This window comes from Musa acuminata, chromosome BXJ1-1, assembly GCF_036884655.1.
Source record: "Musa acuminata AAA Group cultivar baxijiao chromosome BXJ1-1, Cavendish_Baxijiao_AAA, whole genome shotgun sequence".
Lineage (NCBI taxonomy): Eukaryota > Viridiplantae > Streptophyta > Magnoliopsida > Zingiberales > Musaceae > Musa > Musa acuminata.
The window spans coordinates 13,394,432-13,674,572 of NC_088327.1; the positions used below are offsets into that span (position 1 = coordinate 13,394,432).

General features: G+C 39.7%; 33 protein-coding genes and 1 long non-coding RNA gene across 56 annotated transcripts; 21 read left to right on the top strand and 13 right to left on the bottom strand.

Moving 5' to 3' along the window:
* The first annotated feature begins 5,967 nt into the window (after nt 1-5,967).
* On the top strand, nt 5,968-8,911 carry LOC103997098 (CBL-interacting protein kinase 1). Its single transcript, XM_009418244.3, has 12 exons — nt 5,968-6,255; nt 6,354-6,416; nt 6,918-6,989; nt 7,078-7,185; nt 7,259-7,339; nt 7,412-7,465; nt 7,547-7,672; nt 7,764-8,066; nt 8,144-8,260; nt 8,335-8,406; nt 8,487-8,561; nt 8,646-8,911. The coding sequence occupies exons 1-12, from the start codon at nt 6,076-6,078 to the stop codon at nt 8,760-8,762; spliced, it is 1,368 nt and encodes a 455-aa protein (XP_009416519.2). The 5' UTR covers nt 5,968-6,075; the 3' UTR covers nt 8,763-8,911.
* A 2,173-nt stretch (nt 8,912-11,084) lies between these two features.
* LOC135679291 (transcription factor EAT1-like) lies at nt 11,085-12,365 on the bottom strand. Its single transcript, XM_065192832.1, has 2 exons — nt 11,682-12,365; nt 11,085-11,592 (listed from the first exon to the last, which is right to left on the bottom strand). Exons 1-2 carry the CDS (start codon nt 12,363-12,365, stop codon nt 11,122-11,124), a joined length of 1,155 nt encoding a protein of 384 aa, XP_065048904.1. The 3' UTR covers nt 11,085-11,121.
* Nucleotides 12,366-15,327: 2,962 nt separating this feature from the next.
* LOC135674868 (ubiquitin-ribosomal protein eS31 fusion protein) lies at nt 15,328-16,117 on the top strand. The gene has a single exon (XM_065185121.1). It carries the CDS (start codon nt 15,404-15,406, stop codon nt 15,875-15,877), a length of 474 nt encoding a protein of 157 aa, XP_065041193.1. The 5' UTR covers nt 15,328-15,403; the 3' UTR covers nt 15,878-16,117.
* Nucleotides 16,118-19,334: 3,217 nt separating this feature from the next.
* Nucleotides 19,335-25,239, bottom strand: LOC135674877 (YTH domain-containing protein ECT4-like). The gene is made up of 8 exons (XM_065185131.1): nt 25,006-25,239; nt 24,309-24,372; nt 23,882-24,029; nt 23,713-23,786; nt 23,120-23,629; nt 22,358-22,915; nt 22,042-22,254; nt 19,335-20,763 (listed from the first exon to the last, which is right to left on the bottom strand). Exons 2-8 carry the CDS (start codon nt 24,348-24,350, stop codon nt 19,711-19,713), a joined length of 2,598 nt encoding a protein of 865 aa, XP_065041203.1. The 5' UTR covers nt 24,351-24,372; nt 25,006-25,239; the 3' UTR covers nt 19,335-19,710.
* A 1,434-nt stretch (nt 25,240-26,673) lies between these two features.
* On the top strand, nt 26,674-30,523 carry LOC103997064 (Golgi apparatus membrane protein-like protein ECHIDNA). Of its 2 annotated transcripts, XM_009418210.3 has the most exons (6): nt 26,674-26,800; nt 27,165-27,221; nt 27,312-27,515; nt 27,644-27,703; nt 29,202-29,328; nt 30,222-30,523. In XM_009418210.3, the coding sequence occupies exons 1-6, from the start codon at nt 26,786-26,788 to the stop codon at nt 30,308-30,310; spliced, it is 552 nt and encodes a 183-aa protein (XP_009416485.2). In that variant the 5' UTR covers nt 26,674-26,785; the 3' UTR covers nt 30,311-30,523. The 2 variants fall into 2 exon arrangements, with proteins under 2 accessions (XP_009416485.2, XP_009416477.2); XM_009418202.3 differs by lacking the exon at nt 26,674-26,800 and having other exon boundaries at nt 27,132-27,221.
* Nucleotides 30,524-33,609: 3,086 nt separating this feature from the next.
* LOC135587154 (transcription factor JAMYB-like) lies at nt 33,610-34,883 on the top strand. Its single transcript, XM_065078211.1, has 3 exons — nt 33,610-33,827; nt 33,919-34,048; nt 34,136-34,883. The coding sequence occupies exons 1-3, from the start codon at nt 33,686-33,688 to the stop codon at nt 34,674-34,676; spliced, it is 813 nt and encodes a 270-aa protein (XP_064934283.1). The 5' UTR covers nt 33,610-33,685; the 3' UTR covers nt 34,677-34,883.
* A 7,102-nt stretch (nt 34,884-41,985) lies between these two features.
* On the top strand, nt 41,986-46,045 carry LOC103997036 (AP2-like ethylene-responsive transcription factor AIL7). The gene is made up of 8 exons (XM_009418167.3): nt 41,986-42,893; nt 43,009-43,091; nt 44,397-44,405; nt 44,491-44,579; nt 44,831-44,904; nt 44,990-45,040; nt 45,119-45,195; nt 45,277-46,045. The coding sequence occupies exons 1-8, from the start codon at nt 42,520-42,522 to the stop codon at nt 45,714-45,716; spliced, it is 1,197 nt and encodes a 398-aa protein (XP_009416442.2). The 5' UTR covers nt 41,986-42,519; the 3' UTR covers nt 45,717-46,045.
* A 378-nt stretch (nt 46,046-46,423) lies between these two features.
* LOC135674895 (uncharacterized) lies at nt 46,424-50,280 on the top strand. The gene is made up of 3 exons (XM_065185154.1): nt 46,424-46,627; nt 46,706-46,854; nt 49,963-50,280. Exons 1-3 carry the CDS (start codon nt 46,501-46,503, stop codon nt 50,044-50,046), a joined length of 360 nt encoding a protein of 119 aa, XP_065041226.1. The 5' UTR covers nt 46,424-46,500; the 3' UTR covers nt 50,047-50,280.
* A 2,312-nt stretch (nt 50,281-52,592) lies between these two features.
* Nucleotides 52,593-56,288, bottom strand: LOC135585450 (uncharacterized). 3 transcript variants are annotated; one of them, XM_065185171.1, is made up of 6 exons: nt 56,093-56,288; nt 55,890-55,973; nt 55,661-55,795; nt 54,788-55,567; nt 53,212-53,356; nt 52,593-52,836 (listed from the first exon to the last, which is right to left on the bottom strand). In XM_065185171.1, exons 4-6 carry the CDS (start codon nt 55,335-55,337, stop codon nt 52,734-52,736), a joined length of 798 nt encoding a protein of 265 aa, XP_065041243.1. In that variant the 5' UTR covers nt 55,338-55,567; nt 55,661-55,795; nt 55,890-55,973; nt 56,093-56,288; the 3' UTR covers nt 52,593-52,733. The 3 variants fall into 3 exon arrangements, with proteins under 3 accessions (XP_065041243.1, XP_065041248.1, XP_065041237.1); XM_065185176.1 differs by having other exon boundaries at nt 54,788-55,505; nt 55,622-55,795; XM_065185165.1 differs by having other exon boundaries at nt 54,788-55,505; nt 55,618-55,795.
* A 1,078-nt stretch (nt 56,289-57,366) lies between these two features.
* On the bottom strand, nt 57,367-65,740 carry LOC135674919 (uncharacterized). 7 transcript variants are annotated; one of them, XR_010513776.1, is made up of 7 exons: nt 65,565-65,738; nt 64,417-64,759; nt 62,685-63,135; nt 61,974-62,269; nt 58,744-59,085; nt 58,394-58,437; nt 57,367-58,313 (listed from the first exon to the last, which is right to left on the bottom strand). XR_010513776.1 is itself a non-coding variant. In XM_065185186.1 (5 exons), exons 2-5 carry the CDS (start codon nt 64,729-64,731, stop codon nt 58,762-58,764), a joined length of 1,386 nt encoding a protein of 461 aa, XP_065041258.1. In that variant the 5' UTR covers nt 64,732-64,759; nt 65,565-65,738; the 3' UTR covers nt 57,367-58,761. The 7 variants fall into 7 exon arrangements, 3 of the variants coding, with proteins under 3 accessions (XP_065041258.1, XP_065041265.1, XP_065041282.1); XR_010513775.1 differs by having other exon boundaries at nt 57,367-58,316; XR_010513774.1 differs by having other exon boundaries at nt 58,394-59,085.
* Nucleotides 65,741-66,792: 1,052 nt separating this feature from the next.
* On the bottom strand, nt 66,793-80,354 carry LOC135674953 (ATP-citrate synthase beta chain protein 1-like). Its single transcript, XM_065185219.1, has 17 exons — nt 80,206-80,354; nt 79,267-79,391; nt 79,068-79,170; nt 78,171-78,236; nt 77,957-78,080; nt 77,681-77,815; nt 75,555-75,615; nt 75,416-75,492; nt 72,192-72,347; nt 71,928-72,056; nt 71,657-71,789; nt 71,451-71,578; nt 71,172-71,277; nt 70,970-71,046; nt 70,821-70,891; nt 67,667-67,951; nt 66,793-67,249 (listed from the first exon to the last, which is right to left on the bottom strand). The coding sequence occupies exons 1-17, from the start codon at nt 80,325-80,327 to the stop codon at nt 67,174-67,176; spliced, it is 1,974 nt and encodes a 657-aa protein (XP_065041291.1). The 5' UTR covers nt 80,328-80,354; the 3' UTR covers nt 66,793-67,173.
* Nucleotides 80,355-86,680: 6,326 nt separating this feature from the next.
* On the bottom strand, nt 86,681-91,268 carry LOC135585444 (DEAD-box ATP-dependent RNA helicase 24-like). Of its 2 annotated transcripts, XM_065185229.1 has the most exons (5): nt 90,460-91,267; nt 88,412-89,640; nt 87,721-87,763; nt 87,250-87,628; nt 86,681-86,843 (listed from the first exon to the last, which is right to left on the bottom strand). In XM_065185229.1, the coding sequence occupies exons 1-5, from the start codon at nt 91,049-91,051 to the stop codon at nt 86,792-86,794; spliced, it is 2,295 nt and encodes a 764-aa protein (XP_065041301.1). In that variant the 5' UTR covers nt 91,052-91,267; the 3' UTR covers nt 86,681-86,791. The 2 variants fall into 2 exon arrangements, with proteins under 2 accessions (XP_065041301.1, XP_065041308.1); XM_065185236.1 differs by lacking the exons at nt 86,681-86,843; nt 87,721-87,763 and having other exon boundaries at nt 87,313-87,628; nt 90,460-91,268.
* A 216-nt stretch (nt 91,269-91,484) lies between these two features.
* On the top strand, nt 91,485-102,470 carry LOC103996932 (uncharacterized). 3 transcript variants are annotated; one of them, XM_009418003.3, is made up of 11 exons: nt 91,485-91,694; nt 91,992-92,090; nt 93,483-93,704; nt 93,780-93,904; nt 95,118-95,239; nt 95,347-95,429; nt 97,147-97,305; nt 99,646-99,828; nt 99,917-100,011; nt 100,109-100,206; nt 102,235-102,470. In XM_009418003.3, the coding sequence occupies exons 1-11, from the start codon at nt 91,653-91,655 to the stop codon at nt 102,351-102,353; spliced, it is 1,347 nt and encodes a 448-aa protein (XP_009416278.2). In that variant the 5' UTR covers nt 91,485-91,652; the 3' UTR covers nt 102,354-102,470. The 3 variants fall into 3 exon arrangements, with proteins under 3 accessions (XP_009416278.2, XP_009416296.2, XP_009416287.2); XM_009418021.3 differs by having other exon boundaries at nt 99,670-99,828; XM_009418012.3 differs by having other exon boundaries at nt 93,495-93,704.
* A 929-nt stretch (nt 102,471-103,399) lies between these two features.
* Nucleotides 103,400-114,400, top strand: LOC135585437 (histone-lysine N-methyltransferase EZ3-like). Of its 3 annotated transcripts, none has more exons than XM_065185258.1 (17): nt 103,400-103,553; nt 103,659-103,760; nt 103,838-104,175; nt 105,121-105,282; nt 107,102-107,186; nt 107,304-107,459; nt 107,566-107,613; nt 107,694-107,765; nt 108,924-109,630; nt 110,317-110,467; nt 111,470-111,690; nt 111,972-112,103; nt 112,640-112,730; nt 112,831-112,878; nt 112,957-113,085; nt 113,307-113,384; nt 114,058-114,400. In XM_065185258.1, the coding sequence occupies exons 1-17, from the start codon at nt 103,506-103,508 to the stop codon at nt 114,241-114,243; spliced, it is 2,754 nt and encodes a 917-aa protein (XP_065041330.1). In that variant the 5' UTR covers nt 103,400-103,505; the 3' UTR covers nt 114,244-114,400. The 3 variants fall into 3 exon arrangements, with proteins under 3 accessions (XP_065041330.1, XP_065041337.1, XP_065041343.1); XM_065185271.1 differs by having other exon boundaries at nt 103,427-103,553; nt 103,633-103,760; XM_065185265.1 differs by lacking the exon at nt 112,831-112,878.
* Nucleotides 114,401-118,318: 3,918 nt separating this feature from the next.
* On the bottom strand, nt 118,319-120,038 carry LOC103996909 (outer envelope pore protein 16-2, chloroplastic). Its single transcript, XM_009417973.3, has 7 exons — nt 119,871-120,038; nt 119,746-119,797; nt 119,611-119,682; nt 119,511-119,542; nt 119,408-119,441; nt 118,936-119,003; nt 118,319-118,859 (listed from the first exon to the last, which is right to left on the bottom strand). Exons 1-7 carry the CDS (start codon nt 119,997-119,999, stop codon nt 118,716-118,718), a joined length of 531 nt encoding a protein of 176 aa, XP_009416248.2. The 5' UTR covers nt 120,000-120,038; the 3' UTR covers nt 118,319-118,715.
* A 551-nt stretch (nt 120,039-120,589) lies between these two features.
* LOC103996900 (universal stress protein PHOS32) lies at nt 120,590-121,608 on the top strand. Its single transcript, XM_009417961.3, has 5 exons — nt 120,590-120,807; nt 120,869-120,940; nt 121,017-121,123; nt 121,202-121,320; nt 121,390-121,608. Exons 1-5 carry the CDS (start codon nt 120,609-120,611, stop codon nt 121,469-121,471), a joined length of 579 nt encoding a protein of 192 aa, XP_009416236.1. The 5' UTR covers nt 120,590-120,608; the 3' UTR covers nt 121,472-121,608.
* Nucleotides 121,609-122,016: 408 nt separating this feature from the next.
* Nucleotides 122,017-123,225, bottom strand: LOC135679293 (uncharacterized). Its single transcript, XM_065192839.1, has one exon. The coding sequence runs from the start codon at nt 123,223-123,225 to the stop codon at nt 122,017-122,019; it is 1,209 nt and encodes a 402-aa protein (XP_065048911.1).
* A 23,783-nt stretch (nt 123,226-147,008) lies between these two features.
* Nucleotides 147,009-150,108, top strand: LOC135675009 (uncharacterized). The gene is made up of 3 exons (XM_065185277.1): nt 147,009-147,296; nt 147,680-148,089; nt 148,655-150,108. Exons 1-3 carry the CDS (start codon nt 147,237-147,239, stop codon nt 149,778-149,780), a joined length of 1,596 nt encoding a protein of 531 aa, XP_065041349.1. The 5' UTR covers nt 147,009-147,236; the 3' UTR covers nt 149,781-150,108.
* Nucleotides 150,109-152,550: 2,442 nt separating this feature from the next.
* Nucleotides 152,551-153,010, top strand: LOC108953360 (uncharacterized). 2 transcript variants are annotated; one of them, XR_010475783.1, is made up of 2 exons: nt 152,551-152,663; nt 152,794-153,010. It is a non-coding gene; the product is annotated as an uncharacterized LOC108953360 (long non-coding RNA). The 2 variants fall into 2 exon arrangements; XR_001979020.2 differs by having other exon boundaries at nt 152,570-152,717.
* Nucleotides 153,011-155,057: 2,047 nt separating this feature from the next.
* On the top strand, nt 155,058-155,970 carry LOC135675021 (uncharacterized). Its single transcript, XM_065185286.1, has one exon. The coding sequence runs from the start codon at nt 155,202-155,204 to the stop codon at nt 155,754-155,756; it is 555 nt and encodes a 184-aa protein (XP_065041358.1). The 5' UTR covers nt 155,058-155,201; the 3' UTR covers nt 155,757-155,970.
* Nucleotides 155,971-156,251: 281 nt separating this feature from the next.
* On the bottom strand, nt 156,252-157,082 carry LOC103996876 (uncharacterized). Its single transcript, XM_009417924.3, has one exon. It carries the CDS (start codon nt 156,974-156,976, stop codon nt 156,422-156,424), a length of 555 nt encoding a protein of 184 aa, XP_009416199.2. The 5' UTR covers nt 156,977-157,082; the 3' UTR covers nt 156,252-156,421.
* Nucleotides 157,083-161,450: 4,368 nt separating this feature from the next.
* LOC103996868 (plastidial pyruvate kinase 4, chloroplastic-like) lies at nt 161,451-164,312 on the top strand. The gene is made up of 4 exons (XM_009417910.3): nt 161,451-161,584; nt 161,893-162,249; nt 162,325-163,920; nt 164,015-164,312. Exons 2-4 carry the CDS (start codon nt 161,921-161,923, stop codon nt 164,151-164,153), a joined length of 2,064 nt encoding a protein of 687 aa, XP_009416185.2. The 5' UTR covers nt 161,451-161,584; nt 161,893-161,920; the 3' UTR covers nt 164,154-164,312.
* Nucleotides 164,313-164,857: 545 nt separating this feature from the next.
* LOC103996863 (GDSL esterase/lipase At1g28570-like) lies at nt 164,858-166,922 on the top strand. Of its 2 annotated transcripts, none has more exons than XM_065185315.1 (5): nt 164,858-165,199; nt 165,285-165,500; nt 165,991-166,145; nt 166,240-166,516; nt 166,592-166,922. In XM_065185315.1, exons 1-5 carry the CDS (start codon nt 164,884-164,886, stop codon nt 166,879-166,881), a joined length of 1,254 nt encoding a protein of 417 aa, XP_065041387.1. In that variant the 5' UTR covers nt 164,858-164,883; the 3' UTR covers nt 166,882-166,922. The 2 variants fall into 2 exon arrangements, with proteins under 2 accessions (XP_065041387.1, XP_009416172.3); XM_009417897.3 differs by having other exon boundaries at nt 164,861-165,199; nt 166,000-166,145.
* A 192-nt stretch (nt 166,923-167,114) lies between these two features.
* On the bottom strand, nt 167,115-176,144 carry LOC135585426 (uncharacterized). 3 transcript variants are annotated; one of them, XM_065185306.1, is made up of 17 exons: nt 175,935-176,144; nt 173,922-174,061; nt 173,538-173,588; nt 173,274-173,449; nt 173,095-173,172; nt 172,896-173,007; nt 172,637-172,721; nt 172,506-172,557; nt 172,356-172,417; nt 172,142-172,257; nt 171,913-172,034; nt 171,108-171,176; nt 170,970-171,027; nt 170,729-170,802; nt 168,210-168,258; nt 167,877-167,956; nt 167,115-167,356 (listed from the first exon to the last, which is right to left on the bottom strand). In XM_065185306.1, exons 2-17 carry the CDS (start codon nt 174,043-174,045, stop codon nt 167,294-167,296), a joined length of 1,371 nt encoding a protein of 456 aa, XP_065041378.1. In that variant the 5' UTR covers nt 174,046-174,061; nt 175,935-176,144; the 3' UTR covers nt 167,115-167,293. The 3 variants fall into 3 exon arrangements, with proteins under 3 accessions (XP_065041378.1, XP_065041371.1, XP_065041365.1); XM_065185299.1 differs by having other exon boundaries at nt 173,538-173,603; XM_065185293.1 differs by lacking the exon at nt 175,935-176,144 and adding an exon at nt 173,712-173,760 and having other exon boundaries at nt 173,922-174,032.
* An 802-nt stretch (nt 176,145-176,946) lies between these two features.
* Nucleotides 176,947-181,818, top strand: LOC103996832 (probable xyloglucan 6-xylosyltransferase 1). 3 transcript variants are annotated; one of them, XM_009417861.3, is made up of 2 exons: nt 176,947-178,524; nt 180,245-181,818. In XM_009417861.3, exon 1 carries the CDS (start codon nt 177,196-177,198, stop codon nt 178,492-178,494), a length of 1,299 nt encoding a protein of 432 aa, XP_009416136.2. In that variant the 5' UTR covers nt 176,947-177,195; the 3' UTR covers nt 178,495-178,524; nt 180,245-181,818. The 3 variants fall into 3 exon arrangements, with proteins under 3 accessions (XP_009416136.2, XP_018684891.2, XP_009416128.2); XM_018829346.2 differs by having other exon boundaries at nt 180,297-181,818; XM_009417853.3 differs by lacking the exon at nt 180,245-181,818 and adding an exon at nt 179,942-180,179.
* Nucleotides 180,776-184,018, bottom strand: LOC135679297 (uncharacterized). Its single transcript, XM_065192848.1, has 4 exons — nt 182,176-184,018; nt 182,033-182,084; nt 181,845-181,912; nt 180,776-181,231 (listed from the first exon to the last, which is right to left on the bottom strand). Exons 1-4 carry the CDS (start codon nt 182,311-182,313, stop codon nt 180,776-180,778), a joined length of 714 nt encoding a protein of 237 aa, XP_065048920.1. The 5' UTR covers nt 182,314-184,018.
* A 1,785-nt stretch (nt 184,019-185,803) lies between these two features.
* On the top strand, nt 185,804-186,536 carry LOC135585420 (large ribosomal subunit protein eL19z-like). Its single transcript, XM_065078274.1, has 3 exons — nt 185,804-185,934; nt 186,022-186,144; nt 186,228-186,536. Exons 1-3 carry the CDS (start codon nt 185,823-185,825, stop codon nt 186,461-186,463), a joined length of 471 nt encoding a protein of 156 aa, XP_064934346.1. The 5' UTR covers nt 185,804-185,822; the 3' UTR covers nt 186,464-186,536.
* Nucleotides 186,537-186,683: 147 nt separating this feature from the next.
* LOC103997859 (RING-H2 finger protein ATL2-like) lies at nt 186,684-187,484 on the top strand. Its single transcript, XM_009419189.2, has one exon. The coding sequence runs from the start codon at nt 186,765-186,767 to the stop codon at nt 187,407-187,409; it is 645 nt and encodes a 214-aa protein (XP_009417464.2). The 5' UTR covers nt 186,684-186,764; the 3' UTR covers nt 187,410-187,484.
* A 64,038-nt stretch (nt 187,485-251,522) lies between these two features.
* Nucleotides 251,523-254,178, top strand: LOC103996826 (exopolygalacturonase-like). The gene is made up of 4 exons (XM_065185346.1): nt 251,523-251,847; nt 251,945-253,116; nt 253,203-253,492; nt 253,571-254,178. Exons 2-4 carry the CDS (start codon nt 252,967-252,969, stop codon nt 253,851-253,853), a joined length of 723 nt encoding a protein of 240 aa, XP_065041418.1. The 5' UTR covers nt 251,523-251,847; nt 251,945-252,966; the 3' UTR covers nt 253,854-254,178.
* A 566-nt stretch (nt 254,179-254,744) lies between these two features.
* On the top strand, nt 254,745-255,498 carry LOC135675094 (uncharacterized). Its single transcript, XM_065185369.1, has one exon. It carries the CDS (start codon nt 254,859-254,861, stop codon nt 255,417-255,419), a length of 561 nt encoding a protein of 186 aa, XP_065041441.1. The 5' UTR covers nt 254,745-254,858; the 3' UTR covers nt 255,420-255,498.
* Nucleotides 255,499-256,153: 655 nt separating this feature from the next.
* On the top strand, nt 256,154-258,424 carry LOC103996802 (heptahelical transmembrane protein ADIPOR2). 2 transcript variants are annotated; one of them, XM_009417804.3, is made up of 4 exons: nt 256,154-256,598; nt 256,714-256,824; nt 256,904-256,961; nt 257,430-258,424. In XM_009417804.3, exons 1-4 carry the CDS (start codon nt 256,363-256,365, stop codon nt 258,120-258,122), a joined length of 1,098 nt encoding a protein of 365 aa, XP_009416079.2. In that variant the 5' UTR covers nt 256,154-256,362; the 3' UTR covers nt 258,123-258,424. The 2 variants fall into 2 exon arrangements, with proteins under 2 accessions (XP_009416079.2, XP_009416097.2); XM_009417822.3 differs by having other exon boundaries at nt 256,221-256,598; nt 256,714-256,812.
* A 3,471-nt stretch (nt 258,425-261,895) lies between these two features.
* On the top strand, nt 261,896-266,215 carry LOC135675104 (peter Pan-like protein). The gene is made up of 7 exons (XM_065185379.1): nt 261,896-262,146; nt 262,228-262,404; nt 263,085-263,315; nt 263,478-263,570; nt 263,662-263,849; nt 265,016-265,209; nt 265,867-266,215. Exons 1-7 carry the CDS (start codon nt 262,129-262,131, stop codon nt 265,911-265,913), a joined length of 948 nt encoding a protein of 315 aa, XP_065041451.1. The 5' UTR covers nt 261,896-262,128; the 3' UTR covers nt 265,914-266,215.
* Nucleotides 266,216-268,958: 2,743 nt separating this feature from the next.
* LOC135675113 (heavy metal-associated isoprenylated plant protein 35-like) lies at nt 268,959-270,464 on the bottom strand. Of its 2 annotated transcripts, none has more exons than XM_065185392.1 (3): nt 270,152-270,464; nt 269,974-270,049; nt 268,959-269,898 (listed from the first exon to the last, which is right to left on the bottom strand). In XM_065185392.1, exons 1-3 carry the CDS (start codon nt 270,182-270,184, stop codon nt 269,126-269,128), a joined length of 882 nt encoding a protein of 293 aa, XP_065041464.1. In that variant the 5' UTR covers nt 270,185-270,464; the 3' UTR covers nt 268,959-269,125. The 2 variants fall into 2 exon arrangements, with proteins under 2 accessions (XP_065041464.1, XP_065041460.1); XM_065185388.1 differs by having other exon boundaries at nt 270,146-270,368.
* Nucleotides 270,465-275,440: 4,976 nt separating this feature from the next.
* On the bottom strand, nt 275,441-280,031 carry LOC135675124 (uncharacterized). Its single transcript, XM_065185397.1, has 2 exons — nt 279,331-280,031; nt 275,441-275,616 (listed from the first exon to the last, which is right to left on the bottom strand). The coding sequence occupies exon 1, from the start codon at nt 279,929-279,931 to the stop codon at nt 279,365-279,367; it is 567 nt and encodes a 188-aa protein (XP_065041469.1). The 5' UTR covers nt 279,932-280,031; the 3' UTR covers nt 275,441-275,616; nt 279,331-279,364.
* Nucleotides 280,032-280,141: the final 110 nt, after the last annotated feature.

Genomic DNA, 280,141 nt, shown 5'->3' on the forward strand with positions numbered 1-280,141 from the left:
AGGTTTTGTGGCTTACAGCATCACTGAGATCGCAACATGAAGGAGCACGTTTGCTGCATCTCATCTTCATATGGCTGAGATGGCACCGGTAGTCGTACGGTGGAACATATGTCATCAGTGAGCTGAGCTGGTGATCGATCGACCATGCACGGAAAAGAAGGTGATCTGGACTACCAAACATGACAAGAAGGTGGTCTGCCGGTGGCCATGTGTTGGGTCCAGCCCATACGTGGGCTTGGACAAGATGATTTGGATAGTAAATCCAAATCTGATTTATCAAAATAAAATAAAATAAAAAGAGAAGAGACGGTGTGTGTAGGGGCAAAACTACGTGAAGGTGTCACGACCCGGCCAATAACTTCATTTTGGTCTTTCAATCACAGACCAAAATGCTTAAACAAGAGTTTATGTAGTACACTCATCAGGCCCTTATAAGTTAATCATACTCATTACCCACTTCCGATGTGGGACTAATGGGATGTCACAGAAGGGTTTCTACGTTGCAATGAACTGTAGCGACGCAGAGAAAGAGAGAAAAATAGATCTACAGTTTATCCTTTCTAAAGTGCTTTCATGTTATATTCATCGTAAGACCTAAAATTCTCATAGATCCATGATATATTATTCGATATGTTATTTTTGAACTAAGATGTATGGTCTTAATATTATTATGATCCTCTTGTTATTTTAGAGAAAATTTATTGTAAATCTATTATTATTATTATTGATAGTGAAAATTTGAGGTAGACTATGGTTTTATGAATTTTTTTAAGTTTTATAAGATAAAATTTAGTGATTGATTCATTATTCTATTAATACGTATATGTACTTTTGATATCTGATTAGGAATTCATTTTGCTACACAAACGAAAAAGAATATTCCTTTATAACATATTTTTCCAAACACATGAGTGGGTCGCCTTCCGCCGCCTGTCTTCGTGTGCTGAGAGATGGAAAGAACACAACAAGCCATGTGCATGTGTGTAGGTAGCTCAGGCTAACAAGCAATGAATGAACGTCCCTTCACGGCCATCTAGCAATGTGAGAACGAGTGGTTGTCTCCCCATTCATCGCAGAATCCTATGTGTTGTGGATCACCATAGCATTGCTATCTTTCTCCATCACTGTAATAACACGAGGATACAGAAATTTCCGATTTAATTCCACATCAAAAATGAGACTAAACTAAAAGATTTATAGATATATTATCGCAATTTAGACCAATGATTTAGGTTTGATATCATATGATAAATAATAGACTAATCATCTCATCCGACATAGATATGATAAATAATATTAGTATTAAGGATAGTGAAGATTACAGTGGAAGAAGACGTCAAATATAAAGGAAGACATTTTAAGTTAAAACCAAGAGAAAATAATAACATGAATTATATAAAAATTAATGGGTTAATATATATTTTAGCTATAGATCTTTTAAACTCTTTTGATTTACTCGTATTTAAAATAACCTAAATATTTTTAAAAATATAATATATAAGTCCCTTCTGTCAAGTCTAAGTTAATAGATATTAAAATCTACTTACGTTGTATAACTCATAATAAACTATTAATATAATGATACATGTAATTTAGAGTTAAAGTCAATTTTAGCCATTGTGATTTTGGTCCTGTATCTCTTAAGCTCTTGGTTTACTCATGTCTAAAATAATTTCTATATTTTTAAAAATGTAACATGTAAGCCCCTCCTATCAAGTCTAAATTAATAGATGTTAGAGTCTGCTTACATGGCATGCTGACTCATAATAAATCATTAATATAATGATACGTGTAATTTAAGTTTTAAAAAAAACTAAGACCTCCATCAATGACGGGAGGCATCATCATAGAAGCGACCACCAGTAGTAGCATCAAGTCGTTATTGCCTAGCAAATCATTGTACGCACATAGCCTCTTCCGTATTAACGATGAGCTCAGAAACTTCCGATCTTGCTTCAAGTGGATGTGCGGCTAGGCACACAGTGGTCTCCTAGTCTCTCTTCCCTCTCTTGGGTGCCTTTGTCCCCCATCGTCTCTTACTTCGTCCTTTCTTGTGCTCCCACCCATTGCGCCTATGACGTGGTGGTCCAACTCCCCCTCACCTCCACCTCTAGTCTCTTCTACCTTTGTCTCTTTACCTTTGTTCGTCACTACAATCTTTGTCGCTTCCTTTCCCTCGATAAGCTAGTCGGGGAGAGTGAGAAGTATGAGAGGGCTACATGGATTAGCTTAATCATTCCTTTCAGTTGCTCTTTGTCTTCATGATGTCATGCTTCATGACAAAGGTAGCTTACAAGGTATGGTGGTACTTGTCAGGATTAAAATGAGTGTCATTCGTGGTGGCGGGTTGTGTCGTAATGGGTGATATGGTGGCATATGCCCTGAAGCTGGTGAGTAATAACTAGAAGCTCTTAAGCTCATCATCAGTACAAAAGAGGTTGTGTGCATACAATGCCCTGTTAAGCAGCAGCGGCTTAGTGTTGCTTTTGGTGATTGCTTCGCGACGATGCCTCCTTTCGCCATTGATCGAGATATTAGTTTTTTTTTAATTTAAATTATATATCATTATATTAATAGTTTATTATGAGTCAACATGCTATATAAGTAAATTCTAATGTATATTAAGTCAAACTTGATGGATGGAGCTTATATATTATATTTTTAAAAATATAAAGATTATTTTAAATACGAGTGAACCGGCTTAAGAGGCCCATGGTCAAAATTATAAGAGCTAAAATGGATTTTAACCTTAAATTATATTTATTATTATATTAATAATTTATTATAACTCAAATTTGATGGGATGAATATAAAAATTATTTTAAGCACCAGTAAATTATAAAGACTTAAAAAGCGACCAAACTCCACAATTAATTAACCATACATCTCTCGAACTAAAACTCATTGCAAGACATCAATCGTCCATCTATCTACGCATAAGTAATGTCATGTTATCTACACTGACGGAGCTCTTTCCACATCGGCATCACACTTTTGTGTTTGTGATAGAGACAGTTATCACTCACACCATCACTCCACCATAGTGAGATTATATATAAATAAATAAATAAATATAAATACATATATATATATTCTGATTGAACAATTAAATCCGAGAGTTAATGCTGTTTTACTCATTGCATTTGTCTATTAAGAATCGACACTCGCGTAAACTTAATTCACTTTTTTTTTTACTCCCAAGTTGATTTTCAATAATAATAATAATAATCATAAAAAATAATTACATATGTTTGTCGGATGTACTTCTGTGAGGAAAGATTGTCGTATGTGTTCGTCGCTCTCATGCTAAGTTAGTCGATACGCAATGCAATTTCTAATTTAAAGCATATAGAGTTAGTTTTAAAAGGCGAGAGAAGAATCTATTTCTTCGTTGGATGGATGTTTATATATAACCTCCAAAGTATTTTTTATTGAAAGAATAATTTTCATTACTATTTATGATGGCATGATAGTTTCGATCATGTTATTTTATTATTTGTTAACTGTTAATGTCAACATGTCAAATCTTGATAGGATGGCAAATACTGTCCTATCAACTTTTTCTTGAATTGTCTTGTGTTTGTTCTCTTCCCAATATTTTCACGAGAGAGAATGCAATTGGTCACAGACTGTCGTTGCAAAACCACACAAAAAATTCAATGAATCTTTGAGGGTTCATCATGACACAACCAAAACGAAGCTTGTGGTGGAGGTGGCATCCAACCAAAGAAAAGAGACACCCCCATTTTGTTTGTCTTTTTTTTCCTCAATCATAATGTGCCTTTTGGTGCCCTTTTTAGGAGGATTTGGGGGTGCTTAATACTTTGCTCAATTGCGCCACAATTGCTGATAGGAGCATCTAAATTTACCTATTTACAACCATGAAATGACCAGACATCTCAATTCATCTGTTTGAGTTCTCTACGATAATTATCGTCGATCTTCTCATTATTTAATGACCATAATAGCTTGGTTAGGATTTGATGCTGATATGGAGGTGCACATCGGCAGACGAGCTCTCCACGTCCTCACGCGTCGGCCTCCACATGAATTATTTGAGGGGAGGGTGCATGTGGGGAAGGTGGGTAGTGGAGAAAGGAAAGGGAAGGATACAAGGCGTCCTTCTCTGCCGCCCGTTTCATGCCCATGGCCCGCTGTACATTGTCTCTTCCTACGAGCAAGGATGGCACACAAAGACTACTTCTCCTCCTATCAAAACTAGTAATGGATTTGGACTCTTACAAGAGAATTCCAAGGTTATCATTGCTTCTTCTTCCTCGTCTCTCACTTAGCTACGCTTTTGAATCGTGTTTTAGCATATCCATTCGATCATATTAATTTTAGGGTATAATTTTATGTTCTTTTTTCTTTCTTTGCTTGTTTAAAGGTCATTCTTAAATTCTAGCGATGTGATCTCTCACGAACTTGATGTGATGGGATAACATACATATCGATATGTCACTATCATAAAGAAAATTAGGAGGTGGTACGAGATCCATAAACTTGTAAATTATCAATCTTATTATCAATAAAATTAGACGATAAAAGTTCATTATTTTTATAGAAGATAAGATTTCTCCAACTATATAAGGAAATAGGAAAATCATCAATTCTGTTAAGGAAAATCCTTCCTCCTAAATGTAGGAGAAGGACATATTATTGTATTCAAGCTAAAGCTTCTTCAATAATTGTTCTTATCTTATATTATTTTTATCAGTTTTAACCATCCAATCTTACTTGTTCGGATCGATTTTTTTAATTTGACAATATGACACATATTAACATATTAATTGATACATGCTTAATATAAAGTTACCCCACATATAAATATAAATATCATATTTTATCTTATTGGATGATGTGTACAAGCTCGAGGTGTGCATGTGACCTTCCTTCCATGTCTAATACATACACATCATAGTTTTCTAGATCATTAGGTCGGTCAAAGTCAAAATTGACAACCTTTAAGTATATATAAGGCATGAAGTTTCCTAGATTTGATCTCCTTTTGGCCTTACTACACAAACCAAACCATGGTCTCATGAAGACTATGCCAGCAATGATATACCACAGTAGTCCAACTAGGAATCCTTCACACCTTTTCATTACATTAAGATCTCTGGTGAAATCCAACAAAATTTGGCACCACAAGATTCAGTAGAGGTTTGGTCCTCTCTCTATCACATAATATCTTTTTTCTTTCATTGTTTTTTTGTTATACTTAAAGTTGATTAGATCTGATCCATATGTAAGAGAGGATATTAGAATTACTTAGTAAATATTTTGATATCGAATTTCAACTTCATCACTTTATATATATATATATATATATATATATATATATATATATATATATATATATATATATATAAAATAGATTATAATATAAATTAGATTTATTTTTGGGATTGACAATACAATTCCAAGGCTTTATGGAAGGTACAACTAGTATTCAAATGGATTAGATCAACAATAGAAAATATTTAAGATGATGCCAACACTTGCATGGATATGACCGACAAGGGCCATCACCAACTACTGTAGTGGGATCCACACTTGGAGGGCCTACTGATCCCAATTATGAGAGGTAGCCAGCAACCTCACCCTTGTTTTTTATTATTATTATTATTATTATTATTATTATTATTATTATTATTATTATTGTTATTATTATTTGACATCTGTTCAAGCATATTAAAATCTACCGAATCAAGTTAAGATGAGATACCAAAACATTGGAGAGTAGATATTGTGTCCCAAAGTAATAAGGTACAGCCAAAGCTATGATGAACGAATGAGAAGTGTGGGCGTTGAGTCCAGAAGAAGGAGATGGCGTTTACTTCCTTCCCACGCGCATCACGTTTGTTGACCGCCATAAGACTAAACTACGTGAAACCCACTCACCACCACACACAGGCCACGTAGCGGCTGTTTATTATGAGCTGGAGAATGGAAGGTTGTAGGTCACCTCCCCTCCCCTCCCCCTCCCTCTCTATAAGGGGAGCTCCTCCACGTCCTGCCCAATCCCCTCCTCCATCCCCCAGGACAAGCAACAGCAGAGAGAGAGAGAGAGAGATGGTGAAGGAAGGAGGAGGGGAGGGTGTGCGAGTGCTGGGGAAGTACGAGCTGGGGAGGACGCTGGGGGAGGGGAACTTCGGAAAGGTGAAGTACGCGAAGCACGTGGAGACGGGGCAGGGCTTCGCCGTCAAGATCCTCGACCGCAGCCGCGTTCAGTCCCTCAACATCACCGATCAGGTAAGTCTAATCTGTGTGGACGAGGTTGAGGAATCGAGTTTGCTGCTCTGAGCAGCTTGAGCTTACGGAGGCATGTCTGTGTTTGTGCGTGGTGACAGATTAAGAGGGAGATCGGCACCTCCAAGCTACTGAAGCATCCTAATGTCGTCAGGTTGCATGAGGTCTGCTCTCTTTCCTCTCTCCACCTCCCCGCTGTTCTTGTGATTTAGGATCCCTTTAGGACGAAGCAATCGGAGTTCCTCTTTCGTGTTGCCTCTGCAAATCCAACATCAGACGGCACTTTAGCCCCTTAATCGATTCATCAATCAATTAATCACAGTTCCCAACGTGTGGGTCCCACCTGTTGGAAGACTAGGAAAAAAGAACGCATCAATAATTCAATCAAATCTTTAGGAAAAGATATGATACAACCAATTAATGTCAAATGCCAACCTCACCTGCACCGCTCATTGGTCAAATTGGTGGGGGCCTCAAGTGCATGAGCTTGGTGGCGTCCGACCACTCGTCACTACTCACATAGGGTGTACAACTAGGCTTGCACGTCCAAGTGTCATGCAGCACATGCACATCGTTGTCATGTCTCTGTAAGTTGGATCATGTGACTTACAGCTTCAAACTAGCTACGTTCACTAATCTATTCTGCTCTCTCCTTGATTACACAGGTCTCAGCAAGCAAAACTAAGATCTATATGGTCCTTGAATACGTGAATGGTGGTGAATTGTTCGACAAAATTGTAAGAATTATCGATCCTGTAACTGTTAATTTAGACCTTCGATCACCGTCATTTGAGTTTGATCACCGTCGATCGATGGGCACTCAAGGCATCCAAGGGAAGGCTTTCGGAGGGAGCAGGGAGGAAGCTCTTCCAGCAGCTGATCGATGCTGTCAGCTACTGCCATGACAAGGGTGTCTACCACAGAGATTTGAAGGTACGCAACATAATAAGCATACTCGAGCAGCGTAAAGCTTTCGAGCCAGAAAGCTGAAGGTTTTTTGTTGCAGCCAGAGAACGTTCTTGTGGATGAGAAGGGAAACATCAAGGTTTCTGACTTCGGACTCAGTGCTTTACCACAACACCTTGGGGTACGTAGTTCAATCTTTGCCTTCTCCACGGAGACCATTGAGAGCACTCAATTTCTTCGACCTTCTTTTCAGAATGATGGGTTGCTGCATACGACCTGTGGAAGCCCCAACTACATTGCTCCTGAGGTAGGATAGCACTACTCCTGAAGATTTAGACGCATCCATCTTTTGTGGATCTGTGACATCTTACTGTGAAACCATCTCCAGGTGCTCTCAAACAGAGGCTATGATGGTGCCAGATCGGATATATGGTCTTGTGGTGTCATCCTGTATGTTATTCTTACAGGTTCTCTTCCATTCGATGACAGAAATCTGGTTGTGCTCTATCAGAAGGTACGTAAGATGAAACTGAGCCAAAGAAATTAGCTTAGCTCATGCCCCTTCTGAGAAGAAAACGATGTGAGGATCTCTTCATTTGTTTCAGATACTGAGGGGAGATGCAAAGATCCCCAAGTGGCTATCACCTGGTGCTCGAGACATCTTGAGAAGAATCCTTGATCCAAGTCCTATTACCAGGATAAATGTAGCTGGAATCAAAGCACATGAATGGTTCAAGCAGGACTATGTCCCAGCCATCCCCAGTGACGATGAAGAAGACCCGAGTCTTTCTGTGCTCTGCAAGCATAATGAATCAGATGAAAATGGAACTTCACCTACCCACATCAATGCGTTTCAGCTGATTGGGATGTCTTCCTCTCTTGATCTTTCTGGCTTCTTCGAGAAAGAGGTAATCTGTTCTATCTTCGATTCACAACAAAAGAATGCTGGTCTAACAAAGTCCTCTTTGTTGACCGACCTGTGCAGGATGTCTCCGAGAGGAAGATCAGGTTCACATCCAATCACTCACCAAAACATCTGTTTGAGAAGATCGAGAACATCGTCACTGAAATGGGGTTCCAAGTCCAGAAAGGACATGGCAAAGTAAGATCGTTGTTTCATTTGGTAATCTATCTGAGCCAAATCGGCAATCACACTTACTAATCTGCCATTTGCAGCTGAAAGTTATGCAGCAGTGCAAGAGTTCAAGAACCCCAAGGAGCTCTGGATCGTTCTCGGTTGCTGCAGAGGTAGGTTTCCATCTGCTTGCTCATAATATTCCACTCATGGCTTTCCTGCACCTCATGCCAATTCTGATGGTGGTGTCCAGGTGTTTGAGCTCAGTCCATCTCTGTATGTTGTGGAGCTAAGGAAATCATATGGAGACTCCACATTATATAGACAGGTACTCACTCGATCTCATTGGTACAAGCTCAGAAGAAGCTTTGAGAGTCTCAAACATATGCAACTCTTTGCATGATGACTGCAGCTGTGCACAAAGCTATCAGGTGATTTGGGTGTCAGCAGGAGCCAACACATCTGCAAGGCTCAGTCAATGCCAGAACTCAGCAATTTTGAAGGAGACATTCCTGTTTCTGCTCAATGATCTGATGCAAATTTTGGGCCAAGTAGAATGTGGAAGAGATAATTCTTGTTCACCCCACAGAGTGTAAATAAAGTTTATACTTACATGAAAGAAATAGTGTATATTGTGGTCACTACATTATTTCATTTCAATAAAATAATTCAAGAAAACCCCCTGAGTTCCCCCCAAAAATAGGAAAATATTTCAGAAACTCTATATTTTAGATAATTATATAAATAATTAAATTTCTCAAGAGGTTGAGATATGGATTGAAGTATAATTTGTTTTCTGTCTTCTCAAGATCTGTTTGGCTAAGAAATCCTCACTTCCTAATGATCAAAAATGAAAATGATGAAAATTTAAAATCACAATAAAATCCATTTACAAAAAACTTAAGACACATGATGAAATCCGAAATAAAGTTTTATATATAGTTTAATCAATTAAAGGAAGATAAGAAAGTGGTGGATTCTCTCACTTGTTTGACATCTTCAAATTTATTCCTTTCATGGAGAATCATAGGCAGTGACATCATAGTGATGATACAAATGATAATTATGATATTTGCTGTACTGATTGTATGTGGTGATACCACCATTGCATAGAGGAACACAATAATATATTTTCATCAGTGATATATATTAATTTGATCAATGCTTATATGGTGATTAAATAGACAATATTTAATCTATATAGCTCATAACACATGTCAACCTTCTACTTATTCTTCAGTATGTTAATTTGGTGGTAGGATGGATTACTACAAAATAGTAATTCATTGGAAGTCAATTTAGATGCCAACATTTTTTTGTCCAAGTTTTTTTTTTTTGCTAATTAGATTACAGATGATGTATTAAGATAAAATTTAAATAAATAAAGATCATTAGATATTATATATACAGATAAAAATAATTATGTAGAGAGACACCCTGTTTCTGAGGTCAAGTTTAAGAGAAGTTATATCTAATTCAATAATTCTCTTCTGCTAAACTGTTTTCAGTAATTTATTTTTATCTTTTATTGTATTATATGTTTCATTCACTTCCAAGAAATATGGAGAAATATTTCTAAAATTAAGAATGAAAATTTAGAAACCACTGTTACTTAGAGAAAAGCCTTATATAATCATATCTCTTTTTTCCTTCCTTTTCCAGCATACTTTCTGATCTAATTCAAAATTTCAATTATAACTAATAAAAGTCTTGTCCACAGCTTTAGCAAAGAATTTTTATTAATTAGAAAGCTAATCATAAATGAGATTGTGTTGGGAAACATTTTTCTACTGTGAGTGTAAAATAACATGAGATCTATACACTACTCAAGGATAACAGAGTATATATATGACATGAGAGTTGTGTTGTTTCAGCTGAAATAATCTTACCACTCTCCACCTCACCAGCCATTGTCCAGTCCTCATTTTGTAGTTCTACCTCAATCTCTAATCTCTAAAAGGTGCCTTATCCACTGCTATCACAAATCCAAGTTTCCTCATCTATACACAACTAGCTTGAGGCTTCTTTAGCTTGATTGAGCTTAAAATCAACATTTGAGCTTGAGTAGGCTATCTTGACCACATGTTGAGGCTCAAGTTCAATAATGGGCTGAGTTTGAACTCAATTCAGCACATAAACACTGCATTTATGTAGTAATCCCTCTACAAACAATCAGGTAAAATATTTCATTTTCAGTTCTTGCCTGAGACTCTACAGTTACTTTCGATTCACTAACAAATTATGTAGTAAATAAATCAGGAATTGAAGTATGAAAACTGTGTAAATTAGTACAGAATTAGTGAGTGTAGGATACCAGTTTTGTTTCTCTTTATTTTGTTGAATATGAAGTAAAACACTAGTTGAACAATTGTTTCACTTTGTCCATATCATACACTCGCAGCAAATTGTTGAGTGCTGAAACTTCTTATCAGTATAGATGATTGGAAGAATAATTTGAATGCCTTTGTATGCATCATTTCAATGATCCAACTGAAACTTCTTATCATATTTCATTCTGATTAACCAGTTTTTAAAAGCATAGCATTATGATAAAGCTCTATTTTCTTTAACTTTTATGCTGCAAGTTGATTCACTTGATGCTTGACATTTATATTTGTAGCAAAAGATGGCATAAAGTGGAGTGTTGCAGTCCACTATTTTCCTGCAAGGTGTATCAGAAACTACTGAGAAAGAGATTGTTTGGTCTTACCAGGCACAATTCTATCACCTCATACTCCAACTAACATATAATGCGAACCCTAAAAGCTGGCAGGCAAAGTTGGGCCACTCACATCCATGGCTTCGATGAGCTTCTTCGCGATCGCGCTCGCATACACTGAAGAACCTTCATGAATCTGCAACAACACCAACTTGTCCTTTGTTAGGCCTCAAACACAAGAAGAAGGCATGGAGAGTACTTGGGAGAGTGTGACACTGACCTTGGTGTTGATCATGAAGATGTGAGAGTATCCTACGTTTCCTCCAGACAAATGCAGCAGCTCGAGGTGGAGTTCGTCGAGGACCTTCGCGACGATAAGCATGCAGTTCATCATCTTACGCCGAGTGAGCTTGATGTTGGCTTCGTCGTCGACGATGCGGACGTCCACGAACGTGTCCTTGGATCTCCTTTGGAGCCACGAGCTCCGCAGCACGCCCTTGGATGCACGGTCGGCGTCGTCCATGGGAGGCGTGATGGAGGAACTCTCCATGTCGCCAGCTGCTTGGTCTCCAGTCGCCGTCTTCCTGGCCCTCTCCCTCCAACGTCGCTTCTTTTCCACCAGTATCTTGAGCTCGTCGACTGTCCTCAGCAGCTCGTTGATGTACTCGATTGTGTCGGCGACGATGGAGGCTCTGTCGGGCTTGGAGGCAAGGAAACGTAGAGAGGAGGAGCATGAAGAAGTAAGAAGATGACACCATTAATGCAGCTTTTTATGTGTCGGACACATACTTTAGTCGAGTTTGGGATCAGTGATTTCAGGTCTTCAAACTTCTTGCCGAGCCTCTCTCTTCTTTGCTTCTCGTTCTTCAGCCCGCCCTGTTTCATCCCCCACGGAGCTCCCTGCTGCCGCTTGTTGCGCACATGTGGGCTCTCGAGAAGCTGCCCTCCACGCCCGTCCTCGGTCCCAATAACATAAGACTCCCCGCTGCCTCTTGATCCAGCTGCAAAGAACCCAGCGGCATGCGGAAACGAGCCGAGCACTTCTCTCACCATAAATGGCGGATTGGACGGACCGTAATGGACCGCCGGGTCGTACAACCCGTCGGGCGGCAGCTCAGCGAAGAACACATCGGCCGGCATCCCAAACGCCGCCGAGTAGGAAATGGTGGCGGGATCAAAGCACTGGGAGTAGCCGCCGGCTTGCATCAGATGGGTGGAGATCTCTTGCTTGGCCTCGAGGTCGAACTGGTGGTGGAGGTCGAGCTCCAGTCCCATGGAAGCGTCGTTGATGGTCTGGTCGTCATGGGAGAAGCCCGGGAGCCTCATCTTCTCTTCCAGGTCGCTGCTGTTGCTGCCCTTGTTGTCTTCCACGGGTGGTGGTAAGTCCGGGTAGCTCGTGGTGGCAGTGTGAGATGAGCCACCAAAAGCTCCTGCTGCTCCAACCCCCCGGCCATGGGAACCAAACTGGTACATCCTTGTCTCTCTTCGAATTGCTTGAGATCTCTACATCAAATACGGTGTTAGCTAAAACCAAGACGCATATATACACAACGATATGGAGACATTAACAAACAAACCTGTGGAGAGTCGGTGGAGAAATGTATGGGGAAGGGTTCAGAAGAGCATCGATGAGAAGCCAACTTGGGAAGTGACTAAAGGCATGGTGAAAAGCAAAATGCAGGGAGGTGGAATGGGAAGAGGAAGAGGAAGAGGAAGAGGAAGAGAAGAGAGAGGGGATGTGCAAATATAGAAGAGGCAACGCTGATTTGGAGTGAAAGAAAGCTGTTGGTTTCTTCTGCATGAGTTTGGACAACAGGGACGGTTTGTTACTGAGATTCCCCACCGCCTCTCGGACGGGGCCCACCAAAGCCTCTCACTCCTGTCCTCGGTGGGGCCCGCGTCCCGGTGGCACAATCTTCCGTATCGCTGCCACTGCATGATATGATAGCGTGGTGAAACGGCACACCGATTCCCCCTGCACAGCTGCAGGGGTCCAGGTAGAAGGAAGAACGGAGGTCGGTGTGGCATCTTCTACGATAATTATTGATGTTAGACTGCGGCACTGCCGAAATTTCATGGTCAAAATTGGACCATTAAGGGACTCTGCCAACATCTGAGAGAACGGAAAGGACCAAAAAGACAGGTGAAAACAAGGGATTTTGGAGCCATGAACATAGGAATGCAGAAACACTGAGCGTCGTTGTAAGCCAGCAAACTACAGGTATCGAAGATAAGGGAGATGAGTATTGGAAAGATGAGAAGCTTGGAATTGTGTTTGTCTATGATCAATACATCAATCACTCGGCAAATCTTCTTCGACAGATGGATTGCGTTGGGGTGTGGAGGAATCTTAACCCTTTTCTCATGCTTTTTTAACCCATAACTTTGCAGTTGATAGAATCCTGAGGAGGTTGGCCCATGCTCTAGACATGTCCTCATCCTTTCACAGATAGCAGACGCTGTCATAATATTGTGATTAAAAAGCAGCTACTGAAGAAGAAGAAGAAGAAGAAGAAGAAGAAGAAGAAGAAGAAGAAGAAGAAGAAGAAGAAGAAGAAGAAGAAGAAGAAGAGATGATTTAGGCTTCATCTGGAATTTCCTTGATTCAAGACCAGAACCATCTTGGTAGACCTCTGCATGCTTGCTTCTGTGATCGGCGAGGACTATGAGAATACAAGTGGCATTTACTTGCACCAACTGCTACCAGTTGAGCTTTTGTATGATATTCTAGTACTATAATCTTTTACGATGTAATCAAAGAAAGTTATATGCTGATTTCTCAGAGATATCCAGTGCAGTGTTAAGATTGTTCAAGTGAGTCAAAGTGGATCACCCACCTCCACCAACTCCCATTTGTTCCAGGATTCTTGGTACAGCAGCTCTGAGAACTTCTTATCAACTACTTTAGCAGAGAAGTTTTCGTATAAGAATAAGTTTGTGAGATTGTTTAACTTATCCATATGATACACGAGTTGTACCCATAATATGATAAAATATATCAATATATTGATATGTATCGTTTTATTATACACTTAACTGGTTTTGCTAAAGTCGTACAGCAACCATACGTATCCATCCGTAAAGATCAATCTCCATAAAACCTTTTATGATTCCTTAACATATACAAAAAAAAGAAACAGGTCAGAGAAAACATCTTAGAATCTACAAGCAATTATTTCAACAAATGCTTCATAACTAATGTAAATTATAAATATATTTTATAAGTTTTAAATGATCGCATAATAAATGGTCTAAAATGAGATCTCAACGAGTGTCCACATGACATAATCTTTATTTACAAGCAACTATCAAAACAAAGAAAAATGGGACTACTAAACCTATTATCAACTCTTTACGTAAGTAAAGCATGAACAAAACTAAAAGATACGGAGATACATGAGCATTACATCAAACATATCATTTACAGATTTATCCTATATCAATTTACTAATACGTATCGCTTATATAGAACGATATGCTATAATATGATGAACGTTGATTTAATATTTTGAAATTGATTATTTCTAATTAAAGTAATAATAATAGTATTCCTTCATGCATAATTTTACAATGCTGTGTTGCATGTATTTTTATGCTGACATGTAATTAAGTTATGTCAAAGGAATTCCTCTATTATCTGAATTTATACAACCAAAACTACCTTATCGTATTTTTAAGTTGATAACAATAGTAAAATTTATCGTATAATATTTCGATACCATGTGATAGTTGATGAAGTCTCTTGAGCCAAGAGATCTATGGTGTGTGATCTGATTCCTCTGACGTTTAAGTTGAGTTCGAAGTAAAAAATAAAATTATGAATAAATAATAGTTGAATTTGATAATAATAAATTGATGGATGTTTATAAGAGAGGAGGGGGTTCGAAGCATATTTTACTGTATGATTAAAATATATATTTTTAATGGATCTTCGGTTCGAAAAATCACCATACTGCCATCAGCATTAACAAAGGAGATAACCCACTAGCAAATCTCACATGATATAAAGGAAATGGCAATCAAGCAAGCCAAATGAAAACACTTCAATACTCCTAAAAGACCATTCTTTTACTCTAACAGTGCTGTCTTATTATCGAGGAATATTTCTTGGAAGCTAAAATATATGAATGAAAATTCTTATCTTGATTAGCTTCAAACCTAATTATGTAGATTTAAGCTTTGGTTGCTAAGCAAATTGGGTTAGGTTTTAATTCTTTTTATGGTCAGCTCAATTTTTTTAAGATATAATTAAGTAGCTTCTTTTTGGTCACATACGATGTACCGCCTGACCACCTTACAGTCTCCCCAACACCTTATCTTTGTTTGCATATCAACGGTCACGATCAACCGAACCAACATATTACGATCCTCCCGCGTGGTAGTACACCAAAAGAACCGGTATATATATACCCTTTATTCTAACACCAAACCCTAATTTTTCTCAGCGCCGAGGGCAAGCGATAACCTTAGCGACGAAAGCGGCGGCGTCACCAGCACTTACCGCCGGGAAGATGCAGATCTTCGTGAAGACCCTCACCGGGAAGACGATCACCCTCGAGGTGGAGTCTTCGGACACCATCGACAACGTCAAGGCGAAGATCCAGGACAAGGAGGGGATCCCGCCGGACCAGCAGCGCCTCATATTTGCCGGGAAGCAGCTCGAGGACGGGCGCACCCTCGCAGACTACAACATCCAGAAGGAGTCCACCCTCCACCTCGTCCTCCGCCTTCGTGGCGGCGCCAAGAAGCGCAAGAAGAAGACCTACACGAAGCCCAAGAAGATCAAGCACAAGAAGAAGAAGGTCAAGCTCGCCGTGCTCCAGTTCTACAAGGTTGACGACGCGACCGGCAAGGTCACCAGGCTGCGGAAGGAGTGCCCCAACGCCGAGTGCGGCGCTGGCACCTTCATGGCCAACCACTTTGACCGCCATTACTGCGGCAAGTGCGGCCTCACCTACGTGTACCAGAAGGCGCAAGGTGAGTGAGCGTTAGCTCCTCTTGATCGAAGCTTATCTAAATCGACGGAAAGAAAAGATGCTTTTAGCTAGTTTAAGTTTTTCCTTATGTTTAGCTTATGTTTTGAGGACAAAATAATGAGGGCCATCGTGATTATTAAATGTTACTTTTAAGAAGTTACTATTAGTTCGACGGATGTTGATTAATTGCCAATCTTTGTTACTGGAAGAGACCTTTTTGGTTTACAGTTGATTGCTTGTTACTGATAATGCTATCTTGTTTGGAGTTGTTTAGAGCGCATTATACTCTTTTTTTTTTCATGGGATTGATTGAATGATTAATTATGTGATAATTTTTTGGATGTTGCTATAGCTTTTTCCTAACTTTAAACGAATTATAAATTTGAGCTATCAGTATGACTAATACCTATCATTTATTCTTTAGACAGTGTTTTGGTTCTTGTCATATATATACTTTTACGATGTTTGCATAATAATTACAGACTGGAAGCGAATGCATTTAGTGTTTCTTCATAAAATCATTTATTTATGTTTATGGTTAACAATGTTAAACTTTTTAGGGCGTATCTAAGGTTTAATATTTACGTCACACTGGTCTTCTCTGTCTTTCATTTGTGTCATCTCTGTATCTTCTTAATTGGGATTAACATGTTTTATCTATCAGTTATCTAACTTTCCGTGTAAACAACTTTTTGCCTAGACCCCAGAGGGAACTTTTACATGAAAGTTAGATGATGCTTCTATCTTTGTTCTCGAATAATTACTCATAACCAAAATTTATGTTTCTTTCTCTTATTTCCTCAGATTTTAACATCTTAAGTATTTATATCCCCAGAGGGAAATTTATGTTTCAATGGGGAAATACGAAGTCCAGGGTTTTGAAAATGTAGAAACAATCTTTTTGTGGATACTTCATTTGTGCCCGACTGCCTTCAAATTATAATTGTCGAATGAGTGTTATGAATAAGATCTATGGATTTTGTTTGGGGCAAGGAAGTGTGTAGGCTTGAAGTTATAGTATGGTGTTCCAATTGTTAGTTCTTTTCCCTACATATCGTTCTCTTTCTTTCATTTCTTTGTTCTCGTGTGGCGATGAGGGTCATGATTGAACTTACCATGAGAACATTTATCATGCTTCTTGTAGAAAGTTGATTAATTGATTATTTAGATGTTTTCTATAGATTTCATAAAATATCTTGTGTCCCTGATTTGTCATTAGATAATAGTGCTGCAAACCTCTAGGCCCTATATTCAGATCTATGTTCATGATGAAGCCTTTCTGAACTTGTTCATCATCTTTAATAGTGGCATTGGCAAACCGATAGGAATTAATCTGTACAAATATTTGTTTGTAAAATGTTGAAATTTGTATATCTGTAGTATCAGATTTGATCCGAGCTGTTGAGTTTTCAGACCTTAACTATTTAGCAATTGATGCTTGGTTCCCTAACACCTATGCAGTGCGGCAGGGAGGAATATGGTTCTTAGTCTGACAAAGTGTCTTGATTTGGAGCTTGTCTTAATGTACGTGAATGTAGCACACCCCTTTACACATAGTGGAAATTCCTCACCTAATATCCATGGTTGCGAGAGAAATAGTTACATCATTTACTTGAAACCAGTTACCTTCTGGATCATGGAAACGCAGCTCGAGTCTTGCCCGGTTCTCTCTCTCTCTCACCTTGATTCAATTTCTGAATGAAATTTTAATTTCTTGGAAAATTGGTATCCAGAATTCTTTGATTGCCCTCCCGGTCTTCAGCTCTGTTGCAGTAGGTCTGTACTTCCTATTGGAATAATCGCTTTGCAGTAGATTGCTGTACTTCCTATTGGAATAATCGTTTTGCAGTAGATTGCTGGTTTTTTTTTTCTATTACAAGGGAGCATATTATACCGAAGCTGTGCTTCCAAAATCCTGATAACATTTCTTCCCTTCGCCTGTTTAGATTTTTTTAGATTTGGCTGCGCTCTACCTATCAGGCCTTTCCGGTGATGAAATACGTTTTTGTTTTTGATACATCTTTGACTTGCAATGTTTTTATTTTTTTTCCCGATGCTTTTGGAACTTGTTTCAAGAGTTTTTCTTTTCATATTCCAGTTACAGGATGTTAATTTAACATTGACAGAGGCTCATGGTTTCTTGGACTTATCTTAGTATGTATGATACGTGGTTGACAGGTTGTGTTAATTAACCTAACTACACCTTTTATTTCGTGTACTTTTGGGACTTGAAACAGGAATCTCGTTGGTTACTTGCGCAGCTTGAATTTTGTGGGTTTCATTAGCAACTCCAGCATCTTAATTGTGAGCCATTGTTATTGATTCGTTTTATGATCTCGCTTTACACAGTATTTTTTTTATGCTCAGCTATCTGCCCCTGTTGAGGTTCATTTTATGTGGGAGTGTTTGCAACAAGGTATTGTGTGACCTCTGTAACCCTACGAAACTACTAACCCTCTCGGCTGGAGAGGTTCATTTCAGAAAATGCATGCTTTTAATGTTGTCGTTTACAAGTACAAGTCATAATACTCCAAAGGTTCATGTTGCACAATCAGAACAAATTTATGTTATTTATTATAATGTTGTTGGTTTTATTAGAAAAAATATGAAAATAATAAAAAATATAATTTTAATATTTTAATTATATTTTTTATGGTGATAGACGATAATATTGTTGTGGGTCATAGATAGTTGAGGTAATAGATGTCGAGCAATGAAAGGATCGCACGGAGATGTCAAGCAACGAAAGGATCGTGTGGTGTTGTAATAGAAATTGATAAAAATATATTTTTTTATTGATAAAATCAATGATATTAAAATAAATGAAATAAGAAGTTTTACTTTGATAATTATAAAATTTTAATATAAATTTTTTAAATATAAAAATCGAAATATTAAAGAGGTTAATTTATAATTAATCCGTACATCGTATTGGTACTAATTCTTAGATTCACTTGCACTGTCCAAAAATGGTAAAATGGAACAAGCAGAAAGAAAGATTGATGACACGCAAGAATGATGACCAGTTCATGAGATCCTAGATTATTCAGATAAATGGTATCCATAAAAATGAAATATCGCTACAGAAAAATGCGCGGAGAAAACCAGTTTGGTCGCATGAACAACCTTTATTTTGCTATCATAATGGACCTATAGTTGTAATATGTTAACCAAAGAGCCTTACAATTGGAATGTGAAGCTCACAGCAGCACCGTCGTAAACTTGATCGAGCATGAGAAAGTATCGGACTCGTATCAGAGTTGTTGAAACCTGAAAGCCAGTTACACGCAATAGTAGTCAGAGAGCAACCTTGACAAAACCTTTATTATACAGTGCATATATATATATATATATATAATATGATGTAGCATGAGCTAGGCATTATTTGATCATCTGAAGCTTGTTTACAGTGGCAGATCAAGTGTTTGTAACATGGACAGTTAGAATGGAGGCTATGCAGAGGAACTGAGACACTATAATTCACCCCACTATATTGGATCTGTATTCAATTGTCGATGTCATATGAAAGGAGAAAAGAGTTACAACTTTGTAAGACTGCAGAACAAGATTTCATCAACAGTTGGAAAAAGAATCCCCAACCCCTAACCATTTCACCAAAACAGCTGAGGGTAACAAAAAAAAAGCAATGAAATGCAAATGGACCCCACCACAGCAAATCAAAGCCCTGGCGGAGTTGACTGATGCTAAAAAAAAAACTCCTAGATGTTGGATCACCTTTGCATAATCAAGAGTCACACAGATTGATGAAAAGCCTCATTCACTGCCAATAAGACCACGCAAACTAAGAGCAAAATGGATGAGCATGATTATCTAAACCACTGTCATTTCTTTGGCTGCTGACTGTCAGCCTTCTTGCTCGGCTTTGGTCCTTTAGAATCAGTAGGTAAAGTCCCTACACTCATAACCATAGAAGATTCACCAAGATCCTTAACTTTGATTGGCACTGAACCAACCTTAACAAAATTGGGGGAAATGACATCTGGCTCCATGGTGCCTGGGCTTTTGGCTGCCCTAAGCTTTGGACCAAGAGAAGGTGCACCGGCTTTTGAGACAACATTAGTACCCTTGTGATCTGTGGCAGCGGAAGATTCTGAGGCAAGCTGTGTTTTTTCCTTGAACTGTTCCCCACCAGGGCCTCCCTTACCTACACCATTCACATCCTTGGCCCTGGCGGGGTTCCCATCTGATTTTGGAGGCTGACTAATTTTCCATTTTGACTGCTTTCCATCCGCTTGTGGAGGAACTTCGAGACTTGGTGGTTCTATTTCTGCTTTTGGTAGTTGATTCATCACAAGACTTGACTCTTTTCCATCAGATTTTGGAGGACGATTTGCAGGTCTTGACTTGGTATCTGCATTTGGAGGCCGAACCACTTTATTTGGTTGAACTCCATTTGCTATAGGAGGTGGGTCTTTTGTGTCAGTCAAACATTTCCCGTCTGCATTGGTAGATAAGCTAATAGCAACACTCGACTGTTTCCCATCCGTTTTCTGAGACTGACCAACTGCGACACCTGAATGTTCTCCGACTACTTTTGAAGGCCTAGAATTTGTATCATCTTGCAGTTTCTCCTTATATTTTGAAGACTGTTCTGATTCACTAATAGTCTGATGTCCGACTGCTTGGGCGATCTTTCCTGTACCGCTAGGTTGATTTCCATCTTCTCCTGAAGGCTGTCCAGCTTTGTCAGCAGGTCCACTAACAGAAACAAATGCAGATACATAAGTATTGTAGCTGCTCCCAAGATGCCTAAATTTGTCTTCAAGCATCTTCTTCTGCCGCTCTTCGTAGAACATAAAGTCATCAAGTATTGATGTCTTCAGCAGGCTAGTCTTAAAAATTTTCAGCATATCAATGCCTGCGCCGTATGGAATCTGTGAATAAGCCATATCAGTAATCTCATATGATCAATGTAATGACATATAATTAAATGAAAGAAATAGATTCTACAAGGCATACTATAAAACTGCTTAAATATTAGTCCAAGAAGAAAAAAAATCTATTGCTGAAAGAAATCTATTATGTGATACATACTCTATAACCACCTATACACTTTCTCTAGAAGGAAAAAAAATTGTACCATAATTCTACATCACATAAAGTGAAATCAAATATAATACCCTAATAGAGAATAAAAGTGCTGCGAGTATCTGGCAAAGTGTGCAATTCATTGTCGTCTAATCAATCATTGGTCAAAAAAGAACTAAGAAAAATTAAACGAAAATAAGTTAAACATTGAAAAAAGTAATATTGAACACACCAGACAGGTAGTTTTCACAAAGAAATAACATACAGAAATTTCAAATAAGCATTGAGTGCAACCAAAACTGTCACCTAACAAGGAATGAGAACTCTTCTTTCAAGGGCAAGAAGCAAGCACTATGAGTGTAATTATATCATTGCTTAACTATATATCTTTTGCAAAAGGCTATGCTTAAAATGTAAACTAAGCAAAGAGTTTATCAACAAAAAATCAAAAGTGAATAACCTGTATCATATATGAGAACATTGCCCAGAAGAAAGTACAAGAAAAGCCAAAAAAGGGAGTCCAATTGTGCATGTGCGAGTAGCATCAAAAACCATACCTGACCATAAGAAGTCCTAAACTTGGTAAAGAGGAAGAAGGCCCGTCTTACAGGACATGATTACCTCTATTCAATTTTCACTTCTACTCCACCCAAAATTATAATTGTTCAATTGTATTCTACCCGTTATAGATCATACTTCAGAAGAAAGGAAAACATTTAAGAAGCACTAAAGACACAATTGGCACATGAACATCCTTCACTTAGAGCTCCTATGCTTCTTCTGAACATGATAAACTGATTTGGAAGGTCATTTCACTTATGGATAATTATGTCATAATTCCGCTTAATGGAAACTAGTTCATGATAATGTGATAAACTTTTGATTTCACAGCAATGGGAATATAAAAAAACATAAATGATAACACAAAAATGAATTTTACAAGGAAAATACACCGCAGCAGATGCATATGCAAGTTCTTCAAATATTATAACTCATGAACACACACCCATAACTTTGATAAAATTCTACTAAAGCATCTTCCTAGCAGATACAAATCCTGAAAAAGTTTTCATGTTATATAGAATGGAAGTTACCAACCAAGAAAAACAAACTTCTTCTCGTACCTCTTGTGTGTCTCTGCTATTAGTTACAGGCTTATTTTCATTGTTCTCTAATATGATGTGTCGGAGGCTAGAATTGGGCACATCTTTGATTATGTGCCACTTCACAGGGAAGCTGCCAGACCACTTATCTTGCTGCCAAAAATTCATATCCTTGTCAAAATCAACAGGGCCAACCATCTCAGCAAGGCCACAAAACTGCCCACTTGCATTGACCTGCACATGAATTTATGTCTGATCAAAAACATGTCATCCTATAATCTGCAAAAAGGTAAAGATTAACTCAAAAGTGCAATTGTTGAAAAGACAAATCACTCACAGAAAAGAAAAGAAAGACGGGGCACTTTCTTGGCCTGCCTACAGATTTGCTTTGTGCATCTTCATAGGCCCCATCAAGTCTTCTGTTCCCATTATGAGTGCTTGACCATACATTATACTTGATACTCTTATGCACATCATCCTCGCTGTAAGATTTAATTACAAAGAACCTTGCATCTGGATAGTCAACAGGGAAATCATCCTTATTATAGTGGTCAGGGTCAATAATAATGCATCCTCCTTGACCATCACTAGCACTTTTTTGGATCGATTCAGATGACTCAAGACCTGATAAAGACAACTGATCCTTAGGCCTGTTTGTTCTTGGTCCCTTATTCTGTTCAGCTAAAACATCTGGGTTTCTGCCAGCATTAATAGCAATGCCTTGAAACTGTGGTCCTCGTCTCTGATCATCCCAACCAGTCAACCCAAGAACATTGGACCCACGATTTGTTAAGCCACTGTTGGATGGTGCAGCAACTTTTACATAATTCTGGATGGAAGGAACCCTTCCATGTGAAAACTGATATGTAGATTGCATCAGATCGGGTCCTACACCCTAGAAGATAAACACGATGATACACAAGTCATGTTTTAGAACATCCAAGCATCAAGTGATCAACAGGCAGAGCACAATTAGTAACCAGAAAAGTGAACTGAAAAGGGCTATAAACCACAAATGCACACAAAGAAATAGGTGCCACAACTAAGAAGATTAGATAGAAAATACAACATTTCAAAATGCAAACAGCATTAATTATACCTGATGCCCATGAGTGCCACTACCATACATCACAGCTTCCTGCAATGCAAACTGATTGCTTGGTGGAATGTTGATTTGTGACCCTTCAAATGGTTTGGCTGCAGCTTGATTCTTATGTGATGGGTGAGAATCATCTGACATGACGAATGGAGTCATAGAAGCTGCTAGTCGAGAAGAGGCAGCTGCACTGACAGATGCTTGTGGAGGTGTATTTTTGACACCTGCATTAACAGGTCTAGTAGCAATTGCGCCAGCACCAAGAAAGGCGGGATCAATAGTGTTATTAGTCATAAAATCTGGACTAGGTTGTACGATAACTGGAATATAAGCAGGTGAAGAAATAGGAGGCCTGTATGAAGGAATGTTCAAATACTGTTGAGCTCCTACATATGGGCCATCTAGACCTGTGACAGCACTGGGTACGTAAGGAGTACACTGGTTAAAGGGAGACTGAGCATATCCGTAGCCTGGTGTGTAATACACATAAGGAACATTTTCAGCTTGAAGACCCTGCAAGAAAAAGAAAATTTTTTACCAATGGCACTAACAAAAAAATCATTTGCTATCGTCAAATTACTTAAATTCAGATGTACCATGTAATGCATATCATGACCATCTAACCCAAAAATACTATGGTGGTCACCCCATTCACCAGGTGATTCATATCCTGGATAAATATAGTAAACAAATTAGAAATAGCACACCTAAAGTTCTTTAATTGCCTTATATTTACGCATGTAAAACCAGCAAACTGAAACTTACCTGTACAAAGATAACCATAACTGTCGGCAGCAGAATAGCTCAGTCCTTGGTCAAAAATATATTCTGGTGGCAGTTGGTTACCCATAAGCTCAATCCCAACCGGAGGAGGAACGATAGCCATATTTGGTATAGACCCAACACCAGACATCTGAAATTAAAATGAGAGAATAAGTCCTCGTTTGAAATGAAATCCACATAAACTATAAGTGTTGTACCATTATGATCTCCATAGCATAAGAATTAGATCTTATAAATGCCACCTCAAAAGAACCGCTCACAGACAATGACAACAGTGTAATCACACATGAAATTGCCTAGTGTAAGCCACAACTTCAATGGGCAGGAAAAATGCAATGTTTGATCATCCAATTTGATGCAAGTGTGACAGGATAAACAACAAATGCTAGTTATCAAACCACAAGAATACCATGTATGTCTCTGCAGTTCCAGGTTCAGAACCAGTACGCATCTTCTCTCCAGAACAGCCACCCCTGCAAAGAGCAAAATAGGAAAAAAAATGAATGAAAATACATCCATCAATGGTACCAAGTGTGTCAAAATACCCCAAGATCAAGTACACTACACTAATACACTTAAGAATGGGCACCAAAATGCCAAGATGCAATGTGAAAATCCTATTATATATCATAAATTAACCACGTAAGGTATCGTATGTCCAATCGTGAACAATTTTGGGTGCTAGAGAAGGCCCCATCTGATCCAGATGAATGAAGCACGACAACAGGAGAGATCAATCGGTCAATAGGAGGTGCACGAAGATACAAGAAATTCAAAAAAAAGGAAAGAAAGACATTTTGACTTCGAAATGATATTGGCATGTTAATTTCACCAGACGCAGTCTCCCATTAACCAAGACATAAACTTAACAGGTAAAAAATTGAGCCAATTAAACGCACACAAGCAACTTAAAACAAGTTCTAGAGCGATTCCTATCATAGCGTAACAGAGGAAAAAAATCTATCAAAGTTGGTAAAGAACTAGAAAACCCTACAAAATCTTACAAAGAAGTCCAAGAACTCCCATCGAGACAGGCCTAATAAGATCAAAGCTAGGACTTGAAGATTACCACAGACTAGGAAGAAGAGGAAAAGAAGGGGGCTTACAAGAGACGGAAATGGAAACCAATCTCAAGCCATCCGAGACCGGGCGAGCACCGGAAGAGGGAGGAGGAGAGGGGCGACAAGCGAAGAGAGGAATTTTTCGACAAGCGCAGCGATCGCCGGCACCATAATTCGGTCCAATTCTCGTGCAGAGAAGCGCCTCGCAGAAACCCTAACCCTAGCGAGAGGGCTCCCAACAAAGCTAAATAACAAGCAGCGTTACGAGAGAGAGAACGAGGACGAGATTCCCAAACGAGGAAGGCGTTGCCAAGAGGGTATTCCACAACGATTGAATGACGTAAATATCCCCGTTTCTGCTTCCTTTCAACATTGATTGATGTGTGGTTGAGGTGCGAATAGATCGCACGATTAGGGGTAACGATGGCAACATACCAATAATAAACCAAAATGGAAGGTTCTTCGTGATCGAAGATATCATCTGTGATGAAACGAATATCAAAGCATGATTACATGCTCTAAAGCATGATAAAGATACCTTTATATTTTTAGATATATATAAGTTATATTTGGAAGGTATTCTTTTGATAAGAAAGCTCGAATTAGAATTGATGTATGAAATGACATAATTATCCCGCTCCTTCCCTTCGTTTCATCAAGGATTGATATTAAGCACTTAGTTGCAAATGTTTTGCCCAATGAGGGGTAAGGATGGAATCATGACAAGAATAAAAACAGAATAAGAAGCTTTTCGTGATCAAAACCACCATCTAGATGGAAACGAATATTAAAGCATTATAACAAACTATAAATATAAGTAATAAAGCTTTAAACAAGCAATAGAAGTAAGAGATGAAGAATATATATATATATATATATATATATATATATATATATATATATAGAGAGAGAGAGAGAGAGAGAGAGAGAGAGAGAGAGAGAGAGAATGGTTAGTACATAAGTCTTATATTCAAATCGAATACCTTATATATATAGTTTAATATAATAGAAATTATTTTTCAGGAAAAAAAGGGGCAATAATTAGGGAAAATCCATATATATATATATATATATATATATATATATATATATATATATATATATATATATATATATATCATTGAATTTGATTATTTGACTATCATGCATATACCAAATTTCTACGTAAAATTTGTTCAAGTAAAAGTTAGAAATATGCATAAATGCCAATCCAAATTGAATTTTAGGTGAATGTAAATGTGACATGAATCTAGAATCACATGAGATAATTAATTAAAATTTTAAATTCAAATATCATTTTTGAATAAAATATTTTTAAAAGAATTTGTAAAATGTGAAGATAAACAAAAAATATATGCATAAATGAATCAATAAAATACTATTTTATATTAATTATTGCTGTATTTTAAAATGTTTTCATATTTTCTTATAATACATAAACATTAATTAAATCAAATTAGATATCACATATCTATGAAAAATAATGACATTTAATATAATCCCTGTCATGTTGTTGTAATTCATAGACAATTAATTTGGAATTTCCAAATAGAAATCAGAATCCAAACACCGGTCTCCTTAATCTATCCAGCCATCTGTAATATACTTGTCTCATGATCCAGATGATCTCACTTTGAGATCCGTGTCGAGCATGATGGAGGGTAGTTTGGTTATTCTATGGTAACCATAAGGTCATTTAATTATCTGATCGGGTCGCAAGAAAGAGGGTTTCGAAGACTAACTGGCCACGAAGCCTCGTCTGTTCTGCTCGCATGCGACTCGATCGCCGAGACCGCCGGAAGGGATCGAGAATCCCCCTCTTGTGATGGATCCAGTTCAGGTAATCCCCTTTCCCCCCACCAACACAGAAGCCTAATCACGTCTCGCTTCTTTGTCAACTATGGGTTCCTTCGCCCAGCAGCATTTCCCCCATCTTTTCACTTGGAATCAGATCGATCCGATCGTCCCACTCCTTTTTGTTTTTCCTGAGATGCCGTTCGATCCAAAGTTTTTTCTTTGCGATTGAATTAAGCAGGGAAGCTGGGTTCTTGCGGTACTTGGGATCTACACCCAAGATCTAGATTCGCTTTCTTGGGGGAGAGGCCTTAATATTAATCTTTCGTGCCCTAAGATTTTAGTTCAGCGGTTCTTCATTACGACTTGATATATGTCTTGATGCGGTATGCATGCACTTTTGTTTGCAGCCTACAGGGGAAAACTACGCCAACCCAAAGACTTGCGTTTTCCATGTTCTTTTCAAGGTGTGTTCTTTGTTGTTGGATATACTTTTTTCTTGTGCCACTTTGGCAGATCCAAGTTCTAATCTTTCTCGCTTTTTGGGATATTGATAGGCTGCGGCGTTGGCTTTCTACATACTCTCGGCGATCTTCATTGACAGTTTTGTGATCATTTTTGTGGTCACTGTCTTTCTTGCGGCTCTTGATTTCTGGGTCGTCAAGAATGTCAGCGGGAGGATTTTGGTTGGGCTGAGGTGGTGGAACGAGATTGACGAGCAGGGAGAGAGCATCTGGAAGTTTGAGTGCTTGGATCAGGAGGTTCTCGCTTTCTCCGTTTTACTTGAGAGTTATCTGATGAATTAATTTATTGGTCACTCGTGAACTCGACCATTTTTTGGGCATTATGTGAACTCTGATCCAATTTCTTTGGTTCTCTATCATTCTAGTCTCTTGCGCGTATGAATAAGAAGGATTCATGGCTCTTTTGGTGGACGCTTTATCTCACGGTTAGTCATATAATTCATGCTAATTGTGTTTGCAAATAACTCTCATCCTTAGGACCAATCTTTGACTGAAAATGTTACTATCACTTGCATTTATATGCTGGCCCTTGTTTCTCTATAATCACTTTTTCTTATGAACGTGAAACAGGCACTATTTGTTATCATTTCTTGCGAGATCCTTACCTGGGTCACTTTTTCCGGTTTCAAAGTTAGCCAGCTAAATTATTAACTATACACATATGGGCATGCTTGCTGGCATGGTAATTATACACATATTGCAACATGTATGTGGATGCCACTAAAACCATCATTTATCGACTATTGTTTATTTACTAAAATACATGGATAGGCACTTCTATACATTGGATGTGATGGTGCACAGGTACATAGGAATGCCTGTGGTTAGCTATCAACATCTTAACCTACAGATAGGTGTGTAAACTGAAGCTACAAGGAAGATAAATTATTAACTGTAGAAACAATAACCATCAAGACATATAAGATTTCATATTTACAGTAATATTGCCTCTTATCTTTACATTGTGATGCATGTGTTCTACCTCATCTCCCTAAATATTTTTTTACTATTGTTATGATATATAAAATCACTTGAAGAACATATGCATGTTGCATAAGTAGTTTTGAAATGACTGTGGTCTCAAAGTGAATTGAACATAAGGCTAGCACTAACATAGAAGATTATCTTTTCTCTGAATTGAACATTACCACAGAAGATACATAAATGCATCAGTGAAGTATGGTGAATCAATTTGAATTAGAGGCGTCATGCAACAAACATAATATAAGAAGATCCATAAATTCATCCATGAGGTAGGGTGAATCATATCAGATTAGAGGTTGAGAAATACACGAAGATCAAAGACAGAAAGGCCTGGTTAGCAATGATAAAAGGGGACATGAAAAAGTAGGCAAATGAAACTGTAGTACTCCGTAGTACTTTACTGAAGAGTGCCACTTTTTCTATACATGTTGGCACTTTCCCGACATATTCATTGTTAAGATAGGCAAATGAAGAGGCAAGGACATAGCATAACACCCCGTGGTTTGGTTGGACAGCAACCATTCCAATCGTCTGTCTTATTTGTAACATAGGAAATAATCAATGGGGGCATTTATCTTAATTAAAACTTGAATAGATCTTTAATATGGAGGCCATTGGATCACATTAAAATGACAGACAAATGTTTCCTATTGTTCAGACAAACAAGTATTTTTTAGAATTTTGGAGTTATCCCATGTTTCCCTGAATATCCACTTGTGTGATTTTTAATGTTTAAAGTTTTATCTGGTCATATGATTATTATCCCTAACCCTCATGCAATCTGGGATGGCATGCTCCTCTCTGATCTTTGAGAATTCTTTGCTCACTTTTACTACACCTTAAGTTATCCTTTATGGATTAGCATCTGCATAGCCATACCTTTGATATATTGGTAAATTACATTATCAGTTCTCTTAAAGTACGTTCTTCAAATTGCAGGCTGTTGCATGGATTTTTCTTGGTATATTCTCACTTATAAGGTTCCAGGCAGATTATCTACTGGTTGTGGGAGTTTGTTTAACCCTCAGCATTGCGAATATTGTTGGCTTCACTAAATGCCGTAAAGGTATGTGAGCCCAAATTACTTTTAACATTTTGTGCTTTAGAGTTTTGATCTCACTAAATATTACTTTATGATGAGCATACTACATTTTATGATTTTTGCTGAGTTTTGTTAAAAGCATCCAATAATTTAATCCGTAGTAAAAGTTAAACTATAGAAATTATATTTGACATTTAAGAGGCTTCTCTATTTCCATGCTAGTTTGAGTTTGATGGTCCATAAAATTCTTCTAAAATTATTCAAAATGATTAAGCATGTTCATTGGCTTAGTGAAACTTCACCAAAGACAACTGGAACGCTTGTTTTGCATTATAGTATTTCTTATAATTATCAATCAGTATTTTATGTTATATGTTGCTCAAGATTTCACATCATTGTTGGATAGATCAATGACTCCTATATTCATAACAGGTTCCTTTCTTCTTTCTTAAATAGTTTCTTTTTCTACTGTGCTGTTACTATCTCCATGTACTTTAATGATTTACTGAAATGAGAATGTTTTCTCCTCTGTCCTCTTAACCCTCTGTCTGTAAGCCCAACATTTTGGCAATCCCTATCAGCAAGATGGCAAAATACTTGACTGCAACAGGAAAATTCTTTAAATTGTCATCTAATTGCTGTTTGTTTGAAGACATTATGCATCACATACTTCTCTGGAATTCTTTTCTCATGTCACACATTTTATGTAACATATTCCATCTATCCTCATAGAAACTATGTACAATGTACATTAACATGTTGCAGAATTATATTACAGCATCATGACTGTCATTGTTTATTGCACACTACAATGTTTGAGATATGTTATTCTGTCTCTATATCAGCAAATATTTGATATTGATTTTTCTCTTATATTTCTTTACATAAACCTCATTTGTACCTGTTCTGTGCTCCAGATGCCAAGAAACAGATCCAACAATTTGCCACTCAGACCATCGCTTCGCGCTTCACATCATCCTTACAGTCAGCATTCAGTGTTGTCTGAAATAACATCGGATAAAGAATTATGCCAGAGGATGTCGTGTTTGTTAAACAAACAAATATGTTCTTTTTCTTAAACTCTGTAGGCTATCAGAAAACAACTTAATTGTCTGTATCTTAGTTTCCCACAGTGCTTTCCTTCAATATTAAGTAGTATACAGTGTGTTACAACAGTCTGGTGCTTTGCAAATAAAGGAAAATGAGATTGGAAATCTAACTCTGCATCAATTATCACTCTTCATGGATGCTTACATGGTTTCATTTTCTGACCACAGCTTAACGTGATTGTGAAGTGCTGTTCCTGCCACTCTCCTATGCCAAGTGCCAAAATATACAGTGAGAAATATTTTATCTAGAGATAAGAAATTTGAGTCTCTTGTAAATGTCTGGTGCTTTGGGCTTCACACATAATGACTGATCTAAAACTCATTACTAAATACAATGCTTAATCCTCCTCACAAACATAGTGTTGGTGGTGGAGATCATTAAAGAACAATGAGGGACCCTCATATCTTGCTATGAACGGGGAAATGCAGGTCAAGGAGATGAGTAAGACCTGCAACAATAATTTGCAGCCGAGAGGAATGCATGCAGATCACTTCATCCGCTTGCGCCGTCACTGTCGTCTCGAGAAGGATCGGCACATCGATTCCTTACTCCCCTTCTCTTTCCAACACAAGACCCAACATCACGAGTAATGAGCTTTCTCTATTCTCTTCCTCCTTACTCTTCTTCTCACGGATCAGCATCACTCGGAGAAGGACCTGTCTCTTTCCCTCTCTTTCACTTTCTCCACCTTTCTATCCCTTTCTATCTACCACAATCAAGTCACAGTGCTTTTTCTCCGACGATGGAGAGTGAGTGCTATTATAGAGTTTTGTTGAGAAGGAGAAAAAACAAAATTCATCTTATATTAATAAATAAATAAATAATATATCAGAAACTTGACGTAAAATTAATGTGATTTAATAAATCTCATCTATATCTACGAAGAAAATTAACCATATGAGATCAATTACAAGATCTTTTGCTCGTTAATTCTCTTTAGAAACAAAGTATTTCTTTAGACATCCGAGAGAAAAACCTAAATTTTTCCATAAGAATCAAGAAATATCTGTGATATTTATAGAAAAATTAAATGTTTTTTTTTCATGATAATTTCTTTATTAGGATTCCTTTAATAATGAAATGAAGCATGTATTGATGTAGGAATTGTGTGCCGAGACAAAGTTTGGGTTTGCCATCTGAAGAACTAGTAGTGCTTCGTCTCCTTGTATCTGCTGTGTGGATGACACAGTAACCCTCACTTCCCCTTAGAAATCCATATCCTTCAGTGCCACCAACACTGATGAAGATAAATCAAAGGGTGATAGGTGCCACCGGGCAATCTAAGAACTCACATCCTCTCATCAACTATATTCCTCCATCTTTTGGCTCCGCTGCAGCTGCGCTTCCCACTTGAATCATCTTCCCCATCTTTCTCACCATCATTGACTCACCCGATATGGACTACAGCAATCTCCGATGGTGGTGGTGAGGACTAAAAGGAGAAGAAGTGGCTCAAGTACCTGCCATTTGGAATGCAATCTTCCTTCTTTACATATGTATATGCAGCTCTTAGACTTAGACACATCTCAAGGACTAATAGCTCACAGAAAACTTGGCCATTCAAACAACTTAGATGGATGCCATGTATGCTCCTTCATGCAACTCCATTATTCCAATAAGGACACACTATGAGGGAAGTGGGGAATGAGAAGGATAGCTGTACTTGTTCCACACTTTTTCTTTTGCTTTCTGGGATGAGATAAGTAGAAAGATGGAAAAAGGAAGATGAGATAGAGCCACCCTCCTCTTCATGGTACAATCATATCATTAAACTAGTAAGCTTGTAGTAATCCTTGCCTTTTGGTGCAAGAACATGCATCATTAGAGACGTCCCTCCTTTCTCAAAAACATGCATCAGTGGTGGAGAGTTAAGAGAACAAAAGGTTCATGTCTAGCTTTTCCCAAGTAGTAAGCAATGGCAACATGCAACACAAATGGCAAGCACTGGTGTCATCTTTGTTGTTGTTAGGGTTTTCAGTGTCATTATTGATGTTTGCACCTAAGACCTTAGGTAACTTGAGCTCCTCGCAATCCTAATCACTTTCAAATGGGGGTGCTTTGCTGTTTGATCTCTAACTCTCCACCACTAATACATGTAACCTAATTCCAGAAGCACAAGGATGAATTCACCTCAACATCTCCATACTTGATGCTTAGAGATGGCTGTCCAAATTGGATGTCAAATCATAAGCTGAACTCCCCACCAAAATTGATATACTGCTTTGACTCTGTATCCATACTGGTCAAACTAATCACTCGAGAATGCAGATTGTTGGATGCATTCGAGCCAATCATGCTCATCACCGGCAGGCTGAAGTCACAGCAGGGACCCATGGCCAGTCTTAACTCAGGACACTCGATGACAAGTATGTCTCACCCACACGCATTTGAAGTCAAAAGACTGACAGCGAAGAGAAACGAGGAGGCATTATCCGCATAAGGATGTTTTGGTCAAAGAAGCTTCTTCATCTGAGAACAACCGCAGTCAAAGTTCCCACAAGTTGAAGCCAACTAATAGCACACGTTGCCTCGCCCATGGAATCACCCTTCTTCTTTATTTGGGCTACACGAAGCAGACGCATGTGGGGATCTCCCGGAGAAGCTTGTTTGGCTCTCAGCCACTGGTTCCCTTCGGAAGCTGCAAGATTGCAGAGAAGAAATGCCTCTTTTAAATGCAGTCTGAGCCACTAATCTCACACTTGACACTGAACAGCAATCCTCTATTTGTTTGTCATGGTTTCCTTCACCAGATTAAATTGAAAGCACTGAAGCTACCCCTTTCTATCACATGATGAAGTAATGCTCAAGCAGCAGCAGCAGAGTTCTTCCAGAAGAACTACTAAGAACAGTCTTGTCTTGGTGTACAGGAAGGTGGTAGTCTACCTTACTGCATTCGACAAAAGAGAAAGGGAAGAAAGCGAGTAATGGTATCAAATGTAGACCAGAGCATCATTGAATCATCGAAAAATCCAAATCAATCTCTTGATGAGGAGTCTGACCATGCCAGGGTGCAGGGCATCAAGCTGATCCACTTGCAATGCCACATATTAGAGGACAGATGTGAGACAAAGAAAAGTCAAACTTAGAAGCCGGTCTCGCGCTGTTTGATTTAGTTTAAAGCCCCTACTTTTGGCTTTTGGTAGCCTATACGACTCCTGTTTCTTTGACGCCACCCTCTATAAGAAGCTTACCTATGCATCGAACGAGTCCAGCGCCAGTGATCTACTCTTCTAATTCCATAAGAGCTCGGTTTCAGGACACTCGACGAGTCATGGAGTTCAATGGAAGGGCCCCTGGTGAGGACGAGGTGGAGCTGAGGAAAGGATCTTGGACAGTGGAAGAAGACCTTCTGCTGATGAACTATGTCGCGGAGCACGGCGAGGGCCGATGGGATTCACTAGCTCGAGAAGCAGGTAGAGTGAATCCTGTCAGTACTCTATGATCGATTCTTTTCGTCCAACAGTTTGTTCATGGTGCTAATTACTCTGTTTCTGCGTGTTGCAGGTCTCAAAAGGACAGGAAAGAGCTGCCGGCTCCGATGGCTCAACTACCTCCGCCCCGATCTCCGCCGTGGGAACATAACCCCGGAGGAGCAACTACTCATCCTCGAGCTTCACTCTCGTTGGGGAAACCGGTGAGCTGCCATCTTCACGGGATCTCCCGACGACCATGTTTTTCCTCTTAGCTTAGTCCTGAACGGAGCGACATGGCTTTCCCACAGGTGGTCGAAGATCGCGCAGCACATGCCGGGGAGGACCGACAACGAGATCAAGAACTACTGGAGGACCAGAGTGCAGAAGCACGCGAAGCAGCTCCGGTGCGATGTCGACAGCAAGCGGTTCAAGGACGTGGTGAGGCACCTATGGATGCCTCGACTGCTCGAGAGGATTCGTGCGGCTTCCGGCAGCTCCGCGGTCTCCACGCATCAGAGCGTAAACGATCCATCGACTTGCAAACGACCCGAGGAGGGAGACGTCGAGCTCGGTGAGGCGAAGAGGGCCAGCCCGGAGAGCTCGAACATGGTCAGGTCGACCTCGGAGTCCTCCGAGGTGCAGGTTTCAACAGCTTCAGTGTCCGACCGCTTCACCAACTGTGACGACGCATGGTTTCAGGAAACGACAGGCTTCGGCGCTTACTGGCCGGAGACTCTACCGAGTCCCGGAGCTTGCGATAGCTGGGGTTGGTCAATGGATTTGGATCAGAGCGGGTGGGAGGAGAACTTGTGGAGCATGGAGGACACATGGTTACAGCAGCAGATCTAATTGCAGAGAGAGGACATCACAGAGGCAATTGTAAAGGGAAAAGACAGCATGGATTTGGGAAACCAGAGAATGTGTCGGGAATTTTTCTGTCTTCCCATCATTTTCTCCACTCATTATAATTCTTACTACGTGATTAAGGAACTATAAATTCACGTCTGCTTGTATCGAATAAATTGTTTCTGAGGTGTAGAGAAAAAAGCTTTCATCTCTGTGACTAGAATTCAGGTTACTGCGCTCATCATGTTGTCTATGAATCCAAGCAAGCATTAATGAGACAAACATAGAATCTATGTATGCTAATTACTACTGGAGTTTCCAGAAACAAGCTACAGATCGAGAGTATAAATTCATGCTGTCATTTGTTGGATTATAATAGTCAGTCATCCATAAAAGTCAACTTCCTGTTTGCTCTGACTGCTATAATATTTTTGGGAACAAGCCAAGAATTCCTCTTAATGTTGCATCACTGTGACTAGTTTTGACTTGATGCTATCAAGAAGTCTAAAAACAATGATCCATTTTGGTAGATGAAACCATGTTTTGGTAGATTGCATGACTCTGCACCAAACAATCAAACCTCAAGTGTGGTCAAGACTTAGTGCTAATGCTTCATTAAAACTCTTCAAGCAGCCAATGTTCAGACTGGCCCTCCTCCTCCTCCTCCTCCTCCTCCTTCTCTTCCAGGAGATGACACCACACATAAAGGAAACAGAAGTGGCATGTACCCCAAATGACTTGAGACTTGAAAGCTCCACCTCCGATGGTGTGTACTTGCGAGATGATGCACAATGCATCAGCAACAGGTGAGTGATTAGAAGAGAAGACACAAGGGAAAGTAAATTCATATTTACTATATGACCATTGCATATATATCCCTACAAAACTCAAAAACTTACATATGACCATTACCATACTAATATTGGAACACAAAATTACATTAATGCTTTCTTAAAAATATTAAAAAACACAAGGGTTCAGATAATTGGTGAAAGTAATAAAAGATGTTTTAGTTAATTAAAAAAATATTTTTTTAAATATTGGCTATGATCATAATCATAAAAAAGCACTTATGAAATATTTAAATATTGGGAAGGATATATATCTATATATATATCCATGATTTATTTCAGATGTATATATGGAATCAGAACAAAGGACTAAAGATGATTTATGCTGAAGAACTCTATCTTGGTTGGGAGTCCAATCACTTATCATCATATTTATATCTTCTACGGTTTAATCTAAGCTTATATATAGTTTTCTCTTTTTTGTTTACAGTACTGCATAACTATTCGCTGGTGTGAATTGCAACAATTCTTTTAGGTACGTGCAATTATTGATGAACGGTGTGGATCTACGGAGACAGCCCCTGCACAGATATGGATCCATACTTAGCCGTAACTTGAGGCTATATGAAGAACAACACTAATGTTGCATCCATCATCTTCGTTGCTACCAACCATATCTCAAAATCCACTTCAAATTCCAAGGAAGAAGAGATTCTGAATAATTGTTTTAACAGCAAGAAATTAAGAATATAAACTAATATGGTATAAAAAATAGGCCTGTATATGCAAGCATTAGGTCGATCATGGCGTAAGCCACAAGCCATTCTGATGACCATGTCTCAGGTAAGAACTCCAAGTCTTCTAAGCTTCTAAATTCTACGTCTCCAACAATGTACATCTTTCGCTTTCAGCCGCCATTTCCGTCCACCACTTGGATCACCATCTCCACCACCGTCACTGAACCAGAAGAATGTGAAAAGGACGAGTGCCGTTGCAGACTGAAGGATCAACCATGGCAGTGGATATGGTTTACGTACAGGAGAAGAAATCATGAAAGGGAAGCCATACGGAACGTCATCTTTTTCTAGCTGTTCACATCTTCTAAAAGCATGGACTTGGAAGAAGATGCATGTCGTATTCCTGCAGCGAATTATAATCTGCACCTTTGTTTCTGGTTTCGCCGTGTCGATCAATCAATGAACTAAACGAGGAAGCATGATTGATTGAGTCCAGTAAAATGATAAATCAATGGAGAATGCGAAATGTGGCATTGTAATCATCCTTCGCGTGAGAAAGTTGGAACATTGTTGTTACCTATACGTCAAAGACGGAATCGATTAGCAAAGGCAACTGTTAGAGCTCTCCTTGTGGCATACGGAGGATGTTAGCCAGTGGTTATCATTTATCTCATGGGAGACGAACCTTTAATCCTTTTCTAGCTTATTTCAGGCATATTAGTCTTTGTATATACTTCTTGCACATTAAAAGTGTTCTTCATTATCTCGCCTCTCCAAGTTTTTTATGAATATATATTTATATACACATATGTACTGTCTGTTCAGTGATCATCCACTGTAGCTACTATACATGCTGGATGGAATGCCATACACTATACGCCATCCGCAGCAAGGTTTTCTAGTGGTTGTTAGCTCCTTTGCCGGAGTACAGGGAGTTCGAAACGTGCGGTGGGCTCTCCTTTGCTTGTTTGTGGAAGTTGCTTGCTGCCAACCCAAGTCCATCCAAGTGACACAGTCTAATTATTGGGACCATTCTGTCATCACATTCCACCACGATCATTATAATAAGAACAACAGGTTGATCTTCCACACCGATTCTTGGTTGACTCTCAGTTTTCTTGTCCAAGTTTCAATCATGCATGACATAAAGATAATTAACTGTGTGACTGTTCTATCTATCTATCTATCTATCTAATGAATGCATAGCCAAGTGGGGTTCCAGTCTTGTTGTTTAGTCAGGCCTCAAAGTCGTCTCGAAGATTTCATTGTGGTTTGCCTATGGTAATATACAAGTCTCCTCGAAGAAGAAATACCTCAAACTAATGTTTCTCTTCCTAACTTTTGGCTGTTAGCAGCTGAAGGATGTTGGCTTCATGTAAGAGATTTAAGGTTGCACGAAGTTTCCGCGCATGCATGAGATTGTGCACCACCTAATAACCTGAAGGGAGCAATGCTTTGTAGTGATTTATTTCCACTTCATTTGGCCTCAGAAACCATGGCAGATTCTTTATGGTAATAACCTGTCGTGTCAGACGTTCTCGCTCTTCATGCGTGCTTCAAAGTACATGACTGCTTCCTTAGTCCAAACAGATTCGATGGCAGTCCGATCAGTGCTTCGCTTTGGCAGATTCCATTTAGCGTTTAGTCGATTGCTTTCGTTGGATTTGTTCGTCAACAGAACACGTGACTTTGAGGCAAACTAGTTGTAGCTTTCTCTTCGAAAATGTCAAAGCCCACAACGAATAGTAAACATTTTGCTTGAGCAAGCAGGTGAAACTCCACCATACTAGAAGGAGACCATGGACAGAACGAGTTCATGTCATTGAATTATCACAAAGATCTGTCCTAATGCCCTATCCCCCAATTTCTGCAGCTCCAAGTACGACCATGGAAGTCAAACTAAGTAAAGAGAAAAAAATAAACCGGGTCTACTCTTCTCATCTTATTTTAGAAAAGTCAAACATGACCCCAAGAACAGTGATGTGGAGCTGGTCAAGTCCTTCGCCATGATCTGTCCTACAAATGCAAGTGTGGATGTGGAACTGGTCAACTCCTTTTCAACAAGCTCTTTCAGTAAGTTCTTCAGTGGTGGAAGAAAGGAAGAGTAGTTAACAATCCATTAATAACTATTTGTTGTCAATTAATTGCTTTGGTCACAAGACTGGATTGTTAGATGTGATCACAACCCTACTGAAAGGTTTTCTTTCCTCTGAGCTCAACTTTCACAAGTGTGCAGGAGCTCAAAATACTGCCATTAAACCACTTTATATGACATCCTTATTAGTCTTATAGCGAAGAGGAAATAATTTGGGATGATGAATATTTTTGGATCAGGTATCTGAGAGGTAAATACAAACTTGTGAAGAAGATGGCATTACACTTACTTTGTGGGCCTCAATCACAGCTTTGTATTCCTTCCACAAGCTACCAGAGTCCGGCAGAAGAGCATCTGGTGCTATGTTGGACCCATCTCCAGGTGTACAGAGCAATAGAAGTGTTGTTCTACATCACTGTCTCACTATCTATAGATTGATAACCATGCTTCTGTGACAAAAGCTTCATGCCTCTTCCCTGCACACAGAGAGAGAGAGAGAGAGAGAAGATGGGCAATAGTCTGCTGTCGATGGTGTTCCGATGGCCACCATTCAACCTGTCCAACCTCGCAAGTAACATGTCTCTGCTCGTGTTTAATTTGACCGAGTTCAGCTTCTCCAGCATCATTCCTACCTGGCCGGCGATCACCTTCTCGGTGGTGGACGACATAGTCTGGGCCTTTGTTATGGTGCTAGAGTCGGTAGCCTTGGTTGCCATGCTCTGCTTTTTCTTCGTCTTCTGTGGATGCAACCTATGAACCTATTAAGGTACAATGAAAGTGTTAAGGTTTTAACTCATGTCTTGTGTAACTCAGAAACCAACTCATGGAGATCCTCTAAGCCTGCACCATTGGAGCTTTGATGCTTTGTTTCTTGTTGCGATTTGGGGACAGTGATGATGATTGGTGGGCTGGATTGTTAGGTGAACCGGAAAAACATGGTGTTTGCGTTTTTAGTTGGGTTTTCTTATTGATTTCCTTCATACTTTACCCTGTGTTTGTCTATATCTATATGCCTCTACCACTTGATGGCGTTGACTGCCTTTGCTGGTAGATGAACAATGGCCATGGTCTCTGTGGGCCAAGTTAGAGGAAAATAGAATTTATGCAGTCGTCTTCCTACAAGCAGTGAGAGTAAATTTCATCGAGTTATTTCTTGATTCATACTGGTTCTAACCAGAGCTAATGCTTGGAACTTGAATCAGGGAGCTGATTAATGAATCAATTGGGTGATGTCACTACAATTGCAGAGGGCCTCTATTGTGCATTTATCATTGTAAATCACTGCTATGTAGCTTTTGCTTATTCTTAAATATCATGATATATTGTTAAATTGTGATGTGAAAACTTGTTCATTAAGCATGTTGAATAATTTAGATATCAATTGTTCTGTTCTACTGCTCAAAACCTGCACCAAGATAAAGTAGTTAAGTTACATGCTGCCAGTCTGCACTAAAAGCTCATCACTTGGTTAACTTGCCACTAAGAATTGCCTTATTTCACCACAATAAACTAGTGCCATTGGCCTTCTGGTCCATTAGGATGATTATGCCATTCTTCTTAGAATATAAAGCATTTGCAAGTTGTCTTGAGGTAACCTCTTAAGGCTAATCCTTTTGATGTAGTGTGGTTTGTTCTTTTTGGATGGAGAGACAAATAGATTCTGAACATAATGGAAGGTGTCTGAAACTTGAAGCAGTTTGCATCTAAAAATTTCACATTGGTGGATTAAATGGTGCTGTAAGGCATTTGAATGCAACATAATATGAAATCTACTGTAGCAGAGAATGCTAAGAAAAACCAAAACAGAGAAAGCTAAGCAAGTTCTATCTCAATTAAGGTAATTCCAGTCTTGTCTTGATGCTCTTATGTATCTGTGCTTGTTTATACTGAGATGCTGGTGCATTAATTCACTTTACAACACACCTGGCTTTATGCAACTATTTTAATTTATATGTAAAGCCTTTCACTGCTAGATGGAAGATGATTTACTTCTTTATGTACTGTTTTTGGATCTCCTATTCATTGAAACAAAGATTTAACCTCCTTTTCATCATATTTTCTTTCTTGTTTCTCAGATCTGTTTGGTATAGCATTTTCTGTTTGCTCTTATACAATTGAAGTTGAAGTGGTTTCTATTCTCATGAAGATACACAGTAGTAGCTTTTTTCCACACAAAAAGATAATAGTATTGGCAGTAATAGCCTTTGAAGTCTTTCATTTTGCAATATATATATCTGTTTGATGATATACACAATCACAGGCAGCCAAATATTTAATTTGGAACCAAATATGGCCTTATTTGTTTTGGCAAGCTTAAGCTTTTTTTTTTTCCCCAAAGGCAATATGAATAACATGCTTGATGGAATCTAAAGATTTTTTGTGCCACTAAGGTGCTTACTGAAATATAGGGATCCAGGAAAGTTGATGGTGATCTTGAAGATATCATGAAAGAACAAAATCTCTTCCCATCTATCTGAATTTGATGATCAAAAAGCACTAGTCACCCATCCATGACAGTCAGTGGGGAAGGAAAAGAATCCAACACCTACAGTGGAAGCATGCAAAAGAACAGAATAAATGTATAATGACAAAAGGAATATGAACCCATTTGAGTAATAGAAAATGACAGGTTTGGATTTCTCTCTGAGAAACTTATGAAGATAGACTAAGGATTAGTCCATATTGCGAAAGATAAAAAGGACTCAAGTGAGCAATAAACTTAGAAATTTATTTAAACTTAACAGTCTTACTTCATTGATTGTTAAACTCCTGTTCTTCATCCAGGTTATATCCTGTTCAGTGTTGTAATTTGCTTTAAATGCTAACTTAACATGTTTTGATGAGTCCCCAAAGAGCATCAGATTTGCCTTGTTAGTTCCATCTAGGAATCATTGATCAACATATATTTCTTCTGTTAGAACATAGTGATGAGTAAATCTTTGGATTTGTCTGTTTCGGTCCCAAGTTGGATTGCCACACTACCTATAGCAGAGGTGCATAACACTGTCTGGTTATAATTAGTATTGTCATGAAGACCGCATGGAAAATTGTATCATGGTGATGCTCACCAAGCAATCTGCTCCATTAATGAAGCTGGAGTCAACCAACTCTGGAGCAATGGATCACTCTAGAATTAAGAATGTTGAAAGCTCAGATTCTTTTGTTGGTGAAGCTGGTGATATGTCTTGTCCTTAGTTACTCATCTTGTCTTCCTTTCTGCCCCACTCCAAGACACCACCCCATTAATTCCATTTACAGTGATACTTAACTATCACTCCTTGTAGTGATGATTGCCTTGATCTCATTCATTTGATCATCTCCTGGATGATTACCCTGTCCAAATGTTGGATGAACTCTACACCATGTCTCTCTGGCACTGCATGAATTCTACCCAGCTCAGGTGAGATGAAATCTAGAGTCGAGGCAAAAGATGAGCTTCGGCCTCATGGCTTTCCCAACACCATCATCAATGGGAATTGGCAGTCCTACTACTCCAACATCTTCTTGAGTGGACTTGTCACAGTAAGACAAAGTCATAACCTGATTAGTTCAAGATGAAAGAAGGGGTACGCTTGAGCCCAATGAGCTTACAACAGCTTGCAGCCTTGTCACAACTAGATTTTGTCAGTATTGATTCGATTGTATTACGTCCAAGTTCGTCTCATGTTAAAGCTGATCGAATCCAACCCGACCGAGTAAGATCAAAGCTAAACATTATATAGTTCGAATTCTAATTCAAAGCGAAATAATCAGATAGGAAATAGGTTTTGGACAGCAGAACAGAAAACAGAAGACAAAGCAATAAATCCCAAACAAGCAGATCGATGAAGCGCAGCGCAGGTCCCGGAGAGCACTTAACAAGACGACAAGTCCATCCCCTTCTCTTCTTCTTTAACGTCATCAGATGCTGCGTTACCTCTCTCTATTCACCGGAACATCCGCAAAGCTGCTGCTGCTTAAAGACCGATTTCCTTGACCGCAGCAGCCGCGAGCGAAAAAGCGGAGCGCACTCCACCAGTCCATCCACTCCACCACGTAGTACTTGGACCATATTTATTACACAGCACTTCTACAGTGCTGAGACTTTTTTGTCGTTCCCTCCTAGCTTCATCTCTCTCCATGTTCCCCCTCATATACACGTCCACCGGTTCCATTCTGTACCGGAAGCCGAATTCCAACCCTAATCACTGCAGAGCGAGCTAGAGAGAGAGAGAGAGAAGGAGATGGGCCACAACTGGATCTCCTTCGCGTTGCCGCACATGGAGATGCTCCTCCGACCCTGCAGCTACGACCTGCAGGCCTCCGCCGCCGCGTCCTCCTCCTCCTCCTCCTCGGACAACAACGTCGGCGCTTTTGCCTACGGCTACCAGTACGTTCTTCCACCGGCCCCCGCCCCCTCGGAGCTGAAGACGGAGGTTCTCCTGGGAGGAGGCGTCGGCGGCGCCCCCCGCTCCGAGTTTCTGACTGCTGACGGTCGGGACGGGTCGTCGGCGGTCGTTCAAGGGGCCGGGGAGGTGGCCGCGCCGGTGGGGCTGAAGAAAGCGATGGCGTCAGCGGCCTCTGGCCAAAGGACGTCGGTCTACAGAGGGGTGACCAGGTAGTAGTCGATCAATAGATCGTTTACTCGCTTCTTCCTCTCCTCGTTATGCATGTTAACGTGTGATTGGCTCACCCATGCGTGCGCGGGTGCCGGCGTTTTCTGCCTTCGCCAGGCACAGGTGGACGGGGAGGTATGAGGCGCACTTGTGGGACAACACGTGCAGGAGGGAGGGCCAGAAGCGCAAGGGACGCCAAGGTATGCGACTCCCTTCTTCTTCTTCTTCTTCTTCTTCTTCTTCTTCTTCTTCATGCCAATTCTCCTCGAGAATTAAGTAGATTTAGTATTGCATGCTTGTTAATTACGCCAGATTAGGATAATAAGTCGGCTTGTGATAGCAGTCGGCCACGTAGATATCAAACATATGATGAGTGCGCTCATACGTTGCGATGGATCCTTCCACATACGTAATTGATGGCTCGGGGCAGAGATGGATCGGCACTCGATAGTATCCATGATGGAAAACGTTGCGCAGTACCACAACATGGTACGGCCGGCCACTACAACGACGCCCGGATCTGGTTGCGCTTTGTCCGCAAGAGGCTGCCGCTTCGACGATAATCTAGTGTTCTGGTGCCATGAAACCAGCGGCTCTGTCTCTCGCAGTCGCACATCCACCCTCCTTCACCAGGAGAGATCTCTAGGAAAACCTGAAACACCTATTTCTTTGGGAGAGAGTTCTGCTGTTTAGGCTCAGGCATCAGAACAGTACATGCAATGACCTGTGCATGTGCATGGATCAGTAGCTGGGAAAAGTGTGATGAGAGCTGTAGGATCGATATCTCTTGCCGATCCAGTGATACTCGATGTGACAACACGCAGCTTTCATCTGCTTGGAAAAGAAGAATGGCGTCCTCTCATCGATGAAGAAGTACACTGATACCCCTTTTCAGTGGGGGGCTTCTCGCATGTCAAATCTCCTGGCTCCCAGTATCTTTGACCGGAGCTCAAACCCAGCAAAGCTCCCATGAGTCACTGCAACAGACCGTGAATCAAATGCATTGGCCCCCTGGGCTCTCTCATGCGCTTGCCGCTGTAGCATTGCACTGCTGCTTCTTTCTGTCCTTGTGGCCAACTTAAGATTCAGATGCATTTGGTCACCCAAAGGTCGTTCTTGTGAGACCCCCATCAATCGCACTATTGCTGATGATTCTGACATTACATGGTTGCATGTGCATTCAGTTCTTATTATATTTACACTATGTAAATAGTGGTGAGCCCATGGAGGTTAAACTATTGATGCATCAGTATACAGTCAAAGATGGATCACCAAGTTATGAATTCTGTTCTTAGGCTCCAGTTAAGAATGACCCATTGAAGCTGTCTGATATGCTAATCAAAGAACTACATTTAATTGTAAACTACAGTTTTGGAACTTACATGATGAGAACTCATGAGAATTGTGAGCTTTTGGTGTGTTTGCTATTCTGCTGATACAAGTTTTGTTTCATTTTGCATGTATGTGAATGTGCTCTGTTGGTCATATCTGTGGCTACTCTTCAGTTTATTTAGGTGAGATATCCTTTTTCTTCTTCAAGTTATGTAAACACCAATTTTATATGAATTAGAATACCGATTAAACTTCGATACGACACAGGTGGATACGACGACGAAGAGAAAGCAGCAAGGGCTTACGATCTTGCAGCTCTGAAATATTGGGGTCCTACTGCTGCGACAAACTTTCCGGTTGTCTCTCTGCTTCTGCTAGAATTCCGTCTGATTTAATCGGGCCTAGTATTAACCAAACACTGAAATTTTCATTAACCAAGCAAACACTATATATCAACTTCTTTGCTTTATGGATTAGAGTACTCTTGTTGACTACTTTTAATTTAGGTATAGAATTCTTCAGAGAAAGATCATAATTTGGACTTCTCCTTTCATGTTCATCAACTCACGTTGCTTGCTTCTCCACTTCTTATCTTAAACCTTGGCAGGTGTGCATTTACAGCAAGGAGATTGAGGAGATGAAATGCTTGACCAAGCAAGAGTTCATTGCATCAATAAGAAGGTAAAAAAGCACACATTTTGCAGCCATCTTCCTAAAGAACTGCATCATTTCATATGCTTATCGAGTGTCTCTTGGAATTGTTCAGAAGAAGCAGTGGATTCTCAAGGGGTGCTTCTATCTACAGAGGAGTGACAAGGTGAAGACTCTGTGCCCAAGCAATACCAAAATTACTACTGCAAATGTGTGTTTAAGGCAATTGCTTGTGATTTATCAGGCATCATCAACATGGCCGGTGGCAAGCAAGGATAGGTCGTGTTGCTGGAAATAAGGATCTTTACCTTGGCACGTTTGGTGAGCTTATTCGATTGTCTACGTTTGCTGAACACTGTTTTCTATCTTGTTTCCATCCTTAATCCAAAAATTGTTGTACAGCAACGGAAGAAGAAGCTGCAGAGGCGTACGATGTGGCGGCAATCAAGTTTCGCGGCCCAAACGCTGTCACCAACTTCGAGCTCAGTAGATACGACATGGACGCCATCGCAAACACTGATCTTCCGATCGGAGCACCCGCCAAACGGATCAAGCAGACTCCACAAGCCAACGATGACCAGCTTCCTTTCGATAGATCGGGCAATGGACAACATCTCAGCAGCGTGCCGCCGCCCCTCCTACATAACCTCGTTCAGCTTCACTGCCCTCCTGGCTTCTCGCCCGGTCTGACATGCTGCAATTTAGAAGAGAATGACGCCGCCGATGCCTGCAGCCAAAACTTGTTCTTCCTCACCGCGAATGATCGGCTCAAGAACCAAGTTATCAACATGCAACCGGAGAGGGCTGGCAATCTCCAACTGAGACACCTTACTTCCCAGTAACGCAGCCAGCTGACTGCAGTGCGTAGCGAATCCATGCAATTTTGTAGAGCAAGTGGTGTTATAATCAATGCGACATGGATCTGCTCGTAGGCAAGTGATTTGTATGTTGTTAATGAATCAGATCTGGAAGCACACTAGGCTGGTTGAGATCATTAATCTACTGTAATTTTGAATGACAATGTGCAACTGTGGATTGACTGCTGTTGAATCTGGCACACTCAACTCAGTCAATGGCACGCATAAGGGAGTCGATGCCTGCTATTTCATCAGCATTCCTTTTCGTTTCGAAGAATGGAGCACAGCACTGTTGCAAAGATGCCGTAGGAATCGGCGTTTAGCGTGCGGTTGTTAAGTCGTGCATCGGTTGCGTCCTATCGTGCAAGTCGCGAGAGTTAAGGCGAGGCTGGCATTCGCAGGCCGGTTCGAACCGGGTTGGGCCGTCTAAAACCAATCTATGATGTGTACTTCAAATTTCGTTTGACATATTTTTAATAATAATTTAATTATTTTGAGTTAGTAATTTTATATAATAAAATGTTGACCTTTATTTATTTATTTATTTTTATGATATTAATATTTATAATTTTGATTTATCCTCCACTTTGATGTGATATACTTATTTGTCATTTACTATAATATTAACTCTTTTATTAATAAATTTAAAAAGGAAATCGTGACTTAAGTAGCGATCTGGGCTCGGAGGAACGAGCGATTTCTCGACGAAGAGGAGACCCAGCCGTTACTTCTCATCATCGGGTTCGACCGCAATAGGCGGCGCTTGAGAATGGCGCTGGTGGCGAAGTACTGGATGCGGCTCGTCGCTGGCGGGGGAGGCGGCGCTGCCGCCGTTCCTCCGCTGTTCCTCCACCGTCTTTCTGCTGTCAGACCATACCACCCGGCCGTTTACGAAGGTACGATCTCTCCGAGCCCGCCGCGATGGTTTAGGGTTTAGGGTTCTGATGATGATTGGGTGACTGGTGGCGGCGCAGTCAAGGTGGGAATCCCGGAGTTCTTGAAGGCGGTGGGTAAGGGGGCGGAGGCGCACATAGCAAAGCTGGAGGCCGAGATCGGGGACTTGCAGAAGCTTCTCGTTACGCGAACACTTCGCCTCAAGAAGCTCGGCATCCCTTGCAAACATGTAAATGCCTCTTTATCTCCTCTTATTCTCTTTCAAGTTTCTTATTGTAGTTCTCGATTCCTTTTTTTCCCGTCTCTATCTGCAATATCGTGTTATTAGTAAATTACAAAACGGAAATTGATAGTGTGGGAAGAGCTTTACAGGATTTCATTGCCCCATCAAGAAAGGTGTCTAATTGTGTAGTTTGCAGCTGAATGAGTTAAGCCAGCTAGGTTGAAAATGTTCTTCATGGAGTAGATGTTTCTACTTTCCATAGGCTGAGAGGATTGCCATTTCTAAAATCAGTTTAAAGATTATAAACCATAATTTTGTTAACAGTTAGAATCCCAGGACTATCTGCTTCCATAAAAAGGTTGTGGCTTGGGTTTTTATTGTTAAAATAGCTATATGCTATGTTTTGTCTTTGGTGTTTAGTGGTGACGATGGGTCCAAAGCGCCCCTCTTTTGTGTATCGTTGACTCTTTCTGTAGTGAAGGAGATGATTTCTAGAGCGATGGGTAATTTTAATTTTGTTACTGGGAAAATATATTGTGGGCTACCTTACATTGGAAAGCTAAGAAATCAATGTGTTGGCATCAGGGCTGCAGCAGAGGCTTCATGACATATTCGATAGTGCAGTTGAGGTCCCTTCTGAGGTGGAATATGTGGATTCTATTAGGATTGGCAACTACAAAAATATTGGATGATGAATATTAAATAAATGGTGAATCATGACTATAAAAAAAAACTGTCAAATTCAAACAATAAATTAGTGAGATGCAGTCCGAAGTCAACTTGGTCTATACCCAAACTACCTATATTTGTGTGAGTTAAGCAACAACTTGAAGGAAAACAAAGTCAACTTTTCAAATGCCACACTGTAATTGCTAGTTGCACACTTCCTCCTCCTTTGTCTATATGATTAGACATGTTTGTTCCACTTATATTAGTTATGCACTGTTGTTGGTAATGATTAACCTTGTTATATTGTATCTATACCAATCTTTTGAGTATTCCTTGTGCTAACTCAAACGATTCTATTCATCTCAATTTATTTCATGTGCATTGTTTTTTGTAGCATTACATAGGTATTAGGGAATTTGGATCCTGTTGTGGTGTTTTATTAAACTTTGGATGGCTCCTAATAAAATTTTTACCCTTCAGATTCTTTATGTATATGTTATATATATTTTGTGTAGTATTCTTCTGATTTGAAAGTTCTTCTAAGTTAAGCATGGTGTTTACTTGATTATTTTTCATATATGTTTAAGATCTGTATCAACTGCACTATATCTGTATCTGTGAGTTAAGCCTTATATATTTTGTTTTGTTATGCATAATCTTTGAATGACAAATATCATGATATTCCTTTGTGTTATTCTTATATTGTAAAATATACCAAACTTGAGCACCTTTTTACCAATGAGTTCCTTAAGTTGTATTTGACAGGTACATGTTTGTAACATTAATATTTAAGTGAGAAATTATATTTTGTATGTATACTTATAGGTTTATTATAGCGGCATTCCTCTGATTCTGACCCTTCCAATGAGGGGAAATGTTGAATATTGATGGAAATTAAGACACTTCTCATGTGACCTACGTCAGACATGCTAACATGTTTTTTAGTTATGCAACTAGCATGATATTTGTTCCATAAATGTTATAGTAGATTGCCTATTACTTCAGGGTGTTTTTACTATGGTTAACCTTGATAATTTGTTTTGCTACATTTCATATCATGATTTAGTTTTTTTTCTAGATGATAATGTCAAACACAACTATACCTATAGTGCTTAACTCATGGATGCAAATACATATTGCATAGTCCACTTAAGACAAGTTCTATATGAATTTTAAATATATTCATATACTGTATATCAAATGTTGTTCTTAACCATATAGAATAATCATTTCATATCATGATTTAGTTTTTTTTCTAGATGATAATTTCAAACACAACTATACCTATAGTGCTTAACTCATGGATGCAAATACATATTGCATAGTCCACTTAAGACAAGTTCTATATGAATTTTAAATATATTCATATACTGTATATCAAATGTTGTTCTTAACCATATAGAATAATCATTATACTTATTTAGAATTTAAGATCAAATGATACTAGACAAAATATATTCAAGGAATTTCTGTGACTTGAATAATATTATCCCAAATTTCGAAGGAGCAATCTTAACATTGTGTCAAGACTGTCTTTATATGTAGTTTACAATAATGAATCTTATAATTTTTTATTTAAATATTTTAATTTTACTAATTAAAAAAGTTAGTTAGTTATGGAAGTCCAAGAAGAATAACCTCACATGCACTGTGTTTGTGGTGTAGATTTGATTTCTGCAATTGTCCTGTGCTTTCACAGTTTCAGACATGAAGATCACAACTTGAACTTGGTTGTCCTGCACTTTCCTTTGATACTTTCAGTTAATGCAGGCTGCAAACCAGAATTCGTGGATGTGTAAATCCAAGACCATACATAGGTGTGAAATCATGTAGCCTTGATCAGTTATATTGCAGCAAAAGGTGGTAGAAGAGTTGGTTCATAGAAGAGTTGAGGTGGCTTTCTGTACAAGATGTTGGACGATGTTGTCATTAAAGGGCTAAATGGCTAACTGAAATTGCTGGGAAGAGATTAGATTTCGGGTTGTCGGTCAATTGTTTTGTCTTTTTTGTCCCTAATATTTATAGAATGAAGTACGCTCTATGCAAGAAGCATTTGCCGTCATAGTGCTGCTACATGATTGAGTGCAGAAAATTTGAGTTTTTTTAGTCTAATCCTGATGAGATAATCTTAAATTTAAAATTTAGTTGTCTAATGTGGACCCGAGTGAGACTGTTGTGGTTTACGGAAATTGTATGTACATTCAATTAGCAAAATAGATGGAACACTACCAGAAGTTAGGAAGCCCCATGCAGGTGCTTATTTTAGTTTGCCACCTTGAATATTCTGATGTTAATAAGACACTGCAGAATAAAAAAATTGAACTTTGGTTACCATTTGTTAGTGGAATTCCCACTATCTGAATATTCTTGTACATAGTTGAATTTCAACTAGGTTGTTTATAAATTCTAATGATTTTCACTAATTTATGTTTACCTTTGATGCAGAGGAAATTGATTCTTGAATATACACACAAGTATAGGTTGGGGCTTTGGAGGCCTCGAGCTGGCTCTCCAAAACAATCAGCTTAACTTTGATTCAGAAGCCAAAAAAAGGGGTTGATGCTCGCACCTGTTGATTATCATGATAATCGTATTGGGAGAATGGTTTTGCATGAACATAGATGTTGACTTGAGTGCTGATTTGTTGGAATATTTTCTTCCAAATGAAAGAACATATATCTGTTTGCTACTTAGCATCAGAATGCTCAACAATAATATTTGTTTTTTAATACTGTGAAAGCAAGTTATCAGTTCTGTGCTTAACTTTGTGATTGTTAGTGAACATGTCTATATGATTGTTGTATTGTGTTGCATGTGATCATAAACACTGAATGTGTGGTTTAGATAATTTTCGAGTACTGTTGTTATGGTTTCTTACACCAATTTGTGGACTTTGCGACTTGTTTATCACATTGTATACTTGTAGGATTATAATATCACAAGGACAAGACAGATTTTGTGTTGCTTTATCCAAAAGTTGATAAATAAGTTACTGGTGGAGGCTTCATGTATGTTAGATTTCTGAACCACTAGTTTGTTCGTTCTTATAGGTGTGTTGGACATAATAATGAATCGTCTTATGAGATGATTGTTACTTCTTTGATTTAGAAAATCGAAGATGAAATTTAGGACAGAGTGGCAGAGATATATAGTCACCAATCTGACTTGTTTAATTGTGTTATGCATGACTTCAATTATGCAAGTTGGATTATAATTGTTCTCCATCTAAGTATAGATCATATTATCATATAGTATTGTGATTATCTTATATTGCCATCATGCAATATAGTCAATCTTACCGGGGTAAATTATATATTAATTTTTATAATTAGTTACTTTTAGTATCTTGATGTCTACACTTTAAAAATTTATATTGATATCTTTATAGTGATAAAAATAAAACATCTAAGTTCATTTATCCTAATGTCGTCAGTTTTACTAATGAAAACATAAAAACAAAAGAAAAAAAAGATAAATTTAACGCTCCAATTGGTAATGATGGATGGTACCATCAATGGGGGTCGCAAGTGGTTATTGTGGATAAAGAGAATGACGATAAGAAATAAGGGCTACTTTGTATATACGTTAATGCCGACGTAATTGTTAAGCGACAAAAGGGTCGTTCGGCATCTGCATCAACGTCGACGTAGTTGTCGAGTGACAAAAAGGTCGTTGATGTAGATGCTAAGCGACGTCGATGCAATTGCTAAGTGATGTTGCTTGACACATGCATCGACGGTCCTTTCGTCGCTTAGCAACTACATTGATGTCGACATAAATATAGAGTGACGAAAGAGCCACTCATCAACTGCATCGACGTAGATGCATAACGACCTTCACCTCTTGTCATTGTTTTCATCATCCACAATAACCACCCCTAGCGATGTCGTTATTTGCCACCACTAATTGAAATGTTAATATTATCTTTTTACTTTTTGTTTTTATGTTTTCGTTAGTAAAACTGATGTCATTAGGGCCGCTCGGCATCTGTAGATGTCGACTGACGAAAGGATCATTTCATCAACATTTGCATCAACGTCGTCGTAGTTATCGAATGATAAAAGGATCGTTGATGTAGATGCTAAGCGATGTTACTCTGTATTTGCATCGACATCAATGCAATTGTTGAGTGGTGTTGCTTGACATCTGCATCGGCGTTCCTTTCATCACGTGGCAACTACATCGACGTCAACGTAGATTTAAAGCGACGAAAAAGTCACTCATCAACTACATCGATGCAGATGCATAATGACCCTCACCTCTTGTCATCGTTTTCATCATCCACAATAACCAGCTCTAGCGATGTCGTTATCTGCCACCATCAATTGAAACGTCATCAATTGAAATATTAAATTTTTTTAATTTTTAAATATTTTTATTAGTAAAATCGACATCATTAGAATAAATAAACTAAAATATCTTATTTTCGTACTTATAAAGATATGAATATAATTTTTTTAAAATGTATGGATTGAGATATTAAAGGTAGCTAACTGTAATTAACCCTCTCATAGGTGATTTTATGCTTTGTTTGTTGTAGTATCAACCTTTCTACTGAAGGCATAACTTATGTATATGTAATCACAAACATGCTTCAAAAGAGGTTTTTGTTTAGTAAATAATAAAAGATGAAAATAAGATAGATGGACAAAATCTTTATCTTAATGATACTAATAATCTTATTATTATTATTATTATTATTAATGATGATAATAATAATGATGATGATAATGATAATGATGATATCGACTTGTAATAATAATAATAATAATAATAATCTCTGGTCTTCCTTGATGTAGGTCATTAAGGGTACTCATCTAGTTTAAGCGGATATTACAGATGTGGGTATTAAAGAAAAAGTGAGTTGCAAGCAAGCAAAGTGTATCAATTTCAATTACTAGTGATGTCATCTCGAGTTATTATCTGAATGAGCAACAGAACATCTGAGTGCACGCTTCTCAGTAATATGCTTTCCTTCTCCATTTTAAGTTCTAAGGGGATTGCATGAGGTGACATGACGATTGATGTTTCGTGAGTTGGTGACGTAAAGGACACGGCTCGGGCACAGTTAACCGTGTGACAAAAGACTAGGAGTCGTGATGGAGTAACACAGAAGGGTCATGTACAGGAATACTATCTATGTTCGTATATACATGAGCAGATTGGAAGAGACGTACCATTCAGCTGTTGGTCTCTGCACACATGATCGATCGAGCTCATCCCATCGAAGGATTTGCATGGTTTCGCTCTCTCAAGCTTCCAGATCTATTCCTCGTTGCTTTGTTGTGCTCATCATACCCGGACGCTGGTTCGACATCGCTGCAGCAAGAAACGATACTGACATCATGAACTTGCATACATGAAATGACTTTGTATGATTTGGTGCAATTGTTTGGGGCAAACCAGTAGTTATCCACTTGTGCCGAACACAAGCAATCAATATTGGAGTATTATTGAAGCATGACATTCTCCAATTGTATGAATTAAAAGACATGAGTATGAATCAAACTTTAATCATGACATGGTTGCAATAAAACTTGTCATTGTATCAACTAAAATAGCATCATTCCATAGAAGCCGGAAATCTGCCTTCCACCAAGAAATACTATCAACAGAATGGTTTCAGAAAACAGACTCCCAAGCCATCTCATAGTAAATTTTAGTCGAATAAACTAAAGGATTCGAGGCGCATACTTGGGAGACATGGAGGTGGATGCCTTAGGAGTATTTCCTGATGCATTCTTGTAGAAGTGAATAGAAATCAACCCGCCCCTTGTTTCTACGGAGGATTCGGGGTGACCATTGGATCTGCCACTGGAGCTGCCGCTAGGAAGAACTCCTGCGAAGAAACAAAAACATGAAATTGGAAGCCTAAGCAGTAATAATTGCAGTCTAATCAGTAATAAGCCACAAACTCCAAGTAACATGAATGAGAATCACAATCACTTGTCAAGAATCAAGATCGCTGTATCTTAGTTCCTTATGTGATCATGTCATGCTTTGCCAGTGTCTTGAGCAAACCATTCCATGGCCATATTGCAATTGCCTATTAGTGTCGTGATCAGATGCGAAGCACAAGGCATTTTAAGACCCCAGTCATATGATATGCAACTGGGGAATGGTGTGATGCATGTAATATCATATACACAAAAACATTGCAACGAATGTAAATCTCCACTACAAGATTCTAGAATCAAGATCAACTGTATCTTAGTTCCTTATGTGATCATGTCATGCTTTGCCAGTGTCTTGAGCACACCATTCCATGACCATATTGCAATTGTCTATTAGTGTCGTGATCAGATGCGAAGCACAAGGCATTTTAAGACCTCAATCATATGATATGCAACTGGGGAATGGCGTGATGCATGTAATATTATATACACAAAAACATTGCAACGAATGTAAATCTCCACTACAAGATTCTACAATCAAGATCACTGTATCTTAGTTCCTTATGTGATCATGTCATGCTTTGCCAGTGTCTTGAGCACACCATTCCATGACCATATTGCAATTGTCTATCAGTGTTGTGATCAGATGCGAAGCACAAGGCATTTTAAGACCTCAATCATATGATATGCAACTGGGGAATGGCGTGATGCATGTAATATTATATACACAAAAACATTGCAACGAATGTAAATCTCCACTACAAGATTCTAAAACTACCATCTTTAAAACCATTCATACTTGATAAATTATAATAATAACTGCTTCATTCTGCCGATAACGGCACAGAACAACACAACTAAAACTCAAGATCAAGCTTCGCTGTTTTAGAACAGACTGGAGCATGAACTAAATCAAACCTGGAAGAAGATTGGTGAATGTTACCCACACCAAACATGAGCTCAACATTGAACACTTGTTATAAAGTGGAATACTTGTTACTAGGAAATTGATGTTTCTTTCTCACATTGTGCAACGTGAATAGGCATGTAAATGAATAATTCACACTAACATGGAACTTCTAAATATCGGCAAGTTAAATGTACTTTTGTGCATGATATGTGCAACTTCTAAATATGGGCATGTCAACAGTGTACTTTTAGTTCCAGTAAATGGAAGTAGTGTAAGTAACATAGACAACTCGATGAGAACTGCCAAGTTGGAACAGAGGCCAACCATCCATTACTTAGTAGAAGATGCAATATAGTGTGAAATTCAAGACTCTAATAAAGTTTGATGATATGTTATCTACTCCCCATGGCATTATCAAATTATATCAACTCCTAATCCAACACACTGTCAACTGGAATCAAGGTACCTTGCCACATTATAACAAGGATGAAAAGAATGGTGATAATCAAGGCCCACAAGTTGCCGTTAATACGCGCAGAATTGGCATCCTTCACCTTTTTCTTCATCCGCTCGATCCTAGCTCGCTTCATCATTGCAATTTCTGAGATCTCCTTCATCAACTTCTGGTTGGTTGCATCCAAAGGCGGAGAGTTGGGTGGCCGAGGTGGTTTCGGTGGCTTCTTGCACCCCTTCTTTTTTGTTGTCTCAAGTCCAACCTTCTTCTCCAAGAGGCCCATTTTTGCCTCTAGTCCAACACTCCTATCCCCCAAGGCTTCCCCATCTATGAGAGGAAGCTCCACAGAGCTAGATGCACTATCCCCCAACCTTACTACTCTTTCTCCTTTTATCGGCCCATCAATACTGATGAAGCTACTCCACACCCGACTCAACATTCCATTGTCCTGTCCGGCACTACACCATGTATCTTTTGATCCTTCCTGTTCTCTTATCACGGAATTCTCACCGCCCTCTAAATCAAAAACAAGTTCTTTTTCTCTTGAACTATTCTTATCCATGATGACCCCAATTCCAGTTTTCTGGTCAAGTATAAAGTGTGCGTACCAAAATATCCATCATCTCATTAATATTGAGTATCCGCAGCCTAATATCTATCTGTTTGCTAGCATCTGTAACTATAAGAGAACACTCGTCTGCTTCAAAAAAGAAACGGAAAAACCATCTTCCTGCAACCAAGAAAGAGTTCAAAATAGATCAAGTCCACCACCAAAGGATCCACCATCATCAGCTGAAAACAAGAAACCAAAGGTAGATAAGGATCTGATCGAAGAAAACAACCAACGAGCTATTATCCATGATAGCCGAGTCATAGAATTGGTGCCTTTCTGATAAAATATGAAGTGCCTATACCAAAACATCCATCATCTCAGTAACATGGAGTATTCACAGCCCAAATATCCATATATTTGTGGCAACTGTGAGAGAACACTTGGTTTACTTCAGAAAGGCCATCTTCCTGCCACCAAAACAATTCCAAAGATATCAAATTTGCCACCAAAAATCCGCCTTTTTTCAGCTGATAACCAAAACACAATAAAACAACCACCGACCTCCAAATGCAGCTACTGATTCTTCAAGGCAAACCTAATGATCTTCTTCATAGTTACGGAAGCCACTGCATGATTCTTTTTCTTCTGCTTTCGGAAAAGAAAATTAAAAAATAAACTTTACATGCCAAGAAAACGCCGATTTTGCGAAATCCGACCTAAAATCCATCAAACACGATCAAATCAAAGCATATCAACGGCCTTACCATCAAGCCCAAGCAAGCAAGAGTTCCAATCGAGTCCAACCAAGAAAGAGCCTGCGGATAAGGGGATAAGAGCGGATTTAGGGTTTTGCTGACGAGAATCGGAGGGTTGGTGAAGCTGAAGCATCGGAAGATGGAAACACATAGGAGCATAGTATAAAGCAGGATAAATCCAACATATGTTGACGACGACCGCGAAGGAAAACGAAGGGGGCCGAAGAGGCCGAGGTTTTCTGTTGATTATATAATAATAATAATAATAATAATAATAATAATAATAATAATAATAATAATAGAAATGGGAGTATCAGTTAATCTTTCCTACTCCTTATATTCATAAGAATATTATATAATTATGTAATATGATATTTATAATAGTATTAGAAATAATGTTAAATTGATAAGGATATTTTTGCTTTCAATTGGGAAACATCCAATTCTTAACATCATCTCTACATTTATGATGGGAGTGGAAAAATTGAATGCAATAATATAATTCAAGTAAACCCACATGTCATTGGAAAAGAGTCAATCTCTGATTGCAATCGTGATTATTATCACACTATGACTTTTGATTAAATGAGTAAGGTGGAGGACCAATGAATATAATCTTACTATATAAATAAATAGATTATTTTCGGAACTTGATGATGGATCACATGGGAAAGGAATAGCTCAAGCATGATGCAAGTCAAACCCTCTCATAAATTTTTGATTCAAATAATCAACCACCTACCTAATGTGGCAGAGACCTAATATGAATTATCATATAATATTTGGAACTATAAGTGTCAAACACATTTAATTGGATCTATCTACATGATGTTTGGGTGCATATGTGCCAAAACCGCTTGAGCCTAATTCCTAAACAATGGATATACTATATATATAGGTTGAAATATTAGAATTCAATGGTTGAAAGACTTGTGAAAGGATGCAAACTCTTTTCTTGAGACCTTATCTACAGACTATTGCATGTCAATATCATTTGGTTGGAGACGAGCCAAACTTTTTTAAGTGCAATGCATATGCTTTTAGAATGGTTGAAAGATACCAAACCTTGATGATGTAGTAGTAGTCTTTTGTAACAAAGGTATCAAGTATCAAAGATCTTTACCAGCATCTGTATTTTACAAGTACAAAGCATTCAGTTAAATTGTGAATTCACAACATGTTCGATACATTGAAGAAGCTTTAAGGGATGAATAAAACATTTCAGAATATGTGAAAAAAAGGGTAGAACGATATAAAAAATAATAAATATTGAACAACAAATGTAAAGAAAAGAAATAACATGAAATTAAATACGCAGAAAATACTGTCTATAAATTATTCATCCTGGGGGCTCAAGTCACTGCTAAGTGGTTCACAGACATTACAAGTAAGACTAGTGCACATGAGCACATCAGGAATTTAAAAGGTTATATTAATCCAACACTGTTTATCGTGGGTACAAAATCTGCTGCCCATCTGATGAGCTATGAGCGATGAAAGAAGACAGAACCCGAATAAAAACACAGTCGACTCCAAAAACAGAGAAAGCAGCATCAATACTGACAATTTTAACGGAATATAAGATGATACTCCCAGAAATCTCCACAATCAATCTATGATATTAGAAATTGACATATGTATGTGCAGCCAAAGACTTTGATCAAAAGGCTCACTTGTGGCTGAATCTGGTGGCAAAAACAATGGGGCAAACACAAACCAAACTGATTGCAGGTAAACCTTTGTTGGTAAGCTTGCACATCCACATAAAACTAACATCCAGCAGGCATAGCATGTACCTAACTGTACCTAACGGGCACCTAGGTTAGGTGCCATGAACACATCAACTTTGTAGCAGTTGGCACCAAAACTGTGAACTAAATGATACACCCATATGTCTCTAGTCACCATGTAAAAATCACAAACAGCATGTTCATGATCATATTATCCGAAACAATAGCCATACCAGGCAAGACAACTGCAGGCTGCCCTGATTTCCATCCTTTATTGGTATTATATGACTTCATGCCGACATAACCTTTTCCTTAGTACCAAAAAATATTACCAACTCAGAGAGTTTCTCTACATGAGTAAAGAAGTGTTGATTAGACTACACCTAATCAAAGATCCAACGATAGTCTCACTACCAGCAAGATACATATCTATCTCATGTCAATGTGATGAACCCTCCATTCCAAGGCAAATGCATTTCTTGAAGTATCCGAAATGCAAACTGCTGAATATTGCAGAAACAGTTAATACTGTAGAACAGTGGCTCCTTAAACCTCAAAGATAAAGAGACTGGAAGCTTACCACAGAATCAGCAATCTTTTTAACTTGAATTTCCATATTGCACCCTGAAAATTTGGCCACAAAGTATTAGGGCAAAAGTACAGTCAGATAACCAACGACATCCATCATATAACTCTTTAAGTGTCGGACATCATCAATTTTGCATGCACTGACATCTAACAGAAGCTTTCCAATTTGAGAGCCGGTCAATATTCTGACCCGAGCACTTACCTCACAAGCTAGAGCCAAAACAATAACTTCGTCCTTCCAAAGGTAGATAGACAAAAGGTATCACGTTGAAAATAATGTTAAAGCATGATTCTAACTTCCTTTCCAACTTTGAAACAATCAAATAGAAAAGATCAACTCACCACCAGATACAATCCTGATTAGTATCGAGCATACACATTCCCAAAATCTTCATGCCTCTGACGCTGTAATTCACCATATGCCTCATGTGGCCTTGGAGCTGAATAGTTCTCACCAGGGTATTGGTATCTATTTGTGGAATCCATATGTAAACTAGACCCAAGATACTGCATATTCCTGGTAGACAGATCATACTCAGCCAAAGATGGTTGGTTATAGGCAGTCCGACGTGCTTGTTGCCGCCTTTGGATATCAAGCTGAAGAAATTCTTTCCACTGCTTCCTGTGCATACCCCTCATGATAGCCAGCTTCTTCATGTAATCCTCCCTCAGCTGTCTAATGCACTGCATTCATGGAAATAATGTGTGCTAAATCTATATTCGGTCGATTAACCTCAACAAAGAAGTTACGAAGAGGGCTACTACAAAACCGTAAACCACTAATATTAACAGCTGTGTATCTCCATTAACAATAGTGTAAAAGAGACCCATCAATCTGTAACATCCCATGGTAAACTCACAACATTAGTCAAGAATGTTGTGCAACTACGACTTCAACAGCAGATGTGGAAGTTGAACATAATTTGAGATACAGTGGTAGTTGACTGGTTACCTTTTCAGGGAGAATACAACAAAAGGGAAAAGAGAGGAAAACAAAAGAATTTTGATCCAGCAGTTCACCAGGTTTTTGATATTATACAGACAGCCTGATGCTCATGGCCATGTTTACTGAGACAGCTTTTGAAAATCCAATTAACAGAAGTGGTTCTTAAAAATGATTAAATAGTGCTCCTGTTAAATCATATCACTGTTGACCACTGAATCAAGAAACATTATCTTCTAGCCAATCATGAGATCCTTATTTGATCAGCACTCTGCACAATAGACGTAACACCTCTGCACCACCTATGCAATGAACAATGCTTGCATATCCAAATGCAACCATGCGATAGAATGCTGAAACTAGGAATTGGTTCCACATTAGTCCTAGTCTCTATGCCAAGAGCACACTACAACCTTCCAAAATATGTACAATTGAAAACCATATGATACTTTCCACATCTCTATCGCTTCAAATGATACACCTAATCCATAGTTGACCACCTTCCACATACCAAGATGGGAAGTGAATAATCCAGTCTAACCTCGGAAACAAATGTTTAAGATCTTTTACATTCTTATCCTTTAAGGTGAAAAACCCTTTGGGCAATCCCATCTTCGAGTAACTTGCGTTTATATCAATTAGAAGGGCCAACAGATTGATAGGATATTTAATTATCACCATACATAATAATGAAATATTCAAAGGTACAACCTGTAGGCACTTGTGAAAACAGTTCGAGGCTTCAAGCTTGTTCTCAGAGATAGAGAAAGATCAAACACAATTTTAGATACATCACAATTGAAACTGGAAGAGCATAAACTGGAGAAAATGCTGACTTTCCAAAACTGAAGTAGAATATAGCATATGTTTCAACAGATGAAAGAAAATGTTGCCTACAAGACTAATAGACCAAGATTCATAGGGAAATGATGCAAGTGTGTCAAGTCAGTGGGATTTAGTTGCAGCCTAGTAAGTCTAGTTTATGTCTTAATCAGAGTTAATGTTAACCTAAGTCTAGCTTTTTCTAGACCCATATTTTTTTGTTTGGAACTGTTCAAACACAAAGATAACAGTATCCAGTCATTGCACCCTAAATTCTATTAACAGACCTGAAAATCCAAAATCACTCAAATTTATATAAAAAAAGAAAGAATGCTCATAATAGACAGATTATGCAACATAAGCCTACAGGCTGTAAACCCAGGGCAACTTTTTTTAATAAAGTGAGTTGTCTCCAACTTAGATATTGAGCACAGAGAAAGAATTAGTTGAGAAAATAACAAAAAAGTATTAAGTTAATTAAAATTCTATTAAGCATTAGCGTAAAATCGACTTCATCACGTATCGAAGTAAACTGAAAATCAAAATTTGTACATTCCACTGAAATGTCAATTTTTCTCATCTTTCCGGTAAGGTTCACATGAGTGAGATCAGCCTAAAGATTTGGAACCAGGTTGACTAAAAAAAATAAATCCAAACAATAAAAAAAGTATCAACAAACAAAAAAAATGTTATGACCAGTAAAATTTTATATATTTATTTTGAACATCCAATCTCAACTTAAAATATAAGATTTTTTTCCTAAGGTTCATGGGGATAGTTAGGGTCCTCTCTAAGTATTTAAGGACCTTGCTCATCTCAGACCATTCATATTAAAAGTGAAATATTGGACCTCAGCTGAGAGTTATGGTTCATATAAAAAAATTAAAAAGATGTGAAAATTGGAGCATGGTTCATAAGTCCATGTGTTGGTATGCTGGTATGTACTAAATATATACTGGTCTGGCACAAATTCTTTGAATTCACATGAATATATGCAATATAACAAAAACATATTTATTGGTGATATGAAGAGAAGAAAAAATTGTCTGGTTTTTGAACTGTTTAACTCTTTTCTTGATCCTATTACCAAGCTCTGATTTTCAGTCAGTTTCAGCTGAAAGATGCAATATAGAAATCAGTCATGACCTTTCTATTAACCCAATGTTGCAAAATGTTCAATGCTGAACCTGAGGGACCAATTGCTGCATAAGTACTTTCAACAGCTAATCTTCTGACATATGGCAAAATAATTAAAAAAACAAATAGCAATTCTTAGCAGCACGTGCTCACTGACAACACCTGAGAAAACTATAAAGAACAAGCTGATAGCTACTTCCGTAGTTAAAAAATCTTTCTACATGCATTAGGAGTTTAAACATAGCATGACAGAAAAAGGAAAGAAAAAATTCACATCATTTATTTAGTGCAATAGACAAGTTTAAATAGCATTTAATAAATGGAGATGGGTTAAAATTTCCAACTATCATGTTATGGAACAGTTGTGAACATGTATGACATGTTTGTAGTATCCTAGCATTTCTAGAGAAGTAATTATTCATGGATAAACTCTACAAGCATATAGTGGCATTGTCAAAGTAAACTAATGACATGAAGGTAACCATCCATGAGCAATGCAAATTAAAGCTAAAGGAGTGCTCAAAGGAATATTCACATTCATCAGGAGTATAATTTTATTTACTAATGACAAAGACACCACTTAGGTTCTAAGGATCTTCACTTAACAATAAAAACAACATCAAAGAGGTTTCTATCTGTTGCATAGCAAAATATAAAGTTAAGACTATACCTCACGGTGCTTGTAATTCTCTTCATCCTCTTCCTGATCATGTATCCTTCCAATCTCCATAATCTCCTTCTTAAATTCTGATTCAAGTTCTTCTAAGTATTGAGGGTAGTTAGAAAAGTCAAACTTATGCTCAGAGTGGGAATCCATTCTCTGTCTCTCAATATCCCAGCTGTGGTCATGCATTGAAGTATGATGATTGCGTCCATCATATGACTTAAATGCATCACGACCAGAAGTCGAGTGGAGAGGAGATTTTGATGGTGCTGGATGGCCTTTTCCTCCTCCATTAAAGTAAGCTTCGTATATGAAGAACATGTAAGCTATTCCAGACTATAAATCCAGATGTCTAACGTAGATTAATGCTTTAACTGGAGTCTACATGATGTTTAAAGGAAGGAATGATGCCAGAAAGATGCAGAAACATTGGGCCTAGCTAAACCACAAAGTCTGGATATTCTTTTGATATACCTATTTGCACTCAATAAATCAGTCTGACCCAGAACCATGCAGAAAATCACTTCATAATCGGACTCATAAAGGTTGAACTTACCTCTTGCTCCACAAGGACAAATAGACAATCACTTCTTGATGAAAAATAGGGTGGTTTTTTCTAGGGCCATCAGATTAAAGACAAAAAAACTAGCAGATAGGAAACTATATGCCAAGCCCCAAACTGTTGATCGACAGTAGAAGTTTCACTTAAGGCCCTACCTCGTGGAGAGCCCCTAGACATTTTACGCAGCTCTTGACGTACATTATCATTTGCGGGCCTTTCCTGGTTAAAACCCCTGCCTGGGATGCGCGACGTGCTTCTAGGACTAGAATGAGATCTCTGAGATTCAGAGCGTCTTAATTGAGAACCTTTGGGACTTCCATCAAGTGATCTGGAGTCATATCTGTTTGAATTACTTGGACTTCTCTTTCTATCCTTACCATCCTGAATCACTTTATGCACAGCATCTACACCTTTTGCCAAAACTAATCTATCCCTTCCACTGACAAACAGAAACTTCTCATCCATTTTTATCTTACAACCAATATCCTTTTCAATTTGATTTATCACCTTATCAGAGAAAAGAGCTCTCACATTCTTGTCTCTTGCTGGAACTCTTTCAAAAAAATCTGTGGATTTACGATTTGCTCCAAGAGTAGATGGGCATCCCTGCAACAGAAACAAACGGGTAGGACAGACAAGCAGAAGGTCTAGCTATTCTAAGAGGTTATAAAAAATAAAGTTGAGGTGATAGCAGACTCTACTCTCGAGTATGAAAAGCACATGCACCTAGCAATCTCAACCTTTATGAAGCTGTAACATACCATGCAAAATAACTAAAAGAATCCATTACAAAGATAAAAAATCTAGCAGTATCTTTAAAAAACCTTGTCACCTTTAATGGATAATAATAAAAAAAAGAAAAAAACTCCAATAACATATTTATATATCCATACAGAATCAAACTTCCTGTTGTTTCTTTTACCAATTCATACAATCTAAACTGGCCATCCCAAATTTTGTCTTTTACTGTTATTCCAATAAGAAAAATACATTTGGTAATAACCCAGTGAATATCACTAGAGAGAACAAAAAAAAAACCATTTTCTTTGCAATATCGTGTCATGTGTCCTAGATCAATTGATCCTCCTGAATTTTCCCACATAATATTGATGCTACAGTACTATACAGTTGGTCCTTCTGTAATCACCAGTAAGCTACAGTACATAATTACTGTATTGACAGAGAATCTACAAAAGTGTTTGGCTGATTTTCATAAACATTTCTACAGTTTTAACACATTTTCCATAGCATCATTCAGAGAGACTCAAGCGGCAAACTAAGTAAAACATGAAACAAAGAAAATTTGAAGATAATAAGCCAAGAAATATTGTTAATACTTCATCAGAGTCTCATATTCACTGTGAATCTAGAAAACCCATTTATCCAAACTATGGATCTAAGGAGAACCTAGACCAACTCTTTTAAAGTAGCCAAGCCATTAACTAATTCACGATTAACTTTTTCACAAACCGGCATGAAGAGCACATCATCAACCAAATTTCCTTGGTGCTTCTATAAAAAAGTGCCTGTGCAATAAGAGGTCACCTTCACCATGATCTCACCTACACCAACGCTTACCTTCTTATGGATGGGATTTCTTACAATATTGTCTCATAAACAATACTAGATTTACCTAAAGATGAGTGTCCTTGCTGCATATCCAAGTTGCAGAACACTCGGTTTTATATGCCTATGCTCAACATAAACAGTATGTAGATATGTTTCTTAAATAAACTAAAATTTAGGTCTAACATCATACAATAAATCTAAGATTTCTATTCTGCAGAACATCATATGATAAATCTAAGAACCGTGTTCAGCAGTTGGGTTCCCTTACAGCCATGTGGTCGAACGGATATGCTTCCAACGGCACATATGCATACATACCTGAGTAAAATGACCCCTCTCTCCACAGATCTTGCATATCATTTCTTCATCTTTTCTTTTCTTCCAGTTCCTTTCAGTCGCCTTGGCTTTAGCCTCCCAAACCTTCGCCTCTCTGCTCGTAAAATCAGTTGGTACAGCATTAGGATCTCGAGGCTCATCTTCCTCATCAGATTGACTACCAGAAAAGGGCCTCTTGTTTGTATCTCCTTTTGGTGTGGCAGAGTCAGATTTTGATCGCAGAGGACCAGCATATTCCTTCCCATAAATTTCATCAAAAAGCTCACCATCTATTTCAGGGCTTGGTTGTCTATCCATTTTGACAAGCCAGCAAAACACTTAATACCTGCATCCCAAACAACTGAAACTAAATTTACATAGCCAAAAAGCCATTTACCATACTTGGAATTTGTTTGCTCTGATGATCATTGCATGTCTTTGATAGCCTATATGACTATGTCATTCATTCGAGGGAAGCTTGTGCAACAAACATAATGTAGTACAAAACACTTTTGATAAAAAATAAATAAGAGACTAAATTCTTTGCTTTAGCTATTAATCTCATTGGCAGGGACGAGTACATTACAGAAATTGCTTAACATTTGCAACTACCAGGACAGATTGTTTGAACTACAATTCTAAGAAACATACTATTATGTCACCGGTCAAAGTCTAGCATGTTCCTAGCAGTCTGCAGTGACGGTCTTATACTTTAAGGATATCAGAAAAGCAATTAGCATATGAAAGTAGCAACCAGAGGTTTCCTTTTTCTAAAATAATTACGAACAAAATTTCTTGAACAACCACACTTTGCCGTGCTGTGAACCCAAGGTGACAGATTGGTAACTTACTAATATTTCTTGATACTGGTGTAGACTATCTTGAAAAGCTCTAAATGAGAACAATGTTTGAACCAAAAAAAGAGTTAGATATATAATGCATAATAGGCTTCTAAAAAGCTATAGTTCATATGTGCTACTCATCTACTCATAACTCCAGGTTTGGTTTCAAAAACCGAGTCATACATGATCCAGGTAACCTCACAGCAACGCCTCATGAACCAAGAAAGATAACCATATCAGACGATCCAGGCAACGACGACCAAGCACGACCCATGGAGGAGGAGACGGGAAGAGGCGAATCGAACTGACCCAATCCTTTCGACCACGACAGCGTTTGAGCCGCAAATGGCGAGCACGACCGATAGGGATCGGAGGTCGTCGAAACGAAGGGCAGAGAAAGCTAAATCGGAAACCCTAGGCGTCGGGGCTTCGCCATGCTCGTCACGGTCATCTTAAAGCGGAGCGGTGACGACACGAGACAGCAATCTCTCGTCTCGCGCATCGGGAGATATCGGCGGGCATACCGATCACGACCGTCCAATGATACAATGGACGGTCCATATTTGTTGTTGAGATCCACCAGTGTTTCCAAAGAAGCCCGGCCCGGTGGTAGAAGAGTCAGAGCCGGCCCAAATATTTTAATGTAATCTCTGGGATTATCAAAAGCGTATATAGAAGATTATACAAAGTAAGAATATACAAGTATTATATCTAGAAATTTGAAGGACTCTTTCAAAGATCATGAGATTTCAAGAGTGAAAGATTTATTATGACATGATGACCTATTTTACCTGTTTTTTATCTTATGGGATTTTAAGAAGGCAATTATAATTAAATTATGTTTTATGTTGACTTGAATTATCTAATCAAATGATGTCAGATCAACAAAAAAATAATTATTACTTGATATCTATATGTGGAATCTAAATAGATAAGAGACTGGAACTAAGTGGCGTTGGAATTATATTTAAAACTCAAAATTTTGTATTTATTAGTAGGTATAATATTTACCTCGATAAAAAGGCATGACCTTTGATAATACCCCTTCATCGTAGTCGAGTCTTAAGTAGTTAAATTAATTATAATATTATATTCATTCATTCCAAGATGAATATTTGTTTTGTTCCCTTATTCCATTTTTTTTAATTTTCTTCTTTCAATTAAGTTTAATTTTAATTTTATTTCTTGATTTATTAAAAAAGATTAAGTCATGAGAGATAATATCAACTTGTTCCCTTTTCTTTCTTTCTTTCTTTCTTTATATATATATATATATATATTACACACACTTAATAACATGCGTTTAATTAATCATATTTGCTCTAAGTATATGTAATCCAATTTGGCATTGCAACTTAAATTGCCGAATCTGGCACTTCTATCCATAATTTAGGAATCCATAGGCACAAATGTCACTTGCCAAAATACTATTATCTCCCTCCACAATCACCCATCCTTATTGCAGATTGCGAGGCGATTCATTCCGCATGACCAGCTTTTTGCACACTAGGATGAAAATTATCATTCAAGCAACACAGAAGAAACTATTTTGTCCTTTATATTACCTTATGCAGCGTAATAAGAGTCGTGCACATGCATTTGATTACTGGGAAACACTAAAATCATCGTTTAAGGAAATTTGTCAAGATTGTCTCAGCTACATCGTGTTCATAAACAAAAGGTAACCAACTGCTTATTGAAATATTGAAGATGCTTGAGTCTACCTAAGCTTTAAGGAATACGCCGTAGAAATATATATATTAGATGATCCCATAGGATCTGGGAGCTTTAATCATGATGTCTCAAAAACATGCCGTGGTGTAGAGCTTAAATACCAATTTGAAGTCCCTTGAAGAATGAAAGGGTGACCGAATGACAAGTTGTCGAAAATAATGCTGTTGCAGCTTGCTGAAGCATATCATTTTGCGTACAAAACATCTTCCCATGGATGACGATAGAGTGGCTGTTTCAATCTCTTCTGATCAAAGGTATGCCTGTGGATTTCAAATAAAAAATGTTAACATAAACAAACATGCTGTTTGAATTAGGACAAAAAAAAAGGATTGAAGGATCAGGTAATGGTTGTTAATCAACGGCAGATTAACTTGACTATGCAGATGGTGAGACAGTTTAGCCTACAGACTATGTTTGTCAAGCTGCAACACAGTCATACAACTTTTATGCAGCAGGTGCTTACTGATTGCAAAAACCTATCATGTCGCACGATGTGCGTCATTTAGCAGTGTAGTGAACATGCCTATTAACTATAATGTCACTAAACAAAGAACTATGCACAAACTTGACAAAGTTGATGGAACAATAGTAATGAGGAATCAGGAGTTTGATACAACAGAATGAAACAATGAAAAGAAATACGATAAAATGGAATGATTATAATATATTCAACTCACCCAATCAGACCAACAGAGCGTGCCAACACAAAGAGACCATTTAGGTAACCAATCTCAACGATCTCATCAATCTCTTGTTTGCTGAACATTCCACTACCAGCCAAAAGATCCAAGAAAAGAGATCCAATTGCTCCATCCACATTCAGAACCAAGTTGTTGGCCTTGGAGAGAGTATAGGTCTCAACTTTAACAGCATATTCCATGTACTTTACAGATGGGAAATGAGTATGCGCATACTGTTGCAGAAGCTGTACTCTCTTGTCTCTGTTGTCTCTACTTTTAATCCTAATTGAACAAGAAAATATCAAATATTAGAAATTCCAATTTTTAGTTGTTGGAGTATGCCAAAATATGAGACCTGAATGATTGTTTCATCATGAACCTAGATAATCAAAAAGTACTATGCAACTTCACATACATCAAAATGTTAGACTATACCCAAAACATATCCAATCCATGCACAAAGACAAACAAAACAGCAAAGGTGGCATGAAACAGTATTGATTAACAAATGATTACACTGATTTATGATTACCAATTGCAGGAAATCCTTCCTAATCAATGAAGGTGGACAAGAAAAAAGAACACTTCACTGTCATCTTGGAATCGAGATGTCCTCAACAGTTGTATGTAAAATCGATCCATGAAACAGAAGATATATGCAAATTTATTACATGTGGATGCATTGCCCTTCCTGGAACAGCTTAAAAAGCTAACGAAAATCCTCTAAACCACCCAAAATTTCTCCATGTGGCTTTAAGTAATTTTTATTTAGAAAATATTAGGTTTGTATCTATTAAACCCTGGCAAAATGAATCACAGATTTTCATGCCAAATATACCAATTAATGCCAGTTGTGTGTACCATAATGGTACATCATCAAGTGTAATTCCATTATTCCATGCTGATAGAATGACCAAATAGTGCATGGCCTGTGCCATACCATGAGGGGAAAGACTTGCTAAGTTTGATTTGTTGTGTTTCTCCTTACGTTTAGGTAATTTTTGGTATTTGCTTCAATATATAAGTGCGTCTACACTATATATTAGGTTGGGAAAGTTTTAGGTCATTGGTACTCAAGAAGGACAGTTAAGTTCTTAGAATTTGAACCTAAATATGTTTGGTCAATAGTGCTGGGAGGATTGACAACTCAATTCTATCAACTCAAAATCAATGATGGAGGCTCCAATTGAAGATCGGTTCCATCAAAATGATTTGTGATGTTTAGAACATTTAAGATACAAAAATTTGACTCCAAAAAATTTTAGGTGTGCCCTGAACTAATAAAAAATAAATGGACTAAAAATTTAGTTTATTTCACTTAACAATCCAAATGGTTAGTCACAATCTAAATAAAATTAGATGAATGCATAAAAAAAATCAAATTGTTCCATGCTGCTAAAATTGCTTTGTTATGTTCAATTTATGCATTATTATAAAAAAAGTTTGCTTTTTTATTACTGTGATTTCAAATATCATACATAGTGTTTAATGAAGCCAATCTGCCATTTGAAGCCATAATGGGATCAGAAGAAATCATTATATTCCAACAAATTATGAAACAAAATTAAACTTGCTATTTGAGAGACTGTATAATATAAATTGCTCTTTTTTTTTTGTCGCAACAAACTATATGAGCAACTCTCACCAGAAAGTCATATCCATCCAATCAATGGAATCACATGACGAATAAAAATAAAGAAAATCTTGCAATTAATCACAGATCTCCAAAGCCATGAATCTGATAGCCTATTCTGGTTCAAAATTATAATGGAATCCATTGATTAGATAGTTGTGATTTTGTAGTGAAAGTAGATCAATCTTGTGTCCAATTAAGAACATCATTAGTATAGATTGAGCATTTTTTGTATTATATAATGTGCTCAACTAGTCATTTCGACTTTCTCCCATAATGGGCTGGAATGCATGACTTGTACATCCCATCATGATCTCAACTTGTTGGCCATTATACCAAGTTGGGAGAGAACAATTTAGTCCTATATTAAGAGTAGTTAAATTTGAGAAGGCATGAAATGTGTATATACACATGACTTGGGAGTTTAATCTCACATGAACAAGTAAGAAGCCTGAGGTCAAAAGGCCTTAACAAATATATTTAACCTTCTAGTCTAACCTACTCTTATTTTATTCTAATATATTTGACATAATCGAAATAAAAAAGCTCAACATAGGATGAATAGAGGACATACTTTAAATAATTTTGAAGATGTTCTGTTAGTCATAACTCATAAGTGTTTTTAACCTAAGATGATTAAAAAATCATATCTAGAGATAATAATTTAAATTATTGATGAGCCTGAATGATCAAAGTAATTCTTTTTTAAATATTAGTTAATTCAACAATTATAACATTTAGGTGAAACAAGTAGCAATATTTTATTGGTCCTACTGGTATACATGTAGACATATATATGCATATGCATTAGTATATATAATAGTTTATTGGTCCTTGATACATGTGAATATGTATCAAGGAACATTTTTACTAACAAAAAACCATATTGACTGCTGGTTGGTCCAGTACAAATCATTGTACTATTCTATACTAATGGGAAAGTTTTGAAATGAAAAGATAGCTGATAAAAACCAAAAAATAAGGACACAGAAGGATGGCCTATTCATTGATCACAATCATAAATGAGGGTAAAAACACGTGCATGTGTATATGTGTAGACATTTTATATGTGTGTGTATGCATGTGTATATCTGCATATGTAAAAATGCATCTGCATGAATGTGTTTACATGTATATGTGTCAAGGATTGTCATGCCAATCAGCACATGCTGAAACAGTCCAAGAATACCATTCCCAAAAGGTACTAGCACATGTTATGGTGTATCATTAAGGAGCTGCCAACATATGGTTATCGACAGTCAGCATGATCCATCAAAGACATTACCCTGTGCCATGAAAGGGCAATTCTTGATATGTATTTGTATGCATACAAGTATCTTTATATATGAATTATACATGAATTAGAAATAAATATTAAAATATAAATGCAAGTGGTTGCAAAAGAGGGGCTTGATTGATAATAAAAGAAAGTCAAATATTTTAACAAGAGATCCTGCTAGAAATGGTGGACGGTAATATTAGAATTCCAGATATTTTCTTGTGCTTTAGGGGAAGTACCTGTGCCCTATCCCAGGTACACGAATGCCCTTCTTTTTCATACTTTCAACAAACTCGTAAGGAGCGAGACCCTACAAAGTATATATGGTTTGCATGTAGAAGAAAAGAATACATTTTCAAGAAGAAACTGCAAATGCTAACTAACTCACTTTGTCATATGCATCCTTGAAGTATCGAGCAGCATCATCAATTGCACCACCAAATCGAGGACCAATTGTAAGCAACCCTGTGTTCATAATTATTTTACTTTTTATTAGAGAAAATGTACAATTACTTATAAGATACTGTTCTAAAGAAATTAGTAGAAACATTTAATACAATTATTGACACAAACTAACTGGCAGAGAATACCTGATACAAGACTGGAAACTAAATCCTTTCCAGCTCTTGCTGTAACTATTGTATTATGAGCACCAGAAACGCAAGGACCATGATCAGCACATAGCATTATACATATCTGACAGTGATTACATGGTGCAAGATAATAAATACAAGAGTAAAAAAAAAAATCTGCTAGATACATATGGTGCTGATTAGAGGTTTAACTTATCAACATAAACAACCTACCAAAAGCAAGTAGGAAACTTGTCATAATTACTAAAAGTATAGGAAAAACATATCCTTGCAAACCTCGATGAATTGGGTGCAATAACGGGGAAGACTACGTTTGAACCACAAGAGAGAGATTACATCACCAACACCATAACCTCGTTCAATAATAGTAGACATAGGTACACCAGCATAACATGGTTCTTCACCTACAGATGGATGTGTGCTTGAGAACAATGCTGAATGAAAGACAATATATTGCAACTGCAAACAAGCCATAGTCCAACCTCTATCATCTGAGATGGTCGAAATGATATGAGTTGGAGCCCGGACCTTCCCACTTTTTATTGCAGTCTTGAGGTCCTCAGGAATTTGAGGGGGTTTGACTTCAGATACAGGTGGTATCTTTCCTCCTTCCACCTAACATAAAATGACCACAAAGAGTATGGTCAATAAGACATGCTTGCCAAAACACAAGAAACTTCCTGCCTAAAGAAAGAACAAAAAATTAACCACATCCATCAACAGAAAATGGATCAAACCATAGGAACAACAAACCAGTTTCTCAAAAGTTTCTTTGATTGCATTTTCGAAAGCTTCATAAGAAGAGGGAACAACTGCTCCAGCTTCTCTTAGTGCCTGGTTTTTTGCTTGTGCTGATTCCAATTCACCACCACTTTTAGCACCCTGGTGTGATCATACAGCATATGTTAAGAAAAAAAGCACCACACTATTATGTTCCTTTTCATGATCATGATAATAACACCAGTTGCAGATAATTGCAGAAATCAAAAGAAACAAGATATAAAGGCTTCAACTTACAGCATGACCAAACTGAACTTCTGACTTGAAGAGCCGAGCACAGGTTCCACTAACCCAAGCAATCACTGGTTTTTGAACTTTTCCTTCTTTTAAAGCGTCAACTAGTGAATACTCATCTCTACCACCCAATTCCCCCAGCACAACCATCATTTTTACCTAAGATAAAACACAATTTGAGAAAAAAAAGCTGTCAGACACTGAAATTTGATCTTTCATAATGTAGAAAGCATGTACTTATGACATCAAAGAAGAGATTTTTTCCCAGCTAAAATTGTCAGCTACATGGATGCATTCTTCCATTCAGCCCTAAATTTTCATTGGTAATAATCTCCATCATGCAATTCTTCTAGTTTGAATTTAGTTTATAACATTTAATGGAATGCTAAATTCATCATATCTTCAATTAGTAATAAGCATCAACTTTGGTTATGAAATGAGTTTTTATTATATACTTTCAATTTTCATATCACATCAAACATTCATCTAAAACATTCTAGTCATCTCTGAATTCTTTAACTTTGTGGATATGATGCTTCTGACTAAACCAAATTTTCAACTCTTTCAGCATTTCCTTATAAATTTTTTTGTAGAATTTTCCATTTAATTCAAGGGCAATAGTAGCTAAGCAATATGCTAAAGCCTAAACACCCATCTCTATCTAAACCATACTCTTTAAAAAGATGATGAGTTTTTTTACCAATTTCTTTCCCATTGAGCAACAGATCCAAGATATTGAAAATTTTCACTTTGTAAAATTTCATACTTATAAATTAATCTATACAATCATTCCTTATCTCTTGTTACTGTTTTGCCCTTTGTATATTTTGTCCTTAATCTCAAGTTAAAAAAATTAATCCAAAAGTTTGTCACCGAAAGGCTAATTTGCTTTACCAGTAACTAAAACAATGTCGAGGGCAAGCAATATAAGACCCAAAATTTTGTGCTGACTGTGCTTTATAATTATTCATTCTTAGAACAAAGTTCATATATACTTTTGTACAGGGATGTCCAATATAGCTTTGGATGGATGTATCCAAGAAGGTCTTTTTATTGGGTAAGAGGTTTAAAAAGCATTTGTTACATTAGACTTTTAAACTAGCCATAAAAATGCCTTATGGAGCTTGTCTATCTCTCCTGGACAGAATCTCAGATCAGAATTTAAATAAGCCTCAAAGGATTCATAACCAAGTTAATATCTGAAAAAAAATGATAATAAAACATAATCAGTAAAAGACTTAGGAATACAATTAAGTTAATATTATGATCTGTCCTCTGTCAAACAGGACTGCATCAATTTTCAGCTAATTTAGGCCAATTCCAATCTAACTACCTTGGCCAGTTCTTGCTAGGGCTAAAATGGCCCTCATAAGAGCTTGTAAAAATCCTAAGATTCCTAATGTCAATCGAAACAGGAAAAGAAAGTAGTACATTTTGGGAAAGGACGATTCATTCCTATCAACAGGAATACCAAATCCCAAACAAAAGCCACTTCAGTTCAAGTTCAAGATGGAAAGGAAGACTTGAAGTTGCATCATACCTCACTTCATTTAATAGGGTAGACATTTCTATTATTCTGTGATTTTTCAGGCTTCTTTTATAGTTTCTCTAGTAGCTATGTTCTGGAGTATTTGGAGTCCTATTCTAAGTCTACCTAGTGCCTTAGCATTTAGACATAGGTCTAGTAGAGGCTATGCAATCTATTTGACTATTAGGATTATATTTTGAGTGTTACAGAGTTGTCTTTTGGTAGGTTTGTATTGAGCAACAAGATTAGTTTTTCTCACAAATATGAGAGCTTGTAAAGCCTAAAGACTATACATACAGTATTTACTTATCCTTATCATTGCTTAATAGAAGTAGAATAATTAAAATTTTCCTTTTTCTCTTGCATTCTTTCTTGGAAAGCTTTTTCTCCTTCTCAAATTAGATGAGCTGCCCTAGCTTCCCCCAGCATTTTTCATCTTCCATGACATTTATGGAGATCTGTGTATCAACACCATGGTCATATGAACCATGACATCAGCCCAATAATACACAAGGCCACTGTCATATGGTATTCCTTTGTCCAAGACAAGGTTCAAAAAAGGATTCTTATTACCAACACCAACCTCTACTCAGGACCAATTTGGTATTGATATCGAAATGTATGAAGTGTTGGTATGGGTTAATATTGGACTATGACTCAGTATTAATCACACTAATCGACATGATCCTTTCCTTTTTTATTATATATTTAAGATCCCATTTTCTCTTTTTTATGTGTTTGTGAAAATATAATAATCATATAATAAAAAAGTATAATTTCTACAATTATCTAACTGATGACTCAGGAGGCATATATTCAAATATCATACTTTAGTTCAACAATGTATGAGATTAGAAACTATACATAGCATACATACATGTCTTATTGTTCCCATGTACTACGTTTAATTTTTCAAATCTGCCCTAGATCCTCATAGATCTAGGCTGGATCTTGCGGTCACAACAATAATTCATGAACAAATTCTTGAAGATCAAGGACAATCTGTGATCTATGTGCATCAGTTGTGTTGCCAATCAATATGATGCCCACAACAACATGCATTTGGACAGAGTACAAATGGTATGCTGCTATGCATTACTAAGTGGAGTTATAAAATGTTAATTATGTCCTCTAGTTTCTCCTTTTAAATCCACGACATACTTGATGTTATCTTTGTAAATTGGGCAAAGTTTAGTGCTTTAAATACCTCGAGGCTGTAACCTTGAGAAACTTTGGAAATTATTGGAAGAAGCTAATTTATATTTGATCCATATTTGCCCCTTTTGATTTGGAAGCAGACTAAGTTGAATATAGGGCAACCAAAATGATGAATCATATTCAAAATGAAGCATCAAAAGATGGAAAAAGTTTTTTGATCTTGATGAAAGGAATATGTACAAGCCTCAGCTTTATGTTCTCTTCCTCGTAGCTGCCAAGGAAAATTTGCATTGGAAATCTGGTTATAAGAATGAGAAATTAAAAAATATGACCACAATTATGCTTAATATTATTGTGCCATTTGTAAATCTTATTATCAAATTACATTTAAAAAACTCATATAATGTGCTAGAATGGTTGTGAACATTATGGAACACACCTTCGCTGATAAAGAAACACCATGTACTTGAGTATTCAGTAGAAATTACCAGAACTTCATAAAAAAAATTCCCAGCACTAATTTTATGTTGACATGTATTACCTGAGGGATATTGTTAAACCGCAGAACATGGTCAGAAAGGGTGGAACCAGGAAAAACATCTCCTCCAATTGCAATTCCTGAAAAGATCAAGAGAACTTGTACCAGGACATTAACAAAATAAGCTCAACAACATGCATACCCTCATAAATTCCATCCGTTACACGTGCAATTGTGTTGTAAAGCTCATTTGACATTCCTCCCTGTAAGTATAATCTCAATTTTGTCATGAATAGAAATAATGATTATTCTCAATTGTCCAAACGAAAGACTAGGAGAAGGAAAAAAATTGGCAGGCAAGATAACCAAAACAACATTAAATGACAGAACAGTATTGCCAGATAAATGACATAAATTAGTAATGCATTACATAGTGGAAAAGTTAATTGAAACCAAGCTAACATATTTATCCTCTTGGATAAATAGTATATCTTCAAAATGTTATTAATGAAAATGCTTGCTAGAAAAAATTCATGATCATTCACAAGGTAGTCACAGTTGACCCAGTACAAAGACACTGTTGCATGGAGGTAAGGATGCAAAAGGGATGATCTAAGGTCTGTGGACAATCAGACTTGAAGCTATTGTGCCATATATGCTAGTAAGACCAAGGACCTTTCAGGATCATATTATAGTGCAATAAGGGAATTGATGTTCCGCATGGTGAAGGCCAGGAAAACTGTCCCAGATAACCAGATTCACAGCCTACCTGCTTAAGTCTGTCATTGTACACAATATAATTGTCATAGCCCAAATTTGGGACAATATAATTGTATTACCCCCTTTTAGATCCTAGGCCATCAATACTGCAAATAATGAAGACTAGAAATGTTGCACTACACATAGATAGAAGTCAAATCTGCTAATGATCCCTAGAGTTGAGGAAATGAGCACCTCTTTCAAAAGAATAAGATTGCTTTTGGTGGCGCAAGCTAATTATCAATTCTGTCAAGAAGGAGAAATCATGAAAGATTAAGATATCTCTATATAACCTAGAACAAAGAGGTGGCATGGCCATCAAAATAATGACATGAATTTATATGATTAGCAACAAATCTTAAAGATTAGACGTGACATCGCATTCAGATGGTGTCATCAGCTGCAACCAACTTGCTGATCCCCAACAGTTTTATTTTTTTACAAACATTCTGGTTGCAAATACCTAAAGGAATGAGGGGTTTTTTAATATTATCCTGCCAAATTATCAGAGGGATAGAAAGATTTTATTCTCGTCAAAAACCTCAAACCTCAGAATAGAGAATCTCTCTCCTCATCAAAAACATTTTAGAACCAATAATATAAGATCCCTTCTGACTGAACAAATAGTAGACAATACTAGTTTGCTTTATCATTATATATTTCCATCCTTGCTGTAATCAACCTCAGTAATGTCAAACTAAGCATGCAGGAAATAATGCAAGGAGAGAATGCCATAACAAGGAAGTAAAATAGATAACAATCATTCAACAACTGATGCAGGCTAAAATAACTATCATCAAATTAATTTCTTGAAAGAACTCGTGGGATTCAAATCTTGATTGCACCTGTCAGCACAAGCTGGTATCTACATGTCTGATGGCCAACCAGTAAAAGAGGGTCATACTGGCCTTTTGAAGGCCAGCCTGATGGGCTTAGATCAAATACAAACTTGAGCCTGGTTGAAAAACTGAGCTTACTGCCAACTAGTACGCTCACATACAGTACTTACCAAGCATTAAGCTAATGAAAACCAAACTGTACCAAAAAGTAAGCCTATGGCCAAGTAATAGTACCAGAGTTCCTTTTGTTTTTTATTTTTATTTTGCTTCCAAGTCCCGACAGCTGTAAACAGCTGTCCTTATCTCTCCCACTGTTTCTCTCCACCTCTTCCTTAAAAGTTTCCTTTGCTTCCACCTATTTTGCCTCATCTTCCTCCTCCTCCTCCAATTACTATTATTCCTTCTCTGTCTCCTCCTTATACATGCTCCCATAAATCCCGCCATGCCACTGCCTCCATCAAGTGTATGCCTTTCCATCCTCTCCTTTCCTCATCTCTCTCTCTCTCTCTCTCTCTGCTTGTAGCAGTATGGGCTGGACTTGTACCAACACCCAATATGCCGGTGCATACCAATAATATACTGGTCTGGCTAAGAACCAGTTTACTTGATGAAATCTTTCAGGTGCAACCAGATATTAAGTCTCACTAAATTCCATATGACTTTGATCAAGACAGAAACTATACAGTACATAGAGTACAACTAATTTGGAATGCCATAATAGGAGACATACCGATTTAGACACAAATCCAACTGACCCAGGCCTGTAGAGCTTGCATTTTATTATATTATCAAGAGTTCCAGCTGTATCACCAATCCTGAAAGCTCCAGCCTGAATGCCCCCAACAGTAGCAGGACCAATGACAACCTTCAAGAAACTTAAGAATCAGTGTCTGTCTATGATAATATTCAAATGGATGATATTTGTAAAGCATTGGTTAAAATAGCTATAGGTTTTCCAAGATTCAATTCAATAGACCCAAGGTGATGATGGCTCATGGTTCCAAACCTTGTTATTGGCTCTTGCATAAGCAATTAACTCCTTGGTATCTGATTCTGGAACACCTTCAGCTATAATGGCTACAACTCTAATAGTTGGTTGATTCAGAGCTGCCATGGAAGAGGCAGCTGCACTGCATATATGGCAACAAAACAGGTGATGCAAATACAAATTTACAGTTACTTATTTCTAACCTAACAAATGAAGGAACAAATTAGCTTACCTTCTAAATGATGCAAAGTTGATAAAGACATCAGCAGTTGGGTGAGTTGTACATGCTGTTTCAATACTGTAGTAAATAAAACAAAAATAATCTATCAAAATGATCATATGTAATTTTATAAACGCAAGTGAATCATGTTACAATTAACTGAATCATGTTACTAATAACTAAGAACAAACAACATTATCATTGATTCTAAAATATAACAAATATTCATTTTTTAAATGTTTAATAATACAATAATGCACAGTTTTTAATGTTGGACCAAAGGTTTTCATTGAATATGCTTGTGTATATTTTTTAATGAATATCCATTTTTAAATCTTTAATGCATAAATAGACATTAACCATATAACCACAGATCTATACTAAATATGTCCATACATTTTTTAAAAAAATGACAAAATAATCTAAATCTTTATTGATCTTGTTGTAAAAAACACTTAAGACACCAAAGAACTGTAGGCCTTTATGTCATGTAGTCGCTTTAATTATATCCAGTTACTTCTACTTAAAAAAGTTGTAAATCATTGATGGTAAGGTGGGCTGAACTCATTCTCGGTCATGATCATTTTAGAACTGTAAGAAAATAGTGATCTTTCATATTTCAGTATGACAAGGTAAACCACCCCATTTTCCTGAAGTAGACCTACACACAGAAAACATGCAGATTTATATCCCCTGCCACCTAGCATGGTTTTAAACTTTTAAGACTTCAACATATGCAACTCAAATTGGGCTTTGGACCATAACTCAAACAACAGACAAAATATGGCATCATTCAGCTGTGTATATATCAGAAGAAAACACACACTATCACCGAAGGCATTATATGTTTGCAGTACCAACTAAAATATACATTTAAGTTTAACAAAATCAGTAGAAGTTTGAATTCACCTTGAGTGAACTGGAATTGCAATCTCCTCTTGTCCAAAAAATAGTTTTTGAAACCCTTCAGAACCTGGATTAACTATTCCAGCCACAGAAGGTGTTTCTCTCCCTGTGAAGAAGATAAAATGATGACCATACTTTATAACTGTAATTGTAATACAATCATTTCATTTACTGAAAATATAAGAAAAGAAACAAAACACACCACAAAGGAAGTCAAAATCAAGCATCCTCTGTATGGGAAGTTGCTTATAGTTGTAAAACAAAGCTTGTGTCTTCTGTGAAAATAGTTGTCCGGTGGCCATGTCGTGGAAATGCAACACCGGCAAACTGCAAAGAACACCTAATAAGGACTAACCAACATGAATATAAACGTTACTCCGAAAAAAAGGAGCAATGGAACATCAAAACTCAAACATGATTTCTTTTGCAATTACCTAAAGTTTACATGGAATTTTTTTGCCACACCTTGTTTTTTCATTTAAAAGTTAGACATCACAAAAAAACATGGAAAGCAGGGAAATATAACCTAAAATATTGAAACAAACTTCTTTTCCTTTACAAAGGTTCTTTGTCATGACTGTTTTGTAGCTTTTGCTTCACTACTGTAGATTCCATTTTGAACCAACTTAGCTCAAATCAGAAACCTTAAGGGTATCGGCACCGACTGTTACCGCAAACTGGCAACGAATGAAGGCTCTAGTCCCGGAAAAACACGTCCGCAGAGCTTCACGCACGAAGAGCGGATGTCATAACAAGAAAATGCTGATCTAAAACCACCAAAATAATTTCCTATGATTTAAAGAGTATCATTAACTAGGATGGACAAAATGCGATATCTATTGGTCAGATCAGCAAAAGAAACAAGCCAAAAAAAAAAGGGGAAAATAATATCTCGATTGACCACGATCCCTCGCCACGGGCCGTCTTCGATGCCACATTGCGAAAACCGAACACGAGATCCAATCAAAATGGACGCAATCAAGCCCTAATTAAGAAAACAGCTGCGTGGCGCAGATCCGCACACAAACACGCAAGATCGCCACCGTGACCAAATACGATGATGAACAACAACTCAGGAATCGAATTCCAAAACTAATCCCAGGACATTTTCGACGAAATTACTGCGAGAACGAGGACGCACTCGATTAATCTCGAGGGAAGGCCCGCGATGAGAAGGGGTGGAGAACGTCCGGTGTGGTGCGGGGCATTTCGGTGGGAGAGCTCCGGGGACTTTAAATGGTGCGGGGGGAGGTGTACGACCATGGGCACGTCCGGGAAATACTTCTCGTCTTAAGTAACCACGACTTAGGCCACGACCTTCACGCGCTACCCCCATCCCAGTTCCTCTTGTAGCTTTAGTCGGTACAAAGCCACGTTTTCGAGTTGTAGCTTCAGTCGGTACTCAAGTCGGCGTCATCAACAGCACTTCACGGGAATCACGAGAAACCTTCGTTCATCTATTAGTCGCCAAAAACACCTGCCGGGTGAGGAGACGCAGCGACGTGACTCTCCGGTGGAGCTCACCGGCAAGGCCAACCCTGCTACCGGTCATCGGGCAGGTGGAATATCGGGTACGTATCAAACAGGTGGGTTCGGAGCCCTTTGGTGAAGCTGGTCGGTGTAGGAGATGGAGAAGAGTATGCAAATTACTCGAGTATCCCTGGAGCAATCGTTAATCCTGTGTGTCGGGGAGGGAGGGGCCCGCAGTGGGTTTGGTGAGCAGGAGTTACTGGATTCTGACGCGTGGACCATGCTTATATGGGGGATCGGCTGAGAGGTACGGATCATCGTAGAAACGTGAGAGTCGAGTGTCTAATGGCCACGGAGCGATGAACGTAATTTCCGTAGCAAGGAAAACACCAGCTCCAACGCACGGTCAGTGAATCTTTAGATATCAGCGATGGCACTGATATTGAGCGCCACGTTTTAAACACGGAGTCCGTCCACTAATCCGATTACCGAGGAACACGTGAGCGAATAAACAAGCACGTGAGGTGCACGCTGGGTTCGAGATCAAGTAGCTTTTGATTTTGGAGACTTGATTTATTTGTTTTATCTCATTTTTAATCTAAAATATGGTGTTTTATATACGTTGTCTTTTTATATGATGGATGATCATGACTGTTTGAGTTTAGATCCCGGAGGCAAGATCGTCAACGACCGGTTCTTCATCATATTATTTGGACAATTTGAACCTTTCAAAATACGCATTTACTCGTCAATTTTGAAAATTTTTTAGCTCTATTAAGAAAAAAACTCAATTATTATCGTAAAATATTGGTGTAAGGAAAATCCCTAAAGAACTGAACAATCAGAGACCGGAAGCATGCATGTCTAGTGACGATTTAGCAATCAAACCCTCTCTCATTGGTTGAATGTCAACCAAACACTTCATAAACAAATTTATGAAGATGTTATCGCTGTAGTACCTCTTTAACTATTCTTAGATTTAAAAAAATTATCTTAAAATCTCTATAATTCTCAAAATAAAACATCAACCTCTATTTACCCTAACGTCATTTGTTTTATCGATTTGATTGATGAAAGCATAAAAACGATAGACAAAAAGATAATTTTAACATTTTAATTATATTTTTTATGATGACAAATGATGATACTATTAAAGGTAATGAGTGATTGTTATGAATGAAGAAGAGCGATGACGAAAAAATAAAACATCAAACTCTATTTACCCTAATTGATAAGGGTAAAAATGGCAATTAGTCTCAGGACAATGTGAGCTGCTCCAGATGACGTCACGCACCTCGGAATTGATCAGAACACTGACCGAGGCACATTAATATCCTGCAAAAGCCAAGTCCAACACGCTACGCCAACACTACTGTCAGAAGTACTAGCCTGCCCCCTGCAAGCGGGCAGCTCAGGCATAGTAAGCTTCCCTATAAATACCCTTGCATGCTAAAGGAGAAGGGGGGGGGGGGGGGGGGGAGGGGGGGGGGGGGGATACACACAACCCCTACGGGAACTCACTCAGACACAAAACACTCAGAGGCTCTTCTTCTGCCTCATCCACAATACCCTCCACATCGCTAACTTGATCGTCGGAGGGGTTGGGCCGAGCTCCCGGCCCGACCTGTGTGTAGGTGCGAGACGGTGTCGCCTCTTCCCGACGCTGCGACGGAGCTACCTCCCGACCCGAACTGCCGACCCGACCTCCCAACCCGAACCACTGTGCTCGGCCGCCGGGAGACCCCGAGGGACGCCGCCCGAGATCCCCGACATCCGGACCCCCGAACCGAGCCGCGACGGCCCCGAGGCCACGGCTTAAAAAGTTACTTACCGTAACAGATTAGCGCTAGAAGGAGGGCCCGGAATGACGGTACATTAACCTTCTCCTTGGTTGCCGACCTGCACCAGCAGCAGTGACATCTGGGGCTGGTCTCGGCCCCACGCGCTCGGCCAATCCGTGCGCCTCGGCCCCTCGGCCCCGCGCGCCTCGACCCCTCGGTCCCGCGCGCCTCGACCCCTCGGTCCCACGCGCGCAGCCAACCCGCCCGCATCGGCCCCACGCGCGCGACCCGCCCGCGCTCCTCGGCCCCACGCGCGCGGCCAACCCGCCCACGTCGGCCCCACGCGCGCCTCGGCTCCTCGGCCCCTCGGCCCCATGCGCGGTCGCCCGCCTCAGTTGCTCGGCTGACAGCGCAGCTTGCTGCCTCGGCCCCATGCGCGGCCGCCCGCCTCAGTTGCTCGGCTGACAGAGCAGCTTGCTGCCTCGGCCCCATGCGTTGCCAACCTGCATCAGCTCCTCGGTTGACGGCGCATCCTGCTGCCTCGATCCCATGCGCGACCAACCCGCGCTAGCAGCCCGCTGCCTTGACTCCTCGGCCCCATACGCGGCCGCCCGCCTCAGCTGCCCGGCTGACGGTGCAGCCCGCTGCCTCGACTCCTCGGCCCCATGCACGGCCGCCCGCCTCAGCTGCTCGGCTGACGGCGAAGCCCGCTGCCTCGGCCCCATGCACGGTCTGCCCGCCTGTGCCGAGCACCTCGACCACACACTGCCGAGATCCACCTCGGTGCAGCCTGTCCGCCTGTGTCGTGCTGCTCGGCCGCATGGTGCCCGAGACCACGTCCGCGCGTCCTGCCCGCCTGCGTCGTGCTACTCGGCCGCATGGCCCTCGCGACCACGCCTGCGCGGTCTGCTCGCCTGCGTCGTGCTCCTCGGTGGAATGATGCCCGAGACCACACCTGCACGGCCTGCGTCGTGCTCCTCGCTCCCATCATCCCCGAGACACACCTGCGCGACCAGCCTGCCTGCGTCGTGCTCCTTGGGTCCGTGTTCCCGAGACACACCAGCGCGGCCAGCCCGCCTGCTACGTGCCCCTCGGCTCCATACTCCCCGAGACACGTCCGCGCGTCCAGCCTGCCTGCGCCGAGCTCCTTGGCCATATTCACTACCAAGTCCATCTCAGGGCGGCTTGCCCACCTAGGTCACGTCCCTCGGCCGCAGCCTGCCTGCGCCGAGCTTCTCAGCCATACGCTCCCGAGTTCACCTCAGCGCGGTCTGCCCACCTGAGCGGTGTCCCTTGGCCGCACCGCCGAGATGCACCTCAGCACGGTCTGCCCGCCTGAATCGAGTCTCCCGACTCTTTGCCATATCCCTCGGCCATAGACGGCCGAGCCCACGCCTGCGTGGCCAGCTCGCCTGCGTCGTGCTCCTCGGCTCTTCGGCTTTACGCCACCCGAGACCACACCTGCGCGGTCAACCCGCCTGCATCGTGCTCCTCGGCTCTTCGGCTTTACGCCACTCGAGACCACGCCTGCGCGGCCAGCCCGCCTGCGTCGTGCTCCTCGGCTCTTCGGCTTTACGCCACCCGAGACCACGCCTGCGCGGCCAGCCCGCCTGCGTCGTGCTCCTCGGCTCTTCGGCTTTACGCCACCCAGGACACACCTGCGCGGCTAGCCCGCCTGCGTCGTGCTCCTCGGCCCCTCGGCTCCATTCTCCCCGAAACTGCGTTCGTACGGCCAGCCCGCCTGAAGACAAAAGCCATGCATCGGACTCCCCTTGTGTGACAACCGACGCATAGCTCCTTTCGGGGGGGGAATATGATAAGGGTAAAAATGGCAATCAGTCTCAGGATAATGTCAGTTGCTCCAGATGACGTCACGCACCTCGGAATTGATCAGAACGCTGACCGAGGCACATTAATATCCTGCAAAAGCCAAGTCCAACACGCTACGCCATCGCTACTGTCAGAAGTACCAGCCTGCCCCCTGTAAGCGGGCAGCTCAGGCACAGTAAGCTTCCCTATAAATACCCTTGCATGCTAAAGGAGACGGGGGGGGGGGGGGGGGGGGGGGGGGGGGGGGGGGGGGGGAGGGGTGGGGGATACACACAACCCCTACGGGAACTCACTTAGACACAAAACACTCAGAGGCTCTTCTTCTGCCTCATCCACAATCCCCTCTACATCGCTAACTTGATCGTCGGAGGGGTCGGGTCGAGCTCCCAGCCCGACCTGTGTGCAGGTGCGAGACGGTGTCGCCTCTTCCCGACGCTGCGGCGGAGCTACCTCCCGACCCGAACCGCCGACCCGAACTGTCGACCCGAACCGCCGACCCGACCTGCCGAACCGACCTCCCGACCCGAACCACTGTGCTCGGCCGTCGGGAGACCCCGAGGGACGCCGCCCGAGATCCCCGACATCCGGACCCCCGAACCGAGCCGCGACGGCCCCGAGGCCACGGCTTAAAAAGTTACTTACCGTAACACTAATGTCATTTGTTTTATCGACAAAAGCACCAAAACGATGGATAAAAAGATAATTTCAACATTCCAATTACGTTTTTTATGGTAATAAATGATGACACTATTGGGGGTGATGAGTGATTGTTGTGAACGAAGAAGAGCGATAATGTAGATATCAATGCTTTGCATCTACGTCGATGTCGATCAACAACTGCATCGACTATCGATGTCGACATAGATATAGAGCACCATCGACATAGTTACCGAGGAATGAAAAGGTTATTCGATATCTGCATCGATGCCAACGCAAATGCAAAGCACCACTCGACATCTACATGGGCACCAACAATGATGCGAGAAAGGACAACATTGCTATGCATCTGCATCAACACTAATGCAGATGTCGAGCAACCCTTTTATCGCTTTACATTTGCATCAACGTTAATGCAGATGTAAATACAAAACATCGCTCGACATCTACATTGACATCGATGCAAATGCAAAACGATATTGCTCTGCATCTACGTCGACGCTAACAACGATATGAAGAAAGGCGATGCCTCTCTACATCTATGTTGATGCTAACATAATTGTCGAGTGGTGCCAACGTAAATACAAAGCATCAACATCTACATTGTCACTTCACCTCTTAACGTCGCTCTCCCTTCTCATCCATAATAACCACCCACGACTCCCAACAACGCTATCGTTTGCCATTATCGAAAACGTAACTGAGATACTAAAATTAGTTTTTTGTCCATCGTTTGTATGCTTCCGTCAATAAAACCAATATCATTAGAATAAATGAAACTAAATATTTCGCTTTCATAACTTTCATAAGAGATTTAACTATAGAAAGTAATCAATCTATAATTAACCCACAATTTATCACTAAGAAATAATTGCTTGATTGATACAAAAATTTTTTTAACAAGATCTACAATAGAAAATTTTAGATCACAGTGACATAAGGGATTCCCTACGTGTTTGCAATTTTAGAAAATTTTTGTCTAGCTGAAGAAAACATCAACAAGGCAACTGATATAATTGGTCGCGCAAACACAAAATAAATGGCAACTATATCACTCAAAGAACCATAACCAGGTATCAAAGATAACTTGAAGATAAATCAAATTAGATATTTTATCTAAATAAGCTTTTTTTTGTTTTAAAATTTAAGCAATTTGGTAGAACTAGCACAAGGATTCTTTAATAATCTTAGGCAGCTGATATAGACAAAAAACCATAAAAGAGGGAACCTCAATTTCTAGAATTCAGAAGTTGAATATAATTGTACTGACAAATACAACTATAGAACAGTAGGAAGACACTTCAACTTATTATATTCTTCAATTGTTACAACATATAAAAATCAATAAGATAAACAAACTCAATGCATAACAATCCCAGAAAATTATCTTCTTTTTTTACTACAATGCTTGTAAAACTATCTGAAGAAAAGGAAAACAAACAAAGATCACACTCACCAAAAAATAACAAAAAATAAAAACATTTAACCGCACAAATGGGCTGAGCTCAGTAACTGGCCCCATATCCCAGAAACCAAATACGATAGAGGGTCAAACCAGACTTGACAAGCGAGTCAAGTAGGATCCGACTAGAAATCAGCAGCCACAAACAGAAAAATGCAATGACAGGCTAGCTTCAAGCCAAAGCATAGGTATAAATATACAATGATGATCAGTGTTGACCACGCTTAACACGACAACCTAGATGCATTATTTGCTGCAAGGATGTGCCACATATACCCATGAGAACCTATATCGTTTCAAAGGATAGAATAAGTTCAAATGTCCAAGTTATCAATTCGTCAACCAAAAATTTAGGTTTGTGAAGCTCCAGCTAGTGAAGAATGAGTTATATATGACTGATAAAATAATCTAGATGATAGAAGAAGCAAACACATTACCATAAATACATTAAGTATAGATTGATCGTGATGTAACATGACAAAGATTAACAATTTATAGAAAACATGTATCCATACATTAGAAAAACATTAACGATCCCACCCAGAAGGCCGCTTCCTTTCTCGAGGTCTATCTCTCACACTGCAATCAATGAAAACAATAGATCAGAGAGCATTGACATGCCCAATTTTCTGTCCAACAGAAACACAATACACATTAGCAAATACACTGTGCATCAGCAATATCAGTCTAACATCAAGATTTAAAGTGTACAATCAGGTTATTTGACCAAGAAACTCTCCACAAGGTTTTAGGATGCTGAAGAAGAAAGTAGAGGAAGTATTCGTGAAACTGGAAAAATCAACTCTATGAATTCTTATCATGTACCCAAGCACAAAATAGTCTGTTTGCTTTAAAAAAAAGGGTAAAAAAATCATATCCAATGCTTCTAAGAGAACATTCAATATCAAGATTGCCGTGATTTGCAGTTTTACTGGGATCCAAATGCATCCATAAAACTATAAAAATTCAATTTCAGGAGGCTAACCTTTCAGAGTTCTTCTGGTTCCCATTCTCGATTCTGCTTCCTTCATTCTTAGTGGCAGGAATGAAAGTAGTAAGCGACTGTGCTTTGTATGCCTCCCCACCAATCGAACCACCAGAGACAAAACCAGATAAAGATGGTCTTGTGGTAGAGGATATGTTACCCTCAGAATTAGAAGAGGCAGCAACAAAATTGCTTTTGAACTGTGCCATCATCCCTGTTCTCAGTGAATTAACAGCAGCAGATCTGCTTGGAACAGAATGAGATGTTGCTGCATTTGCTGTATCAGGATTGTAGCCGATACCAAGCCCGAAATCAACACCACGTACACCTCTCCCACTTCCATTGCCACCTTTTCCTCTGCGTCCCCCCTTCTTTCCACCTGATAAAGGGAATCTTTGTGTTACAACGAAGGCAAGAAAATATTGACTTTACCTCTCTTGGGGTCACATGCAGTAATCCATATACACATACCAGAACCTTTTCTTGCATCACGTTTGGCCCTGAACCTCCCATCCTAAATTTAATAGAAGTTTAGATAAACTCATTTCATGGAGAACTAAAGAAAAATAATGCTCACACTTTACAACTTTGAAGTATATGGTTTATCTAAAGAATAAAAGGTTATATGTCTTTGCAAAAGGAAAATGAATCTGAAAGTAAAGTTTAGATGGCACTTCCATGAAGTATCCGATGGAAAATTTGAAGAGCAACACTTCAACAATAAATCATAAAAGAGATGTTTTTATGCTAATTATTTAATGCAGAATGTGACGAAGTTGTACACCATGATGTGGAGAATCAGGACTACAAATGGTTAGATGTCCAACAACTCAAAACTGTTTAATGTGGCAGAATAGCTTTGTTCTTTTAACTTGGGTTGGCCTAGGGTAAATCTTCTTTGAAAAACTGATAAAACCCAACATAGACAGGTTAACTAAAATGGAATTTGTGATGGGATCAGGTTACTGTTGCACACGAGCCCATCATAAGGTGCAGTGTGGTTGGATTGGGACTTGAAAAGTCACATGAAGTAAAGGTAAGTCTTCCATTTGACCAACCAACCAAGATGCAGCCTTCTATACAGAAAAAACAATTAGGCAAATTTGCTGACACAACCTTGTTCAAAGTGCACAAACAATGAACAAAAAATGTTAAGTCATACCTTCATAGCAAGATCCATTAGCTCAGCAGGGACATCTTGACCGGCAGCTATCAAGCTGTTGACTAATTCACCAGCAAAACGTGCTTCTTTTTGTGTGATAAGTGTGTATGCAGTCCCATCTTTATCCCCAGCACGGCCTGTTCGACCAATACGATGGACGTGCATGTCCATATCTCTGGCAATATCAAAATTAACAACTGATTTAATTGACTTTATATCAAGTCCACGGGCAGCAACATCAGTTGCAACAAGGACATGGTAAATTCCCGATTTAAACTTCTGTAAAATGTCCATGCGGGAGGCCTGGTCCTTGTCACCGTGAAGGGCTGCAATTTTAAATCCATTCGGAATCAACTGGCTTTCAATCTCATCCACTGTACCTTTCTTCAAAGCAAATACAAGAACATCCCCATCATCAATCATTCCAGGTAGTTTTTCTAAAAGCCAAGGCATCTTCTCAGCATCAGAAGAAATTACATTAACAACTTGAGTAATGTCCTCATTTGCCGTTCCTACCTCACCAACTGTAACCCTTACAGGATCAGAGAGAATTTCTCTTGCTAAACGTTCAACTTTGTAAGGCATAGTGGCAGAAAAAAGTAAAGTTTGACGATCTGGTCTAATTTGACCAACAATAGATCGTATTTGTGGCTCAAAGCCAAGATCAAACATCCGATCAGCTTCATCTAGCACAAGATAAGTTGCCCTAAGCATTGTAAGGGCCTTCATCTTCAGCAAGTCTATCAATCTTCCTGGTGTGGCAACAACTACTTCACAACCTGCTTTGAGTTCTTTGAATTGGTCAAGTTTGGAGACACCACCATACACAGCTCCAACTCGTATTCCATATGGTTTTGCAAACTTCCTAGCTTCTAGATAAATCTGATGTGCTAATTCTCTAGTAGGGGCACATATTACGCCTATTGGACCTTCTCCTTTGTCAAGTTCAGGCTGATCCATAATATGAACAATCATAGGAAGAACAAATGCAGCAGTTTTACCAGAGCCTGTTTTTGCAATGCCAATAACATCTCTACCAGAAAGTACAATGGGCAGAGCCTGACACTGTATTGTTGTTGGTTTCTCATAGCCCTGCTTTGTGATAGCACCCATTAGTGCAGGAGAAAACCCACATTCTTCAAAGAGTTTGATTGGCTTTGGTACATCAAAACCTGAAACCCGTATGGCTAAACCTTTCCGATATTCTTCAATTTCTTGCTCGTTCATTCCTATAAAACAAAAGAAAGATAAGATATTGAGTATATGTTTCAGAGAATCTTCACTACATACTGACTCCTACATAGCACCTTAAGAGAAAATAAATCAACAAACATATAATTGACAAGGTTTCCTTTGAGGCTTTGCCAGCTTCTGTGACAAAAAGCCTAGAAACAGTACTAATATACAACATAACAACTTAAAGATACCAAAATGTTAAAGTGAACAAGTTAGAACTTAAAAAACACCTTATGAGGCTTTTAGACAGTATAACAATGTCTAAGCAGTCATTCATAGGAATAATAATCATATGCAGCAAAATGCTAATGCATCTAAACTTTGATATCCAACATGGTATGCAGAATATACACTTAGCACAACTATGAAGAATAACAATGTAGGAAAAAAAAGAAATCATTTCAGTTTATTTAGAAGAATCAACAGCAGCAACCAACAACATCTAAGGCTATTTAGATTTTAGAGCATAATCTCAAAATTCCAGAGTACTCAATGAAAGCCGATGATTTTGACTAAATTTCATAAATTACCAATGAGGTGCATATTGTATTGCATATCAAAATTGCTGTTATTAGTAGAAGAATTCAATCAGTATATTTCATTCCATGGATCGTGTGAAGTTTCAACCTTAAGCTTACTTGGTCATTATGTTAATCCACATGCAGGCCAAATTAGCATAGTACAAACCGTAACAACAAGCAGGTTGGGTATTCATTAGCAAAACAGAGAGTAACATAATAATCTACTTAAGAATGTGAAGTTATCAGAATCATCTCAGCCATCAAAAACAAGAGAAAAGCTAGAACATTTACCTGAGATCGACGGTTGCTCCTCATAAAAGTCCTTGTTAAACGGCTCATAATCAATGGTGCCATGATCTAATGCTGGAATTGGCTCGATCTTCCTCTTGTCCACTACAATCGGGTTATCGTCTGAATCATATTCAACCATACCCAAATCAACCGCCTTCGCCGCTGCATACACCTCCTCGTCAGAGTCATACCCGGCGTGAAGAGCCTCCGACGCCAGAGTCAATCCAGTGTCCTTCTTGGACCGCAAGAAGCTCTCGACCGGGTCGTCCTCATCGTCGTCCTTGTACTTGTCGTCCTTGTCCTTGGGATTCACAGAGGCAGGAGGCGGCGCCCGGATCTCCTCCTGGATCCCCTCCATGAAGGCGTCGAGTGGGTCAATCTCTCCGTCGTCACCGGCGGGGGACGACCGCTCGGGGAAGTCGGGCTGGTCGTACTCGATATTGTCAAGGTCGGCGTCCTCATGGTTGTCGTGGCCGCCGCCGCGAGAGGAAGGTGGGACGTAAAGGCGCTGCGGCGCCGATGTGCGCTCAAAGTTGTAGGTGGCGGGGCGGTTGACGCCGAATCCTTCGAAGCCAAACTTCCGCTTCGACATGGCGATCGCGAGATCGAGGAGAAAGAGAATAAAGGGACTACGGTTCGGATCCTGGAGCCAGGGATAGGGAACGAGGGAGGAGTCCAAGGTCGATATACGGGATTTGGTGAGAGAGGTGGAAACCCTAACAAGGGTTTGGATTCGGGGATTGTGAGAGAGCTATGGGAAGGGGACGAGAGACAAGGCATCAACCAAGTCGAAGGAAGGGAGACCCAGCGACCGATAAGTATCTAGCCGGTCTGGTCGGACCATATCCTCCGATTTCGTTAACGTCGTGTTCCATTATGAGTTATTGGGTTCGGTTTGGTTCGGTTCAGGTGGGATAATTTGAGGCCCATGAGACTTGCAACTCTGCGACTCGGCCACCAAGTCCAACTCGGCGTCGTGCTCAAAGCCCATATAAAAGGTTGAAGCGCCCCTTTCACCCCAAGAAGAACCGAGAGAGACCTCGAAGTTCGAGTGTCTTCCTGCTTTCGCCCCGCCCTCGCCCTCGCCCTCGCCCTCGCGAACTGTTGCTCTTTTCGTATCTTATCTTCAGATTTGACAGATTTATTCTCTTCCTTCTCTCCGTTTCTAGCTGTTAGTGGTTGCTTCGAAATCGATGGCTGGGGTCTCCAGAAAGCCGGACCGAGACCGCTCCATGGTAAGTCTTTTCATGAAATCGCATCTCTTTTTATGTTTTCTGGACAAAATTCGAGCCTTTTATTGTGTTGATGAGGAAGCAGTACCTACCTGTTGTTCGTAGACGAGAACAATTTTTTTTATCCTCCGCCCTTCTGATGAAATAGGCTTAATGATCTTAACTGTGATATGGTGACGGTGAAAAAATGTTAGAATAAGAGCGTAGCCGGGTTTGTTTTGCCACAAAATTCTCTCTTTCGCTTTATATGCTGTTATTGGAACTTAAGAACATTTTCACCGCAAATACTTTGTTTCTTAGGAGTTCAAGGGTTTCTTGAACGACCTGAAAGACTGGGATGACTTGCTTAAGGACGAGGACGAGAAGCTGAAGGGCCATGCCCGCCAGAACAAAAAGCCGGTAGTGTTTTATTTTTTGTTTTCTTATAGGCTAATATTGCAATGTGCCTGATGTAACAGCCAATTCTGCTGTGATTGCTTGGATGCTGAAGATTGCTTACTTAAAAATTTTACTCTAAACAAGTAAACATTATGATGTAAGAGAATAATGCAGTATTATTATATTCTTTCCTCTACTACTACATTCATCTTTGAATTGTCACTGGTACAAATAGTAAAGTTATCCACTTTTACATAGGTCCTAATACGGTGGCTATATGATCTTTTGTTGGATGTTTCTCATGAGTATATCAAAGAGTCGAAGCACAACATGAATGCAAGACCTGAATAAATAAGTAGTTGAGTTGTTCTTTGGGTGCTCAATGTTTGTGTATTTTGCTGCGGACCTTTCATTTTTTGACAGATGTGGTGATTTCTGTTATTCTGATTCTCATAATGAGCATATGGCCGCTGGATTTTCTGCCCAAGATGAATCAATGTTGCAAATCCCCAAGTTTCTTTTGCTGAACAGTGAAAAAATCACTGCCAGACTTCTGTATCCATTGTCTTGTCCACTTTTTGCAATTGACTGATAATGACATAAAAATTGGTCCTTCAGATTATGTTATGTATTTGTAACCATCTGCCTCCTAATCAGGTTTATCATAATCCTTTCATAGATTGAGTTTCAAAAAATGTATTTGGTTCATCAAGAGCCTTTTCTTTTTTTAATCTTGCGTAGTTGTGGCACTGGTGACCACATATTATTTGGTCGTCCTTCTGATCTTCATTCTGTCTACTATAACATCTTTGTACAGTTTTAATTTATTTGTGCACAAATGAATTTGAAAGTTGCAACCCTGATGAACTGAAGTCATGCTTAATTATTTGTGGATTCTTCTGTTACAATTAAATTGTCTGGAACTGCATTTTTGTTAGCTTGAGAACTGAATATATGGATAATTTGCACTACATATATCTGTTTTTCATGATGCATTCTTGATTTATGATACTTATGCCTACATATACAGTATAGTGGACTTGCTATGTTGCCCTTGGCTCAATGAGCCTTATTGCATTTAAAATCATTTTGTCCATATTATTTTATTCATTAGCTCCAGGCAGTTGAGTTCATGTATATTCTGATTTGGCCTTACTGTATTCCAAACCAAGATTTGTTCACAATGAATCCATGGTTACTGCTTTTAGCTTTTTGTCAATCTTTTTTTTTTTTTTTTTGCATAGTTATTGGTGTTGATAATAGTAACTGCTTATCTTTTATTCAAATTGCATGAGCTTCAATTAATTGCAGATCTTAGTTCTACTGCTGAGAAGTGAAACATAGTATAGAGTTTGCTTTATGCTTTTCATAGTTTGTTTTTTTTGCTTAACCGGAACTATTGTTATGTTGGAGGGCTCACTGCAGAATCCTGGAATTATTGATGGATATAAAGAACCTCCAAGAAAGGTTCCAGCAGTTGGTGTTAAGCCAAAATCTGATGTAGTTTTTGATTTTTCTTCTAATGATCATTCCGCACCGTATGATTATTCAAAATATACTGATGCAATTGGCCAGATATACAGTAGCAATCTGAATGATGAAGCTTTACCTGATGCTGCATCAGAGAAAGAGCTGGTAGGAAGATACTTTTCATGTATAGAATGGTTAGATTCTTCTGTGACAACTGTTATTTCTTTTTTCTTCTTGTAGGGTAACGAATATTTTAAGCAAAAAAGGTTTCTCAAAGCCATTGAGTGCTACTCAAGAAGTATTGCACTATCTCCTACTTCTGTTGCTTTTGCAAATAGAGCTATGGCTTATCTCAAACTTAGAAGGCAAGTTTCTCATGTTATCTGTTCATGATGTTATTGGTTTGACGTTAAAATTTAAGTTATATGTTGTTGTTTTAAAGATAAATTTGAATTTTCTATTATGTTTTTTCTTTTTTACATGTTTAAAGGATTTTGAAGAAATTGTACATTGTGCTAAGCAGGTTGTATTCTAGTTTATGAATTATTTTGTAGGAGCTCTCATGAATTTTTTCTAGGGTTTTAAACTTCAGATACAAGTCTTTGTTTTTTTTTTTCATAGTTGTTGCATAAATAAATAACCTTTAAGGTTTGATTTTTTAAAGAAACAAACTGTTACACTTAGGTATATCTTTATTATGTCAAAATTTTGGATTAGTGATTCTAAATCTTAATCTTTGTTTAGTCACTTTCTTCCAAAGTTTCAATATGATGGCTCAGAAGTACAATTCAACAATAATTTGTGCAGTTCTGTGTATGGTCTTTGTGTTGATTAAATGCTAGAAGAGTGTCTTTCCTATTGATAAAATGCTTTCTTCAGATTTCCAGATTATAGTGTATATGATCAGATCTGACCTTTTAGTTTGTTAGGTATTTACAATCATTCTGGATTCTGTCAGATCCTACATTTATCTGTTTTCATTCTTTATTTTAATTTATAACTTAATTTCCCATTTTAAAATTTAAATGTTCTAATTGTAATAATTATAGCTCTATGTCTAATGTATTATCAGATACTTAATGCAAGTAACTCCACCTTTTAGGACTTTGGCAAATTTCAACTATATACAAATTAAAGAAATTTGTCTTTGATATCATTGAGAGGTCGGACTAGAGATATCCTATGTATCTCTGTTCAAGCTTTATTTGCAACTAGTTATGATAGATAAAATGTTCTTTCTTGATGCCTTTGGTCTTTCTTCTCACCAAGCTTTTAAAAATTCCAATCCTATTAGAAAACCTGGTTGTAGAATTCTTGTGGCCTTGTAAGCCAACTGGAAACTTTTATTGTTCTAGTAATTCTATGCTTCAGTTTGGGTCATTACTTGTAATAAAATATTTAAAGCTATGAGGTTAGAACTTCTTGGGCTTTTATAAGGTATTATTGAAAATATGAAAGAAGAATTGGAGAAATAGAGTTGCCAAAGTTGGCTAATTTAGATCTTTTATCTTCCTTCTTCCATGTGATTTTGGTGGTTCTTATTTTTAATTGATGGTGTGCCTTACACATGTTTGTTAGATTTGAAGAGGCCGAGAATGACTGTATGGAGGCCTTAAACTTGGATGATCGTTATGTCAAAGCATACTCACGTAGAGCTACTGCCAGGAAAGAACTTGGAAAGCTTAAAGCATCATTAGAGGGTATAAGATAATATGTTTGGTCTCTTGTAGTTTTGATATCTAGTTCATGCATTTTGAATTCAGTTATCTTGTTTCTAGAACTGGTGATCCTTAAGTTCTGATTACAGATGCTGATTTTGCTGTGAGACTTGATCCAAATACTCAAGAACTTAGAAAGCAGTACTCTGAGATAAAAGCTTTGTATGAGAAGGTAACATCTATGTTTCTATTGGTCTTTTAGCATTTCTAAGTCCTGTTGTTTTACCTAAATATTTATATACATTTTTCTTAAGATGTTCTTTAAACAAAATTATTCAGCAGCTTACATAGGGTTTGTGTTGTATATTTCATGCACTTGGGAAGTGGATACTCATGCATACTTAATGATAAAGCTTTCTGATGTATGACAACACAGGAGCCTGTGATGCCACCATGAGAGAGCAAAGCATAAGTTCTCTCTGCCATGAGGAACTTATGAAGAAAAATGTGCAAAATCAGATTCGTAAACATCAGATTCATCCTTGCCAGAATAATGCTGCAAGGATGTATGCCAAATTTGCTAGAGGAAATGTTAAAATGGGTGTTGGTGATTAGGTACTATAGCGCTAGCCGCTAGCTTCAACTCATTTCTTTGCCATTTGTTGATGAGATACTTGTTATCATGGATATGGAATCCTTTGGCACATCAATTTTACATTGCTTCTCTTCCGCTTGAGAAGGAGATTTGATATTTAATGGCAAGATTATGTCTGTTATGCCTTTGGTACATCCTTGCGAGAATAATGTTGCAAGGATGTATGCCAAATTTGCTAGAGGAAATGTTAAAATGGGTGTTGGTGATTAGGTACTATAGTGCTAGCTTCAACTCATTTCTTTGCCATTTGTTGATGAGATACTTGTTATCATGGATATGGAATCCTTTGGCACATCAATTTCACATTGCTTTTCTTCCGCTTGAGAAGGGGATTTGATATTTAATAGCAAGATTATGTACGTTATGCCTTTGGTATACATCCTTGCCAGAATAATGATGCAAGGATGTATTGCAAATTTGCTGGGGGAAATGTTAAAATGGGTGTTGGTGATTAGGTACTATAGCGCTAGCTTGTATAGTGCTAGCTTGAACTCATTTCTTTGCCATTGTTGATGAGATACTTGTTATCATGGATATGGAATCCTTTGACACATCAATTTCACATTGCTTCTCTTCTGCTTGAGAAGGAGATTTGATATTTAATAGCAAGATTATGTATGTTATGCCTTTGGTTATCTACCTGTATCTTGATTTTTGTATTTATTGTTTGAGTATAATATATTTTTTTACTTATAGATTTACTTTGATGGAAGACGTGAATTTTTGGTGGTCATTGGCATTCTCATCATGTTTTTCTTTTCTGAATTTTATGAATCTTGTCTTAGTACTTAGATATTTTTCATGGCGGATATATCTATTGCATCTTGTTACCTAATATATTAATCGATGTTGACCTAATTGATGGTGCAATCAGTGCTGCAAATCTATTAACAAGCTTATATCTTATATAAGATCGTATCTGGTTTTGACCAAGTGTGATTGATTATATTCCAGATTTTTATTCCGTTTTTGTTTCCTTGTCTAATGGAGTTACTCTTAGATATATTGTGGTAATTTGTTTTCAAAATTGACCTGCAACTACCAGTTAAATTTATTTTATGTTCAATTTGTTCTTTGTTCCTTAGTAGGTGTGACAAAAGTAGATCATGTTCACCTTTAATTTTTTAAATTTAGAAGGAAGTCACCATATCTTTTGGCAATTTTTAATTCTAGAACATTTAATGTGAACTGACTAAGTTTTTTGTTAATCCTTTTATTGTTGTTATAAGTTAAATATTTTTTTAGGAAATCAGGAAGGTTATGTTCGTTGACTAATTCAGATCTGGTGTTATAGGAGGTTGCCAACAGGAAATCTGGAGCCTTAAAAGAGGCAAGTAAAGAGAGCCAACTGGCAGATGGCTTGCAAGTGGAATCAAAAATTATCCAAGATGATTATTTGATCTCAAATAGAGTCCACAACGCAGCAGCAAGTTCACATAAATCCAGTGTGGTGGTATGTGGTGATTGATCTTGCCTTTTTTTTTTTATAATCATTTGATACTAGGGATGAGAGTGGATCTTGGTACAATAGTGAGATTGTTCCTTTTTCCTATCTGTGAGACCATGTTCAAGTTCCGGAAACTGCCTCTCCATATTCTAAATATATAGATAAGACTGTACTTTGGCCCCAAACCTACACTGGTGAGAACTTTGTGCACTACATATGTCCTCCTATTTGATACTGGTGGTAATTACTAGAGAAATGTTGAGGAAATAAAACACTAGCCTTAAGAACTGAGATGTGTAAATCACATATGTAAAGTGTCCATGCCCCATGCCTGTTTTTGCTATGTAGAAATGAAAAAAAAAAAATGGTATCATATTTTCAGACATCCAGTTACTCACTTCTTGTGAAATGGTGTTGTTCAGTTAGATATGTGTCATTATATAACTTGAAGCATGCACCCAGCTGCACCAATGTGGTCATTATCATTGCATTCTTGCAAGTTTATGCGACCAAAACACGGGGTAGCAAATACTATTATAGTAGTTGCTCTGCTCACAACATTTTCATGCTGCCTTCTTCTGTTTAGATGTACAACCTGGAAAATTTTGTAAGATGACACCCTCTTCTGTTTAGGTGTACCACCTGGTTATCAATGTCCTACTTCTCAAACAATATCCTTTACTTCCCCTGAACTTCTGTCTATGCTACACTTACAGATCATAAGTTCCATTTTATTATCTATTAGCAAACTCTGCAGAAGGAATAAAGAAATATTACTTGGATTTGTTCTTGTCATTATCTAGAAAAAGAAAGATATTCTTTGGTTTTTCTTCTTCTATTGTTGGGAATCAAGCCTATAATTAACCTTTTTTGGATTGAGGCCAGTTTCATTCGATATGTTACCATCTAGGTCATCCATGCCTTTCTAGATATGTTCTTTTTCTTTGATATTTTGAACTTGTTTCCAAACTAGCTTTTGCCTTGATATTTTGAATGAGCCTTTATTGTGAAAAATTTCCAGGACTAGTACTTTTGATGATGTGAAAGGGCGCTTAATAATTGCCTGAAAATGCAAATTCAAAGTAGTATTTTACATCATGAAGCCTTGTTGCCGATTGAAAAGGGTGAGCCAGTGCATGAGGCTCTTGTTAATACGTGCTCTAGGTGGGTCAACTTGCACTTCTATAGATGAGGAGACTGTTCACATGATTCAGACCATGGTCACTTATGTCGTATAGGAGCAATCTTACTAGTGTCACAAATAGAATTACCTAAAGAAATGTGATTCTCTAAATGCACTTTCAAGTTTGAGAAAACATGATTCTAGATAATGGTGTTCCTTCCTGACATGTTGCTACCAATAGTGTTCTTTTTAAATGAAATGTCATGAATAGTACTTTGCTACCTGTAAGGCTAATTTGGGAAACATTTTGAGCTAATTTCAGAAGTATTTCCAAAAGTAAACCTACTCCTTTACTATGTGATTTAGTTTTCATTATGTTTGTTTTTCATACAAGATTGGATCCCAGTTACCAGATCCATTTTGATTAACGTACATCATTGCTTCCTCAAATTACAAGGGTGGAAATTTCAGTATAATTGTCATTCTGTGGCACAGGCCATGATGATCTTTTTCTGGTGTGATGTAATTTCATGTTGTAACTGATTGCAAACATCAATCATGTTTGGTGAATTTCAAAATTGACCTGGCTATATATTAGTGGCTATATCACGAAATTGCTTGGCAGTTGTTGATACCTTCCTTTCACATTTCGACCTATGTGATAGACACATCAATCTTTTCTTCAGCCCGTTCAATACTAATGCTGGAAGTTATCTACATCATCTGAAAATCTCTATAATTTCTGATCTAGATATTATAAACTCGTATCTTCTACGACAGTGACTATTTTATCATAATTTGAGGCATATGCTTCTTTTTTGTGATGGTTGTATGAAACATAATAATAATGATGATGATGATTACAATGCTTGACATCAGAACTTGTGTATGTGGACTCATAAACAATATAAGGTGCCGGGGGCTTTTAGCAGCCATAACAAGTTCGTCTATTTAAATTGGATGTCATGACACTGAGGCTATCATTAGCACATTCTCCACTATTACTTGAGAACATCTGTTTTTCATTGATTAATGTGCAAAACTTGTCCATTGACCCTATTTGCATCTGGGTTAGTTTTCTCATATGTTCTGCTGTTTTCAGGATAAACCTTTTAAATGTGATAATACTTCATTTTCAGAAAGGTTATTCATTCTTTAGATCAGTGTAATGATTCACTTTTGTTGTTTTTCTCATACTCTTGCAATTTTAAACAATCTGAAAGAAAAATGAATGTGTCCAACACAAGCATGAGCTAAAAGCATCACTGCATGATGTCGCCTCTCGTGCTGCTTCGCGAGCTGTGGCTTCAGCAGCTAAAAATATTACTTCTCCAAAGTCAGCTTATGAATTTGAGGTTTCTTGGAGGGCACTTTCTGATGTTTCTGCTCAAGCTGAGTTGCTAAAGGTTTGTCCTGATTCTACTTATGTTTAATCAGAAATTTTATTGGATTCAGTTGCTGAGGTCTGTATTATATTTCAACTTGTGAGGTCAGATGATCCCACCTCATACACTGCCTCAGATCTTTAAAAATGCCCTGTCGGCACCAATTTTAGTTGACATTATTAAGTGCATTGGCACATTTTTCAAGTAAGTTGTTTCTATGTTATTATGGCTTTTTTCATCATAAAAGGGAATCATAACCTGGGATTTGACCATATGTTGACGGCATGTGTTCCATTTTCAGGGAAGATACTGAATTAGCTATTAGTCTTCTAGATAATATGGTCAAGGTGCCACGATTTGACATGATAATCATGTGCCTTTCAGCTAAGGATCATTCTGGTGAGTGTGGAATTTAACTATTGATTCAGTATAATTACTTATACAATTTAAACATGTTAAGGTTCTTAGCCTTTTGAGTCTCTTTTTCTTCTGTTTAATTTGTGGCATATTTTGAAGGAAATTACATGTTTATAACTCTGAGCATTTTATTGCATGTTTATATGAGACAAAGGTGTCTCTTGATTTATCTTGTTTTCATGGATCATCTTAACTGTGTAGTCTTGATTGTCTTGGTTACTGTGTGTGTTATGTGTGTGATAATTTTTTATTCTTGTTTACTGTATGTGTTGTTACTTTCTGTTGCCTATGTAGAGATATTCTTTAGGGTTATGCCTTTATTATTAGATACCCACCCCCTTTTCACTAGTTATATCTTGTGCCTACAGTATGCTCTAAGAATCTCATGAACTCAACCTGAATCTGCTGGTACCTAAAAGGTGAAATATTAGTAGTCTGCTTCCTTTTGTCATTCTTTATCACTGTAGAAAAACCAATGGAAAATTTATGTTCCTTTCATTTTTTCTCTCCTTTTAGATATTTGTTTTCCTTTTCCTCCCTTCTTCAAGGTGGACAAAAAGAATTCTGGCTGGTTCCTTAGCTGTGTAGTAGGGTCGGAATGTGTATTTTACCATAGAAATTGGCAAACCAGCTCTGAATGTTCAATGGCTGCGGTGTATCTCTGCCGCATATGGTTGCATCTACCACTTATATATCATAAAAAATCTCAACATATTGGTAATAATGTCATCAACAATTATAATCATAAATCTTTTACTTCCACCCTCTGTTGAAGATGAATTCCTTCTGCTGCTTGACAGAGAAAGTGTCTGAACTCGTTAATCTGAGCCTTCAGAAGTTAAATTAACTCTGGCTTGACTTCCAAGAATGTGCTGTCCTCCCACTCAAGAAGCTGGTCTCCACTATCTGCCTTTCCTAAACTTCATTTTCTCTTCTTTATGTTTACCACTTCAAAGGGAAAAAACCATGAGAGGTTTCTGTTCACATCAAGATGATTCAAATGATAATGTATTCTTGCCTTCCAGACCATTTTTTTCTCTCCCCCCACCTCCACCTGCAGCAATCATGGGAGAATTTAATCTTTTACTCTTCTTTAGAAGGAAAAAGGAGCCATGAAGATTATAGCAAGAGAATGAAATGATAAAAAGTTTTATAATAAAAGAGAAGGGTGAGCATAGAAAAAAGAAAACATTAAATACAATAAGATACTCCAAACAAATTCTTCCAGGTTTTGAATAGCCAGAAGTGCATGATCTGTTGAGTTAATATATTGATTCACGGCATTGAATGTTAATCTGTTTTCTCTGATATAGCAACAAAGTGCATTAGAGAATGTTTCCTTGATTCATTGATTTGTTTCACGAAGTTTGTCTTGGTCTGTTGCCACCCAAATTCAGTGTAAAAACTCTTCTCGTCTTATTTTTTTTTTGTAAACTAACATGCTTCCAATGGACAGTCTCCATCTGCATATTGATCAAAGTGGAGTTATTTCCACAGACATGGATAAAAAAAGTAAGAGTGCTTTGCCTCGACAAGCCAAATGTTCTTTTGGCATTGTTCAAGATATCTGCCATGGTTTCTTATCTTAGCTTCTGAAGCTTTGTGTTCACCTGCTTGTGCTACTTTATGTGCCAACCAACCTGCATTTGGAGAGGGCAGAACCAGGCGTCCACCATTTCTCATATTATGTTTCTCGTAAGATGAAGTAGCTTATGCTAGACCTTTACACGCCTTTATAGTCTCAATGGCTCTAAGGAAGACTGAAAGACTTAAAACTAAGAAAAAAAAAATGAGTTGACCATTTGAGCAACATGAAATGATGCATTAATCGTTTTGCCTTGAGCCACATTGGCGACTCTGAACTGTCTTCTTGTTTGGACCCATTGCGCCTTGAATTCAAGGATCACTCTGAATTGGAACTATATTTCCAAAATAAGAATTTAGTATCAGGTGGTAACTAATGATTGCCCATAAACTGCTAATTTTGCTTTTATTTTCTCCTATTTGTAGAAGTCCAGCAAGTATGGGAGGAAATCTTCTCTACCAGGGACATTCCAGTGGCTCACACGGAAGCATTAGCTCGGCTTCGACCAAAGTATTGTTATGGGGAGCAGCAGGAGAAAAATTAGACAATTACGTTTGTGTATTTGAAAATTTTTTACTTAGACAAGTATCATGTATAAACCTTTGTGCATTTGTTTATAAGCAGAAAAATTAATCTTAAGTTAAATCTTGACCATCGTAAACTTGTGCACTATAACAATTTCGTTTTCAGCTTTCGGCTTGAAAATTGTCTTTAGAGATGATGTTCAATGATGTGCAATGCATAACTGCTAGCTTAAATTGTCCGTGGATGTGTTGATGCAACAATCAGCATTGAGCTTGAGCTTGTGTCGATGATAAGAGATGTCAACAAAACCTAAATCTTCGTTGTGTACCATTTGTTCTATAGAGGATAAGATGAGAAAAAAGAACGGTGATTATTCTTTCGGAAAATAATACTCATTTTAACATGCGTTGTCATTCAGTATGTATAACTGTGGTAAGACTGGTAAGACCAAGGCGAGGAACTAGGAAAACTTGGCAAATTTAGTTAAGATTATTATTATTATTTATTATTTTATTTGGAATCTTTAAAGAGTTTCAATGACATTGTACTAAGAAGGGTGCTTGAACTTCCAATCTCAATCACCCTATATGAATCATTGGTAAATTATTTTATAGGTTGTTTTTGGAATCCGAAACCAAATTTATTGTTTCTTTAATCTGCCAAGAGTGTGGTTCAATCACTTAAATATTATTATTATTATTATTATTTTAGAACAAGATCAAACCGTGTGATCTCAATCAAATGGTAATACTGACCTTGAATTTTTTTCCATAATCATCCATTTGTTAGCTACTTTTTCATCACAATCCAATTAATTTTTAGAGCTTATGACGATTGCAAATATTTGTTAGCTAATTTATGAAGAGAGCGAAGAGAGAGGAGAGGAGAGGAGGGAAAGGAAACGGGGGAAAAGAGAAGGAATATAAATAAGAGAAAACCTGTGGAGATAACAAACAACAGCGAGCACACCTCAAGGAAACACGCTGGGGTACAAGTTAATTCAGACCACACGATCATGGTGGAACCCACAAATGATGAGCCGCTAAGACGTGAGTCCTGACGTCCGGTAATCGTTTAGGTATCGGAAATAAATCTACTTCGGTACCTTCAAAAAGCTCGGCCAATTCTGCCCGGCCCCGTTCGATGCTTCGCTCGGTGACAGGCAGCCGCCATGGTTACCTCCTCCCGCGCCGGCGACGCCTCTTCCAATCGATCTAAGGTCTGATCTTTCCACGATTTGTAGATCTCTTCGTCCACTTTTCGTGTGGTATTCCTGAAAGCCAATCCAAATTTCTTAGTATTTCGCACGATTCTTCCGTCACAGAGGGTGGAGGGAGAGCAGGGGAGGGAAGGGATTGCTAATCTGTCATGGAAATTGTCCCAGATGAAGAAGCAAATCAAGGCATCCAGATTGGTTTCCATCAGAGTAATGCCTCTAAACCCTTGTTTTCCTTGAAATTCCCCGTTATCGGATTGAGCCGGATGTTTGTTTGATCCCGATAGGAGAAAATCGAGACGAACAGCAAGAATCTTCGGCTCCACACCTGCAATCTCTTTGATCTGGCTGCTGCGGCGGAAGCCGCCACGAGGAGCTCATCGAACCAGTCGAAAGGGGAGAACTTGCTATCGACTAGGATGGGAAGCGCTCCTTGTACGTTGAGCGGATGGGATGTGTTAAATGGATCGGGGGATAAGGAGGTCGTGCACAACCAGGAGGAGGTTTTGTCGTCGGGGACGGTGGTGATTGGAAATAATGGCGGCAACAAGAGTGTCGTGCGCCTCCTCAACCTTCCTTTTGTCGAAAAAATTCCACCATACACCACATGGATATTCTTAAACAAGTACTGAAGAATCTATCATTGTCACCATTTCTAAATTTTCTTTCACATTAGGTTTTACTTGCTGAAATCGGATCAAACGGAATTGTATCAATACATTTGTGTTTTTTTTTCTGTTCCTTTTATATATGAACACCCAATTAAAAAGAAGAAAATTGGATATTGCAAAATTTTAGTCAAATGCCAAGTTGTAACATGTTCTTTGTTTACATGAATATAAAATGAGATGAATCAGGAAGTCAAGTGGTAAAATGCTGATTGGTTTGTTTTTGTTAACTATTTTTTTACTATTTAAAACAGTTACCTTTTTGGTAAAGATTTATGCTTTTTTAGCATGTTACATTTGTTTGTTTCAATCGTGGAACAGATCTTGATACCTAAGTATTGTGCCTTGCATGGGTGGTCAAAATCAAGCTAAATCCTTAAGAAGTTGAGAACTTCAAGTATTGGTCTTGATATTTCTTTCTGTCTCTCTGAAAATACATCCTTACCATGCTAATATTGCCAGAAAATTGTGAAAAACATTCTGAAGTTAGTACATGGATATGCAATGAAAATTTTGCTACTTATTTGCCTGAATAACCGTTGCATTTGTTTGTTTATCACTTAAATCATGCTATTTGTGAACAATGTTCGTATCTTTCATGACCATTAATAATGATCAACATAATATCATCTTTTGTTTTTCCTTGTCTTAGTCCAGATAATATGTAAGATGTGCATTCTATATTGACCTCAATCCAATAACCTGAAGTCACTCAAGCTAACCTTACAAAATAATTTCTAATATATGCATAGCTTTCTTCCTAGTTACTTATTATTTCCTCTGCTACAGTTCTCTGTACAGAATCAACACCTTTTGGCAGACAATCTATACCAGCTAAAGTTCCTCTTTTCGTAAGTTGCAATTTCTTGGTATTTGCTACACTAACACATTACACAATGCAGAAATCAACGAATGGCTGAAGATCAGTCTGTTGTTGGAAGGAGACGGATTTATTATGATCCAGTTGGCAACGAGGCACTCATCTGTAGTGATACTGATGAAGAAATTGCAGAACCAGAGGAAGAGAAACATGAATTCTCTGAAGGGGAAGATCAGATCTTGTGGTAAACATTGCTGCACCAATTATTTACCTTTCCTAGCAGGGCTTGTGATGCGTTGCACATAGCGGAAAGAATTATAGTGGTTCAAAACTGCATTTTCTTTTACATTGGAAATTGATATGCTATTCTACAATCTCCCTTCTTTGTTGCATATCAGCAATGTATCAAAAACCTTTGTTTCAAGTCAAAAAATTATAGGATGTCCCCAACAGTGCTTCTTCACATACTAAGCCGTGTCAAACTTTTGTGATATTTTGAATTTATTGTTTCAAAGCAGTGGCAAGTTTCATTAAATTTGCATGGTGAAACCTCAAGATATATTTCACTTTTCTTCCAGGAGTCTGAGATCTTACTTCTGTAACTACTTGACTTTACCAGTCCTTATATTGATAAAATCTCCTTGAATACTCCTCTATCTCTAGTTTCTTTTAGAACAAAAATAATCCACCAATAGTCCTATAACGGATTGAGTTACATAGTGCCCCCGAGGTCTGGAACCCCCTCTTTAATGGTTCACATTCATCATGCACACACATTCATAGGGATGTACGTCAAACACTAAATTTTGAACAAAATTTTCCCACACAGCATGTATCTAGAGAGTCAGTAAGTTACTATTTGCAAGGACATATTGTCTGAGAAATATTTCTGCCAGGTTCAGTAATACTTATAAATCTTGGTCTCTTTTGATGGGAAGGGAATATAGTGAATTCGATTTACACCATATCAGTTACCACATAATACATATTTCAGTTGTAAACAAGATAGATGGTGTGAAATGTGATATTCGACTTTACACTTCTCTTATCAAATCACTTTAGGGGTTGAAGTGTTTTTCCATAAATGTTACAAGTTTTTTGTATGATTGATTCATTTGGATTAAATGGTTCTTTGTTCTCTTTCTTTCTTTCTTATTATGATTAAAAGTCCTCAAATATTTCTAATCTGTTCATGTAAAATTTTCTTCAGAACATAATTACACTATGATAAATTGGAATAGAACATTATTCACCAGCATAAATGGTAGGTATGCTACCATTCTACGCACCTTTAAGTGCTCAAAATTACTTGTTTAAACATGATAACTCTTACACTTTATTGTGCTTGGCCTACCCACAATTTAAGAAGCATCAGTAGTTTTTCAAGTTTTTATGTCAGGTATCTCTCCCTTGGATGATGCTTTTTTCCAACTGGATATGAAAGATGTCTGTTGTTGTTCTCGTGGCTTTTTCTGAACCTCTTTTTAGGTCTGGCACCCCAAAGAATTTAGTTGAGCCCATTGCCATCCAGCCACTGCATTTCAACCTTCATACTGTCAGGCTCTCTTTTTCTTGACTATGGTGGGTTCATTATGAACATTCGGTGCATACAAGAAAATCTTCCATAGGAGAATAAAAAATCCATCTAAATGCCAATTTATAATGCAGAATGTAAGCAATAAATATGATGAAAATCAGAAGCTATAGACTATATGTGATGGTGCACTTGGTTTAAGTTTTCTTCAATATAGTCTAGGCTCTAGGTTGATTCAAAATTTGCAATGTATTTGGTAAACGAGTATATTTCAATTTGATATATACCATTGATGATTTCAGTATTTTTGCTTTTCTTTCTTTGTTTGATAACTTCCCTTTTCTGCTTGTTGGTGTAATAATAAAATTTAGCTGCCTTGGCTGTGTAAAATCATTATCAGACAGTAAAATTATAAGAAGGTTGTTTTCATTATAATATCTATATTTACGGATGTCAAGTTGACTTGATGCTGATGGTTTATTTTTTCTTTTCATCTACACAATGTAATATTTTCATCTTCTGTGTGCAGGAAGGCCATTCAAGAGCATGGGATTAATCAGGAAGTCCTCAATATTCTTCACCAATTTATTGATGCAACTCATGATGAAATTGAGGTATCTTGAATGGCAGAAACATGAGAGCTTTGATGCATTAGTGATGAAAATTCGTTTCAGATGTCGTGCTTTAAGATGCTTATAAATTTCAGCTTATACATAAAATTTCTTTTGCAGGATAGGTATGAAATGCTTCTGTCAAAACATAACAAGAAGCACAGAAGCGAGCCGAAAGATTCTGATGAAAAAGATTCAGAAGGAAGATTGTTTTCTGATAAGTCTCTCAATGCTGCTTTAGATTCTTTTGATAATCTCTTCTGTCGTCGTTGCTTGGTAGGTTTTAACTTCATTCCAACTTTTTTGTCTTCAAGAAGCTTCTCTTAAAGTTGGTTTATTCATAGGCATGATACCTTCACTGACTAGATGCTACTGCTTGCAGATTTTTGATTGTAGACTTCATGGCTGTTCTCAGAACTTAGTCATCTCTGTGAGTCATATTCTTCAAAGTTTTCTTCTTCCAAGATTTTAAGAACATTTTATGATTTTTTTATAACTGTTGCTTGACAGAACGAAAAGCAGTCTAGTGCTTTCGACCTTGAAGAAAATAGGAAACCTTGTGGTGATCAATGCTACCTTATGGTATGATTCACATACTTAGTGAAGCACTAAAATCCTTGAATGCTGTCTTTAGAGTATCTTTGTAATAAATTTTTGGTCAACCATAAAGAGAGAAATAGTTTTTTATTCATGATATCACTGAAAGAATGTTATGTGATCCCTGAACTCCTTGAATTTAGTGATTGCTTGGGATTAACGTTTGATGTTTGTGTGCTGCCAATTTTCTTATTGAATGGTGATCTTTGTTGTACAATCTTCTGTCAATAAATGTTGTTTGCACTTGTAAAACATATTTAATGGTCATCTTAAAATTCTTGGATGGATGTTTTGAGCTAGGATGAGCATAGCGAAAGAAAATACTTGAGAAATTTATATACATAAATTGCAATGATAAAAAGATAGATGGCCTTCAAAAATAGATGAGTTAATGTACTGGAATGAATTCTGATCTTTTTGCTGTTTAGTGATACAAAATTGAGTTCAAAATGTCAAAATTGAGTTCAAAAATAGATGAGTTCAAAATGTCAAAATTGAGTTCAAAAATAGATGAGTTCAAAATGTCAAATAACATTAGGTTTAGTGATACAAAATTGAGTGTAATGTGCTGTTAGATCTTTTTGCTGTTTATGACTCCTAAGCATCACTTATGTTTCAGTTCATTCAAGGCTCTGTTGTCAGTTGTTGGAGTCCTTTTGGTTTCAGGTGTGAGCTGGTTTGGGATTTAAGTGATGTGCTATTTAATCAAATGGCAACATTGTAATGGCATTGTACCATTGACTTGTTATTCATGATGATTCCAGCTACTATCTTGATGTATGGATTATTGTTGAGGAGCTTCAGTATTGTTTTTTTCATTTGTGTAACAGAGAGGCTAACAGATAATAAAAAATCGAAGTATATGCTTGTGAATGCCTAAAACATCATATCATCATGAGTAGGTAAATTAACTCATGTGCTCATAATTTAGTTCGGAAAGTTACTGCAGTTGAACCTTGTGAAAACAATATTGAGCAGGTGAATAAGACTGTTTTTTCCTTTCCTTATTAGGGCGAACACCTTGGTATGTTAGGTTGCAGATGGCATACAGAGGACTATTTAGGATGTGAGAGATACAGCTGGACTTTTTTGTTCATTTAACAATCAAAGAAATAGCTGACATGTTTTTTCATCTTTTTTCAGAGAAAAGAAGATTGTCAAGCTCAATCAAGTGGTACTTTTGGTACCAAATTTACACATGAGATAGAACCTAAAACATTAGCAGAGGGACTTGATAATTCATTACCCTCTGAATCTGAAGACTCAAATCCTGATGATGAGAATGCGAAACCAGTTGCTTCTGAGAAAATATGCACTAATATTAACACGCCCATCATTTTGTCAGAAACTTCCAATAGAACGGGTAAACAAGATTCTGAAGATACTGATGATATAGACACCACATCAGATGTTCCACTGAAAAATATAGACAAGCACAAGACATCAAATAATGGAAAGAGATTACTGGGAGAACATGAGCCTGGCGAAGTAAATTTGATGGCTTCTGACAAAAAGCGGAAGAAACCATCTTACTCAGAGGTTCCTTCGATGCATGAGGATTTCTCAGACAGACATCCCGATTCAAGCACTGGTAGTAAATGTCCGGATTTTGAGTCACCTGCTCCAAATCAACAACTGGAGAAAGTTATAGACAAGTATGTTGAACATCCTACTGGGAACGATGTTCGTGTTGGTAGCAGCAGTAATACTATAGAAGACGTAACAAAAGGTATTACTCAAGTTACCATGATAAAGACCTCTTGCTCTAACAGGAATGAAACCGCTCATGATTGGAACACTATGGAGAAAGATCTATACTTGAAGGGGATAGAGATATTTGGAGAAAACTGGTATGCTACTAAATCCTTATCTTGTTTACCATTTAGTCAAAAGAATATAATGTTTTGGAGACATTTTTTATAAGATGAATAGTGTAAAGAGATAACTTATATGTAAAATACATTTTTAAAAATATAATGCTTGATTGTCCCATTCTTGTTGCTTTTCCATGGTTCCTGAAGGACATAGTGACTTGCCTCTGTTATTAAATTGTCAAGCAAGATGTGTTCTATTGATCTTTGGATAAAAAGAAATGCCACCTAGTAAGTCAGTACATGGGTAGAGGTGAATTTATGTTAATGTTGATGCATTTACTGGTAAAGCTATCCTGCTCATTGTCAAGTGACTGATAGATGCATTTAAGAATTACAGTCTGTTCTTTGTAGCTAACAATGTAAACAAGAGCTAGAAGGATTAACTTTGCAATATCTGTTGTTCATGAAGACTTCAGTCATAATGAGTTCCATGAGTTCTATGAAAAATAGAACTGGTGCAAGGGCAGTTTGGAGAATTATCACATAATGACTCTATATTCTTGTCATTTGTGTCTCTTTTAGTTATTTTTTAGCCCAAACGAAGAGCTGAAGCTAATTTTTAAATTTTAGTCCACACATCTGTAGTGATGGTTGTTCTCCCAGTTGGTTTGTTTGTTATTCATGTCATTAATCTGCATTCATTTAATGCTCATTCTCTGCAGTTGCCTCATAGCAAGAAACCTACTTTCTGGCCTGAAGACATGCATGGAAGTTGCAAATTACATGGCCAGCTATGGAGCTTCCCTAGCGAGCAGACCCATCTTAGCAAATTCATGCTTTGATGACAGTGGGAGGACAGATCAGGAACATATGGTGCGTTGTAAAACACCAGCATATTTGACATTACAATGGCAAACTTCCTGTTACAGGGAAATGATTGAAATTATTAGATTATTCTACAACATAAGGAAATAATAATTTACTACATGGTTCGTTTTACCGGTCCATACCGATGTACCGACACATGGTACGGTTGGACATACCGATAGACTAGTATATGCCACCTGTACCAATCTCCTATCGAACCAGTATGTATCGCCCATAGCAAGTGGTATGTCACGGTTTGGCGAACCTTGATTTACTAACCTTTGGTTGAGTAGGGTGACTCTTAAAACTGTCTGAATTATGCAACTGTCAACTAGAAAATTAATGAAACCTCTGCAAGGAAATTTTTCCTCACCATCTCTTAGCTTACATGGTTCTAAAGTTATAAAATAGTCATTTGGGAAACCTGAGGAAGGAATGGGACAACTCTGAAGGAACTGTATGCAAATACATGTTCTTAATCTCTATTCAGAAGAATAGTCAATTCCCTAGTGTGGTTGTGTTTTCATGGTAATGTCTTTCTCAATACCAACCAAGCGATCTGGTTGGCTTCCCTTTTTGAAACTCATTTTCCTCGTCAACGTTTTCTTTTTTTCTAATGAGCTTTTGGACTACCCTAGAAGTTTATAATTAAGATCCAAATGCAAACATAAAAAAAATATTGGCAATATTTGGAATTTGTTAAGTAAACTGATTTTGTCGACTTCTATATATTGTCTCTCATTGCACTGCATATTGTTGACTCTTTCAGCTCCTACAGGAATACAATAAATTCTGAGGTTGTAAATCAAACTAATTTTCTCTGTGCATTATCATTTTCCTCTCTTCTCTATATAACTTCTCTAATTTAGCTAAGAAGCTGTTAGGTAACTACGGATGCTTAATAGTTGCTCTCCAACTCTGGACACATTATTTATGCAGATGGTTTTATATATCAAATATATCAAGTTCTAGATGCTTACTCTAAATGAGTTGATGTTAACATTGTAGGATCAAGATATGCCCACAAGAACACGAATATTGCGAAGAAGGGGAAAAACACGGAAGCTTAAATACACCTGGAAATCTGCTGGCTACCCTTATATTCGCAAAAGAATTGCTGATGGTAAACAGCAGTCATGTAAACAGTACACACCATGTGGTTGCCAACAAATGTGTGGGAAACAGTGCCCTTGTATGCACAACGGAACTTGCTGTGAGAAGTATTGTGGGTATGCTATTTTTTCATCAATCTATAAACAATTATATACACAGTAACTTTCTTCTTTGAACAATACTTTTTTACATGAAAATTAAGACATTATATTGAGAATATAACATGCTAGGCTGTGGTTTGAGTTTATGTTGACGTACGCAATTGTAAATGGGAATCAGAAGTGATATGTTGAATTCCTATTGGAGGAAATGATATAAGATTGCTGTGAGCTTTTGTAGGTCATCTGGAAGTATAATTGTCATTTTCTGGTTCATTTATGAATTTTTTTTTATGCAGGTGTTCAAAGGGTTGCAAAAACCGATTCCGAGGATGCCATTGTGCCAAGAGTCAGTGCAGAAGCCGGCAGTGTCCTTGCTTTGCAGCGGGTCGTGAATGCGATCCTGATGTCTGCAGGAATTGTTGGGTTAGGTAATTTTGTTGTTCTGTGATAATTTTCTTCATTTTTAATGATTTTAGTCAATTGAGTTTATGAATCCTTTATTATGCATGACCAAGCATCATCCTTTGCTGTGGAAGAACTTTATGTGCACAAATCATGTTAGATTTCCAGATTATCATGTTACTATAAAGAGCATCCTCAGTTTCTATTAAGTGAATATAAAACAAGGCTGGTTTAGTTGTTTCATAGAGCCTGCAAATCTGGTTACTGGAATAAAATTGTTTCCTCCTTTAGTGTCTATGCCCTAATTAATTTTGTGTTTTATTGGTCATGGTTTTGTTGTGTCAGAACAGTTCTTGGTGCTTCTACTCTTGTTGTTGATGGAATTTTGGAGAAACGAAAGCAAGTACAAATATATTGATATTTTCACTAAATCATCCTATTTAATTTTTTGAAATAAGTTTGACAGAAAGAGTAGATCTAATGTAGTTTTCTTTCTAGGAGCTAGATGATTATACTATTGTAGGGCATAATATACACAAGAAAATGCTTTCTACTTGTGCAGCTGTGGAGATGGTTCCCTAGGTGAGCCATCAGATCGAGGTGATGGCTATCACTGTGGCAACATGAAGCTCCTTCTAAAGCAGCAGGAAAGAGTGAGTGTGCACTACCGTTGCAATGTTACATCATCTTTTATGGTGCTTTATACCAAAATACTATGCGTACTAGTTCTACTTCTCTTTTCCGTTTGCATAGATTTTGTTGGCAAGGTCCGATGTTGCTGGATGGGGAGCCTTTATTAGGGTTAGTAGATCGACGATAGGTATTACATTTGCTGTAATTTTGACATTGTAATTAATACTCCCCTCGTGTGGTTAATAGAATCCGGTTAACAAGAATGATTATCTCGGAGAATACACTGGTGAATTGATTTCCCATAGAGAAGCAGATAAACGGGGGAAGATTTATGACCGTGCAAACTCATCTTTTCTTTTTGACTTGAATGATCAGGTACCATCTTGGCTGTTTCTACTAAATTTCCATTCAAAATTGGACGTCAGATTTTATTACATGTGATATTCAATCAAGCAATAGATCTGTGTATCCCTGACTCTCATTGCTCTTCTTGTTGACCTGACAAGAAGCATATAATTCACTGGATATAGTTCGTTGTTGATAGAAGATTATTTTTATCCTTTTGTAACATAAATGTGCCTGTTGCTTATATGCAGTATGTATTGGATGCTTATCGCAAGGGTGACAAGCTGAAGTTTGCAAATCATTCATCGAATCCAAATTGCTATGCCAAGGTATGCTCAGTCTTGGTATTTTCATGATTAGATTTTTATTATAGATCGTGGAGTAGCATAAGTTGGATTAAACCATGGGTTGAACTATAGAGTAAAAGGCTTTCAAGTCTCTTTTTCGCATAAAACCTCCAGAAAGTTATGAGAAAAATGGAGGCATGAGTCAGTAGTAAAGCACTATGGAGAACGAGAGGCACCACGTCTAATTATCATCAAATTATAAGCAAGGGTCATTGCAGCCAGACCAACCTTTTTATGCCCACTCAGAATCGTCTAGGAAACAAGTTTAATGATTTCGTCAATTGATATTTCTCACTTCAAAATTTTTATATGCTCCGCATGAATTGTTTTGTTCATACTAATATTACCATTGACTTAAAAACTACTAAAATTGGTTTTTTCTTTTCTTGGAAATACTAAGTGTAAGGAGTTTGTTTGATGTCCTTCATACTGCATCGCAAATTCTCCTTCTGAAAGGTTAAAAACTTCAACGAATTGTATAACAGTGCATCTAAGAAATCATATTGGTGCTTCTCATCTATGACAGTGCATCATGCACACTGTGGACATATACGTTATGATCTCAGATAAAACTAGGGTGGGAACAAGACCAACTTAGATCCAACAACTTATCATTTGTTTTGAGATCCTGATGATATTATATTAACCTCTGCAGGTTATGCTGGTAGCCGGCGATCATCGAGTGGGTATTTTTGCCAAAGAACACATTGAAGCAGGTGAGGAGCTCTTCTATGACTACCGCTACGGCCCTGATCAAGCGCCTGCTTGGGCCAGGAAACCTGAAGGTTCAAAAAGAGATGATTCTTCGGTGTCTCATAGCCGAGCACACAAAGTTGCTTGATGAGGTTATTTTACTTTGTATCACAGGAACCACACTGATATCCATGATGTGTATGTGAGATGGCTTCACCATCTCATCAACATGGCTTTTGTATGCAATTGATGTTTGTGTGAATATACATACATATATATATATAGTCTGTTCTTCATGTGATTAATTCTGTCTACGTATCAAATTTATATGAGATTGTTCTTTTTTGTTATTATGTTTCCTCAGCCTCTATTTTGATCCGAGGCGTGCAGATCGTCCGTCGGGAATCCAACCAATTTCATATTTCCGCTGGTCGTCTGACGTGTGGAACCAATTCAATCTTTCGGTCATCGCACCTTAAGAACCACGATGAATAGATGCTGATAGGAAATATATTAATCGTTAATCATCGTTCAACACAAAAGTTATTATCGAAGGAAAAATATCATGTCACCCTTCACCTATTTGTCTATATGGACAAAAGTCTATGGTAATCATTCAGGCTGTCTCTCCCTTACCACTCACATAACGGATTATTTCTTTCAAGATCAAGTATAAAACCTAATCCCGATGCTACCCCAAGGGGTTATCTTTTCAAGAAAAACTCACATACACTAAGAGATCTCGATCACTAACTTGAGCGTCGGAAGAACTAAGTTAAAAAAAAAAAAATTTGATATTGATCTTAGTGTAGATAGTGCCTTAGGAGCTTAACACTCCAACCTTGGAGCCACCTTAGTCACCACCTCGAACACTCCTATACCCTCGAGTTTGAACCACATCGGGTTGACTCAAATATCGACGATAATTTTCCTTAACATTTTTGGTACTAGAAGGAGGGTCTGATATTGTAGGAACGTACACCCGTCAATCCTCTCAACGAAAGCTCTAACTCCGAAAATATAAGGTCAATGACCCAACCAAGTCCCGAGGGAAGCTAGCGCCAAACTGGAAAAGATCTTACCAAGTCATCAAAGTCATTCGAGATGGAATATATTACCTTGCGACAACAGAGGATGTTGCAAACTTGAAGAAGTTTTACCCATAAGGCCTCCCTTGGGATCAGGCCAGGGAGGACTATGCCACGAGCCTCGAATGTTTGCCTGCAAGGCCTAGGGTGTTGGTTGTATGATGTATCTTTAAAGTGCCAACTACGAATAAGAAAAAAAATATATTACTTTTAGAATGATTACATCAACCAGATCGGGCTTCTACATCCAAGATGAAGCTCTGGACTGTCAAAATAAAATGCTAATAGGGCAAACAAAAGGAATGAGTTAGGTAGACTAACCTGATGACCAAATAAGAGATCAACAATTGGAGACGACAACTCAGGCGATAAAACGAGTGACGAGTCGGGGCTATCATCAAAGGGTATCTTGGTCATCATCAAGGTAGTCCATGAATGGATCCTCTTTGAGCACTAGCTTAAGATACCTTGCCTTGAAACGAGCCAAAGTGATTTGGTGCCCGAATTGGTGCAAGGTGACCCCTATCCTCTTTTGACCCCTATTGAACTCGACGGATGCCATGTAGTCAGCTATCGCTTCCTCTCTATAATATACTATGTTGCTCAGCCTCTAGCACTTCCCTTAGGTCGCGAGCCTCCCCACTCACCATCGTGACCTTCTCGACAAGCTCTGAGTTGCGCATCCTCATTGAGTGCAGGGTGAGTCGCAATAGTTCATCCTCCATTGCTCGGTTGTTGCTCCAAACCTCTTTTAGTTATTTGGCGAGTCCAACTAGACACAGATTAGCATCCTCTAATTGACGTGCCAACTCGACCACTCAAGCCTTCACCTCAACAATGGTATCAGAGGAGGTGGGGGTGAGGGCAGGGGCGGGGGCGGGGCACGGGCATGAGTTGGCTCCTTAGGTGTGTCATCCCTTTAAGGGCATGGAACCTTTCTCGCAATGATCTTATATTTCTTCCTCAGTTTGTTGGCGTTGTTATGATAATCAGACCGAGGCAGGTCCAACACTTCTATCAATGGCTCATGAGCAATAACCTGAGCCAAACGGGGCTCCATCGTGCCCGACGAGGAGCTAGGTGCCTTCCTCTCCAAAGAGTATAAATCCATGCCTGTATAGATCCAAATCACAAGGCCAAGGACTAAAAAAAGAGGCGAGTGAAGCGATAAAAAGTTCGGGTTGTATCTCGAGGAGTTGGGTTGAGACCCATGTTGATCAACCATTTCTTATCCATCTTTCAAATTACCTTGGAGGAAAAGAATATATCCCTCAATCGAAGCACTTGACCTGCCTCCTCATCCGACAAGAAGGGAGGGATGTTGTGAATGTAATGTGCCAACCAAGCGAAATTAAATCCTTAATCTTGACTTGAACTCACGAGGAAGAAGTGCTCCTTCGATCCTTTGTAGTTGGAAGGGGTACCACTAACCTTGAAACCTCCTTGAATGGCTAGGTAGTGGCTACTTTTCCCCTTGCATAACTGAAAACAAGTGACAGAAAAGGTATGGATCGAAGTAATATCTACACCTCAACATTCTCTGATGAACATTATTAAGTAGCACCACGAGTTGGACGCCATTTGAAAAGACGATATCCCCCACTATCGAAGGCAGAAACATTATCACCGAGTGGAGAGGAAGTTAGAGTCTCGCCTCGAAGGTGTCGCAAGATAAGCAAAAAAGACACAAGTGTGAGGTTGAAAGGGTGTTGACCGGGTCGAAGAACTTATAGATCAAACTCAATCGAAATACAATACCTAGTTCATAAGCGATCTAGGAGAGGCATGTTTACCACTGAGTCATAGTCATACGAACTTTTCATAAACTCCAAGTCCCAAAAAACTTTTGGGTTCACAGGAGATGTCTCCTCCTATGAAGGGGGGGACGCCTCCTGCACCCTTGGATTGTCCAAAGACGGAGCACAAATCTCAGCCAACTAATGGCCAAAGGATCATGAGGAACTTGTATAAGAAAGGAAAGATATCCCAACCTGAGGTGGAAGAGCAAGATGATTGACCAACAGCCAGAGAATCAAGAGGAACTTGTATGCAAAAGGAAAGATATCCCAACCTAAGGCAGAAGAGTAAGATGACCGATGACTAGTTTGTTACAGAATTGACGACATCGAGGGACTCAAATACCGACCCACCCTACTAGGAACCAGGGCAAGATGGAGAACTCTCCTAAGGAGGCCCTAAGGGCGAGGTTAAAAGCTTCTAGAGAGGCTCTAAAGAGACTGAAGTCTCTAGAAACTCAAATAAAAGAATGAAACTCATCCTATATGGAGAGGAAAAATTTATAATTAAGATATCGATCTCTCTCCTTCTATGATCAAGACAAGTGTTCCTTTAGAGGAAAAATCTCAAAAAACATCGATTGTAAGAGGATCTAAAATTCGATAAAGGGAAAACTTGAAACCCACCATAACAAAGGAGGACTCTAAATCTATCACGACAAAACAAGAACTTGAACTCCGTCATAACGAAGGGAGGACTTAAAATCTATCATGACAAAGGAAGGACTCAAAGCCCATCATGATAGATTAAGAATTTAAAATCCACCATGACGAAAAAAAAAAAATGTTGACAAAGATGCAAGACAAAATGTGCTTAAAGCATTCAAGTAAAAAAAAACTCGACCACTGCTAAAAGTTTACTACGATGAAAGCACAAGACGAAATATACTCGATACACGTGAGTTGAGAAAATCCACACTTTACTAGAAAATGTATGAGTTGAGAAAACTCAATATATATCAAGAGAAATTCACTATGACGAAGATACAAAACAAAATATACCTGAGACGTACGAGTCAGGTGACGAAAAAATTCTCATCTTATACATGTAACACATCAGGAGCTGAGCTCGACACTTCCACTTCGAAGCCACCTTATAATCACCACCTCGAACACCCTTACGCCCTCGAGTTTAGATCATGTCAAATTGACTCAGACATCGACGATTATTTTTTTTAACAAATATTACACCAATTCAAAAAATAGATACTATCCATTCGAAAAATAGTTACTACCAATTTGACACAAACATATTACCAAATAATATAGCACTAACCCAAAGATGTGATACGCATAAAAGCATGTACAACATTAAAAAAAAAAAATCAGCATCGCGAGAGAAAAAAAAGCATTCCAGCCTTTATCTTCTTAAGGAGCAAAGAAGTTGCAGACAACCTAAGCACAATACATCCAACCAAGTCAACACAAGCAGAAACAAAGCTGTTCTTGGAAGAAGACCTGCAAAGGAAATGAAGTGCACGCGTAGAAAAGGACAGGATACCATCCACCGGTACTTCGACGAAAAGAAAGGAGAAACAAAACAGGACTAAACAGAGTGCCCTTATGAAACGAACAGGCTTGCCGAAATGGAGACTGCAAGGATGAGACAGAGCGGTCTCATACAACCGGAAGAACGTCTGATGTCGTCAAAACCAGAGATCTACCTACGACAAGCCAGCCAGCCTACACACTGCCTAAATCTGGGTTTCCAAGCCATGTCATCCACGGCTCCCACTTCAGAATATGCCGGAGAGGAGGTTCGCTGCCGTGGAGAGCGCAGCTCCGGTGATCGCGCATTGGACGATCTGCTCATGGGAGGTGCCATCAGCTGTCAGTGCCAATGCAGCTCCCGTTATTGCCCCTGCGACTGCGCTGCTCTTCTGCAGATGAGAACATCAAGAGATCAGGAAATCACATCATCTTCATCCAAGTGAAGAAGAAGGAACGATACTTAACCCAATCATGAGAACCTCTAGCCTCCTTTAAACCATAGGTTAGGCCAGAATACATGCCAGCAGCCATCCCTGCAACAAGGAGAATGGGAAGTCATATTTGTTAGTCTATAACGAAAACATGGACATCTAGTAATTTCTTCTATCAAAGTGAAGAGAATCTGAACAAGCCATGCAGATTTTGAATTGAGTTACCACAAATGTAAAAAATTCAAGCTATTAAAAAGGACTCAAATCTATGTTAGATCCTTCGGACTCCACCATGAAATGCATAGAGAGACCAAAAAGAACATCAACGGATCCCTTTGGAAAGAAATAGAAAGAGTGCTGATATCCTTAATAAATAGTTTGCTAATGGGTGATGATTAAACTTCTCTTCCGAATCCCAAAGACCCAAAACTGCGAAGAATCATCTACCAAATTCCCAATCCAATAATAAACCAATAAAAGATCCATAGCCAAAGGCCGTCAGTTACCCCATTGAAATGACTCCTTCCCAGTACTCTTTACCTGAAACATAACAACACTTGCTCAGTACTCAGCTGCACAGTAAAAGACTGTAAGTAGTGTACTTCTTACCATCGCTTCAAGTGACTTCTTACAGTTCTCTCCTGTATACACCAAGAAATGCAATCAGCCACTATTTTTATTGCCCGTGTATAGAAACGTTCCATAGTACCTCGAAGGTCTGAGAACCTTCTCTTCTTGCCACCAGTTACGTCCGCCACCCCACCGGTATCAACCCCACTACCTGCATAAACACCAAACCGTCGATGCACCTGCACACATACATAAGAAAGTATGCGATGCTGACCTTCCACGGCGGTGAAGTAGGCCTCTCGAGTCACCGCTTGGACGGCTCCGATCTGCAAGGGCAAAAGCGTCAAGCAAAATGAGAAACTTCAAGAGCAGGCCGGGAGGCGGAAACGACGAGGGTACCCCTGCGGCCTTGAAGAAGCACTCGGCCACGCGGTTGACGAGCGGGTGGCCGAAGTCGAAGAGCCACCCGTTGTCCATGTCCCTTATCTCGTCAAGCAGCGTCCGCGTCTCCAACTTGCCGCCGCTCATCTTTCTCTCTTCCTCCTCCGTCGTCGATGCCTCGGTCTTCTTCCCCTTCTACTCCGAGTTAAAAAGGAGATGGGCACAGGAGGAGGCTGAAGAAGAGGTCGCTGGAAAGAGACGGATTCGACACGTGTGAGATGCGGTGGCATTATTTCGGGGGCGGTTAGTTACCGCATGCAGGTAGTTGCTACCGCACGCTTGTGGGCCGCGCACGTGTGGATCGGCTTGATTTAAATAGCCTATCCATTATGTAAAATAAATGTCGGATTATTATCGCTGGGATTAGTGAGACGAAGTCAACGAGGAGAGAGAGGGAAGGGGACCCTCCCGTGGCGGATTCAACCCCGCTTGGTTCGGTGTGCCGCCCCCGCTTTCTCCTTCCCCTGTTTCCTTGCTTCGATGGGTTACACGAACCACCTGCAAACACAAAACACCTCCACTGACGAGTCATTCATCAACACGTGTGCCCACTAGACCGTCTCGGCCTAAAACTGCTGCTCGCCGTTGTCGAGGTAACAAGTGATCGCGTAATCCAAACCATGGAGAACCACCGCCCACGGAGAAACCCGGGACGTCAGTATAAGAGCCGGCGGCCTGGGATCCGGAGCTGCGACCATGGCGAACGTCGCGAGTTCGAGGGAGCGGCGGATCGTGGTGGCGGTGGACGAGAGCGAGGAGAGCCTGAGCGCGCTGCGGTGGTGCCTGCGCAACCTCGTCCGGCCTGCTCCCGGCGATGGGTCAGGGGCGAAGGACATGATCGTGCTCCTTTATGCGAGACCTACGCCGCCGGTTTACTCTGCATTGAATGGAACAGGTACGAGCTCTCTTCCTGTGTCGTCATGGCAGAACGAAGAATGAGTCCCCTCTGTGTACAGAAAATGGAAGAGAACACCACGTGTTCGGTACCCAAGAGGATTTCGTACCCGATCTTCAAGTTCGAGAAACAGGTACGAGGCGTGATCGCTCTCTTGATCCTCTGGTTGCAGTAGAGGAGAAGATCTTTCTGCGTTGTTCCTTTTGTAGGGCGATCCTTTGCAGAAGATGTGACCGCCACATTGGACATGTACGGCAGAGACCTCGCTGATTCGGTCACGGAGAAAGCCAGGAACATCTGCAAGGATTATGGCAACGTAAGGTTGCAGTATCCATGAAAATTGTTCGTGTTCTTCCACTTTTGAACTGGATTCGTTCTCTGCAAACTGGATCAGGTCAAGGTGGACGTGAAGATCTCGGTGGGAGACGCAAGAGAAGTCATCTGTCAGATGGTGGACAAACTGGGCGCGGACCTGTTGGTCATGGGCAGCCATGGCTACGGCTTTATTAAGAGGTGAAGAGAGGCGTTCGGTCTACATTGCATATGTACATTCGATCCATCTGCTGATCCGTGTGGTCTCAGGGCGCTGCTGGGGAGCGTCAGCGACCACTGCGCTCGAAATGCGAAGTGCCCTGTTCTGATCGTGAAACATCGAGAAGCTTAATTGATGCATGTTCTTTTGGCAAGCTTTCTTCGAATAATCCAGTCTTAGATCTGTGCAGTCAATGTGTTGATGTGCGTCTGAGACAGTGAAATAGGAGATGATGAGAGATGAATGAATATATAAATCCCTTCACAATAGCCTCAAGCTCTTCACCACCACTAGTTTCTGGGTGGTCTCCTCTATCATGCCTCACAGCCTTCTTCCTCTCCAAGATAGATGATGACAGTTGATCTTTCACTTGATACAATGATTTCAGAAACACTCAACAGCTCAGCACAATGATCCCAGAGAAGATTAACGTTTCCATTAGGTCGTTGCTTATGCAAACAAAGAACTTCAATTTAAACCACCAACAAGAACAAGATTCAGCAGGGTGTACATGTTCTCTATTGGACAGAACAATTAGTATGTAAGACTGGAAGTAATTAATGGAAATTAAATGATAAGAAATAAGAAAGAATCATGCATTTATAAGTCTGCTTCACTTGGGAGAGTCACCTGCAAATCTAGCGAAAGATATCTAAGAGAAGACAATGGAGTTTATGTTAGAATCTTGGAGAGTGCCATATGGATGTGTAGCCCATGGATTCGTCTTCAACTCTATCAGACGGAAGCGGTTCCATGATTTGATCTCCAAAGTTGTATTCGCCGGATTCGATACGACAGAGAAGGTTGTCGTTGCGCATGAAGTCGTACTCCGTTGCGAGGAAGATGCTATTTCGTCTTGCGCGAGGATAACTGGTCGCAGGCCGCGCGAACGAGCGGCCGAAGCCTACGAACAAGATCTGGTCGTCTAAGCTCTTTGCTGTCACCAAAGAGAGCTCCCCTGCGATCGACTTTAAGCGGAAGATCTCGACTCTGTCCGTCGAATACACAGGGAGCCGGTTGGGGTTCTTCCTGTCGACTGTAGGATTGCTGTAGACCACATTGCGGAGCACCAACAGCTCGCTGGACGACTCCACGAGACGCCATGACCGGAAAAAGATTGAGGTTCTCGTTGGTGACCCGACCACAGCCATCTTCTCAAGGCGGGAGTTGAACACAGCGACCTGTCCGGCTTCGTTAACAGTGTAGAAGGTCTCCTTGATGCAGATGACGTCGTCGTACATGATCGAGTGATCGACCAAGGTCCACGAGTACCGATCGGATAAGCGGAGAGATGCTAACAGTGGCAAGTCTGGCATGAAGCGGAAGCTAGCCAGGATGGTGCAGTGTTGTTGTCTGGCTCTTGGATTCGAGGACATGGCGATGGCACGGACGTTATACCTTTTCATGATGTCGCTCGTGATGTCTGGATAAGAGCGGCGAAGCTGGGGCGCCCGGAGCAGATTGAAGACCGGCGGAAGTTCGAGCAGAGTGCGGCTGAGGGGATTCAGCAAACAGATGCGTGAGGAGGCTTTTTTTAGGACAAGCCATCCGTCGCAGGAGAGGCAGACGTGACAGTCGCCGGCCCGATCGGGCAGCCTGATCGAGTGCGTCTTGGCGTCGGAGAGGGAGAAGAAGGAGAGGCGGTTGGTGGTGCGATCGTGTTGAAGCAGCAGCCATGGAAGCTGCGGAGGACGGCGACGAGGGTCGACGGCGGCGGACCGCCATGTGGTGCACACCGCGCGGAAGTGGACGTAGTCGGAGACGTCGACGACCAGCAGCTCCGCGATCTGCCGCAGGAGATGCGCCGGCAGCTTGGACCAGTCGACGCCTTTTGTTCGCTTCGTCTGGCAATTCACGGTGAACACATCGCCTACGGCCTTCTTCATGTTGTGATGACCGAGGAATCTTCTCGTCAGATTAAATATATATCTTGGTTCTGTTAGATTATGTGATCATATTTAATTAGGAAAGATATATTATAGATATGATTAGATTAGATTATAGATATGATTAGATTCTGATTATGGTTATTAGCCAATAGAAAAGAAGTTCATGTTAAAGTATGATTCCTTATGAGATAACCTTGACGGGAGGAACTCTCCTAATAATTTATCCTTGATGGGAGGAACTCTCCTAATAACTTATCCTAGACCCTCTGCTTCGCCTATAAATAGACAGACTTCTAGGGGTTAAGTGTGCATCTGAGTAGCATCTCAGCAATTGAGAGATTAAGGTTTTTCTCTCAATCTCCCTTTCCCCTAATCCCATCTCAGCAATTGAGAGATTAAGGTTTTTCTCTCAATCTCCCTTTCCCCTAATCCCCTAATCCATCAATCTAGGTGATCGATAGGAAGAGAGGAGAAGGATCTAGTTCTTCTCCTCTCCGTGTGAAGGCGATGGCCGCCCTCACGCATAATGGTGGCACCCGTAGAAGGCACCTGCGGAAGGGCAGTGGCCGCAGATGGCGGTAGCCGCTGCCCCCGTGGACAAAGGGCAGCGGTAGCGACCGCGCCAAAGCGGCAGCCAAGCACGGGCGGGAACCGCAACAGCCAGGCGTAGGTAGTGGCTGCAGTCGTGCGCTGGCAACAGCCACGCATGGGCAGGAACCGCTGCAGCAGCAGCTCGTGGGCAGAGGCAGCCCCTGTGGCGACAGCGATAACACGCGGGCAGGTTTCGCCACAGTGACCGCGTGCTGGCAACAACCGCGGCCAACCGTGCGCGTCGTCCGACGGTAACGTCGTAGCGGCCGTGCGCAAGCAGCGGCAGCGCCGCATGCAAAGTCGTAGCAACCGCGTGCGAGTAGCGGTAGTGCCGCACGTAGCGTCGCAATGGCCGCGCGCGAGTAGTGGCAGCGCCGCACGTGTAGGCGACGGCACATATTAGGGTTTTGGCATAATTACGATTTTGACCTCGAGGCTAGGTTTTGCAAAATTACAGTTCTGTCCTTTGTAAATTTCATAATTTCAGTTTATATTCTGTCAACATATTTATAATTTTACCCTCGAGTCTAATTTCTACCAAATTATAGTTCTGCCATTCATAAATTACATATTTTTGATTTATATCCTATAAAGTATTTACAGTTTTATCATTATGAAATTGAGAAATTTGGTTTATATTCTCAATTATAAAATTGATAAATATGATTTATTATAATTATGATTGAATTTAATCATGATTATATTTTGGTTATTTGATTAGATTTATTTTTTGATTAAAAAATATAAATTATGGTTTACTTTATAGGTTTCTCATATGAATTATTGATTATACATGTGGTAAATAAAATCTAATTATTATTCTTGGATATTTAATTAGTTATTCACATGTATATATTTGAAATTATGAAATAATGTTTACCTTTCACATGAATACATGATTTATATGTTTTCATGATTATCATATGAGTTTTCTTTTGTTGATTAATATTCAATACTTATTATGATTATTATTCTATTATTGAACTATTTAGTATTAATGTTTAATAATTATTATGGTTATTATTTTATTATTGAACTACTTAGCATTAATGTTTAATAATTATTATGGTTGTTATTCTATTATTGAACTACTTAAAGAAATTTGATGAATATTATTTGTAATTCATCTCCTTAAGTTTTATCTGACTTGTAGCAACCAAAGTGGTCTTGGATGATAAACTTTTGTGATATGAATTACAATAAAGGTCTTATCATTTATAGGATATTTTCAGATTGTATTTTATATTTTTGTATTAGTCCTACAACCGCCAAAGTGACCTGGACCGATAATTTATAAAATACATTATGAAATTAGTCATAAATGATATTAAATAAAAATAATATTTATAATGGCAGTATGAATCAGGATAAAGAAATTTAGTGAATATTATTTGTAATTTATCTTCCTAAGTTTTATCTGACTGGTAGCTACCAAAGTAGCTTGGGATGATAGGCTTATGGGATATTAATTACAATAAAGTTCATATCATTCATGAGATATTTTAGATTGTATTTTATCTTTTTGTATTGGTCTTGCAGCCACCAAAGTGACCTAGACCAATAATCTATAAAATACATTGTAGAATTCATCCTAAATGACATTAAATAAAATAATATTCACGATGGCACATATAATTATGAGATTTAGATAATCCCAAAGGAGAATCTATTTCAAATAATTATGTGATAAAGTATGATGATAATGTTTTAAATATTGTTGTAGTTTAGGTTTGTATACCCAAAGGTAGCAATACTATTCCACAAGGATGGTATCAGTCCTCCATAAGTGATCTTGAGTGAACACTAGATATATTAATATTTCACCCAAAGGTGAAATATAGATGATATCAATCGTTCATCATATTTCGGAAACTCAAAGCATTAATGTTATATTATTATATTTCTGTAAATATTCCTATACTTTCTGAAATAAATTGCTTGAGCATATACAAATTGTATTGAGTGAGTGAAACCTTGATCAGATTAATTGAACAAAACATAATATTAATTACTGAAAGTTCTATGAAATAAAAATATTCCTATACTTTCTGAAATAAATGGCTTGAGCATATACAAGTTGTATTGAGTGAGTGAGACCTTGATCAGATTAATTGAACAAAACATAATATTAATTACTGAAAGTTCTATGAAATAAATAATTGAGGTAACTGATCAAGAAAGGTATGAAATACTCAATTTTATGATACTTAGACTTCAGTATAGTTTACAACTAGCGCCTGAGAATATCTAGGGATCAATTTAAATTATCTGATAAGTCATTAGTTGATACCTTACTATGATAGTATTTGAGAAATTTAATATTATATCCTCAAAATAAATGATAAAATTATAAGCTCAAGATTCATAATATTTTGAGTATTACTCAAGGAGTAGGTAATACTAAAATAAGGATGAAGCGTAAGTCCATATGAGTTTATAATTACTATATAAACTCATAAAAAAATATCTTCACAATAAAGTGTTACTTTTGTAGCAAATAAAGTGATGTGAAGAAGAAATATACTATAAGATTTGATTTGAAATAAAAAATATATAAATATAACCTTTATATGGTTCAAATCAAATATTATAGATATTATTAATGGATTAATTTAATGCTTCATCATATGTTACCAATAATAGATATTCATTAAAAAAAAAAGAAAAATGAAGAGGGATAAAACCAAAAAGAATGAGAAATTAGTTTATATTTATCGCTTATATCTAAAGATGATTCAATTTGATAAATCTTGAGAATCCATGTTGTGTTCTTATAATTCTAGGAATTTGAGTTCTTTACATATATTTATTATAATATTTTTTCTTTTGGTGGTTGTAAACTTATTTTGATTCAATAAAATTAACCTTTGAATTTTGTATAATAGTTTATACAGAATTAATATGAATCATAAGTTTATAATGATCCTATAATTAAATATTGAAGTGAAATATAGTTTTATAAACTTTTTGAGGTTATGTTTATCACTATATGCTTCTGTCTCATTAAAGAGAGATATTTTATCACCATATAAATAATATGTTAAGATATGATTGCATATATCTAATTCATGTAAAGTCTATGACCGTTTACACTCTTGAAGTGTGTATAAATGAAGTTGATAGACAATTAGATAGAAAAGTCAAGATCATCATATCTGACAAGGGTGATAAATTTTATGATATTTATGATGATCCCAATTATAATTCTTTTGCTAGATTCTTAGAAAAATAAGGTATATGATTTACTAGATGTGTTACAACAAAATATGATTGCTGAAAGATATCATTATACCTTAAAGATATGGTTAAGAACAATGATAAGTTATTCTTTTATACCCAAATCAATGTGAGAAGAAGCTCCAAGGACAACTATGTATACCTTGAATGGTGTTCCTAGTAAGTAAATTATATGACTTCTTTTAAGTTATGAAATGATAGGAAACCTAAGTTAAGATATTTACATATTTAAAATTGTCCTATGGAGATAAGGATCTTCAACTCACGTAAAAGAAAATTAGATTTAATAATTATTTTTTAATATTTTATTATCTATTCAGAAAAGTCTAAAGGGGTACATATTTTATTGCTCTAATCAAGGACAATTAAATCTGGTAACATAAGATTCCTATAAAATAGCAAATTAGTGGGAGTGAAAATCTCAAAATTTAATTTTGATATAAATAAGATAAAAGTTAATACTCTTTTATTATTCGAGAGATTGTTGTTACTCAAATCATTAAATGATTTGATAAAAGTGAACAACAAAATAACATTACTAAACTCCCACATTATATTGATATCATTATTAATGATCTTGTAGAACAACCATAATTGATAACTTTGAGAATATCTCAAAGGAGAAGGAATCATGTCATTTATGGTTATTATGTTGTATATCTACAAGAATTATATTATGATATAGGAATTAGAATAGATCCCTTATTTTTATCACGAGTCATGAAAAGTAATGATTGTGAAAAGTAATATGATGCAATTAAAGAAGAGTTAAAATCAATAACCTGATCGAGTGCGACCTGGCGTCGGAGAGGGAGAAGAAGGAGAGGCGATTGGTGGTGCGATCGTGCTGAAGTAGCAGCCACGGAAGTTACGGAGGATGGCGACGAGGGTCGACGGCGGCGGACCGCCATGTGGTGCACACCGCACGGAAGTGGACGTAGTCGGAGACGTCGACGACCAGCAGCTCCGCGATTTGCTGCAAGAGATGCGCCGGCAGCTTGGACCAGTCGACCCCTTTTGTTCGCTTCGTTTGGCAATTCATGGTGAACACATTGCTGACGGCCTTCTTCATGTTGTGATGGTCAAGGAATCTTCTCGTCGGATTAAGTATATATCTTGGTTTTGTTAGATTATGTGATCATATTTAATTAGGAAAGATATATTATAGATATGATTAGATTCTGATTATGGTTATTAACTAATAGAAAAGAAGTCCATGTTGAAGTAGGATTCCTTAGGAGATAACCTTGATGGGAGGAACTCTCCTAATAACTTATCCTAGACCCTCTGCTCTCGCCTATAAATAGACAGGACTTCTAGGGGCTAAGTGTGCATCTGAGTAACATCTCAATAATTAAGAGATTAAGGTTTTTCTCTCAATCTCCCTTTCCCCTAATCCCCTAATCCATTAATTCAGGTGGTCGATAGGAAGAGAGGAGAATGATCTAGTTCTTCTCCTCTCCGTGTGAAGGCGGTGGCCGCCCTCACGCATAATGGTGGCGGCCGCAGGAGGCACCTACGGAAGGGCAGTGGCCGCAGATGGCGGCAGCCGCTACCCCCGTGGACAGAGGGCAACAGCAGCGACCGCGCCAAGGCGGCGTCCAAGCGTAGGCGGGAACCGCAGCAACCGGGCGTAGGTAGTGGTGGCAGTCGCGCGTTGGCAACAGCCACACGTGGGCAGGAACCGCTGCAGCAGTAACTCATGGGCAAAGGCAACACTCGCAGCGACAGCGCGCGGGCAGGTTCCGCCACAGCAGCCGCGTGCTGGCAACAGCCGCGGCTAACCATGCGCGCCATCCGACGGCAACGCCGCAACAGCCGTGCGCGCCATCCGACGGCAACGCCGCAACGGCCGTGCGCGAGCAATGGCAGCGCCGCATGCAACGTCGTAGCGACCGCATGTGAGCAGCGGTAGTGCCGCACGCAGCGTTGCAGTGGCCGCGTGCGAGCAGTGGCAGCGCCGCACGCGTAGGCGACGGCGCAGATTAGGGTTTTGGCATAATTACGATTTTGACCTCGAGGCTAGGGTTTTGCAAAATTATAATTCTGCCCTTTTAAATTTCATAATTTCAGTTTATATTCTGTCAACATATTTACAATTTTACCCTCGGGTCTAATTTCTGCCAAATTATAGTTCTGCCATTCATAAATTGCATATTTTCGATTTATATCCTATAAGTATTTACAGTTTTATCATTATGAAATTAAGAAATTTAGTTTCTATTCTCAATTATAAAATTGATAAATATGATTTATTATACCTATGATTGAATTTAATCATGATTATATTTTGGTTATTTGATTAGATTTAATTTTTGATTAAAAAACTATAAATTATGGTTTACTTTATAGTTTTCTCATATGAATTATTGATTATACATGTGGTAAATAAAATCTAACTTTTGTTCTTGGATATTTATTTAGTTATTCACATGTATATATTTGAAATTATGAAATAATATTTACCTTTCACATGAAGACATGATTGATATGTTATCATGATTATCATATGAGTTTTCTTTTACTAATTAATGTTCAATAATTATTATGATTATTATTCTATTATTGAACTATTTAGCATTAATATTCAATAATTATTATGATTATTATTTTATTATTACACTACTTAGTATTAATGTTCAATAATTATTATGGTTGTTATTCTATTATTGAACTACTTAAAAAAATTTGATGAATATTATTTGTAATTAATCTCTTTAAGTTTTATCTGACTTGTAGTTACCAAAGTGATCTTGGATGATAAACTTTTGTGATATGAATTACAATAAAATGTCTTATCATTTATAGGACATTTTTCATTATATTTTATATTTTTGTATTAGTCGTGCAGCCACCAAAGTGACTTGGACCGATAATTTATTAAATACATTATGAAATTCATCCTAAATGATATTAAATAAAAATAATATTTACAATGGCAGTATTAATCAGGATAAAGAAATTTAGTGAATATTATTTATAATTTGTCTTCCTAAGTTTTATTTGACTAGTAGCTACTAAAGTAGCTTGGGATGATAGGCTTATGAGATATGAATTACAATAAAGTTCATGTCATCGGATATTTTAGATTATATTTTATCTTTTTGTATTGGTCTTGCAGCCACCAAAGTGACCTAGACCAATAATCTATAAAATACATTATGGAATTAATCCTAAATAATATTAAATAAAATAATATTCATGATGGCACATATAATTATGAGATTTAGATAATCCCAAAGGAGAATCTATTTCAAATAATAATGTGATAAGGTAGGATGATACTGTTTTGGATATTGTTATAGTTTAGGGTTGTATACCCAAAGGTAATAATACTATTCCCCAAGGATGATATCAGTCCTCTATAAGTGATCTTAAGTGAACACTAGATATATTAATATTTCACCCAAAGGTGAAATATAGATGATATCAATAGTTCATCATATTTTGAAAACTCAAAGCATTAATGCTATATTATTATTGCGGTACTTCCTTTATTGTATTTATGTAAATGTTCCTATACTTTCTGAAATAAATGGCATGAGCATATACAAGTTGTATTGAGTGAGTGAGACCTTGATCAGATTAATTGAACAAAACATAATCTTAATTACTGAAAGTTCTATGAAATAAATAATTGAGGTAACTGATCAAGAAAGGTATGAAATACTCAATTTTATGATACTTAGACTTCAGTACAATTTACAATTAGACAATGAGAATATCTAAGGATCAATTTAAATTATATGATAAGTCATTAGTTGATACCTTACTATGATAGTATTTGAGGAATTTAATATTATATCCTCAAAATAAATGATAAAATTGTAAGTTCAAAACTCATAATATTTTGAGTATTACTCAAGGAGTAGGTAACAATAAAATAAGGATGAAGTGTAAGTCCACCTGAGTTTATAATTACTATATAAACTTATAAAAGAATATATTCATATATGAAGAAGAAATATACTATAAGATTTGATTTGAAATGAAAAATATATAAATATAACCTTTATATGGTTCATATTAAATATTATAGATATTATTGATGGATTAATTTGATGCTTTATCATGTGTTACTAATAATAGATATTCATTAAAAAAAATGAAGAGGGATAAAACCAAAAGAGAATGAGAAATAATTTGTATTTATTGCTTATATCTAAAGATGATTCAATTTGATAAATCTTGAAAATCCATGTTGTGTTCTTATAATTCTAGAAATTTGAGTTCTTTACCTATATTTATTATAATATTATTTTTCTTTTGGTGGTTGTAAAGTTACTGTGATTCAATAAAATTAACCTTTGAATTATGTATAATAGTTTATACAGAATTAATATGAATCATAAGTTTATAATGATCCTATAATTAAATATTAAAGTGAAATATAGTTTTATAAACTTCTTGAGGTTATGCTTATCACTATATGCTTTTGTCTTATTAAATAGAGATATTTTATCACTATATAAATAATCTGTTGAGATATAATTATATATATCTAATTCATGTAAAGTCTATGACCGTTTATGCTCTTGAAGTGTGTATAAATGAAGTTGATAGACAATTAGATAGAAAAGTCAATATTATCATATCTGACAAGGGTGATAAATTTTATGGTATTTATGATGAACCCAATTATAATTCTTTTGCTAGATTCTTAGAAAAATAAGGTATATGATTTACCAGATGTGTTATAGCAGAATATGATTGCTGAAAGATATCATCATACCTTATAGATATGTTTAAGAGCAATGATAAGTTATTCTTTTATACCCAAATCAATGTGAGAAGAAGCTCCAAGGACAACTATGTATATCTTGAATGGTATTCCTAGTAAGTAAATTACATGACTTCTTTTAAGTTATGAAATGATAGGAAAACTAAGTTAAGATATTTACATATGTAAAATTATCCTATGGAGATAAAGATCTTCAACTTACATAAAAGAAAATTAGATTTAATAATTATTTTTTAATATTTTATTATCTATTCAGAAAAGGGTATATATTTTATTGCTCTAGTCATAGTACGAGGACAATTAAATCTGGTAACATAATATTCCTATAAAATAGCAAATTAGTGGGAGTGAAAATCTCAAAATTTAATTTTGATATAAAGGAGATACAAGTTAATACTCTTTTATTATTCGAGAGATTATTGTTATTCAAATCGTTAAATGATTTGATAAAAGTGAACAACAAAATAACATTACTAAACTCTCACATTATATTGATATCATTATTAATGGTCTTGTCGAATAACTATAATTGATAACTTTGAGAATATCTCAAAGAGGAAGGAATCATATCATTTATGGTTATTATGTTGTATATCTAAAAGAATTATATTATGATATAGGAATTAGAATAGATCCCTTATTTTTGTCACGGGTCTTGAAAAGTAATATGATACAATAAAAGAAGAGTTAAAATCAATAACCAGAATTGTCCAATAATAGTAAAAGAGTCTATTATATAAATATGATTCAAAGGACAATATCGAACGATATAATGGTTAGACTTGTGGTTAAAAGTTTTACTCATAAAGAATGCATCGACCATAATGAGATTTTTAATGAACTCGTTAAGAATCATCATGACATTAGTGATTCATTATAAGTTTCAATTATATCATAATGATATGAAATTTTTTTTTTTTTAAATCTAGCTTTATATGGGTTACTTTAAATGATTTATAAGGAAAATAAAAAAAATATAAAGTTTGGTATGCAAATTCAGGAATCCATTTATGACCTTAAACAAGCTTCAAGATAATAATATATAAAGATCTTTGATATTATTATTTTAGATTTAAGATAAATACTATTAATTAGTATTTATATTAATGGGAGCAAGTTTATTATATTAGTCTTATATATGGATAATATTTTGCCTTACCAATAGTGATCTTGATTTATTATACTAACTCAAGAAATTTATCACTAAGAATTTTAAAATGGTTGATATGAATGAAATACCTTATATTATTAATATTAAGTAATTCAAGGATAGACCTCAATGATTATAAAGATTGTCTTAGAAAAGATATATCAACCGAGTCTTGAAAATATTTTTATATACAGTTTTGTTCAGTCAATCATAAAGACAAAGTTTTAGTCAATAGTAAATGTTTTAAAATGACTTGAAAAGAATCAGATAAATAAGATATTCTTTGTATATGCGCATTGGAAGTCTATGCTAAGCGTGTGTTAGAAAAAATGTCAGTTTTTACTATTAAAATATTTGGTATATATTGAAGTTACCCAAAAGTAAAAAACACTAAAGGACTACAAAGAAAGTAATAAAATATCCGGAAGGGACAAAGGATTATATGCTCACATATATGAAATTATATCAGCTTCAAATAATGATTATTTTCATATGCTGATTGTATAAATTGCCTCGATAATAGGAAGTCCACCTTATGGTTAATATCTATATCAATTAGAGAGGTAATTTATTATTATTAATAATAGAAGTTGATTTTGTGGCATGCTTTGAGGCCACTAATCAATTTTTTTACTGCAAATTTTTTATCTCAGGACTTGGTGTAGTCAGACTTAATTCCCAAGTCGTTGAAGATATTTTATGATATTGTAGTAGTTTTCTTCTCTAAGAATGATAAGTACTATTGCATCTATATGGTATAAAGTATTTGATGGTTAGAGAAGATGAGTCTAGAAACATCTAATGTTAATTAATTACTTGAGTTCCATTGTATTGATTGTTGATCCATTCACTTAGGACTTACAGTCTAAAGTATTTTGAAAGACCATGTTGTTATGATTGGGTTTGAGTGGATACTATAACTTACGTACTTAAAGTTAATTGTTTTTGCTATCATATTCACAATTATGTATGTACATATTATGGTTAAATGTGATGACAGGATTATCTTGATAAAAGAAATTATAAGAGTCATTTTGGACTATATAAGGAAAGACTAACAGTATTATGGTACATAGAAGGAAATATGACACTAATGGCATACAACCGCTATGACTCATATTGTTAGTTAGACTTAATATAGTATTATTATTATTATTAGAATTATTGGCCTATTTTCTAAAATTCATGCGTGTGTATATAGTTTTTCCAAAAATTTTAGAATCCAATTGACTCAAATTATTTTAAATAAATTTTATTTATTTATTTTTGATTTTAAGTCTGTTTGTATCTTCCCAATTGTTGGACTAAAGTAGGATTCCTTAGGAGATAACCTTGATGGGAGGAACTCTTCTAATAACTTATCCTAAACCTTCTGCTCTCACCTATAAACAGATAGGACCTCTAGGGGCTAAGTGTGCATCTGAGTAGCATCTCAATAATTGAGAGATTAAGGTTTTTCTCTCAATCTCCCTCTCCCCTAATCCATCAATCTAGGTGGTCGGATCTAGTTCTTCTTACAGATCCTTGCAGATTGATATTTCAGATCCGAAGATGAAGCGCTTGTAGATCAGATAAGGTTTATTCTTCTGAACAACAAGAAATGTACGTATCCTAATATTGTTAAATCTAATTTATTTGATTTCAATCTTGGCATAAAGTTTTTTCGCATTACAGATAGCATGATTATAGATTTTATGCTAATAGGTTCATCACGGGTGGTTATCCATCTCCTTATCGGATTCTTTAATGTTTGGGTTGGGTATGACTGTTTCAAATAAGAAGGTTACCTCAATCTTTATTAAAGATAAGACGGTACAAAAAGATAATCGGATTTATTAACAGTACTGATAACAACAGTAGATTAAATACTATATAAAGATAATAAAAAATTATTTACATATTAATGCTATTATTTTGGACATATGTATTATCAATTTTTTTATATATAAAAATACGAAAAACACTCCAATTTTCCTTTGGATCAAAAAAGTTCGATGGAGAGGGTCACTTCTCTTTTAAAATCAAATTAGCTCTATTATTTTTTTTTCTATATTTGTATAAAAAGAATTATATACATCAAAATAATCCAATAATGCCAAAACAACATTTGGTCATAGGATAAGATAATTGTGCAGCAACACATTGATCAGTATATGAGAATATGATTTCACATGTATTCGTCAGAAATCATCCAAGAATACTGCTTGTAATCTCATCAAAATTGTCATGGCTTCACAATATCTCTTATCCAAATGACAAAAAGGATCAACATCCTCGTTGCACAAAATAAATCCAGCACCACTGATTTGATTCCCTCCTACGGAATCATCACAATTCAGTTTAAATCCTATAAAAGAAGGGGATCATCAAATCTATCATCAATTTTTTTTTGAAATAAAACTTAATTTGATTAATTTTTTTTTTTCATAAGAATATGAAAGACACTCCAAGTGTACAAAAAGAGTCCCATGGAAAGGGTCACTTCTGTTTTTTAAAAAATATAAATCTTTAGCTTATTTTCCTTTATATAATATATATATATATATATATATATATATATATATATATATATATGTACACGTGTGGTATCGAAGTGCACAGATGTACATATATATGATGATCAAAATTAGAGTATATATATATATTATAATATGTAGCATATAAGTACATATATATATTATGACATATACAAGAGTGCACGTATATGCTATGAGTTACTTTGACATAGAATTTTACCTTTTTATTATGCATATATTATGTTGTAAGATAATATTTACTAAGACAGTCATAAGATGTGGTGTTTACTGTTAAATTTCCTAGGTATATAATTTTAAAATATTATATACATAATATAATGCATGCTCACCTAGATAAATCTATAAGTCTATACTCATTGAGTGTAGATATGGATGATGACTTATGTATATTTATATATATATAAATTTTAGATATATTATGTATTTTTTTTTTATTTAGTTAGATATAATAATTATAGACAAATGTCAAAATCACTTTGTATTAGAGAAATCCTACCATTTTTTATAAAGTTAACATGTTTTATCTTTAAGATTATCTATTTTTCTACTACACTTCTATTAATAATAATAATTAAACTGAAATGTGATATTGTATGTTGGGTATGTGTGAAACTACAAATAAGATATTGCAAATATAACTCTTGCAAACCTTAGTCGAAGGTAATATATATTTTAATCTTTATTAAAGATAAAGGATTAGGGAAATGTAGGTATAGTTAAAAGCAAAATTGATGGTAATAATAATTTAAATATTTTATAAAAAAAATTTACTTTTGTAATAGTGTTAACATTTTAGACTAGTTAATTATTAGTTTTATTTATGACTCGATGCTGCTACAAATTTCCAACACAAAAACAACTGTGAAATAGAAAATAACAAAACAAAAAACAAATATTCAAGAAATATAAATTATTATTTTTATCTTTTATTATATATGAATGAAATGACTCTCATATATATTAAGAAATAAATCAAATAGTTAAAAAATAATTTAAATATAGATAACCTAAATAATTAAATAAAACGAATGATAAATTCTTTAAAAAATCTCAAGTTTTTACTTTCTCTTATGGGGAGCCTCTTATTTTTTTAACCTTCATCCTTTTGATCTTGAGCATCTCAAACCTCAGTTTTACTTATCGCCTTCACTCTATTGTGGCTATCCTATTGTGTTATGCTGTGATCCACTTCCACCACTAAAGTGTCTCGATCTAAAGTACTCATTATCGTCATTATCACCACTAAAGTGAATGTTCGCTGTTCGATTACGTGGTCCTATTTAATTAAGTAAGATATATTATAGATATAATTTGATTCTGATTATGATTATTGGTTAATAGAAAAGAAGTCCATATTAAAGTAGGATTCCTTAGGAGATAACCTTGATGGGAGAAACTCTCCTAATAACTTATCTTAGACTCTTGCTCTTGCCTATAAATAGACAAGACCTCTAGGGGCTAAGTGAGCATCTGAGTAGCATCTTAGTAATTGAGGGATTAAGGTTTTTCTCTCAATCTCCCTCTCCCCTAATCCCCTAATCCATCAATTTAGGTGGTCTCGTGAAAAGATAGGAAGAGAGGAGAAGGATCTTGTAGATCAGATAATGTTTATTCTTCTGAACAACAAGAAAGGTATACATCGTAATATTGTTAGATCCAATTTATTTGATTTCAATCTTGGCATAAAAGTTTTTTCGCATTACAGATAACATGATTATAGATTTTATGCTAACAATTGGTACCAGAGCCAAGTTTTTGAGATCAAATATATTAGATCTATTATTTTTGTTTACAATGCCTGAATGATTCGTCAGATATTATTGATCTGTTTTTTCTATATGATTTGCTCTATTACTGATTATGAGCAATGTATAATTTTATGTTTAATCGATGAATTTACTGTTTACTATCATCAATGTTATTGAGATGATCATCTCTATTGATCGTTGTCAACAAAAGGTCGTGTACCACCTCGCAACCACGCATCACGGTCGTGCGCGGGCAACGGTATGCTTGCGAGCGGTGGTGAGCACCACGGGCATCCTGCACCGCCTGTGAACGCAGTGCCCTCGGAAGGCAGCGGCTGCACCCCATGTGAAGGCGGCGGTCGCCCTCACGCATAATGGTGGCGCCCGCAGAAGACGCCTGATGAAGGGCGGTGGCCGTAGATGGCGGCAGCCACTGCCCTTGTGGACAGAGGGCAGCGACAGCGGCCGCGCCAAGGCGGCAGCCGCACGCAAGTAGTGGCAGCGGTCACGCGCGGGTATAAGCGACACAGGTAGCACTGCGGCGTGGCAACTGCACGGTGGCGGCGGCTGCGCGTGTGTAGGCCGTGCATAGGCGACGGCCACGCGCGGGCAGGAACCACTGCAGCGGTCGCTCGTGTGCAAAGGTAGCCCCGCGCAAGCAGCGGGCAGCGTCGCATGTAGCGCCGCAGCGGACGCGCGCTGGCAACAACCGCGACCAGACCTTCAGCGCCACATGGAGTGCCACAGCAACCGCGCGCGAGCGTGAGCAACGACAGCGGCAGCGCCGCACGCCTAGGCAACGGCGGCAAGGCAGTTTTTGCATAATTATGATTTTGACCTCGAGGCTAGGGTTTTGTAAAATTATAGTTCTGCCTTTTGAAAATTTCATAATTCCAGCTTATGTTTTGTCTAACATATTTACAATTTTACCCTTGGGTCTAATTTCTACCAAATTACAGTTCTACCATTAATAAATTATATATTTTTGATTTATATCCTATCAAATATTTATAGTTTTATCTTTATAAAATTGAGAAATTTAGTCTATATTCTCAATTATAAAATTGATAAATATAATTTATTATAATTATGATTGAATTTAATCATGATTATATTTTGGTTATTTGATTGGATTTAATTTTTGATTAAAAAAATATAAATTATGATTTACTTTATAGTTTTCTCATATGAATTATTGATTATACATGTCATAAATAAAATCTAATTATTGTTCTTGATATTTATTTAGTTATTCATATGCATATATTTGAAATTATAAAATAATATTTACCTTTCACATGAAGCCATGATTTATATGTTATCATGATTATCATATGAGTTTTCTTTTGTTGATTAATATTCAATAATTATTATGATTATTATTTTATTATTAAATTGCTTAGCATTAATGTTCAATAATTATTATTGTTGTTATTTTATTGTTGAACTACTTAGCATTAATGCTCAATAATTATTATGGTTGTTATTCTATTATTGAACTGCTTAGCATAAATTAAAAAAATTTGATGAATATTATTTGTAATTCGTCTCCTTAAGTTTTATGGGACTTGTAGCTGTCAAAGTGGCCTTGGATGATAAACTTTTGTGATATGAATTACAATAAAAGTCTTATCATTTATAGGATATTTTAGATTGTATTTTATATTTTTGTATTGGTCCTACAGCTACTAAAGTGACCTGGATCGATAATTTATAAAATATATTACGAAATTAGTCCTAAATGATATTAAATAAAAATAATATTCACAATGGCAGTATGAATCAGGATAAAGAAATTTAGTAAATATTATTTATAATTTATCTTTCTAAGTTTTATCTGACCGGTAGCTACCAAAGTAGCCTAGGATGATAGGCTTATGTGATATAAATTACAATAAAGTTCATGTCATTTATGGGATATTTTAGATTGTATTTTATCTTTTTGTATTGGTCTTGTTGTCACCAAAGTGACTTGGACCAATAATCTATAAAATACATTATGGAATTCATCCTAAATGATATTAAATAAAATAATATTCACGATAACACATATAATTATGAGATTTAGATAATTCCAAAAGAGAATCTATTTTAAATAATTATATGATGGGGTAGGATGATACTATTTTGGATATTATTGTAGTTTAGGTTTGTATACCCAAGGTAACAACACTATCCCACAAGGATGGTATCAGTCCTCCATAAGTGATCTTGAGTGAACAATAAAATAAAATTACTAAACTCCCATATTATATTGATATCAATTAATGGTCTTGTAGAACAACCATAATTGATAACTTTGAGAATATATCAAAGGAGAAGGAATCATGTCATTTATGGTTATTATGTTGTATATCTACAAGAATTATATTATGATATAGGAATCAGAATGGATCCCTTATTGTTGTCATTGGTCATGAAAAGTAATAATTCTGAAATGTAATATGATGCAATAAAGATGTAATAAAAAAAGAGTTAAAATCAATAACCAGAATGGTGTCTGATAAATTTATCGAATTGTCCAATAATAGTAAAAGAGTCTATTATATAAATGTGACTCAAAGGATAATATCGAACGATATAATGGTTAGACTTGTGGTTAAAAGTTTTACTCATAAAGAATGTATCGATCATAACGAGATTTTTAATGAACTCGTTAAGAATCATCATGACATTAGTGATTCATTATGAGCTTGAGTTATATCATAATGATATAAAAATATTTTTAAAAAATCTAGCTTTATATGGGTTATTTTAAATGATTTACAAAGAAAATGAAAGAAATATAAAGTTTGGTATGCAAATTCAGGAATCCATTTATTACCTTAAACAAGCTTCAAGATAATGATATATAAAGGTTCTTGATATCATTATTTCATATTTAAGATAAATACTATTAATCAGTTTTTATATCAGTGGAAGCAAGTTTATTATATTAGTCTTATATATGGATAATATTTTGCCTTACCAATAATGATCTTGATTTATTATACTAAATCAAGAAATTTGTCACTAAGAATTTTTAAGATGGTTGATATGAATGAGACATCTTATATTATTAACATTGAGTAATTCAATGATAGACCTCAATGATTATGAAGATTGTCTTAAGAAAGGATATATCAATCGAGTCTTGAAAATATTTTAATATACAGCTTTGTTAAGTCAATCATAAAAGCAAAGTTATAGTCAATAGTAAATATTTTAAAATGACTTGGAAAAGAATCAGATAAATAAGATATTCTTTGTATATGTGCAGTTGGAAGTCTATGCTCAAGCTTGTGTTAGAAAAGATATGAGTTTTTATAGTTAAAATGTTGAGTATATATTGGAGTTACCCAAAAATAAAAACATTAAAGGACTACAGAGAAAGTATTAAGATATCTAGAAGGAACAAAGGATTATATGCTCGTATGTATGAAATTATATCAGCTTAAAATAATGAAATTTTTCAGATGCTGATTATATAAATTGCCTTGATAATAGGAAGTCCACCTTACGGTTAATATCTATGTCAATTAGAGGGGTAATTTATTATTATTAATAATAGAAGTTGATTTTGTGGTATGCTTTAAGGCCACTAATAAAAATTTTTACTGTAAAATTTTTATCTAAGGACTTGGTGTAGTCAGACTCAATTATCAAGTCGTTAAAGATATTTTATGACATTGCAGTAGTTTTCTTCTCTAAGAATGATAAGTACTATTACACCTATATGCATTATGGTATAAAGTACTTGATAGTTAGAGAAGATGAGTCCAGAAACATCTAATGTCAATTAATTACTTGAATTCCACTGTATTGATTACTAATCCATTCATTTAGGACTTACAGTCTAAAGTATTTTGAAAGAACATATTCTTATTATTGGGTTTGTGAGCAACCCATAAAGGATATGGTGATGCATGTTTGAGTGGATAGTATAATTGACATTTTACTTACGTACTTAAAGTTATTTGTTCCTGCTATCCTGTTCACAATTATGTATGTACATATTATGGTTGAATGTGATGATAAGATTATCTTGACAAGACAAATTATAGGGGTCATTTTGGACTGCATTAGGAAATACTAACAGTATTGTGGTACATAGAAGAAAATATGACACTAATGCCATACAACCGCTATAACTTATATTGTTAGTTAGACTTAATGTAGTATTATTATTATTATTGGACTTATTGGCCTATTTTCTAAAATTCACGCGTGTGTATATAGTTTTTCTAAAATTTCATAATCTAATTTAGTCAAATTATTTTTTAAATAAATTTTATTTATTTAATTTTGATTTTAAATCCTTTTATATTTTACTAATTAATGGGCCAAGTGGGAGAATGTTAGATTATGTGACCCTATTTAATTAAGTAAGATATATTATTAGATATGATTGGATTCTGATTATGGTTATTGACTAATAGAAAAGAAGTCTATATTAAAGTAGGATTCCTTAGGAGATAACCTTGATGAGATGAACTCTCCTAACAACTTATCTGCTCTCGCCTATAAATGTTGGGAAATCATTGGGGGGCGACATCATATGCGCAGCGGAAGAACAAGAAAACAAAATCCCCGATTCCCAAAAAGATGTTCGTCGTCGTGCGAAGATTGGTGCGCAAAAAATCCGCAAAACACAAAACTGCGTATAGAGATTGTGTTACCTAGAGAGATCGTATATTCCTGTTTCCTTGCAGATCCTTAGGAGAGGGTGAAGGAGGTCAAGCGTCCTCCTCTCTAGCGGTGATCCACGACGCTCCTCAAAACTCCAGGCCTACTCTGAGGTGGAGAGGGAGAGGAGAATAGGAAAGGCAAGCAAAGACTCTAGCCTATGAGGCTGTGAATCCCTCCTATTTATAGAGATCCCGTGTCAAACCCTAATGGGTCCTTCCCTAGTGGGTATTGGATCTGCATCCAATAAGACAAGGGCTCCGTCGGATATCTCATATCCGAACCTCTACTCATCGCAATGCCTACCATATGTGTGTGACCCTCTAGGCCCAATATCGGGCTGGCCGTGAGTCATACCTGTCAGAACTCCTTCTAACTCAGTGAATTATTATCTCTGTAATAATTCACTCGACTCATCGACTACGGACGTACTAGGCCACTACGTCGTAGTCCCCAAACGATACAGGGGAATCCAATCCATTAGACATGTCTGTCCTCAGTTACCATGTACCTATAGTCCCTCATCCATCTAATATCCCAGAGACCGTATATCGAGCATGGTGCTGTCAGACCCATACGGTTTCTACTCGAGTCTCGCTCTAATCGGATTCTCCCGGAGAACTCTTTCTCTCTCAACCCGAATGACCCTGGCCAGGGATTTGTCTGAGCAAGAACACATGGGATATTCCTCTCATGACGCGGAGAGTGGATGATCCTCTATCGACACTCAATAGCCCTCGTAAGGTCGACTACCACTCCCAATGACCAACTGTACTAGATCTGGGGACAGTCAAACCTATAAGTCCGGTATCAAAGAGTGGAGCACTCATACAGGACATCCTTGGTGTCTCAAGTCTAAGGACCAGATACACCACTAGGACTACGGAATCGCTGTCTGACAATAAGGCATCATCAACCATCCAGCATTCCGTAAGCGGATCAATCAGTGAACTCATTCTCCAATGAGCACCTGTACTGTATCCCTAGTGTCCCTACACGAGCAGCTATGAGACCAGCTGCATCCATCATATGGATGGGTATACAGCACACCAGTCTATCTGGTTATCACGATGTCCCTCTCGAGTAACCTATGATCGGGATTATTTAGGATATGTGTTTAAAGGTGAATCGATCTCATTATCGTGATCTCATCACGATCCGATTCCCATTTCACAAATCCAAGGACATCACAATATATATGCATTTATGCAATAGTTATAAAGTGATATACGCCAAAATATAATAAGCAAAAAGATTCTGTATCAAGTCACACGTGCCATCACTCACGTGATTGGCTTGCTGGGCACCTATGACTAGCAATAAATAGACAGGACCTCGGCTAAGTGGGCATCTGAGTAGCATCTCAGCAATTGAGAGATTAAGGTTTTTCTCTCAATCTCCCTCTCCCCTAATCCCCTAATCCATCAATCTAGGTGGTCCTCCTTGTAGATCCTTGCAGATTAATATTTTAGATCCGAAGATGAAACGCTTGTAGATTAGAGCTTGTAGATCAGATAAGGTTTATTCTTCTGAACAACAAGAAAGGTATGCATCGTAATATTGTTAGATCCAATTTATTTGATTTCAATCTTGGCATAAAAGTTTTTCCACATTATAAATAGCATGATTACAGATTTTATGCTAACATTGGCAGCATGGGAGAGGATGAGGAATGGCTCCTGTCTCCTCTTAATGCACTAGCCTACCCTTGCCCATTTACGATCGTAGCATCACACTTGTGTCCTCTGCTAGCATCATCATATTCATCTTCTGCTTTCTGTAGAGCGGTAACCTGATTAGTGGCATGTCATGCATGAGGCCCTCTAGCACCAAGTTTTGTTCATAGTATATCACAAATTCTTTGGTAGTGGTATGGCCGAGGATGATAAGGAGCCTAGTGAGGGATCACAAGATCTAAGACTTTGGGTCCTCTCCTAGAAGCCCTTGGGCAAGAAGCACCAAGGATCATCAATTTCGCTATTGAAGCCAAAGAATGTTGTGTTGGCATCATGCTCATGGGGTTGTTTCACCGACCATAAAAATTATTGTGAGCTCACTTCCAAGCCCATGGTTAACTCGTATACTAGCACCTAGGTGATTGCTCCGACGGAAGTAGTAGAGGGGCCTCGTGAATGGATATGGATCAGTCCTAATATATATTATTTAATTTTTTTTCAATCCATATCAATGTAAAACTAATCATGATATCCACCTCTCACACATGAATAGTTTTCTATAATTTTAAAATAATCTCATGTTAATTAAATAGTATGGTTTTAAATATTGTTTTGAGTCACTATCCTCACATGAATAATGAGAATTTTATATTGGTCTTATTTAAAGTGATAATAATTAAAAGAAAAACTTCTAAGCATTCATTTTTTTAAATTGATCTAAGGGATTTTGAGCTTGGATCACGATAATTATTATTTCACTATAATATTAATTATTAGATTATTTGATTTTATTTAATTAGGTAAGATATATTATATATCTGATTATATTTTAAATATCATTATCGATCAATAGAAAAAAAAATACAATTATGATATGATTCCTTAATAGAAAATCTCCTAATTACTTATCTTAGATCATCTACGCATAGTATCTTTTAGGAAATCAATACATGACAATAATTATAAACTTTTTTAATCTTTCTTTAGTCCATATTTCGAAAAGAGGTAAAGATAAGTCTAATTTTCTTTATATATCGATATCACTCTAATCTTCGGATTAGATGATGGTATGCTTATTGATCATATAACGAATGTGCTTACAAATTAAATAATTTTTTTGAATGGTATCGAAATATATTTTATATCTAAACTTTAATTTATGATTATCTAATTTTAATTCTTCACATTAATTTTTTTTACATATGATTATAATTTTTATATTTATATTAATCACTCTTAGTAGACAACGTTAGATCTCATCATATATGACTCAACGAATCTTCTATGCAATGAGAATATAGATATTGAACAGGATATTGGTGGGACGTGACAAGGTAAGTTTTAGAATGTTTGATGGAGAAGAAGAGACAATTACTACTGTTCAGCAATTAGACTGACGAGTGACTGCAACTCCTCGAGAAAGATGTTGATTTCCTCATGGGATCTCTATCTCTCTCTCTCTCTCTCTGTCTCTCTCTCTCTCTCTCACATTGTTGCTAGTTCTGCATCTACCGGGTTGGTGGAGTCGTTTGATCCCTACCAAACAGCTTGTGATCATTTCTTATTTCTTTAATATATATATATATATATATATATATATATATATGTTTTTAATAAAAATAAGAAAAATCATAGGTTCACCAACTGGTCAATTACTTCCTCACACCCAATCTAGAGGGAGAAGAAAGATGGGGAGAGAGGACTCTCGACGCACCACTGTCTGTGTGGTACGATAGCTCACGTGAGAAGCGCACAGAAGTCGTCCGCCATGTCCTCTCGTCTCCCACTCTGATCACCTCTCAGAGTAAAAGAAGAAAGAGACAAGGATGGGCTCAGCATGCCAGCATCCTCGAAAGTCAAAGTCCTACTGCTCCCAGAAATGATTCGTGCAAGTAAGCTTCGATCATCCGAATCCAAACGTCAGGGGACGGCATCTAATTGGAGGACACAGAAGACCAGGGATGGGTATGTGGGAGAAAGTCCTCACTGCCGGGGAAGGTAAGGCACGGCCATTATTGCCACCTTTGCGTTCAGTGTAGCTGCCTAAGAAGAGGAGGAAGGCCCCAATGGGTCCAATGGGCGCTCTAACCAAGGATTTGGTGACGGTAGGGTTCCCTTCCATGCATGGTTGGGTGGGCAGGTTACATGTCCTCATGCGCCTCCTCTCTTTGTTTTGTTGGAGAAGGTGGAGTCTCTCTCTACATGGAGCCATACATAGTCCTCATTAAATGAGGCCAACTCACTCAGTGTCCAATGAATGGAAGTGGCAGCTCCTCCTTCCTCGGCAAGAAGACTGGGTTTCACACGTTGGATACTTAGCCATTAGCTAATTCCTTTAAGCTTAGTTTTAGGATGTAGATGAACAGTAACATACATTACATGAGTTAGAGCCCACCAAATGTAATGATTTTGATTTAGCCCTGTGGGTGATTTATAGATATTTTACAAAGGTAATAATACATCAATCATATGATTATGATTTATATTGGAGTGTTCTATTATTAATTTCAACTTAAGTTTTTTGGATTAATAGTTTCGATTCAACAAAATTAATAGATAAATTATCTTATCAAAATTTATATTTATTTATTTATTGATAAAAAAGAATTATACTTTAATAATCATATTAGCGACACTAAATGATTCGAAAACTCATATAAAATAGGTTATAAGTGTGGATATCATTGATAGAGTATGGTTAACATACATAAAATTAGATACTAATATAATCTAAAAGTTTAAATTATTAATTTTTGGATGAAAGCTAATGCATATATTCTTCCATCTTTATTCTTATATATTTTTACATGAAATAAAAATATTTTCTTCACATATATTTATATGATCACTAATAATACAACGATTCTAATCAACCAAATCTGTAAAATATTCCTCTTATCATTCTCTTATTCTCACATTTCGACAAATCTTTGGACAATATTAGTTTTTAATTTCCCACACAAGTCTTTTCATGCCTGAATTTTTTGACCCTACGAGAATCTAAAAATGATCATCAATCCCTTGTCAATTTCTTTCATGGATGAAAAAAATATAATATTGGAATATGAGGAATTTGCTAATTTACGCCATCAACCCTCGCGCGGTATAATCAAACCAATCCCCATACCATTAAAGACCCGAGGTGGGGCCCGCCTGCTTCCTGCCCAAGCTGGCCGAAGAGTGTGACCTGGTGTTATACCTATCACGACCATGTCACCACCACCCTGCTATGGAGCCGGTGACGTACTTATGGTGACTGTGTCCCCAGAGAGAGAGAGAGAGAGATATATATATATATATATATATATATATATATATATATATATATATATATATATATATCTTTTTCTTTTCTGTGTCAGCTTTTGTTTTTGTTCCATAGATTTCTTGCTGCTATAAATCCCTCTCTCGAGTTCGGCGGGGGAAGACAGAGGTCATAATTTGCCAGCGAGGAGGGTGAGGGCTCGAAGCTTGGTTTGAAAGGCAGAGAGAGAGAGAGAGAGAGAGAGAGAGGTGGTGGCGTTGTTTTCCTCTATTTCTTCGATTTGAGGTGCCATTTGAGGCTTCCGAGCTCAGACGAGGGAAAGGTGAGGCCTTTAGTGGGTTTTGGCGGTGTTTGAGTCGCCTAGAGTTTGGGGGAGGAAAGTTGATGCGCTGGGGATAATGGCGACCTCGTCTTCTCTGGCCGGGGAGAAGACGCGCTGGTGGCTGAGCAACAGGAAGGTAAAGACCTCATGGTGGTGGCCGTGCTCTCCTTTCAAGCGTCTTCTCTGTTCGATTTCCTTCGACGAGGGGCAATGCATTTATTGCTCTGTTTTGCATTGGTTTCGCTTCCCTGCTGGTCTTTGTCCATGTTTCCATCTCTGATGTAAGTTTCTCTTGGAAGAAAAAGGACTAAAGGAAAACGAGAACTGAAGAGTTCATGGCCCTTGCTTTCTCTTCTTCTCTCATTAGAACCCTCGTAGATTCTCCTACATTTCTAGCCCGTGTCTTGTGGTCTTCATATCAGAATCAGTTTTCTGTTTTCGGTTCCTCGTGCTCTGTTTCCGGAGCCATTTTGCTGAAGGATCCATGCGTCAAGATCTAATCTTTCCCACGCTGCGCAGCTCGTCCGCAAGTACCTCCGGGACGCCCGCTCTCTCGTCGCCACGCGGGAGCTGCCCAAGGTCTCCACCGCCGTGGGTCTCCTCGACGCCGCCCTCGTGGTCTCCCCGCTCCACGAGGCCGCGCTAGAGCTCAAGGCCCGCTCCCTCCTCTTCCTCCGCCGCTTCCGGGAAGTGGCGGACATGCTCCAAGATTACATCCCGAGCTGCAAGATGGCCGCCGCCGCCGCCGACAACGACTCCTCCACTTCCCTCGGCTCCGCGGTCTCCGCCCCCCTCAACCGTGAGCTGCTCTCTCCGGGCGGCGAGGGGTCCGGCGGCGGCCTCTTCTTTCGCTGCTTCTCCGTCTCGGATCTCAAGCGCAAGTTTTTGGCGGGCCTTTCGAAGAGCTCCGGCGACGAAGGCCATTGGAGGTACGTTTACCGCAATGATGAGATGCACTAAAAACCTCAAACATCCCATAAAGTAATTGGTTTGTAGTTTCAGAGAGTTGTGGAGTCATCTTTCCCAAGTAATGCATTTGTCTCTTTCCCTTGAAAGAAAGAAATTAGACCATAACCCTCTTCTTTCCATGTTTCTTTGGTTCTTGATTCAAGAGTCATGGGGTTCTTGGCCCTCAAAAACAAGAAGCACTGCAACCATAGTCCTTCAGCCATTATTGCTGTTGTTTAGGTCAACTTTCCATAATTTCTCTCTCTCTCTCTCTCTCTCCCTTTTCTTTCGTTACTCTGATGGAGTCTTTGAGACTGCTTCCATTGGTTGCAGCTGAATGCGACCCAACCCCTTTCCTCGAAGTTTCAAGCAATGGAAGGCAAAAGGATCTTTAAATGAAGCAGGACGTCTCTTTACGTTTCCTCGAACAACTTTGTCTCTTTCTTTACCATAGGCATTCGACTTCGGTTTGTTTTTGCTGCTCCATTCAATAGGGTCACCAGCCTGTGAACTTACCTCGCTGTTACGTTGTGTTCTTGGTCTCAGGTACCTCGTCCTCGGCCACGCTTGTTGCCGGCTCGGGCTGCTGGAGGACGCCATGGTGCTCCTCCAGGCCGGCCGCCGCCTCGCTGCCGCCGCCTCCCGACGCCGGTCCGTCTGTTGGTCGGACGACAGCTTCGTCTCCTCCACCGCCTCTACCGGAGGGAACGGCGCTGCTCCGATGCCTACCGAGTTGGAATCCGCCTCCCAGCTCCTTTCGCACATCAAGCTCCTTCTCCGCCGGACCACCGCCGCCGTGGCCGCGCTGGACGCCGGCGTTCCGGCGGAAGCCAGCCGTCTGTTCTCCAAGGTCCTCGACGGCCGGCGGGGCGTCCCCGCCGCGTTCGCCGCTGGCTGTTTCGTCGGCCGCGCCTCTGCCCACCGCGCTGCCGGCCGCCTCGCCGAGGCCATAGCCGACTGCAACCGCGCGCTCGCCGTTGAGCCCTTCTGCGTCCCGGCCCTTCGCGCCCGGGCCGACCTCCTCGAGGCCGTCGGCGCGCTCCCCGACAGCCTCAGCGACCTCGACCACCTGAAGCTCCTCTACGACTCCATCCTCCGCGACGGCAAGCTTCCGGGCCCACCGTGGCGTCCCCACCACGGCGTCCGGTACCGCGACATCCCCGTCGAGCACCGGGCGCTCGCCGCGCGAATTCAGCAGCTGCGGTGCCAAGTCGCGGCCGCGGGGGGCTGCATCGACGTGGACTACCACTCATTGATCGGAGTCCGTCACGGCTGCACGAGGTCGGAGTTGGAGCGTGCGTACTTGCTTCTGTCGTTGAGACATAAGCCGGAGAAGGCGACGGCGTTCGTGGCCCGGTTGGAGTTCGCGGATGATCACCGGGATCCGGACGGCGTGAGGGATCAGGCGAAGATGTCGGCCATGGTATTATACCGGATGCTGCAGAAAGGGTACTCGAGGATTAAGGCGACGGTGATGAACGAGGAGAAGGTGGCTGTGGCAGTGGCGGCTGCAGCTCAAGTTGCAGCATCAATTCCCACGGTGGCGGGTGGTGGGTCAGAGGTGCCAAATAAGGCGGCCGTGGCTGCGGCGGGGGTGTTCCAAAGGCGGTTTTGCCGCGACACGGCGGAGGCGGGAAGCATGCATTGCCATGGAGCAATTCCGGTGAAGTGAGTCGATGAAGAGTAGAAGTTGATTTGTACAGTGTTTTGGAACTTAGAGAGCAAATTTTGAACGATGATAGGTTGTTGTTATGTTCGTAATGTGTTGTTTAGGAGTCAAGACAGTGGGAAACCTCATCCAAACACATGAAAGCTCAATGGTCAAATCCTTGACTTGCCTATCACGGGATCATACTTTTTGATTGGCAAGGGATCGTCGGACATCACAGTGTGCACAGTCCACTGTGTCGAACAAGCAACACACTGTGGTGATTCTTGCACTGAGTATTTTAAGATGTCTGCCAGCTGTCGATGGACGTGGAAGACCAGTGGAAAGGTCAGTATTGCTGACTTCACTTGATTAAAGTCTAACGGAGCTTGGGAGATTCTCCATGCATGTTTGGGAAGCATCTCTTACGTACCCATTGATAGCTTACAGTCCCTATATAATACATTGATTTGACACATGAAAGCTGCTAATAAGATACAATAACAGCAGCAATAATAATAATAATAATAATAATAATAATTGATCTTAAACCCGATATCATACTACTACAACTTTGTATAATATAATATAATATTTTTTGGTTTTATGGAACTGTCTGATTACTTTTATGATCCATTCGAAGGAAATCTCGTATGAACATATGGAAGTCTCCTTTCTACGAATGCTGCGTGCGAAATACATTAAAGAAAACTTCCAACAAGTAAGAACGCAGTCCCACCACCAGTATTTTTCAAGGTGAGACAGATCACAAGGTTAGGCATGTCGTTTGGCCGATCCAAATGCCCATTGAATAATAGTTCATATATCTATCACTCTGGCTATACATGCATATGACTTCTCCTCTTTACAGGTGACATAGCGACTGCATTATTGTAATCTCATGACAGGGAAGAACATCTTCCGATCACCAAAACGCCAAGCTCAGAATGAAGTGGGAAGGATCACAACTTGTCCAACACCAGTGACTCGGTCATAGATCTGATGCTTTGGGGGGAACGTAGGTGCAGTTGGAACTATCGGGGACAAGAATAGAATAGAACAAATGAGTCGGGATGATGATGGGATGCATGTGGGAGCGTGAAAGCATATGAATCTTGAGATTAATTTAGGCGCTAACAGAGAGAACGTAAAGGACTAAAAGTGGACATTGTGAGGGTTTCTTTTACTTGGGGGAGTGCAATTTGGGAGGTGTCGATGGGTGAGGGGTGCACATGAGGGGAAGTGTACTTAATTAAAGCTCGGATCTGTATTTGAATTCTAATAACTCTATTGGCTCTGTGTCATGGTTTCATGGTCAACCAAATCCTACTAACTTTAGTGGCTTCCTAGCAGCAGTTTTGGTGCTTTTATTGACTATGATTTATAGTCGATAAGATCCTAATGCAAATAGGGCTGGTGACCGGGATTGAGTCAAAGGCCCAAGTTGTATCTATGGTGAGATTATAATATGGATGCTTAAATATTAGTAAATAAAATCTTAATCCGTAAGATTTATAACTAAACTTTAGTTGATTGTGGTGTATCTGATTCTTGTAATATTTTTTATATTTAAAATGAATAGATTTATTATGAAAGATCGATAATTTATTCATGTGAGGTACAATATATTTATACACTAGAGGGCAATAATATTACCTTCGATTTTATGCATCTATTAAGATAATTGATTCTCATATCCTAGGAATAAAAGGTTGTCACTAATCCTCTATTAGAATTCTCTATTAATTGGTCTTATATCATAAAATATTATTTTTATTACTGACTTTTGTACTATATATATTATTTTTTAGATTTTTCTTATATCTAAAAAAATAGTTTAGTTTGGGGGTAGTATAATCGATCTACTCACTAATGTCACGGTTGATAATTTTATTCTTATATTTTTCTGAAGATAACAACTAATTTAATTGATAAAAACTTTGATTATAGATAACAATATTGTGAAATTGGATCTCGTATTCATCACTTATTATTAAAAAAAGAAAAGATAATAAAATTTATGGAGGCCAATTCGTCCTATTCAGATATTCACGATCAAGAGGTACTGAATTCTCGTTCGGATAGGTCCTGAAAGGAGAAGGAAGGCCGGAATACCAACAGACGTCTGTCTCCAACATACATCTATCTATTCTCTAATTCACTCGATCCATTTTGGGAACATCCGGTGCCAAAGTCACTGAATGGGTAAGTCGCCGATCTGAACTATATAATGTACTTTATCTATAGGGTTATTGGTACTGGTGGGTATTTTATCATAGCTTTTTATCAATCTACCCTTGTGTGTATATAACAGATACTTTAATTAAGATATTGGCCAGTTTCAAAATGCATGGCATGCTTGATGTGGGATTTAGGGTTGATGAGATAGGCTTCTCCATCATCAACCAAGAAACACTGTGGTGGTTTGGGTAATGGTGTCTGCTGTAATCATTCTATTAAGTCAAGAATGTTGTTCATCAGTCTTTCCCACCAAATCCTATCCATCTCATGAACTAGAACTAGAAACACATCATCCAACCACCCCCTATCTGAATCACATTGGTAAAGCAGTCTCATCTCTCTTGAATCTATTTCATCGCATCAACTTTCCTTCTCATCAATTTCTCATTTCTAGTTTGAAAAATGACCATAAAAAAAGAGTGGATGGACTATTCACCAAAAGGCATGTAAAGATCAAACTGATGAAAGAATGAATTAGGTAGATTTATGGTTGACATTTTTGTACCTCACGAGCCTTTAATAGGAAGCTGTTCGATCTTATGCATATCCATCCCTTATCTTACATGCTTGAAGGCATGACAATAATGCCTGCCTTCATCTCTCTCAAGCGCTGCTGCTACTTCTTCCTGGCTGTGCTTTGGTTATCCACGACCTATGGCGAGTCAGGTGTGCCGTCTCCTCTCCATGTAATTGCAGGACCGAGCACCATATATCCTCTTAGTTAAGAGAATTTTCTCTCTCTCTCTCTCTCTCTCTCTCTCTCTCTCTCTCTAAAGTGTTTATTTGTTGGTCGCAGGCGACTTCAACCCTGATGACTATGATGTGTACTGTGATGATGGAAACAGGCTCGTCGTTCCCGTCTGCTTGATGATGCTCGTCATTAGCTGTGTCCTTCTTCTCTGAAGCTATCTGGTTTCATCTTCTTGGAAAAGATGAGACTCCAATTACGTGTTTGTACTTCATGCTTATCACTCCTTCGTGCATAGTGATCAAAGCTACTACTTATGCTGAAACTTTTGTGGATGAACAACAAACCCTCTCTCTAGATTTAGAGGTAGGATTGCGATAACCATTGAAACGACAACAACAACAACATCTTGCAAGGAACTCGATCATACTGTTCGACAGGATATCGAACTCACAGTTATCAATTATCAGTGATCCAAAATTCATCAACATTTTATTCCCTTTATAATCCTCATTGTTCAAATATTAAAATTGATATGAAATTATTGTGTATGATCTCAAAAGAACCATCCATCAAGTTGAGTTGAATTCAAGCCTCGACTGATCGATTTTTTATTTCGGTAATGATCGCGTTAAGAATCTTTATTTATAATTTCTCCTTTGGTTACCTCCAATTCTGCATCAATTAAGACTAGTTTCTTAATGACTAAACATTTCTCCTCCTAACTCAGTTAGAATTCTCTCTTTTTATTCTATATGAAAAAGGATATGTCTCCTACTATTAGAATTAGGAAAATCCCATAAATAAAACAGCTAATTGGGACTATATCTGATCAAATGCATTGTAGTTTATTAACCTAGTGTTTATAATGTTCCTAAATCTATCTCTCTTCTTCATTGGTATAAAGGTCAAGTATTTGCATCTGATACTACAGCTCAAGAAATCTACACCAGTTAGTCATACCCTATTTATTTCTCATACAAAAAAAGTGCAAAAAGGAAGCTTGAGGTCAAACAATCTGCATCTTTTGATGCTAATTTATGTTTCTATTAGGAGGTCTAATCAATTCTGGTTGTCAGCATTTATATGGCTTGCAGTGTTGTTCATTGCTTGGATGAACAATGGAAGCATAAGGTTGGGCAGTCTTTGCTACAATTAAAACTAAAATCCAATACAGCCTTACTGCACTCACATTTAGCAACATCAGATTAGGTTTTCCGATAGACAAGTGTAAAAACTGAACTAAATGTGATTGAGGTGATCAAAGTTCAATATTTATTTATCATCCAAAATAATCAAATTTCATGTTAGTATCTCAAAATTTTCAGTTTGTTATTTTAGGAGTGTTTTTTTTAATGAGCTAAGTGTAACTTTTGAGACAATCTCGCAAACTTGATCTTATTTACTATCTATCATACATGTGATATTTTTCTTTTACTATTGTAGCATAAATGATTTGTTTTTTTCACTTGGAAGTGATCATATGGGTGGAGGCTTTATTCTGCTCTCCGTCAAAAATATATATATCAGTCATGAAAGAAATAAATCAATATACAATTGATTAAGGATATAAAAGGAGAAGTCAGCATCAATATACAATTGTTTATGTGTGCCGTTTCCATCAAGTCATTTCCACTCTATCGAGGCATACAACTCCATCATCATCGCAGTCAATACAAAAACGAGTTTGTTGCATGAGGACAAGAAACAGCTAATGGAATTGGTAGATAGAGTGGCATGCACTACAGCTATCAACGTCTCTACAAACCGGACATGGTGGGTGCGGCTCCCAAAAGTCGTGAGCTTGCCAACGCATGGTAGGTCAAGGACAGCAACCGCGGGCGAAGCAGCGTTGGAGCAGCGTAATGTGACGTTTGGGTGTCATTTGACGTAGGAACGCGCCAAATCCGGCGGTTTCCGTAGCTGTCAATACATCGAGCAGTTGGTGGGCACGAGCTCCGTGTAAGGCGCAGGTCTACTTCTTTTATGGGCAAGCTCATATTTCGGAGATTTGTCAGTACTAATGGTTGCTGGCCTTCTACTTAGACTGGCATTGCTGTACGAGCTCCATCCAATTGCATTCATCTCATATTAGCAACTATGCTTCGCGGATCACACTGCTTTAGTCACCGATGGGATGGATTGTTGTGGATGTTCTAAAGGACTAAGCTTTCAGCTTAGAGCCAAAAAAAAAATGCATATATATGTTGTCTCTGTAAGGAAATGTGTACGCAATTCATGTGGTCGTCCACCGCGTGGACAACAAAACAAACCGTGTATGATGTAATATAGGAAGCATCCCATTCCATTTCTTTCCCACTTCTATGATTCTGGAGCGTCTGCGTCTCCATTGATCAGCTTCCCTACATATAGAAACACCACCCGCTCCACCTTACTCTTCACCAAAGCCAGACTAGATCTCTCTCTCTCTCTCTCTCTCTCTCTTCCAAATCATCAACGACAACACCAATCTCTTCTTTGATCTTCTTCTAAACTACTGCAACAACTGTAAAACGATGGGTAAGAAGAAAGCGGCGTTGCCCGGTCGCGCATGGAGGCTGTTGCGCATGGCGCTTCTGTGGGCGCGCAAGGGCGGCGTGTTCAAGCGCGGCATCTTCGTCGACCTCCGCATCGTCCCCGGCTACCTCAAGAGCCTCAAACCCGGCGGTCGTGGCTCTGACAGGCTTCACTTCGGGGAGCGCGAGTTCTCCTTCGAGGAGACACCGGCTTTCCGCTTCAAGACGCCTTCCGTGCGGCTTCTCCGCATCCCCTGCATCACTCCGGCCGGGGACTTGGATACGGAGGACGACGATCTCGTCTTCGCCAAGCTTGACAGGAATAGTTACTTACCGGATAAGCATGAGGCGAAAGAGGCGAGCGAGATCGGCTGCGAGGATGACGACGACGACAATGCGGCACGGGAATGCGAGGATCACGCGGGGATGGAGGAAGAAGATGAGATCGACAGGAAGGCGGAGCAGTTCATAGCAAAGTTCTACGAGCAGATGAAGATGCAGCGGCAGATGTCATGGCTTCAGTACAACGAGATGCTCCTCAGAGGCGTGAATTGATTGATTTGCTTGGCTCGGAGTCACCATACATCATATATCCTGTTTGATTTGTTTTGTGTTTGCTGGTGGATCTTTTCGTTGCGGCGTCGGTGTAGATATTAAGAGCTTTCATATAGATATATGTAGGAGAGCTTTTGACAGGTCTACTGCAAGTTCATGAAGCATGATTTGATTTTATGTTTTTGAATAAACATTTCATTTAATTTTATCTCAATCCATTGTTTCACTCACCAACAAAACATATTATCATCCAATTTTACTTCGTTCGAAATCAAGTTGTCAAACATCAACTACGTGTTTCTTAGATCGATAATAATAAAAACAATCTTATATTTAAATAACTGATTTAATTATTAGTGAGAGAAAAAATTTCTCTCAAAACTTATATAAATATTATTACCTCAGTTTTATCTCTTTCACAATATATTACAACACTTTACTTGCTCTTCTTTAGGGAACATATATTGTTCACAATCCCAATTAGCTCAGCAGAAATGGCACAATAAAAAAGAATGAAGTCTTTTATTCAGATAAACAAAAAGAATATAACCAAATCCCGCTTCTTAATATTTACACCGACGCCGCAACGAAAAGATCCACCAGCAAACACAAAACAAATCAAACAGGATATATGATGTATGAAGACTCTGAGCCAAGCAAATCAATCAATTCACGCCTCTGAGGAGCATCTCGTTGTACTGAAGCCATGAGATCTGCCGCTGCATCTTCATCTGCTCGTAAAACTTTGCTATGAACTGCTCCGCCTTCCTGTCGATCTCATCTTCTTCCTCCATCCCCGCGTGATCCTCGCATTCCCGTACCGCATTGTCGTCGTCGTCATCCTCGCAGCCGATCTCGCTCGCCTCTTTCGTCTCATGCTTATCCGGTAAGTAACTATTCCTGTCAAGCTTGGCGAAGACGAGATCGTCGTCCTCCGTATCCAAGTCCCCGGCCGGAGTGATGCAGGGGATGCGGAGAAGCCGCACGGAAGGCGTCTTGAAGGGGAAAGCCGGCGTCTCCTCGAAGGAGAACTCGCGCTCCCCGAAGTGAAGCCTGTCAGATCCGCGGCCGCCGGGTTTGAGGCTCTTGAGGTAGCCGGGGACGATGCGGAGGTCGACGAAGATGCCGCGCTTGAACACGCCACCCTTGCGCGCCCACAGAAGCGCCATGCGCAACAGCCTCCATGCGCGACCGGGCAACGCCGCTTTCTTCTTAGCCATGGCCTTATAGCAAGTACTCAGAAGAACAGCAAGGAAGAGACCGGCGATGTCGTTTGCTGATATGGAAGAGAAGCGTCGGCGAGTTGCTTTTGTTGAAGAGTAAGATGGTGTGAGTGGGATATATTTATACAGAGAGAGAGGGTGTTGTTGGAGATCTGTGGAGGAAGAGACCGGTGGGAGGCTTCGTTCACTTCAACACACGGTTTGTCTCGTTGGTCACGCGGTGAGCCGCCACATCGCGTGAATACAAGTATTATGAATGATGAGGAGACAAAAAAATTGTGGCGTGTAAGGCAAAGATTGTTCCCATTTCATCGAATTATTTAGTATTCTTTCAACGTTAGCAAACTTGAATGTGAAGTATTCGACAGGTAATAGAAAGAAATATTTTAGGATCAAACCCTATTTATCCTTACATTTCTTCTCATAGTCTAAAGCTTAACTTTGATCGGCAAGAATCTCTTAGCTTGTTCTGAGAAAAACCACATGTCATGTCACCGATCCTCGGCGGAATTTGCTGTAGGAAACTCCTAATATTGGAATAATTATCGACATAAATCTCCAATCGTGCATATGATGGCATAGCACACAGAAAAAAAAGCTGCTTCTCTTAATTTCCTTTACTTAACCAAGAAGAAAAGGAGAGGGTGTGTGTTTCCGCTTGTGATCATTGTGTGCTCTCTTGGCCGAATGAAATGCTCGTAACCTGCTTGCTTGGACTCCACACCGACAAAAGAGCTCGTCCTACACGCAAACACACCGACCTTTTGAGCCCCACGACATGTGACTTCTCGTATCATTTTCTCTCGATTCTTAATTGTTAAACTAGGAAGAAAAAAAATAGAGTTATTAAACAAATAAAGAGTATGACAAGATTAAATCTTCTATATTTTTCTTAAATTTTTTTATAATTTTAGAAACTCTATATGTTTCATGATCTAACATAACATACGGGATTTATATAGTCCCAAAATAATCATTATCTTTCGAGAAATCCCTTCAAAAACTAATAGTCAACTTTTCCTTTGATATTTAATTTATTTTTTTCATCAAATTAACCTATTTGTAATACTTGAACAAGTTTAATTCTAACATTCTCCCCTTCAAACTTGTTCCATTTGTAATGCTAATTTGACATCGAACCTTTTTATAATATTGATTTGATATTAATTTATAAAAAAAATTATTTTATTTAAACTGCTAGAGATATAAGTGATCTTATTGTCTCCGATCGAGCAATCGGTGTAAATACTTCTTCATAGTCGATCCCATTTTGTTGTTTGTATCCCTTTACAACCAATCGGGCATTATATTTCTCCACCTCGTCTTTTGTATTTCCTTTTTATTTTAAAGATCTACTTAACACCGATCATTTGGTGGTCTTCTGGAAGTGTAGTAAGCTCTTATGTATCATTTTTATTAATAGCATGAATCTTCTCATTCATAGCTTGTCTCAATTTTTTTTTTTCTACAAGTTTCTTAAAGATTAATGGATCATATCGTGTAAAAAGATTAAAAAAAAAAATCATCATTGTTAATATCAATCATTCAAGTCAAATCATATAGCTCCTAAATCAATCTTATCTTTTTTATAATCAGACTTTTTGAACTATGTGACCTAGCTAATCTAGGTGATGATTCCGGCAAAGCCACTTTAGTGTTTGCTTGTATTATATCATCCTCTTCTAAAGCTATAGCTTTCTTATGTTGCTTATCATTTTTTTAGCTCCAAATCTTTTGCTCATCAAACTCAACATCTCTTGACATCACAACTTTGTTTGTGAAAGGATTGTAGAGTTTATAATCATTGAAATTCTCTGCATAACCTAGCAAAATTCTTTTTTGACTTTTATACTCCAGTTTTGTTCTCTTTTCTTCTAGTATCTTGACAAATGCAATACTTCCAAAAATTTTTAAAGGATCAACTCTTGATTTTTGCAAGCTCCATACTTCTTCTAGTGTAAAATTATTAATTTGCCTTGTAGGAGATCTGTTAAGTAAATAAACTGCATAAGTAATAGCATCTCCTCAAAATTCTTTAGGAATTTTTTTTTTCTTTAATATGCATCGGATCATATTAAGTATAGTCCTATTTTTTCTTTTTGAGATACTATTTTGTTGAGGTATGTATAGCACGATGAATTGATATAAAATCTCATTATTTCTATCAAAATTTTTAAATTCATTTGATATATATTCACCACCTTTATCTGTTCTTAAACATTTAATCTTACAACCAAATCCTTAAATTCTTTAAATTTGTTTAAAAAAAATTCTTTTTTTTTTAACATATAAACAAAGTTTTGCCACTATGATAATTAGTTAAGGTAAAAAAATACATATTTCCTCCGAGTGATACTAGACTGATAGGGCCACAAACATTTAAGTGCACCAGATCAAGTCGATGTCATGCTCTTTTTGTTCTTCTGACTTTGAAAGACTTTCTTTTTTGCTTACATATGATGCATGCTTCATATAATTTTGATGGACGATCAATTCTTGGTATTCCTATCATCATATCATACTTCTCTAGAAGTTTCAAAGCTTCAAATTTTAAGTGAGTATATCTAACATGTCATAATATAAAAATGTTCTCAATATCAGTTTTAAAATAATTTGATCGATTAAAAATATATAAATGCAGATGAAACATTCTGTTCTTTATCATTTTTCATATGTGATATCAATATTTTATTTTTATTACGAATTGAGAGAGCTATATCTTTCATCTCAATATCATTACCTTTTTTAAGTAATTATCCCAAGCTTAAAATATTATTTTTCATATCAAGAATATAATAAACATCTGAAATGTATAATTCTTTGCTATTATTAAGTTCAAGAAAAATTTTACCTTTGCCTCTTACTGATCTTTGTGACAGATCACCAAATATAATGTTCCTGAAATAACTTGTATTCATTTTTAAAAATAGTTCTTTGATGCTACACATGTGATTTAAGACTCCTATATCTAGATACTATGTCATAGATTGATTCTCTTTCAAATTATCATAAGTCATTAGCAAAACTTGATTTTCGTTCTTTTCTTCCTCAATAAAGTTTATCTTATCACATTGATTATTAGGATTATAATAATATTCATAGGAGTAATGTTAATACCTTTTGCAAATATAACATTGTATTTCAGAGCTTTTATAATTTCTGCCATGTCCACGGCCTTGGCCACGTCCTTGACATAACATCGACCTCTTTGGGTAAAATTTGCTCTATTACTTTTATTGTTTAGAGATTCTTGATTGGTTTGATTTCTGCCTCCTCTTCATCATTGAGAATTTGATTCATCTTTGTTTTCAAAAGTAAACTTGGCTTGTAGTGCTTGCTCTATAGTTTTGTCTCATACTCTTTTTGTAATCCTTTATTCATTAACTTGAAGGGAACTCATAAGTTGTTCTAAAGATATTTTTTCTAAATATTTTGATTCTTCAATCGCAACAGTAATAAAATCAAATTTTAGATTTAAAAATCTTAGTATTTTTTTTATTACTCTTTGATCACTTATTTGTTGACTATTTTGTCGCATTTGATGAACAATATAAATGATTTTTAAGAATTAACCAGAAATAGTTTTAGAAATACCTTATTGTAATTTTTCAAACTCGACTTGTAAAAGTTGTAGACGAAGTTTCTTTAACTTATCAACACCGCCAAATGCTTTTTGAAGTATTTCTCAAGCCTCCTTTGAAATATTGACTAGAGCGATGATCTCGAACATTATATCATCAAGCCCTTAATAGATCATGAACAAGACTTTTTTCTCCTTCTTCCTTTTATCTTTGAGTCTCTTTTTTACTTCTGCATCTATTGGTCCTTCTGTTGGACTTAGTTCAACATATTCATCTTCTACGAACTTCCATACATCTTGGAAGTTTAGAAGAACCTTCATTTGGATACACCATATATTATAATTTTTTTTGTCAATATAAGGATCTAGAGTTGGATGGTACTTGAGAAAAAAACCATAACTAAACTATGCTTTGATATCAAATAATTATTAATCAAAGAAAGAGTATGACAAGGTTAAATCTTCTGTATTCCTCTCAAAACTTTTTAATATATGAGATTTATATAGTCTCGAAAGATACATTATATTAATTATATTAAAAATGAATCATTCTCTTACAATAAATCTCTTCAAGAATCAATAGTCAATTTGGCTTCTCTTTTCATAGATATTTAATTTATTTTTTATTTTGATAAAATTAACCTCTATATGAAATTTGAAATGTCAACATTAATTATATTCAAAAATTATGCACGGTAAGTTTCTTCCCATGAGTTCTCCTTAGGGGTGCCTCCACGATTGCCTTATACGATTGTAAGAACATATCTCGTCATGCTTTTTGCAATGAGAAGTCATGAAACACGTTTCGACGGGATCTACTCGCCGTTCAATCACTCACGCGAATCCAATGAGACCTACGGGCTTTGTTCATTCGCAGGAGGAACCCAATGAAGGCGACTCTGTCCTTCCTCTGTGAAGGTTTTAGCAGACTCTGTGAATCCATCATAAAGGGATGGAACGCTTCTGGTGTTTGACATCTCTCGCCTGCTTTAGACGAGCTGCTTCTCCAAGTCCCACCAACTCAGGTCACTCGATCATATCTAGTAGCTCTCCCAAGCTTCTAATATTGTTTGGCTTCGCTTCGGACTTGTATCGATGACGATGGGAGCATAGCTTATGTGCCTATTTTATTTGATCGTTTTGATGCATTGTCTCCGTTTAATCTCTCTCTTTTTCTGAGCAACCCTTTCCTCATCATCAGATGTATTTTCTGTGATGTATAAGACATGATTTTATTCATTTATATTCTTAATTTTCTTTTATATATCTTTTCTGCTCTTAGTTAGCTTAATAATATTCAGATTATTGGAAATATAATTATTTCTGATTCCAGGGAGTCCAAACTGTGGAGCGGGTGAGAGATGTTATCTTTGAATCTAAGCGGTCGCAGTTTCTGTTCTTCCACGATCATATTCCCGTATCAGATGAAGGGAAATCTAAGAAGCTACTCGATCTATGTTGCCAGATTAGAACCGTACGAGAAATCATGCAGATCTTTCGTGTGCAATGAGAAGTCAACTTCCAACTCTTCGATCAAGCATTACGTAGATCATAAACCGGAAGATGTCCAGCCGCCTTCTGCACATCCGGTTGACGTTCTAGCAAGCATTCTTGAGGAGCTGAAGGCGGTGCGCAGATGCTTATTGGCATCGGAGAACAGAGATCTCTGTCGACTCAATCTGTGCCACAGGTTGGCCATTAATGTCTGTCATCTTCCTGTGCTATAAACCTTCCTCTTCGTACGCTAATCAACCGAAGCTGACAGGAATTACCTGGATAGTGCCATGAACTTGTGCCATCATTTGGCACTCAAATGCCTTGATCTCCAGCGGCTCAACGAGGACCTCTGTTCTGTGGGACTCCAAAGCTTGGAATCCATAGACCCTAGCGTGCTTCCATGCATCGACACCATCATCCAGCTCTTGGAACTCTCCGTTGGTACTACGACCGCCGGCGAGGAAGGCAGAAACGAGAGAGCGGCCGCCGCGAGTGCCATGAGAGAGAGAGGCTTCTCCCATGCAACAGCTCTGTTCGGTCCGTACCAAGACAGCGGGCAAGTGCATGTCATGGTGACCGCAGGAAAAGAAGCCATTTCCAACGAAACGCTCATAGCCGATCTCCTCAAGGCTGGCGCCGACGTCATCCGAATCAATTGCGCACACGACGATCCCACCGTGTGGAGTGAGATCGTCAGGATCGCTCGACAGAGCTCAGCATCGTTGGGCAAATCATGTCGGGTACTGATGGATCTCGCAGGGCCGAAGCTGAGGACTGCCTCTCTGTTGGTGAATAAGATCGCCGCAGTTGTTTCCCCGGAATCTGATGACAGCGGTGACATGCTTTCTCCGGCTCGGATTTGGCTGTGCTGCGACGGAAGGAGCCCTCCGTCTAACGAATCATGCCATGCCATTCTTCGCATCGGCCAAGAGCTTTTCGGTGAGCTCAGGGTGGGCGACACGGTGAGCTTCGTCGATCCCACGGGTGGAAGAAGACCAGTCATGGTGGTGGAGAAGTACTGTCGTTCTGGCTGTGTAGCGGAGTGTTCAGAAGCTGCTCACATAAGTTTGGGTGGGACACTTCAGGTGGACAAGGAAGACAAGAAGGTTTCCGGGCAGATCTTGAAGATACTCATAGTAGAGAGATATATCACAGTCGAGACAGGAGACGTGCTCACTCTCACTAGAAGCTGCTGCGTAGCTGAGAACGATCTCCATGACGACAGACACGATTCAACCATGATAACATGCTCCAGTGATCACATCTTCAACTCCGTCAAACCAGGTGAGCCGATCGCGTTTGATGATGGCAAAATCTGGGGTATGATTCAGGCTAAGAACAGCAATGCGATAGTAGTCATGATCGTTCAGGCCAACGCAATGGGATCCAAACTTGGCACTAAGAAGTCGATCAACCTGCCGAAGAGCGACACCAAGTTACTCAGAGGTCTGACCTCCAAAGACCTTGCGGACCTCCACTTCGTTGCCGCCAACGCTGACATCGTCGGCATTTCCTTCATCAGGGATGCGAACGACATGGCCAGCGTGCAGCGGGAGCTTGAGAAGTGGAACGTCCCGGCACTGGGGCTGATGCTGAAGATTGAGACGAGGGAAGCTGTCGACAATCTACCTCAGTTGTTGCTGCAGGCGATGCAGTCATCGAACCCGATAGGGGTTATGATTGCTAGAGGAGACCTCATGGTGGAGTGTGGGTGGGATCAATTGGGTGAGATCCAGAAAGAGATCATGGCCGTCTGCAGTGCTGCTCACATTCCGGTGACATGGGCGACCGAGGTTTTGGACATTCTCATCAAGTCCGGGTTCCCATCCAGAGCTGAGATCACAGATGTAGCGAATGCAATGAAGTAAGTTGGCAATCTTGTGGTAATAATCTACTGCTTAGATACTGATGATAATCTACACAGCATTGTACCGAATCTGAAGGATGGATATGTGCAGGGCGAGCTGCATAATGCTGAACAAAGGGAAGCACGTTGTGGATGCGGTGGCAGCATTGGATTCCATGTTGTGCAAGCACACTGATAGGAGAAGGAAGAAGATGCCGCCCAACCTGCCATCGAAATCCAGTAGGCTTTAATTGAAGTGAAGTGCCAAAACCCGATTTGTTATCGAAATGAATGAAGCATAAGGCAATAATAAAAACAAGGCTGTGAGTCTCTACAATTATTTGAACCATTCTATGCTTTCCAATTCTAAGTTTAGTTTGTAATCATTTTGCCCTTCAAATAAAACTCGTTTCCAATGCTTTGTGTGAGTTTGGTCTGCTAATTAAGAGTGCTAAGAATCTGGAAATCAGATGATGCTGCATATACTCTCTCTCCCTCTCTCTCTCTCTCTCTCTCTCTCTCTCTCTCTCTCTCTCTCTCTCTCTCATACACACACACACATATTTAGAACCCAATTCTTTCAACTGTTGATATCATTGGCACTTACACCACCGAGTTCAGGTTTCTGCTCAATATCAGTGTAGGCGTTTGTAGATGACATGGAGGTAGCCATGAATGATTGCATTTCCTGCAAGAACTCCTGCAGAAAACATGCCCTCTCAATTGGTACTCCTAATCTCTCACGCATCCCAAAAAATATTCCAAGCCAGTCATCATATTTGCTGTGGTTTTGTTTTGTTCTGTCTGACTCTGTATCTTAGTGTCTTTCTATGCCCATGACAACTGCCGGTTAAAGAACCAGTCTTCTTCTCACTTTCAATTGTGGTACCGAGTCAAAAGCTTATATAAGAATGGATGGATCGCTGGAATCTCATCTCCTCTTACAGCGACCGTCAATTGGACTATGGCTAAACAAAGCTAATGACAGCTACTGCTGGCAACAATAAAGTAATAGGCTTTGAGCAGTACGCTGCTCCTCCACACAGTTGGGTAATGGCGTCCTCTGAGACTCACGTTGGTGTCGTCATCACCATCGTCCTCCTCCTGAGCGTTCATCGGGTGACCAGCTGCTACTCATCCATCTTTAGCTTCGGTGACTCGCTTGCAGACACCGGAAACATACTGGCCTCGGATGGCGACTCAGCTGGCGCCGTGAGCCGCCTCCCGTACGGCGAGACGTACTTCCATCGCCCCACCGGGCGCTACTCCGACGGCCGACTCATCATAGACTTCATCGGTCAGTGGTCCTCTTTTTGTGTTGTTCGTCCAAGACTGCGTCCGCCTCTGCCTGCTCGTCAACGATGTCTGACGTTTTGTCTCAGCGCAAGCCATGGGAGTACCACTGCTGCGGCCGTATCTTGGTGGAGGGAGCGACGAGGACTTCCGACACGGAGCAAACTTCGCGGTCGGAGGAGCCACTGCGCTGAACAGCTCCTTCTTCAGGGACAAGAAGATTGATGTTTCCTGGACCGAATACTCCCTGCAGGTTCAGATCGAGTGGTTCAAGCAGCTGCTCCGCTCCACACCATCCGTTTCAGGTTAGCACTGATTGGCTCACTTCCCTACGCATCATTATGTCAGATCTAGTGATCTGCCGGAAATCTTCCTAGGTAATCATAGATCCTCCCTCGTCTTTGTCTGCTTTTACCTTCTCCGAAACAAATGGTGGCGTAGGACGTAGAAGATGATCGAATCTCACGATTCTAGAACCGTACCCTTTGGAGCATAAAGGAGTGGTTTGAAGCAACCCAACCAATCTACTGATAACAGAGAATACTTCAAAGATAATAAAGATTTAAAGCGAAAGAACGACAAGGAAAGAAAGAGAGAGAGAGAGAGAGAGAGAGAGAGAGAGAGAGAGTAGGAGAAAAGAAGAAAAAGACATGCTGAACACCTTCTGATGTGTGCAGTAACAGCAGATGTGTGTCATCATCCATCAGCAACTGCTGAATCAATCATCAAACAACCAAATTTTGCACAGCCATCTATGGCATCTAGTTAGATCACAAGGCTTTGACTGAACACCAGCAATGACAGAACCGTCGATCTTGGGCAACTCGCTGTTCCTGGTGGGAGAGATCGGAGGGAATGACTACAACCACCCGTTCTTCCAGAATCAGCGGGTGGAGGAGATCAGGACCTTCGTGCCCAGCGTGGTCGAGGCGATCAGCTCTGCGATCACCGTGAGCCTACTTGTTCCGCCTGATCCTTTGTCGAGAACTTGCAACCATGCGGACATGTCTTTCACCCCCATGCGGTTCTATTTCTGGATGATAGGATTTGATCAAACTCGGTGCAAAAAATTTGGTGGTTCCGGGAAATCTACCCATCGGATGTGTTCCAGTGTATCTGACGCAGTTCCAGACTCAAAAGCTTGACGATTACGACGCCAAAACTGGCTGCATCAGATGGTTGAACGAGTTCTCCCAGTATCACAATCGGTTGCTGCAGGATGAGATAGAGCGGGTTAGGGGGCTTCATCCCAACGCAACCATCGCCTACGCTGATTACTATGAGTCCGCGATGAGGCTGTTCGAGTCCCCAAAGCAATTCGGTGAGCTCCTTCCTTCTTACCGTCCATTACAAGATCTGCTTAGGTGAGTGGTGAAGGGAATGCAACCTTTTGCAGGTTTCAAGGAGCCTCTCTCTGCATGCTGCGTAGGATGTGGTGGTCCGTCGGCGAAGCTATGCAGCGACCCATCGAGCTACGCTTCCTGGGACGGATTGCACCTCACGGAGGCAGCCTACAGGACGATCGCCAATGGTCTACTAAAAGGACCACTTGCTGTTCCTTCCCTGAACCAAACTTGTCCTAACGTACAACAAAGCTCTTCTTCCACAGACACACTAAAATTGTTGTGCTTCAGCATGAGCATTTCTTCTTTCGCATGGCTTCAGAAGAAGAGCACCCTATTTTAGCAACATGAATGATTGATGGCAAGGTCTTGAGATTGAAAACAGGTACAACTGTCATCATAGTAAATAGGTAAAGTTTCAGAAACCTCAGAAAACCACCATGTCGAGGAAGTTACTGAGACAAACAGGAAGCAGAGTACAGCATTTAGAAATGTACAAAACTGTACACAAGTAGAAAACTATTATATAATAATTAATCTTGTACAAGCATTTTGCATTTCATCTAAACATAGAAATAGCCTTGAACATATTGATCAAAAAATATTATCAGTTGGTTGACAAGGATTCTTGGAACATGCAAGATCCAATAGACAGGACTATTGGTACACAAGTTTTGTAAGCAGACAACGCTCGAAGCATAGAATGAGGTCAGTTGGAAACCTGTCAGGTTTTCCCAAGAAACCTCTCGTACATTCTACCAATTCAGTGCGTTCTTAGATTGCTTGACTTTGGAATTGTACAAACTTTCCATCTCCTCCTGCAGAAAGAAGGGAAAAGAAAACTGTTCTTGAAAAAGTCACGTTAAGAGGACTGCATATCTCAGTAGCAACAGCATCAATACTTGCTTTTTGAAAGGCGAACTAAGACTTCACAAATGCAAGAAGAACAAGAAACATTTATTTATTTATAACTGATTTGTCTAGTAACAGGAGATATGAGTTTTAAGGGGATAGTCTATTTTTGCAGCTTACTATATGCATACTTTTACCAACTTTTGATTATAGTGCTACGCAGGAAAAACGAGGTGTCCAGAGATGATGCACCAAGATTCTGTACCAAACTAAACAATGACAAATGAAAAACAAGTTCATCAAGACCATATAAAGTAGTCATTGATCAAGCACCTGCATGTTTAGCAATAAAAACTTCATTTTAGAAACTATGTGCCATTGTATGCACAGCAAAGGCCGACTGATCAACTAGATTGTATCCAGAGAAGTTATCGACCCTATATTCATTTGATTATAAAATGAGAAGGCAGCAAGAGAAAAAATTACCTTACAAGATTTCAACAGCGGGGACAGAAATGATGATCTGAAAAATTTGATGGACTTGCCAAGTGAAGTTCTTTCCCATTCTGTCACACGAGATGCAACAAAAAAATGTTAAAATTGAAATTGAAAGTCTTCATGAGTAATAGAATAACTCGTCTTAACGGTATAGATTCTATACCATGGTAGCACACAGACAGAATTGCAATAAGAACTAGCCAACCGAATCCTAGAAGAGATTACTTCTATTTTATTTGTGGCAATAGACGTGTAGATCCTAAGAGTGAATTCCTAATAGAAAACCCACAAGTACAACTCTTCTTTTCAGTAGTCACCTACCATCTTCGGACTCTGATCTCATACCGCTCATGTTAAGCTCTTCTAAAAGCTGCAAAGTGTCATCACCAAAAAACATATATCAAAGAACTACAAAGAGAAAGTTTACTGAAATATAATAAACAAAAGAATGTGCATCAAGTTAAGTTTCCACAGAAAATACTATGAATCACGTTTCAAATATCAGTCGGTATTGTGTAAACCAACCAGCATTTACCAGTCTGTGCAAGGACTAACTTCAGTAATTACCAAGTTTTTAATTTTTTTTTTCAGCTGAAATCCGATAGTACAAATTGGTATACTGCACTACCAAAATCAGTAACAGCCCAAAATTAGAAATTTTGGCTATCATCATCTACCTTTTGTTTAACCACTGAGGAAACAAAAGAGCTTCAATTCAATAGTCATAAAAAATTCTGAATTCAAATATTAATCTATAATCTGCTCCCTTTAACAAAAACTATAAAAATCCACATGAAGATTGCATCATCAGACTTCATAAACAGCAGCAGGAAAAAGTGCTAAAGCAAATTATAGTTCATATATGGATGGGCTTCTAAGGTTTTTTGACCAAGTGGGAGAAGATTATTTTCATAACAAGTAAATCTTTAAAGGATGACCTTACCATAATGTTTATCTAGAGTAATATAATAATTTTAATTGATTGATTTGAAACTGAAACATTAACCTACTCATACAAGGGATAAGTCCGGGAAACCAACATGAGAATCAAACCTAAGAGGAAGCTATTCTGAACAGCTTGTTCAAGGGATTGGCTCATAGTTACCTGGATTGTGGTTCAACATGGTATGCATTACAGAAACAGAACAGAATACAATACATTTCTTAGCATGCAGCACAAAGGGGTAGTCTTAGCCAGATCACTGCTTCTAGTTGTGGCTCCTGCTGGTCATGTGATATCACATTATTTTATATTTCTTTGATTATGTTTGGATATTTTATAACAGTTTAATGAATATTTTTTAAAACGAACACTATTTTGAAACTAAAATCACTTAAAGGATATGTTGCAGATAGCTTTTCTTTTCTTCTATTTTCCCTTTTTTCCCCTTCATTTCTTCTCTTTTCAATTTGTGGCAGAAAAAAAGGAAAAAACTTTTAAGTTGCCAGATTCAGATCTTATCTCGTGAAATTTAGTTCTCAATTCTCTCGCCCACATCACACATGTTACTCAAGCACACTTCTTAAGGAAAAAGCCAAATTTATTTGAGTGCAATGATGGAGAGTTGCACATTACAACAGACAACAGCAATTGGCGACAGTGCATGTAGAGCAACCAATTGTAGGTGATAACCAGGTATGCTTTTCTATTCTTTCTCACCCTTCTCTTCTCCCCCTTGGTCTATCTGCAGAAGGGCATCAACCACTTAATCCTCATCCTTTTCTTCTTCTTTGTGCTAGACAGAGATAGGCCTTTAGGTGATTGAAATCATGCACTGTCATGATCCTGGACCAAATGGTCCAGGCATTGGGATCCATAACTGGCAACATGGTTACAAGGGGCTAGTGACCATAGTAACTATGGATAGGCTGGAGCCCCAGAACATTCAAGACATGCTGTTAAGACCAACCATAGCCATTGCATTCTAAATAAGAAAGACATATCTAAATGCCTAAGGTCACCAAGTTTTACATATGAACATATCATACATTTTATATTAAGATAATTGACCGTGTATGCAAATGAAGCTGTGAAGCTCCATACTTACTGAGTTTATCAGATATCCACATCTGAACATGCTAAGTTTATCCCCACATGATTTGCATAGGCATGATTCAATGCACTTGCCGCAACACCATAAAAGCTATGGTCAAAACAGGATCAGCACAACAGAACTAAATATATCAAATAAAACTTGGCAAGTCCAAATGCCAACTAGACACTTCTCAACCAAAGGTCAGAATCAAGATCCACAAAACGGACACCACGGTCCAGGCAAGCTGCTCGCAAATGGGTCAGCACTCAGAAATTAACAAATTGCAAGCACATCAAGTTTCAAAATGTTCATATTAGATAAAATCATATTATATAGGAAAATTGGGATTTCTAGACAGAAGCTAAAGTGCTTTCTTAAAGGGAACTATTTTATGTGACCACAATACTTTGTGGAATAGCTGTAGATAATTTAAACAAAAATTACAAATTTGAAATATTCAATTCTCATATGATGATTAGGATGAGCGAAGAAGTGGCTAACATAGGAATTACAGGATAAACAAATGATGGTAAAATGGCTGTTGGTGTATGGTAAAATATAAGCAAATATTGCACTATTATTTGATAAATTAATGGAGAGACAAATATGTTAAGCATTAACTGATAAGCTGGTCTACAATCTCATGCGTAAACTTGGGTCACTCAACGAACCCATGAAGTGCTGGTACAAGAGTTAAAGGCATATGAAATAAATTATATATATATATATATATATATATATATATATAGATATATATAGATTCCACATCAAATTCAATTTGACAAAATACATTCATAAACTAACCTGAGAAAGAGTAGGTACAGTTGTAGGATCAAAATTATCACAATTGTAGGGATCAATAGGCACACATACACGCCCTATAACAAAAATACAAAATTATCAGAACCAAGTACTGTATCATGGACCTGTGATATCCAAGTGAAAATTGCCACAGTTATAGGATCTAATATTAGAAAGAGAGCTAAAGAAAGCAAATGAAACTATAAAATTGGAGTGTGTGATTCCATAAAGATTCCACACAAACCTGTTTTGGGGTGTACACAGAAGGGCGCCTTTAGTAAATGGTTCATGTGTTTTGATACCTAACATCACCACAAACTCAGGAGAAGTGAAAACTGAAATGAACCACGAATAAGCAACAAAACAGTACCAACCAACAGACCTCCATGTCAAGTCTAGGATATGTATAAGTAAAAATAATTTCTTCCACACACCTCCGAAGCCCCTGTGCCTGAAACATGTAAATGAATAAAGTTAAAACCAGGTCCACATAATATAGATACAATCGGGCATGTCTGATAAATTAAGTCCAAGAGTACAATGCGTACAAATCTCAGTTCCCATTGGTACCAAGATAAAACAAATTATATAGAGCTAAGATACAGTGTTCATAAACTTATTCAGACAAGTCATCTGGCTATTTCCCTTTTTCTGTTGTGATCATTATTTTGACCTCTACCTTTGAACCAGACCACCTAAACAATCTTCCTGGACAAACCTAATATCCTAACATATGTATCCTTAAAGTATTACTTCATTACTATGCTTGCCCTAATGTTTCAAACAATGTTCCAATATCTTCATTGTCCTAATGCTCATCTAAAATGCACAAAAACATTCAATGATGCAACAGTCAAGACCAATATGGTGCACCTTTTCTCCTGAACAGTTTTAGTTCCATATTTTCATATTGGTATGTATCTCAAATCTGATCAACAAGAATTCAATGATCTACAAATAACAATAGTACTTTCTTGCACCACCAGCTATATCAGTTATCACAACATAAAAAGATCAGAGATAAAATGTTGATTGGAGTTTATCATTCTTATTAAAGATATATGAACTTACTAATACAGATACTTCATTTTTTTGGTTTGGAAGAATATTTTTAGTTGTAAATCAATAAACTATAGAAAAAAGTAAAGTCACATTTGACCATTAAATAAAGACAACTAAACATCAACCTTCTGCTTTCCTGATTGTAACACGTGCTTTAACTGTTCCCATCGAACAACATTGACATCTTCCTTTGAAATTGAGGATCTTCTATTTCCTTGCCACTTGTCAAGAAGCTCAGAAGCAATAGCTGACAAGGACACAATTTTACAATAGGAAAGAGGTATTTTCTATGATATCACAACACTGTCATGATTAACTAAAAAAGTTCATCAATTGATGTTCTTGTTTGCTTACATTCGTCAGGTATGATTTCAAGGATCTTCTGAAATCTCTCTATAGTTGCAAATAAGTTTTGGCTAGCAAGCAACTTTCCTTCAAAAAAGCCCTTTAAAACATCCGTATAAGATCGTCTACACAAACAAGCACATTTCCCATGAAATAAATCTTAAAAAGAAGTTAATCAAGAAACATAGAGGACACATGCGACGTTAAACAGATCAAGACATACGCAAGAAAGGGATGAAGAACTGGTCCCGTCAAATTTACTTTCTTCACATTATTTTCGCCACCCTGAACCGAAGCAACACCATAAACACAGAATTGCACATTGCCTGAATGCATTTAGTGCATAGTAGAACAAACATCATAAGAGTATCACCTTATAGACACGGAAGTAATCTGCAATTGCTGCCCGTTGTTCGTTGCTAAGCCTGAAAGAGACATATATTAGTAACTATTCTGATTATAAAGCAAGACAACAATGCATATGACAAAAGTCTTTCTCCTAACCTTCTTGCTCTGCCATCACAAACCCAACAATGGACACCGCGACGGCCACTATATACCCATAAGATGTGGTTGAAACCAAAATCATCTGCAAGATTTTGTAACAGTAGGTAACAGTAGAGAAACAAGGTATTCCATGAAGGCTCCTAGTGGGAAAATAGTTTCTTATGGATCTTCGAATTGCTTATGAAAGATATTGTAGTTATATAGATAAGAAAAAACAGGTATAAAATAATTATCATAGAACATAAGTGTTTCAGACCTCTAAGTGCAGTGTCTAAAACCTTCATAGAAATAGTCATTAAAGGCCAGCAATTCAAGCAAACATCAGCCCCAGAGCAACAATACCGAACATCATCATAGTCTGACATGTCCTGTTTGGAATGTGGCATATCAAATAGCTGGTCCAGTAATGTAGCAGATATTTAAAAGTTTCAGATGCCTTAAACATTTGAACTTACAATGTCAAAAATAAGCTCCCTTTCCACTGGTGCAAACACATTATTTCCAGATTGTGCATATGCATGCCTTTTTGCAGGCTGTGGCAAAATATGTCATAACAGTATGAAAATAGTCAAGAAGCAAAAGATAAAAGCAATCTCAAAACTATATGTCTGAAGCTCAAGAGTTTGGTTCATACATCCACACTGTAAACAGGTCCAATATCAATCTTATAAGGACACTTCTCCCGGATAGAATTCTCCATGTCAACTGCATTATTAAATGATTGGAAGCGTACATATATATCATTTTCTAAAGTGAATGAAAATTCTCTTCGACCAAAGTAGGAATGGTCACACGCAGGATGCTTTCCATCTGCAAAGAGGTCATGCGACATAGTTAAACAAGAATAAGTAGGAAGACCATATCTTCACATAAATTTTTGATAGCTAATATGACCTACCATTTCCATAGGAGAGCCATCTATAAATATCAGCATGTGGAAAGAGCTTTCCTGCCACCAAACAAACTAAGCACATTATCTTCCAAAAACTTATGCCTAACAAGGTGAATGAGAAAAATAATCTAGTAAAAACTATATCAAGTGAAGCCATGACCTAATTGAAACAGGACAAACCTAATTTAGGAAGTCCATGCGGTTTGGCTTGTGTACATGACAAACCATACTGTGACCAAGATGCACAAGAATTCTCAAAATGATCAAAAATAAGAATGAATCATAGAACAAATCTAAGAACATTCTACATCAATTCCCTTTCTATATTAATAAAAGTTAGAAGTGTGAAATCATGTTAACAAAAAATTCCACATACGAAAAGGTCCTTACCATAATATAGTTTGAGATAGTCAGCACTAAATCCTCCGGGAATTGTGCTAACTTGCAGGTGCTCCAACTCACGTCCATCAATTTGCATGTCATCTCTTTCAGCAGAAGTTTCTTCTTTAGTCATGATCCTTGGATACAAACTAGAACAAAAAAGAAAGACAAACAACAATGAATCAATAATAGCAAAAAAAATTCAACCCAACCAAATAATTCAACATGTTCAGATTGAGAAATAGAAAGTGGTTTCTGTTCACCAAATGCATTGTTATGTTGATATGAAGCTTTTATCTCTAATTTTCAGTGTTGTCTAGGCACTAGGGGCTAAAAGACTCTAAGGCTCCAAAATGCTTAAGGCACTAGATGCTTGCCTAGGCACTCACACATTTGCTCGTGAGCTAATTACATATTATCCCCTGTAGTTAACTACCTTTAACATCCCAATCCCTACACTTTAAAAAGTTATATTTTCATACCTATAATTACGAAAGTAAAACATTTATGCTCATTTATCCTAACATCGTTGATTTAACCAATGGAAACATGAAAAGAAAAGACAAAAATAATTTTAAAGTTTTAATTAATAATAACGGATGACATCAGTGGTGGTAGATTACGATGCCACTAGGAGTCACAAGTGTCTATTATGGATGAGGAGAGTGATGAGAAGTGAGAGTTGCTCTGCATCTACATCAACGCTGACGTAATTGCCAAGCGACCCTTTTACCGCTCTGCGTCTATATCAACATCGATGCAATTGCCAAGCAATGAAAGGTTCGTCAATGCAGATGCTAAGAAGCGTCACTCGATAACTACATCGACACTAATGCAAATACAAAGCAATACTACTCGACATCTATATCGACGGCTCTTTTGCTACTCAACAACTACATCGACACCGACGTAGATGCAGAACGATGCCGACGTAATTGTCGAGTGACATTGTTCTGCATCTATTGACACTAATGTAGATGTCGAGCGACCCTTTCGTCGCTTAATAACTGCATTACCCCAACACAGATGTAGAGTGATAAAAAGATCACTCGACAACTACATCGGCGTCAACGTCGACGCAGAGCAACCCTCACCTCCCATCGCCGCTCTTCTCATCCACAACAACTGCTTACAGCCCCAGCAACATCGCCACCATCGACTGAAACGTTAAAATTATACTTTTCACTTTTTTTTTTCATGTTTCTATTGGTAAAATCAACGACGTTATAATAAATGAATATAAATGTTTCACTTTAGTAATTATAGGAATGTTAATATAACTTTTAAAAATGTAGAAACCAAGACGCCAAAGTTAATTAACGACATAGAGTAATTTATAATTAACCCTTTGCTCGTCAATATAAGCATTATAAAAATAAAATTAAGACGAAAGATAATTATGAAAAAGAATTAGACAATATAAGAGTTTCGTATCATCTCATATTCAAAATATTAATTACCATTAAGATATCAAATTACATTAATTAAATCGTATATAACGCAGTATCAATTGAAAATACTAGCAATGATAAATTCTGTCTTTTAAACCATTCAAGAACTAGTATTAACAAAAAGTTAACCATTATGAACAAGAATTAAAAATCACTCTTAAATTCAAAGGAGGCCGGATGGGGGCTGTCGGGGAGAGAAAAGAAGTAGAGAAGGGGAGGCTGCTGAGCGATGGGAGAAGAAGCAAGGTCGTCGGAGGAAGAAACAGAGAGAGAAAGACACACAGTGGGGAGGGGCTGTCGAGGAGACTCGGCAAGGGGCGGGGGCGGAGGAGGAGGAGAATAGGGAAAGCGACAGCAGAGGGGAAGAAGAGGGGGAGGCGATCTGTTGGGGTGGCTCGGCTGGGGGCGGCGGAGGTAACAAGGGAAAGGTGTGTTGGGCTCCTATCAGTTTCCACCCACTTCGTGTATGATCCTCCGGCCGGAGGGCGAGGGAGAGAGAGAGAGGAGGGACAGAGCGCGAGCGAGCGAACGAGAGAGAGATGGATCGGGCGAGAAAGGACAGAGAGGAAACCTATAGGTCAGAGTCGGTTGATCGGCGGCCAACAGGCGGCGAAGCAACACCGAAGCGTTGGTAGGAGACGAAGATTGCGGTGTTCCCCTTTCCCCTTCTTGAATGGAACGGAGGAAAGAGAAACGAGCGAGGAATGCTCTCGACGCACAAGAATCCTAACATAATTAAGGTTGATTAGGGTATTGCAAACAATTCTCGTAGGTGTCCACAGCATTTTGTTTTTACCTTAAAAATAAAAATAAAAATAATTACATCGAATGAAGAAGGTGTTGAAAAATGGCGGGAAGCGACGTCTATTTTCCCGCCAAATCCGACGGATGAGAGGCGAATCGATTTTAGACCAGCTTATGAAAGCGGCAAATTCGAACCGGACCGGAATTGGTTTTTAGGTGAAGATATGGCTCTTCAATTCGAGTCCGCCCGGTTCAGTTTTGGTCAATCCCTATCCGAACCGAGGGGTTTGGTTTTGTTTCGCTCAGGAACCTAAACCGAACTAAAACCAACAAGAGCGATTCGATTCAGGTTCGGGTCATTTCATTTTGGATTTAGACGACACTGATCCTTCTGTGAATTGCCTCACCGCTAGTTGGATTGACCCAACCTAATGCACGACTTCAAATACCCGAGTCGCATACATGACACACGTTACAAGTACGTTACATCTGCAAACAACTCTCGCGACTGATGAGTGGGGCCATATGCATGTGGCTCCCACACTTGAGACCAGTAACCACAGACCACATCATCATGCCCCACACGTTTTTCCAGGGTCGATTCAGTGCCGGTGACGTGGTGTCATTTTGCCCAAACTAATTGAGTAAGACGACCATCGCCCACAATTAATTTCCCGTCAAATAAGACAATCGAGCTGTGCCTTCACGTATTCATCGACATGTGCATGTCCATGTGCGTGCCCCTTAATTCAAGGAAGAATTACGTCTAACCGTAGGAAGAAGGTAAGAGTTACCGTTGTATTCGTCTGTGGGACATATAATCCACCTACCTGCCGTGTTAGAAGAACGCCAACCCAAAAGGAGCAACCACCGGCACACTCTCCCCTTCGTTGCATCTTCCCCGTGCATTCCCCTTCCTCCTGAGATATGCCTCTTTAAATATATAATACTCTGACTGCGTCCCCTCCTCTTCCGTTGGACATCCTTCCCACTATCTCAACACTCAGACCCAAAACCCAGACGTGTTTTCTTACCATGTATTAAGGGGATCAGATCCAGCGCGTTAAGGAGAAGCCAACGAAACAGCGATGTGGCTGGGGCGGTGTGTCGGTGAGCGCCGCGTCTGGCATCTCCGGCGGGTGCTCCGCAGCGCCAAGCTCACCCTCCTCTGCCTCGCCCTCACTGTCCTCGTCCTCCGCGGCACCGTCGGCGCCGGCCGGTTCGGCACTCCCGAGCAGGACTTCAACCAGATCCGCCTCCGCCTCCGCCGCCCCCTCGTCGAGACCACCATCTCCTCCTCCAATTCTCTGGATGACAGCGAGGAGGACCCCCCTCGCGACCCCTCGCAACCCTACTCGTTGGGCCCCAAGATCTCCGACTGGGACGAGCAGCGCGCCGACTGGCTCCGCCGGCATCCCGAGCGGCCCAGCTTCCTCGGGCCAAACAAGCCCCGGGTGCTTCTGGTGACGGGCTCCTCCCCCAAGCCCTGTGAGAACCCCGTGGGCGACCACTATCTCCTCAAGTCCATCAAGAACAAGATCGACTACTGCCGCGTCCACGGCATTGAGATCTTCTACAACATGGCCCTGCTCGACGCCGAGATGGCTGGATTCTGGGCCAAGCTGCCTCTGATCCGATCCCTTCTGCTCGCGCACCCGGAGGTGGAGTTCTTGTGGTGGATGGACAGCGACGCCATGTTCACCGACATGGCCTTCGAGCTACCCTGGGAGCGCTACGCCCCCTACAACCTGGTCATGCACGGATGGAACGAGATGGTGTACGACGACCACAACTGGATCGGCCTCAACACCGGCAGCTTCCTCCTCCGCAACTGCCAGTGGTCGCTCGACCTCCTCGACGCCTGGGCGCCGATGGGCCCCAAGGGCAAGACCCGCACCGAGGCAGGCAAGGTACTCACCGCTTTCCTCAAGGACCGCCCGGTCTTCGAGGCTGACGACCAATCCGCCATGGTCTACCTCCTCGCGACCCGGCGCGACCAGTGGGGCGACAAGGTTTACCTCGAGAGCGCCTACTACCTCCACGGCTACTGGGGAATCCTCGTCGATCGCTACGAGGAGATGATCGAGAACCACCACCCGGGGCTCGGGGATCACCGATGGCCCCTCGTCACCCACTTCGTTGGCTGCAAGCCCTGCGGGAAGTTTGGGGACTACCCGGTGGAACGGTGCCTAAAGCAGATGGACCGCGCCTTTAACTTTGGGGACAATCAGATCTTGCAGATATACGGGTTCACCCACAAATCACTAGCTAGCCGGAGGGTGAAGAGGATAAGGAATGAGACCCGCAACCCTCTCGATGTGAAGGACGAGCTCGGGTTGCTACATCCAGTGTTCAAGGCCACCAAGGTCATCGATGCTACACATTGACTGCATCTCTTCCTGTCTTTCTATATCTAGGTAAGATTGCAACGTAATTGTCAGGGGAAATTTGGGTTATTTTCCGAATATATATTCATAATTTGATAATTTTCATCTCTATATTTATTTTCAGACAAATTTATGAGTAATGTTTGCAATAGGAATTGGGTGGGTGATCCAATTTTATTACTCTCATGAATTGCTTGTTACTTTGTGATTATGTTTAAGGCCTTGCAAAGTGAGCTAGATGTTATAAAAAGATTAATTATTATTTTGTCTTGAAAGTAGTGATTTTTAAGTGTTTATAATTGCCTTAATGCTAGTTGTGTCCGACTGAATTTTGTATAATGTGTGTTCAAATTGCAAAGGAAGGGCATTTCATTTTTATTTTCTAGTGGATCCTAATTCCGGTTACCCATGATTTTGTCAGCCCCAACTTGTTTTGTTAACGTTCTACACGAGACAAGTTCGATTTTTGAAGTAGGTGAAAATATGAGGTATCACCTGTTCATGATTCTGACATTAGGGCTCTACAAGTTTTGGACTTCTCAAGGTTTTGGTTTGATTGCTAAGACAATATTAAAGTGTATGCAAATGGGAGAAAAACTCATTTTTCTCAAGTAATCTGAAATTGGATATTACAGTGAACTTGTGGGAAGCTTTCTTTTTATTGTTTTATCATACTAAACTTTGCTTCTTGGTGATGGTTTTTGATAGTAATCATCAACCGTAAGATCTCTGCTGCACTTGCTACCCTATGAGAATTGTAGGATCTTATTATGCTGTTGTCATGTAACTCCAATTTTGATGCACTTAAACTTTTGGATATCTTATTTATTCTACCTTCGGTTAGGTTCCTCTAGGTCTATGATGATGATACTCTTCCATTTGATTCTTTGCTCGGATGGTAGTATGTTATGATATTTCATGTTACTTGATATTATCTACACTTAACAGTTTCTTTCGGCTACTTTTAGTGACTGCCAAACTTGATTGCAAGTCAACAAATCTTTATTTTGTGATGGTCTGAAGAACTTGGACTGCATGTTCTTAATAGTTTCTTCTGCTAGATCCTCTACTAGTCGTACTTTCTGTTCAAAACATGGTTATGCTTTTGGCGGGCAAAGGCGGAAGCTGTCATTCCTTGAGAATTAACCTTAGCTTCTGGGATATGCAATATCTATCTTCTAGTTTAGATATTGATATGTTTGCAAACAAAAAAAATGCTTAGTTTTTTTATTGATTCAAACTTGGATCATGTAAAGAACTTGTAGGAAGTTTTATGTCTTCATTGTCCTATTCTATAAAAGATTATACTTGCAGAACTTTCTTCGTGTCAATCATAAAACGATATATCTTTAGACTTGTAGCCTTTGAATACCGGAGAATTTGTTTCATACATTGTCCGGTTAAAGTTCTTGGATTTAGTTTTAACTTTGTGGTAATTTCCTTGAAGATACATTTGGGTGGATTCTCTTAATCAAGGTTTCAAGCAGCCCTGTTTAAGAACCTGTTGGACTAGTCTGCTACTGAGACACTGAGAAACAACTTTGTACTGTGTCCTGTCCTAATTTGTGCTCTCTCTCTCTCTCTCTCTCTCTCTCTCTCTCTCTCTCTCTCTCTCTCTCTCTTCTGCATCATGTTGTATCTGTATCTAGCTTCTTCTGCATCATAGTTATAGCAATGTTTGACTACTACATTGTGCCACCAAAAGAGCTTTACAATGTCCATTCTGCTAATTCTCCCTAATGGTGTTCAGATGTTATTTTTTGGCCCCAGTATTATCATCCCCTTTTTTTTGGCATGCCCAGCAAAGGTAATAATCAACTGTGTTCAAAATCGCGGAAGTTAGGTTGAAGAATATTGTTTCTCATTGACTGTGTCAATTTTACATCCTTCATGGAAAGGAATCCAGATTGCAACAACAAATGTCATCTTCAGTTTGAAAAGTCTCCTGCAGGCCAACATGATATAAAAGCATGATGCCAGTGGGAGAAGTTTTGTTGTCCTCAGGCAAAATCCCTTTCAGAACTGAGTTGCTGACAGATTTGGAGGTTTGACTACCATCATAGATAGCTCCAGATCAAAGTAACGCACAAGCAGCTAATTTTCTAGTGTGATCCTCTACACCTACACCTGAACTGCAACAAGGACTTTTCATATCATGCTTATGTTAAATAGGTGACACTAAGCAGCCAGTCCATCATGAAGAAATACCAGTACATCATAAAAATGCAAAGAATAAACATGGCAGGAGCTTCGAGGGACAGAGTATGCAGACAAAGCTGCATCAGAACCTAAAGCAGAAGCTCCTACTCCTTGGATAGTTGTGTTTCCTGATCTCATATATGGGGGACTCACAGCCTGCACCTCTGCCACACTGGTCTCGAGCTTGCCAATGGCTGCTGCTCATTGGCTTCTCCAGGGTGGCTTCTCTGGAGTGAGGATAACCCGGGGATGACAGCAGTTGTTCATATGGACTGAAGACTGGGGACTCTTTCCAGTATGATTGGTTGGCTCTCATGCAACTCTCCATCACTTCACATTCCTCTCTAAATCTCTTCTGCATCTGTCTCAAGTTGTTCATCACTTTATATGAACTTGCTTGTCCTGTGGACTGCCAGCATCTCTGCCTGTGAACATGCTCCTTGCTCCGAGATCTCCTGTAGCATTCCTTGCACAAGTTGCTCCACCTCTGGGAATTGAAGGCATTCCTTTTGGCTTTGTCAGAAAGACATTCATATGCCTGCAGCAAATAGTTTGTGCGCTCCATTGAGACTCGAGAAAGGGCAATGCAAGTGCTTTATGTTATGTGCATCTGCAAATGCAAATAGTTTTGTGTGCTCCATTGAGACTCGAGAAAGGACAATGCCCAAACTTTTTGACTCAGTTTGTCCTTAACCAAGTTTTGTGCCTAAGCTGACTTGATTCGACTATGAAACTAAGAGTGGATAACCTAAATGGCTGGCAGGATGATGCATGTTTAAAGTGCAAAAGAGGCACGCAGGATGATATGATTGAGGTTGGCATCATGGACTTCATTGACTAGGAGGCAAGGAGACAAAAAGAACAATCTCAGTTTTTGATGCTTTTAATGAAAAGAAGTGTGTGTGCAAAATGCTTGAATTGAATGAACTATAACACAAAAGTGACAGTTTCATATGATTCGTTCCAAATCGGAGCCTTCTTCTGCAGCTGCTGTTGCAGAGAGGTGGGAAGAGGAGGGGTTATATTTCTGACGTGAACACTGGAAAAACATGTATAATTTCTTGATATTTGCCAAGAAAAATGTTGTGGGAAGGAAATAAATGGCCGGAATGTAATGTTTAACCATGGTTTGTTCTATTTCCGATGGGTACCTCCGACACAAGCTTGAATGCAACGTCGGCCTTGGGATGCTTATTTTTGTCGGGATGAAGCTGCAGTGCTGCAACAAAATCATCGCCACCGAGGAGACAAAAGTCAGTGAACACGTTATCGTTTCCAGAAGAGCAAAGCATGCGGACACAAATCAAACACAGTGCTCGAGCCAAGTCTCGTGCCCTACCAAGTTGACGGTAGCGCTTGCGGATGGCGTCCACCTTCTCCTCCTCATCGACCTGCACTCCGGCACACAGATCTCAATAGAACCCGACCACTCCTCCCCGTCGGTAGAACACGGCACACCAAACCAAAGAAAGATCAACGTACTCCGAGAACGAGATACCAGTCGACGAATGCGGGTGGCCTTCGGCGGTGCGTGCAGGCGGCGAACATGGATCCGGTGGAGCAGATCTCCCTCACCAGCTGTGCTTTGGAGTCCGTTTCCTCCCTCGGTTGCCTCGCCATGGATCCGAGAGAAGAGGATCTACGGAGATGGTTGCCGGAGCCTTTGGATCGGTCAAGACCGTGGCATGCCACTCGTTGTTCCGCCTTGCACAGACGAGCAGTACTGCTAATGCAAATTACACAGCGAGGGTTGGGGTTTGTCAAGGAAAGGATGCGAAGTTTGAGGGAGAGAGTTCGGAAGGCGAGCGAGTTTGGTGGGAATAAAGAGGGAGAGAGCGAGCGAGAGAGAGAGATGGGGGTTACCGTTGCGACGAAGACGTGGCGTCATCAGGTGAGCCGCTGCGTCGGTTTCTTTAATCTTCGTGCCGCAAATACCACCCATCTCTTTGGTCCACTAATTGCACATTAATTGAGGCTCCGAGTGAGGTTGTGACACATTTAAGGGAAGAGTGTGATGGATTGTTCTCTCTGTGCATTGATTCTTAGGGTTTCCCTCAACTTTCATGATTATTTCTCATCATTATTGGTAGTGAATCTCTACGCCGTGGTTAAGATGTCAACACAGCTTTATTCGATTGTCGATGTTTAGGATTTTCCTCGTGATTAAGCCTTCATCGGGAATTGATTAAGCTTAGGGTTGATCTAGATGCACCTCTTTAGTGAGTATGTTCTGCTTCATTATCATCGGGTTCCTGTACACCGGTCTAAGTTGGGAGGGAAAGGGTTTTCCCACTTAAGCTCCTTCAAAGATCAAGTCAATCAAACTTTTGTAGAAAGTTTTCCGCCCTCTTGTCAGATGCTGGTTGAGGGCTTTTATTCTGATGTCCAATGGTCGATCGTACACGATCTGCATGCGGCAACTGACTCATCGGGTGATGAGTTCATACCTTCAAACGACCGTTGCCTGATATGTGCAGAATGACATCGCGTGATACCATCCCGAGCTTTTCGGAGCGATCCTTGTTAAGACGATTTTGGTTCATGTGGCTCTAGACAGCATAGGAGGAGGGGCGACCATCGTCACGAATTCATGATAGCACGTCCGATATGACAATCCATCTTTGTCCCGAGGTTTCGTGTTTGTGCTAACATGATTGGAGGTTGTGTCCACGTGACGAGATCCACGATATAAGCACACCCGACTTCATAGACCAAAAGTGCCAAGGCATTTAAATCGAGGGGGCTTTACACTATGCTTCGAATTTAACATAGCATATGTATTCCTATAAGACAAGTACTCAAGGGTGGGGCCACGACTAATCGATTTGTTAGTCAATTTACATAGGGTTGATAAAGAGGGATAAAAAAAACAATAGATTGAATCCAACTAATCCAATTTAGTTTAATAGAAAATCACACTTCAATTTATTATTCAAAATTTTCGGCCTTTGTTCACAACTTATTTTTTTTCTTAAATTTCGAAATACTAATAAATAAATAAATAATCAAATTATTTTTGTAAATTACGTTTAGTTTCCGTTCTGTTAGTAGTCAGTCAAAGAAACATTTGGTGAGGAATATATGTATTGGGCCCCAATAATAATAGCGCAAACAAAACAAAAACACAAAACACTAGAATACGATTGACGTTGGGAGGCAGTGAGGGTGGAGGCCACCACGTGGGTAGGCGGGCACTTCCCAAAATTGGCGCACTGGTCCCCCAACCTAAGAGTAGGGCGGGGTTGGCTACATGCGTTCCCGCTTTCGGAGGGCGTCGGCACGACCGACCGTCTGAATACGATCATTGGTCGGTCAGCTTACATTCCCCGGCAAGACGGGAGATACGTTGAGAGGAAGCCCGGCCCGGTTATTTAAGAAGCGCTTCGTCCTCCAGACTCGGAAGCTTGGCGATGTGGGACTAACCGACCTGACGGCGTTTCGTTTCGCATTCAAACATCGTATGCCCCACTCGGACACGCATGAGTTTTAGGCAATCATCGAACTCGCAGATACGAGATGGCGTGGTTGGGCATTTAGAGCCGTCGACAATGGTCTTATATCTTTTATCTTTGACAGTCGAATGGGTGATGCAGAATAGAGTAGAAAATTAGAGAAAAAGAGAGCGGAAGAGAAAGAAAGTGAGGAGAAGAATAAGAGATGAGAGAATATATATATTTTATTTAAATCAAAAATATTTGATTCGTTAATGGAATTTACTATTTATATTTTTAAGTGTTAAAATTAATAAAGATAATAATTCTTAAAAAAAAATTAATAAAATTTTAAAATATTTAAAAAAAAATTAAAATATCTAAATAAATAGTAAACGAGTATATTATTATAAAAGGGAGTCCCTCCAAAGATGATTTTTTTTTTATTTTTAATACAACTCTAAGAATTTTCAAACCAATTAATGAATAAATTTTATTTAAAATATTTTTTTTCTAAAATCATTTGTAAAGTTAGATAGTTTTCTATCATTCTCATTCGATAGAAAAAAACACTCGTAAAGAGTGACATGTAATGTACTAATCCAATAAATATAATGTAAAATCATAAAATTCATTTAAAGTAATCCAAGCGATATTAAATTATGAACGATCACGTCATTTAATAAGAAAGTGTTGAATAATATTAGTAACAAATATAATTAGGCGAACATCAAAAATAACTTCCAAACCATCCATGTGTTAGGGAGAATTGGTGTTGTCATCACACGCAACAACACCGATTGATGAAGAATGAGAGTCAAAACTATTATAATATCGAGTTAAATACTTCATATTAAAAATTAAACTAATATTTAAGTAAGAAGACAAATCAAGCATATATGCATTAGAGTTTATAGACCAATTAATTGATAATTTTTTATTATTTTTTACTTAATTTTTTTTTAAAAATATTTTATAATATTAGAGTGGTTCTCGTCGATGCCTTTTTCAGATTTAGATTCACATGATGCCACCCCCACATCGGTTCAAGAGGAGCATTGGCCACCGTGGCTCAGCACTACAACGACGACGTCGTCATCACTTAAGACTTGCAGGAAGGAGCAATGAACCAAGCCACCCCTGTGTAACACTAGTTAGGCTTTGATCTCCCATCCGGCGACACCCATGTTAGGACTTCGTACATTTTCTTATGGTACGTATGATATTATGTGATTTGCATCCTTAAACGATATTCAAATTTTTAGTGTATGTGAGATTTAGCATCCTCTATTTTATAGATTTTGTTTCATGTAATAGGCATTTCAAATCCGCCACCGTAATCGACCTACGAAGCAAGAAACTCGACTTCTGCACCAATGGCAGCTTAATGGATGACGTCGGGCTTCGATCATTGCTTGCGGGAGTTGTATGGTCTACCAATTACTTGAATCACGCAGTCCCCCTCCCCTGATTGGTTAGCTCGATTACTTGCGGCAGCAGCGACGTTGGACTTCTCGAGGATTCTTCCCATAGAGAAATTTACCTGAGAATACAAAAAGAATGGGACCGGTGAAAGCTTGATCTAAACTTGGGCGCCAAGGAAAGGAAACCACTTGAACCTTCCTTCATCTCCATGCATATAAGAAGAAGACCCTCCGCTTCCCATCAACCTTACGTCTTGTTCAGCGGAGAAGCGACATGGTGTCGCTAAAGCTGCAGAAGCGGCTCGCCGCGAGCGTCCTCCGTTGCGGCCGCCACAAGGTGTGGCTCGACCCCCATGAGGTGAACCACATCGCCGTCGCCAACTCCAGTGAGCTGCCAATCTTTTCTCTCTCTCGCACCATCATCATCATCATTATTATTATTATTATCATCATCACCAAGTGTTAACTTGCAGGGGAAAGCATAAGAAGGTTAGTGAAGGACGGATTAGCGGTAAGGAAACCTACAAAGACTCACTCACGGTCTCGAGCACGGCGAGCGCTGGAAGCCAAGCGGAAGGGAAGACACTCGGGATATGGTACATAGACTCCGCGCTTGAGATGGTTAGGTTTCATCTTTAGATCATCATGTATCGATCTATTCCAATTATATGTGGCGCAGGTAAGCGAAGGGGTACAACGGAGGCTCGGCTCCCGGCAAAGGTGCTGTGGACTAGGAGAACGCGTGTGCTACGGCGTTTATTGCGCAGGTACAGGGAATCCAACAAGATCGATAAGTATCTGTATCATCATATGTACATGAAAGCGAAGGGTAATGTCTTCAAGAACAAGAGGGTGCTGATGGAGAGCATTCACAGGATGAAAGATGACAAGACCAAGAGAAGGGAGTTTGCATGACCTTCCACTTAGTATATCGTGCGTGTCAACAATATTGTATATTGATTGGTTGGAAGCATATTTATTTATACTACTCCACGTAGCCTAATTAAACTTCAGGTACTTAGAAACCGCAGGCATTCCCCAAACAACCCCCTTTATACCAGACTTACCCGCTAAACATCGAGGGCTATTTCCGTCAAATTGGTCCTAAATATCCGCGAACAAGCCAAATCCCTACGATTCCTCCTGTAGTGGACGCGTGTCAGTATAAAAGACGGGATAAGTGGTCGGTTTGTCAGACTCACCTCTCCGTGCGGCTATGGATGTGAATCACTGCGGTGACCTGACCCCTAACCCCCGCCGCTACGCCCTCAGCGGCAAGGTTATGCTCGCCTCCACCGTCATCCTCTTCGCCGCCGTCCTCCTCTTCGTCTTCCTTTACCTCTACCTCCGCTGGCGCTTCCGCATCATCCGTCGCGGCCATCGCCGCCTCGTCTTCGGCATCGACGGCGTGGGCGGCACCCTCGCCTCCGCATCTGCCACCTGTCGCGGCCTCCACCCTAGCGTCCTCGAGTCCCTCCCCGTTCTCGTCTTCGCCGCCGCCGCACCGGGGTGCGACGAGGATGTGGTGGAGTGCGCGGTGTGTCTCAACGAGTTGGAGGAAGGGGAGAAGATGCGAGCCGTCCCGCGGTGCGGCCACTGCTTCCACATGGAGTGCATAGACATGTGGTTCCACTCCCACTCCACCTGTCCCCTTTGCCGCACCGCCGTGGAGGCTGCCCCGCCACCGCCGCTTATTCAGGTGGTTCTGCCGATACCAGCGCCAACGGATGATTCGGCCGCGTTATTCCTTGGGGATGATGCGTCGGAGTCCAGCTCTGCTTCCAGGGACTTAATGATAGAGGTGCCTGATGAGGGTAATAATGGCGATAAGACTCGGGTTGACGTCAGTTGCCTCAGATGATGCCTCACGCCTTTGTTAATCTGACAGCACCTGGTCAACACGGATCGGAACGCCAACCAAGGCACATTAACATCCTGCTCAGGCTCGATCCTTCACGCCACGTCATCGTCGATGTCAGTTGTTACCAGGAGTACAATCTTGCTCCTTGCGAGCGGACACATCAGGCAACGATAATCTTCACTATAAAAACCCTCGCGCACCGAGGAAGAAAGGAGGACAACAAGAAAACTCCCTGTGACTATTCACTAACTTGATCATCGGAGGGGTCGAGTCGAGCTCTCCCGACCCGACCTGTGTGCAGGTGCAAAAACGGAGGCCTCCCACTAAACGCCCAGGCGAGGAGCCCCCTCCCGGAGGAAACGGTGACCCCTTTGAGATCGGACCATTGTAGTCGACCATCTCAGCAGTCTCAAGGGTCGTCCTAGGAAGATCCGCATCATTCGGACCCGAACCAAGCCGTGTCGACCCCGAGGCCACGGCTTAAAGTTGTTTACACCAACATTTTGACGCTAGAAGGAGGGCCCGAATGTCGAGGGATCGCCTAATCGACTCAAATGAACCCGCAGCTGAGGGGCCTCCCCCGATCGGAGCTCCGGGGGAACACCCCCGCATGGAGAACCTCGAGACGAACACCTTGCCGCGACCTCAGAGCGCTATTGGCGGATATTCAACAACCCGGGCTTGTCGCCACCCGACGGCGCCCCTGCCGACCCGTCGCCCGTGTCATCCGAGGCCTTTCATGACTTCTCTCATCAAGTCCGAACTTTGACCGGTATGGTGCAGTCTATTATCCCACTCGTTTTTCGTCCGTCGCACCTGCTTGTGATCCAGTCGCTGCGGCAATAGGAGCTGCCCGTTCGGGCTCGCACGCCCCCGCAGGAGCTCCCCACTTCGCCTCGGGTCCGATCGGTCCCACTCGGGGATCGAGTGACTGCATACCCGAGAGGTCGCCCGGAACCCAAGGCGTTATCTTCGGATTCGGCGGACTCCCTGCAAGCCCAATTACGTTTTGTTAGTCAGCGGCTCGACGAGGTGCGACAGGATGTTCGTAGGTCAAGGGGAGAGCTCGGTGAGGATGCCCACCAGGGGTCTCCATTCACGCTCGAGATACAGGATCAGACAGTCCCCCCGAACTTCCGACTCCCCTCTCTGGATGCATACGACGGCTCCACCGACCCAGCGGACCATGTCATCACTTTCCGTGCCCAAATGACGTTGTATGGAACCTCTAATGCTTTGATGTGTAGGGCGTTTCCCACAACTCTGAGAGGGTCGGCCCGTACGTGGTACAGCGGCATGAAGACCGGGACGATCGCCTCTTTTGACCAGCTCGTCAAGGACTTCTAACTTAACTTCCTGGCCTACGCCCGGCCGAAACCTTCCGTTGCATTGCTCCTCGGACTCAACTAGAGGGAGGACGAGCCCCTCTCCCATTTTGTGAATCGTTTTGCAACACAAATCCGGGGATTACCCGACGCTCATCCCTCTCTGTTAATGCAGGCATTTATGATAGGCCTGCGACCTTCCATATTCTTCTGGTTCCTCGTGGAGCGACCCCCTACCGCGGTACTTGAGATGCTTCAACGGGCGAACCAGTTCATCGCGGCCGAGGCTTGGATGGTCGGGAAGCGGGGGGAGCACAAGAGGGTCAGGCCAGAGCCGGTCCGGGGATAACAGTCCGTCACGCTGAGGCGTAGGTCGGACCGACCTGACCCGCCGGCGTTGAGGTCCTCGTTACCCCCTTTGGGCGCATCCCGAATGTAGATATTTCTCCGAATAAGGGAGAAGGGGCTACTCTAGGCCCCCAACCCAATGAAAAGCCCGCGGGAACTCGCTGAGGAGTGTCACGAGCTGAAGCAGCAAATCGAGGAGCTCTCCATAGAGGACACCTCAGTCGGTACATCCGACAGAGTAGGGAACTTTTGCCCCATCCGGAGGGCCCCGTTGAGCGCCAAATCGACGTCATCACGGGCGGCCCAGCATCCGGAGGAAACAGTATATTCGAAAGGAAGGCATACGCTCGCTCTGTTGATACCGATCCTCCCAGATGCGGCCCTGATCCCGAGGTCGCGTTCCCCCCCGAGGGTGCTGAGCGATCGGAGCATGACGATGCACTTGTAATAACGGCTAGGATAGCTAACGCCTAGGTGAAGAGGGTCATGATCGACACAGGGAGCTCAGCCAACGTGCTCTATCTGGACGCTTTTCAGAAGCTCGGATTAGCTAAAGAAGCCTTGGAACCTATGTGCTTGGCGCTCACAGGGTTCACCGGCGACTCGATTTCACTGCTGGGAGCGGTCACTTTGCCCCTGACTTTGGGAATGCTGCCAAGATCCAAGACGGTGATGTCTACCTTTTTAGTGGTGGACCTCCCCACCGCTTACAATGCCATCCTCGGCTGCATGTTGCCCGAGACCACCTCTGCACGGCCAACCCGCCTGAGTCGTGCTCCTCGGCTACATGTTGCCTAAGACCACCTTTGCGCAGCCTGCCCGCCTGAGTCGTGCTCCTCGGCTGCATGTTGCTCGAGACCATAACCTCTGATCGGTCTACCCGACTGAGTCGTGCTCCTCGGCTGCATGTTGCCCGAGACCACAACCTCTGCGCGGCTAGCCCGCCTAAGTCGTGCTCCTCGGCTGCATGTTGCCCGAGACAACCTCTGCGCGGCCTGCCCGCCTGAGTTGTGCTCCTCGGCTGCGTGTTGCCCAAGACCACAACCTCTGCACGACCTGCCCACCTAAGTCGTGCTCCTTGGTTGCATGTTGCCCTAGACCACAACCTCTGCTCGGCCTGCCCGAATGAGTTGTGCTCCTCGGCTGCGTGTTGCTCGAGACCACAACCTCTGCTTGGCCTGCCCGACCGAGTCGTGCTCATCGGCTGCATGTTGCCCGAGGCCACAACCTCTGCGCGGCCTGCCCACCTGAGTCGTGCTCATCGGCTGCATACTGCCCAAGACCACCGCTGCAAGCCCAACCCTCCTTAGTTACTAAACTCCACGATTCCCACACCCTTGGCAATGGATCGGCAACCGCCCGGTAGGGATAGTTTCATAAAGCTGAAGCCATGCCTCGTACCCCCCTTTACAACAACCGATGCATAGCTTCCTTCGGGAGGGGGGGATATGATGAGGGTAATAATGGCGATAAGACTCGGGTTGACGTCAGCTGCCTCAGATGACGCCTCGCGCCTCTGTTAACCTGACAGAACCTGGTCAACACGGATCAGAACACCAACCAAGGCACATTAACATCCTGCTCAGGCTCGATCCTTCACGCCACGCTATCATCGATGTCAGACGTTACTAGGAGTACGATCCTGCTCCCTGCGAGCGGGCATATAAGGCAATGGTAACCTTCACTATAAAAACCTTCGTGCATCGAGGAAGAAAGGAGGACAACAAGAAAACCCCATGCGACTATTCACTAACTTGATCGTCGGAGAGGTCGGGCCGAGCTCTCCCAACCCGACCTGTGTGCAGGTGCGAAGACGGAGGCCTCCCACTAAACGCCCAGGCGAGGAGCCTCCTCCCGGAGGAAACGATGACCCCTTTGCGATTGGACCACTGCAGTCGGCCACCTCAGCAGTCTCAAGGGTCGTCCCAGGAAGATCCCCATCAATCAGACCTGAACCAAGCCGCGTCGGCCCCGAGGCCACGGCTTAAAGTTGTTTACACCAACAGTGCCGCCGAGGGAAACATAAGGTGAGCTACGGTTAGGGTTGAAGTCGCCTGGGAGCCGAATGCTCTCGCTGATGAGCATTCTCGGCGGGGGCTCGAGGGTTTGCTGCGGCCGAGGGACGTCGACGGAGTTGGAACGGGATCCGGAGCGCGGAGAAGGGGCATCGACTGGTTCTCCGTCGCAGCGACCGTTGGCAACGTAGTGAATTTATTATCGTGTTTTTAGTATTAGTCGAAATATTTTCGATTGGTGAGAAACATCTTTTTAGAAAAAAAGGAAATGAGGATAACGGATAGGGAGTCACTAAATTGCCATCACGTGGGTGACATGAAATGACGGTCACGTGCGTGGATGGGTTGCATCTCATTTGGGGCAAGTGGTATGATGTGAGTGAACATAGTGAATGAGATTGGCAGAGAAGAACGTATCAAATAAAGTAAAAGTTGTTTGAATTCCATTCGAGCCCAATCACACTCAATTAGGAGCCTTCCTATGCCTTGGAATGAAGTATTAGATTAGGCCCTGTATAGAGTATTATCATGTGCATGTTTCATGTCAATTCAGCAATAATTATGTACATATACACAGTTTGTTTCTCTTTTTCTCACAATCAGCAGTACCCTACTGTTTGGCTCAATAATTATTCTGAAAGAAATATGAAAGCATTATAAATTTATGTGCATGTATAACTAAATCTATTTATTAAAGTATTAAGTACAAAAAATCCAAGTTTATGACATTACATTTGTATGTACTAAACATGCTTTTCCTTTGATATCATATATGTATGTATAATCTCCAACGTGGTTCCATTTCCTTGCCTTATTTTCATTTCTTTTCCTTTGCGGCATCAAGTTATTACCATATGGCACTATATATCAACATCATTACGTCATGATAACAAATCATAACGTGTAGCTATGATAATTTGATCTACAATATGATGTAATGTTTTATTCAAAACACTCTATATTACACTTCGTGACACTAACTCCTTATGATTGGAGAATGGCTGTGACATCTCGTACAAGATGATGATCTATTGATCCATCCATTTTTCGTCACATTTCTTTATCACATTAGGTGATGCCTACGAGATGGTATAAAAAATACAAAGAGAGAATATTTCTTCTCAAGAGGAAATATTTTAGTACCAATCATGATGCGCTAGTTAGCTATCATAGAAAAACTAACGTAAAAGACGAAGGCCAAGAAGTCCCGTCACTATCGACATAGAGGGGGTAATGGCATGTCATCCCCAGTGGACAATAGTCCACGGGATGTCGTTCGGACCAGTCTTGTTAGTCGCTGGAGGTGGTGATCCTTGGGTTAGCCGATCATACTCCTTCCCCCACCTTTGGTCGACCTTTGCGGGAGACAGGCCACAGGGTGTTGGGAAAAATATTATAGCGGAATAAGTATTTTCCCTCTTTGTATATCAAAATGAGTTCCTCATCAAAAATATCAACTTGTTATCAAAAGCAAATATTAACCAAAGCAGCATAAACAACATAAGCAAAGAAGTCTTTTCCCTTTTTCTTCTTTTTCTTTTTTTGTTTAATAATAAATCAGATTTGGGCTTAGTGCCCAAATCATCCAGTTGAAGCCCACATATGAGCTTGACCCAACATAAGGGACCGTTCGAATCAGTCGCTCATGTGAACAAGCGACAAGATGAGGGCGTTGAGACAATTACGAATGATCCCATGGCCCCCAAGTATAAAAGTCGACCCCCAATGCCTACCTAGGGGGTGGATCTATCTCACTGCAAGTCATTTCACCCCCCTAGAAGTTTACAATACTAACTTGAGCGTCGGAAGGGTCGGATCAAAAAATCTCCTCTAACATCAACCTTTATACAGGACCCCTAAGGAGGCCAGAGTTTGAGCTAGACCGGTGGCAGGACCACCTCGAGAAGCTAGAGTTCCCTCCAAAGCTACCTCCAAGCCACCTCAGATATCTCGACTTCGCATCACTCATCCCATCAGATCACCATGAGGGTCGCCCGGAGGACTTTGTGCCTTAAGATCAAGACGGTAACTCCAGTATTCGGAACGAGTGATGTAAACAATTGCTAGGTTAATATTTGAGATATTTTTATCCTTTCTCTCGCTAAAAGACCTCTCTGCTCTTTTGTAAAGTCTCCGCCGCATGCAGCATTACTTTGTTAAAGTCGGTCACCCTCAGGCAGCATCTTTGGACACACTTTCCCCAAAGATTCAGACTAATCTTTGCATCCCTCTAGAGTTTATAAAGCTAAAAGGTGTATCAAGCCACATTAGTGCAGTGCAGTTTGGAGATGAGATCTGCTGCGGTACAAAGGAGAAGCCTCAGTTGTATACAATACTTTCACCGAGTATTATCACCTTTGATACTCAGTCATCATGTGGTTGTAGTTATGGCATATGACCACTATACATTTTAAAGCTAAATATTCCATATCTACCACAAATGTTTCTGGAATGTTAGGAAAGCACCAGATACCAACACTCTATGTGTGCATTGCATTGGCTGTAGATGCAATCTTATCCTTCGTTCCACGTATCTCCCAGGAGAGGAGCAAATATACCAAGATCACCGAAAGGCTTATGCCGACCCTACGACGTTGACCTGAGTCAACCAAGGATATCCAAGACTGCGCCGTATAAAGCAGGGATAGCCGCACCACAAGTGGCTCAGCAACACAGCAAAGTAGCAGCTCTTTGAGACTCACTCGTAAGCTGATGGCACCTCCGACTGATCTTGCCAAGGAGGGTAAGATAGCTTTTGTCATATTAGAGGACTACTTGGGCAGGAGAAGAAGGCCTCCTCCTCCTCCTGCTTCTTCTTCTTCTTCTCCTCCTTTTCCTCCTCCTCCTACGCCACGCAACCCTGCCCTAGTGAGAGAACAGGTGATTGGTGACCACCGAGTTGTCGTCGTTAAGGAGAGGTATTCAGCTGTCACCAAGTTTCGCTGGGGAAATTATAATGGTGGCACATTTCCTTAAAGCTTGCATGGCACTGAGATATGGCTCATATATGTATGTAGCTCCTACGGATCTCCAATGTAATAACCAGTAAACGTTATGATGGTGTGCTATTATATGTAACAAAGGTTATGATGGTGTGCTATAAGAAGCAGTGTGTTCTTCATCTTATCATGAATGTAAATGCTTATAATTCCCTTTTTATAGTCTCCTTTTTCTTATTCCATCCAAAACAACGAAAACAAAAAAGGCTTGCAGTTGCTAAGATAAGAAATATAAAGTATATGATACATATATAGAATATTTATAGATGAATCAAATTACTTATCCTCCTAATATAACTTGTACACGGTCTTATGACTTCTTGCTCGAGTTATTTGCCACTGTCCTTCTCCGACACCGTATGGTCGTCGTCTTTGAAGAGACGCTAGAAACTGAAGAGCTTAAAGAAAAAGATGTAACATTGGAGACGATATGCTTTTTCTTTTTTTCAGCTATCATTATCACCGAGAATAAAAAGAGCAACCAGTACTCTTTGAATCGTGGTTCTAAATATCCCTTTGCTTATCTTGAATTCACGTATGTATGGCTTCCAATCTTAGATTTCAGGTTTCTCCTCAGCGCCACATCTTATTCGGAGAGATCTCATCCAATTTTCACAATGCATCCCGAGGAAAATTTATAGAAAAAAGAAAATATGATTTGCATTTCATCCCAAACGGAAAGTAGTAGGAGAATGAATCGATTTAACTTGAGATGCAAGTATTTTGAGGCATGTTAATTCACTTGTATCAAATTAATTGGTCAATTATCTATCTCTCTCACTCTCTTATTACAAAGAATAAATAATGAAGACAGAATTCGAACTTAAAACTTTACGATAGGCTATTAAAGTCTTTATCAATTAAACTAACTAATACCTTCGAATAAATAATAAATTAACAATGAAAACTAATGTATTAAGACATCACCATCGACAATTAAAGAAATAACAACCTCCTAGCAAAATTGTAAATCAAACTATTGATCCACCTAAACTTATTTGTTTCAGTGTTCTTCATAAAGTGATTATGAATTAGAAGTATAAAAATTTGTTCCATGGCATTTAATTTGCGTTTTGAGGTTAACTCTATTATAACATTGGTTACTATAATATTGTTTCTTTCTCTTGGCTAGTTTGAGTCTATATTCATTAATATAATATGTAAAAATAATAATCAATATATTAAAATATTTATTTTTTTTATAAAAGGATAAATGATGAAGATAAAATCAGATCCTAAGATCACATTGTCAATCGTCAAAATCTTTACTAGTTAGAATAATTAACATTTTTATCATGTATGCATCTCCTCTGGATTATGATGTTAACTCTTCCACTTGGAGAGATGGTAAACGAATGCCATTCCCAAGTGCAATGGAGGCCACTGGTCTATTCCAATGATATCTTTAACTCTAATTGAATGAGTCTGATGCACGATATCTTAGGTATGAAAATATGGTGGATGAGTTAAACTATCATCCGACAAATATAGTTTGTGCATGTCTCATATATATATATATATATATATAATATTCTCGACAAGCTCTATCCGGTCTCCGTTGATCGCAAGGAAGAAAAATATTCCACCACAATAATTGCTTTTGGAATGTTGGAAAAGCATCAGATGCCACCAACAAATGTTGCATAACACCATCGAAACATTGACTGGAGACAACGAACGAGATGCAAGCCGGTTCTATAAGAAGGGATGGCCACACAGCAAGTTCCTCATCAACCAAGCAAACCAGTAGCTCTTTGGCTCTAAAGCCCTCTCTCTCTCACTCAGTACCTCATGGCACCTCCAACTGACCTTGTCAAGGAGGGCAAGATAGCTTTTGATATGCTAGATGAGTGCTTAGGAAGGCGAAGAAGGCCTCCTCCCACTCCTCCGCCACGCAACGCTGCCCCAAAGAGAGAACCAGTGATTGGTGGCCACCTACTTGCCGAGGGACGTACTGCAATCGTTACCGAGAGCTATTCATCTGTCATCAACTTTCGCTGGGCTAATTCTGGTGTCAGATTTCCTTGACGGCTTGCATGGCTCATATGTATGTACGTGGCTCCTTTGTATCTCTAATGTAATAACCAGCGAAGTGATCGAGGAGCGATGGGTGTGTGCTAGCTAGTATTATATGTAGCTCTTGTCATAAACGTGTGATGCTGTGCTTAAAAGCAGTGTGTCCCGCTAGGTTTTATGGAGTTTTTGCTCTTCTCATGAATGTAACAGAGCAGTGTACTGTAGTTTTCTGGTATATAACGTCATGTACTTTTTAACGCTTATAATCCCTTTTTAGTCTCATGTTTCTAATTCTAACTTAACACAAACGAATATTATGCGTGAGAGATGACATGTGGATATTGGATCTGTACATACATACTTTTAAATTTCTTCTATGTGCCTCTATTCAGTCTATTAGAGATAAAATAATATAGTTAAAACCTGAGCACTAGGGGATCGACACCTTGACGCTAAGTGGATAGGCCCTAGATAAAATTTCTCCACTCTTTTTATTTTTTTCACAAGATTACTTAGATTGATGGTTAGGGAATAAAGTGGAAAGAGCAAAGGGTCTAAGATATGTTCTTAAGAGAGTTTCTTTCATCATGGGCATCCCCTAAGGAATCCTACTATAACATGAAATTCTTTTCTATTAGCCAATAACTATAATCAAAATCCAATCATATTTATAATATATCTTACCAAATTAAATAGGGTCACAAATGCTATCTTATCTCGAATTCGATGTATTGTAACGATATTCACACTCAGGATCGATGCATCATGTTTGACATGTAATATAGAGGTAATATTCTTAATGATCCTTATAAAAGGGTTCGACTGAATTATCTGATTCACTCTCTAACTTAAGCATCGGATAAGTATTGTTGAAGATACTCCTGATACAGTATTATATGAATTCAGCTTGGATCAGTGAATTTTAACTTGAGTCTGACTTGAAAAAAAAAAGACTCGATTGAATCAAGATAAATCTGGCCACGAGGAGAGTCCGTAACAAAAGTTAGTTACTTTTGTATTGCTTATTATCTCGGTTATTTTATCTTTTTGGTACAATGATGATTTATTACCTGTGTGTTTACCTTCCTAATATTTTTTTTCTATATATAGCTCACTTTTTTTCGAATTTTCATAAGATTGATTTAAGCTAAACCTTAAGTATGATAATGCTTGGGTGTCACGTGATTAGATGCAGGCATCCGATTTAGACCTGCTTTTCTATTTGGATTAATCCTAAACTCGATTAAAGTATATTCTGCTCTTCCTTTCGAAAGCTTTTGTTATTGCAATTCTTGAAGCTCAATATCACCGATAAAATAAAAGAAGTATCACCACCCAAATTCTAGAATGAATACAGTTCTTCAATCGTGGATCTAAATATACTTATCACTTTGCTTTCATATGGTTTAAGATCTAAGACGTCAAGTTCACTTTGCTTCGGGTTCTGTACATACTCATATGTCTTCCATTTCCCCTTTCTTAATTCGATGCAGAGAAGAGAGGAAGCCACATCGTATTCATGCGTATCAGCCTGATAGGATAATACCGGGTTCATTCTGATGCAAAAGCATTCCTCCATTAAAGTAATATTCTTGAAACCTCTCTCTCTCTCTCTCTCTCTCTCTCTCTGTGATTGCTTATACTCACTCATCGATTGGTGCATGCGAATCTATTCTCCACAAACTCTATATCCATCAAATCTTCGTTCCTTAAGGAGGAAAAATATTCCATCCCAATAATACTGCTTCCGGGACGTCGGAACAGCATCAGATGCCAACGCTGTATGTTGCCTACATTTGCATGCCACCTTATCTATCCATATATCCTCCCATTAGTTTCCCAAGAGATCAGGAAACATACCAAATGCACCGAAAGGTTTATGCATGCCAACCCCACACCATTGACTTCCAGTCAACCAAGTGCCTATCGTAAGACGATAGCCACCATGGAACAAGTTCCTCAGCAACCGCAGCAACCTAGATGGCATCTCAGGCCGATCTTGATAAGGTGGGCAGGGAAGCATTTGAGATGATAGAGGAGTTCTTGGGCAGGAGAGGGAAGAAAGAACCAATGCTTGACACCATCCAAGTTGCCAAGCAATTTGGTGGAGTGTTGCTGTTTGTGAGGTATGCTCGCCACAGGATTCACTGATGTCATTAAGCTGTGACATCAGCGAATCAGAGTCTCTCCTATGCATCTCTGATGTCATTAAGTTGTGGGGATATATATATATATATATATATATATATATATTACATAAAGTTTTTTTTTTGTTTTATTTGGATTGGACTGCATTAAAATGCTTATCCAATACACACATAATATTTAAATAATAATAATGGTGGAGGATCTTTGAAAATATCCGATAGAGCAGATCTCTTTATCTGAAAAAGATATCTCATTCTAAAATATTATTAGAGAATGATCTAAGGATGACTCCCCATTCTAAAAAAGCTACTTCTTTTTTTTTCCTCTTCTATCATTAGCTAAATAAAATATTATTTCTTTCCACTCCCTGCATGTCTTTTACTTCCCTTTCTATTACATCCAAAAAAGATTCTCAATTGGGTTTGTCTCTCTCATTCTTTTTTTTTTTTTTTACGTTATCCTACCATTGCTTTCTCTTCTTCCCATACTAATGGGGTAAGGAAAAACAATGGCCACTTTATGCAATGCAATAAATTATATTAAATATCTGATAATTTTTCTAAAAAATATTCTTATTTTAGATTTTTTTCAATCAGTACCCTTCATTTTACTTCTTACCAAATGATACTCCTAATTTTAAAAAAAAATTCAAATTGCTCCTAAAAAATTTTTCATATAGTATATTTTTTTTACCCATTATAGTATTTTGATCATAATAACACAAACACTATAAAATCTACTTGAAAATATCATAAATTATTTAAATAGAATCCTAACATCAATCAAACTAATTATAAATATAAAAATATGATATTATAAGTAATGATAATCAAAGAGTCACGGTATAATACTATTAACAGTATTTTCGATACATCAATAAAAATATTATAAACGAGTCAAATAAAAATATTATAATAGTTCAAAATAATAAAAAGGACAAAAAATTGATAAAAAAACTTTGAAATGTATTTTAGGTATTTTTAAAATTAAGGATATTATTTGAAAAAAGCAAAAGAGGCGATATCTCTTGAGAAATATTTAAAATATGAATATTTTCTTAAAAATCGCCCTAAAATATCAAATATTACCTGCTGTTGTGTCCCACAATCAATCATTGGAGTATCTATCATTCCGTTCCATGAATCAGTGCTTTGCATTGCGTCTCGTCTGCTTTCTGTGTACATATGATATGTATGATTGGGTTCACAGTGATGCCGAATGCATTGGCTTTCCACAATTTGTGTGCTTGACGTTGTTCTCGGGTCTGAGGTACGCAACCGTAGCTTTCTTGCCCTACCCATTTCAACTTTGTGCGCCTTGCGTAACGGTGGTGGCCCCCACGGGTGGGGCTTCTTAGATGGACCACCTCGTCTTTTCTCCGATCACAACAGACAAGTGCATAGGAATACGCGCGTATTAACCATTTGTTTCCGATCGATTGATTATAGTATATTATATGAGAGAAAATATTTTAACAATTAACCTGTATCAACTAATTACTATATCGAAGAAAAAAGTTAAATCATTTTTAATTGAACAATAACATGGGAATGGTTAAGGTTTATTGGCTCTCGTGGATAAAACATGAAGATGAGATATTGAGATTGCTATAAATGATATTCTTAGTCAATCAAGTATAAAAGTTAACCTCGATCTAAAGGTTAGACCATTTTTTTCAAAAATATTTTTACACCTCATATAACCTTTTGAATTAATTCAAGCATCGAATGAGTCGGGTTAAAAAGCTCCTCTCGTACTAATCTTTGTGCAAGAACCAATCGATGAGTCAAATTCTATCTTGGGTCGATCTTAAGACTGTCTTGAATAGGTGAGGTTATGTAAAGACCACCTTGAAACCATCTCAACTACACCAAAGTCATCACGATGGTTCCACAATTGTCTTTATGCTTTTGGGTTAAGACTAAATCAGGTTATGATTTATCAACTCCCGTGGATAAAATATCAAGATTAGATGTTGAGATCGTTATAAATGATATTCTCAGTCAACCAGATATAAAAATTAATCGCTTACATCGATCTAGGGGTTAGATTATTTTTTAAAAACATATTTTGACACTTCAATCTTCTAAACTAACTCGAGCGTCGAATGAGTTGGGTCAAAAAGTTTCTCCTGATACTAGCCTTTGTGCAGAAACCCATCGAGAAGTTAGATTCTAACTCGGATCGACCTCAATACTGTTAAAATAAAGAGATAAATGAGTTGTAGAAGAAGAAGTTGAATGTTATTGACATATCCTCCGTCTTTATATACAGGTTAGAAGGAGAAGTTTCCTCAACGGGTTAGAGGATTTCCCTCAACAGAGTAGAGAGATTTCCTCAACAGTTAGGGAAATATCATCTACTTATCATGCCCCCGCAAGATGGTGCTCCTATCAAGGAGGCCAATCTTGGACTGATGTAATGCAAACAGCTTACGAGCTATAGGCTTCGTAAGTGAGTCGGCCAATTGATCAGCTGTATGAACATGAGAAACACGGAGTTGACGGCGGACAACTTGATCACGTACAAAGTGGAAGTCAATAGCAATATGTTTCATGCGGGAGTGGAATACCGGATTAGCGCATAGATAGGTAGCTCCAATATTATCACAATATATTGTAGGAGTGGAATCGATGTTGAGTTCCTGGAGAAGATTCGTGATCCAATTGAGTTCTGCAGTGGTAGCGGCAATGGTACGGTATTCAGCTTCAGTTGTAGACCGGGCGACTGTCTTTTGCTTTTTAGAACTCCAACTGATTGGATGAGCACCAAGGAAGATAATATACCCCGATGTGGATGTTCTATCATCAAGGTTGCCCGCCCAATCAGCATCGGCAAATGCATGAAGACGAAGTGGAGAGTGTTTACGAAAAAAGAGTCCATGATTTAGAGTCCCTTTAAGATATCGTAGAAGTCTCTTAACCGCAGACCAGTGTAGAGTAGATGGTTGCTGCATAAACTGTGATAATTTGTTCACAGCAAATGAGATGTCTGGACGCGTGAGAGCTAAGTATTGTAAAGAGCCAACAACTTGGCGGTATTGAGTGGGTTCCGTAGCAGGACTTCCATCTGATAATTTGAGAGAACCGCTAGTAGAGATGGGGGTTGTAACTGCATTTGCATCCTGCATGTTTGTCTTTAATAACAAATCTTGAATGTACTTGCGTTGTGATAAAAGGAGACCAGAAGATGTGAAGGTAGCTTCGACGCCCAAAAAGTAGCTCAAGGGTCCGAGATCCTTAAGCGAGAATCGAGCTGCCAGCTGTTTGACGAACGCTTGGATGCTGGCGGGATTGTTGCCTGTGACAATAATATCATCCACATATACCAGAATATACACTGTGTTTCCATGATGATGTCGCAGAAACAACGAAGTGTCAGATTTGGAGTTAAGAAAGCCGACAGAAGTCAAAAATGAGCTAAGTTGAGTGTACCAAGCTCTCGGAGCCTGACGAAGTCCATAAATGGCTTTTCGAAGTTTGCAAACATGCTGTGGATACTGAGGATGAGTAAAACCGGGGGGTTGTTGCATAAAAACATCTTCAGATAGAGATCCCTGTAGAAAGGCATTATTAACATCCAATTGTCGTAATTGCCAGCCTTTAGTGGTAGCCAGACTCAAGATAAGCCGGATTGTAGTGGGTTTAACAACAGGACTAAACGTCTCAGTGAAATCAACTCCAGGTCGTTGATGGAACCCTTTGGCGACCAGGCGTGCCTTATATCGAGCAACTGAGCCATCTGGGTTCCGCTTAATTCTAAAGACCCACTTACACCCGATGATGTTTTGTGAAGGATGAAAAGGAATTAGATCCCATGTTGAATTATGGAGGAGGGCATTATATTCCTCGCTCATGGCAATACGCCAATGCAGAGATTTTTGGGCTTGAGTGAAGGTGGTGGGTTCAATGTTGGGGGATGAGGAATTCATGACAGCTTGTAGGTTAAGTACTTGACGAGGTTTAAAAATATCATGCTTAGAGCGAGTGGTCATAGGATGATTGGAGATGACAGGATTAGGAGGTAATGTTGGGTGAGGATCAGTGGCACAAGCCGGGTCAAGTGGAGACACGTCAGGGGCACTTGGGCGAGAAGGAGGTAAAGAGGATGGTTGTGTTTCGGAACATATTGCCCCATCAATTGGAGAAGAGTGGAGTGGAGTAGGAACAGAGGAAACGGGCAAGTGTTGAACTGGAGTGATATAGTGCGGATCAGGAGGGGAGGAAGTAGACGAAGACATGGGAGGCTCGTCCGATTGATCCGAAGGTATACTCCAGTGAGATAGTGAAGTGGTCCGTATGGCAGGATATGGAAGGGTTTGGAAAGGAAAGTTAGACTCAACAAAGATAACGTGACGTGATACAAAGATTTTGTGAGTGTGGAGATTATAGCAGCGGAAAGCATTATGGTCAAGTGAGTAACCAATAAAGACGCAAGGAGAAGATCGGGATGTTAACTTATGAGAGGCATAGGGACGTAACCAAGGATAACATAAACAACCGAACACGCGGAGTTTACGAAGGTTAGGGGGTTTGTGGAACAGTGTGTCAAAGGGGGACTGGTGTTGTAGAACTGGTGTAGGCATCCGATTAATTAGGTAGACAGCAGTTTGAAAGGCTGCTGTCCAGAAAGTTGAAGGCATGGAAGCCTGATGTAAAAGTGTGAGTCCAGTTTCTACTATATGCCGATGTTTACGTTCGGCAGAACCAACTAGTTGAGGAGTATGTGGAGGAGACTTGAGGTGTTGAATGCCACAAGCTGAGAGATGAGACGCCAGGGCTTGATATTCACCGCCACCATCAGAGTAGACTGTTTTAATGGTAGACTGAAAATAGTTTTCGACCAACTTCTGGAAAGTGGAAAAAACGCGAGAAACATCAGATTTATGAGAAAGAGGATATATCCATGTGTACTTGGAGAAGTGATCTACAAAAATAACATAAAATCGAAACTTATCAAAAGATAAGATTGGAGCAGGACCCCAAACATCAGTATATATAATTTCAAAAGGTTTAGAGGAGGAAATTGAAGATGAACCAAAAGGCTGCCGATGACTCTTATTACTAAGACAAGCATCACAATGCATCATAGAACTAGGGGACTTAAAAAAAGGAAGAGAGTGACAAGATAATAATTTCTGCTGAATAAAGGGTGAGGGATGGCCAAGCCGACGATGCCACACATCAACTGGAGCCGCAACAGAAGAATGAACAGTGGGCTGGGTCATTCGAGAGGCTGACGGCCATTCATAAATGTTGTCTTTATTCGGGCCTTGGACCAATGATGCCCTCGTGCTCAAATCCTTAACAAGAAATGAATCAGGAAAGAATTCAATGGAAGTATTGTTATGTTTGCAAAATTGAGAAACAGAAATGAGGTTGCGTGTAATATGAGGGGCGCATAAAACATCATCGAGAGTAAATGTATTAGAGTCAGAATTAAGCGTTGTGGAACCAGTATGAGTTATAGAAAGTCCTTTACCATCACCGATGATGATATCTTCATTGCCGCCATAGGGATTGTGAAGAGACAAATTCTGAAGATCAGCGGTGATGTGATGAGAGGCACCAGAGTCGACAATCCAATTGGACTGGCTAGGTGTCGGAGTAGTTAGGAGATTTGCCTGTGGCCAGTGTGACGGAGTAGGGAGGCGGAGACGAGACCGGCAAACTTTAGCGGAATGGCCGACTTTGTCACACAGTTGGCAAACGACCCGTCTCTGATGGCTCGGTAGGGCAGGACGCCAAGACGGATGATGGCTGGAGTCGCCACTTTGCGAGAAGGGATGACTAGGAGGATAGGAGGGGTGTTGCATGGAACTCACAGAATCAAGAGGCGTAGTAGCCAAACCTTGGGTGATGTTCGGTGAGTACCGAGCGTTCTTCCGTTTAGACTTGTGACTGACTTGAGCTGTGACAGTTGATCCAGGCAGTTTGTCCGCACGCTTCAAAGACATCTCGTAGTCAGTCAACTTATCATAGAGATCTTCAAAAGAGATTGGCGAGTCGCGTGCCCGAATTGCAGCAGCCAATTCTTTGTAGTCGGTGTCGAGACCATTGAGGGTATGAATGACAACCTCTTCATCACATAGGGAATGACCTATCAAGGCCAAGTCATCGATGATAACCTTGATAAGTTGTAAATAATCAGAGATAGTACTTCCCTCTTGTTTTGTCTCCATAAGCTTGGATAGAAGACTGAGCTTGCGAGTACGCGAATGATTTGCCAGGGTGGTTTGCAGTTTAGACCATGCATCGGCAGCTGTCACACATGAAGATATCAAGGGAGCAACGGATCCAGCAACTGAAGCTTGAATGGCTTGGAGAATGAGACGATCTTGACGTAGCCATAGTTTGTGAGCTGGATTGGGTACTGGATTAGGATCACCGGGGATGTTGAGCATGGCCGGAGGACAACTGAAAGAACCATCAACGTAACCTAACAAATCATATCCAAATAAAAGATTAGAGAATTGAGCTCGCCAGGACGCATAGTTGCCACCCTTTGATAACTTAAAGGGGATTAGCGTGGCGGCATTGATGGAGATAAGCCCTGTAGAAGAACAAGAAGTGGGAGTCCCTACAGGAACTGAAACATCAGAAGAAGTGAACGAAGACATTTTCCTTCTTTTTTTTTTTTTTTTTTTTTTTTTTTTTGTAGAAGAAGGCAGCGAACCTTGTGTGATACTCAGGTCACACAAGGTGGAGAATGAGGGAGGGGGCTGCTGCTATAGATTGCTTGCTGTGGATTGCTGCTTGCTGCAGCAGATTGTAGAGGCTGCAGTTCGCCGGAAAATGACCGCAAAAATCTGCAGCAGTACTCAAGGAAACTGCAGTGAGAGAAATCTGTAGCAATTAGGTGTATAGAGAAAAGCGGCAATGAAAGCTGCTGCGATAGAGGAAGGAAGATGCAGCGGTTGCGGCTGCTGCTGGCCGGGAAGTGGCTGCGACAGCGAAGGAGGAAGACGCGAGAAAGACACCGTCGTTCGCCGTTGTCGCTATGGAGGAGGAAGACACCGCCGTTGAGGAGGCGCCGTTGTGTAGAGGGAAACGGCAACGAAAGCTGCTGTGGTAGAGGAAGATGCAGCAGTTGCGACAGCTACTGGCCGGAGAAGTGCAGGAGGCGGCTGCTGCGTTAGAGGAAGATGCAGCAGTTGCGACTGCTACTGGCCGGAGAAGTGCAGGAGGCGGCTGATGTCTTCTCTGGTGCTGCTCAACGTGGGGCTGAAGGACCACGTTGTCCTTCCGGCGAAGAAGAAGGAAGAGGAAGGTGCAGCAAATAGGAGAGGGAGCAAGGCCGGCGAAGAAAGGCAAGACCGGTTAGCACTGGCTCTGAATCCGTGTCTTGGTGCTTCTTCAATGACTCCGCTTGAGGCAGCGTGTTTCTTCAATGACTCCGCTTGAGGCAGCGTGCTACTGTGGCCGCTTGGCTAACACATGGCGATGCCGCTGTCGCCAAGAGGAGCTGCTCTGATACCATGTTAAAATAAAGAGATAAATGAGTTGTAGAAGAAGAAGTTGAATGTTATTGACATATCCTCCGTCTTTATAGAAATACTGGCGCAGTAAATATGACACGGACTTAGCTGGTTTTGCCTAAGTCGTGCGGCACCCTTGCGCGTCCGTCCGCAAAGGTCAGCCTCCCCGAAGCCTCCCATTGTCCCTTAGGACCAACAAAAGAGAGAACGGGTTAAAGAGAACGCCTCAAACGGGATCCACAAGCAAACTTGTCCGAAAAACACTTCATAGACAAAGCAAATTACAAACAGACTTTACAAGCTCTGAACAGTGGCACAACAAAGGGTAAAATGGTCCATTACAGACCGAAAAGCTCTCGCACGTGTCTACATGACACAACCTTTATTTACAAGCCTAAAGAGGCCACCAACCCAACTAAAATGGGACTATTAAGCCTTCGGCCGCCCCTTTACATGTTGTACAAGGCATGAACATGCCAAACGACACGGACATACATAAGCATTATATCAAACACCTTGTTTAGAAGTTTGTCCGTGACATTCTCCCCCACTTATCCCTTCGACGTCCTCGTCGAAGCCTTTGTGAACACTGTATCTCTTCGCCTTTGCTGAGTCTTCAATCTTCTGCTCCAGCTGCAATGCGCCTCCTGGCTCCCAGCTGCTCTCCGCTGCTCTTTTTGAGTAGTCGAACCTTTGATCCGCCATGCTGCTTCTACTCGCCAATGACTCTTACTCTGGTGTGGGGTTGGCTGAGTTGTGTTGATCCTCGTTGATTCCTGCGGATCCACCAAATGAAGGAAAAGACCATTCTTACTGTGCCAGTTTCTCAAAATTTCCACATGCTGCTTGAACTGGGTGGATGCTTGTTGGAGCTTTAACGAGCATCGCCTCGCAAACTTCTGAAGTTTTGGGTCCTTCCTCCACAAAATCTGCTCATTGACTCTTCTTTCAGTTAGTTGTCACATCCAAGTAGGTTCGCATCACTTCCGCTTTCGATTGGCATTTCGTTGGGAAATGAAGCGGACAATCTACTCTCAGTAGCACTGATCACCGTTGGTGAGGATTTGACAACTATTGTCTTCCATTATCTTCGAAGGGTCTTTGAACTTGTGCAGAGCTCCTCTGCTAGATAGATAAGAGAACTGGGGTACTCGGTTTCGCCCATTCTCTTAAGAGTTGAGAAGGCAAAGGTTACTTGACTTCGCCCGCCTCCTCGAGGTTGTACTTCATGCATCGAGCTGGTTACTGGCCTTCGCCTGCTCTTTGCTCACACTTCTGAAGCACTTGAAGTGTTTGCACTCCTTGCGTTGAGTTAGCTACTGTGATTCACCTTCTCAATGCCATTGAACTTCTGGAATGCAGGAAGTTTTCACCCCAACTTGGAGTAATTCTCTGATAGATGAGGTCGCCTCTGGGATTGTACCGTCTTCTCCATCAACCCTGCCGCCTACTACACTGAGTAGCAAAGGTACAGCACCGCGTACTGCTTGCTTCGTTCCTTAGTCGTGCACTCTTGCATGACCCGAAGTCCTTCACTTACGGCCATCTTGATGAGAAACTTGTTGACACCGGTCTTACGAAGTTTCTTGGCCTCTGCCCTTCAGCCTTGTCTCGGTACTTGGAGATTGCCTCTGCATGCTCCACCTCCTCAGCCCCTTTCACGACCAAGCGCTCTCCCTCCGTGAGAGCAAGGGATCAATGACTTTGACGGAAGTCCCGCCTCTGCGGTACCATGGCGCTGCCATGCCCATGGCCCTACTATCTGTCGCCTCGCATCTACATCCCTTTTCTTCACAATCAGTAGATATGCCTTCGTGACACTCTGCTGAGTCCACCTCCATTCTCACCGATTGCTTGATTTTGGGTAGCTAAGTCCCTCTGGACTTGTCGTCGCTTCCTCGCCCCTTTCGACCTCCTGCTTCAACACCTCTGTGTTCTCCAAGCAGTCTGTTTGTTCGATGGAAAGACAGACTGCAACTCCCATGCATGGCCTCTGCCATCACATTGTAGGGTTTGCACCGATTCTGTTCTCCTTAGCTTCCTTGGTAGCAACGTTCGCTTACTCGACCTTGTCCTCTGACTTGTCGGGCTCCCTTAAGCGAATATGAGCTCTGGAGCAGTCCAACTCTCCAGCTGCTTCGATCATACCTCTGCATGATCAAGTCCCTCTCATGGGACTCACTGGTACTTGCATTCGAACTTTTCCCTTGGTGGAACCCAGCCCCCATATGCTGATGACCAAGGTTTTCATCCGATGCAAAATTCGGTGCATGCCCGGAAGACCCGCCTCTGCGGTACCATGGCCTTCACTCCTTGAATCCATAGCCCTTCTTGCCGTCGTGTTGTTCACCAAAGCGGAGCTCCCAGTAGCTCCCGATCATACCTCCATATGATCTAGTCCCTCCCGGGACTCTGTCGTGTGTATCGCATTGCCACGAACTGTCCCACCACGATCCGCTGCTACTATAAATGAGTTGTAGAAGAAGAAGTTGAATGTTATTGACATATCCTCCGTCTTTATATACAGGTTAGAAGGAGAAGTTTCCTCAACGGGTTAGAGGATTTCCCTCAACAGAGTAGAGAGATTTCCTCAACAGTTAGGGAAATCTCATCTACTTATCATGCCCCCGCAAGATGAAAACCTTGCATCGGATGACCAGTGTGACAATCCATAGCCCTCTTGGCGACAGCGGCATTGCCATGTGTTAGCCAAGCGGCCACAGTAGCACGCTGCCTCAAGCGGAGTCATTGAAGAAACACGCTGCCTCAAGCGGAGTCATTGAAGAAGCACCAAGACACGGATTCAGAGCCAGTGCTAACCGGTCTTGCCTTTCTTCGCCGGCCTTGCTCCCTCTCCTATTTGCTGCACCTTCCTCTTCCTTCTTCTTCGCCGGAAGGACAACGTGGTCCTTCAGCCCCACGTTGAGCAGCACCAGAGAAGACATCAGCCGCCTCCTGCACTTCTCCGGCCAGTAGCAGTCGCAACTGCTGCATCTTCCTCTAACGCAGCAGCCGCCTCCTGCACTTCTCCGGCCAGTAGCTGTCGCAACTGCTGCATCTTCCTCTACCACAGCAGCTTTCGTTGCCGTTTCCCTCTACACAACGGCGCCTCCTCAACGGCGGTGTCTTCCTCCTCCATAGCGACAACGGCGAACGACGGTGTCTTTCTCGCGTCTTCCTCCTTCGCTGTCGCAGCCACTTCCCGGCCAGCAGCAGCCGCAACCGCTGCATCTTCCTTCCTCTATCGCAGCAGCTTTCATTGCCGCTTTTCTCTATACACCTAATTGCTACAGATTTCTCTCACTGCAGTTTCCTTGAGTACTGCTGCAGATTTTTGCGGTCATTTTCCGGCGAACTGCAGCCTCTACAATCTGCTGCAGCAAGCAGCAATCCACAGCAAGCAATCTATAGCAGCAGCCCCCTCCCTCATTCTCCACCTTGTGTGACCTGAGTATCACACAAGGTTCGCTGCCTTCTTCTACAAAAAAAAAAAAAAAAAAAAAAAAAAAAGAAGGAAAATGTCTTCGTTCACTTCTTCTGATGTTTCAGTTCCTGTAGGGACTCCCACTTCTTGTTCTTCTACAGGGCTTATCTCCATCAATGCCGCCACGCTAATCCCCTTTAAGTTATCAAAGGGTGGCAACTATGCGTCCTGGCGAGCTCAATTCTCTAATCTTTTATTTGGATATGATTTGTTAGGTTACGTTGATGGTTCTTTCAGTTGTCCTCCGGCCATGCTCAACATCCCCGGTGATCCTAATCCAGTACCCAATCCAGCTCACAAACTATGGCTACGTCAAGATCGTCTCATTCTCCAAGCCATTCAAGCTTCAGTTGCTGGATCCGTTGCTCCCTTGATATCTTCATGTGTGACAGCTGCCGATGCATGGTCTAAACTGCAAACCACCCTGGCAAATCATTCGCGTACTCGCAAGCTCAGTCTTCTATCCAAGCTTATGGAGACAAAACAAGAGGGAAGTACTATCTCTGATTATTTACAACTTATCAAGGTTATCATCGATGACTTGGCCTTGATAGGTCATTCCCTATGTGATGAAGAGGTTGTCATTCATACCCTCAATGGTCTCGACACCGACTACAAAGAATTGGCTGCTGCAATTCGGGCACGCGACTCGCCAATCTCTTTTGAAGATCTCTATGATAAGTTGACTGACTACGAGATGTCTTTGAAGCGTGCGGACAAACTGCCTGGATCAACTGTCACAGCTCAAGTCAGTCACAAGTCTAAACGGAAGAACGCTCGGTACTCACCGAACATCACCCAAGGTTTGGCTACTACGCCTCTTGATTCTGTGAGTTCCATGCAACACCCCTCCTATCCTCCTAGTCATCCCTTCTCGCAAAGTGGCGACTCCAGCCATCATCCGTCTTGGCGTCCTGCCCTACCGAGCCATCAGAGACGGGTCGTTTGCCAACTGTGTGACAAAGTCGGCCATTCCGCTAAAGTTTGCCGGTCTCGTCTCCGCCTCCCTACTCCGTCACACTGGCCACAGGCAAATCTCCTAACTACTCCGACACCTAGCCAGTCCAATTGGATTGTCGACTCTGGTGCCTCTCATCACATCACCGCTGATCTTCAGAATTTGTCTCTTCACAATCCCTATGGCGGCAATGAAGATATCATCATCGGTGATGGTAAAGGACTTTCTATAACTCATACTGGTTCCACAACGCTTAATTCTGACTCTAATACATTTACTCTCGATGATGTTTTATGCGCCCCTCATATTACACGCAACCTCATTTCTGTTTCTCAATTTTGCAAACATAACAATACTTCCATTGAATTCTTTCCTGATTCATTTCTTGTTAAGGATTTGAGCACGGGGGCATCATTGGTCCAAGGCCCGAATAAAGACAACATTTATGAATGGCCGTCAGCCTCTCGAATGACCCAGCCCACTGTTCATTCTTCTGTTGCGGCTCCAGTTGATGTGTGGCATCGTCGGCTTGGCCATCCCTCACCCTTTATTCAGCAGAAATTATTATCTTGTCACTCTCTTCCTTTTTTTAAGTCCCCTAGTTCTATGATGCATTGTGATGCTTGTCTTAGTAATAAGAGTCATCGGCAGCCTTTTGGTTCATCTTCAATTTCCTCCTCTAAACCTTTTGAAATTATATATACTGATGTTTGGGGTCCTGCTCCAATCTTATCTTTTGATAAGTTTCGATTTTATGTTATTTTTGTAGATCACTTCTCCAAGTACACATGGATATATCCTCTTTCTCATAAATCTGATGTTTCTCGCGTTTTTTCCACTTTCCAGAAGTTGGTCGAAAACTATTTTCAGTCTATCATTAAAACAGTCTACTCTGATGGTGGCGGTGAATATCAAGCCCTGGCGTCTCATCTCTCAGCTTGTGGCATTCAACACCTCAAGTCTCCTCCACATACTCCTCAACTAGTTGGTTCTGCCGAACGTAAACATCGGCATATAGTAGAAACTGGACTCACACTTTTACATCAGGCTTCCATGCCTTCAACTTTCTGGACAGCAGCCTTTCAAACTGCTGTCTACCTAATTAATCGGATGCCTACACCAGTTCTACAACACCAGTCCCCCTTTGACACACTGTTCCACAAACCCCCTAACCTTCGTAAACTCCGCGTGTTCGGTTGTTTATGTTATCCTTGGTTACGTCCCTATGCCTCTCATAAGTTAACATCCCGATCTTCTCCTTGCGTCTTTATTGGTTACTCACTTGACCATAATGCTTTCCGCTGCTATAATCTCCACACTCACAAAATCTTTGTATCACGTCACGTTATCTTTGTTGAGTCTAACTTTCCTTTCCAAACCCTTCCATATCCTGCCATACGGACCACTTCACTATCTCACTGGAGTATACCTTCGGATCAATCGGACGAGCCTCCCATGTCTTCGTCTACTTCCTCCCCTCCTGATCCGCACTATATCACTCCAGTTCAACACTTGCCCGTTTCCTCTGTTCCTACTCCACTCCACTCTTCTCCAATTGATGGGGCAATATGTTCCGAAACACAACCATCCTCTTTACCTCCTTCTCGCCCAAGTGCCCCTGACGTGTCTCCACTTGACCCGGCTTGTGCCACTGATCCTCACCCAACATTACCTCTTAATCCTGTCATCTCCAATCATCCTATGACCACTCGCTCTAAGCATGGTATTTTTAAACCTCGTCAAGTACTTAACCTACAAGCTGTCATGAATTCCTCATCCCCCAACATTGAACCCACCACCTTCACTCAAGCCCAAAAATCTCTGCATTGGCGTATTGCCATGAGCGAGGAATATAATGCCCTCCTCCATAATTCAACATGGGATCTAATTCCTTTTCATCCTTCACAAAACATCATCGGGTGTAAGTGGGTCTTTAGAATTAAGCGGAACCCAGATGGCTCAGTTGCTCGATATAAGGCACGCCTGGTCGCCAAAGGGTTCCATCAACGACCTGGAGTTGATTTCACTGAGACGTTTAGTCCTGTTGTTAAACCCACTACAATCCGGCTTATCTTGAGTCTGGCTACCACTAAAGGCTGGCAATTACGACAATTGGATGTTAATAATGCCTTTCTACAGGGATCTCTATCTGAAGATGTTTTTATGCAACAACCCCCCGGTTTTACTCATCCTCAGTATCCACAGCATGTTTGCAAACTTCGAAAAGCCATTTATGGACTTCGTCAGGCTCCGAGAGCTTGGTACACTCAACTTAGCTCATTTTTGACTTCTGTCGGCTTTCTTAACTCCAAATCTGACACTTCGTTGTTTCTGCGACATCATCATGGAAACACAGTGTATATTCTGGTATATGTGGATGATATTATTGTCACAGGCAACAATCCCGCCAGCATCCAAGCGTTCGTCAAACAGCTGGCAGCTCGATTCTCGCTTAAGGATCTCGGACCCTTGAGCTACTTTTTGGGCGTCGAAGCTACCTTCACATCTTCTGGTCTCCTTTTATCACAACGCAAGTACATTCAAGATTTGTTATTAAAGACAAACATGCAGGATGCAAATGCAGTTACAACCCCCATCTCTACTAGCGGTTCTCTCAAATTATCAGATGGAAGTCCTGCTACGGAACCCACTCAATACCGCCAAGTTGTTGGCTCTTTACAATACTTAGCTCTTACGCGTCCAGACATCTCATTTGTTGTGAACAAATTATCACAGTTTATGCAGCAACCATCTACTCTACACTGGTCTGCGGTTAAGAGACTTCTACGATATCTTAAAGGGACTCTAAATCATGGACTCTTTTTTCGTAAACACTCTCCACTAACATTCAGAGATTTCCCTCCATCATAGGACGTACCCTTTCTATGAGTGCTTGTCCCGCTCTGATAGTGAAGGTATGGTATCAGAGCGGGACAAGCACTCATAGAAACACTTGACATGCAAACGTGGGGGACCTAGCGGGGCTGCGTTGAGGGCAGTCAGCACATGCGTGACCGTTTGAGGGAAAACGGGCATGGAGATGTAGGGAAAAGAGTCGCTCAGAGGAGCGGGCATCTGAGATTGGCATTCAGAGGAATGGCCAACCCTTCGCGCAAGAGGCACCACGAGAACAGGCAAGCTTGGAAGAATCTGGAGCGCACAAAGGTTGGGATGGCTGAGTTTGAGCTACGGCTCAACGTTGACAACTTTACTTGATGGTGCTCAAGGCAAGCGAGGCGCTTGGCAAAAGGACGAGACCATGCAAAGTGGAATGAGTTGCTCAGCGACCGAAAGAGTTGTGCAAAGCTCACAGAGGTGAGGGGAATTGCTAACTCGAAGAATTCGGTACTCATGCATGGGCTTGTATGCGGACGATGGATTGTTCGTGGCCATCCCAAGGCGACCGAGACTTGGCGCCATGGAGCATTGAAACTTTCTCTTCGGCATGCGAAGGATACGTCCGGAGGAGGCTGAAGTGTGCAACGAGTTCAGCATGTTGCTAGGCCTGGAGGGGTGCAGCGGTGGCTGTATTGACGTGGAGGCGCAATCTAGCAAGTGCATTTGCAAGAGGCAGAACAATGCACAGTTTGTTCAGCAGATCGGAGTAGTCCAAGGGGATGGTGGTCTCCGAAACGAAGAGAGATGTTGCTCCAACGGGACAGTTATCCAGGAGGGATAAGTCTCGGCTCTCCAGAGGGAGAATCATGTGAGACGGACTTCACATGTTGAGGAGGAGTACCTCACAAACAACAACTCCACGAAGCTCAATGGACCGAGCAAGCAGCGAGGAGTTGTCACATGATCTCGCTCGAGAGAATGCATGGGTGGATGCATTGCGAGATCAAGTGGGGGAGCGACCTGAAGCAACTTAAATGAAGGCACACTTAGAGTCGATATGGAGATCGGACTCAAGGGAGGGCTGACCCGTGGAATGGTGGGCGTGAGGGCCACCATCAACTCAATGCAAAAAAAAAAAAAAAAAAAACGAGGAGCGGAGCAACTTGGGGGTAACTTGGCGAAGTACTCAAGCCGCTTGAAGGGAGCCAGCATAGAAGTTGGAACATGGAGCAGAGGCACAGTGCTTTCCTTAGACAAAGGTCAAGGACATGAACTCTTGCAGAGGCAAGAGTAAGATCATGTTGTTCCATGGGTCCTTCATTCTGACGGAGCAGACTCATCTTGCATGGTGCCAAAGACGAAGGGAGCTTCGGGGCACATGCACCTTATCTCGGAGGAGCATTTGATGGAGGAACTAAGGCGACTCAATTTGCGGAGGCGAAATTGAGTTCAGAAGGCCTTAGCACGGGGCAAGAGGATGCAGAGGCGGGTACTCTTGAAGAATATGCCATAGTGTTGCCATTCGAGTTGCTATGAAGGAAGCGGTGCGTAGCGGAGATTGTGCTGGTAGGGGCAGAGGCCCAGGATCCAGGCAATGGTGCACAATTTACAGCGAAGTCGGTGGACTTCGGGAGCTTCTAGGCGACGGACTGTCCTAGAGCGGTGCTTCATCTAGGTGTGACCTAAGAGTGGGTGGATGAAGGTCGATTGCCAAAGGAGCGAACAAAATCGAAGGTGGAGGAGACCCTGCGATGTATTGGCAGAGGCCACACATGGAGGGTTCACAATTCGAGTTTATTCCACAAGGATCAGAATGCAATGGAGATGTCACCAGGAGGCGACATGGTGCAGCGAATCGTGGTGGGATAGTTCGTGGCAATGCGATACACACGACAGAGTCCCGGGAGGGACTAGATCATATGGAGGTATGATCGGGAGCTACTGGGAGCTCCGCTTTGGTGAACAACACGACGGCAAGAAGGGCTATGGATTCAAGGAGTGAAGGCCATGGTACCGCAGAGGCGGGTCTTCCGGGCGTGCACCGAATTTTGCATCGGATGAAAACCTTGGTCATCAGCATATGGGGGCTGGGTTCCACCAAGGGAAAAGTTCGAATGCAAGTACCAGTGAGTCCCATGAGAGGGACTTGATCATGCAGAGGTATGATCGAAGCAGCTGGAGAGTTGGACTGCTCCAGAGCTCATATTCGCTTAAGGGAGCCCGACAAGTCAGAGGACAAGGTCGAGTAAGCGAACGTTGCTACCAAGGAAGCTAAGGAGAACAGAATCGGTGCAAACCCTACAATGTGATGGCAGAGGCCATGCATGGAAGTTGCAGTCTGTCTTTCCATCGAACAAACAGACTGCTTGGAGAACACAGAGGTGTTGAAGCAGGAGGTCGAAAGGGGCGAGGAAGCGACGACAAGTCCAGAGGGACTTAGCTACCCAAAATCAAGCAATCAGTGAGAATGGAGGTGGACTCAGAGGAGTGTCACGAAGGCATATCTACTGATTGTGAAGAAAAGGGATGTAGATGCGAGGCGACGGATAGTAGGGCCATGGGCATGGCAGCGCTAGGGTACCGCAGAGGCGGGACTTCCGTCAAAGTCATTGATCCCTTGCTCTCACGGAGGGAGAGCGCTTGGTCGTGAAAGGGGCCGAGGAGGTGGAGCATGCAGAGGCAATCTCCAAGTACCGAGACAAGGCTGAAGGGCAGAGGCCAAGAAACTTCGTAAGACCGGTGTCAACAAGTTTCTCATCAAGATGGCCGTAAGTGAAGGACTTCGGGTCATGCAAGAGTGCACGACCAAGGAACGAAGCAAGCAGTACGTGGTGCTGTACCTTTGCTACTCAGTGGAGTAGGCGGCAGGGTTGATGGAGAAGACGGTACAATCTCAGAGGCGACCTCATCTATCAGAGAATTACTCCAAGTTGGGGTGAAAACTTCCTGCATTCCAGAAGTTCAATGGCATTGAGAAGGTGAATCACAGTAGCTAACTCAACGCAAGGAGTGCAAACACTTCAAGTGCTTCAGAAGTGTGAGCAAAGAGCAGGCGAAGGCCAGTAACCAGCTCGATGCAAGAAGTACAACCTCGAGGAGGCGGGCGAAGTCAAGTAACCTTTGCCTTCTCAACTCTTAAGAGAATGGGCGAAACCGAGTACCCCAGTTCTCTTATCTATCTAGCAGAGGAGCTCTGCACAAGTTCAAAGACCCTTCGAAGATAATGGAAGACAATAGTTGTCAAATCCTCACCAACGGTGATCAGTGCTACTGAGAGTAGATTGTCCGCTTCATTTCCCAACGAAATGCCAATCGAAAGCGGAAGTGATGCGAACCTACTTGGATGTGACAACTAACTGAAAGAAGAGTCAATGAGCAGATTTTGTGGAGGAAGGACCCAAAACTTCAGAAGTTTGCGAGGCGATGCTCGTTAAAGCTCCAACAAGCATCCACCCAGTTCAAGCAGCATGTGGAAATTTTGAGAAACTGGCGTAGTAAGAATGGTCTTTTCCTTCATTTGGTGGATCCGCAGGAATCAACGAGGATCAACACAACTCAGACAACCCCACACCAGAGTCTATGAGTGCGGGAGTGGAATACCGGATTAGCGCATAGAAAGGTAGCTCCAATATTATCACAATATATTGTAGGAGTGGAATCGATGTTGAGTTCCTGGAGACGATTCGTGAACCAATTGAGTTCTGCAGTGGTAGCGGCAATGGCACGGTATTCAGCTTCAGTTGTAGACCGGGCGACTGTCTTTTGCTTTTTAGAACTCCAACTGATTGGATGAGCACCAAGGAAGATAATATACCCCGATGTGGATGTTCTATCATCAAGGTTGCCCGCCCAATCAGCATCGGCAAATGCATGAAGACGAAGTGGAGAGTGTTTACGAAAAAAGAGTCCATGATTTAGAGTCCCTTTAAGATATCGTAGAAGTCTCTTAACCGCAGACCAGTGTAGAGTAGATGGTTGCTGCATAAACTGTGATAATTTGTTCACAGCAAATGAGATGTCTGGACGCGTGAGAGCTAAGTATTGTAAAGAGCCAACAACTTGGCGGTATTGAGTGGGTTCCGTAGCAGGACTTCCATCTGATAATTTGAGAGAACCGCTAGTAGAGATGGGGGTTGTAACTGCATTTGCATCCTGCATGTTTGTCTTTAATAACAAATCTTGAATGTACTTGCGTTGTGATAAAAGGAGACCAGAAGATGTGAAGGTAGCTTCGACGCCCAAAAAGTAGCTCAAGGGTCCGAGATCCTTAAGCGAGAATCGAGCTCGCCAGGACGCATAGTTGCCACCCTTTGATAACTTAAAGGGGATTAGCGTGGCGGCATTGATGGAGATAAGCCCTGTAGAAGAACAAGAAGTGGGAGTCCCTACATGAACTGAAACATCAGAAGAAGTGAACGAAGACATTTTCCTTCTTTTTTTTTTTTTTTTTTTTTTTTTTTTGTAGAAGAAGGCAGCGAACCTTGTGTGATACTCAGGTCACACAAGGTGGAGAATGAGGGAGGGGGCTGCTGCTATAGATTGCTTGCTGTGGATTGCTGCTTGCTGCAGCAGATTGTAGAGGCTGCAGTTCGCCGGAAAATGACCGCAAAAATCTGCAGCAGTACTCAAGGAAACTGCAGTGAGAGAAATCTGTAGCAATTAGGTGTATAGAGAAAAGCGGCAATGAAAGCTGCTGCGATAGAGGAAGGAAGATGCAGCGGTTGCGGCTGCTGCTGGCCGGGAAGTGGCTGCGACAGCGAAGGAGGAAGACGCGAGAAAGACACCGTCGTTCGCCGTTGTCGCTATGGAGGAGGAAGACACCGCCGTTGAGGAGGCGCCGTTGTGTAGAGGGAAACGGCAACGAAAGCTGCTATGGTAGAGGAAGATGCAGCAGTTGCGACAGCTACTGGCCGGAGAAGTGCAGGAGGCGGCTGCTGCGATAGAGGAAGATGCAGCAGTTGCGACTGCTACTGGCCGGAGAAGTGCAGGAGGCGGCTGATGTCTTCTCTGGTGCTGCTCAACGTGGGGCTGAAGGACCACGTTGTCCTTCCGGCGAAGAAGAAGGAAGAGGAAGGTGCAGCAAATAGGAGAAGGAGCAAGGCCGGCGAAGAAAGGCAAGACCGGTTAGCACTGGCTCTGAATCCGTGTCTTGGTGCTTCTTCAATGACTCCGCTTGAGGCAGCGTGTTTCTTCAATGACTCCGCTTGAGGCAGCGTGCTACTGTGGCCGCTTGGCTAACACATGGCGATGCCGCTGTCGCCAAGAGGAGCTGCTCTGATACCATGTTAAAATAAAGAGATAAATGAGTTGTAGAAGAAGAAGTTGAATGTTATTGACATATCCTCCGTCTTTATAAAAATACTGGCGCAGTAAATATGACACGGACTTAGCTGGTTTTGCCTAAGTCGTGCGGCACCCTTGCGCGTCCGTCCGCAAAGGTCAGCCTCCCCGAAGCCTCCCATTGTCCCTTAGGACCAACAAAAGAGAGAACGGGTTAAAGAGAACGCCTCAAACGGGATCCACAAGCAAACATGTCCGAAAAACACTTCATAGACAAAGCAAATTACAAACAGACTTTACAAGCTCTGAACAGTGGCACAACAAAGGGTAAAATGGTCCATTACAGACCGAAAAGCTCTCGCACGTGTCTACATGACACAACCTTTATTTACAAGCCTAAAGAGGCCACCAACCCAACTAAAATGGGACTATTAAGCCTTCGGCCGCCCCTTTACATGTTGTACAAGGCATGAACATGCCAAACGACACGGACATACATAAGCATTACATCAAACACCTTGTTTAGAAGTTTGTCCGTGACATTCTCCCCCACTTATCCCTTCGACGTCCTCGTCGAAGCCTTTGTGAACACTGTATCTCTTCGCCTTTGCTGAGTCTTCAATCTTCTGCTCCAGCTGCAATGCGCCTCCTGGCTCCCAGCTGCTCTCCGCTGCTCTTTTTGAGTAGTCGAACCTTTGATCCGCCATGCTGCTTCTACTCGCCAATGACTCTTACTCTGGTGTGGGGTTGGCTGAGTTGTGTTGATCCTCGTTGATTCCTGCGGATCCACCAAATGAAGGAAAAGACCATTCTTACTGTGCCAGTTTCTCAAAATTTCCACATGCTGCTTGAACTGGGTGGATGCTTGTTGGAGCTTTAACGAGCATCGCCTCGCAAACTTCTGAAGTTTTGGGTCCTTCCTCCACAAAATCTGCTCATTGACTCTTCTTTCAGTTAGTTGTCACATCCAAGTAGGTTCGCATCACTTCCGCTTTCGATTGGCATTTCGTTGGGAAATGAAGCGGACAATCTACTCTCAGTAGCACTGATCACCGTTGGTGAGGATTTGACAACTATTGTCTTCCATTATCTTCGAAGGGTCTTTGAACTTGTGCAGAGCTCCTCTACTAGATAGATAAGAGAACTGGGGTACTCGGTTTCGCCCATTCTCTTAAGAGTTGAGAAGGCAAAGGTTACTTGACTTCGCCCGCCTCCTCGAGGTTGTACTTCATGCATCGAGCTGGTTACTGGCCTTCGCCTGCTCTTTGCTCACACTTCTGAAGCACTTGAAGTGTTTGCACTCCTTGCGTTGAGTTAGCTACTGTGATTCACCTTCTCAATGCCATTGAACTTCTGGAATGCAGGAAGTTTTCACCCCAACTTGGAGTAATTCTCTGATAGATGAGGTTGCCTCTGGGATTGTACCGTCTTCTCCATCAACCCTGCCGCCTACTACACTGAGTAGCAAAGGTACAGCACCGCGTACTGCTTGCTTCGTTCCTTAGTCGTGCACTCTTGCATGACCCGAAGTCCTTCACTTACGGCCATCTTGATGAGAAACTTGTTGACACCGGTCTTACGAAGTTTCTTGGCCTCTGCCCTTCAGCCTTGTCTCGGTACTTGGAGATTGCCTCTGCATGCTCCACCTCCTCGGCCCCTTTCACGACCAAGCGCTCTCCCTCCGTGAGAGCAAGGGATCAATGACTTTGACGGAAGTCCCGCCTCTGCGGTACCATGGCGCTGCCATGCCCATGGCCCTACTATCCGTCGCCTCGCATCTACATCCCTTTTCTTCACAATCAGTAGATATGCCTTCGTGACACTCCGCTGAGTCCACCTCCATTCTCACCGATTGCTTGATTTTGGGTAGCTAAGTCCCTCTGGACTTGTCGTCGCTTCCTCGCCCCTTTCGACCTCCTGCTTCAACACCTCTGTGTTCTCCAAGCAGTCTGTTTGTTCGATGGAAAGACAGACTGCAACTCCCATGCATGGCCTCTGCCATCACATTGTAGGGTTTGCACCGATTCTGTTCTCCTTAGCTTCCTTGGTAGCAACGTTCGCTTACTCGACCTTGTCCTCTGACTTGTCGGGCTCCCTTAAGCGAATATGAGCTCTGGAGCAGTCCAACTCTCCAGCTGCTTCGATCATACCTCTGCATGATCAAGTCCCTCTCATGGGACTCACTGGTACTTGCATTCGAACTTTTCCCTTGGTGGAACCCAGCCCCCATATGCTGATGACCAAGGTTTTCATCCGATGCAAAATTCGGTGCACGCCCGGAAGACCCGCCTCTGCGGTACCATGGCCTTCACTCCTTGAATCCATAGCCCTTCTTGCCGTCGTGTTGTTCACCAAAGCGGAGCTCCCAGTAGCTCCCGATCATACCTCCATATGATCTAGTCCCTCCCGGGACTCTGTCGTGTGTATCGCATTGCCACGAACTGTCCCACCACGATCCGCTGCTACTATAAATGAGTTGTAGAAGAAGAAGTTGAATGTTATTGACATATCCTCCGTCTTTATATACAGGTTAGAAGGAGAAGTTTCCTCAACGGGTTAGAGGATTTCCCTCAACAGAGTAGAGAGATTTCCTCAACAGTTAGGGAAATCTCATCTACTTATCATGCCCCCGCAAGATGAAAACCTTGCATCGGATGACCAGTGTGACAATCCATAGCCCTCTTGGCGACAGCGGCATCGCCATGTGTTAGCCAAGCGGCCACAGTAGCACGCTGCCTCAAGCGGAGTCATTGAAGAAACACGCTGCCTCAAGCGGAGTCATTGAAGAAGCACCAAGACACGGATTCAGAGCCAGTGCTAACCGGTCTTGCCTTTCTTCGCCGGCCTTGCTCCCTCTCCTATTTGCTGCACCTTCCTCTTCCTTCTTCTTCGCCGGAAGGACAACGTGGTCCTTCAGCCCCACGTTGAGCAGCACCAGAGAAGACATCAGCCGCCTCCTGCACTTCTCCGGCCAGTAGCAGTCGCAACTGCTGCATCTTCCTCTATCGCAGCAGCCGCCTCCTGCACTTCTCCGGCCAGTAGCTGTCGCAACTGCTGCATCTTCCTCTACCACAGCAGCTTTCGTTGCCGTTTCCCTCTACACAACGGCGCCTCCTCAACGGCGGTGTCTTCCTCCTCCATAGCGACAACGGCGAACGACGGTGTCTTTCTCGCGTCTTCCTCCTTCGCTGTCGCAGCCACTTCCCAGCCAGCAGCAGCCGCAACCGCTGCATCTTCCTTCCTCTATCGCAGCAGCTTTCATTGCCGCTTTTCTCTATACACCTAATTGCTACAGATTTCTCTCACTGCAGTTTCCTTGAGTACTGCTGCAGATTTTTGCGGTCATTTTCCGGCGAACTGCAGCCTCTACAATCTGCTGCAGCAAGCAGCAATCCACAGCAAGCAATCTATAGCAGCAGCCCCCTCCCTCATTCTCCACCTTGTGTGACCTGAGTATCACACAAGGTTCGCTGCCTTCTTCTACAAAAAAAAAAAAAAAAAGAAAAAAGAAGGAAAATGTCTTCGTTCACTTCTTCTGATGTTTCAGTTCCTGTAGGGACTCCCACTTCTTGTTCTTCTACAGGGCTTATCTCCATCAATGCCGCCACGCTAATCCCCTTTAAGTTATCAAAGGGTGGCAACTATGCGTCCTGGCGAGCTCAATTCTCTAATCTTTTATTTGGATATGATTTGTTAGGTTACGTTGATGGTTCTTTCAGTTGTCCTCCGGCCATGCTCAACATCCCCGGTGATCCTAATCCAGTACCCAATCCAGCTCACAAACTATGGCTACGTCAAGATCGTCTCATTCTCCAAGCCATTCAAGCTTCAGTTGCTGGATCCGTTGCTCCCTTGATATCTTCATGTGTGACAGCTGCCGATGCATGGTCTAAACTGCAAACCACCCTGGCAAATCATTCGCGTACTCGCAAGCTCAGTCTTCTATCCAAGCTTATGGAGACAAAACAAGAGGGAAGTACTAGCTCTGATACCATGTTAAAATAAAGAGATAAATGAGTTGTAGAAGAAGAAGTTGAATGTTATTGACATATCCTCCGTCTTTATATACAGGTTAGAAGGAGAAGTTTCCTCAACGGGTTAGAGGATTTCCCTCAACAGAGTAGAGAGATTTCCTCAACAGTTAGGGAAATCTCATCTACTTATCATGCCCCCGCAAGATGGTGCTCCTATCAAGGAGGCCAATCTTGGACTGATGTAATGCAAACAGCTTACGAGCTATAGGCTTCGTAAGTGAGTCGGCCAATTGATCAGCTGTATGAACATGAGAAACACGGAGTTGACGGCGGACAACTTGATCACGTACAAAGTGGAAGTCAATAGCAATATGTTTCATGCGGGAGTGGAATACCGGATTAGCGCATAGATAGGTAGCTCCAATATTATCACAATATATTGTAGGAGTGGAATCGATGTTGAGTTCCTGGAGAAGATTCGTGATCCAATTGAGTTCTGCAGTGGTAGCGGCAATGGCACGGTATTCAGCTTCAGTTGTAGACCGGGCGACTGTCTTTTGCTTTTTAGAACTCCAACTGATTGGATGAGCACCAAGGAAGATAATATACCCCGATGTGGATGTTCTATCATCAAGGTTGCCCGCCCAATCAGCATCGGCAAATGCATGAAGACGAAGTGGAGAGTGTTTACGAAAAAAGAGTCCATGATTTAGAGTCCCTTTAAGATATCGTAGAAGTCTCTTAACCGCAGACCAGTGTAGAGTAGATGGTTGCTGCATAAACTGTGATAATTTGTTCACAGCAAATGAGATGTCTGGACGCGTGAGAGCTAAGTATTGTAAAGAGCCAACAACTTGGCGGTATTGAGTGGGTTCCGTAGCAGGACTTCCATCTGATAATTTGAGAGAACCGCTAGTAGAGATGGGGGTTGTAACTGCATTTGCATCCTGCATGTTTGTCTTTAATAACAAATCTTGAATGTACTTGCGTTGTGATAAAAGGAGACCAGAAGATGTGAAGGTAGCTTCGACGCCCAAAAAGTAGCTCAAGGGTCCGAGATCCTTAAGCGAGGATCGAGCTGCCAACTGTTTGACGAACGCTTGGATGCTGGCGGGATTGTTGCCTGTGACAATAATATCATCCACATATACCAGAATATACACTGTGTTTCCATGATGATGTCGCAGAAACAACGAAGTGTTAGATTTGGAGTTAAGAAAGCCGACAGAAGTCAAAAATGAGCTAAGTTGAGTGTACCAAGCTCTCGGAGCCTGACGAAGTCCATAAATGGCTTTTCGAAGTTTGCAAACATGCTGTGGATACTGAGGATGAGTAAAACCGGGGGGTTGTTGCATAAAAACATCTTCAGATAGAGATCCCTGTAGAAAGGCATTATTAACATCCAATTGTCGTAATTGCCAGCCTTTAGTGGTAGCCAGACTCAAGATAAGCCGGATTGTAGTGGGTTTAACAACAGGACTAAACGTCTCAGTGAAATCAACTCTAGGTCGTTGATGGAACCCTTTGGCGACCAGGCGTGCCTTATATCGAGCAACTGAGCCATCTGGGTTCCGCTTAATTCTAAAGACCCACTTACACCCGATGATGTTTTGTGAAGGATGAAAAGGAATTAGATCCCATGTTGAATTATGGAGGAGGGCATTATATTCCTCGCTCATGGCAATACGCCAATGCAGAGATTTTTGGGCTTGAGTGAAGGTGGTGGGTTCAATGTTGGGGGATGAGGAATTCATGACAGCTTGTAGGTTAAGTACTTGACGAGGTTTAAAAATACCATGCTTAGAGCGAGTGGTCATAGGATGATTGGAGATGACAGGATTAGGAGGTAATGTTGGGTGAGGATCAGTGGCACAAGCCGGGTCAAGTGGAGACACGTCAGGGGCACTTGGGCGAGAAGGAGGTAAAGAGGATGGTTGTGTTTCGGAACATATTGCCCCATCAATTGGAGAAGAGTGGAGTGGAGTAGGAACAGAGGAAACGGGCAAGTGTTGAACTGGAGTGATATAGTGCGGATCAGGAGGGGAGGAAGTAGACGAAGACATGGGAGGCTCGTCCGATTGATCCGAAGGTATACTCCAGTGAGATAGTGAAGTGGTCCGTATGGCAGGATATGGAAGGGTTTGGAAAGGAAAGTTAGACTCAACAAAGATAACGTGACGTGATACAAAGATTTTGTGAGTGTGGAGATTATAGCAGCGGAAAGCATTATGGTCAAGTGAGTAACCAATAAAGACGCAAGGAGAAGATCGGGATGTTAACTTATGAGAGGCATAGGGACGTAACCAAGGATAACATAAACAACCGAACACGCGGAGTTTACGAAGGTTAGGGGGTTTGTGGAACAGTGTGTCAAAGGGGGACTGGTGTTGTAGAACTGGTGTAGGCATCCGATTAATTAGGTAGACAGCAGTTTGAAAGGCTGCTGTCCAGAAAGTTGAAGGCATGGAAGCCTGATGTAAAAGTGTGAGTCCAGTTTCTACTATATGCCGATGTTTACGTTCGGCAGAACCAACTAGTTGAGGAGTATGTGGAGGAGACTTGAGGTGTTGAATGCCACAAGCTGAGAGATGAGACGCCAGGGCTTGATATTCACCGCCACCATCAGAGTAGACTGTTTTAATGGTAGACTGAAAATAGTTTTCGACCAACTTCTGGAAAGTGGAAAAAACGCGAGAAACATCAGATTTATGAGAAAGAGGATATATCCATGTGTACTTGGAGAAGTGATCTACAAAAATAACATAAAATCGAAACTTATCAAAAGATAAGATTGGAGCAGGACCCCAAACATCAGTATATATAATTTCAAAAGGTTTAGAGGAGGAAATTGAAGATGAACCAAAAGGCTGCCGATGACTCTTATTACTAAGACAAGCATCACAATGCATCATAGAACTAGGGGACTTAAAAAAAGGAAGAGAGTGACAAGATAATAATTTCTGCTGAATAAAGGGTGAGGGATGGCCAAGCCGACGATGCCACACATCAACTGGAGCCGCAACAGAAGAATGAACAGTGGGCTGGGTCATTCGAGAGGCTGACGGCCATTCATAAATGTTGTCTTTATTCGGGCCTTGGACCAATGATGCCCCCGTGCTCAAATCCTTAACAAGAAATGAATCAGGAAAGAATTCAATGGAAGTATTGTTATGTTTGCAAAATTGAGAAACAGAAATGAGGTTGCGTGTAATATGAGGGGCGCATAAAACATCATCGAGAGTAAATGTATTAGAGTCAGAATTAAGCGTTGTGGAACCAGTATGAGTTATAGAAAGTCCTTTACCATCACCGATGATGATATCTTCATTGCCGCCATAGGGATTGTGAAGAGACAAATTCTGAAGATCAGCGGTGATGTGATGAGAGGCACCAGAGTCGACAATCCAATTGGACTGGCTAGGTGTCGGAGTAGTTAGGAGATTTGCCTGTGGCCAGTGTGACGGAGTAGGGAGGCGGAGACGAGACCGGCAAACTTTAGCGGAATGGCCGACTTTGTCACACAGTTGGCAAACGACCCGTCTCTGATGGCTCGGTAGGGCAGGACGCCAAGACGGATGATGGCTGGAGTCGCCACTTTGCGAGAAGGGATGACTAGGAGGATAGGAGGGGTGTTGCATGGAACTCACAGAATCAAGAGGCGTAGTAGCCAAACCTTGGGTGATGTTCGGTGAGTACCGAGCGTTCTTCCGTTTAGACTTGTGACTGACTTGAGCTGTGACAGTTGATCCAGGCAGTTTGTCCGCACGCTTCAAAGACATCTCGTAGTCAGTCAACTTATCATAGAGATCTTCAAAAGAGATTGGCGAGTCGCGTGCCCGAATTGCAGCAGCCAATTCTTTGTAGTCGGTGTCGAGACCATTGAGGGTATGAATGACAACCTCTTCATCACATAGGGAATGACCTATCAAGGCCAAGTCATCGATGATAACCTTGATAAGTTGTAAATAATCAGAGATAGTACTTCCCTCTTGTTTTGTCTCCATAAGCTTGGATAGAAGACTGAGCTTGCGAGTATGCGAATGATTTGCCAGGGTGGTTTGCAGTTTAGACCATGCATCGGCAGCTGTCACACATGAAGATATCAAGGGAGCAACGGATCCAGCAACTGAAGCTTGAATGGCTTGGAGAATGAGACGATCTTGACGTAGCCATAGTTTGTGAGCTGGATTGGGTACTGGATTAGGATCACCGGGGATGTTGAGCATGGCCGGAGGACAACTGAAAGAACCATCAACGTAACCTAACAAATCATATCCAAATAAAAGATTAGAGAATTGAGCTCGCCAGGACGCATAGTTGCCACCCTTTGATAACTTAAAGGGGATTAGCGTGGCGGCATTGATGGAGATAAGCCCTGTAGAAGAACAAGAAGTGGGAGTCCCTACAGGAACTGAAACATAAGAAGAAGTGAACGAAGACAGTTTCCTTCTTCTTTTTTTTTTTTTTTTTTTTTTTTTTTTTGTAGAAGAAGGCAGCGAACCTTGTGTGATACTCAGGTCACACAAGGTGGAGAATGAGGGAGGGGGCTGCTGCTATAGATTGCTTGCTGTGGATTGCTGCTTGCTGCAGCAGATTGTAGAGGCTGCAGTTCGCCGGAAAATGACCGCAAAAATCTGCAGCAGTACTCAAGGAAACTGCAGTGAGAGAAATCTGTAGCAATTAGGTGTATAGAGAAAAGCGGCAATGAAAGCTGCTGCGATAGAGGAAGGAAGATGCAGCGGTTGCGGCTGCTGCTGGCCGGGAAGTGGCTGCGACAGCGAAGGAGGAAGACGCGAGAAAGACACCGTCGTTCGCCGTTGTCGCTATGGAGGAGGAAGACACCGCCGTTGAGGAGGCGCCGTTGTGTAGAGGGAAACGGCAACGAAAGCTGCTGTGGTAGAGGAAGATGCAGCAGTTGCGACAGCTACTGGCCGGAGAAGTGCAGGAGGCGGCTGCTGCGATAGAGGAAGATGCAGTAGTTGCGACTGCTACTGGCCGGAGAAGTGCAGGAGGCGGCTGATGTCTTCTCTGGTGCTGCTCAACGTGGGGCTGAAGGACCACGTTGTCCTTCCGGCGAAGAAGAAGGAAGAGGAAGGTGCAGCAAATAGGAGAGGGAGCAAGGCCGGCGAAGAAAGGCAAGACCGGTTAGCACTGGCTCTGAATCCGTGTCTTGGTGCTTCTTCAATGACTCCGCTTGAGGCAGCGTGTTTCTTCAATGACTCCGCTTGAGGCAGCGTGCTACTGTGGCCGCTTGGCTAACACATGGCGATGCCGCTGTCGCCAAGAGGAGCTGCTCTGATACCATGTTAAAATAAAGAGATAAATGAGTTGTAGAAGAAGAAGTTGAATGTTATTGACATATCCTCCGTCTTTATATACAGGTTAGAAGGAGAAGTTTCCTCAACGGGTTAGAGGATTTCCCTCAACAGAGTAGAGAGATTTCCTCAACAGTTAGGGAAATCTCATCTACTTATCAAATACTACTTTGGATAGGCCGAGGTTACGTGAAGACCACCTTAGAATCATCTTAACTGCACCAAGGTCACCATGATGGTTCCATAAATATCTTTATACTGATGGATCAAGACTAAGTCGGGTTAACTCAATTATCAATAATATTTTCCCTCAATATTATATATCTAAAATATTAAAAATTTAAAATCATATTCGATAAATAATAAATAGATTATTCAGTTAAAAATAAAAAGAATAGATTAGTGTCGTACATATCACAGTTAGATTCCATATAGGGAACGGAACAAAAGAGTAAGGAAAAGTGCAGCTAGCTCAATCATAAATGTCCTTCCTTGGACTACAAGCCGAAACGAGTATATTGGTGTGTAAGTCATTCATAGGTTAACCAAAGTGCCATAATGAACGCTTGATTCCTGTTTAGACCACAAATAACACACACACTTGTAATCGTACGTGTGGATATCCACTCTCCATCCCATCCCATCTCATTCCGTCTCTCCCAACAAAAATATTCCCTCTCCAATAATTGTTAGAATATGGAAACAGCATTAGATGCCAATAATTGTTTCGTCATCGTATCTTCGTGCCCTCCTCATAGAATGTTAATCTCGTGAAAGCATGCGTCTATAAGAACTCCTGCGCCTTAACACACACACCCACACTCACACACACACTACTTGCAGACGCCCATCGATCAGCAAGCTCATGGCGCCTCAGACCGACCTTGGCAAGGTGGGAAGAGAAGGCTTTGACATGCTCGAGGAGTACTTCGGAAGAAGAGGAAGACCACCACCGCCACGCAACGGCAACATAAGAGGAAGACCACCACCGCCACCGCCATCACACAACGTCAACATGTATCAGAACTACTACACCGTCCCGACGAAAGAGGCAGCAGAGCCAGCTGACTGCGTCCGAGTTGCCAAGGAGTCTGGTGGGGTTGTGTTCGTGTGGTATCGTAACGCCATGGCTCGCTGGGGAAATCATGGCAGATTTGGCTAAGCACACAACTTGGTTTATATATATATATAGTTATGTGCTGCTCCTTCAAGTTACTATGGAGGTGTCAATGTAAACATGCAGTGTACTTACTACTTCGGTTATGTATGTTTAAGTGCTTAATATCATAAGCTTTTTCTTTATTAATTCTTGTAATAAAAAAATCTAGTATGAAAAAAAATCTACGTAACGGAGCTCTGCATCCAACAAGAGCCCCTTCAAGATTATTATAGGACAACAACTGTCAACTTCTTACACCTTGGCTATCGGGTATATTGGGAGTAGTATGTTAGCATATCACTTTACAAAAGAATGACATTGAAATATAGATATGGGGCGAGCTTACTTGGAGAAGGAGGCCAAGAAGTGGGCAGACATGGGAAGGCGACCGCAGAAGTTCAAAGTCAGCGACTTAGTATTGGTGAAACTCCAACCAGCATCACTTAAATTTTTCAGGTACAAAGTATACAAAGGATTGATGCGCAAGTATGAAGGGCCCTTCTTAATTATTAGTAGGGTGGGCAATGTCTCATATAAGTTGCAGCTATCAGCGTGGCTCAAAATTCACAATATTTTTCATTCCAGCAACCTGAAAACCTACCACTCAGATCCACAAAATACTTCCTGAAGTGTTCTAACTTGGCTACCCCCAACTAGAGCCTCCTACGAGAAGCGAGTTAAAACTATTTTAGTGGATCATAAGATAAAGCTACCTAATGGAGCTAAGAAGACCAAGTACTTGGTGATGTGGCGAAAGTTTCTACAAATCGAAGCTAGTCGGGAGCTCGAAGATGCCCTACGATATGAAGAAGCAGTCATAAAAAACTACCGATAAGCATCGATGAGGGTGTCGAAAGTTTAAGTGGACGAAAATGTCACGAACGATCATCTTATACCCATAATAATTTCATTCAACGAACCATTCGTCGCTTTTGCATACTTGTACAGATATATGACAACATATTTTGCCTTGGTTTTGTCTGTTTTTACTTCAAAAATATAAGCAACAATAGTTCGCAGTACTATAGTACGATCGCTCGCCACATTGGCTCATACTATCCCAAAATGGCTCTATTTTTTCATGCCACTACTTGTTTTATATAGATTGTAACCTCACGTAAAACGTCAACTATCTCAGCACCCTGGAACCCCCTAGGTGCCACCAGGGCGGATGAGTCTTCAGGGTGTCACGAACAATCGTCGCGTACTCGTAACAACTTCGTTCAACGATTCGTTCGTCACTTTTGTATGCTTGAACAAAGATATGACAGCTTGTTTTGCCTTAGTTTATATTTTTTGCTTGTAAAAATAAATGTTTGAACAGGTTGTAGCGAACAATGAGACCGCTCACAGCGCCGGGCGAAGAAGCCCTAAAATGGCTCCGTTTTCACGTGCCGCGGGCTGTTTTTTGCATCCCGTTGCACCACGTGAAACATCAACCATCTCAGCATCCTGGAACCCCCCGAGTGGCATAGGGATGGATGGGGCTTCGGTATATTATCGGGCGTTGAACAACCTTTCGCAAGTTCGTACGTTACCTTGACGGGAACTTATTGTCACGCTCGGCACCCGGTGAGTAGTTGTTTGTGGACTTATAACTGTTCGTTTTATCTTCTAAAGTCCTTGTTTTCCTCTTCTCTCTCTCTCTTTTCTCCTGTGCACACAAGGTTCTTACTAAATTACTTGTAAAGCTTCCCTCTTTGCGAGACGTCGGGATTTGTCCGTCGCTCGTTTTTAATCTAATCAACTTTCTATTTTACAAGTCCTTCGGGACCTGTATGAGATTGCAACTAGGATGAACCTTTGCGAATGCATATGTCACAAAGACACCTCAAGACTTAGGCAATCCCAGCTAAGTCTGAGAAGTTAGCGTAAGGGTGCGTCGTAACTTAGGCAACTCAAGCTAAGTTCGCATCTTAGCCATAAGGGTGCCTCACGACTTAGGCAATTCCAGCTAAGGCCGTGACATAGTATTGGGTATTGAATAATCTGTTGAATATCGGATTTTGATGATGAAATTAATTGATGAAGTTATGATCTAATCTGTATTTTAAGTGATGTAGGACTAACTTCGATTAGAAAAGGTAAGTTGATTAAAAAAGAAAGAATTGGACATTGGGCGGGAGTAGAACATGTCAGGAGATTGGACGTCGAGCCGTAGGATCGATTAACGTGACGACAAAAGGACTTCGTGTCGTGAGTTTGAACATCGGGCCAAAGGATAAGATATTGTGCTAAGGAGATCAGAAGTTGTGGGAGTCAACATGCTGATTAAGCAATACTCCGAAAGAGAGGACAATGCACCGAAGGATCAGACGAAACGTCAGATGAACCAATAACATGCCGGACAATATAGGATTCATGCTTGTAATCGTATGTCTAGATCGAGTTAGTTTAGGTTTAATTGAGCCCGTATTAGGGTGAAACAATGCCAACTCAATTAGGGCCAATTGGGCCCGAATTGGGGTTATTTTGGGCCAAGTGGAATGCTCATTCAATGACCCATAGCTAGCCCAAGCAGTAGCACTGTCAGATTGGGTGGTGGTACCACTCAGACACAGTCTCCCAAACTATGCCAAGAGATGGTACTACTCAATGTTAGTACTGCAGGCAGTGGTATTGTCAAGATCCGAGAAACCCGAGATAAGACCCTTTTTTACTCTATTTTTTAAGTCATTTGAGGTCTATAAATACTCTAGTTATTTCTGTTTGGAAGAGCATGAAATTGAGTAGAAAAGAGGGAAAATATACTTGACAAAAAAAGTGTTGTAATCTCTCTAAAGTTAGTAAGTCTCTTTCTCCTAGAGTTAAAATGTTTCTAAGGAAGGAGTGAGGTCTAAAAAAGAGAGGTATAAAGGTTCTTTCCTAAGCTTATGAAAAGGAGAAAGAGTTGTAAGGGTAATTAATCTGCGCCCGTTGAAAGAAGATTGGTAGTAAAAACCGGTGGCCTCGAGTGAAGAGGAATCAAGAGTGGACGTAGGTCACGACGACCGAACTACTATAAAATCTGGTTTGCATTTATTTTATACTTTTCATTTATATTCCAAACTGATTTCTTATTCTCACTACACTTATTATTGTTATGACCATGACGGCACTAAGAGGAGGGGGGAGTTGGGTTGGAGGGTAATTAGTTCTTTCGTAAAATCACATCGATTTGAAAATTCTCGTTTGATGAAAACCGATATCGGAAAAGAGTTAAACTTGAAAGCGTTTGTAAGAATAGTGAATAAGTAAATTAGTTTGTAATATGAATGAAAAGCATAAAGTAAATGCAAACCGAGTTTTATAGTGATTCGGTCGTCGTGACCTTCATCCACTCCGTATTCCAATTCTTGTTCGATGAAAACCGATATCGGGAAAGAGTTTAACATGAAAGTGTTCGTAAGAATAGTGAATAAGTAAATCAGTTTGTAATATGAATAAAAAACATAAAGTAAATGCACACCAAGTTTTAGAATGGTTCGGTCGTCGTGACCATCATCTACTCTGTATTCCTCTTCACTCGAGACCATCGACTTTCACTACCGATCTTCTTTCAATGGGTGAAGATCAACTGCCCTTATAACTCTTTCTCATTTTTACAAGATCAGGAAAGAACCTTTATACCTTTCTTTTAGACCTCACTGCTCCTTTATAAAACTTCTAACTCTAGAAGGAAGAGACTCTAAATCCTATGAGACCTTCTAATTTTTTTCTCGCAAGTATTCTTTTCCCCTTTTTTGCTCAAATTCATGCAACTCTAAGCAGAAATAGATAGGGTATTTATAGATCTCAAATGACTTCAAAAATGGAGCAAAAAAAGTCTAATCTCGACTTTACTCAGTCCTGACGGTACCAACGCTTGCAGCTCCGACACTGGCCAGTATCATTGCCTAGTCTAGTGGTACCATCGCTTGACAGAGTCTTGGAGTCTGTGTCTGGACGGTACCACCGCCAAACTCTGCTATAGGTCACTGAATGAGCTAAATAGCATATACAATTCAGCCATGATTCAGGCACAATTGGCTCCTAATCAGTTGTAATGGTTACATGTAAAACCAACTCAATTAGACCTAACTAACTCGATCTGGACACACACGATTACAAGCATGAATCTAATATTGTTTGGCATGTCATTGGTTCATTCGATACTTCATTCGATTCTTTGGTGCATCATTCTCTCTTTCGGCATATTGCCCAATCAGTATGTTGATTCCCACAACTTCTGATCTCCTTGGCGTAATGTCCAATCCTTCGACCGATGCCCGAACTCATGGCATGAAGTCCTTCCGGCATGTCGACCATTCCTTCGGCTCGACGTCCAATCTTCTGATATGTTTCACTTCGACCCAACGTTCAATTCATCCTGCTTTAATCAATTTACCTTTTTTGATCGAAATTAGTCCTACGTCATTCAAAACGCAGATTAGATCGTAAATTCATCAATTGATTTCATCATCAACATCCGAGATTCAACAATCTCTCCCTTTTTTATGATAACAACCAATTGATAATGGAGTTTAAACTAAACTCCCTCTATCAATGTACCAAACGATACTCCTAATTAAAAAATAAAATTAAATTGCTCCTCAAAAAAATTTTCTTACATTATATTGTTTTTACCCATTAGAGTATTTTTTATCATAATAACAAAAACACTATAAAATCTACTTGAAAATAATATAAATTATTTAAATAAACTCCTATCGTTAATCAAATAAATTATAAATATAAAAATATTATATTATATTAGTTGATAAGTAATGATAATGAGTCACCAGATAATACTATTAACAGTGTTTTTAATACATCAATAAAAATATTATAAATGTTATTAAAAAATATTATAAATGAGTCAAATTAAAAGATTGTAATAGTCAAAAATAATAAAATGGATACAAAATTTGATAAAAAATTTTGAAATGTATTTTAGGTATTTTTTAAATTAAGGATATTAGTTGAGAAAAAGCAAAAGAGGTGATTTCTCTTGAGGAATATTTAAAATATGAATATTTTCTTAAAAATCGCCCTAAAATATCAAATATTACCTGTTGTCGTGTCCCACAATTAATCATTGGAGTATCTATCCTTCCATTCCATTCTAATGAATCAGTAGTGCTTTGTATTGTGTCTCGTCTGCTTTCTGTGCACACACGATGATGATTGGGTTCACATTGATGCCGAACGCAATGGCTTTCCACAGTTTGGGGTACGTTGACGCGGGTCTGACGTAGGCAACCGTTGTACCCTACCCGTTTACACTTTGTGCGCCTTGCCTAGCGGCGGCGTGGGCGGCACCCTCGCCTCCGCATCTGCCACCTGTCGCGGCCTCCACCCTAGCGTACTCGACTTCCTCCCCGTTCTCATCTTCGCCGCCGCACCGGGGTGCGACGAGGATGTGGTGGAGTGCGCGGTGTGCCTCAACGAGTTGGAGGAAGGGGAGAAGATGCGAGCCCTCCCGCGGTGCGGCCACTGCTTCCACATGGAGTGCATAGACATGTGGTTCCACTCCCACTCCACCTGTCCCCTTTGCCGCACCGCCGTGGAGGCTGCCTCGCCACCGCCGCCGGCTCAGGTGGTTCTGCCGATACCAGCGCCGACGGATGATTCGGGCGCGTTATTCCTTGAGGACGATGCGTCGGAGTCAAGTTCTGCTTCTAGGGACTTATGGATCGAGGTGCCGGCGAGGGAAACGGAGGGCGAGCTACGGTTAGGGTTGAAGCCGCCCGGGAGCCGGATGCTCTCGCTGACGAGCCTTCTCGGCAGGGGCTCGAGGGTTTGCTGCGGCCGAGGGACGTCGACGGAGCTGGAGCGGGATCCGGAGCGCGGAGAAGGGGCGGCGACTGGTTCTCCGCCGCGGCGACCGTCGGCAACGTAGTGAATTTATTATCGTGATTTTAGTATTATTCGAAATATTTTCGATTGGTGAGTGACATGAAATGACGGTCACGTGCGTGGAAGGATTGCATCTCATTTGGGGCAAGTGGTATGACGTGAGTGAACATAGTGAATGAGATTGGTAGAGAAGAATGTATCAAATAAAGTAAAAGTTGTTCGAATTCCATTCGAGCCCAATCACACTCAATTAGGAACCTTCCTATGCCTTGGAATGAAGTATTAGATTAGGCCCTATGTAGAGTATTATCATGTACACGTTTCATGTCAATTTAGCGATAATTATGCACAGAAAGAAATATGAAAGCATTCTAAATTTATATGCATGTATAACGAAATCTATTTATTAAAGTATTAAGTACAAAAAATCCAAGTTTATGACATTACATTTGTATGTACTAAAAAACATGCTTTTCCTTCGATATCATATAATCTCCAATGTGGTTCCATTTTCTTGCCTTATTTTCATTTCTTTTCCTTTGCCGCATCCAGTTATTACCATATGGCACTATATATCTACATCCTTATGTTATGATAACAAATCATAACGTGTAGCTATGATAATTTGATCTACAATATGATGTAATGTTTTATTCAAAACACTCTATATTTTAGTACCAATCATGATGCGCTAGTTAGCTATCATAGAAAAACTAACGTAAAAGACGAAGGCCAAGAAGTCCCGTCACTATCGACATAGAGGGGGTAATGGCTTGTCATCCCCTGTGGACAACAGTCCATGGGATGTCGTTCGGACCAGTCTTATTAGTCGCTGGAGGTGGTGATCCTTGGGTAGCCGATCATACTCCTTCCCCCACCTTTGGTCGACCTTTGCGGGAGACAGGCCACAGGGTGTTGGGAAAAATATTATAGCGGAATAAGTATTTTCCCTCTTTGTATATCAAAATGAGTTCCTCATCAGAAATATCAACTTGTTATCAAAAGCAAATATTAACCAAAGCAGCATAAACAACATAAGCAAAGAAGTCTTTTCCCTTTTTCTTCTTTTTCTTTTTTTGTTTAATAATAAATCAGATTTGGGCTTAGTGCCCAAATCATCCAGTTGAAGCCCACATATGAGCTTGACCCAACATAAGGGACCGTTCGAATCAGTCGCTCCTGTGAACAAGCGACAAGATGAGGGCGTTGAGACAATTATGAATGATCCCATGGCCCCCAAGTATAAAAGTCGACCCCCAATGCCTACCTAGGGGGTGGATCTATCTCACTGCAAGTCATTTCACCCCCCTAGAAGTTTACAATACTAACTTGAGCGTCGGAAGGGTCGGATCAAAAAATCTCCTCTAACATCAACCTTTATACAGGACCCCTAAGGAGGCCAGAGTTTGAGCTAGACCGGTGGCAGGACCACCTCGAGAAGCTAGAGTTCACTCCAAAGCTACCTCCAAGCCACCTCAGATATCTCGACTTCGCATCACTCATCCCATCAGATCACCATGAGGGTCGCCCGGAGGACTTTGTGCCTTAAGATCAAGACGGTAACTCCAGTATTCGGAACGAGTGATGTAAACAATTGCTAGGTTAATATTTGAGATATTTTTATCCTTTCTCTCGCTAAAAGACCTCTCTGCTCTTTTGTAAAGTCTCCGCCGCATGCAGCATTACTTTGTTAAAGTCGGTCACCCTCAGGCAGCATCTTTGGACACACTTTCCCCAAAGATTCAGACTAATCTTTGCATCCCTCTAGAGTTTATAAAGCTAAAAGGTGTATCAAGCCACATTAGTGCAGTGCAGTTTGGAGATGAGATCTGCTGCGGTACAAAGGAGAAGCCTCAGTTGTATACAATACTTTCACCGAGTATTATCACCTTTGATACTCAGTCATCATGTGGTTGTAGTTATGGCATATGACCACTATACATTTTAAAGCTAAATATTCCATATCTACCACAAATGTTTCTGGAATGTTAGGAAAGCACGAGATACCAACACTCTATGTGTGCATTGCATTGGCTGTAGATGCAATCTTATCCTTCGTTCCACGTATCTCCCAGGAGAGGAGCAAATATACCAAGATCACCGAAAGGCTTATGCCGACCCTACGACGTTGACCTGAGTCAACCAAGGATATCCAAGACTGCGCCGTATAAAGCAGGGATAGCCGCACCACAAGTGGCTCAGCAACACAGCAAAGTAGCAGCTCTTTGAGACTCACTCGTAAGCTGATGGCACCTCCGACTGATCTTGCCAAGGAGGGTAAGATAGCTTTTGTCATATTAGAGGACTACTTGGGCAGGAGAAGAAGGCCTCCTCCTCCTCCTGCTTCTTCTTCTTCTTCTCCTCCTTTTCCTCCTCCTCCTACGCCACGCAACCCTGCCCTAGTGAGAGAACAGGTGATTGGTGACCACCGAGTTGTCGTCGTTAAGGAGAGGTATTCAGCTGTCACCAAGTTTCGCTGGGGAAATTATAATGGTGGCACATTTCCTTAAAGCTTGCATGGCACTGAGATATGGCTCATATATGTATGTAGCTCCTACGGATCTCCAATGTAATAACCAGTAAAGAGATCGAGGATAAGAGAACGTATGCATGCTATTATATGTAACAAAGGTTATGATGGTGTGCTATAAGAAGCAGTGTGTTCTTCATCTTATCATGAATGTAAATGCTTATAATTCCCTTTTTATAGTCTCCTTTTTCTTATTCCATCCAAAACAACGAAAACAAAAAAGGCTTGCAGTTGCTAAGATAAGAAATATAAAGTATATGATACATATATAGAATATTTATAGATGAATCAAATTACTTATCCTCCTAATATAACTTGTACACGGTCTTATGACTTCTTGCTCGAGTTATTTGCCACTGTCCTTCTCCGACACCGTATGGTCGTCGTCTTTGAAGAGACGCTAGAAACTGAAGAGCTTAAAGAAAAAGATGTAACATTGGAGACGATATGCTTTTTCTTTTTTTCAGCTATCATTATCACCGAGAATAAAAAGAGCAACCAGTACTCTTTGAATCGTGGTTCTAAATATCCCTTTGCTTATCTTGAATTCACGTATGTATGGCTTCCAATCTTAGATTTCAGGTTTCTCCTCAGCGCCACATCTTATTCGGAGAGATCTCATCCAATTTTCACAATGCATCCCGAGGAAAATTTATAGAAAAAAGAAAATATGATTTGCATTTCATCCCAAACGGAAAGTAGTAGGAGAATGAATCGATTTAACTTGAGATGCAAGTATTTTGAGGCATGTTAATTCACTTGTATCAAATTAATTGGTCAATTATCTATCTCTCTCACTCTCTTATTACAAAGAATAAATAATGAAGACAGAATTCGAACTTAAAACTTTACGATAGGCTATTAAAGTCTTTATCAATTAAACTAACTAATACCTTCGAATAAATAATAAATTAACAATGAAAACTAATGTATTAAGACATCACCATCGACAATTAAAGAAATAACAACCTCCTAGCAAAATTGTAAATCAAACTATTGATCCACCTAAACTTATTTGTTTCAGTGTTCTTCATAAAGTGATTATGAATTAGAAGTATAAAAATTTGTTCCATGGCATTTAATTTGCGTTTTGAGGTTAACTCTATTATAACATTGGTTACTATAATATTGTTTCTTTCTCTTGGCTAGTTTGAGTCTATATTCATTAATATAATATGTAAAAATAATAATCAATATATTAAAATATTTATTTTTTTTATAAAAGGATAAATGATGAAGATAAAATCAGATCCTAAGATCACATTGTCAATCGTCAAAATCTTTACTAGTTAGAATAATTAACATTTTTATCATGTATGCATCTCCTCTGGATTATGATGTTAACTCTTCCACTTGGAGAGATGGTAAACGAATGCCATTCCCAAGTGCAATGGAGGCCACTGGTCTATTCCAATGATATCTTTAACTCTAATTGAATGAGTCTGATGCACGATATCTTAGGTATGAAAATATGGTGGATGAGTTAAACTATCATCCGACAAATATAGTTTGTGCATGTCTCATATATATATATATATATATATAATATTCTCGACAAGCTCTATCCGGTCTCCGTTGATCGCAAGGAAGAAAAATATTCCACCACAATAATTGCTTTTGGAATGTTGGAAAAGCATCAGATGCCACCAACAAATGTTGCATAACACCATCGAAACATTGACTGGAGACAACGAACGAGATGCAAGCCGGTTCTATAAGAAGGGATGGCCACACAGCAAGTTCCTCATCAACCAAGCAAACCAGTAGCTCTTTGGCTCTAAAGCCCTCTCTCTCTCACTCAGTACCTCATGGCACCTCCAACTGACCTTGTCAAGGAGGGCAAGATAGCTTTTGATATGCTAGATGAGTGCTTAGGAAGGCGAAGAAGGCCTCCTCCCACTCCTCCGCCACGCAACGCTGCCCCAAAGAGAGAACCAGTGATTGGTGGCCACCTACTTGCCGAGGGACGTACTGCAATCGTTACCGAGAGCTATTCATCTGTCATCAACTTTCGCTGGGCTAATTCTGGTGTCAGATTTCCTTGACGGCTTGCATGGCTCATATGTATGTACGTGGCTCCTTTGTATCTCTAATGTAATAACCAGCGAAGTGATCGAGGAGCGATGGGTGTGTGCTAGCTAGTATTATATGTAGCTCTTGTCATAAACGTGTGATGCTGTGCTTAAAAGCAGTGTGTCCCGCTAGGTTTTATGGAGTTTTTGCTCTTCTCATGAATGTAACAGAGCAGTGTACTGTAGTTTTCTGGTATATAACGTCATGTACTTTTTAACGCTTATAATCCCTTTTTAGTCTCATGTTTCTAATTCTAACTTAACACAAACGAATATTATGCGTGAGAGATGACATGTGGATATTGGATCTGTACATACATACTTTTAAATTTCTTCTATGTGCCTCTATTCAGTCTATTAGAGATAAAATAATATGACTAATACTTGATGCCATGTAAACGAACACTATCCCATCTCGGATTCGATGTGTTGTGATGACATTCACACTCGGGATCAACGCATCAGGTTAGACATATAATACAGAGATAATAGTTCTTAAAGACCCTTATAAAAGGGATTCGATTGAATTATCTGATTCACTCTCAAACTTAAGCATCGGATGAGTGTTAATGAAGATACTCCAGATACAGTATTATATGAATTCGTTCTGGATCGATGAAGTTTAACTTGAGTTTGACTTGAAAAAAAAAAGGCTCATTGAATCAAGAACAGTTTCGGCATCGGACAACCAAAATATAACTTTGACATGAGGCCCTAACAAAAGTAAGTTATTTTTGTATTGCCTATGATCTCAGTTATTTTATCTTTTTAGTAGAATGATGATATATTACCTGTGTTTACCTTCCTTTTTTTTCTATATATATAACTCACTCTTCCTCAAATTTTCAGAAGATTGATTTAAGCTAAACCTTAAGGATGAATAATGCTTGGGTGTCACGTGCATTAAGCAAATTCCATTTAGTATTCTACTAGTGGAATAAAAAATGTAGGCATTCGATTTAGACTTGCTTTTCTATTTGGATTAATCCTAAACTCGATTAAAGTATATTCTGCTCTTCCTTTCGAAAGCTTTTGTTATTGCAATTCTTGAAGCACAATATCACCGATAAAATAAAAGAAGTATTACCACCCAAATTCTAGAATGAATGCAGTTCTTCAATCGTGGATCTAAATATACTTATAACTTTGCTTTCATATGGCTTAAGATCTAAGACGTCAAGTTCAGTTTGCTTCGGGTTCTGTACATACTCATATGTCTTCCATTTCCCCTTTCTTAATTCGATGCAGACAAGAGAGGAAGCCACATCGTATTCATGCGGGATAATACCGGGTTCATTCTGATGCAAAAGCATTCCTCCATTAAAGTCATATTCTTGAAACCTCTTATAGGTAGTTACCACTTGTTCCTATAAATAGGACCATAGTTCATGAAACAAGGTATATTGAAAGTGTGTGCACTTGGGAATATCTTATAAGTGTTATTGTTAATCCTTCTATTTTAAATACTACATCATTTTTCTTGAATCGAAAGGATTTCTTTTAATTACATCGTAGTATTTTGTTTTATCGTTTACTTACTCCTCCATCTCCAACACTTGGAGTATCGTATCAAGATGAAGACTCTATTCAAGTCTTAAGATCTTTAGGACTTAATAGAGAATGAATATGCGGATCCAGATGACGAAATCAGGATGAGGGAGAATAGAAAGAAGGACTCAAAGATACTGTTCTTCATTCAACAAGCTATACATGAGACAATCTTTTCAAGAATTACGGTAGCGACAACCTTAAAATAAGCTTGGTTGATACTTCAAAATGAATTTATAGGCTTATCAAGGGTGATTACGGTAAAACTTCAAACCCTCCGTCGTGAGTTTGAAATTTTGTTTATGAAAAACAATAAATCGGTGCAAGATTTTCTTTCTCGAGTGACTGAAATTGTTAGTCAAATGAAATCTTATTGTGAACATCTTTCTGATCATATAATTGTTACAAAAGTTTTAAGAAATTTAACTTAGAAATTTGATCATGTTATCGCAATTGAGGAGTCAAAAGATTTATCTACATATTCATTTAATGAACTTATGGGTTCCTTGCAAGCACATGAAGCAAGATTGAACAGGTCACTTGAAAAAAATAAAGAAAAAGCATTTCAGGTTAAGGGGGAGTCTTCTACTTCAAAAGAAGAAAAAATCTCAACAAGAAGAGGACGTGGCAGAGGAGGATTTCGTGGTAGAGGAAATGGAAGAGGAAGAGACATAGGACACTTTAATGTGCATGATGAACAAAGACAATCAAATTATGATAAAAAAAAAATTACAATAGTGGAATTCAATGTCACTATTGTAAAACGTTTGGTTACATGAAGGCAGATTGCTAGAAAAGAGAAAAGCAAGCAAGCAATGTGGAGGAAAATGAAGAAAATAATAAGTTGTTTATGACTTATTCACAAGTTCATAATATGTCAAATGATATTTGGTTTCTGGATAGTGGATGTTCTTATCATATATCAGACATAAAATCAAGGGAAGGTAAAATACCTTGATAATAATTTTTTTATTCCTACTTTATCACATAACTTGTAGAGTATTGGACAATTGATAGATGATGGATATTCAGCAATATTTAATAATGGTTCATGCACTATTAAAGATAAAAAATCTGATTTGATTACAGTAAATGTTTGTATGACGTAAAACAAGATGTTTTCATTTGATGTGTCAAATATTGAAAGGCATGTGCTTGTCGCAACTCAAAAGAATGAGTCTAACTTATGACATTTAAGATATGGACATCTTAATATTAAGGGTTTAAGGTTGTTAAGTCAAAGAGGAATGGTTTTTGGATTGCCTAAAATTAATACACTTGATATATGTGAAAGATGCATTTATGGCAAACAAAGTAAAAAATCATTTTCTATTGGAAAAGTAGGGAGAGCATCTAATTATCTTGAATTAATTCATGCTGACTTATGTGGACATATGAATACAAAATCATTTGATGGAAGTCAATATTTTTTATTGTTTACTGATAATTATAGTCGCATGAGTTGGGTATATTTTCTAAAACTGAAATCTGAAACATTTGATAATTTTCGAAAGTTTAAGGCACTTGTAGATAGGCAAAGTGGTAGATATATAAAGACATTTCGGACAGATAGAGGTACTGAATTTTTATCTAATGAGTTTGGTTTTTTTGTAAAGACAATGATATTCACAGAGAATTGACAGCACTATATACACCGGAGCAAATTGGTGTAGCTGAGCATAAGAATCAGACTGTCGAAGTTTGTTTAAAGGAAAACAAATTCCAAATCAGTTTTGGGTAGAAGTAGTTGCAACAACAGCTTATTTGTTGAATATTTCACCAACAAATGCTGTTATGAATCAAACTCCTTTTGAGGCTTGGTATGGTATGAAACCAAGTGTTAGACATCTAAGAATTTTTGGTTGTATTACTTATGCCTTGGTGAATTCATAAAATCATCATAAGCTTAATGAAAAATCTAAAAAATATATTTTAATTGGTTATTACTTACAATCGAAAGCATATCGATTATATAACCAGTGGTAAAGTTATTATTAACATAAATGTTATATTTGATGAAAGGGAAAGTTGGAATTGAGAGACCAATAAAGGTGGAACACAAATATAGATTCCAACAAAACTAGACACTCCATAGAATCAAATGACAGATCTTGCTCCAACAAGTTCATCGTTAACCTCACCCAATAACAATTCAAATTCTGATTCCTCGGATGAAACCCCTTCAAGAAATTTTAGATCACTAATAGAAATTTATGACTCAATATTTGCTTTGTTTATTTCAGATCCAATAATTTTGGAGGAAGTAGTTAAAAAAGAGGAACGGAGAAAAACAATAAAGGAGGAAATCAAATCAATTGAGAAGAATGAAACTTGGGAGCTAATGGATCTACTGAAAGAAAAGAAAGCTATTGGGTTAAAATGGGTGTTTAAAATAAAGTTTAATGCAGATGGAAGTATCCAAAAGCATAAGGCACGGCTTGTAGCAAAAGGATATTCATAGCAACAAGGTATTGATTTTGATGAAACTTTTTCTCCAGTTGCTAGATTCAAAATCGTAAGAACTTTCTTAGCTTTAGCTGCTCACTTAAGTTAGCATGTTTATCAATTTGATGTGAAATCTTCGTTTTTTAAATGAAGATTTATACAAAAGGGTTTTTGTTGCTCAACTTGAAGGTTTTTTGGTTAAAGGACATGAAGAAAAGGTGTATAAGCTAAGAAAAGCTCTTTATGGGCTTAAACAAGCTCCAAGGACATGGTATAGTAAAATTGATTATTATTTTCTTCAAAATGAATTTAAGAGGAGCAATAATGAATCTATTCTTTATCTAAAGAGGGAAGGTGAACATAATATTCTAATGGTTTGCCTCTATGTTGATGATATTATATATATGGGTTCATCTAACTCTTCTATAACAGAATTTAAAAAATGCATGATGAATAGTTTTGAAATATCAGATATAGGTCTACTGCACTATTTTCATAGGTTGGAAGTGAAACAAGGATCAGATAAAATTTTTATTTCACAAAGAAAGTATGCAATGGATCTACTCAAAAAATCTAACATGATTAATTGCAAAGCTGCAGCAATACCCATGAATGTAAATGAGAAATTGAAACTTGAAGATGGTACAAGTCTGACAAACGCAAGATACTATAGAAGTTTGGTTGGAGGTTTGATTTATCTAACTCATACTCGACCAGATATTGCATTCTCTGTTGGTGTAGTATCCAGGTTTATGCATAGCCTAAGCAAACATCATCTCAGAGCTGTTAAAAGAATTTTACATTATATTGTTGGAACTACATATTATGGTATTTAGTATTCTCATAATTTTAATTGTAAATTATATAGTTTTACTAATAGTGATTGGGCAGGAGCTTTAGATGATCAAAAGAGTACTTCATGCAATGTTTTTAGCCTTAGATTGGGAGCTATATCTTGGAGTTCTAAAAAGTAAACAATAACTGCATTATCGACATCGGAAGCAGAATATGTAGCCGCAACATCAGCAACTTGTTAAACAACATGGCTTAGAAGACTTCTTGATTTCAATAACTACCTCAATCATGATTTGATAGTTATAGGATAGTTTCAATAACTACCTCAATCATGATTTAGTAGTTATAGGGTAGTTATCACTAGATCCTATAAATATGACCATAGTTCATGAAGCAAGGTATATTGAGAGTATGTGCACTTGAGAATATCTTGTAAGTGTTATTGTCAATCCTCCTGTTTTAAATACTACATCATTTTTCTTGAATCGAAAGGATTCCTTTTAATTACATAATAATATTCTGTTTTATTATTTCCTTACTCCTCCCATTAGTTTCCCAAGAGATCAGGAAACATAGCAAAAGCACCGAAAGGTTTATGCATGCCAACCCCACACCATTGACTTCCAGTCAACCAAGTGCCAATTATAAGACGATAGCCGCCATGGAACAAGCTCCTCAGCAACCGCAGCAAACTAAATGGCACCTCAGGCCGATCTTGATAAGGTGGGCAGGGAAGCATTTGTGAGGTATGCTCGCCACAGGATTCACCGGCGAAACTATGGTAGACTTAACTGATGTCATTAAGCTGTGACATCAGTGAATCAGAGTCTCTCCTATGCATCTCTTGATGTCATTAAGTTGTGAGGATATATATATATATATATATATATATATATATATATATATATTACATAAAGTTTTTTTTTTGTTTTATTTGGATTGGACTGCATTAAAATGCTTATCCGACACACACATAATATTTAAATAATAATAATGGTAGGAGGATCTTTGAAAATATCCGATAGAGCAGATCTCTTTATCTGAGAAAGATATCTCATTCTAAAATATTATTAGAGAATGATCATAAGGATGTCTCCCCATTCAGTAGATAACTATAGATAGAGAGTGGTAGAAAGGAATCAAACTACTTCTTCTTTTTCCCTCTTCTATCATTAGCTAAATGAAATATTATTTCTTTCCACTCCCTGCATGTCTTTTACTTCCCTTTCTATTACATCCAAAAGAGATTCTCAATTGGGTTTGTCTCTCTCATTCTTTTTTTTTTTTTACGTTATCCTACCATTGCTTTCTCTTCTTCCCATACTAATGGGGTAAGGAAAAACAATGGTCCACTTTATGCAATGCAATAAATTATCTTAAATATCAGATATATTTTCTAAAAAATATTCTTATTTTAGATTTTTTTTCAATCAATACCCTTTATTTTACTTCTGACCAAATGATACTCCTAATTTAAAAAAAAAATTCAAATTGCTCCTCAAAAAAATTTCATATATTATATTGTTTTTACCCATTATAGTATTTTGATCATAATAACACAAACTCTATAAAATCTACTTGAAAATACCATAAATTATTTAAATAGAATCCTAACATCAATCAAACTAATTATAAATATAAAAATATGATATTATAAGTAATGATAATCAAAGAGTCACGATATAATACTATTAACAGTATTTTCGATACATCAATAAAAATATTATAAACGAGTCAAATAAAAACATTATAATAGTTAAAAATAATAAAATGGACAAAAAATTTTGATAAAAAAACTTTGAAATGTATTTTAGGTATTTTTAAATTAAGGATATTATTTGAAAAAAAAAAAAGTAAAAGAGGCGATATCTCTTGAGAAATATTTAAAATATGAATATTTTATTAAAAATCACCCTAAAATATCAAATATTACCTGCTGTCGTGTCCCACAATCAATCATTGGAGTATCTATCGTTCCGTTCCATTCCATTCTAATGAATCGGTGCTTTGCATTGCGTCTCGTCTGCTTTCAGTGCACATATGCTGTATGATTGGGTTCACAGTGATGCCGAATGCATTGGCTTACCGCAATTTGTGTGCTTGACGCTGTTCTCGGGTCTGAGGTAGGCAATCGTAGCTTTCGTACCCTACCCGTTTCAACTTTGTGCGCCTTGCCTAACGGTGGTGGCCCCCACGGGTGGGTCTTCTTAGATGGACCACGTTGTCTTTTCTCCGATCACAGTCAGACAGGTGGATAGGAATACGCGCGTATTAATCATTTGTTTCCGATCAATTGATTATATTATATGAGTGAACATATTTTGATAATCAATCTATCTCTCTCAACTAATCATTATCGAAGAAAAAAAGTTATATCACTTTTAATTGAACAATAACATGGGAATGATTATAGTTTGTTGGCTCTCGTGGATAAAACATCAATGAGATAATTAGATTACTATAAATAAGTATAAAAGTCAATCCGGTTGGACTATTTTTTTCAAAAACATTTTCACACCTCATACAACCCTTTGAACTAATTCGAGCATTAAATTAGTCGGGTCAAAAAACTTTTCTCATACTAATCTTTGCGTAGGAACTAATCGAGGAGTCAGATTCTATCTCGGGTCGATCTCAAGACTGTCTTGGATAGACCGAGGTTACGTGAAGATCACCTTAGAATCATTTTAACTGCATCAAGATCACCACGATGGTTCCGTAAATATCTTTATGCCTTCAGGTCAAGACTAAGTCAGATTAACTCAATTGTCAATAATATTTTTCCTCAATATTATATATCTAAAATCTTAAAAATTTAAAATCATATTTGATAAATAATAAATAGATTATTCAGTTAAAAATAAAAGAATAGATTAGTGTCGTACATATCACAGTTAGATTCCATATAGGGAACGGAACAAAAGAGTATGGAAAAGTGCAGCTAGCTCAATCATAAATGTCCTTCCTTGGACTACAAGCCGAAACGAGTATATTGGTGTGTAAGTCATTCATAGGTTAACCAAAGTGCCATAATGAACGCTTGATTCCTGTTTAGACCACAAATAACACACACACTTGTAATCATACGTGTGGATATCCACTCTCCATCCCATCCCATCTCATTCCGTCTCGCCCAACAAAAATATTCCCTCTCCAATAATTGTTAGAATATGGAAACAGCATTAGATGCCAATAATTGTTTCGTCATCGTATCTTCGTGCCCTCCTCATAGAATGTTAATACCGTGAAAGCATGCGTCTATAAGAACTCCTGCGCCTTAACACACACACCCACACTCACACACACACTACTTGCAGGCGCCCATCGATCAGCAAGCTCATGGCGCCTCAGACCGACCTTGGCAAGGTGGGAAGAGAAGGCTTTGACATGCTCGAGGAGTACTTGGGAAGAAGAGGAAGACCACCACCGCCACGCAACGGCAACATAAGAGGAAGACCACCACCGCCGCCGCCGCCACGCACCGTCAACATGTATCAGAACTACTACACCGTCCCGACGAAAGAGGTAGCAGAGCCAGCTGATTGCGTCCGAGTTGCCAAGGAGTCTGGTGGGGTTGTGTTCGTGTGGTATCCTAACGCCATGGCTCGCTGGGGAAATCATGGCAGATTTGGCTAAGCACACAACTTGGTTTATATATATATATATATATATATATATATATATATATATATATATAGTTATGTGCTGCTCCTTCAAGTTACTATGGAGGTGTCAATGTAAACATGCAGTGTACTTACTACTTCTTCGGTTATGTATGTTCAAGTGCTTAATATCATAAGCTTTTTCTTTATTAATTCTTGTAATAAAAAAATCTAGTATGAAAAAGAATCCACGTAAAAGAATAAATTCCTAAAAATTAATGTTTGATTATTATGATAAATATCCTATGAATAGGTGGAGGAGAGAAAGGTTTGAGGAATATCTTAGATGATTCTCGATTTTTCTTTAAAGTAATAAGGGAGTGTGCGCTCTAGAATATCTAGAGAAGATAATATATATATGTATATTTATATATATGTTTATATGCATATGTATATATATATATATATATATATATATATATATATATGCATGTATATATACGCATGTATATATATATGTATGTATATATATATATGTATGTATATATATATATATATATATATGTATGTATATATATATGTATATATAGATATATATGTATATATATTCTTTTGAGAGGATATATAAGAGGATTGATTATACTTGAAAAAGGATAATTTAGGGCTCTTGTAATTAATCTCTCATAATAAGAATTTATTTTTTATATAAATATAGATGAGAATTATCAAATTATATTATGTTATATCGATTTTTTAGTATATTTATCATTATTAATATTTTTTATTTTTCGATTTTCTCCCTCTGCAATACTTTTCTACTTCCAATCCCTCTAAACACACTTTTTAGACATTTATTTTATATTATATTTCAAAAATAATATTAATAAATGGTTTAGGAAAATAGCTACCCAAATAGAAGTGCCAAAAGAATTTTGTTGTTCCAATATCATCCTCATCGCTTCGTTTTGCTATTAAAATGCTACACAATGGATTATTATTATTAGAAGATAAGTGATTAACAATAGGCTGTTGATGACTACCAAATCTTGTGATTATACATCTCTTTGGCACTATATCTGAGAGATTCTCTAATGAAATTTTCCTTTGATGCCATTGTTTCTCTTCCTTAATCATGTAGAATTTTCTTTTCAAATGGTGGCTTGGCTTTTGGTATCTTCTCTAAAGATAGCAATATTCCTTGCTATCAATAAAATGCAAATTATATCTCCACCTATCATGGGAGTGTAGCATTTAGAGTCATCTTCATTTGAGAGATACTGATAGCTTTGGATTTCTCAAGATAGAGATTCCAGGCAAGCAATGTGCTCTTTGGAAGCCTCTATTGTTTCTTTAAGGGTATTCAATGAGACAAGCAGCAGCAGCAGCATTGTTTTCTAATGCTTCATGAAGAGAGATAGATAGACGCATGTTCTCCCATCTGTAATTTAATCCTACTTGCAGCAATAATATTATGCACAGAAAGTTAAAAGTTATTCTCATGGATTGGATCTGAAAACACTGATACATTTTGATTTGGAAAGAGGGGTATGTTTACAAGTAATCAAAAGTTTAGTTCAAAGATGCCTAACCCCATTGGATTTTGCCTTCAAATTTCAACTCATATCTCTTTCCTGTAGAACTATTCTCAATCATGACTTCTTCCTTGTAAACGAAGAAAATATTCCCTTTATCCTAATTATTTCGAGAAGATTCATTCTCCTCGTAAAAAAAAAAAGATTATCTAGAAGACATCTTCATGTCCTTGTCAGAATAGATTAGGAAGGAAGGTATCACAAGAATATCGTAAAGTTACTACTTCACATTGACTTGAGTCAACATACGAGTCATGAGACTCTAGAAAAAGAACCATATCACACTGTAAATATCTTTTCCACCCAACATATTTAGTTCTAATTTGAATCACCTATTCTGACTGATGAAAAAAATTAAAATTTATTTTATCAAAATTCAAACATAAGTTATTAAATTTCAAGTTTAAAAATATCATTAATTTTTTTTTTCTTCTTCTTTTTCAGTCGCTTTGGAACTGAATAAAAAATATTTGACATCGTCGAATCATTGACCCGATTCAACATTTACTTAGGTTGATCCAATAATTCAAATTCTAATGAAATCGATTACCCTACAAATCAACATAATGTTTAGCTCTATGTTGATCGAAGGAAAGCTAAATTCACCCGAATATGAGAAAAATCAAATAGAAGAAATAAAAAAACGGATTTGCTTGCTTCCATCACTTCCTAACTTTTCATATTTGATTCTCCTTAAAGTACAGTAGAAGATTATACTAATCGATTAACAAAATAGCAAAAAGGTTTCCATCCGACCTACACATCGATGAATAAGCATTGTCAAACCATGCAAAGCACTTTACGGCACCGTTCTGTGGTAAGAGTTTTTTGAACTACCTTCGGATTAGATAATATGTTGAAAATTGAGTATAGATAAATTTATTTCAGTGAATAAATTTTGATCTTTTTTCTTTGTTAGAAAAAACAAAAGTGTATCAATACAATCTTTGATGCCAATTGTTGTTGTTGGTGAGTCGAAATGTGTTGAACAAAAGGCTACACCCTATCCATCATCTAAAAAGGAATAAAGGAGCTTTTGTTCCTTTTATTATTATTCTCTTCCATCTCTTGTCCTTTGTAAGAAAAGGACAAGTAACCATTTTTTTCTTTTTATCACAACTAATATATCAAGTGCTTAAAACTTGTGAGGGTTTGAAATCGTATGTTATAAATTTTTTATATCTAAAATATTATCGGTTCACTAACTCTAAATTGATGATTCGAAATTTTATTTTATATATTTAATTAAAAAATTATTTTCATGACTATTATTTTTAGTTAATCAAGACTTAACATGTCGAATCAGAATATATCGCAACAAATGCTTGCTATAACAAAGATATTATTGGATATGTCACGTGAGTAAAGTATTTAAAGGATATATTCTCGTAGTGATCACAATAGTATATAGATAGATAAATCAAACAAATATTGAACTCTTTATATGTTTTTTTATGTCTAAAGTGAATAAAACTTGATCGTCAAAAAAGGTTTTACTAGTTTAACATAATATTTGTAAGAAATAAGATATAAGAGACAGACATCTTTCGTTCTCAAACTAAAATAAGATAAGGAATATAAGCTACAAGTATGTTTTGTTGCCCTCGAAAAGATTATCCTTAATCTTAGACATAATAATAGTCGAATTAATAATCAAATTTGATCCATCATTATTTTAACTATCTCAACCTTTTACACTCATGATAGGTAATTCTAATAATTCTGCACAAGTTGCACCCATAATGATGATCCAATCTACATCCTTGATCCGGGTGATATTGTAATCATTGATCAGTAAAAGAAAAAGGTAGATCCTTAATCTTTACTAAAGACCATATCATTTGGTCGATCCATTGGTGGATCTTACCATTTTGTTAGATCATATAATGACATGTTGATGCTGCTTGTCATTCTTTAAGCTATGCTCGTGACTCATTGCCTCATCACTATGTGTGTATATATATATATATACCTTTCATTTATGTTTCTTTGAAGAATTCAATACTGTAACGTGTTGATTGCCACGGACACAAATCCTAGGATGATATCTGCATGAAACAGCATGCAGATTGATCCGACAATATGATAATGGATTTCATTCGGATGCCAAAGCGTGGCTTCTCGATGCTTCAAGCTGTGCTCAAACAGGCCAACGTAGCTTTCCTACCCATTACACTTTATGCGTATTGCCTACCCCCTCCGACCTACTTGTCACAACAAACATTCATGATCCCAAACAAGCTTCATCATCTTCCCTTGTTCCTTCTTACCCAAGGAAATGTCACTTGTCTCATCATCTTTTCGGAGGTTGAGAAGGAGTATTAGATTCCAGTATGTGTTGTCCATGTTCCCACTCATCCACCAGCCCTCAAAATATATCAGGAACTATGGCCAAACAAGGCATCATCCTCTATATAAAGGCAGGGTGCCACCATGAAGGCTCCTCAGCGACCCAACACATTAACCTGACACTCCCTCATCATGGCTCATCAGACTGACCTCAACAAGGTGGGAAGAGAAGCATTCGGCTTGCTCGAGGAGTACCTGCGCAGGAGAGGACCACCACCACCACCACCGCGTAGCAACACACACCAGTACTACAACTACGCTCCCCCAAAGAACGTGCTGCACAGCGTCAGAGATCCTAAGGAATTTGATGGAGTTCTAATTGTCACCCGCAGGGTTCCCTGGCGAAACCATGGTAGGTTTTAACTGAACGTTCGGTGTATCTGAGCTCGTCCTTTCTGCCATAGGTCCTACGTCTCCCTAATGTAGTTCCTGTCTCTCTACTGTATAAGATACTTACGGTACGTACCTAAGAAAGATGGAGGAGCTCCAGTATAGGTAGGTAGCTTCAGCGAGGAAGTGATCAGCATGTGTGGTGTGCTAAAAGCAGTGTACCTCTCTTCAGAGAATGCTCAAATGAAGTGTAATAAATAAATACTACTTTTATGATATGTAAAGGCCATTTTAGCTTCTGGTAAATGCTTATAATTAATCTTATTTAATAGTTTTTCTTTTCTTATTGTGCACTTTGGAGAGCAGGAAGTGCATGTTTGTCGAGAAGTAAGCTTAGCTTGCATGGTGTTTGGACCTTATGCATGACTACAGGTCATCTGATGAAGGGTAAACGATTTTGATTGACCAAGTAAAAGATAAGATTCATATTGGAAATGGTCGGTGGAAAGAAGAGAACTATATTTGCAATAACCTTTATACGTGAGGCCGTGAAATGAGCTTTCACTAAAGATTTGACTGTTTGAGGCTAAAATAGATGGAAAACCCTATGATGACTCACTATTACAAGAAAAAGCATTTACTCGAGTTATATAAGCAGGCCAAAATCACTATTTTCGTATCATTTTTCTTTGTTCTTCTCCTCGCTTGAGGAGATCAAGTTGGAATAAAAGGAAGGGCTTGAATCAAGGGCATGATACCCAGCCAGCCATGGCTTCAAAGATGGTCTTAGACTTGTTTTGCTTCACTGTTCTCGTCCTCTGCATGGCGAATCCCAGTTTAGAGCAGGAAATTTTCGACCCCATGGATTTCGAGGCAATGGGTGATGGTGAAACCGATGACGGTCAGGTAGCTTTTGTTTGGGTTGCGGTGTAACATTTCGTTCGACGTTGGTGTGGACAGACATTCTCCTCGTACACTGCAGGCCTTGGTCGATGCTTGGGACTCGGCATGCGAACATCGCGCACCGGCCATCTTTGTGATCCCGAAGAGGACCTTCTTGGCCGGTCCGGCGACCTTCGAAGGCCCATGCAGAGTCACACCCAAGGTTCAAATTCTTGGGACGGTGAAGGCTGTTCCCAGCATGAACGACTACTACAATCCCGGGTGGTTCGAGTTCAAGCATCTCAATGGGTTGGAGATCGGTGGCGGCGGAACCCTGGATGGCCAGGGAGCTGCGTCTTGGAATAAGACCAACTGCCCTCCCAAAAGAAGCTGCAAAAGCCTTCCTATCGTATGTCGAGTCTCACGAGCGTGCGTTCTCATGTTGCTATGAATCTTGGATCGCACGCTGAAGCAATCCCTTTCACCTGCGTGCAGTCCATGAGGTTGTTGAGGGTGAGCAACGCAACGATCTCTAACCTTACTTTCATGAATAGCAAGGGCTTCCACATCGGCCTGCAGCAGAGCTCGTCCGTCACCATCAGTCGCCTCCGGATATCGGCGCCCGCCGACAGCCCCAACACCGACGGCATCCACATCAGCAGATCCGACAACGTCATGCTCACCAGCCTCAACATCGGCACTGGCGACGACTGTATCTCCATAGGCCAAGGCGTGAACAATCTGCAGATATCGGATGTCACTTGCGGCCCCGGCCATGGCATCAGGTAAGGCAATTCGTCAAACACCTTTCGCCGCCGCCCCAGCGGCAAGTCCCAACGGCAGTGACCGGTGCTGTCGTGCAGCGTGGGGAGTCTGGGCAAGTACATGAACGAGGAGGACGTGTCCGGGGTGAGCGTCCGGAATTGCACGGTGTCGGGGACGACCAACGGAGTTCGGATCAAGACGTGGCCGGGATCGCCGCCGAGCCAGGCTTCAAACTTCACGTTCGAGGATATCATCATGCACAACGTCTCCAACCCCATCATCATCGATCAACACTACTGCCCCGACCATGACTGCGTCGTTTCGGTAAGTCCCAACCCGTTCTTCCCGACCTGCTGTTCTGTGTTTGCGCACGAACGTTGAAGAGTGGTCCTGCTCCGGGCGATGCAGCCGTCTCGGGTGAAGATCCAGAACGTGACGTTCAGGAGAATTCAAGGGACCTCGAACGATCCCGTAGCGGTCAAACTGATGTGCAGCGAAACCATGGCTTGCGAGAACGTGCACCTCCAGGACATCAGCCTCATCATGGAGAACAACACAGCCACTTCTAACATAACCTCCTCTTGCTCCAATGTGAAGGGGGTGGCCGTGGGGCTTCAGAACCCCGAATCATGTCTTTATTAAGGCGGCCTTTTGAGAGGCTTGTAACCACGCAATTTGATCTCCTTATATGCGAACAGTAGCTGACCCATCGCCCTCCCTCCATTGGATGTGTAGCTCTGTTCCCTGTCTTGGGGTCGGTACCAGTAGTTGCATGACAGAATATAATAATATCATGTAAACAATATGACTATGATAGTGCCACGTCTGGAGATTCTCATTCCCTCTGGATGATGGTACTGCCACATCGACCCTCGGATTTGCTCCAACTTTTCTTTATATATATATATATATATTCCACAAAATAATAAGAGGACGCATTTGGGGGCAGTCGAGAATCCAATGAAGGTGGGGCTTATGTCAGGTGAAATTGTATCGCAACTCACAGATCGTGGGTCCCAAAACTCATAGTATACTTCCAAGTAATTCCAACGCGGTTTTGGGTCCAACCAGGCACTTTCGTAGCACAATAATGATTACATATTACATTATATTTGTCCGATTATTACGACAACTTCTACCGCAATGACAACAAATCAAACCGTGTATGATGTAATAAAGGAAGCATCCCACTCCATTTCTCTCACTTCTAGAATTCTAAAGCAACGGCGTCCACATAGATCGACCTCCCTATAAAGCACCACCGCCCACCATCCTACTCTTCGACGGAAAGAAACTCAATCATCTCTACCTTCAACTCTCTTCCGTCGCTCTTCTCTTCTTCTTCTTCTCCTCAAGTACACCTACTACGGAAACTATTGTAAGGCCATGGCTAAGAAGAAAGTGGCGGCGTTGCCCGGCCGCGCATGGAGGCAGTTGCGCGTGGCTCTTCTGTGGGTGCGCAAGGGCGGCGTGTTCAAGCGTGGCATATTCCTTGGCCTCCGCGTCGTCCCCGGCTACCTCAAGAGTCTTAAACTCGGTGGCCGCCGCTCCGACAGGCTCCACTTCGGAGAGCGTGAGTTCTCCGTCGAGGAGACACCAGCTTTCCACTTCAAGACGCCTTCCATGCGGCTTCTCCGCATCCCCTGCATCACTCCTGCCGCGGACTTGGATACGGACGACGACGATCTCATCTTCGCCAAGCTTGACAGGAAAAGTTACTTACCGGATAAGCATGAGACGAAAGCGGCGAGCGAGATCGGCTGCGAGGATGATGACGACGACGACAATGCGGTACTGGAATGCGAGGATCATGCGGAGATGGAGGAAGAAGATGAGATCGACAGAAAGGCGGAACAGTTCATAGCAAAGTTTTACCAACAGATGAAGATGCAGCGCCAGATCTCATTGCTTCGGTACAATGAGATGCTCGAGAGAGGCGTAAATTGATTTTCTGTTCATATGTTTTCTTTATATATATATATATATATATATATATATATATATATATATAGATTTTCTGTTCATATGTTTTCTGTTCAATACACATTGCTAACAGAGATAAAGTCTAATGGTGTAGATTCCTAAGAAATTATCCATTTTGGATGATAGATATACTCGTATGATTTTATCCTTTCGAAGTATGTAAATTTTAAAAAAATATCGAATCAAATTTAAATACGGGGAAGAAAAAAAAAACAAAAAGACATCGGAGTCAAATTTAAAATATCTAAAGGGTTGGTGAGATTTCAAAATCAGTAGGTTGTCATTTTTACGTCCGAGCCAAAGGTCCGGTGCTAATATGTACTCATGGTTTGGCAGTAGCTTTACAAGTTAAAACGTACCAATGTCACGTGACCCTAATCATTAATTTTTTCTTATTTTCAATAATACAAAAGTGAAAGTATAAAATTTTTGTTTCTATATTTGAGAAATTTTTACATAGTATCTTAATTTTTATAAATTTCTATAACGATATCAATTCATCAAAAGTCGTGCCACACGATAGACAGTGTTGACAATTGACAGTTGGGAACATAAAGGAGCGCGGAACAGGCACGTCATCTCTTTGGACCATGTATTCCAAGTCGCCCCCTCCAATCCACCACTGTGACCGCCACGTGTCTAGAGACGTCATCTATATTTCCATGAAACAAAAAAGATGTTTCCTACCGTTTCAAGTTATCCACTGGCTTACCGTCATTAGTATTGGACGACACTGCAGACGCACCCCGCATGGACAAAGTAGTACGCAATCGCTTCCTCGAACACATCGCACTTTCCCAAAGCACATCTCAAATTCCCGGTGTGCTTCCACAAGGAGCATAGAGAGAGGGAGGGGGAAAACGAACCGATCGGTTCTAGGGATCTTGGTCGGTCGAAGGGGGAGGAGATGGAGGCGTCGGCGTTGAACCGGGGACGGCGATGGACGGTTAGGAGAGCCGGAGATTCGCCGGCGGCGCAGGGGAAGAGGCCCGGCCGTCGTCTCCGGCTGTTGCGGTACGAGGAGCTGCCGGAGTACCTCAAGGACAACGAGTTCATACTGGACCACTACCGCTCGGAGTGGCCGATTCGCGACGCCCTCCTTAGCGCCTTCGCTTGGCACAACGAGACGCTCAACGTGTGGACGTAAGTATGAACACCCATACCCGTCCGGTGAATGAATTTCGAGCTTTGATTGGGGACGTCGGATGGGGATCATACATTTGATGATTCGTTGTTGTTGTCTTCCTTCCTGTGTTAGGCATTTGGGAGGATTCTTCCTCTTCTTGGTTTTGATGGTGGCGGAGTCGATGGCGGTGATCGATGAGGTCACTGGCGCGGTCGTCCCCGGGCTCTCAGCGTCGGCATTTCTGTAATTTCTCAATATATTATTATGTTTTAAATCAATGGTTGCTTTATTGTTTCTTTTTTCTTAATCTATTTGCTTCCAGTTCGATGGTTAGATCTTCGAATGCCACAGAGAACAGTTGGTCAGGGAATGCTTTGCTGGTAAGTAGTATATACACGTATATGGAAAACATTTCATGATCATCAGTTATGTATGCTTCTTGCTTGCTTGCATTGTTTTCCAAGTTTTAGATAACTCATTCGAAGAACTCACTATTTCACATGAGCTCTTTATCAGCTGGGTTCCTTTTCTTTCTGCAGTTAACTATCTCCATTCATTTTTTGCTTTGTAGTACTCCTTTGCTCGGTTAGGATGATACTTCTAGCTGGTGGAAATTAACACAATATGTTGCCAAAAAAAAAAAAAAAACCAGGAATCATCTCCTTTGCTTAATCACATACAAATAACCAGGAATCTTCTGGATCACACTAACTTTTGTCAAAGCTTAATGTCCAATCGAGCATTGTGAATCATCATTATCAAATTCAAGACCTTCTGGTTCGCATTAGGCTTTGATCTCTGTAGTAACAATCATGTAATACTTGTTCTGATGCCTCTGTTTTCACTAGGAGTCTTCAGCTCTGCAATCATCATGGCTGGGAACAACCTTCTCAGTTGATCAAGCCATACCGAGATGGCCAAGACTAGTATTTTTACTCGGATGCATGGGCTGCCTTGTCGTCAGTGCCATTTCCCACCTCCTTGCTTGCCACTCTCACAACCTCAACCTCTTCTTTTGGAGGCTTGACTATGTGGGCATCTCCCTCATGATTGTCTCATCCTTTGTTCCTCCCATCTACTATTCCTTTCTCTGCCATCCTATTGCCCGCCTCACCTACCTTTCCGCCATTGCCATGCTTGGCCTCCTCACAATCCTCACTCTTCTTGCGCCTGCCCTCTCCTCCTCACGCTATCGCTCCTTTCGTGCCATGCTCTTCCTCGCCATGGGCTTCTTTGGGGTTGTACCAGCCGTCCATGCAATGTGGTTAAACTGGGAGCATCCTGAAGCCCATTTGGTGTTGGGATTGGAGGTAGCAATGGCCATAGCATATGCCTCAGGAGCAGGCGTGTATGTTAGCAGGATTCCTGAGAAGTGGCGACCAGGGGAGTTTGATCTCATCGGACATAGCCATCAGATATTCCATGTTCTTGTGCTTGTTGGGGCGCTTACGCACTATGTTGCCACAACTGTGCTTCTCAATTGGCTGGACAGAGCAATGACATCATGCAGTGTGTTCTATGATTCAAGGGTTTCCTTGTGATGGTGTGTTCCATGGCAGTGCCTTCTGTGATTCATGGTTTTCCTTGTGATGGTGTGTTACATGGAAAGACTGATTTGATGATGAGGCCAGAGAGGGATGGAGATTATAATGAAAAATGCATGAAAAACATTTGATAAGGAATTGACAGAATGTTTCATTGAAGCAAGAATTGAGGAAGATTTGCCAGCTGATGATGCTGTTTCTGTTGCATTTTTCACGATGTACTTGGTATATTGTCAGAGTATTTTTAGTAGACGTTGTGCTCAATATTCATTTATGGGAATTTTTCCTTGAGGTAGCAACCAGAGACTTTGATGCTGGCAGTGACCATCATGGGTATTGCTTCCAAAATTTTCAACATTATATGTAAACGACTTTGACTACCCTCCTATAAATAATGGCTTTGCAATGGGGCACTTAGCAACTAGCAAATATTTTGCTTAAAATTTACAGGTAGCTCATTGGGTTCATGTTCTATGAATAGCAGGGAAAGATAGTTATTATTTTATCTGCATGTTTGCTAAGAATATTCAAGCCTAAGAATAAAAATATATAAACATTCAAATCTAAGAACAAAAATAATGTATCATGTTAATCAGCTGAATAACATCAGATGTCTATATTATTGTGGTGGCTAGTTGATAATATTTCTGCTTGGATGATTATAGCACCTTATAAGTTGTAATTATTTGTTGTCATGAGATAAATGAAGAGTAAACTTTTATGTGTTAAGATTTTGTAAAAGCATTAAACCTTGATCAGGAAGAAAATGGATGGGTGGAACTAGCATTTTTTAAGAGGATAATTTCATGTCCATGCAATGCCTTCTTCAGATTATAAGAATTTTCTGGATAAAGAACTTTTGAATCTGCTTTCCCTTTTTCTTTCCTTGTAGCCATGATAAATGACTCTGAGATACATGTCTAGACCCACATTTAAGTCGTAGTTCCTTTTTCTATAGTTTTGATCAGGTTATAGCATCTATATGATTTGACTCTTGATCTTTACTGTTTTCTAGCTGTATCATGCTTTATTGCTTCAACAGTCTATAACAATTTTCAAATCAACTAAATTTCCACTTTGTGGTGATTATATGCGCTCATCATTTATTCATTACTCATTCTAATCACTTGGAAGGTAGAGACTTCTCCCTGCATGTAATATTGTTTGGTTTGTGTCACCAGAGTTATGGGTGATTGATTGTCTTGAGCAACTGACTGGTTGTGTTAATTGACTTCAGTATTCATGGCTGCTAACTTCAGCTGCACGATTGAAGATTGTCATTGATAAAGTCCTTCAGAAACTGGCTGATCATATTTATGTGATTAGAGGAGTTCATATTCTAGGTTACACTGTTCATAATATTAAGATGTATCCTTAACCTATTGGAAGTTCATCTTGGGGGGTATAAACTGGGATATGTAGGTGCCTTTAATTTGTGGGACTGGGTTCAATATTTTTGATTGATTCACTTGTCTGTTTGGTATACGCGAGGAAGTAATTTTTGGCTTTTAAGTGCTGATAATTTATCTGTTGTGGATGGTGCATTAATATTGTGAAGTGGACTTCTACTGTGTGACCAATTTCTCCTTTTAAGTGCTGATAATTTGTCAAGACCTGAAATATCTTGTTCTTATTGTTGACTATATATCAACACAGATACTAGCATGTGTTAGAATCTTCTGCCGATAATCGTAGTTGTGCTTTGTCATATGAATCGATTTCTTTGATTGGTTGATGGAATATGTGTTTCCAGAATTTTTTTTAAAATGTCACTTGGATTCGAGTGATTAGTGCTGAATAAGTTTGTTGATTATTAGGTTATGAAATAGACTATTGTTAAGAGTTTCTACAAAGTACAAATTGAAGTTGTTGTATGCTAAATATCAAAGATACTTCTTGTAAATAATGAGGTTATGATTCCAAACTTTCGTGTCATACCGAAATATTCCAGCCATCTGATTGTGTATCGCTGCTCGATTCTCTTGGAATTATTTTTAGTAAGCTTCATATTTAATAATTGATTATTTCACCTTTGTAGATGTCATTTTTTTTATTATTTTGTAGACTTGTTGATGGACTCTTTGGTTATTATCATGTCATGTTCAATGTGGTTATTTTTCTTGTTTTGTTGTTCTGTGTCAATATATGTTCACCAATTCGGTCCTTGATCTATCCCGGTTAAGGAATATATATAATATGTCTATGTATTCTCTTAACTTCTCTGGAAAAAAAATATTTATATCTTTATTTATTCTCCTTTAGATATTCTCTGTCTGTCATTAGGCATCCAAAATTCTCCTATTTCGAGTCTTTTTTTTTTTTTTGGTAGAACGCTTATGAGTGGATTTTAGATTAATTTCATTTAATGAGGATGATGACATGTTAAATCATAAGGGATACTTCAATTCTTATGAATTTGAGGTGAGTTCTCAGATTTTATGTAGCCACGCTAAATTGGAATTATTTATTTAAATATAGAAATTGAGAAAACTATTACATTGAAGTTCTAATCATAAAATAATAATAATAATAATAATAAGGGTTAAGGATCATAAAGTAATGGATATGTCATAGCTATCATTGCTACAGTAAAACAATTAAAAAATATATTTGTAGGAATAAAATATACTGAAATAGTACATTCATTATATTAATAAGCATATAAAATACTATCATATGAATTCGAACATGAGATTTATCAATTATTCAACGATATACTAATCAGCAGGAGATCTCAACAAAGATATAATTAAAATTCTAATTGATAATCAGCAACATATTATTTTCATTCATTTAAATGAACCTAAGTGATTTTATATCTTCTAATAGTTTATCATTTTCAATTGCATAAGACCCACTAATCTTCTAGCACGTCTTAACCTTATTGATATTAAAAGTATTTATAGTGATATTAGAATGTTCAATGAAAAATTAAATATAAAAAATATGATATATTAGACTTAAAACTAAAGGTTGTTATATCAACAGTGATATGCCAAATTATTTGAATATCTTTAAAACTACAAGTGAAATTTGAGTCTATCATCAAACTACCTTTCATGTTAGACTAATCCTCCAACTATAAATTTAGCATTTAAATTCTTATAGCAATCGATCTCACGATCAGATAAAACACGACACTCGTAATTATTATAGTCAATTTAGTTCTACTATTGATGTGACCTTAATTAGTATTTCCAATCATCTAACCCAATGATACAAAATAAAAAATAAAAAGGACGATTGGGTATTTTAGAACTAAATTAAGACAATTAAGAGATCCAATTAGGAATTAGAAATTTTAGAACTAGTTTAGGATAAATTAGTGTTGGGAAAAATTAAATAATTTATCGAATAAGGCTCATAATAATCTTTTTTATAAATACTAATTTTATCTTAATAAAATTTTTGAACCACTTCGAGTTAACGAATGTGTCAAATCCCTAACTCTTCCGTCATCTTTGTATTAATCTCTTTCTCTGTTTTCTTCTCTAAAATATTTTAAATTTATATATGCATATTAATATATGATTACGATATTCATTTATATTTTTTATTTTTGAAGGATTTTAGAGATATATTTTTAAAATTTTTAAAATTATTTTTTCTTGTTAAAGATATTTTCATCCAAATAAAAAAAAATCTCTTATGTAAAAAAAAAAAACGAGACACTATCCAAAAAAAAAAAAAACATTAGAAGCCTTTTTCGCTTTTCGTTAATAAATAGCCCTCAATGAAACCCTTAGGGCATCTTTTAAGCTCCCTTTCCGCGTCTTCTACCCTCTCCTTGCCTCCTCCTCACTGTTTACTCTTCCCTTTCACCTCCCCCGTCCCCTCCCCTGCCCTCTCCCTCTCCTCCGCCTCCTCTTTTCCTCCGCCCCCTCTGCCACTCCCTCCTCCTCCTCTTCCCGGCAGACGCCACTAGCACCCCTTCCTTTTTTATTCGAGCCCCACGCCACCATCAGCCTTTTTCACCGTCTCCGTTCTGAGCACTACTGAAGGAATGGCCCGATTTAAGAACGTGAGTAATTGATCGCCTATCTCATCTGTGTTCTATTTGTTTTTCTTTTGCGAATTTTGGATTTTATTTGATTTGTTGCAGAAGAACAAGAAGGCACTTGCGAGACCGGTGAAGAATCAGCCGAGCGTGGATCATATTACCGGCCAAAAGATCCCGAAAAGTTTCGTTTTCTCGAGGGGGAAACTACCGGGTCCTCTTAGGGATTTGGAATTGGATCTCCGGAAGCTTATGCTCCCGCATACCGCTTTAAAACTAAAGGTTATTGGATTCATCCCCTTAGTCCGGAAGTTGGTTTTATATGGTTTTTTTATGTCAAAAAGATTAAATAACAAAAATATAAGATCATGATGATTTAGATTAGAGAAAATTATTATGGCAAATTTTACGAGAGGAATCCAAGCGATGAGTATTGAACACTATATGTCTAATAGAGCGTCAATTTTTCGTTCGTACTTGTTTTTCTCATTATTATTACTGAGCTAGGATCAGGTAATAAATATTACAGGATATTATTTTAGATGCTGCAATAATAAAACGTGTACATAGACTAACCAGTCAGTACTCGGTGGAATTAGTTTGCCTTGTGTTTTATTGTGATTTGTTGCATCATTGTTGACTCGAATCTATGCAACGCTAGCTAAAGAATATTCAATTTGGAATTTTTCTAAGATAACTGAAGGAACTGCTCAATATTTGGAGGTCTGACTTGAATTTCAAATGTATGCATGTCAGTGTGTCTGCATAGTGTTTCTTTTTGGTAAATTTGTACAAGGAGCAAGAAGATGCACCTTAAGGATTGTAGCAAGGGACTTTCAGGTCTTCTGAAAATTACTAAGGAATATAAGGCTCTGTTTTGTACTTTATTGTGACCCGACTTTGATGTAATTTGAATTTTCAACTTCTTTCAGTAGATTAAAAGATTATTTTTTGAGTGACAGGAGAAGAAAAGGAATAAACTCAAAGACTTCTTGAATGTTGCTGGGCCTATGGGTGTCACTCATTTTCTCATGATATCAAATCCGAAGAGCGTTCCCCATTTGCGTGTTGCGAGGACACCACAAGGTCCAACAATTACCTTTGAAATACAGGAGTATGCATTAGCTGCTGATATTGCTCGATCCCAGGCTCGTCCAAGTTGTCCTAAAGAACTATTTAGTAATTCACCCTTGGTAAGTTTCTTGTTGTTGTATAGCAGCATTATATCTGTTATCTTATTGTATGTTACAATTGTATTGTTTCATTATATTTGCTTTCACATGTTTTCCATTTTTATGTGTTATATTTAGCCTTTGATATAGTATACCTTTTTGTGCCATTCACCCTTGATACAGATTGTTCTTTCTGGTTTTGGGAGTGGAGGTCAGCACCTGAAGCTTACAACAATCATGTTTCAGAACATTTTTCCAGCCATTGATATAAATACTGTAAGTATTGAGACAATTAAATTGTAGGTGTCTTTCTCTTTTTAATATTCAACATGCATTAAAATACTTCCTGTTTTATCTTTTATTGCAGGTTAAACTTTCTTCATGCCGAAGGATTGTTTTGTTAAATTACAACAATGAAACCAAGCTGATTGATTTTCGGCATTACTCCATTCGCTTACAACCCATTGGTGTCTCTCAGAGGATTAGAAAATTTGTTCAGAAGCATGAGGTGCCAGATTTGAGGAATCTGCAGGATGTTAGTGACTTTGTGACCAAGTAAGATTTAATTCATCATTTATCAATAAATGATCATTTTTTACATCAATTATCTGGAGAAATGAACAGCCACATTTAATTTTAAGATGATTATTTCTATGATTAGGATGTAAGCTAGATAATTCAATAGATAAAAAATGCACCATGTACATGCTCATGAACTTCATTTAATGTTGTGTGGTCTATTATTTTCTAACACAGCGATAAGTTATGCAAAAGCACAATTATCGGTTTTCTTTGAGATTATATTTTCTATTTTTGTTACCTAGATCACATATCATAGTGATCTACGATGAAAAGTCTTGTGAATCGGGATATGAAACCAGAATCGTGTTATCATAGCTATCTAGGACGAAGAGATTGTTAATCTAGATAGAATTCCCTACCATTTCTAGAGACTAGGGTAGTGCGGTCTAGGTAACTGTGGATTAGATGTCAAATCAATCATTTCTCCTTGAGCAATCCCCAAAAATAAAACAGAAACATAGTAGAAGTTACCATGTGACAACTTTTGATATTCGAAGGCAACCTAAACTAATGAAATTTATTTAAGATAAATTTAAATTAAAATAGTCCCATATGAAATTGTGGTTTATCACCACTTGCAATCTCTTCTTTGTCTTAAATTGCTAGTGACCTAGCATGTGAACTGAGGATTTGTTCCTGCCTCTACAAATTAAAGCCTTTTAGTTTTTTTTCCACAAGCCTTTTAGATTTGAGTATAAATTTGGCATTTCATTTAGAGTGATTGTTTACAGCATGTTGCTTTTCTTTGTGAAGAGAGTTTCCAGTGGCCCTTCTAGTCTTTTGAAATAGAGAAAGTCATTTCCAGCCGGTGATGAACACATCTTCATTGTGTCAATTAAGATTAGAGAGATTTGTTGCTTATGTACTCTGTTATTCTTCACAATATATGGAAAAATGTCCATAAAGGCCAATCTTTGTGCATAGATGCTATGTGCATTAGCACATAGTACCGTGGGTCATTGAATGCATTTTAATTAAAGAACGTGCTACAAATAATACATATTCAATGCTGTCTAATTCACAGCTAAACACCATCAAACTTTTCTTACACTCACATACACACATATACATACATATATTTTATTGTCATTGTTTATTTGCTGATCCAAGCAAATTGCTTGTGCTGCATCATCCTGTAGGGCTGGCTATGGCTCAGAAAGTGAAGCTGATGAGGAATCAGCAACTGTAAGTTTGGTGAGTGATCTTGGTAGAGTAAACCGTGCATCTACAAAAAGTGCTGTTAGACTTCAGGAAATTGGACCCAGGATGACACTTCGTTTGGTCAAAATTGAGGAAGGATTATGCTCTGGAGCTGTTATATTCAGTGAGTTTGGTAAGTTTGTTTAGTTGTCTCTTGATAGTTCTCTGTGATATCCAAACCATACACTGCTTCCTATTCTACATCCTGATATGCAGCTGCCATTTCTTTTCCATTATTAATTGTCTTCTAATCAACATTGATATGTTGATTCTTGATGCAGTGAATAGTTCTCTCTTAGCTAGTATGCTTCTTTTTGGTTATGCTTGACTGAACTATTTTTTATTAGTGTGATACTTGGATAGGTAGTTTACTTTACTCAAAGCATCCATTTTAATGATTTTTAAAAGATCATGTATTTATTAGGATGCGGAGTACTTTTTTTGTATACTAATTATGTTGCTAGAAAGATCATGTATACTTTCTTTATGTACTTACTTTTTTAAAAAAAATCATGGAAATTAAAGATCATCCATTTAAAAAAAAAATTATGAATAATCTCTACCTTAGTTTACTTACTATGTTGCTATAAAGTCTCATTATGAATAGGTTGTGCTAGTTCATTGTGACTTGTTATGATCTATAATTATGTATTTAAGTGCTATGTCGAACTTTGTCATATGTAACAGCTGTATTTAGAATAACTTTATTGTACATTGTATTATTTAATCAAATTGGATGTGTCATTGTTGTCTAATGAACTTTTGTTTTTTCTTAAATTTTCTTTTCAAGGAAAAAAACCTGATGATGCACATGAAGAAGAAGATCATGAAGACTAGTTTCTTAACTTGCCACACCTACGTGATCCTGGATCAGAAGCCAAAACATGTTGGAAACATTCAGCATCTAATTTATCCTTTTCTTTGAATGTGATATTTGTTTCTAAAATTTTGTGTGTTTCTGTATTGTCAAAGATGGCAATTTGGACGTGGTGGTGGTCTTTTTTTTTGGTTAATTACATGAGGTGAAGTTGGTGGATGACAATGAGCTGCAACTGCAGTATCGATGCTAAACTTAAATTTAGAAGAACGGATACCAAAATCATTGATATTTTCGATGGATTTTGTATTATTTTATTTCATCCTCTGTGTCCATTATAATTATCTCCCTGTGATGCAATGTTAATCTCGGTGATGATGGTGGGGGTGTTCGTGACGATTAAGATTATCTTTTGTAGTTAGTCATTTTTAGTATTTTGATTTTTAAACTTAAAAAATTATATTAGTATCTTTATAGTTATAGAAGTTAAATATTTAATTTAATTTTTTTTTTAGTTGTCGATTTTATCAAGATAATTTTACTATTCTCATTTCCTTAATTAAAATGAATGAATTTGTGAAAGCTTTCGTCGGACAAGTGGGATAAAATAATTTTTCCGTCGAATAAAAAAGATGAATTACTTTGGAATATTATGGCCAGTTGAGAGCTCCCAACTGTGCGTGCGCTACGCCATTAGGTAGGCTGTCCGGTAGGAAAACGAAGTTTTCATAGTAAATATACTTTGATAAAATTATTTTTTTAGTATAAATAGAAATGAGGTTAAATATTTTATTTTTATAACGATGTTAATATAATTTTTTTTAAGTCTAAAGATCGAGATGTTAAAGATGATTAATTATAAAAGATAATCTATACCTGTGGGGTCACAAGGAGTTCCTTCGTCTGTGACCCCTTTTTTTTTCTTTTTTATCTTTGTTATTGACGGGAAGATATACTAGATAGGTACCAAATTATCATATTACCCTTTGATGGTTTTGATTTTGAGTTTGATTATTATTTTTAATTAAATCAATTTATGAATTAATCAGATCACCCATTCAAAAAAATATGACTTTGTTTAAAAAAGTATATATATAATTAAAATAATTTACTATTTTAATTAAGGTCAATTTGAGTAAGCTTTAGCCTTTATCTCTCATATTTGAGTCCAAATAAACGTGCCCATGAACTGCAGGGAATAAATTATAGGTTTGGCTTGGATTGTTAGCAGCGATCTAATGTGATGATTGGTGGCAGTGATCTTAAGAACTCATCATTCCTTTTTTTTTTTTGGTCTACTAGTAGACAAGTCAATAGGGTAACTATAACGTTGAGGGTGATAGACAATTAATATTGCGGCGACTGACATGCGGATCCAAACATTAATATAGGATTTATTTATGGCATGCAGATAAAAGATTAGACCGACATGAGGTTTAAAACATTAATATAGGATTTATTTATGTGATGTTTATGTACGAACTCTTTTTAACCCCTCATGAACAGAAGAGTTAAGTGGCTGGCTGTGTATGGTCTTTCATTGATACCTGAGCTGATACGTATCGTGCCCTTTCACTGATGAAACAAGTCATTTCCCTTTGAATTGATATTTTATCTTGATATTTTTTTATTTTATTTTTTGGCAAGTGACGATGATGATGATGAGATTTGAACTCAGTATCTTACGATAAACATGTCATTTTTCTTTGAATTGATATTTTACTTTTATATATTTTTCTTAAAAATAGGATTCGAGTTTATTTACTTACGATAAACTGTTAAAAGTCTTTACCAACTAAATTAGTTGATGTCTTCGAAAACGTATAAAATGTGGTTTCAAACCCTTTAATTTTTGGGAAGAGAATCTAAACCACTATCATCAATCAATCGAGGCATTGATAGATATTACTCGACTCAACTTAAGGCTTTCATCATCAATCATCTTCATACTCCTGTGATTCTCATAGTACATTAATAGGCACAACTCTCATTCTTCACACTAGTCTTCTGGCTAATCTGCATTCGATTTTGATACCATTAGTTTCCATCTAGCTTAAACAATGTCTCATTTAAATCGAAGATATTCAATTGCAACAATTTTTCTATCACTCATCGTGGAAAGATGATTAGAGTTCATTAGGTACTAATCCTAACTAATGATAATGTTAGGAAGACATCTACAATAGATGCCAAAACTTTGAAGTATTATTTATTATATGTAACCACATAATAAATAATACTTTAAAGTTTGGATGAACTGTGCCATGTTGATTAGGATGATTCATTAGTCGGTGCATTTAGTATGACTCGTAAGAGATACACAAACACCATAAGCTCTGTCCTCTCCTCGTGAAACAGCTCTGCATCGGTCTTATACTTTTGTTTCTTCCGTAGAAACTGTGTTTGACATCTCAACCAGAAGAATATTATATGATACAGTTCACAGAGAAGCATCCAACTGCTGGTAATCAAAATCCAAGGCATTATACCCTATAAGTGCTTACGGAAATCTCTATCACACAGATTTTCTTCAGTCAAATTATATTTTAATCTGCCGGCAAAAGAAGAATGAATCAGCAGACACGCCAAGAAGACGATCGTAGCAGAATTCTCTTATGTTGTTTGGATGACGTTCTACAGATAGTTTAATAGCAGAGGGGCATATCATCAAGACGACGATCAACACCACCATGCATCAAATCTATGCCCCTATCCATAACGAGGGGTCATTTGCCCTCGCCCTTCCGTGAATGAACTCTCAGTGAACTGCTGAGATCAAGCGTAGGTTGGTTAGCGGATAGGCATCAGCATGTCCATATCTACGTTTGGACTCCACGATCTGAGATGTTAGAGAGTCAGCATAGGCAGCAGATGTGAAGAAGTCATCTTCTCCCCTGTTAGGTTTTGATCATGCATTTTTAGTGCTGTCAACCTAAGCATGATTGAGGAATATTCAATGCCTACTCTGCTTTGTCTTCACCTTTCTGTCACCCATCCACGATGATGGCCTAAAGAATGCACGAGTTGCAGGCCATTCAAAAGGTTTGCGGTTCCACCCACAGGTCTGCAAGCAACCACATGCGGTCCTCTCAGATTCCATTAGGTAATGATGGCAATTGGAACAGAAAACTTGGCACGAGAGAAAGAACCGATTAGAAGCATAGATATTGAGAGCAAATCTAAAGTATTGCTCTCGATCGGACAGAGGTTACATGATGAGAACCGCATGGCATCACATAATACTGCAAGAATTGGGGTTCTCATCGCTGAACATGCTGTTGTATGGGTCTGGGTGCTGCACTGGAGCCGATGAGTTAGCGTCGAGATTGCTGTAGAAGTATTCCGGCGGGGGAGGATATGAATACATGTAACCCTGCGACGCTGGCTGCATTGGCGAAACATAGTAGGATTGGCTGATGCTTGGCTGTGCCGTGTTGTAGCTCATGATGTACGCCGGCTGCGGCGGAAACGCCGGGTGAGAGTTGCTTTCACCTCTGACATCAGAATCGTCGATGCCGAGTCGTACGTTGCTGTCTTTCTCAGCCCTCTTCTCGCCGCCGCCGCCGCTGTGGCCACCATTATTAGTAGCTTCTTTGCTCGCAGGAGCCTTCTCGGCACTGTCGACGGTCGTTTCGGCAGGTGGTTTGGAGATCTCAGCGGTTTTTTCACCGGCTTTTGCGACCTCTTTGCTCGTGTTATCTGCGGTTTTAGCTTTGGTTTCCTTGGTCTCGGAGACAGATCTGTTGTCGGCTACAGGTTTATCAGCATCCCCGCGCTTTGCTGCGGCGGGAGAGGGAGCGGTGCTTTTAGACGACTCTTTGCTCTCGTCCTTGAGACTCACATCGTTTTTGCCGTGGTGAAAGAACTGGTGACTCGGTTTCTTGTCGAGCCAGAGCTCGGCATGCTTCCCAGACTTCTTCAGCTTAGCTATCAGAGCTTGGGGATCTAAAGGGGCCTTGACGGTCACCTTGTTCTGCCTGGCATCAATCTCGACCTCATCAACACCTACGAAGAAGGCTCATATAAAGACCGACAGGATGAAGAAATCGAACAAAAGGTTGAGCTCTTTCTTCTTTCTACCTTTAATTTTGCTGAGGATTTTGTACACCTTCTTCTTGCATCCTTCGCAGTGGATCGAGACCTTCAACACCGAAACCTGCAGAACCAAAATATTAGATTCTACATGCTCAAGCAAACAGTCCTTTAAATGTCGACCACAAGATACGATGGAAAAGAGAGTGTAGTAGCCGACCGAAACCTTGTTTATGATGGCTTCTCCTTCTGACGTCATCGAGAAATTTGCCTGCAGAGAGGGGAATGATGAACTCGGGACGAATCTGCAGAGTTAGAGAAGAAGCACGAGAGAGACAAGCGATGGCTGTCGAGAGAAACAACCAAAAAGGATAAGAAGTGGGTTCAGTGTCTTGCGATGGATTGCAAGGGGGAAGGCGAGATTGGCTTTGGGAGATTACAGAAAGCCACTGGTTCTCTTTTATAATTGGATTAAAAGCTCCTCCACCGGTTGGGCTGACGAAGCCATGATGAAAGATTGACCAATTTGGTGGCTGAGGCCCCCCATGTGTTCATAGTTTTGAAGGATGATCATGACGCCACTAAGTTTAATATTGTGTCTCTTCTTTGATGCGATCGAAATTTGCTTGAATTAGTTTGCTGCATATTATCAACAAAAATAACGAGTCAATTATTGTATCAGGAGAACTCGTGACGGCCGAACAGTATCAGCGACACTCATCGGTGAAGAGTCAACTATCGATCGATCAACATTGGCTTCGCAATCAGATCTTTTCCTGCCTCATTTTACACGCGGAGAGGGAGACAAAGAGGTTGATGGAAGCGTAATCATTCGTGCGAGCCACTCTGTTCGAAGTCCATTCGAGCCGATCGCACGAGAGTCGTGTATCATTTGTCCATCGGTTCTCGGTGGAACGGCACTCGTTGACGCCGAGAAGTTGGTACGAAAGCAAATACGATCCACTCGTGCAAAACGATTTCTTTTGTTTTGGTGATTATGCATATTTCTTTTTGCAGAGTCGTAATATACTTGGAAACCATATTGAATATTAAAATCAGTGAGTACAAGAATATCCGGGAGTTCCAACAGCTCATAAATATTAAACATCCACAAAGTACTGTTAGATTTGATTTAAATGGAGCAACTATCATTAATCTCAGATAAGTAATGATCATCGTGACCTGCGAATGAACCATGGAGACTCAAACCGATAATTATTGATAGGAAACATATTGACGGTCAATCATCATTCGATATCTATCGTCGTCGTATCGGAGGAAAAGGTTCCGATCACCTTTTACCTATCTGCCCCCATGGACAATAGTCCAAGGGAGGCTATTTAGGCTTATCTTTTTTCTATCATCCACGTGGATAAAATATCAAAAAGGAACGTTGGGGTAATTATAGGTTGTCCACTCCATGGACTAAGTATAAAAGCTAACCCTTGACACCGTGTCGAGAGACTCTTTTTTCAAGAAAAATCCATACCTAAAAAAGACCTCGAAGTGACTCAAACATCGAAGGGATTGGGTCGAGAAACTTCTCCCGATATTGGTCCTAGTATAGATGGTGCCTTGGGAGCTCGACCCCCCCACCTCAGAGCCACTTCGGACACTCATACACCTTCGAGTTTGGATCACGTCGGGTTGACTCAAACGTTGACGATGGTTTCCCCTAATATTTTTGCACTAAAGGAAAAGCCTGATGTCATAGGAATGCCCGTCCATCAACCCTCTCAATGAATGCTCCGATGATAAGGCCCTGCCTTCGACCCATAGCACTTTTACTCAGGGAGGACAATTGTCATCCTTCCCATATGTGGATATGTCCACTTTAGCGTAAATACTAATGTGGTACTGGTGTTTGTTCAATGACGCAAGCCTCTCGCCCTGTGGAACGATCTCGAGCCACCTACTTATCCCCTTTGAGGTATTCCTGGACCTCACTCATCAGGTGTAGACGCTAACAAGCATGATGCAAGTTATTGCCTAGCTCTTGCCTCCGCTAACCTAACAAGTAACGCTATCTCAACCATGATCAATACCTCGACTATCATTGGCAACGATGCTCGTTGGGGTCCCCTCACTCGACATGGTGCTAGCATCTTAGGATCGCCCAAGGCCCGTGGAATTGTCGGCCAAGGAAGCACCCCACTCTCTAATCATAGAATTCAATGCACCATCGCACCATCACTCTGCTCTACCTGAATCCGAGACTCAGTCAGCAGATTTGATGGATCACTCCTTGAGGATCTAGTTATGGTAAATGGACTAACACTTAGAAGAGATGCGATGAGAGTTCCAACATTTGATGGATCAATCCTGACAAACTTTCGCCTCCCATCGCTAGAGACCTTTGATGGCAGTACATATCCCATAGAGCACATTACTGCCTTCCGTGCCTAGATGTCATTGTACGATACCTCGTATGTCCTGATGTATTGTGCCTTCTTGACAATGTTAAGAGGCCGACACGAGAATGGTACACCAATTTGAAGTCGCTCTTGATCGGCTCCTTTGCTCAGCTCGCAAAGGAGTTTGAGCACTACTTGGGAATGTGCGCTCGAGGCCATTGGTGACAATGCTTCCCAAACTCAAGTAAAGGGAGGAAGAAACACTCTTTGATTTCGTTGTTCGATTTACTAACGAGATCCAAGGCATGCAAGAAACTCATTCATCGTTTGTAATTTAGATCTTCATGATGGGGCTCAATCCCTCTCACTTTTTTTTATCGTTGGTGGAGAGGCCACCGGTGACGGTGCTCGAGATGCTCCACAAGACCAACCAATATAATGCTATGTAGTCAATGGTCTCAAGTAAGCACAAGGAGACGCACACAAGGTCGAGAAAGGAGCTACTATCGTCACTCGTAACCCCAAGGTAACACGATAAAAAAAATGTTCGACCCAATGAAGAACATGAGACAAAGAAGAAATAACTGACCTAAGCTTCCTCGCCTGAGGTATGAGGAAGAAAGGCTCTTGAAAGACCCTTAACTGATGAAGACACTACTAGAGAAGAGGAACAAACCCAAGTATTACTGCTTCCACCACGATTATAGCCATAATAGGGAGGACTATCATAATTTAAAGGAACAAATCGAAGAACTCATTTGTCAGAGACACCTCAGGAGGTTTGTTTGGAGGCATCGAAAACCTTCATCCTGACCTCAAAGGTCGGTGGAGAGGCAGATCAACGTTATCATTGGTGGACCTATCTCAGGATGAGGTAGCTCCTCAGGTCATAAAGCCTATGCTTGGGCTACCATCAAAAAGTGCTCGAGGTCCAAAGATGACTCAAAAATAACTTTCAAGGAAAAAGAGACAAAGCACCTTGACCCAAATCATAAACGATGCCTTGGTGGTCTCCGTGAGGATGATTAACGCCCGAGTGAAGAGGGTCATGATTGATACATGGTTCATTGTCGACTCCATCTCCCCTCTCGGGATTATGAGTCAACATGTCATGCTTAGCGATGAGCCCTTCTCCAAAACGATGATGACCAAATTCATGATGGTCGACATCCCCTCGACGTACAACACGATCATAGGCTGACCCCCAATCAATAGGTTGAGGGCAATGATATCGACCTACCACGTGATGATTAAATTCTTAATAAGGACCGACATCAGAAAGCTGAGAAGCAACCAGAGGGAGTTGTGCCAATGCTATCTAATGGTGGCCTCCTTATCGAAGAAGGCCCAGCTCGAGGCATTGTAGATTGATCTTAGAAATTTTGTCAAGCCCCTCCCACATCTAGAGTCGATGGAGTCATTAATCAATGCACTCGTGGACAAAGCTTGTCACGATAGGAAGAGAATCTGAAATCTACTACGATGGAGGGAGGACTTGAAGCCCAGCACGACGAAGGAAGGACTCAAAGCCCGTCACAATAGGAGGACTCAAAATCCTTCACGATAGAGGAAGGACTCAAACCCCGTTATAGCAAACAAAGAAAAAGAAATTTGTTAAGTAGAAGCAAAAGGTGAAATGTGCCCAAGACATGTGAGTCAGGAAACCCGACCTGCACTAAGATAAATCCACTATAGCGAAGGCATAAAACAAAATATGCCCAAGGCATATGAGTCAGGAAACTCGACTTGAGCCAAAATAAATCAGCTACGGTGGAGGCATAGGCCAAATGTGCCCGAGGTGTGTGAGTCAGAAACTCGACCCACGCTAAGGTAAATTCGTTATGGTGGAAGCGCAGGGCAAAACGTACCTACGGCACGTGAGTCGGGAAACTCGACCCATGCTAAAATAAATTCGCTACGGCGGAGGCTCAGGGAAAAATGTGCTCGAGGTGCGTGAGTTAGGAAACTCGACTCACGCTAAAATAAATCCGCCATGATAAAGACCCAGGGCGAAATGTGCTTGAGTCGAGAAATCCGACCCGTGCTAATATAAATCTGCTATAGCGGAGGCATATGATCCAATGTGCTCGAAGTGTGAGTCGGGAAACTCAACCCACGCTAAGATAAATCCGCTACGGCAGAAGCGTAAGGCTAAATATGCCCAAGGCGTGTGAGTTGGGAAACTCAACCTGTGCCAATATAAACCTACTACGACGGAGGCGTAAGGCCAGATAAGCCCAATGCGTGGGTCATGAAACTCAACCCATGCTAAGATAAATTCGCTATGGCAGAAGCGTAGGACAAAATGTGCTCAAGATATATGAGTAAGAGAAAACCGACCCATGCCTACATGTGTCTCCTTCACACTATAGAGGAATAGGTTAACGATAAGTTTGTAAGGTGAATTGAACGCCGCACTCCGAACCCCTCTAACTGAAGCCCCGAAGCATGCCTTCGAGAGAGATGGATAAATGATAAGAAATATATTAACGACTAATCATCGTTCGACACCTATCACCACATAGAGGTTGGCGTGGAAGGAAACAATCCCAATCACCCTCAATCTATCCGCCCTCGTGGACAACAATCCAAGAGAGACCATCTACTTGTCTCCCTCTTATCACCCACATGAACAAAACATCAAAGGGGGACATTAGGACAATTGTAAACTATCCCCTCCATAGACCAGGTATAAAAGCCAACCCCTGATGTCATGCCAAGGGACTCTTTTTTCGAGAAAAACCCATATCCAAAAATGACCTCGGACTAAATTAAACATCAAATACATCATATTAGAAAACTTCTCCCAACATTAATTTTCATGCAAACAACACCTGAAGGGCAGGACTCACCTATCTCGAGACCACCTCAAAGCCACTTTGTAATCACTTCGAATACTCATATGCTTTCGAGTTTGCACCACATCGAATTGATTAGAACGTCAACAATAATTTTGTCTAACCAGTTTGATGTTTTAGATGGCATTTGTTATGGTTTCAGAAGCCTATACTACATGATCTTGGCATGCAAGCAACGGATACATTAGCATACGAGTTGACATAAAGCTAAAGATACTATTGATTGCTCACAGAGATACTATCAAACATCCAAAGAATTGTCCGCACATTACTGGTTGTCAAAATTTGTGATTTCACCAAACACAGCAATAACCGGTATCATCTATTTAACCCCAAAAGATCCATGACTCATAATTGAATTACTAATGCAAATGATTGATTGTTGTACACAGCAAAGTTCTCTGGTCAAAATTAATACATGAACTTCATGTCGGTTCACCATCACAGAAGTGAGTGATTCTTGATATAACCAACAGTTCCTGCAAGTTGGATGAATAACCATCAGCATTACTGTTTAATATGAAAACAGAGTCACGCTAACAAGTTAATCCAGTAGGGAAAACAAGGCAAAGATAAATCCATAAGATGCATCACAATGGAACATTTGTTGTATATGATTTCACATAAGTGAGATCCATAACCACAGATTTCATATCTTTAACTCAAATGAGGGCCAGTGATGCATGCAAAATCTAATTTACTTCTCATTTGTTGCATATGTTCATGGTGATGTAGTTATTGCTCATGCTATCATCAGATCCAAAGAGTTTATAACTTGCAATGGCTGTAGGTCACCATCCATCGGGATGTTGATTGGTCATTTGTGGTTGTCAGCAGACACCGTGGCCACTCCGGCCATGCCAAAACACAGCTAGCTACCTCTTTCCCGGGAGACGATAAGAAGCAAGTCCACTGGGTTGCCTTTGTAGTTAAATAATGTTTCTTATGGTTATCCTCCAAAGCACACAAATATTCAATAGTGCAGATTTTTTTCCATAAACTCAGAACGTGCATTCATCAAAATTTTAAATTAAATTAACCCACCATAACCTTGTTGAGAGAATGACCATAATGTATGAAAGTAGAATTCCTTGTATTCTCATTTGAGAATGAAAAGAAGGATTTTTGACTTGGGAGAGTTCAGAAAAAAAAAAGATTTTTTGACTTGCCTTTTTCATTTTCCCTTATAAAAATAACTCAATCAAAATAAAATTATTAATCTACAAGAACGGAATGTTTGTTATGTTTAATATCTTATATCTCTCCAGACAGCCATCCACATGTAAAACTCCAAATTTACTAGCCATGACATTATGTTGAATTCATAGCCTATCACAATTTAACTGCAACTCATTTCCATAGCTAGAAAGCACACTGTCCGCCAAAAGCTCCAAACTTAACTACAAAATGCATCAATCATGGTTCCATCTCAATTCAAGATGGCTAGATGAAAATCTAGAAGACCTCATCTATAACCATTTCGAGAAGTTGGAGATGATAAATAAACAGGCCCGAAATATGATCAAGAATCACCGATCATCTAAAGAATTAAATCAACCCAAGCTAATCAAGTCACCTTAGATTTGAGGCTAAAATTGGATCTACTACTTCATCAAGTCGATTAAAATAATAGAAAACTCACATTAAATCTAAGCATTTAGATTCAATGACACACATTAGAATATGCAAAAACAGGTAAATTGGAACTGCCTTAGGTCTTGACAAGATTCAACCCAATCATTTTAATCCAACTGATTTAATCTGACATGCAGATTAACTAATACTCAATTAAGCCATACATATTATAATAGCTTAAAAAAGATACAAACTCCTAAAATGACACAAGGTAATTTTACTCAAAATAGATCTCACATGATAAAAACACAACAATGAATAAAATGTTACAAATTAGTCACAAGAAAATATGAAGAAATACTTCACCTTCATAAATAAGCCCTTTGTACACTTGTTGACCCAAGGAGATGTGGTTAGAGTAAACTAGGTCAAATTAAATTCAGCTCAGATTCGACCATCAGTTCATATCCTGCTTAAACTGGGATTTTCCAAATCTACCCATATTTGGATGAACAAATCAGGATATAGACATAACCTGGGTGCAACTAATTAATAATTCATCCATATGAAAATTTGGGTTTACTAAAGGACATACAGCCTATGGAATAGGAATAATCACTGGCTGTGTAACGGTCTTGGGGATGAAAAGAAATAGTGACTGTTTTACTTTGTGGCCGATCGGATCATTCCAACCAGTGCAGGACTTCTCCTAACTTTGATCTTCTATTACTAATTATCATCCTCTCATCTCTAATTCGTAAGTGGTAACTATTGCTGCAACTTCTTAGAAAGTCCACTAATCTTCTGTTTTTTCTCATCAATGGAGCAAAAAACATTTTTGTCCTTGCTGCACAAGATCTGTAGAACATCATCTTAAATATGTTTCTTCATATCAGGCTTCAAAACCATTGATAAATGATACCAACATAAATGACTCAAATATGGATTCAGCTAAGCCAAAAGAACATGTAACAAACTGGCCAGTGGAAGATCATGAATATTTGGTTTCTTATAAGTACAGGTTTTTGGAAGAACAAGGCTAGACTCACTCTCTAGCCATTGTTACTAAAAGAATCACATAAGCATTGGTGCTTTTCTAACTACCATTGTGTGTTCAGATAATGATTTAGTGCCAAATTTAAACTAAGCAAAAACTATATCAAGCAACGGTTATATTTGAGATTTTAAACAAATGATACCCATACAAATGTTATCAAACTAGTGTGTATCAACCAGCATGGTATTGTATGCCTTGATACGCCATTAAAAAATGCCGAGATAATAATTTGACATAGCACAACCAGTCAACAAACCATTATTCTGGCATAATCAAATAGTATAGCACTCATTACTGTGGTCAATATATTGTGGTATTCAAAGTCATGGTTATATCCATTCATCAAAAAACTAGTCAACGACCATTAATTAGTGCTTGCATTATAGTTTTTGACTCAACTCCATCAACCACCTACACTGTGGGACATTCAAATTTATGGAACTTTCACAAATCTTTTAAGACCTCCTCTTTACATATAGTGTACTGTATTATCTCAAAAATTTCATAAAAAGTTATATACTATTGAATTACAAATTGAGACAAACTATCCATTGATTAACAATTAGTTATCTAATATTGGTTAATTTCAATAGTCCAAAGACATTCCTACACCATTCCATTTTTATTTATTCAAATTTAAAACCTAACTATCAAACCATCCTCATCCTCCATGTCAACCCCGCCGCTATTCCACAACCACGTCAAGCCACCATCAGCAACTCAACACTATAGTGAACTCCAGTAACACTGCTGCCACCACCGCAACGGCCTCTTCCACAAGGTTCCATTACCTTTGTGTCCAGCAACACTCCTGACCATCTAACAAAGAAACTATCTTCTTCATTCACAGGTCTTAGAAGATAATGCTACTGGACATGCTCACTTTCATAATTCAAAATCATATTATTCTTGTTTGTCTTTCAAACTTCTAAAAATAGAAAATCACATCCTCAAATCATTGTGCTTTCAATCAGGCCTATTACTGACAGTTGATTTCCAAATACCAAGATCAATTAAATATCTCCCATGTCAAGATGATCATCTCATGGCATCCACTACAACACTTTATTCATTTCCTATAATACTAATTTGAGAACATCTCAATTGCTTAAATATTATTTTTTCTAATTCCTGATTAAATTCCTCATTTCAAACCTAGTCTCTTTTCTTCCTTGTTGATTGAATCACACCACCTATTTTGCCCTCCTTTTCTTTGCAGTAGTTGGCTATAAGACCTATCTCTAAGGTTATTCTTAGAGGTTCAAAAAACAAAAAAGATAAAAAACAGATAGATAGTAGCATATCCTCCTACACCTCTTATTCAACCATTCTCTGTTCATGACCTGTGAACATAAATACATAGTGAACATGCTAAAAGCGTTATCCCGATTAACGCTCTACAGCTTCACAAGTATCCCAAACCTCTTTTTACCCTGATCGTTCCCCGTATTAGTCCTTTTTATCTAATTATTCCTAGATATTACCACTTAACAAGAACAGCAACAACACTGATAATAATAACGACGAGGTAGATGACAGAAGGAAAAAGAGGTGTAGTGACCTATTTGTTTGTTCCAGGTTGCTACACAATCAGATCAGAGATCGTCCTCATTCCGTAGGTATTCCCCAGCGTCGGCCTGGCGGTTGACTACAATGGCATCGGCGTGGGCCTTGCGACAGTCCTGGGTGGAGCGGGCAGCGACCCCGAAGCCGAGAGGGAGGTCGGACATAGAAAAGACGACGACGCCGTCACCGGGGCTGACGCCCTCCGTGATGCGGGCAAGGCCAGATTTGAGAACCGGATTGCCATAGAGGAAGGACATCTCGGCGGTGGGCTTGAGCCAGACCTTACGCCGAGCGTGGGCAGCGAGCAGGTCGAGGGACTGGACGGTGAGGCGAAAGGAGCCGCCCTTTGTGAACTTGCCGAGGCAGGTGCCGAGGGAGACGAGGCGGTCGCGGGCGACGTTAGTGGCGCGGCGGACCAACGACTCGGAGGCGTAGTAGACACGGTTCTTGTGGAGGCGAAGGCAGTAGCGGCCAGGATCGTCGCCGGCAGGCCCTTCCACGGCGGGGCGCTCCACCATGACCTTCAGGTTTGGCCCCGTGAACTTGAACAACTTCTCGAAGACGGCCGCCGTCTCCTTCTCGTCCAAAGGCCGCATTTTCGCGCCTCTCTCTGACCTCTTTAGGGTTTTTGGGTGGAGAAGAGCAAAACCACTAGCTTAATAGGACCGGATTGGTGCTGTGTTGCCTCTTTAGGGCTGCGGGATGGAGTAGACCAAAAACATGGGTTTTATAGGACCGGGTTGCGGTTGGTGGGTTTAGGTCTGGGCCGGATCAGCTTTCGTATAACATCTTTTTTTTTTTTGCTA

Excerpts from the sequence above, each read along its gene's own strand:
- LOC103997098 (XM_009418244.3), top strand. The coding sequence starts at position 6,076 with ATGGTGAAGGAAGGAGGAGGGGAGGGTGTGCGAGTGCTGGGGAAGTAC. Across the intron at positions 6,256-6,353 it reads CCCTCAACATCACCGATCAG|ATTAAGAGGGAGATCGGCAC; the intron begins GTAAGTCTAATC and ends GCGTGGTGACAG. Across the intron at positions 7,186-7,258 it reads TCTACCACAGAGATTTGAAG|CCAGAGAACGTTCTTGTGGA; the intron begins GTACGCAACATA and ends TTTTTGTTGCAG.
- LOC135679291 (XM_065192832.1), bottom strand. The coding sequence starts at position 12,365 with ATGTACCAGTTTGGTTCCCATGGCCGGGGGGTTGGAGCAGCAGGAGCT. Across the intron at positions 11,593-11,681 it reads TGATCCCAAACTCGACTAAA|CCCGACAGAGCCTCCATCGT; the intron begins GTATGTGTCCGA and ends CTTGCCTCCAAG.
- LOC135674868 (XM_065185121.1), top strand. The coding sequence starts at position 15,404 with ATGCAGATCTTCGTGAAGACCCTCACCGGGAAGACGATCACCCTCGAG.
- LOC135674877 (XM_065185131.1), bottom strand. The coding sequence starts at position 24,350 with ATGCGTACTGGTTCTGAACCTGGAACTGCAGAGACATACATG. Across the intron at positions 23,630-23,712 it reads GTCATGATATGCATTACATG|GGTCTTCAAGCTGAAAATGT; the intron begins GTACATCTGAAT and ends TTTTTCTTGCAG. Across the intron at positions 20,764-22,041 it reads ATAGCAGAGACACACAAGAG|ATTCCATACGGCGCAGGCAT; the intron begins GTACGAGAAGAA and ends GCTTATTCACAG.
- LOC103997064 (XM_009418202.3), top strand. The coding sequence starts at position 27,147 with ATGCACTTTTGTTTGCAGCCTACAGGGGAAAACTACGCCAACCCAAAG. Across the intron at positions 27,704-29,201 it reads GGTGGACGCTTTATCTCACG|GCTGTTGCATGGATTTTTCT; the intron begins GTTAGTCATATA and ends TTCAAATTGCAG. Across the intron at positions 29,329-30,221 it reads CTTCACTAAATGCCGTAAAG|ATGCCAAGAAACAGATCCAA; the intron begins GTATGTGAGCCC and ends TCTGTGCTCCAG.
- LOC135587154 (XM_065078211.1), top strand. The coding sequence starts at position 33,686 with ATGGAGTTCAATGGAAGGGCCCCTGGTGAGGACGAGGTGGAGCTGAGG. Across the intron at positions 33,828-33,918 it reads TTCACTAGCTCGAGAAGCAG|GTCTCAAAAGGACAGGAAAG; the intron begins GTAGAGTGAATC and ends TGCGTGTTGCAG. Across the intron at positions 34,049-34,135 it reads CACTCTCGTTGGGGAAACCG|GTGGTCGAAGATCGCGCAGC; the intron begins GTGAGCTGCCAT and ends GCTTTCCCACAG.
- LOC103997036 (XM_009418167.3), top strand. The coding sequence starts at position 42,520 with ATGGGCCACAACTGGATCTCCTTCGCGTTGCCGCACATGGAGATGCTC. Across the intron at positions 42,894-43,008 it reads GTCTACAGAGGGGTGACCAG|GCACAGGTGGACGGGGAGGT; the intron begins GTAGTAGTCGAT and ends TGCCTTCGCCAG. Across the intron at positions 45,041-45,118 it reads ATCTACAGAGGAGTGACAAG|GCATCATCAACATGGCCGGT; the intron begins GTGAAGACTCTG and ends GTGATTTATCAG.
- LOC135674895 (XM_065185154.1), top strand. The coding sequence starts at position 46,501 with ATGGCGCTGGTGGCGAAGTACTGGATGCGGCTCGTCGCTGGCGGGGGA. Across the intron at positions 46,628-46,705 it reads CCACCCGGCCGTTTACGAAG|TCAAGGTGGGAATCCCGGAG; the intron begins GTACGATCTCTC and ends GTGGCGGCGCAG. Across the intron at positions 46,855-49,962 it reads TCGGCATCCCTTGCAAACAT|AGGAAATTGATTCTTGAATA; the intron begins GTAAATGCCTCT and ends CCTTTGATGCAG.
- LOC135585450 (XM_065185171.1), bottom strand. The coding sequence starts at position 55,337 with ATGGATAAGAATAGTTCAAGAGAAAAAGAACTTGTTTTTGATTTAGAG. Across the intron at positions 53,357-54,787 it reads CCTTGTTATAATGTGGCAAG|GAGTTCTTCCTAGCGGCAGC; the intron begins GTACCTTGATTC and ends GTTTCTTCGCAG. Across the intron at positions 52,837-53,211 it reads TCCACCTCCATGTCTCCCAA|CGATGTCGAACCAGCGTCCG; the intron begins GTATGCGCCTCG and ends TTCTTGCTGCAG.
- LOC135674919 (XM_065185186.1), bottom strand. The coding sequence starts at position 64,731 with ATGGATAGACAACCAAGCCCTGAAATAGATGGTGAGCTTTTTGATGAA. Across the intron at positions 63,136-64,416 it reads AGAGGGGTCATTTTACTCAG|GGATGCCCATCTACTCTTGG; the intron begins GTATGTATGCAT and ends TTTCTGTTGCAG. Across the intron at positions 59,086-61,973 it reads AGAATTACAAGCACCGTGAG|TGCATTAGACAGCTGAGGGA; the intron begins GTATAGTCTTAA and ends CCATGAATGCAG.
- LOC135674953 (XM_065185219.1), bottom strand. The coding sequence starts at position 80,327 with ATGGTCGTACACCTCCCCCCGCACCATTTAAAGTCCCCGGAGCTCTCC. Across the intron at positions 78,081-78,170 it reads AACTTTGCATCATTTAGAAG|TGCAGCTGCCTCTTCCATGG; the intron begins GTAAGCTAATTT and ends CCATATATGCAG. Across the intron at positions 72,348-75,415 it reads GGTTTAACAATATCCCTCAG|GTAAAAATGATGGTTGTGCT; the intron begins GTAATACATGTC and ends GTTTTATCTTAG.
- LOC135585444 (XM_065185229.1), bottom strand. The coding sequence starts at position 91,051 with ATGTCGAAGCGGAAGTTTGGCTTCGAAGGATTCGGCGTCAACCGCCCC. Across the intron at positions 87,764-88,411 it reads TAATGGATCTTGCTATGAAG|GATGGGAGGTTCAGGGCCAA; the intron begins GTATGACTTAAC and ends TATTAAATTTAG. Across the intron at positions 86,844-87,249 it reads AACCAGAAGAACTCTGAAAG|TGTGAGAGATAGACCTCGAG; the intron begins GTTAGCCTCCTG and ends CATTGATTGCAG.
- LOC103996932 (XM_009418003.3), top strand. The coding sequence starts at position 91,653 with ATGGCTGGGGTCTCCAGAAAGCCGGACCGAGACCGCTCCATG. Across the intron at positions 99,829-99,916 it reads CTCAAGCTGAGTTGCTAAAG|ATGATCCCACCTCATACACT; the intron begins GTTTGTCCTGAT and ends TTGTGAGGTCAG. Across the intron at positions 100,012-100,108 it reads TGCATTGGCACATTTTTCAA|GGAAGATACTGAATTAGCTA; the intron begins GTAAGTTGTTTC and ends TTCCATTTTCAG.
- LOC135585437 (XM_065185258.1), top strand. The coding sequence starts at position 103,506 with ATGGTTACCTCCTCCCGCGCCGGCGACGCCTCTTCCAATCGATCTAAG. Across the intron at positions 103,554-103,658 it reads CCTCTTCCAATCGATCTAAG|AGGGTGGAGGGAGAGCAGGG; the intron begins GTCTGATCTTTC and ends CTTCCGTCACAG. Across the intron at positions 105,283-107,101 it reads GGGGAAGATCAGATCTTGTG|GAAGGCCATTCAAGAGCATG; the intron begins GTAAACATTGCT and ends TTCTGTGTGCAG.
- LOC103996909 (XM_009417973.3), bottom strand. The coding sequence starts at position 119,999 with ATGAGCGGCGGCAAGTTGGAGACGCGGACGCTGCTTGACGAGATAAGG. Across the intron at positions 119,683-119,745 it reads CTACTTCACCGCCGTGGAAG|GTAGTGGGGTTGATACCGGT; the intron begins GTCAGCATCGCA and ends GTGTTTATGCAG. Across the intron at positions 119,543-119,610 it reads AAGGTTCTCAGACCTTCGAG|GAGAGAACTGTAAGAAGTCA; the intron begins GTACTATGGAAC and ends TGGTGTATACAG.
- LOC103996900 (XM_009417961.3), top strand. The coding sequence starts at position 120,609 with ATGGCGAACGTCGCGAGTTCGAGGGAGCGGCGGATCGTGGTGGCGGTG. Across the intron at positions 121,124-121,201 it reads TCTGCAAGGATTATGGCAAC|GTCAAGGTGGACGTGAAGAT; the intron begins GTAAGGTTGCAG and ends AAACTGGATCAG. Across the intron at positions 121,321-121,389 it reads GGCTACGGCTTTATTAAGAG|GGCGCTGCTGGGGAGCGTCA; the intron begins GTGAAGAGAGGC and ends GTGTGGTCTCAG.
- LOC135679293 (XM_065192839.1), bottom strand. The coding sequence starts at position 123,225 with ATGAAGAAGGCCGTAGGCGATGTGTTCACCGTGAATTGCCAGACGAAG.
- LOC135675009 (XM_065185277.1), top strand. The coding sequence starts at position 147,237 with ATGGCGACCTCGTCTTCTCTGGCCGGGGAGAAGACGCGCTGGTGGCTG. Across the intron at positions 147,297-147,679 it reads GGTGGCTGAGCAACAGGAAG|CTCGTCCGCAAGTACCTCCG; the intron begins GTAAAGACCTCA and ends CACGCTGCGCAG. Across the intron at positions 148,090-148,654 it reads GGCGACGAAGGCCATTGGAG|GTACCTCGTCCTCGGCCACG; the intron begins GTACGTTTACCG and ends TCTTGGTCTCAG.
- LOC135675021 (XM_065185286.1), top strand. The coding sequence starts at position 155,202 with ATGGGTAAGAAGAAAGCGGCGTTGCCCGGTCGCGCATGGAGGCTGTTG.
- LOC103996876 (XM_009417924.3), bottom strand. The coding sequence starts at position 156,976 with ATGGCTAAGAAGAAAGCGGCGTTGCCCGGTCGCGCATGGAGGCTGTTG.
- LOC103996868 (XM_009417910.3), top strand. The coding sequence starts at position 161,921 with ATGTTATCTTTGAATCTAAGCGGTCGCAGTTTCTGTTCTTCCACGATC. Across the intron at positions 162,250-162,324 it reads CGACTCAATCTGTGCCACAG|GAATTACCTGGATAGTGCCA; the intron begins GTTGGCCATTAA and ends CGAAGCTGACAG. Across the intron at positions 163,921-164,014 it reads GATGTAGCGAATGCAATGAA|GGCGAGCTGCATAATGCTGA; the intron begins GTAAGTTGGCAA and ends GGATATGTGCAG.
- LOC103996863 (XM_065185315.1), top strand. The coding sequence starts at position 164,884 with ATGACAGCTACTGCTGGCAACAATAAAGTAATAGGCTTTGAGCAGTAC. Across the intron at positions 165,200-165,284 it reads ACTCATCATAGACTTCATCG|CGCAAGCCATGGGAGTACCA; the intron begins GTCAGTGGTCCT and ends GTTTTGTCTCAG. Across the intron at positions 166,146-166,239 it reads CGATCAGCTCTGCGATCACC|GATTTGATCAAACTCGGTGC; the intron begins GTGAGCCTACTT and ends TCTGGATGATAG.
- LOC135585426 (XM_065185293.1), bottom strand. The coding sequence starts at position 174,014 with ATGACATGCAAATTGATGGACGTGAGTTGGAGCACCTGCAAGTTAGCA. Across the intron at positions 172,258-172,355 it reads GTTCTTCATCCCTTTCTTGC|ACGATCTTATACGGATGTTT; the intron begins GTATGTCTTGAT and ends TTGTTTGTGTAG. Across the intron at positions 172,035-172,141 it reads TGAAATCATACCTGACGAAT|CTATTGCTTCTGAGCTTCTT; the intron begins GTAAGCAAACAA and ends TGTCCTTGTCAG.
- LOC103996832 (XM_009417861.3), top strand. The coding sequence starts at position 177,196 with ATGTGGCTGGGGCGGTGTGTCGGTGAGCGCCGCGTCTGGCATCTCCGG.
- LOC135679297 (XM_065192848.1), bottom strand. The coding sequence starts at position 182,313 with ATGGCGAGGCAACCGAGGGAGGAAACGGACTCCAAAGCACAGCTGGTG. Across the intron at positions 182,085-182,175 it reads ACTGGTATCTCGTTCTCGGA|GTCGATGAGGAGGAGAAGGT; the intron begins GTACGTTGATCT and ends GCCGGAGTGCAG. Across the intron at positions 181,232-181,844 it reads CATTCAAGCTTGTGTCGGAG|GCATATGAATGTCTTTCTGA; the intron begins GTACCCATCGGA and ends TATTTGCTGCAG.
- LOC135585420 (XM_065078274.1), top strand. The coding sequence starts at position 185,823 with ATGGTGTCGCTAAAGCTGCAGAAGCGGCTCGCCGCGAGCGTCCTCCGT. Across the intron at positions 185,935-186,021 it reads CATCGCCGTCGCCAACTCCA|GGGAAAGCATAAGAAGGTTA; the intron begins GTGAGCTGCCAA and ends GTTAACTTGCAG. Across the intron at positions 186,145-186,227 it reads GGGAAGACACTCGGGATATG|GTAAGCGAAGGGGTACAACG; the intron begins GTACATAGACTC and ends TATGTGGCGCAG.
- LOC103997859 (XM_009419189.2), top strand. The coding sequence starts at position 186,765 with ATGGATGTGAATCACTGCGGTGACCTGACCCCTAACCCCCGCCGCTAC.
- LOC103996826 (XM_065185346.1), top strand. The coding sequence starts at position 252,967 with ATGAACGACTACTACAATCCCGGGTGGTTCGAGTTCAAGCATCTCAAT. Across the intron at positions 253,117-253,202 it reads GCTGCAAAAGCCTTCCTATC|TCCATGAGGTTGTTGAGGGT; the intron begins GTATGTCGAGTC and ends ACCTGCGTGCAG. Across the intron at positions 253,493-253,570 it reads GGCCCCGGCCATGGCATCAG|CGTGGGGAGTCTGGGCAAGT; the intron begins GTAAGGCAATTC and ends GCTGTCGTGCAG.
- LOC135675094 (XM_065185369.1), top strand. The coding sequence starts at position 254,859 with ATGGCTAAGAAGAAAGTGGCGGCGTTGCCCGGCCGCGCATGGAGGCAG.
- LOC103996802 (XM_009417804.3), top strand. The coding sequence starts at position 256,363 with ATGGAGGCGTCGGCGTTGAACCGGGGACGGCGATGGACGGTTAGGAGA. Across the intron at positions 256,599-256,713 it reads GAGACGCTCAACGTGTGGAC|GCATTTGGGAGGATTCTTCC; the intron begins GTAAGTATGAAC and ends TTCCTGTGTTAG. Across the intron at positions 256,825-256,903 it reads CTCTCAGCGTCGGCATTTCT|TTCGATGGTTAGATCTTCGA; the intron begins GTAATTTCTCAA and ends ATTTGCTTCCAG.
- LOC135675104 (XM_065185379.1), top strand. Across the intron at positions 263,850-265,015 it reads GTTAGTGACTTTGTGACCAA|GGCTGGCTATGGCTCAGAAA; the intron begins GTAAGATTTAAT and ends ATCATCCTGTAG. Across the intron at positions 265,210-265,866 it reads TGTTATATTCAGTGAGTTTG|GAAAAAAACCTGATGATGCA; the intron begins GTAAGTTTGTTT and ends TTTCTTTTCAAG.
- LOC135675113 (XM_065185388.1), bottom strand. The coding sequence starts at position 270,184 with ATGACGTCAGAAGGAGAAGCCATCATAAACAAGGTTTCG. Across the intron at positions 270,050-270,145 it reads CCATCATAAACAAGGTTTCG|GTTTCGGTGTTGAAGGTCTC; the intron begins GTCGGCTACTAC and ends TTGGTTCTGCAG. Across the intron at positions 269,899-269,973 it reads AATCCTCAGCAAAATTAAAG|GTGTTGATGAGGTCGAGATT; the intron begins GTAGAAAGAAGA and ends CCTTCTTCGTAG.
- LOC135675124 (XM_065185397.1), bottom strand. The coding sequence starts at position 279,931 with ATGCGGCCTTTGGACGAGAAGGAGACGGCGGCCGTCTTCGAGAAGTTG.